The 288,358-nt window shown below is 39.5% G+C and overlaps 6 protein-coding genes and 1 long non-coding RNA gene across 10 annotated transcripts; 4 read left to right on the top strand and 3 right to left on the bottom strand.

Moving 5' to 3' along the window:
• The first annotated feature begins 4,964 nt into the window (after positions 1-4,964).
• LOC130186725 (uncharacterized) lies at positions 4,965-7,617 on the top strand. Its single transcript, XR_008830339.1, has 2 exons — positions 4,965-5,424; positions 6,704-7,617. It is a non-coding gene; the product is annotated as an uncharacterized LOC130186725 (long non-coding RNA).
• A 15,057-nt stretch (positions 7,618-22,674) lies between these two features.
• On the top strand, positions 22,675-39,487 carry lrrc38b (leucine rich repeat containing 38b). Its single transcript, XM_056403985.1, has 2 exons — positions 22,675-24,736; positions 35,781-39,487. The coding sequence occupies exons 1-2, from the start codon at positions 24,109-24,111 to the stop codon at positions 36,026-36,028; spliced, it is 876 nt and encodes a 291-aa protein (XP_056259960.1). The 5' UTR covers positions 22,675-24,108; the 3' UTR covers positions 36,029-39,487.
• Positions 39,488-83,426: 43,939 nt separating this feature from the next.
• dhrs3b (dehydrogenase/reductase (SDR family) member 3b) lies at positions 83,427-91,657 on the bottom strand. The gene is made up of 6 exons (XM_056405064.1): positions 91,081-91,657; positions 86,381-86,524; positions 85,936-86,055; positions 85,230-85,468; positions 84,033-84,158; positions 83,427-83,916 (listed from the first exon to the last, which is right to left on the bottom strand). Exons 1-6 carry the CDS (start codon positions 91,273-91,275, stop codon positions 83,832-83,834), a joined length of 909 nt encoding a protein of 302 aa, XP_056261039.1. The 5' UTR covers positions 91,276-91,657; the 3' UTR covers positions 83,427-83,831.
• Positions 91,658-91,809: 152 nt separating this feature from the next.
• Positions 91,810-96,412, top strand: aadacl4 (arylacetamide deacetylase-like 4). 2 transcript variants are annotated; one of them, XM_056405052.1, is made up of 5 exons: positions 91,810-91,943; positions 93,899-94,023; positions 94,406-94,631; positions 95,372-95,435; positions 95,559-96,412. In XM_056405052.1, the coding sequence occupies exons 2-5, from the start codon at positions 93,940-93,942 to the stop codon at positions 96,340-96,342; spliced, it is 1,158 nt and encodes a 385-aa protein (XP_056261027.1). In that variant the 5' UTR covers positions 91,810-91,943; positions 93,899-93,939; the 3' UTR covers positions 96,343-96,412. The 2 variants fall into 2 exon arrangements, with proteins under 2 accessions (XP_056261027.1, XP_056261019.1); XM_056405044.1 differs by lacking the exon at positions 91,810-91,943 and having other exon boundaries at positions 93,817-94,023.
• Positions 96,413-96,479: 67 nt separating this feature from the next.
• Positions 96,480-99,010, top strand: cfap107 (cilia and flagella associated protein 107). Its single transcript, XM_056405070.1, has 4 exons — positions 96,480-96,964; positions 97,508-97,618; positions 97,979-98,153; positions 98,435-99,010. Exons 1-4 carry the CDS (start codon positions 96,854-96,856, stop codon positions 98,710-98,712), a joined length of 675 nt encoding a protein of 224 aa, XP_056261045.1. The 5' UTR covers positions 96,480-96,853; the 3' UTR covers positions 98,713-99,010.
• Positions 99,011-99,768: 758 nt separating this feature from the next.
• Positions 99,769-105,312, bottom strand: klhdc7a (kelch domain containing 7A). Its single transcript, XM_056394601.1, has one exon. The coding sequence runs from the start codon at positions 102,793-102,795 to the stop codon at positions 100,507-100,509; it is 2,289 nt and encodes a 762-aa protein (XP_056250576.1). The 5' UTR covers positions 102,796-105,312; the 3' UTR covers positions 99,769-100,506.
• A 452-nt stretch (positions 105,313-105,764) lies between these two features.
• igsf21a (immunoglobin superfamily, member 21a) lies at positions 105,765-270,231 on the bottom strand. Of its 3 annotated transcripts, none has more exons than XM_056394614.1 (11): positions 270,049-270,231; positions 269,770-269,963; positions 214,707-214,819; positions 176,093-176,214; positions 167,773-167,891; positions 135,223-135,338; positions 123,068-123,548; positions 117,510-117,610; positions 114,336-114,528; positions 110,858-110,896; positions 105,765-106,762 (listed from the first exon to the last, which is right to left on the bottom strand). In XM_056394614.1, the coding sequence occupies exons 2-11, from the start codon at positions 269,906-269,908 to the stop codon at positions 106,686-106,688; spliced, it is 1,500 nt and encodes a 499-aa protein (XP_056250589.1). In that variant the 5' UTR covers positions 269,909-269,963; positions 270,049-270,231; the 3' UTR covers positions 105,765-106,685. The 3 variants fall into 3 exon arrangements, with proteins under 3 accessions (XP_056250589.1, XP_056250606.1, XP_056250596.1); XM_056394631.1 differs by lacking the exons at positions 269,770-269,963; positions 270,049-270,231 and adding exons at positions 224,334-224,457; positions 224,869-224,952; XM_056394621.1 differs by having other exon boundaries at positions 117,525-117,610; positions 269,770-270,231.
• Positions 270,232-288,358: the final 18,127 nt, after the last annotated feature.

The raw sequence follows: 288,358 nt of genomic DNA, 5'->3' as shown, positions 1-288,358 counted from the left end.
AGCATTTAAAAAGTTGGAAATCATCAAATCTTTTTCTTTTTTTTTCTTCAGTGGATACTTGCCACGCTGATGGAAAACAAAGATACATCTGTCCCTCAGCCCTCTTGAAACAGCCCTTTAACACTCTTTTGTGTTCTTTGCTGAAAGCGTGAGAAACACTAGGTTGTTCTTGCGGCTGTCTGTGTGGCTTGTTTTCATCTGAGATCTAGATAGCCCTTGTTGAGGCCAGACTTCTTCCAGTGATAAACAGTAGGCAGAACAAATACATATGATAGAAATGTTTGTTGCTATGCTAACTGTTGGCTAAGAGCGGTACATACTTCAGGCCACGAACAGGTGAAAACACCTGCTTTCTGATAATTGCTGACTTGGTAAATTCTCTCTCTACTCTGCAATTTTGAAATCATGATTTTGCCTGTGTTCCATGAATAAAAGTTTAGAAAAATATTTTTGTCTAATGGGAGTAATCCCACCTCTGATCTTTACTGATATCCCTCTGACATGTCAGAGTCATCGCAAACTCACGCTGTTCAGCCAAACATGGTTCAAACCCACAGAACCTCAGATTTCCAAAGAAACCAAGAATGTGAGATTGAATTTGGAGAAATGTGTCAAAAATTATGCCAAAAATATCCAAAATATTTCCATCTGATGGAAAGGTGCAGCCATAAAAAACATGGAGTCCTGGGTTTGAATATGTTACTCCGAGTAAACCATCACATAACTGCTTAGAAGAGTCACAACATAGAAAACAGAGTTTATATGCTGATACAAAATATATGAAGAACACTTTAAATGGGATCACTTTTATAACCTTAAAGCTACTTGGGGTTGCAATAGTAGGGACGACTACATGATGAGGGGTTAAACCGTCCCAGAAGAATATTCTGCTGCACAGTTGACACACATCACCACAGGGAGGCAGTGTTTGACAGCCGGTCAGGCTGCGTCACGCTCCACAGGACAAATTCCCCTCCAAGGTCTCTGCCTGTCTAGACAACTGGCAATTTTTCTCTATTTTGTGAGAGCGAGCAAAGAGAGTGCAAACATTTCTACCTGAATGGTTTAAACAGACAACTTTACAGCTTATCCGCTGCTGTCTTCTGTGAGCTGATGAAATTTGTCAACAAACAAAATGAAACTGAAATTGGGCTTCAAGGGGAAACAAGAGACATATGGGACATCATTCAAAGTGGGCTGATAGTTGTCAGCAGCGGCGAGGTAATATCTTCTCTGCTCTCTCTTTTCGGTCAGGCAGAAACACTCAAGGAGTGTTTTAAGATGCAGCGAGGTGTTTCCCCCCCCTTCTCAACAGATTACTGGGTCCGTCTGTAATCCAGGAAAGGTCGTAGCTCACCTTTAATCTCCTCCCATGTGACGCTACATGAGCAGTTATCACTACAGTTCCTCAAATGATTGATTGGAGGACATTATTAACATGGCAGTCACACTGTCCCATCTGTTCGTGATTGACTGCAGATGAGTGGAATCATGTGATGATGTCAGGGATGTTATTTACTGACTGTCTGGAAGGCCTTGGCTCGAAGGTGTGAGCTGAATGAGTTGTGCACATTTTTCAGCGTCTCGGTTACAGCGGTGAGCTCACAGTGCAAGAGCAAGACTTGAAATAATGACTGATACTTTTCACATTAATGTGAAAAATTGCAAGTGGCATGATATGGAAAAGTATTCAGCATACTAAATAAGGAGAGCTCTCTAAAATGTCTGACTGCAGTGTTTTGACACTCCTGGTCTTTGTCAGGCAGACATCCATACGAACACAAATCAGTACTGTTTAGTTACAACACAGGATGCCAGACTTTCACAGACCCTTTTTGAAAAACGTACTTGTGATACAGCCATGAAGATAAACAGATGACAGTGAGGAGCTCTGATGACGAATCATATGTGATATTTTCTGTTAACTGGTGTTTTTTTCTCCATCCAAATCTAAGACTTCCCAGTGAAAACCAATTTGGTGATTTGCTGTGTCAAAAACACATCTGGACCTCTAGGTTAACCGGAGATCTGGTTGATTAAGTTTTTTGTAAGTATCTCAGTGACATAGAACAAATGCTTCACCAGCATTTAAACAAGCAGCCGCCTGCTGGTGTTGCCTGATAATCAGACTAAATTTATTTTTACCACCTGAATAATCAGAGATCATTGGTTTACAATTTAGAGGAATGAAACCACGTTATATTGGTGGGCCAGTTCTTGGAAACTTGTTAAGATTGCTCAAATCTACATTGCTTTATTATCAATACTAGTGGAGATGCCAAGGTTTCCAAAAATTCAAAATGTCTTCTAGAGAAATGCATGGAACGATTTTTAAGCCTTAAAGCTACTTAAGCGGAAACAAGAATGGGAAATCTCTATCTAAGGGTTAAATTAGTATCTAAGGGTATATTGATTGAGCCGTGTAACAGTTACACAGTGTACTTGTGAAGCATCCTCATCTTAATGTACCTGCATATATGAAAACCAGGAATATTGACTTTTTAGATGCAGTTTTCTGAGATGTGCTGGTGTACCTGCCTGTCACTCCACGTACATTAAAACAAACAATTCCAATATTCATCCAAGGTGTTTCCACCCAGGACTGCTTCTTTCATGGAGTTGGAATAAAAGCAAGTGGAGTCCATCCATCACACTCAGAATGACAACTGAGTCGAGGGGGCGAGGAGTGGGGAGGAGGATGATAGATTGAACTGCTTTGACTAATATGGGCAGAGGGAGATGTTGCACGGTAGCTGTCCTCTCTACCCCAGCTATCCTGCTGCCTCCACATCACCGCTTCAATCCATCTCACACTCAGATGTCTCAATGCCCCCAACTCGCTCTCATACACAGTCAACACACATAGCGCACATGCACTGCAGAGTCTGGTTAGGCTGTGACACGCTGACATTTCCCAGGCAGGAAAGTGTTGTGAATGATAAGGGATGGAGGCATGAGCGATTGCAAAACTCCTTGGAGACATCTGAGTTTTTTCTTCATTGGAGATCAAATGACTTTTCGAGGAAGAAGCAGCAGGGGTGAGACATTTCGTGTCCTGTCGTATGCAGCGTCTTAGCCTGTGCAGTTCACTGACCGGCCTCCTAATGAGGTTCGTTCCCTTCCTGTCCTGTCTCCTCTGTTTCCCGTCCCGTCCTTGCACTGTGTGTCTTGACGTTTTCTGTCATGTTGCATGTTTATGCATTCGTAATCAGAACATGTTTTGTGTATGCTCATCCTTGTTTAACACATTTAAGCGGGAAAATGCAGCTTTGCAAACTTATTTTTGTTTTCAAATGTGCCTCAACTTCAGTTTGGATATAAACAGCAGCCAGACTCTTATGCTAACGTAAGAAAAGGGGCACATATCACTCCTGTTTTAGCATCTTTGTACTGGTTCCATTTAAAATTCTTTATATAATTCTCCTGTTTGTGTTCAAAGGCCTGCATGACATCGCCCGACCTATATTACAGCACTTCTATCCCCATACACCACAGCTAGGCCCCTCAGATCCACAGATCAAGTACGATCTCATCCTGAACTTTAAGATGACAGTCTTCTCAGTAGCTGCACCAAAACTCTGGAATAATCTCCCATAAGAACATCAGAATCTGTGGACTCTGTCTTAAGTCCTACTTTACTCCCTTGCCTACCGCGGCAATGACCCTCGACACGCATTATATATTAAGTATAAATTTTTTCTCTTATCAATAAAATCTTACCTTGACCTTAAGCATTTAAGGTTGCACCAGTTAAAGTTTCTCTCCCTGGATATAGATTTAAATACTCAAACTCAGAGTGTCTGCCGATACAAAGAACCAATACGACATCCCTAAACTTAAAATCGCTTAACCTCTCTGTGCGGAACTGACCATTTATTTTGTGTCTGGTAATGTGAAGCTGTGCCTATCCATCACCTCTCAAGTGTAAATACAAGCGTTCATACATCCTCTCTAAGCTTGTACAAATTTAGATGACATTGATTAGAGTGTTTGTAAAAAATGTGTCGTTACACTTCATCAACCTCATAATGACAGAAACACCCTCACATTCAATTTGTTCAACACTGGATGTAATTATATGCTTCTCAATCTTTTCACCATCCCACTTCATGTGTGGCTTAATCTTTCCCTCACAAATCAAACCAGCCGCCCTGCTGTATCGTGTTTTGTTGTTTGTTTTAATAGACATACTGAGGACTTCCTAGAAGGCAGCACTGATACTAAGTTGTGAGATAAAGTAACACATTAACAGAAGTTCACCACAGCAAATGAACAAGTGAGCAAAACAGCAAACTACAGCCTGTCCAAACTTTGCAATAATAGCCCACATTTTGATACATTTTATTCACAGAATTATTAAAAAATAATCTATCAGTGATCGCAGACATGCATAGACATGAATCTCACATTAACTTACTTTCTGGATAGGCGGCTTTTGTTGCAGTTGTCCAATAGCCTGCGTCAGCCACAGTGCAGGCCCGGGCCTGTATTGACAGTAATGCTGCGAAGTTACAGTAAAATTTACTGTATATAGCCTATTTTTCATTTTTATTTTTTTTCAGGAGACTCAGTACATTTTGAAGTCCAACACCCAAAGTGAAGACTGAAGAGCGCTAAAAGAGAAGCTGCCATTGTGTTTGTTTTCAGCAGCAACCCTGGACATGTCTGGCATGTCAACTCTCAAACTAGTCTTATTTACAGTGCAAGTTCCCTCTTGACAAATTTCAAAAGAATATTACAAAATCAGTTTTGCGGTTATATTATGAAAAAAGTAAAGGTTCTGTAAACGAGATTTTTGTCAATAATAAGGCAACAAAGCACTTTCTATGTAAAGATATAGTGAAGTGATGGCATCCTTAGCAGAGAAGGCAGTCACACCCCCTCTGTATGTATTGTAATCATAGACTGTATATAAATGTAATCTGAGTTTCTCTGTTCTTTGTTTTGATATCTGGTCAGGCAGCGCATACATGTTAGTGCATGTAGGTGTGCATGTTAGGGCACAGTCCCTCCTTGTTAAATGTTGGTCCTTCATATAAATTCACAGGAACCGCCCACATACGATGGCATCGTGCAGTACCGAGAATTCAGGTGAAAGCCAGAATTTCCTCATCTGAAGAAAGGGGTTTGTTTAAAAAAGGCCTTCAACAGAGAAAGAGATAAGACCAAAGTGGCACTGGCCGTGGGGAATTCCGGTTCCATTTCCGGTCGACCAGTGAACTGTCAAAACAAACTTTTACTTTTTAAAGTGTTTATCTGCTCTGTCAGTGTCTTCACTGGCTCCTTCTGTGTAATACGCGTGACCGGTCCCGGCGGATAACTCCAAGCCTGGATTCCTTTCGCAGTCAAACCATGGAGCCAAGACTGGTCTGGCTTTACCGAGACAGCTAAACTGACTGCTAAAGGGCTCCAGCTTCTCCACGTGTAAGTAACTTGCTGGCTACACCATATATGTCTCTATGTCTGTTTTTTATTAATGACCAGCTACAGAATTGCATGATAAGTTTATGTAACTTGCTCTCATGTTATGAAAGTGTTTGGCAAATTTTGCTATTGCTAGCTGGCCAGCTGCTAGCATTGTTGTGGCGCATGTTGTGGCAAGGCTAGCAGTGGGCGAATGGTTGTTGCTGTTACTGTTTGTGTTGGCTCTGGTGTACACAGGGTAACTTTATTGAGGTGTGGTCTTGTTGTGTGTTTAATGGCCGCTTTCACTGTGCTAATAAAACAGCTAACTGAGACCGTGGGTTGGGGTGGGGGGTTGTTTTGGTCTGAGATGCTGGTGGTCTAGTGCTACATCTAGTGGCATTGATGATCCTTTACAGAAAATTTACATAGAAATGTATTCCTGTTTTGTCTTTTCAAAATGATTAAAAATAGTGGTTAGTGTCTGACAGCCCATTGTTAATAAGGTGGGAATGTGTGTGCGTGCGTGTTCGTGCGCGCGTCTGTGTGTGTGTGCGCGCAGTGTGTGCTCAGAGCATGTGCTGACAGGACATCTTTACACTTGCTGACTAGATATGAACAGAAGAGAGATGGGCTTTGGTGACAGTCAGAAATATTTTTGCTCCTCTCATCACATGTGAAGCCATGACTTTCATGGTGATCTTGGAAAAAGGAAAACAGATGAGGCCCCCACCTACTTGTCCTCAGTGATGTGGGGGTGCTGAGACCTGATGTCTGACGTAGAAGGGAAGGACTGAGGAGTGAATAGAGGAGGGGGGAATACTAAATGAAAGAAAAAAAGAATCCGTGACGCAGAAGTCACACCTCACGCTCACAGGACTTATCTCCTTGGCAACTATCTCCGCCTGCCTCAACTTGCACCAATTGAAATTGTCTGTGGCTCTGTGTTTCCATCTCTTTCATTAGCTGTCTCAAAGTTAATGTGCCTTTGAGTGAAATTATGCATTCCGTCTCAGTGTCCCTACGTATAGCACCCTGTATAATTTCATCTTCCTTTGGACAGACTTGAAACACAAGCACATATTTCATGAAGTTGCCAACACACAAACAGTGTTAACCTTGGATTTCAACACCCCTCTTGGACACAACTGAATGTATTTGGTAACATCAGACTGAGTGTACACTGCCAGACACCATGTGATTGCGAAGTGTGAGATGGAGAATGTTAGCATGTTTCCGTTGGTCAAGAGGAGGAGGCAGAAATTTACACTCGTGTTATTTTTGTCCTTCCACCCTGCAGTGCCACCCTGCATGCCCTCTGCCTGCCATCACGCTGCCCAGTGGCACTGAACTAATGATGTCATCATTTTGAGCCATCTCTCAGCTGGACCTCTTGACCTCTGAGCCTTTGCTGGACACACATTAGTGATGATGTGTGGTGTGCAGCTGTGGACATGAAACAACAGTCTCAAGCCAAGATGACTGAAAAAGCCTAAGTGCTGCAAAAAACACCGTCATAGAAATCTTCATGACGGATGTTTGAACTGTTTGAAAAGACAGCAGTTGTTGTGCTCATTTGTGTGACAAAACCTGAAACACTGAGGGACTCGCCTGCCCTGAGCTCAAGGAAAATGGCCTCACATTTGCAGCTGAAGAGAGAAATCAAAACATAGCTGATGATTTATGGCTGGGCTAAAACCTAAATAACACCCTGGCTAGCAGCTGGATCGAGCAGATATGACAAGGAAGAGCTGACCTCTTGCTGATGTAATGGCTTTGATTTGTCTTTTGGCCTGTCATAACACAAAAGCATGATGGGTTTCCTGTGACGTGGGTGGTGACTGGTCCACACTGACAACTTGTCGGCTGTCTTCAGATGCTCAGAACTCCCTCCATAATAATGAAATATGCCGGGACCTTTCTTGTTTTAATCTGGGAGAACCATTATTTTGCTTCTGCTGCTGAAGTCTGGGGGGCAGCTGTCAGAGAGAAGAGAGAAAGGCCTGTCAATCAACCCATCCCTCTGGCCGCTGACAAGGTCATTAGGCGTCATGTGACTTCCGTGTCCCCGCATCAGCAGATTACAATTCATTTGGCATGTGTCCTCTTAAAAAAAGCTACATGTGATACCTTAGGTGTCATGATTCTCTCTAAAAAAATGTCCATACTGTGGTGTATGTGTAGTGTGCAAATAAGAACATTCACAGACTTTCACAGCGTGATCTCTTACTTGAATATATGAATCACAGCTCTCAATGAAAATCCCTGGTTGTATTTCAGCCCGTCAATCAAAACTGATCTATTTTTGCATGTGCCTGACCCTGGGAGACTTCTGCCGTCACTGAGTGCTCCAAATGTGTGACATCTTCACAATGGGCTCTCTGCAGTGTTTTGTGGCCAATCCACAGAGGATTTAAGACCCACTTTCCCAGCAGATCCTCAGTTGGAGAAAAACTGATGAACCTTGTGCTGAACCATCCTCTATGCACTGACGTGAAAGGTTACTGCATTATCAGAATAGTGATATACTGTTCTTTCAAGTAATTGAACAGGTGGATTATTTTCAAAATGAATGTCAGACCCCTGGTCAGATTTAACTCTCTTGGCTATTTCCACACTGTAACACACACAAGGCAGTATTTCCATGTAGGTTAAATTCACATATACTTAAAACACCATCTGATTATTTATTTAATTTTTACAAAAAAAAGTATCTGCTGGAAAAACACAAGAAACAACAAATCCACATACTTAATGAAAAAATAGGTTGTTTATCAGTGCGTCCCAAGTGAATGTTTTGCTGTGCTGAATGCTGCTCTAATAAAACAGTCTGGCAATTTGGGACACTAATGAAAACACCAAGGCCAACAATGAACTGTTCCTACAAACAAGTATTGTTATTGTTGTAAAACTGTCAGAGCCTAATACAGCTATTCCTCTGAGCCATAGGACTCCATTGTTGTCCAAAAACTATTAAGAATCAGTGAGTCAGTTACAATTAACAGAGACACTGTCATTTATTTTGAGTCAATTCCACATAAATGTTTCTGCTGCTGTAAATACTCACTAGAGCACCAAATCTCTATAAAGCCACAGCTGAAAATGGCCCCCAACAGATGCTGTGTTTACTCCAGTTTGCCCAGCTGTTTAAAGACATAGTCTGTTTTTTTAAAAAGCAAAGCTAAATAGCTGTGACCTGTTACAGCCTCAGGCAGACTGGATAAGTCAGAAGTTATTGAGATATGGAATATTTCACCTCTAGTCTTTCATGGGACAGTTAGAAAAAGTAGAATAACAACAGCCTAATCTGCCTTTGTTTTTCCTGTGAGGAAAGTCACAAGTTTCATGTGCATGTAAATGCCAAAGGGCCTTTTACCTTCAAAAGATAGTGGTAGATTATTAATGAGGTGCAATTTACCCAAGACAAATCATTTTTTCAATAATAAATTGTGTTTTCAATTAAATAATGACAACCAACCAATAACAACCACAACAATAATAAAAACCATTCATACGACCTAAAACAAATAATTATACTCTTTAGCTGAGCTTTGGAGAATATTTTTTAATTAAAATAGAAATATTGTATAATTTTGTGCAGGAAGAAAAATAAGGAATATTCATGACTGGTATGGAAGCTGCTGTTTATTTATTCTTTTTCCTTTATATAAATGTCACATTTTTAACTGTATCTGTTAGAAAACATGGTGGGTCAGCCACTTAAAGTAAAATGCCCATGTATTATTTAGCTTTAGCTTAGCAGTGTCAAAACATTATCTTCACGCCACAGAGTGATACTGTGACAGGCAACTTTGGTCAGCTTGATTTAATTTGACTGCTGTCATAATGACTGGATGTACAACAACCTTAGTATGGATGGACGCGTGACAGTGACATGTGCTGGTACAGTGCTTAAGTAGCCAAACTGCTGACAATGGCTGACATTTCACTGAATTAAAATACTTAATTCAAAACTTAAATGCATTTCTTCTGAAGAAATTAAATAAATGAGAATAATATCTATATTATGATATATATTGCTGTAACAGCAGTGCAGTGGTCTTCTTGTTTCTAGCCAGAGAGTTACATGAGAAACAGATGTTCTCTTAATCTTAGCCTCATGGGTCCATCTGTGCCTCCTGTAGTATTGTCTGCCGTCATGAGCAGCACTTATATTTTCTTTTTTTTGTCTCTAACATGATCACAGTAGCCAGACCGAGAGCAAAGGCAGAGACTTCACTTGGAAAGCCAGTCACATTGCCCTTTCCACTAGCACTGCTCCACAGAGCCTGAGGGCTGCTGGGTGTAAGAGGCTGCCCTTGGTTTCTGTTCCTCTGCAAATCTATTATGCGTTTGTGCCTGTGGTGTGTGTATCTCTGTGAGAGAGTGTGTGCAGAGACAGAGACAATGACTGACTGATGATTTTGTGACACTGTAGCATGGTCACTCATCTTTGTGTCCCAAAATTAAAGGGATTGCACCAGAGATAAATACGATTAGATGAGTCTGGGGAAAGTGTGTGTGGGTGGAGAGTTACCGAACACGGATTTTGATTGATGTAATTTTCAATGTGATGAAGATTCATGACTCTCATCAGTTTGAAATGCACAATATATTAATGTGATCAAAAACTCCAGATTTGCAATTAGAGATATTACAAATATGTTTATATTGTTTTTCACATAATGTATAGTAAGTAGTATAGCCCGCATACATTAATATCCCTTAATAAGGTAAATTAATAAGGAATATTAATGCTATCGATATTAATCATAGCCTATACAGAAACAACCCTCCTGTCTTACCCTGTATGAGGGCTATTCTACTTACTATAACAATTCCCATAATTACAGACCAACACTCTTGATTCTGCCAAAAGAAAACTAAAACAATGTTTTGCACTATATAAAAATTCTCTGCTTTGATTAATTATTTGTTTAACATGGTTTTCCCACATAAAAAGTGAAAAGAAAAAGGGGAAACTGGGACTGGATGCACATCGATGCTTACTTCCTCATTGAAAATTCTGGATCAGGCCTTGTGCCCCGCCCACCACTGCTGCTCACATTAGGTTGACAGGTGAAAGAGCAGAGTGTATCAAGATTGTAAACATTAGAGGAAACATTGGAGAGACTCAGCCACAGACTCAGACGAGGAGTCTGTTGTGCATCAAAATCGTCAACTTGCAGATGTATGAGAACGGTTAGCGTAATTATTTGTTTATGTTGTTTGTTAGCTTGTAACTGGCAGTGGCTGAGACAGTATTAGTGGTTGTGCTAATGCAAACTCTTGCTCTCTGTACTGACAAGGTTTTGGGTTTATTTTGCCCCAACCCAACCCATCCCATCCCTGCAAGTTGATGGGATTGGTCTCTGAGGTTATATGGCTTATGGCTAAAACCCTGGCTGTCTGAAACCATTTTGATGAGATTGTCATTGGCTCACTGCAGTTATAATGTTGACTGTTTATTTTGCTCATGATATGTTTGTATTGTATAATAAACACCATATGGACATGTTATGGTTAAAAACTTGATTTTCATCAGAAGAAAAGTTGCTGAAATGCTCTGCACAGGGGAGAGAAACTGCAGAGTCTGGGGATAATTCTTCATGTGTTTGTCACCATGTCAATACATGTAGTCATTTGATGTATTGTTGATAGAAAAATATGGATTAGTGCAGCTTAAAGGATTTAAAGCCACTATATGTAGGATTTATATTTGAACTTTGGTCCCCGCACGCTCAATATCAAAAAGGACAATGTGGCAGATAATGCACATTACTATAGTACACCTGGGATTTGTGGTAGGATCCCAGACATGGATCAGAAGTGTATATGAAGTGTGTTTTAGTATTTATGTTGAGAGCCTTTATTACCATATGTGAGTATATTCACAATAAGTATCCAAATTAAATCGTAGCTGCAACACATTCCACAGAAATGAACCTGTTAGGTGTTGACAGTGACATGACAAGAACTGTTTGGGTCTGAGCTGCTGACACCACTTAGATGGCAGCTAAATCTGGTGGCGAGAGAGTTACACAAATTCAGGCATCTGAGGGCATAGTTAAACTCTAATCGCCACATAAACACTTCCCTCAATAGCGCAGAGAGAGAGAGCAGTAGAGCTTCTCGGTTGCACGAGGGTAATACAAACCCTCCGCGAGATCAACCGACCATCTCATTTGCCCTGGCAGTTGGCACGGCTAGGGAGGTGTGTGTTGGCGGTTGACAAGTCAGGGGAGAGTCCTGGGTTGACAGGGCACACTCCTCGTCGAGTGGTGAACAACGTGAGTGGAAAAATGTGAGTGAAGTTGTTACAGATTTGTGTATATGTGTTCTCCATTCTATGGCGCTATAGCTATATTTAGGATTCCATCTCTTTTTCTCAGGCTTAATCCTCTTTATTTTTACATTTAGGCCTTTTCACTCTCTCTGTGTCTTTCTGCCTTGTTTCCCCCTTTTCTCACCTGCTTTTTCTCATGCTGGGAGATGACACAGTTAGGGTGCCATGGTTAATCAGAGCTCATCCTTAGGGCTGAAGGACGTAGCTACTATGTTTCTCTTCACACTATCTTGATTTCTGCAGCACTAGCTTCATCTTTAAAAAGCCAGCTGGCCAATAATGAGAGACCGATACCTTTAGATAGATTGATGGAGAGTAATAAGGCATCCTCATTGCTGCCAGGGTTGGGTTCACTTAACTTTCCACATATTCCATAACGAAAGCACCCTGCAATTTATAATGTATACCCAGGCTTGCAGTGTCCCTAATCACTACATGTCACTGATAACTGACAGTTGATTGCGTTTTTGTTGGTCCTCCCATGTATGCACGTCATTCCCCTGTGCTGTTGCTTGAGGGTATTTACAAACGTCAATCCAGCGCACAGAGCAGTGATTCAGTTTGTGAGACTTCAGTCATGCCTCTGTTCCCTCTGACGCACAGAAACGACCGACAGCTGACAGGGAGACAGAGGCCGAGGCAACAATGACCAGTGACAGCTCAAATCTCACAGTGCCGTTTCATAACACCCCCGTGAACAGGCCCATAGTCACACACAAAAACAGCTGGCTCTCAAGGTGTGGGCTGAGGACCAACAGAAGTCATAGAAGGAGCTGATATTCTTGCTGAATTACCAAAAAAAAAAAATACTTCAGGGCAGATGTGGGGAACTAAAAGGTATCCTCACTGTAAAACTGCATCTTTTTTTTTAGCATAACTGACAATTGCTGGTTGTTAGTTGTTTTACCAAAAACAAGTGAATCCTGATAACTTGGACTCTTAACCTGATTCACTACAAAGAGACAGTTCTGCTAACTTGTTGTCTTTAGCTGGGGAATGCAGTAAAACAATTTTCACTCCGTGTTGTTTACTTTATCCTTCAAAATCTAATTATACGTTTAAAAATAAACCTCTAAAAATAAACTTGTTTAATTATTTAGTGTAATTAGATATGTTTGTCAGTTTCAAGTTTCAGTTGGGTTAATTATCACTTTTTAGAGCTCATAGTCATGAGCATGACCAAATGTCAGATGGATTGTTTACTTAGCTCATCAATTTAAGTTGTTTGGAAACATTGTTAGCTTATTCACATAGACTGTCCTCGTCAGCACGAACTGCATTGAGGTTAATATTTCCCAGAAATCCTTCTTTTTCCTGATATGAAAAAAATTACATGATGGAGGCCATTATCTTTCTCTTTATAGTCAGATTGTCTTTATGTTCAAAATTAAAAAAAATATAAACCATAATGAAGATGGTGATAATGAACAAGGTATGCACTTCAGACACTCCCTGCACCCTTCATGTATAAAGCACTTAAATCATGTCAATCAAACTGAGGCATATTGTGACTGGATAGCATACAGATCTGAATTACTTTAACTTAATGTAAATTAACAAAAGTAAAAATTCAAAGTCGTGATAATGTAATGAGTTAACAGAAGAAAAAAAAAAGTGGGGTGAACTGAAAGCCTAATCCTTCTAAAGAAATGAAGTCGAAATTTTTAGTTTTCTAATCTTTTCCCTTTTTACAGCACTGTGGAGTTTTTTTTTTTGTTTTTTTTTTGTATTTGGCTGTATTAAATATAAATAATTAAATACATATACTAGGTTTTGACCTAGTCTTGATAATGTCTTTAAAAAGCCCAGAAGCTTACAGCTGGCAGTCTCTTGAAATCTTCTGGACCCATCACACAGTGGATGTTGATGTTTCGTGCTTTGGACTTTGAGACAAACACTGAATGACATCAGACATGATGTCAGGCGAAGGGTACTTTGTTTTTGTACCTGTGGCCTCTCAACTGCAGCTGTTTGTGACTGACAAACTGCTCCAAGTTTTTCTTTTAGGTCCAACATTTGTTTTGTTATATTTTTGGCCATTTCAGCTGTTATTGATAGTGACAGTGTAGAGAGAGAGGAAAGGCAGGAAAGGCAGGGCTTTACTGAAAGTGCTTAAGTCTGTGGGACAGTAAGGTGTCTGCTGCTCCACCATATTTCTACAGATAATTGTGGGTAAGAAAATCACGTGACTCTGATAGATTTCACTCATATAGGGGCCCACTACGAACTCGAACCTAATGGCTGTCTTGAAAGCGAATGAGATCGTGTCACTCTGAAGTCTCAAATACTACAGAGACCATTAGAAAGCAAGAATGTCAGATGGTCATTTACAGTAATCACCCCATGATGCTTCAACTTCAAGTGGAAAGTGACAAGATGAACCAGATGGTAAGCACTTCTGTATATATTCTCATTAAATGTATGCAATTAGACGCCTTCTTAATGCTGACTTATACACAAATGTCCCTTTTTATCCTCCTAGTCACAGCATTAAAACCCTTTTGACAAGGGTGTTTCACCTTCACTGACAATTTCAATAAAATTTCCACAGTAAACAATTAGGTTTCACTTGAATTCAGTGCATCAAATCAAAATTTTTCAAAAAAAAAGAAAGAATAAAGATATAAAATGGATGTAAAAATGTAAAAAGATATTAATACATTATTGTTACATATACTTACCAAATGAAAAGAAAAGTAATGTTGGGTGTATCTTTTTGTCAAATTGAGAGGAATTAAGGGCTTAAGTGCCTTTGAAGTGAGAGTAATTACACAAACACTGTTTCCAAAGTCACACCAGTGGTAATCTGTGTTTGTCCTCGCCTTCGAGCACTTTCTTTTTCAGACTGTAATCCTTCATCTAAACGCTGAGTTCATTTTTTATTAGAATCATCAGAAACTTTTCTCATGGCTTCCCAGGTTTTTCTGCCATAGGCTCCACCATACCCCTGTTAGCTGTAGCCTGCTTCATCTCTGTAGCTACAGTTGCTCTCCTCTTCAGCTCTGGCAAACCAACCATTGCTGGTTGACATAAAACATGGTGCGCCAGCTCGGGAACGTCGCAACAGATACCAGATTTAAAACACTGGTATTTTGCGAAATACAGAGAGATTTAGCTGGCACCGATTGTGTGAACATTGATACGTAAAGGTCTCACACTCCAGCTTTTACATTACCAAAGGTATGGAAAATGTACCCATGATGTACTTAGACCCCCCCCCCCCTTGTGGCCAGAAGGTCATTTAACTTTGAAAAGCTGATATTAAAGACTGTATGTCAGCAGTGTTTTGCACAGGTATTGTGTAATCTAAGTGGACATAATGCTTTTTTTGTTGTTGGGCAGAGCAGAAAGGAACTCGGTACGGACCAATGTGGGCTTTGACTACACACAGAGAAAAACTCTCCAAAACTCTGACTCATCTCACTCACCTCCAGCTGGTAAAAGGCAAAAGGAGGAACCCTACCCGCAGCTGCGAGGAGGCCTGCTTGTCATGCAATAGCGATAGCACCAGTGTTGCTTTTGGCAGATATTGCAATTGTAAACAGAGCTAAAACACAGTTATGTGGGACGTGGTGACATGGTGACACATGTCATCTGAGGACATGAAATATTAGGTGCTACTTTGTCCTCAGGTGTTCTACCCTTTCCTTTAACCTTTGGAAAGTTGTGTCATGAGAGGGTTGCCAGAGTTCAGCTCCTACCCTACAGTGGAAAACACTGTGTTAAGTTACAGTAATGCTCTTTGGTGCCACTGCGATGATGCCAGTGGTCGTCCTGAGCCATCCCTTCCACTGTGCCCTTGGCTGATACAGAACACCGCTGTCCCTCATCGCACTTCCTGTGCTGGGGTAGGGCAGGCTGCCCAGAATCCCAAATGTCAGCGGAGGGCTTAAGAAATGACAGCTGCTGCTGCATCTTGAATGTCCACCACCACATTCTAAGAAGTGTTGAAAGGGACAAAGTGACATTTGCAGCAGCGTCCTCTTCACATCCTCTTGTCTCCGCTCTCTGTGTTTCCACCATGCCACTCCTTGTTTCCTGTCCTGCTGTGACCATGAATCTACATAGGTTACTAGTCTGCTTACCAGGCCAAACATCATGCTGTGTTTGACATTCATCATTTATTGATGGGCTGTTCTTTAATTGCAGCAGGAGAATGCTTTGCTTCTCTGCTCTCACACTGGTTGATCCATGGGGAAGGCCCTCCTACTGAGGGCCCACATTTACTCGGCACACTGGGAGCACCACTGTTGATTTATAATGGTTGTGACACACAAAAAATAACCTGCAGGGTTGTTTTTCCCTTCTTTTCATGTTGTTAGCATTTCCCTCTCTGTTTACACTTCTTCTACTCTTGCTTTGAGCAGAGACCATAGGTGGGGAGGGGTCAGAAATGAAGTAATTAGCCAGTGAGAGGAAGAAGAGTCAAAGAGGACTTTGACTGGCATTTGAGACTCATAGAGGGCCTCTTGACGTAGATATACAGATGTCTGCAAGTTATCAACTATGGAGATGTGTAATGGGAAGGGATAAAATTGCTTAATTCTTTAAGATAACCACAGTCTGTGGTGGTTAAATCCTGTGAAGATTAGTTTTCCTGTAAACCTAAACTAATCCCCCTGGCTGCAGGGTAAAATACTGCACATCATCTTTTTCTTTCATTTACAACCACACACTATCCCCTTTCTCATCTAATCTGTATCTGATGTGGGATTAATTTGTCTTCATATGCAGCTGCACTCGGACAGTTGGTTGATTTTTAGCTACAAGAGGGCAGATGGCCACAACCGCTTAAAAAAACCAAACAAATATACTGAAGTGGTATTGAATGGCATTTTCAGTTTACAGTGATAGATGTCATGTTGCATGTGAAATGGCATGCTTGTATGTAAAGCATACTCATGTGTACAATGTTATCTGATCTCTAGCTCAGTGGGATATTATACACTAATCCATGTAAATTTTATCGTGATGCCATCTCATTTGTAAAGCTGCATGATAATGCTTTACTGTATGCAACAGGTTTCTAACTGCTTTTCTACAGCTGTAGCCAAGTGACAGTGGTGGCGACAGGTTAGAGATGCAGAAGGTCACCAGTCTGAATGCTGGACCAACACAACAAAGGGAAATAATACTTGCTCCTCCTTCATTACCGCCCTTGAGCAAGGCCCTTAACCTCAACTGCTCCAGGGGGAACTGCTCAGTGGCCAACAGATCAGACTGCGGTTGTACAAGGCAGCTCTCAGACTGCAGAGAACATGTGTAATAATGCGAGTGTGGCTCTCAGTGAAACTCCCCTGAATGAGTAGATTTAAAAAAATAAGAGTCAATTCTCCAGAAACTGTCTGAATGTTAAGTATAGTCATGGAATTGATATATGAGCAATGGTTATACTGAAACTAGACATCATAACATTTGCTTGTTTAGATTATTTCTGATGTATTTTTTCACTCATTGAAGGCAAAGAAGATAATTCTGCTTTTGACATTTCATGTTTTGGATTTTATCATATTTCTGATTTTAAGTTTCACATTGTTTTAGTCTTACTACAGTGTAAACCATGATTTGCTAGTCATTAATCATGCGGCAAAGTCTTGCTCCTTGTATTTTAACCCATGTGATAACCCGAGGACACGTCAGTAAGATAAACCTGAACTGATGCTGTGTCTCCTCTGACAAGGTCACCCCCCCAGTCCACCCCATGTTACATGCACACTGCTTTTAACACCTCAGTTACGTGTCATTGCTGCAATGACATGGAAATCAATTTGTGCGAGCAGCTGTTGAGAAAGCAATACTCCATCCATTCCTCTTGTGGACACTCAATTTAACATTGTTTTCCTCGGGTATTCAAGGTTAGCAGAGAACAAAGTGAAGGAAAACAAGGAATCTTCAGTCCTCTCACCTCTGGAGCCGCACATTATTTATAAAACATATATATGTCACAGTTAAGATAAATGGATGACATTGCTGTCAAAGTAGTTTTTCTTTGTCCTGAAGCTCTGTAGCTATGTAGCAGAGAAAAATCTTTACTTCACTTTATCTGTGGACAAAGTCATTCAGGTCAGGTTTAGATTAGATGGTCCTTGTTTCAACCACATATTGGCCCTCATTTATCAAACGAACGTACGGCAGAAAACCGTGCGTACGACCATTTCCACGCAAGCTTCGGCATTTATCAATTTGGACGTGAGCGGACGCTACGATCAGATCTCACGTCAGGTCTGAGCTCGTGTACGCAAATCTGGATTTGCGGTGCAGCAGCAAAATCTGGCTGAGTCTGAAAATAATTATTAAACAAACCTCAGCTGTCATCAGCATAAACAGTCACATATTTAGAACAGATCAAAACGGATTCTTAAAACGAATAAAACAAGGTAAAAAATTTTAATTTTAAAAAAGCCCACGTTTTTTACTGATACCACTTTTTTGTACAATAAAACAATATGATAGACTAAATAGCCTAACATGACATCTAATTATTGCACGTTAAAATCTGAAATAATAATAAATACAAGCAGAAATGTGTGTTTGCAAATTAACTCATGGCAAAATTGTGTAATTGTTTTTTGGTTTTTCCGATGGGTATGACACAACTGGAACAACAATTAAAAGCATCTAGTGAGATAATCATTGTTGCACTGTGGTTGGTCAGATGTTTACTCACTCCCTTATTTAAACAGATGCTTTGACAGTTATCAAATCATAACGATGGCAGATTTACTCGTTTTGGAGGAACAATATGCGCGTGTCAGACGTGAGAGCGTTTTCAGAGACCGCAGGGATCTCCAGATTGCTGGGTTTCCAAATTTGGTTGGAGCAATTGATTGCACTCGTGCGTCTGAAGGCACCATCCATGAATGATTACGCATTCATCAATCGCAAAAACTACCACTCTATAAATGTACAGGTGATTTGTGATGCCAAGCTATCACTTTTAAACGTGGTGGCCAGGTGGCCAGGACACACACACGATTCTTTTATTTTTCAAAACAGCTGTGTTGGCGCGCGGCTGCAGGAGGGGGCACTGCAGAGCCAAACTCATCTCCGTTACCCTCTTCCACACAGCGGTTTTATGAGCTCCTTTGATCCCGCTCTTCAGACTGCCAAAAAGCACATCCTTATTTTGCGCCACCTCGGATGTCAGGATGTCGATCTCCATCTCTGAAAAGTTTCGTTTTTTGCCAGTAAATCTTCTCTCCAAGTTTGACCTTAGTGGGCGAGGCCTCCGAACCAGGAATATTTAAGGGCGTAACATGTTAATGATGATCGAATTCAGCCGCCGCATTTATCAAGACCCGATCATTCGTACGCTGGGATTGGTCAGATACGAATGTTTCATGAATCACACGTGGATCCTATCGTACGACCAATTCTGCGCTCAGATCTGCGCCTGTTTTCACGCAAGATTGATAAATGAGGGCCATTGTGTGCAACATATGTGACTCACATGTTCTTCAATGCCTTTATGGTCCTGTGAATGCATGCATTTCACTTTTATCTTCCCTGTAGATATTTCAGAAAAGTCATACAAACATTTTAAAGCTTTTAACCAAATCAAACAGCTACCACTTGAAAAAAAATGTCTCATGTAGTCAGACAAATATAGACTACTGAACAAAACAGAAACAGCATGAGGACAAGAGTAAACGACTATTAAATAGGGAATGCCAGCCTACAATATGATTGAATTGCTTTTACTATTGTAGATGATATTTTTTATTCATCTATCAATTTATCTATCATGGACAATGCACCTTAATTGACATGATTATGATTTAAATGTGCCAGATTTAGCCAAGTGAATAATTTTATTATCTTCAGTCCCTTCAGTCCATCTCTTGAAAAATTACATCACCAATTGTAGTAGATCCCATGGAGCTCAGTGTGTGGATCGTGAGAGGGTCTCTTAGGAGGCCAAGAGTGTTCAAACCTCTTTGGTTTTCCCTGATGATTTTTTATATGAGTGACCCTCATTATTGCATGAGGCCAGATCCTCAGCAGGAGTGTACTCCTGTGTAGGAGTGCCCCTCCTGTCTTTTACTTTTGTTCCTGTTGGCTGCAAGCAATGTCAGAGCCTTTTCACTGTGCTGATAGAAACACTAAAGCCTTGTCCTTGTTGTAGTTATACAACCCGGTCTCACGTCAGTTAATGTACAGGTACACCAAATATAATCTATTGATTTCGTGTCATGGACATAAATTGAGCACAACTTTAAGTTTGTGAAATAGCGAATAAATTTAATGTTGCAATTCCTGTACATTTACAGGGATTTTCAATATCAAATTTTAGTGACTACAGCATTATTAAACTTTTTTATGGTTATGTTTAGACACTCAAAGCATTTGGTTATGGTTTGGGAAAGGTTGGGATCTGTATGACTTCTGACAGTATTTATGTATATTTAAACAAAACTACAATCTCTGACCTTATTTAATAAGGCTAAAATTGTAAGCAAAAAAAAAAAAAGCAACACAACAATTTAATGTAACCTGGGCTATTTGTAAGTTTTGATCGTGCTATAGCCAACGTTAGCATTAACAGCCGATTATTTACTAGTCTAGAAGAAACTATGCGAGTTCAACATCAAACTTTATTCCTTCACTCATTAAGAGCTGTCACGAATGACGGAAAGCAACACCAATGTTAACTCTTTTTTCTGTCACCTCTTGTCTTCTACTTAAGTTAGCATACTAACCAGCTAGCCCTGGCTACTGTAGCCTCCAATCTGCAGAATCTGGCTGAATCTCTTGTCAAGCAACAATCACCACCGCCCACTCCCGCCAAGAAAACGCATTCAAATAGCCCCTTTAAGTGATTGTGAATGCAACTCTAACATGCCTGGATGACTAGCCAGCAGACAGAAAGGAATACTATACAAACACATTTTCAGGGCTTTTTACACAGACAAATTGTTGTCAAGAGTCTTTTGGGATCACATTTGGAGATTAGACAGCTGCATGACCACCCTCAGCAACAGAGTGGCCATTATATCTGTGGCAGTGCTCTAGTTGCATTTCAATGTGAGCCATCTCCATTTTAAGTATCTCTAAGTCCATTTCATCTGAGCTGCTTAGCAATTAATCAGCTGACAGAAACAGGGCAGAGGAAATGTGGTATCTTGTTTAACATGTACCTTTTTTTAATCCAAGAACATGTTTCCTCTCTTACATCCTTGCAGCTGCGAGGTAAAAATACAACAGTGAAGAACAGGACCGAGAGAAATAAATCTCACAGTATACATAGTACATGCCCGCCCTCATGTACCTCATTTCATTCAGGAATCAATTAATGTGAAAGCAATTATCTGCATTGTTATGCAGTTTAAATGTGTTTTGATTGACCTCAGCATTTGTGGGAGAAAAGATCAGTTTAGACTCAATGCTGTCTTAATTGCAATAAGATGCAGAATGGACATTTCAACCTACAAAAATACCACCCAGTAACAGACTCAGGAGGCAGAACAGATGTGATAAACAGTCTTCACTTGTTTTTTTATTTTGCAAATACTAGTATCATTTCATAGATTTTTACTGCATCAGTATATAAATAAAAGGATTTTAAAATATAGCAAATATGAACCCCCCTATTAGAACTTATAAGGACTACAGAACATAAACATTTAATAAATTCTTAATAACATAATGTAGCTGTAACCAGCTATAAGGACATGTGTTTGGTGACATGTTTGTCACCAATTATAACTTCTTCTATGCAGACATTTTTAATATAATTACAACAATATTTTACTGTATTATCATTAATTTTCTGTTTCCACCCCAGCCTCCACTTGCTGTGGCCAACTGGGAGAGATATAGTTGTTGACAAATACATGAATAAACAATTCTGCTCTAAGCTACATTGTAGTTTGTCTTATACTATTTATTAAATGTTTGTATTATACTTCCCAAATGCAAAATGGTTGTTAAAGTTTAGGTAAGTTAAGGTAAAGTGTTACGAAATAGAAACCAATAAAAATAAATAAGTAAATAAAACACTGTATCTTGTATTAGATTTACTGTAAATACATTGACATCTTTGTCCACAAAAAGACAGAATGCATATCTAAAGCAGCAGCTGTGATGTGAGGACAGGCAGAAATTGAAGTGGGCTATAACGATTTTTGTGAATTATCCACTGTGTCATCCCGAAGGAGGCTCTCTCATTAAACTGTCCTTGAGACAGCAAATATTTAAGCCTTATTTGTAAACCAACAGCTGCACTTAACTGAATTATCACAGTATAATGTTAAGTTGAAATGTGTATCCTTGGAACCATTTGAAGCTGCCTCAGCTTTTAATGCTTTCCAGCTGATATATGCTGACTGTGATCAAAGTCTCCTGTTTTTTTGATGAAAGAGCTTCTTCTCTTCCCCGTGGCACAAAGTCAACATCACTGGTGATGCTGCAGACCCATCTGACTTCAGTGAATGCCTCAAGCGAGGAGTGGTATTATTAGATTACCTGTGATGAAGTGAGTTAGATGCTATTGCCAACTGGTTATCATAAGGTGCGTGTGTGTGTGTGTGTGTGTGTGTGTGTGTGTGCGCAATTTCATCCCCGTGAATACCTCTGTAAACTTATTAATGTATTAAATTTGCACTTCCAATGTATTATCTTCTTGGAAATACACAATTAACCATCCATGACAGTGCTTGTTCCTTTGAAATTTCATGCTACCCTCATCTCAGCAGGTCTCATTCACTCTCCTCCTGCAACAACCTTGGTCTAATTGCATTTAGCTTGGCCTAATTGCATTCAATACACATTGTGAATTAATCGTCTTCTCTCCATTATTGTTTGAGACTCATGGCGCCCCTGTTTTACGATCCAAAATATTGAGGTCATGAAAACACACAAATGAAAAGGCAAATGAATCAATGTAAAGCTCATTTTTCAAGTCGACAGGTGATCTGCTTTGGGACTTTTTATTCTACACCAAAGCGCAGTTTGCTAATGCTTGGCATTGTGGGAACAAAATAAGTGAGTAAAGGCTAATGCCGTATAATTTAAAAGGTCACAGCTTTCCATTTGTATACACAATTAATGAAGATTCTCCAAAGGACAGGCTGTGTTTAACAAGATATTCTCCAAAATCATCAAACGACTGAGGCTTACTGTCAAAGCAACGGCTTGTTATTGTCAAAGGATTACAAAGCAGGAGAAAGGTTTAAATATGAATGTATGGAAGACAAGGGGAATGTAAAATGCCTTAATATAATTCACCTCAATCTTTGTGTATATTTTGCTTAAGGACATACAGTTGAATACACTTTAAAATAAAGCGTCATAACAGCATCGTAAATAAATATTTCAGATTTTTCCAGATACAACTGACTGTCATTTCTTCACACTATAGGAAGTGACATCACATGTTGACAGCGTGGTTCAGGCACGCCTCCCTGGAAATAAGGAGAGGGGAGAGGCATGAGATAAACCATGGTAGATGCAGAGGCAGACATTGGCTTGGCATGGCTGTGTGCAGCTCAGCACTGCGATCTACATCCATGAAGCTCCTTCCTGGACATTTGGATTCTCCCCCCACAGCCACTCAGGCTTGATACGGTGCTGGATAGGGTTTAACATTGGAGCTGTGCTGTGTTTTCACAGCATGTTGCAGGGCACTGGGAGATAGAGAAGGAATAATAGCGGGGGTGGGGGGGGGCAGCCTTACCACACACTTCAGCGATGTTCCGCGAGCTTCTCTCTCTCTCGTTTCAGACCGTCAGCCTTTTCTACACAGAGACCTGGGACTAATGGAGGGATGCAACGATGATACTCTTTGCTTGTCATGCTTGAATCACAGCTTCATATATCCTTTTGTGTCAGAGACCTTATTGCCTTTGTCTGTCACTGCTGCCAGATCAACTGTGGGGTAGCGTGGCGGACAGAGCCCCCTCCTCAACCCCCCTCTCCCTTGTCTGTGCCCCCGGCTTCTCATCACTCCCAGCTCGCTCGTGTCTATTTACCTCTCTTAAGCTACCCTCCCCTCTCTGTTAAGCTTCGTCTTTCTTGCTCTCCCGCTCTCTACTGCTTACTATCTCCCTCTCTTTGCTCTTTCAAAGCAGGCAGTCTGCTATTCTATCCGAGCAGCTTGCTTCATGTTCTCCTGGAAAACAGTTCTCGCCGCTGCTCTGCTGCCTCACAGTTCCTGAGCCGATTTTCATCTCCACAACTGCAGGATGTTCCTTCACGAGGATTGATCCCCATCCACCCCCTTTCACTTTCCCCTTCCCTTCCCTTGTCCTGATCTCCTACCCTCTGACCCTCACCCTCTTGCTCTCTACCCCCATCCACCTTCTCCTATTCACCCTGACCCCGAGCCTCTTTTCCACCTCATTCATTTCACCCCCTTGACCATGTTGCCATGTGTCTGCTGGCTCCAACCTATCCTCATCTTGCTGTCCTCTGTCTTATGGACCCGGGGGGAAAACTGCCCAGCAACCTGCCTGTGCCCAGATCCTCACACTGTGGACTGCAGCGGCCGTGGGCTGACCCGTCTACCCGATGAGATCCCCTTGGATGTGCGCAGGCTTTTGCTGGCTGACAACTGGATACCCCGCATCCCCTCAGACTTCCTGGTTCTGTACAGTGACTTGGTCTACCTGGACCTCCGGAACAACTCCCTTTCCCACATAGAGCCGGGGACACTCAGCACCTCATCCAGGCTGGTGTTCCTGGACCTGGGCAGCAACAATCTGACTGAAATCCCTAAGGGGACATTTGGGGAGTCCCGTAGCCTGATCAAACTACGACTGGGCAACAACCCATATCTGAGCATGGTGAGTGAGGATGCTTTCCTGGGCCTCACCTCTCTGAGAGAACTGGAACTGGAGCGTAATGCGCTGTCTTCCCTAAAAGTGGGGGCACTGAGTCAGTTGCCCTCCCTGCGGGTGGTGAGGCTAGAGGGCAACCCCTGGGTATGCAATTGCAACTTTGCCAACCTGTTCACATGGCTGATGGAGAACAGTCACAAGCTTCCAAATGGTAAGTAGCAAGCATCTATGAAGCATTTACTTTCCATATGGTTGACCCAAATAAAGCCTTTCTGAGCACAACATACAACAGTGCAATGGCAAATCCATTGCCATAACACTCCTCTGGTCTATTTATGTTTTCCCTGTAGGAGAGGGAACCCCCCCCACCCCCCTCCCTCTCACTTGTTCTAATTTTGTCTGTTTCATTCTCCACCCCCATAGCTTATAATGTGTGAGACAGCGTGTGTAATATGAGACAATAGCAGTTGTTTGCAAGTGAAAACTACAAGGATGTTTTGTTTACATATTTGATTAATTTCAAAACTCAGAATGAGGCACTAACTCAAAATGCAGCATTGTCCAATATAGGAAAAGAAATTAATCAACTCACATTAAGAATTTTAGCCAGCAGTTTTTCTGGTTCCACATTTCAGCATGCATATAAACCAAGCTTTGACCTGTTTCTTGCGTGGTAGTCAGATCGATCAATTTGCGGCTTATATTTATATAATACTTATTTATACAATACTTGCCATTTGGTGGACAGTGTAATTCAACAATATTCTGAAGGATTTTGTTTCCTACACCATTTCACATCTGTGTTTAATGCTCTGTCCATGTGAATTTTTAGGCCCATACTATAGACTCTGTCTACCACTGTGATTCAGCCTGGAGGGTTGAGTTAGATAACAAGGCTGAAGTTTTGGCGTGTTTGAGTGTGTGAGGCAATCTCAGTGTGTGCATACAGATTTGAGGAACAACACAAAGCACAGGGGGATCGTCATGTCCCTGTAGAATTATTATACTCTGGGTAAGATCTGGTTACTTGGACTTAAATGGCCCTGCAGCCAAAGCTACTGTCTCTTAATAAGGATTGCAATGTTTCCTGGATGAAACACAAAGCATTACAATTGCTCAAATCTCTGCTGATATCATTCAGTTTACAGCAGATATTATCCAAAACAACTGTCAAAAGCCATTTATTCCTGGACAAATCATCATAATTATGTTTTGTTCCGAGGGAACCATAAATGTTTTACTGAAGGTCAGTCATATGTTTATTAATGTCCTTACAAAAGGACACAGACAGCAGTTATCTCATAAGTGCAAGCCAGCACGTGGGAGCTGGGGAGTCAAAAATAAACAGACCTGACAGTTCAGCCACACATGACTAGTAACTCGTGCTGTTATCATATTTAGATCAGAGTGTGGATTTGACGTATTACATGATTCTGGCTTAATCTGAGAATTTAATATGAATGTGGCTCACAGTGTTGTGTCATGTGCCCGAGGATGAACAAGGTATATTTTACAGGCATTATTCCATTTATAATACAGTACATAATGTTCAGGTACAGGGTGTTGTGTATAAAGGTGCACAGATAAGGACTGGAAACATCCATTTCTGTCACTGTTCCAAGGTTGTTTCGGGTGTGAATCAAAGCAGTGCCCCAAATGTTCTCACTCAAGATATGAGGTTTTTGAGATGTGAGATAGGATTATAAGCAAACTACATGAAACTGATTAGACGTCAAAGCCTTTTCATATGAATATCCTGATGTATCGTATTGTAATTATCTTATAGATTTCATGACAAATTTACTATTTTTCTATAAAATTAAAGTGGAAATCTCCTAATTGTGATTTGGCTTGGAAAAAACTTTAAATCAGTTGCCCTAAAATAACTGGCTGACTGTTGCAAACTGCTGACTCCTCACAAAAAAACAAACCCCCAATATACAGTACATTTAGGCCACGGTGTACTGTGCTCTTCATACTGTTTTTGCTTTCCCTCTGGTCCTTGCTGCGTTTGCCCCAAAAAAACAGAGAAGTTGGGGCTTGTGAAGAGGCGAAGTTGATAAACTGTAGAGAATACCTAATTCCCCCTGGTACGAGGCTGCAAATGCATTAATCATGGGTTCTAAGTTGTTGTCAACTGCGAGGCATAATGAATTGCATCAGCAGTGCTGGCCAGGCAGACATCAACAACAAAGAAGACGCCAAAGGCTCGGCCAAGCTCCTGGCATGGCTGCCAACTGGCCCCGGAGTATACACACTCTCAGACTGAGCTAGTAATGCATATCTCACCTCATATGCAGCTCTTACATCCCCATCAGTGGGTGTTTGCTTATGACCCCAGAGAAGAATCCACTGGCTTGGACAGCGAACACACATACACACATGTGTGCTCATTTGTATGGAATATATCCAGTGGTCTACATTGGGTCTTTTGTATTATTTTATCTTTTCTTTGTCCAATAAAAGGTGTCTGAGATGTACTTTTTTTGTAATGCTAATAATACTGGAAGATTGGATGTCAAATAACATTTTAGCAAAAGGAATAACAATTATTTTAAATCCCTGGCTCTCTTCTTAGGCAATGCAAATGAGTTCTCTAACAGGTCAGTGAGGACAAAAAGTAGTTTCACTGAACTAATAATGTCCTCCAAAACGAGTCTTTGTCTTTCTCTGTGTATAATTTAGTTTTTGTTTTTCTTGCTGCAACACTTAAAATGAAATGTGACACACACGGCTAGAAGTGGTTGCATTTGTTGAGCTTTAAAGGAAAATTGTACTCACCAATGACAGAATGCTTTACTAATCAGTAACCTTATCAAAATCTAAGTGGTGCTTGGCTCACACAGCTGGAGCTGCCAGTTTAGACATTTGACCATTGTTTGCTGTTTCATGAACTTGAACTACATGAACTACAGTTGTGTCACACCGACTCTCTGTGGATATCAAATCTACTGTTGAGCAAACACAAACTAGCAGGGAGGCGTGTAGCGAGCTGGATTTACAAACACGGCCGGTCCACGCATGCAGGCATCACACTGCCAGACCTAATTAATGTAATGACTGAGCTCTCGATCACGAAAAAATGCAATGACCTATTCTCCGCAATGCCATATTAAAGTGGTTACGCAATAACAGATGGACACTCATTAGTGAATGAGGTTGACTTGATAAGCTTTTCAATATATATCATCTCTTACAGCCATCATCAGTGTGGGTGTTTCAACTTAATATCTCATTCATTATAGAGAAAACCAATTACAGTGACAGGAATTACTCTTTAAACTGTACATGAGCGTGCGCTTTCAATCTGTGTGGGTGTTGCATCCTCGTGTGTTTCATCATAAATCAGATGTTAAAGAGCAAACAAAAAAATAATACTGTGTGACCTCCACACTACATGATGTTTCTAATACTTACTCTATAAGCGTGTAATACCTACTTTATGTGTTCAAACACATTATGACAAAATTCAGTATACTCAAAGATGCACAAAGGAAATGGAGGAGCTGCACACAGGTGAAAAGAAAATATGGTGAGAGGCTCCAGAGACATCAGAAAATAAAAGTAAAGTATCAAATCTTGAACAAATGTTTTCCTGTGTTCACACCACTCACCTGTTGTCACATATTGTGTACAAATATTCTCCCGTTAGCACAAAATGGTGAATTCATTTTAATCTAGCCTATAAGTACAAGAACAGCACATATTAGAGATTGGCTTTAGTTTCAAACCATCGTCAGGATGCCATAGCCCTATAAAGTGGTGTCTTACTGATTGAGCTTAAACACACATCAATATTCAGCAAACTAAAATATGCCACCAGCAGAATGATTGAACAGAAATTTAATATGATTTAAAAACTGACAATAGATCATGACATAAATGCACTTCTATTAATAAGGAGTCATCCTGAGATCTCTATGGTTCCCTCTGTGGTGGCCTGCATAATGTAGCAGCTGCGGAGCCCATGCCGTAAACCCAATTCCCATTCCATTTTTCACATCTTGATTTCCCCTGTGATTTTTTTCGAGTTCACAAAGCAGCATACTTTTCTGTTTGCATAACTTTGATTACTGCAGGTCAGCATGATGAGTGGGTGGAAGATGCAGCAAATTCTGGACTTTTTTTTTTTTTTGGATAGAAAAACAGATCCTTTTCCTCTTGGCTGTGTTTTGTTTCCTATGTGCACCACAAGATATAATTCTTTCATAACTAAATCTGACTCTCAGATTGACAGAACATGCAGTCAAGTGTTAATTTTGCTGCAAAGTGTTTGAACAAACACACGTGTAACTGTTTCCATCCTCCTGCATTTGTTTTTTTGGTGCCATTTCTCTGTTTTTTAAGCCACCAATTAGGTTCATGAATGTTTTAATGGAGGGATGAGTGTAAACATGATCCACTGCTGTCTCCAGTGCTCTTGGGTTAAGGATGAACAAAGGCCATGTATAATTCAGAGTGACACAGTTCTACGGCACATTGGCCAGGGTAATTGGAGCTAGAGCTGCCTACAGGGCAGGGCAGGCCAACTTCTATGAGAGACTGAGGCTGCGGCTCGTTGTGGCATTGCTATCAACACTAGTCGTGACCTGAAGAGTTTCACTACAAAGTAGCAGTTCATGTGACAGGGTCAGAGTCTGAATTTTCCTTCACAGCCTATCAAGTTGCTCCCCAGAGACTTGTTAGTACACTGCGCACAATCGGCTCTGAAAATATGATGCCGTTGACCGGTGCTACATAGCACACACACATGATGCCCCACATGACATTACTTGCTATATTTTACTGCTCATGGGTATGTGATGAGAAAATATCTATCTCATTAACACAGGCTGACAGCTTCTTTTATCTTGGCCTAATTTGATGTTTATTTAAAGTTGGGATGTGAGTGAGACAGTGCTGGTAAGGGAGAGCAGAGTGTGAAAAGGTGGACAGAATTACACAGTGTGACAGCATCAGCTGCTGCATGTACAGAAGCAGAAAGGGATAATCTTCCAGAGTCAGAAATAAAAGGTGAAAAGCCAAAAGCTTTATTTCACTGGCAGTGTGCAGCACTGTGCATGATGGATACTTCCCTTTGTGCCTGTGTGTGGTCGAGTGTGAAGCAGAAACTGCTAAGACCTGCGTATTTAGCTGTCTCATCATAATGAAATATGACAGTAGACAAACTGTGAAAAAGGCATCTGATAACGTTCACCTTTCTTTTGTATTTAAGCAAAATTCTGTGTGTGCTTTTGTCCTTTTGTACTGAGACATTTTGAATATGCCCACGGTGGAGTGATGTCACTGAGTCTCCATGCAAAAGGAATCCCCTCCTGAATGATTCACCCTCGCCCCACTGTCACATGAATGCTTGTCATTTAGTGCAGTCATTTCACACATTCTCCACTCTGCTCCTTTCCCAACTCCTACTCTTGAGCTCTTCTTATATGAATCGCTCACCATTTTTCCGTACACTCTGTTTCTGTGATTGCAACTGAATAATTCTTCAATCTCTGTAATTATGTCTGTCTGCTTCTTTTTACATCTACTGAGTATTGGATTTGAGTGGCACATTCATCTCATTTAATAAAGTAGGGAAGGGACAGTTTTGTGAGTCATTACCACAAATGGATTATTTGGAGGTGGAGTGTATTGACGCCGGTCATTTGGGAGCAAGTGAGGACTTGAGCATGAATGCCAACTCCTGCAGGAGTCTGCAGATGTGAGATTTTGGTGATTTTTATCCTTTGCTATTGGTGCAGAGATCAATCTGGACAGACAGCGTGGTGTCGAGGGAGGTAGGAGAAACAAGCCTCCGATATCAGTCTGTCGCAGCTAGGTAGATCAATCACGGCTCAGACAGCAGATAGCCAATCCCCTTGGCTGGCTGTAATCCTAAATGTAATCCATCAACTGTCCGCGCCAGGAATGTTACATAGCTGTGTGGGCCGACATACCTGATGGTGTAAGGGCATAATTTGTGTTACATTATTGCACAGTAGCCTGCTCCAGCCACACTCTTTGGGATCATAGTGGTGTTTGGGGTCATTTATCAACTGTATCATCTTACCCATTTACAAAGCTGATACTGACCCACTGTTGGCTTTTATTAAAAACGGCTCCTCAATTAATCATGACATCCATTGAGATAAAAAAAGAAAACCTTTAATACTTTTTTCTTACTAATTTCTTCTGATGTGTTCGTCCGGTGACTGTTTAAGGTTTCCTCTGCCACAGTAAGCGTGGGGAGGCCATGATTGATTAAAATTCACAGTTCACAAGGTGGAGAGATACCCTTTTCATACAGAAAACCTCCTAGACATATGAAAGCATATGTTCAACATGCATTTGACCCATTCCAATAATCCATGTGTATCAAATCCCAGTCTGCAACTGTGTTTCCATACAGCTCAATTGAGTTATATCATAAGATAGTTCCCAAATTACGTTACAGGTACAAGCATCAAACAAAGTTTCTCTCCCACACTCCTTTATCCTGTAAACGACGGTCAACTGTCTCTGTCCTTCTTAATCTGGCTCTTTCTTTGCATAGTACCTCTTTTCAAAATCATAATGCATCAGTGCTTTAATATAAGTTTAATGATAAGCTCTCATGCTTATAGGCTGTTTGTTTAAATAGGCAGCAGGCAGGTATTGAATCAAAGAGGTGGCTGTCAAAAGTCCAAGACGGCTGGCACCAAGGTAGGAAGGAAGGAAACGTGGGCAACGTGAGCATTTAAGCAAGTAAACAGCATTTGCATGTTCACTAGCTCTGTTCTGATCATGATAAATGTGATAAAGCTGCAACTCCTGCGGGCGCCATGTGTTCACCAGGATAATTTCAGTCTCAGCTGTTATTAATCAAGCATCTAGGACAGGCAAGACCAGACAGAGCAGTCTCAAAGGCAAAGGCTAAGTCTCTGAGGTGATGGGTTACTTTGCCACGCAATAAGTGCACTGTGAATGTGACTATGCTGCATTTATCTCAGGCACAAACACACAGGACAGGCTCTTCAATATATTGGATATATTTTCAGATGTAGGCTATTAAAAGTCTTTGTCTTTAGTCAGGTGTGCGGCAGTGATACTAAACGTCAGTGCATTCTGTCTGTGTCTGCCACTTTGTCAATACTCTCTTTGCACCATTTATTTCCTGTCTCCACTGCACATGTGTTATCATTTAACAGTCAGTCACTTATCAGAGGGGCTCGAGCACATCACTGGCACTACCTGGTATGGCTGCCATTAGTTACTAATTTCACAAGAGGGTATTATTATGCATGATTATATAATCCAAGGTCAAACCACTGCCATTCACAACATGCTGTGAGAGACGTTGGAAATGTTACAGTGAAAAAAACAAAACAAAACAAAACAAACAGAGAAGAAAAAAAAAACCCTCTCCTCTCTAAAAGCCCTGCTGAGTCGAACTGTAATTTGGAAAAAGAACTGATGCTTCTAAAGTGTGAGCCATATGGCTAGTTACACAACACAATTCTTAGAATATCAGATTTTTTTTTAAAACATAGAACAAAAACCCAACAAAACATTTTCAGCTCTTAATTGCTACAGAGACAGAAGTGCACAACACATTCAGGGATGGTTAATCAACTGTACCGTGTTCCTCAGACACTTTGAGTGAGCAGTTTCCTCACATGCAGTATAGGCTATGACTTTGTTTTGATCTCTGATTCCCCTAACATAAGGTAGACATGCCTTGGAATAATCCTGCCAGGAATCACTATGCTCTTCTCTGGCTCGACCACGATTGTTGGTATTGGCTCCTCGTCAGTTTGGATCCTCTTTCTTGATACTGGGTTTGCTTCTGACTCACTTGATCTGATACGGATCCAAGTTTACTTGAGATTTCTGGAGGAGCTTGTCCAGTAAGCACTTGGATGGTTGGTTGTGGTAATGGTCTGCATGTATGTCGTGCTAGTAAAGTACCCTTGAGAAAAAGTTGTACCCACTGAGCTTTAAATTATACTTCAAAAACAAAATGACTAAAGCAGGACATAACATTTCCATGTAGGGACGATAAAGTTTAAAGGATAATGGTAACATTTTTCTTATTGTCAACAAATCCTGTGAAAACATCAACACCAACGCGGAATTGTTCCTACAGTTAGATGTATAGCCAAAGTCTGATGTAGCTTAATCCTTCATGTCATTGACATCCACTGGTATCTAGCACTTACATGACTGACTGATGACAATGTTGTTGCCTGACGAAAAACATTTTTATTTTGACTCGATCCCAGATGTGTTATCCTATAGTGCCACAAATGGTCTCCATAGAGCGACAAATGTATATGAATCCGCAGTGGAAAATAGACCCCAACAATTGCACCATTCACTGTTTGCTAAAAAATTGCCCTGATATTTTAGGGAGTTATTTTTCTTTTAATTAACTATTTTTATATTTGAGAATTAGATGTTAACTTAAAAAAATAATGAATATAGATTTTCGGTTCCCAAGGCTGACTGACGCTGTTAGTCAAACAAATGAACTTGTTATATTTGTTGTAAGTCTTTAAGGAGTTAAATCTAAATAGGAGGGAGAGGCCATCTATCACCATCATATTACTGCTACTTCCCCCGCTACTGTGTCATTATCGAGAGCTATACCACAAGACAGGGAGGTGCTACATGCAAAAAATAGATAAATGGTAGTAAATAAAAAAACATCAGAACAATTTCATCTCCAGTGAAAATATTTTTTCACTATGTTTACATTAGTTTATTGTAAAAGATTTTGGTTACACAGACCTCCATCAGAGGTGTGAGTCTACTGTACAGGCAGAATCTTTTCAAAAAATCCAACTATGTAACTATTGTATGTGTTAAAAAGACAACATAAAAAAAACCTACAATAGCACATTAATATGAGATTAAATCTTAACTATAGTGTCTAAATGCTTTCTTTCCATCCTGTAATTTTGGCATTTTGATGTGTGTGTAATATCTTGTGTCCTCCACTAATTGAACGTTAAAGGAAATGTGAGAATCAGGATCTTGTAATGAGAGATTAGTGTCACTAAGTTTTATCAAGCTCTTGAAGAGTTCAGTTACAAACCTAATTAATACTGTAAAGAGTCAATCAAAGGAGCATGGAAACCAATTCCATGCCATCACTAATTTCCATTGTTTCTTTTTTCCATTGTCACTTAACACTTTTCAAGCTGTTTCAGGATATTCTCTTTACAGTTATTTGTACATATATAACAAAGTTTTACATTATTTCCTTATTATTTCAGTTATAAGTTGAGTTTTGAAGTTTAATTTATATTCACATTGCTCTAAGAACTGGGATATTTAATGAAATACCCACAGAAATGATAGATAGATAGTCTGAAATAGGGTAGTTTGATGAATGAACATAATTGTAGCCAGCCATAAGAGAAGCTATTCAGTTGTATTAGAGAAAAGCATGCTGCAAATTATGCTGACTGTTGAGCTAAGTCCCAGAATTGATGTACTGCCAAGTATCTGCATTTGCATGTGCAGTATCTGTGGAGAGTAGCCACCCACATTGGAAGGATTTCTTCCCACCTATAATCTAAAATCCACATCAATATGTCTACTTTTTCTTAAAGCATCGCAGATGTGAAGGTAACTTAGTGTATAGATTATCATCTAAAGTGTTTTCAGTGTCAGGAGTGTGACAGTCAGGAGATATGTGAACGTTCACTTGGTTGGAACACCAACGCCAGTGTATAATTTGCACTTTTATCAAGTTAAAGTTTAAAACAAGTAAAACAGGTTGAATGACTGAGTCTGTGAAAGTGAACAACACCATCTGCTCTAGTTTCAGTAACAGTGGCCAGTCTTTAACATATACATGATAAAAAAATGACCCTGATGACCCAGTGTCGATCTCAAAGAAGAATTGTACCCCTGAAATCCAATAAGCCACCGTCAATGTCCTTTTCCATTGAAGTGACGTCTGAACAATAAACAGTGTGAATGTGACTGAGACACACACACACAGCCACACACACACACACACGCACACACAGAGCAGCACTCACTGATTCATCATGCTTTCATCCTGAGATGAGTTTGGTCAAGGTGCCCCTGTCTCAGACGGTGTCCTCTACTGATGCATCAGTAAATGTCTGGGATGGAACTGGGAGTCATATTTAATGAGGAAGTGTATTATTTGCCTTTTGTAGCTGGCAGCTAAAATGACAATGATTTAAACTGATGTTTATTTCATTCTCCAGTCTTGTTATCAGAGGCACAGACATACACTGCTACACTGCACTACAAATTACATTACCTTAAGACAAAAATAAAGCCTCTCTAACGAAACACATGAATAATGGGAAATGTACTGCGGATATTAAGTTAGCAGTAGACTGTACATTTAGATTATCACTCTGCTTTACAGTTTCTTAGTATTTCGACTTTATTCCCACAGTGAAGCTACAGTCTGTGGGTGGGTGTACAGTATACACAGTGCAACTTCATCTTATAAGTGATGACTTATGATCAACCTTACACTTATTAAATCAGCTCCCACTGCACCGACCTATTGAATACAGATCTTTTACAACACAACACTGTTGGAATTAAACGGCTGCGTACAAACAAGACACCTCAAAGCGTGTACTCGATTCTCTGATCATTTCAGACCCCTGAGCAAGTTTGAGCTGGCTCTAAAGGCCGGGTTGTTCTAGAAAAGAAGTGGTTCATACAGTGTGTTGTTCATAGAGTGAAAAGCCAGCTGTCATGGGGGGGGGGGCACGATATTGTTGAGTGGGGGATAACTGTGCCCATTTTCGGACAGGCTCTCCAGGAAGACGTTCATAGTGTTGCACTTGAATGAGAGAGAAGTTTATACGAAGTATACTTTTTCACCTATGCACGGCTGCCCAGTCACAACAGGAAGTGGGTGTGGATGTCAGATCGTTGCTTTCAGATGGTCAGACACAGCCCCAGCTAATCTGACGTTGTGGTCAAAAGGTGGAGCTTTCCAACAAACAGTTCTGATGAAGAACACTGCCCCCTTAATGGAAGAATATGCATCATGTTCAATCTTGAACCTTTTGGGAATCAGTGAAATAGTAAACGAGGTCTTGTGTTTATATGGTGTTTACACTGCTCTGTATTAAGACACAGCTGTACTGTGGGCTTGTGCTTGTACATGATGTCATTTCTGAATGGCTGCCAGGTGAATTAATTTGTCTAAAAGTCCATAAATGTTACATAATTCACTGCAACATTGGGTTAGTAAATCTGTGTAATCTTGTTTTCGTGTTTCGGTGCAGGAGTGGAAGGCATGGAGTGCTCCCTCCCCATGGACGGCAGACGTGTATCCCTGACCCAGCTCTCAAAGGACAGCTTCCGTGAGTGCCAGGCCACTCTGACTCTAACGGACCTGCTCATCATCATTTTCTCTGGCATCTCAGTGTCTGTGGTGGCCATCATGACAAGCTTCTTCCTGGCTTCAACTGTTCATTGCTTCCAGCGCTGGAGTAAAGGCACCAAAGGGGATGAGGAGGAGAGTGAAGAGTGATCAGAACTTTACTTTTTATGGGCCCGCATTGAATGGGTGCTTCAAACACATGAAGGGACACCGCAGACTGTGCGTGCTACATGTGACAAGTTTCATGCTGCTCATGGTGAATATGCAGGACTGTTTAACGGTAGGATGTTGCCCTGGTGCGGTTGCAGATGTTGTCTTTGCACATGGACAATATGGTAACAAAGGACGTTCCCGAGGACTGAGCCAAAGTCCCAATACAAATTAGTGAGTGTCCATTTCCACTCGCAAAATGATATAGAGTTCATATTTTTGGGTGCGAGAGCGTGTGGTCATGTTTTATGGCTACTGGTTCTTGACTCAGTGTTATAAACCTACACAAATCCAGTATGCTATTATGAACGAGAAATAGATTTAAAGAAAAGAAGTGATGCTGCAGTGCTCGCACTGCTGTCGCATTAGTCTTAGACAAGCCAATAATTTAAATAACGTCCAATCACACGGATGTCCAACTGTGGAGTCTGAATCCTGCAAAGTGACATCAAAGTTAGCACGGACTTTTAGATGATTTTCATTGGGGTTTTATCTGTGTAGGACAGACTACTTGATCTCGATCCCATAAAAAAAAAAGAAAAAAAAAAGGATGTCATACCGACCAGTGACCTCAGTATTTAACTGCCTATACTATGATATGCTGGCATATCCTGCCATTTACAATGTCTCTTTTGGACAGCCTCATTTACCAAGACACAAAAGTGGTTCACAAGCACCAGAGAAGGCAAATACTGTTGTTCCTCCGGCATTTAAAACGAGACAGTGACAAAGGTGTCCGTCAAATAGAAAAGATTTTGGTCAGTGATGAGACGTTTGATTGGTGATGTAACTTAGGCAGGTCGAGTTGGGTCTACACGTTCTTTCAGCAGTATATTCATTATATAATCACAAACATATGTACAAAAAGAAAACAATGTACAGTCAGACAAATATATAAATCAAGAGGATATACTGTATGTTCCTTAGATTGATAACTGTGAACAGTGTAGAAAGAAATTCAATTAGTCATTAAATAGTTGCAATATAATCTTCAAAATTATGGCAAATACGGTATTAAAATAGAATCTATGTAGAACCTGTGTCAAACAATGCACTTTAAATGGTGAACATAATTTTGGCAAGCCCCTAATTACACCATGTAGACTGGTTTTGTTATCATCTGCCAAAGATTAGGTTATGGTGAGGGAGAGATTTCATATAAGGACTTTAGTGTGGATGAAGTTTTACTTAGTGAGGTAGTGGTAGCTCCTAAATAGAAGGCGGCACTATAGCCAAATCACACTCTGTATACGCATATTGTACTCAGTCAAGCAGTTATGGTCTCCAAAGCTTTACATTTTCTTCTGGTCTGTCTATGGCTGAACCAGCTGTCTTACTTGGCTTCATACAGGGCAGTCTTTAACCTCTATTTTAGCAGGAAGGTCATTTCAGAACGGGTAGAAACTGTACAAGGGTGGCGAGCAAGAGGTTAGTTTCTTGAGGAATAAATAGATGTCTATTGTTGTGTTTTAAGATTTACCAGAATATATACATCATGGAGCTCAGCTTATTGTCCTTTTACTAAAGATCTTCCAGCATCTTGTAGTAAAGCTGCTGATCTGATATACCCTGGAGAAGTCTCATATCAAAACTCTCACTGTATCAACGTCTGCATTCACGAGAACGGCAGTACAGTACCTCTAAATAAAGCAGTGCCCTAAATTTTATGGGTTTCTGTTTGTTATTTGCATCCTGTACATTTAAATCCTCCATGACTAGGATTTGGAATGCACAAAGCCGGACTCTTTATATTTCCTTTTTCCCCAAAGCTAAGGTATGTTGCGTCGCTTCTCACATTTTTGTAAGGCATGAATAATTCAACGAAATTGAGACGTGAAGCAGAAAGAATGTCAAGCCTCTAAACGCAAAAACAAGCAGAGGACAGAAAAAGAGCCATGAACAAATAGAGCCATCGTTTCTGCGTGCTTGACAAAAGATAAAAAGGAATTCAAAATGTCCCGTTAGAACATGTCAGAACTCTGAATGTGCTGTGTTTTGAAGCACATTTTGCAGAAATGACAATAAATAAATGTGGCCTTATTTATTTTGCATTATTTTTCACTAGTATAAGTCAGTCATCAATAAAAGCACAAAGATTTCACATGAAACTAATCCTAGGACACTTTAAAGGATGCGTTACATTCATATGTTGGTACCAGCCTGTATTGTCACGGTATGTTTTCATTAATGTGTTTTGTCACATGTTGTGCTGAAAGTGCCACATCTGGATTTGTACTGTATAGATGTTGTGTATTTGCCAGAATTCAAATCATATGGGACACTTAGAAGACATACGCCCACTGGAAATTCATATTCATTTACTGTATAACAGCAAACTGACCTTTCTCTAAACCCCTCCCCTGAACAGCAATTGCCCAATCATAGCTTAGTAACTGTAACTAGGCACAAGCTTTGAATTTCTACGATTCCATTCTAACATCAGACAGGCCTAAAGGGGAATGCCACTGAATTTCATATCTGAACTCTGTCATTCCTGCTTCTTATGACACTTTGGTCAATAATTGTGAAGTACACCTAATACTTTATCGCTCATTGCCAGAGTAAAGCTGCCCACGGGTGAGAGAATGAGAGTAGGGACATTTAGGAGCTCAACTCCCAGTGAAAAGTATGAAACCATTTTGATTTTGCATGAGCGAGTGTCCAGTTATTGGCGTGAGAAGAGCGGGTTCATGTTCAGAAAACTAAATTTGACTGCCTAACGGCGCAAGAATAGCTAACGTGGATTAATTCGACTGAGTGGTTTTCGGATGAGAAACTGTTTTTCTTTCTTAACCGCTATCTGGAGGTGCAGACCTGAATCAAGGAATCAGAGGGAGAGTTTTGATACATATCATTATCATTTCCAACTACTGTGTAGTTACTGTATATTAACAAATTATTATGTTAGCTTAGCTGTTAGCTTGACGCATATGTTAGCATGACATTTTCCTTTCTCTTACTCATTTGATTAAGTAACAAATATCAGTACATTAGAGCATGCACTGTTGAGTTACCTACGGTACAAAGTTCAGATTCATGTCTATTTTTCTATTAAACCTTTCAGAATGAAACATTTATTTACTCTGTTGGTCCCCAAAGTAATTTAGTAATTACTTTTGTTGTTTTGGTTTTTTTTTTTTGGCATCGCGCAACCTCGAAAGCAGAAACACCGGTGGCTGCTTTCCTACTGTTTGTTTTGACATTGCTTCAAATACCAAAATCCATGTTATGTTTTGTCAGATAAATGTCAGAATGGCTCAATTCTAAATGAGGTGACAGAGGAGAGTGTGATGTTGCTGCAGCTAAATGCATTTCCAAATGTCAAACAGACACTGTCAAACAGACCATATGTGTAGCTGTAAATTGATGTTTGGTAAAATAAAATAAAATAAAATCCTTTTTTCTGTCCTTTGGTCTGTATTTGTTAAGAATGTGTATATTAATGTGGAAATACAGATAAAGAAGCAGGGTAATCATTTGTTATGAAAGCAATATACAGTATGTCAACATACATACAGTATACCTGTGGTACAGACTCAACCTGCACAGGCCAAGTTATAATACAGTATTCGAGGTTGACAGTCAGTGATATTTCCCTTTATTCAAATGCTGTCTTGCATGCAGAAAATGTGACAACAGTAGCAGAGTCATTCTTAGCAAATCGATATCTATCTCAAAAGTGTTAATAATGACTCGATGATGTGAATCTCTTCCCCTCATTTCCCGGAGATGACAGATTTTTGTCTTGTCACAGCAGCAAATGATAGAGGCTCATCTGTAAACACGGCACAGTGTGTTATTTCACACAGCACTGTTATCACACTGCAGGTATGCAAATGGATGCACTATTTTTGGAAAGGGTGTTGGAGAAATTAGAGATTTAGAAGGAAAAAAAAAAAAATCAAATACCATCCGCTTGCATAACAAGTATCCAGCCTGCTGGTGGACAATTTCTTTCATTCAGAGCCGTAAGCATTTGGACAATCTGTGTGCAACATGATGAAAGGATAACCAAGTCAGACGAAAACAAATTGACATGCAATGCAATCCCATCCTAGCAAGGCATTTGTCCTGCTTGTCTCCAATGTCCTTTTTTTTTTTTTTTTTTGCAGTATCAAGTTCTGTACCTTGTATGAGTTACTTCTTTTTGTAGATGTGTGTTTCTTTTTCTATCCCTCATGCTGATTAATTTCTCCACATTTTTCTCAGCATGTGCCTTTGTTAGGTTCTATTCTGAGAATACAAGAGGTGGTCGAACATGATAGCTTGCTGTTCTGAAGAAAAAGAAGTCAAAGAAGCATAGGATGAAAACAACTCTCCCCCTCGGGGAATGTAACGTTGGCTAGAGAGAAAGCAGAGTCACGGCACACACCAGAGAGCAATGATTACAGAATCATTTATGGAGATATTTGCGATATCAAAAACAGGCATTGCCACATTGGATGGAGAAAGACTTGCACATACTACATTTGTGCACCACTGAAAAGAGGCCTGTGAGGGTGGTGGTCGTGATGAGGATTCTCCTGCAACCATTTACCTCATTTGGTTGTCATGGCTACACAGCCGGAGGCCCGAGCTCTTGGACGCCGAGGCGGGAGCAGAGAGAGGGAGGGATGCTGGAAAGCATGGCCCTCAGTGTGGCTGCCTCTTCTCTCTTTCCATGCATCAACTAACTGGACCTGGCATTTAAAAAAAAAAAAAAAAAAAAAAGTCCTTAGCACTGTGAACCAATCTGTGACTTTCACATCCCTCCTCCCTTTTTGATTTGTCTGCAAAAGACATTGTGATAGGTTAGATAAGGATATCCTTCATGACATCCACATCATTAATGGAGTCTGTAATGCCATTACACAGAGGAGGGTCATTTGCTTCTGCTGAGCTTGTGTGACTGAAAAACAATATTGCCACAGGTGTGATTGATTGTAGCAGCATCTTAGATGTAGCCAAATATGCTGAGAGTAAGTAAATATTTTAAAGGCTCTATATTGGGTTAGGGTTAGGGTCGAAGCAGTCACCGCCCTCAGCTATGTCCCAAGCCCAGCCCATCTGGACCCACCATCCAACCTTGCAGGATTTGGTTTCTCTGAGTGTCTACCTGAAATCTGTTCTTTTTTTTATTTGATCACTCTGAAAACAGTCGGCCAATCAGAAGAGAGGCTCAGAGCCTCCTTTCTTCCGATTGGCTCACTGACCTGTTGTTACCAGAGCTCCAGAGAGAAGCCTGAGAGAGGAGATGTAAAACTACATTGAGATGATTTTTGGTGCTTAGAACCACAAATATATCTTCTTATGGATATCAAAACTTCAAATAAAAAACAGGAAAAGTGTAAAATATGGGACCTTTAACCAACTCTAACAAACTGTAAATAATGATCACATGAAGATTTTTGTACCAGAAGTCCAAAGAACAAACAAACACAAAAAGGTTTACCTGCATAAAGTGACTACAGCACAAGATTTAAGATTTCTCAAAAAAAAAAAAAAAAAAAATCCATTTACTATACATCAGTTTAGATATTATAGTGCATTCTGTCAGACACTGAGCCGAGACCATCAGGTAAAAAATAATTAGATGAATAAAAGAGTTTAACTGTGTTTTGGAAAGGAAGCATTTATTTATTTATTTGTTTACCAATTGTCTCTGATTACTGTCTGTTCCTGACCTACAAAGACAGGAAGTGAGCAGGACTGAGAGGAAAGTAAGCCAACCCTCAGAGAGGAAGCTCTGAATGAATAATGGCCTGGTGGTTTACAGAGGGATTAGGGTTTGGGGAGGAGTGGGCAGCAGGGGGTCAGGTTGCAAAGTTCAAAAAGGAGCCACACCTGATGCTTCTCTGTGTCTGTGTCACTGACAGGCAGAATGATTCACAGTAGTGCTGATTTTGTGGAGGTGTTGATGAGATGGCTGGGGTTAAATCCAAGGTTGGGGTGTCTTCATTCATAGAGTGAGAAATTCTATTCTCACGGCACCCTCTTCCACCCGGTTCTGGCAAACGGCTTCTTCCTCTTTCTTGTGAGGTGAATTTCTGCTATGTTTGTTGTCAGAAAACACTGACCTGTGATGATTCATTTGGGGGCTTTCACTGTATTAGCAATTGCTGGTTGTCTGATATGAAAGGGATTTAATTTTGCAATAATTCATGGACTCACAAGAGGCAGATTAAAAAGAAAGAATGGTCAAAATCAAAGCAGCAGAGGCTGAAATATCCTTTAATCCCCTGATGATGTCATCTGGGTTATTTTTTTCAAACTTTAGAAAGCTCCCTCCAGAGCAACAGATGATATTATACAACAGGCTGAGTAGTAGTGCTCTTGATGAGTGAACTGAACTTTATTTGTAAAATTGGAAAAGTCTGCCCTTTAACATCCAGCTCCATTAAATTAATGAGTAGAGCATGAAAATTTCTGATTTTGGCATCAGACATTCAGTGGATGTTGCTATTGTTTTTAGCCACTACAGATGTTCTTTGTTATCTGACTTCAAATGCTGCAGTTCTCACCAGCCCAGATGTACAGAATAAATGTAAATAGCCATAAATGTGACCAAACATCTCCAGACAGGCTCTTTATGGATGCACTCCCACTGTTGTTTCATCTTTATCTGTGTGCCTGAGATCATGCCAGGAAACTCCACAGCGGAATGAAGATGCACATTCGCCACCGCCTGGTCACATTTTTTTGGCAGCGGCGTTGAAATATCATTCAAAGCGGGGAGGGCAGAGAGGTGAATCGGGGACACCGCAGCCGTGGGCAGCCATGAGCATCAATGCATGCTTCTGGCAAACTGCTCATCCACTGCATCAGAACACAAGCTGGCAGGCTGGCGGAGTCAATTACCCTCAAATAGTATTTTTCATGTACAGGAAAAACCATATCGCCTACGTCTGAAGATGGACTTTGAAGCAAGCGTAGTTAAATGAGTGATGAAAGTCACAAAATCTGCCTCGGTCATCAGAAAGTTCTTTCATGCACCATCGTTCAGATCACGCTTGAGTTAATGTATGTCACAAGTCCCTATCTGATTGGTTATTTGCAGTGATTTATGTTGTATTACTGGGGGAGAAAAAGGCATTAGTATCCAGTTACTGTCCTTATAGTCAGCAGAGATAGATATAGGACATCAAGATCGATGTGACACTGATGTCAGCTGAGCTGTGTAAAACATGATCAAATGCTGTAGTTTACAGTTCAGCCCTTCCCCTGCACACACATAACATTAGATAAACTATATCATAAAGTCTTACTGCTTCAAGATTATTCATTTATTTTTCAAGTGAAAGGGAAATTGTTCTATATGCAATGATGAGACTCATTACCAGTTTTTTATTTTCTTAATTTTTGTGATTTAATGGATTTTATCCAAACATAGGAATATAAACAAATGTAAAACAAGGGGTAGAGGATAATATATACATATACAACTTAAAACAGGAGAGTAAAGTAAGGATATAGAAGAGAGGCTGTGTTGTAGTTAAGACCAGGGAGCACATGGAGGGATATGTGTGCATGTGTGTGTGCATGATAGGGAGTTAAGCTTTGAGCTTGTCTTTACAGGACGTTAATGTAGAGAAGAAATCTTTCCCATTTTGAATAATACCACTCTATCCCGCCCAGCAGAGAGACGGATAGTCGTTCATACGCAGCCATTTTACCGCTATTCGTCAATCTTGAGAAACTAATCCAGCAATGTTTAAATTCCAACTAAAATCTTATAATAACTCTGTAAGAAGTACTGTTTTTCTACATAAGTGAACAGAAGAGAAAAAAAAAAGCGTTTTCTATAATCACCCAGTGGGGATTCATATACCCTGTGACGGATGTGTGTTGAACTGGTGAAATTAATCCAGCACAACAAACACATTAAAGATGAAGTGGCAGGAGGGGATGGATCTGAGCATCACTCATACTGACTCACTCGAGGCCTAATGAGGTCAATATACACCACGTTCATCAAATCCTCAGCAAAACGCTGCGTTTGCATGGAGCGCCACCAGTGATAGCACGTACAGTTATGACTTGTGGTTAAATGATGGCATCGGGAATGAGTGGAGGAAGCAGTGAAATTCAGTAATTGTTTGGCAACATCTGGAAGCATCTTCGCCTACTCATTTGTCATGTTTGTGTTACAGTAATTACCCTGCAAGGAAGCATCATGTACTATTAAAATATAAAGCCACACTCTTATCAACCTTAACCCTAAAATGGTGTGCCTTAACCTTTAGATTCATCCTCTTTACTTGAATTCTGGTGTCAACTGAGGAAACTTTTTAACCATAAACAACCAAGAGCACTTAATACTGAAGTTTTTATAAAAAGAAAAAAGGGGTAATATTAATCTAGTCTTATTTGACTCAGCCCACAAACTTTAAACTTTATCTGCTCTTTCAATTCCTTTGCCAGCAACTGGTAAAACATGCACTGAATACAGTTCAGAGTAGGACAGCTAGAGAGAGAAGAAGAAGAAGAAAAAAAGGTATTAAGAAACTATATATAAGTCAAGGAGAGAACGCCTTATTTTGGTGATATTTTGTGAATAAATATAGGCTTCCATGGCCTACTTCGAGTTTGAAGATGGATCGGGTTGAGGTAGCAACAAAGTGCTGGAAAGTAAATGGAACAAAAGAAGATTGGAGACAGGTCGCATTTGTTCTACTCAGTGGAACATCCTCACTGTTTACACTTCCCTTTCACAACATCATCACTGTCAAGGTAAAGTCTCAGCTGTGGCAGTACTCAAACATACACGTCCACAGCGTTTTCCATACCTCGATGACAGGGCTGTCCACCACGTTAAATCACTCACCGCCAGATGAATTGTTGCTGATGGATAAAATAATAACGCCTCATCCTCACCCATCAAAGTTTCCTGCTGGCCCGCGAGCTCATTCACAATCCTGCCAAAGGACGGGGCAAAAACAGACAACCTTGTTTGCTCTCCTTTACTACGTCCTTGTGTCTGGAACAATTAATACAGGCAAAAGGAAAGGACACGTGGGTGGTGGACAGACGAGGTGATAAACCCAAGGACACCATTAGCATCTCAAAATGTTTCTGCAGTATGCGTTTAAGCCATGGTTATTAAATTCGAGGTGATTATCCAGACAAATGGCTTAATCAATAACTGGCTCAACAGCATCCCGCTATATATTCTTGACAGTGTCAAATCAGTTGGCAGTTTATACATCAAACAAATAAATCACTCGAGTGTAACAGTCCCAGTAAGTCCCAGCTGGGTTGACTTGTTGTACATCCATCCAGCAGGGTGAATTAAAGGGATGTTGAATTGAGACGTACATTGTGCATAATTATACACTTACTTACTTTAATAATTAATTATAATCAACTCACAAGAGTCTCTCTTGTCAATTGATTAATTGACAAGAGAGGCTTTTCCTCACAACACTGAAATAACGACCGGCAAATCAGAGTTAATTTAATCACTAATGGGTGAAAAAAAATTATAGTGGCATATATAAGATTCCATAGAAAAAAACAACCATTAAAAAAAAAAAGATTATTGCCTTCTTAAAATAGTTCTGTTTATGTAACTTTCATCAGTCTGACCCTTAATTTTATACATAACACAGAGACTTAAGATCATTTCAATTTACTGAAGTGTTTCGCATATAAAAAGTAGCACAACACTTGACTTTAGATTAGTTTAACCTCCACCACACCCCTGATTACGACACTGATATATTAAGACTATAAAGCTTTATGGGCTGTTAAATCCTTGCTGCACTCTGTTCCAGTGATAGAGACAGTATTCAGAGGGGATAAAAGGGAGGAATAGGAGGAGGGGCAGGCAGGGGTCCAGATGTGGAGGTCTGACCATCTCAGAGAGAGGGCTGGAGTAGAGCAGATGGCACTCTCTGCTATCACAGGCATGGTTGAGATTAGTTGATGTGAGAGGGGGCACAGGACTGATGGGGGGGGGGGGCATTGAGGGAAGTCCACATCTGTTTGGATTATCCAAGCAGGGAAGAAGCTGTGAGGACCGCGGGGGAGGGAGACCATGCATCTCTCACAGCAGAGGGCCGACAAGAATAACAAAACATCTGATCATTTACACACACAAATGAACTGCAGCTTGAATTTAATAAAAGATTAAAGAGAATTTCACTTTTTTTTTTTATCTTGAATTACAACCACTGTTGTGTTCAAAGCCTTCGGATACAGGCCTTGTTAAGAGATTCTGGAGTCAGAAGACAGGAAACAAAGCCAAAGATAGCCGAACCTTTATGACTCATGCTGACTCATTTTGCCCAAAATAAAGAAAAGATTCTGTGTCAAATGTTAACTTCCAGGTTTATACCCTTTTCCCTTCAACACTTTTATTTACGGAATGATTTCAGCTTGGGGGCGATTGTTCAGCTAATTGTGACCACTTAATATGAGACAGTGCATGCTTGCTCAGCGATCACTGCCAGTTATCCTAAAGCAGGGACGACGTGATGTCCTGTAGGAGCAGACAGGTTGTCACTACGCACAAAGGCTACTGCTTGTGACTGGTAATGAGTATGGAATTGACATTGTTCACAGTTTCTGCTGTTGCAGCCATAAAATATTTCAAGCACCTCTATGTCAAAGAATTTGAAAGCCATGGGGGTGGTTTATTATTTTTCAAAAACAAGTGTAAATAATTATATTGTACATTTAAATATTGTGGATGTGGAAACCTGACATAAAGTGTATCTTTATGCTAAACACTTGTTTCCAGCTCTCTAAGAACTGTCATTCTCTTCAACAATCTGTCTTGACTTGTTTCTCCAACATTTCATTATCCCCTATTCTGACGATGATGTAGTGCATACTTATTCCATCATTTATTCATGTGTTGTGTGGTGTGCATGCATAAGTGCACAGCATAGCCCCGGCCCTCGGCCTTGCTTTCCTTTAATCCCAACTCATCTCTGCTAATTAGAAAATAAATCTGAATATCTGTAGTGAGCACACAGGCTTAATTTGAATACAATGACAGTCAGTCACTAACAAAGTGTCATTCAGACACTGGCTATTCTGCTGTGCAGCTAATATGTGACTTAAATAAGAAGGCAATAGTCAGCTAAGAGGATATGCTAATTATTTCATCTTGCAGAGAAACTGATATGCATGCTGTGACAGAGAATCCTTGCCCGTGTGATGCTACATAATCGCTTACTTCACTTCACTTGACTGATGAAATGTGTACACCTGACCTTGGCAAAGAAAACAAATCAAACAATGGGCCTGAGTGACATAGTGCTACAGTAAATGTTGTGTCTGGGAGCCTGGGCAAGAGATTTCTTTGGGAGCAATGACTTCTGTGGAGCTCGATCAAGAGGGAAGACTCTTTGTCAGAAGTTGTTAAATCTAAAGCCTGTGTGCTGAACTGTGTGCAGCGCCGAGGCCAGCCTCTGACTCATCTGAAATGGTTGTCAAAACAAATCATAATTATGATCTGACAATATATAAAACTACATTCGCCATGAGCAGAGCAAAGGCCGTTTGTTCAATTGTGGTTTTGTTTTTAATAGATTGTGCAAACTGTTAAAAGTAATGACAGTCACTGTTGATTTGTTGTTTTCTACATATCTACACATGACACCACAAACTGGAAATAGTTCAAAAGATGGTGACCAAAACTCTGCTGAAAGGTGAGTCATCATAGACAAGATGATGGGACATCCTCCACTCAGACAGTGGAGTGATACAGCCTCTGATTGGAAAATTACCTTGCTGAAAGGTTACAGGTTGGATTGTTTATTGCATGTCCAGTAACAGAAAACAATTTTAGAAAGGTTAAGCTCAAGGCCAAACATAAGCGAACTAAGCAGCTATATGTTTTTAACACCGGGACTGCCAGCACCATCAAATATAATTAGGCTACGTTGCTTGGTTCATTATATGACTATACTATGACGTTTTTTTATGCTTTTATTATTCATTATATTACTTTTTTTAATGCCTTATTATATTATTATTACTTTTTATGTCTTGCTATACTATGACTTTTTATGACTTTTTATGCCTTACTACTACGATGTTTTTTTGAATTTTTATGCCATACTATACTATTAAATTTTTTAACTTTTAATGCCTTACTATAGTATGATGTTTTTACGGCTTTTTATAACATAATTTACTATGAAGTTTTTTCGGCTTTTTATGCCTTACTCTACTATGATGTTCTTTTGAATTTTTATGCCATACTATACTATTACATTTTTTAACTTTTAATGCCTTACTGTACTCTGATATTTATACGGCTTTTTATGCCTTAATATACTATGATGTTTTTTGAATTTTTATACCATACTATACTATGAAATTTTTTTGGCTTTTTATGCCTTACTAAACTATGATGTTTTTATGACTTTTTATGCCTTACTATACTATAATGTATTTATTACTTTTTATGTCTTATTATACTATGACGTTTTTATGCCTTTTTATGCCTTACTATATTATGACTTTTTATGACGTTATATGCCTTACAATACTATGACATTTGGGCCCTCCTGTACGATTAGTTTTTTATGAATTTTTATGCCTTACTATACTATGACTTTTTATGACATTTAATGCCTTACTATAATTTGATGTTTTTTGGACTTTTTATACCTGACTATATTATGACGTTTTCATGACTTTTTGTGCCTTACTATACTATGAAGTTTTTTCGGCTTTTTATGCCTTACTATACTGTGATGTTTTTACTGCTTTTCATTCCTTACTATATTACGACATTTTATCGACTTTTGATGCCTTACTATACTATGATGTTTTTACTGCTTTTAATTCCTTACTATGCTATGACATTTTTTCGACTTTTCATGCCTTACTGTACTATGATGTTTTCTTGAATTTTTATGCCATACTATACTGTGACGTTTTTTTGGCATTTTTATGCCTTCCAATACAATATCATTTGATGCCTTACTACACTATGACGTTTTTATGACCTTTTATGCGTTAATATACTATGATGTTTTTTTGACATTTTATGCCATACTATACTATGACGTTTTTTGACATTTATATACCATACTATCGAGTTTTTTGGCATTTTTATGCCTCCCAATACAATATCATTTGATGCCTTACCATACTATGACGTTTTTATGACCTTTTATTCCTTAATATACTATTATGTTTTTTTGACATTTTTATGCCATGTTATACTATGACGTTTTTTGTCATTTTTATGCCTCATTGTACTATGTTGTTTTATTACTTACCATACTATGACGTTTTTATGACCTTTTATGCCTTAATATACTATGATGTTTTTTTGACATTTTATGCCATACTATACTATGACATTTTTTGACATTTATATACCATACTATCGAGTTTTTTGGCATTTTTATGCCTCCCAATACAATATCATTTGATGCCTTACCATACTATGACGTTTTTATGACCTTTTATTCCTTAATATACTATTATGTTTTTTTGACATTTTTATGCCATGTTATACTATGACGTTTTTTGTCATTTTTATGCCTCATTGTACTATGTTGTTTTATTACTCACCATACTATGAGGTTTCTATGACCATTTATGCCTTAATATACTATGATGTTTTTTTGACATTTTATGCCATACTATACTATGTGGTCTTTTGACATTTTATGCCATACTATACTATGATGTTTTTTGTCATTTTTATGCCTTCCAAGACAATTTCATTTGATGCCTTACAATACTATGATGTTTTTATGACCTTTTATGCCTTAATATACTATTATGTTTTTTTGACATTTTATACCATACTATACTATGGCGTTTTTTGGCATTTTTATGCCTCATTGTACTATGTTGTTTTATTACTTACCATACTATGAAGTTTCTATGACCATTTATGCCTTAATATACTATGATGTTTTTTTGACATTTTATGCCATACTATACTATGACGTTTTTTGACATTTTTATGCCATACTATACAATGACGTTTTTTGTCATTTTTATGCCTCCCGATACAATTTCATTTGATGCCTTACCATACTATGATGTTTTTTTGACATTTTATGCCTTAATATACTATTATGTTTTTTTGACATTTTTTGACATTTTATGCCTTACTATACTATGACATTTTTATGCCATACTATACAATGACGTTTTTTGTCATTTTTATGCCTCCCAATACAATTTCATTTGATGCCTTACCATACTATGATGTTTTAATGACCTTTTATGCCTTAATATACTATTATGTTTTTTTGACATTTTATGCCATACTATACTATGACGTTTTTTGACATTTTTATGCCATACTATACAATGACGTTTTTTGTCATTTTTATGCCTTAATGTACTATTATGTTTTTTTGACATTTTTATGCCTCATTGTACTATGTTGTTTTATTACTCACCATACTATGAGGTTTCTATGACCATTTATGCCTTAATATACTATGATGTTTTTTTGACATTTTATGCCATACTATACTATGTGGTCTTTTGACATTTTTATGCCATACTATACTATGATGTTTTTTGTCATTTTTATGCCTTCCAAGACAATTTCATTTGATGCCTTACAATACTATGATGTTTTTATGACCTTTTATGCCTTAATATACTATTATGTTTTTTTGACATTTTATACCATACTATACTATGGCGTTTTTTGGCATTTTTATGCCTCATTGTACTATGTTGTTTTATTACTTACCATACTATGAAGTTTCTATGACCATTTATGCCTTAATATACTATGATGTTTTTTTGACATTTTATGCCATACTATACTATGACGTTTTTTGACATTTTTATGCCATACTATACAATGACGTTTTTTGTCATTTTTATGCCTCCCGATACAATTTCATTTGATGCCTTACCATACTATGATGTTTTTTTGACATTTTATGCCTTAATATACTATTATGTTTTTTTGACATTTTTTGACATTTTATGCCTTACTATACTATGACATTTTTATGCCATACTATACAATGACGTTTTTTGTCATTTTTATGCCTCCCAATACAATTTCATTTGATGCCTTACCATACTATGATGTTTTAATGACCTTTTATGCCTTAATATACTATTATGTTTTTTTGACATTTTATGCCATACTATACTATGACGTTTTTTGACATTTTTATGCCATACTATACAATGACGTTTTTTGTCATTTTTATGCCTCATTGTACTATGTTGTTTTATTACTCACCATACTATGAGGTTTCTATGACCATTTATGCCTTAATATACTATGATGTTTTTTTGACATTTTATGCCATACTATACTATGTGGTCTTTTGACATTTTTATGCCATACTATACTATGATGTTTTTTGTCATTTTTATGCCTTCCAAGACAATTTCATTTGATGCCTTACAATACTATGATGTTTTTATGACCTTTTATGCCTTAATATACTATTATGTTTTTTTGACATTTTATACCATACTATACTATGGCGTTTTTTGGCATTTTTATGCCTCATTGTACTATGTTGTTTTATTACTTACCATACTATGAAGTTTCTATGACCATTTATGCCTTAATATACTATGATGTTTTTTTGACATTTTATGCCATACTATACTATGACGTTTTTTGACATTTTTATGCCATACTATACAATGACGTTTTTTGTCATTTTTATGCCTCCCGATACAATTTCATTTGATGCCTTACCATACTATGATGTTTTTTTGACATTTTATGCCTTAATATACTATTATGTTTTTTTGACATTTTTTGACATTTTATGCCTTACTATACTATGACATTTTTATGCCATACTATACAATGACGTTTTTTGTCATTTTTATGCCTCCCAATACAATTTCATTTGATGCCTTACCATACTATGATGTTTTAATGACCTTTTATGCCTTAATATACTATTATGTTTTTTTGACATTTTATGCCATACTATACTATGACGTTTTTTGACATTTTTATGCCATACTATACAATGACGTTTTTTGTCATTTTTATGCCTCATTGTACTATGTTGTTTTATTACTCACCATACTATGAGGTTTCTATGACCATTTATGCCTTAATATACTATGATGTTTTTTTGACATTTTATGCCATACTATACTATGACGTCTTTTGACATTTTTATGACATACTATACTATGATATTTTTTGTCATTTTTATGCCTCCCGATACAATTTCATTTGATGCCTTACCATACTATGATGTTTTAATGACCTTTTATGCCTTAATATACTATTATGTTTTTTTGACATTTTATGCCATACTATACTATGACGTTTTTTGTCATTTTTATGCCTCATTGTACTATGTTGTTTTATTACTTACCATACTATGAGGTTTCTATGACAATTTATGCCTTAATAAACTATGATGTTTTTTTTACATTTTATGCCATACTATACTATGACGTTTTTTGTCATTTTTATGCCTCTTTGTACTATGTTGTTTTATTACTTACCATACTATGACGTTTTCATGACCTTTTATTCCTTAATATACTATGATGTTTTTTTGACATTATATGTTATAGTATACTATGACTTTTTTTTGCATTATTATGCATTACTATAATATGTCTCTTTATACCTTAATATATTATGATGTTTTTGGAAATTTATTGCCTGAGTATACTATCAGGTTTATTTGTTTTAAGTTGGAAGGGTAGTACAGTGGTTAACAGCATCAGCTTTCTTCCAAAGGTTGTGAGTTCAACTCCAGGTTAGGACTTTTCTGTGCAGAGGTTGCATAATCGCCAGCCCTGCTTGGGTACGCTCCACTAAGTCCAGTTGTACTATGTTATAGTATTAAATAAGAATTTTAGGGTTTACAATACTGCCACAATTTTTTATGTTTTTTGACATTTTATGCCTTACTATACTATGACGTTTATTGTCATTTTTATGCCTCCCAATACAATTTCATTTGATGCCTTACCATACTATGATGTTTTAATGACCAGTATACTGTCAGATTTACTTGTTTGAAGTTGGAAGGGTAGAATAGTGGTTAACAACATCAGCTTTCATTCCAATGGTTGTGAGTTCAAATCCAGGTTAGGACTTTTCTATGCAGAGGTTGCATAATAGCCACAATTTTTTATGTTTTTTGACATTTTATGCCTTACTATACTATGACGTTTATTGTCATTTTTATGCCTCCCAATACAATTTCATTTGATGCCTTACCATACTATGATGTTTTAATGACCTTTTATGCCTTAATATACTATTATGTTTTTTTGACATTTTATGCCATACTATACTATGACATTTTTTGACATTTTATGCATTACCATACTATGACGTTTATTGTCATTTTTATGCCTTCCAAGACAATTTCATTTGATGCCTTACAATACTATGATGTTTTTATGACCTTTTATGGTCATAAATGTTTTTTTTGACATTTTATGCCATAGTATACTATGACGTTTTTTTGGCATTTTTATGCCTCATTGTACTATGTTGTTTTATTACTTACCATACTATGAGGTTTCTATGACCATTTATGCCTTAATATACTATGATGTTTTTTTGACATTTTATGCCATACTATACTATGACGTTTTTTGACATTTTTATGCCATACTATACTATGACTTTTTTTTTGCATTATTATGCATTACTATAATATGTCTCTTTATACCTTAATATATTATGATGTTTTTGGAAATTTATTGCCTGAGTATACTATCAGGTTTACTTGTTTTAAGTTGGAAGGGTAGTACAGTGGTTAACAGCATCAGCTTTTTTCCAAAGGTTGTGAGTTCAACTCCAGGTTAGGACTTTTCTGTGCAGAGGTTGCATAATCGCCAGCCCTGCTTGGGTACGCTCCACTAAGTCCAGTTGTACTATGTTATAGTATTAAATAAGAATTTTAGGGTTTACAATACTGCCACAATTTTTTATGTTTTTTGACATTTTATGCCTTACTATACTATGACGTTTATTGTCATTTTTATGCCTCCCAATACAATTTCATTTGATGCCTTACCATACTATGATGTTTTAATGACCAGTATACTGTCAGATTTACTTGTTTGAAGTTGGAAGGGTAGAATAGTGGTTAACAACATCAGCTTTCATTCCAATGGTTGTGAGTTCAAATCCAGGTTAGGACTTTTCTATGCAGAGGTTGCATAATAGCCACAATTTTTTATGTTTTTTGACATTTTATGCCTTACTATACTATGACGTTTATTGTCATTTTTATGCCTCCCAATACAATTTCATTTGATGCCTTACCATACTATGATGTTTTAATGACCTTTTATGCCTTAATATACTATTATGTTTTTTTGACATTTTATGCCATACTATACTATGACATTTTTTGACATTTTATGCATTACCATACTATGACGTTTATTGTCATTTTTATGCCTTCCAAGACAATTTCATTTGATGCCTTACAATACTATGATGTTTTTATGACCTTTTATGGTCATAAATGTTTTTTTTGACATTTTATGCCATAGTATACTATGACGTTTTTTGGCATTTTTATGCCTCATTGTACTATGTTGTTTTATTACTTACCATACTATGAGGTTTCTATGACCATTTATGCCTTAATATACGATGACGTTTTTTTTAAATTTTATGCCATACTATACTATGACGTCTTTTGACATTTTTATGCCATACTATACTATGACTTTTTTTTTGCATTATTATGCATTACTATAATATGTCCCTTTATACCTTAAAATATTATGATGTCCTTCGAGATTTATTGCCTGAGTATACTGTCAGATTTACTTGTTTGAAGTTGGAAGGGTAGAATAGTGGTTAACAACATCAGCTTTCATTCCAATGGTTGTGAGTTCAAATCCAGGTTAGGACTTTTCTATGCAGAGGTTGCATAATAGCCAGCCCTGCTTGGGTACGCTCCACTAAGTCCAATTGAACTATGATATAGTATTAAATGAGAATTTTAGGGTTTACAATACTACCACAATTTTTTATGTTTTATGACATTTTATGCCTTACTATACTATGACGTTTATTGTCATTTTTATACCTCCCAATACAATTTCATTTGATGCCATACTATACAATGACGTTTTTTTTCATTTTTATGCCTCCCGATACAATTTCATTTGATGCCTTACCATACTATGATGTTTTAATGACCTTTTATGCCTTAATATACTATTATGTTTTTTTTGACATTTTATGCCATACTATACTATGACGTTTTTTGTCATTTTTATGCCTTCAAAGACAATTTAATTTGATGCCTTACAATACTATGATGTTTTTTAAGACCTTTTATTCCTTAATATACTATTATGTTTTTTTGACATTTTTATGCCATATTAAACTATGACGTTTTTTGTCATTTTTATGCCTCATTGTACTATGTTGTTTTATTACTCACCATACTATGAGGTTTCTATGACCATTTATGCCTTAATATACTATAATGTTTTTTTGACATTTTATGCCATACTATGACGTTTTTTGTCATTTTTATGCCATACTATAAAAATGACGTTTTTTGTCATTTTTATGCCTCCCGATACAATTTCATTTGATGCCTTACCATACTATGATGTTTTTATGACCTTTTATGCCTTAATATACTATTATGTTTTTTTGACAGTTTATGCCATACTATACCATGACGTTTTTTGACATTTTTATGCCATACTATACAATGACGTTTTTTGTCATTTTTATGCCTCCCGATACAATTTCATTTGATGCCTTACCATACTATGATGTTTTAATGACCTTTTATGCCTTAATATACTATTATGTTTTTTTGACATTTTATGCCATACTATACTACGACATTTTTTGACATTTTATGCCTTACTATACCAAGACGTTTTTTGTCATTTTTATGCCTTCCAAGACAATTTCATTTGATGCCTTACAATACTATGATGTTTTAATGACCTTTTATGCCTTAATATACTATTATGTTTTTTTGACATTTTATGCCATACTATACTATGGCGTTTTTTGGCATTTTTATGCCTCATTGTACTATGTTGTTTTATTACTTACCATGCTATGATGTTTTAATGATCTTTTATGCCTTAATGTATTATTATTTTTTTTCACATTTTATGCCATACTATACTATGACGTTTTTTGACATTTTTATGCCATACCATACAATGACGTTTTTTGTCATTTTTATGCCTCCCGATACAATTTCATTTGATGCCTTACCATACTATGATGTTTTAATGACCTTTTATGCCTTAATATACTATTATGTTATTTTGACATTTTTTGACATTTTATGCCTTACTATACTATGACATTTTTATGCCATACTATACAATGACGTTTTTTGTCATTTTTATGCCTCCCGATACAATTTCATTTGATGCCTTGCCATACTATGATGTTTTAATGACCTTTTATGCCTTAATGTACTATGACGTTTTTTGACATTTTATGCCATACTATACTATGACATTTTTTTACATTTTTATGCCATACTATACAATGACGTTTTTTGCCATTTTTATGCCTCCCGATACAATTTCATTTGATGCCTTACCATACTATGATGTTTTAATGATCTTTTATGCCTTAATATACTATTATGTTTTTTTGACATTTTATGCCATACTATACTATGGCGTTTTTTGGCATTTTTATGCCATCGTACTATGTTGTTTTATTACTCACCATACTATGAGGTTTCTATGACCATTTATGCCTTAATATACTATGATGTTTTTTTGACATTTTATGCCATACTATACTATGTTATTTGACATTTTTATGCCATACTATACAATGACGTTTTTTGTCATTTTTATGCCTCCCGATACAATTTCATTTGATGCCTTACCATACTATGATGTTTTAATGACCTTTTATGCCTTAATGTACTATTATGTTTTTTTGACATTTTATGCCATACTATACTATGACGTTTTTTGACATTTTATGCCTTACTATACTATGACGTTTTTTGTCATTTTTATGCCTTCCAAGACAATTTAATTTGATGCCTTACAATACTATGATGTTTTAATGACCTTTTATGCCTTAATATACTATTATGTTTTTTTGACATTTTATACCATACTATACTATGGCGTTTTTTGGCATTTTTATGCCTCATTGTACTATGTTGTTTTATTACTTACCATACTATGAGGTTTCTATGACCATTTATGCCTTAATATATTATGATGTTTTTTTGACATTTTATGCCATACTATACTATGACGTTTTTTGACATTTTTATGCCATACTATACAATGACGTTTTTTGTCATTTTTATGCCTCCCGATACAATTTCATTTGATGCCTTGCCATACTATGATGTTTTAATGACCTTTTATGCCTTAATATACTATTATGTTTTTTTGACATTTTATGCCATACTATACTATGACGTTTTTTGACATTTTTATGCCATACTATACAATGACGTTTTTTGTCATTTTTATGCCTCCCGATACAATTTTATTTGATGCCTTACCATACTATGATGTTTTAATGACCTTTTATGCCTTAATATACTATTATGTTTTTTTGACATTTTATGCCATACTATACTATGACATTTTTTGACATTTTATGCCTTACTATACTATGACGTTTTTTGTCATTTTTATGCCTTCCAAGACAATTTCATTTGATGCCTTACAATACCATGACGTTTTTATGACCTTTTATGCCTTAATATACTATTATGTTTTTTTGACATTTTATGCCATACTATACTATGGCGTTTTTTGGCATTTTTATGCCATCGTACTATGTTGTTTTATTACTCACCATACTATGAGGTTTCTATGACCATTTATGCCTTAATATACTATGATGTTTTTTTGACATTTTATGCCATACTATACTATGACGTTATTTGACATTTTTATGCCATACTATACAATGACGTTTTTTGTCATTTTTATGCCTCCCGATACAATTTCATTTGATGCCTTACCATACTATGATGTTTTAATGACCTTTTATGCCTTAATATACTATTATGTTTTTTTGACATTTTATGCCATACTATACTATGGCGTTTTTTGGCATTTTTATGCCATCGTACTATGTTGTTTTATTACTTACCATACTATGAGGTTTCTATGACCATTTATGCCTTAATATACTATGATGTTTTTTTGACATTTTATGCCATACTATACAATGACGTTTTTTGTCATTTTTATGCCTCCCGAATCAATTTCATTTGATGCCTTACCATACTATAATGTTTTAATGACCTGTTATGCCTTAATATACTATGATGTTTTTTTGACATTTTATGCCATACTATACAATGACGTTTTTTGTCATTTTTATGCCTCCCGATACAATTTCATTTGATGCCTTACCATACTATAATGTTTTAATGACCTGTTATGCCTTAATATACTATAATGTTTTTTTGACATTTTATGCCATACTATACTATGACGTTTTTTGACATTTTTATGCCATACCATACAACAACGTTTTTTGTCATTTTTATGCCTCCCGATACAATTTCATTTGATGCCTTACTATACTATGATGTTTTAATGACCTTTTATTCCTTGATATACTATTATGTTTTTTTGACATTTTATGCCATACTATACTACGACATTTTTTGTCATTTTATGCCTTACTATACTATGACGTTTTTTGTCATTTTTATGCCTTCCAAGACAATTTCATTTGATGCCTTACAATACTATGATGTTTTAATGACCTTTTATGCCTTAATATACTATTATGTTTTTTTTGACATTTTATGCCATACTATACTATGGCGTTTTTTGGCATTTTTATGCCTCATTGTACTATGTTGTTTTATTACTTACCATACTATGAGGTTTCTATGACCATTTATGCCTTAATATACTATGATGTTTTTTTGACATTTTATGCCATACTATACTATGATGTTTTTTTGACATTTTATGCCATACTATACAATGACGTTTTTTGTCATTTTTATGCCTCCCGATACAATTTCATTTGATGCCTTGCCATACTATGATGTTTTAATGACCTTTTATGCCTTAATGTACTATTATGTTTTTTTGACATTTTATGCCATACTATACTATGACGTTTTTTGACATTTTTATGCCATACCATACAATGACGTTTTTTGTCATTTTTATGCCTCCCGATACAATTTCATTTGATGCCTTACCATACTATGATGTTTTAATGACCTTTTATGCCTTAATATACTATTATGTTTTTTTGACATTTTTTGACATTTTATGCCTTACTATACTATGACATTTTTATGCCATACTATACAATGACGTTTTTTGTCATTTTTATGCCTCCCGATACAATTTCATTTGATGCCTTACCATACTATGATGTTTTAATTACCTTTTATGCCTTAATGTACTATTATGTTTTTTTGACATTTTATGCCATACTATACTATGACGTTTTTTGACATTTTTATGCCATACCATACAACAACGTTTTTTGTCATTTTTATGCCTCCCGATACAATTTCATTTGATGCCTTGCCATACTATGATGTTTTAATGACCTTTTATGCCTTAATGTACTATTATGTTTTTTTGACATTTTATGCCATACTATACTATGACGTTTTTTGACATTTTTATGCCATACTATACAATGACGTTTTTTGTCATTTTTATGCCTCCCGATACAATTTCATTTGATGCCTTACCATACTATGATGTTTTAATGACCTTTTATGCCTTAATATACTATTATGTTTTTTTGACATTTTTATGCCATACTATACTATGGCGTTTTTTGGCATTTTTATGCCATCGTACTATGTTGTTTTATTACTCACCATACTATGAGGTTTCTATGACCATTTATGCCTTAATATACTATGATGTTTTTTTGACATTTTTATGCCATACTATACTATGATGTTTTTTTGACATTTTTATGCCATACTATACAATGACGTTTTTTGTCATTTTTATGCCTCCCGATACAATTTCATTTGATGCCTTACCATACTATGATGTTTTTATGACCTTTTATGCCTTAATATACTATTATGTTTTTTTGACAGTTTATGCCATACTATACTACGACATTTTTTGACATTTTTATGCCTTACTATACTATGACGTTTATTGTCATTTTTATGCCTTCCAAGACAATTTCATTTGATGCCTTACAATACTATGATGTTTTTATGACCTTTTATGCCTTAATATACTATTATGTTTTTTTGACATTTTTTGACATTTTTATGCCATAGTATACTATGACGTTTTTTGGCATTTTTATGCCTCATTGTACTATGTTGTTTTATTACTTACCATACTATGAGGTTTCTATGACCATTTATGCCTTAATATACTATGACGTTTTTTTTAAATTTTATGCCATACTATACTAGGACGTTTTTTGGCATTTTTATGCCTCACTGTACTATGTTGTTTAATTCCTTACCATACTATGAGGTTTTTATGACCTTTTATGCCTTAATATACTATGATGTTTTTTTGATATTTTATGCCATACTATACTATGACGTTTTTTGTCATTTTTATGCCTCCCGATACAATTTCATTTGATGCCTTACCATACTATGATATTCTAATGACCTTTTTATGTTTCACTGTACTATGTTGTTTTATTCCTTATCATTCCATGAGGTTTTTATGACCCTTTATGCCTTAATATACTATGATTTTTTTTTTACATTTTATGCCATACTGTACTATGATGTTTTTTGTCATTTCTATGCCTCCCAATACAATTTCATTTGATGCCTTACCATACTATAGAATTTTTTTGCATTTTTATGCCTTCCAATACAATATCATTTGATGCCGTACCATACTATAACGTTTTTATGACCTTTTATGCCTTAATATACTATGACGTTTTTTTTACATCTTTATACCATACTATAGCACTTGTTTGCCTTATGATACTATAAGAGTTGATGCTTTTCCATAATATCACAGTTTTATGACTTATTATGCCTTAATACAATATGATGTATTTTTGACGTTTAATGCCTCCCAATACAATTTCATTTGATGCCTTACTGCCTTACTGCCATACTATGACGTTTTTATGACCTTTTTATGTCTCACTGTACTATGTTGTTTTATTCCTTACCATACTATGAGGTTTTTATGACTTTTTATGCTTTATTATACTATGACATTTTTTAAATATTTTTATGCAATATTGTACTATGATGGTTTTTTTTTTACCTTTTTAGGCATTACATTACTGTGTCGTTTTATCCATTTTTACCTTATGATACTATGTGAGTTAATGCCTTACCACAATATTACATTTATATAACATTTAATGCCTTACTATAATATTATGTTTTTTTTGACATTTTATGCCATACTATACTATGGCGTTTTTTGGCATTTTTATGCCTCATTGTACTATGTTGTTTTATTACTTACCATACTATGAGGTTTCTATGACCATTTATGCCTTAATATACTATGATGTTTTTTTGACATTTTATGCCATACTATACTATGATGTTTTTTTGACATTTTATGCCATACTATACAATGACGTTTTTTGTCATTTTTATGCCTCCCGATACAATTTCATTTGATGCCTTGCCATACTATGATGTTTTAATGACCTTTTATGCCTTAATGTACTATTATGTTTTTTTGACATTTTATGCCATACTATACTATGACGTTTTTTGACATTTTTTGACATTTTTATGCCATACTATACAATGACGTTTTTTGTCATTTTTATGCCTCCCGATACAATTTCATTTGATGCCTTACCATACTATGATATTCTAATGACCTTTTTATGTTTCACTGTACTATGTTGTTTTATTCCTTATCATTCCATGAGGTTTTTATGACCCTTTATGCCTTAATATACTATGATTTTTTTTTTACATTTTATGCCATACTGTACTATGATGTTTTTTGTCATTTCTATGCCTCCCAATACAATTTCATTTGATGCCTTACCATACTATAGAATTTTTTTGCATTTTTTTTGCCTTAAAATACTATGTGAGTTGATGCCGTACCATACTATAACGTTTTTATGACCTTTTATGCCTTAATATACTATGACGTTTTTTTTTACATCTTTATAGCATACTATAGCACTTGTTTGCCTTATGATACTATAAGAGTTGATGCTTTTCCATAATATCACAGTTTTATGACTTATTATGCTTTAATACAATATGATGTATTTTTGACGTTTAATGCCTCCCAATACAATTTCATTTGATGCCTTACTGCCTTACTGCCATACTATGACGTTTTTATGACCTTTTTATGTCTCACTGTACTATGTTGTTTTATTCCTTACCATACTATGAGGTTTTTATGACTTTTTATGCTTTATTATACTATGACATTTTTTAAATATTTTTATGCAATATTGTACTATGATGGTTTTTTTTTTACCTTTTTAGGCATTACATTACTGTGTCGTTTTATCCATTTTTACCTTATGATACTATGTGAGTTAATGCCTTACCACAATATTACATTTATATAACATTTAATGCCTTACTATAATATTATGTTTTTTTTGACATTTTATGCCATACTATACTATGGCGTTTTTTGGCATTTTTATGCCTCATTGTACTATGTTGTTTTATTACTTACCATACTATGAGGTTTCTATGACCATTTATGCCTTAATATACTATGATGTTTTTTTGACATTTTATGCCATACTATACTATGATGTTTTTTTGACATTTTATGCCATACTATACAATGACGTTTTTTGTCATTTTTATGCCTCCCGATACAATTTCATTTGATGCCTTACCATACTATAATGTTTTAATGACCTGTTATGCCTTAATATACTATAATGTTTTTTTTGACATTTTATGCCATACTAACTATGACGTTTTTTGTCATTTTTATGCCATACTATAAAAATTACGTTTTTTGTCATTTTTATGCCTCCCGATACAATTTCATTTGATGCCTTACCATACTATGATGTTTTTATGACCTTTTATGCCTTAATATACTATTATGTTTTTTTGACAGTTTATGCCATACTATACAATGACGTTTTTTGTCATTTTTATGCCTCCGATACAATTTCATTTGATGCCTTACCATACTATGATGTTTTTATGACCTTTTATGCCTTAATATACTATTATGTTTTTTTGACAGTTTATGCCATACTATACAATGACGTTTTTTGTCATTTTTATGCCTCCCGATACAATTTCATTTGATGCCTTACCATACTATGATGTTTTAATGACCTTTTATGCCTTAATATACTATTATGTTTTTTTGACATTTTTTGACATTTTATGCCTTACTATACTATGACATTTTTATGCCATACTATACAATGACGTTTTTTGTCATTTTTATGCCTCCCGATACAATTTCATTTGATGCCTTGCCATACTATGATGTTTTAATGACCTTTTATGCCTTAATGTACTATTATGTTTTTTTTGACATTTTATGCCATACTATACTATGACGTTTTTTGACATTTTATGCCATACTATACAATGACGTTTTTTTCATTTTATGCCTCCCGATACAATTTCATTTGATGCCTTACCATACTATGATGTTTTAATGACCTTTTATGCCTTAATATACTATTATGTTTTTTTGACATTTTATGCCATACTATACTATGGCGTTTTTTGGCATTTTTATGCCATCGTACTATGTTGTTTTATTACTCACCATACTATGAGGTTTCTATGACCATTTATGCCTTAATATACTATGATGTTTTTTTGACATTTTATGCCATACTATACTATGATGTTTTTTTGACATTTTATGCCATACTATACAATGACGTTTTTTGTCATTTTTATCCCTCCCGATACAATTTCATTTGATGCCTTACCATACTATGATGTTTTTATGACCTTTTATGCCTTAATATACTATTATGTTTTTTTGACATTTTATGCCATACTATACTACGACATTTTTTGACATTTTATGCCTTACTATACTATGACGTTTATTGTCATTTTTATGCCTTCCAAGACAATTTCATTTGATGCCTTACAATACTATGATGTTTTTATGACCTTTTATGCCTTAATATACTATTATGTTTTTTTGACATTTTATGCCATAGTATACTATGACGTTTTTTGGCATTTTTATGCCTCATTGTACTATGTTGTTTTATTACTTACCATACTATGAGGTTTCTATGACCATTTATGCCTTAATATACTATGACGTTTTTTTGACATTTTATGCCATACTATACTATGATGTTTTTTTGACATTTTATGCCATACTATACAATGACGTTTTTTGTCATTTTTATGCCTCCCGATACAATTTCATTTGATGCCTTACCATACTATGATGTTTTAATGACCTTTTATGCCTTAATATACTATTATGTTTTTTTGACATTTTATGCCTTACTATACTATGACGTTTATTGTCATTTTTATGCCTCCCGATACAATTTCATTTGATGCCTTACCATACTATGATGTTTTAATGACCTTTTATGCCTTAATATACTATGATGTTTTTTTGACATTTTATGCCATACTATACTACGACATTTTTTGCCTTACTTTTGTCATTTTTATGCCTTCCAAGACAATTTCATTTGATGCCTTACAATACTATGACGTTTTTATGACCTTTTATGCCTTAATATACTATTATGTTTTTTTGACATTTTATGCCATACTATACTATGGCGTTTTTTGGCATTTTTATGCCACATTGTACTTATGATACTATAAGAGTTGATGCTTTTCCATAATATCACAGTTTTATGACTTATTATGCCTTAATACAATATGATGTATTTTTGACGTTTAATGCCTCCCAATACAATTTCATTTGATGCCTTACTGCCTTACTGCCATACTATGACGTTTTTATGACCTTTTTATGTCTCACTGTACTATGTTGTTTTATTCCTTACCATACTATGAGGTTTTTATGACTTTTTATGCTTTATTATACTATGACATTTTTTAAATATTTTTATGCAATATTGTACTATGATGGTTTTTTTTTTACCTTTTTAGGCATTACATTACTGTGTCGTTTTATCCATTTTTACCTTATGATACTATGTGAGTTAATGCCTTACCACAATATTACATTTATATAACATTTAATGCCTTACTATAATATGATGTTTTTTTTTATCAATTTTATGCCTTACTATACTATGACGTATTTATTCTACTGTACTATGATGATTTTTCTACCTCACTACACTATGACGTCTTATGCCTTAATATACTATAACGTTTTTATGCTTTACTATACTAGGATTTTATATAGCTCACTATACTATCACCTTTTTAATGCCTTACTATACTACAACATTTTGATTCCTTACTATACCATGACTTTTTATGCTTTAATATACTATGACTTTTTTATTCTTTACTATACTATGACCTCGTATGCCTTAGCATACTATGACATTTTTATGACTTACTTTAATATGCTGTTTTTAGGCCTCATAAATTTTTCATGAGGTGGTACGATGGTGCACTGCTTAGAACATTTACCACACAATTATAAGGTTCTGATTTCAAGTCATGAGCCTGGGTTCCTTTCTGCTTAGTGCTTCATAAAGGCTTCGGCTAGCTCTGGTTAAGCTCACTCATCACTGCAAACCTCAAACTGGACATGTTAGATCAACAAGCTATGGAAAAACTTTGATAGATCTGTGACAGGCTGCAAAAGCATGTTCATAACAGTGAAATGAATAGAAGCCTGAATTAATCATCACCTGTAACAGCATTGTTACACATTTATTTGCCATAATTGCACTGTGTGTTTCATTAGAGAAAGTCCTCATGACCAAGTTTTAAAACGTAATGACTATTCTGTCGTCTCCTTTGTGATCGTGTCATGAATATGTCATTGGTAAATTAAAGTTTCATGGTCAATGTTTTACACAAATAGGTAAACAAGTTGGGCTTGTTTTACATAACACAGCCTGCAAATATGATATTACAGTACACAATAAATTAAATAATGGATCACATATTCACTCATTTAACATTACATACATAATGTGTAATCAGGCTGCTAAACACTCTATTTTTGTTATTCAGGATCGTAACTTTGCCTATAGAACACATTTGAAACGCCTTGTACTTGGTTATAAATAAGAAAATATTCATTAACTCAATAAAACACAAAGTTCAGGTAGAATTCAGACGCCATTACATTTAGTACATTATATCAAAAAGGAGTGAAAAGACATAACTTATATCACTATACCCTCAGACTTGACCTTTGTTTTAGGGACTTTTATTCTGAAATATACATAATTTGAAAATTAAGCTCATTTCAATGTAAATAATACAGTCATGAGGAGATTATATATTTCCTCTGTAATTATTACCCTGCATTTGAACAACTAATGATATTAGCCACCACTTCCACACTGATATCACCTAATGTTTTGGGTGGTCATTTGTTTAATAATCAAAGAGGATACATGTTCTTAATTAACGATGTTCCACCAAGATTAATGGAGTGAGTCAGTCAAGGATTGCCATCTAGTGACAGCCCAGGGTCACTGCGTCTGGTCACTGCAATATAAGGGCCATGTTCTTGTTCTTTTACATCTGTAATGGCGATAAGGTATTATGAAGTGATCCACTTGTTATTCAAAACAAAAGACCAAATTGGGAATCAGCCTTGTTTTTTGAGAAATGTCTTCACCAGTATAGTCTTAATTCTTTTCTATGTATGTTACAGTATTCATATTCTCCCATTCTAAGGTCTGTGTTGTTATTGTTGTTGTTGTTGTTGTTGTTGTAATCTAAGAGATGGAATAAAACCTTTTTTGAGATTGTGTTTATTACATTTAGTGTCTTGCTTTTATTGAAAGGGCTTATTCAGCAGAAAATCTAATCAAACAGCATACATCCACAAAATTAAACACATCAAAAGCTTTAAAAGCAAAGGCAGCAAAACAAAACAAAGTTTTTTTTCATTGTGATATATTATCTCTTTAAAATACATTTTTTGTTGGACCCCTGCTCTGCTTAGCTAAGGAAATGTTATTTTAGTGTTTATGTAAGTAAGAGGTTACTGTAGTTCAAGTGGATTAAGAGAGAGGGGAGTGTTGTGTGAGACACTGGGAACTTGTGTTAGAGAAGATATTGTAGTTGTTTGACAGTTGTTGCAAGTCTTACCAGTCACCAACAGAGGTCTTAAAGCTCAGATTACTTAAAGCCCAGCGAAAGAAAGTTAAGGCATGTGTATTTGAATAGCACCTTTCACCAACAAGGCAATTCAGAGTTTTTTTGGGTTTTTTTACATGACGTGAAAGGATCAAAACAATATTTGTGTTAATTCACAATGAGGCACTAAATTACTGTAACCCACCAAAAGTCTGAATATAAAATGTATTTCATCTCTTTTATTCTTCTAATGATTGATGTTTAATATTCCAAGACCTGTGTTTTTGTTAATCTTAGATAATTTTACTTTAAAACTAATCCTTTTAACCTAAATCATCTCAAATATACACTTGGGTCTGAGCATTTTTTTTTCTCCATTCTGTTTTTCCCATCAGAACATCAAACAAAAAAAAAGGCATGGAATCAGTTGTCAAAGAAGACAGTAATCCTCCTTTTCTTTCTTCAATGTGCCCTTTCACTTTGTTCATATCCATCTGAGATTAAAGTATTATCCTTTTCCATCAACTGACTTTAGATCTGTGATCTACCCATCCTCATGTCCTGACATGAGCTAAAGTTGTACTAGTTACATAAATAAAAAGAATAATGACACTCATTTTACTTTGTACTTGTTTATTTTAATTTATATTTGCAAAGCTGATGCAATTATTTGATGTTTTCATTATCAATTACCAGTTTTAACAGATTGCCATGTGCACAATTCTATTCAACTGTACATTCCTGAAATACCATTTGAATAATCAAAATTACTGTCTTTTTAAATCTGTTTTTACAGTTAAACAGGTTGCATTTTCTTTTTGCACATTAAGATTATAAAATTAGTTATTGTCCACTATATATATCAGTATATATATATATATATATATATATATATATATATATGATAAACATAAAACAAAACAAAACAAAACAAAGAATCATTAACCTAAACCTTAACCTTTTTAATGGGCGTCCCCAGTGTAAAAGAAACTAAATTACATCCTCATATGAGGAGTTCTGTAAATATTCATTATTATGAACAAACCAGTCCTTAAAATAAGAAGCCAGAGGGATAAAACTGAGCTCTTCCATAAAGAATAAATTGGAAAGAAGATTGGAAAGAAGTATCTGTGAGAGAGTGCAACTACAGTAAAAGGTTTTTAAGACAGCCTATAAGGACACATTTTCCTGTTCACTGGTGCGAGGAATTGTAGAATAAAATTCATTTTGATATAAAAGCTCAAATATGCTGTGAGTCCATAAAAACCGTCTCCCAGCTATTGTTAATGGAGCGGTGCTATATTTTACATCTCTGTGACAGCTCAATCACAGGCCCATGTTTTTTACTTCTTTGGTTCCTATCTTTGAGTAAAAGTCGCCTCTTCACAAATGGACTGCGTTTGACACCAAGTGGTGATGTATGATGAATCTTCAAACTGAATCATGTTTTCCTTTCATAACTCCATCAGTAGCTGCGGCGAGTCAAGTGAAGTTAATGTGAATATTCCCAGAGCGCTTCACAAAATAATACTAAAATGATTAATGAATTAATCAAAATCACCAACATTCGATCATCATAGAGAACAGCTCTCCTGAAAAAAAAAAAAACATCAGTGTCTCCAACAAAAGTGTAACAATACAAATGTGCCACATGGGGGTGCAAAGGCATAATTTTCTGCCAAGAAGTAGCACGGTGTGTAATTGCCATGTTGTCCTCCTTGAGCAACGTGGTGCTGCTGTCATTTATATGCTTTTGTTTACTTCTCTGATCCTGACTTTTAAACACAGACTGATTTGCATTAAAATTAAACTTACAAAAGAACAGAATTCAAGATATGAACATACTTTCAGGTTCACACCCACGCTTTCCCGCATTTTCCAGTGGGAAAAAGAAAAGCCTCTGCCAACAAATTGGCTTTCCTTGTTAAAATTCCTTACCATAGCATTTAATAGAAATCCAATTTTTGGGGGGACATTTTAATAGCAATAAATCCATCGAGCCCCCTCACTGGTATAATAAATGGTGGACAACTAAGGTGAGGATATTGAGTGTTATGGACTTTATTATGCAAAATTCATGGGGGAAAGCTTGCCAGTGCCTCTGGAGCCCTGTCTGTCTTAAAGCCTTTAAAGTACCAGTGCTGATGTCTGGTTCTCTGCCAGCCGCTCTGCTCTGAGCTCACAGAGGCTCAGGCTGAGTGGAAAAGTCCACTGCTTTTAGTGCCTGAGCAGCAGTTAAGAGTTCAGGGTTGGAAGCAAAGGACTTCAGTTTTTGTGTACAATAACTACATTGGAATTCATCTTGGTGACATTGATTCAGACTTAGTGAGTCATCAGTGTTTCGTGGACCTCCTAAAAATGGCAAAATAGAGTAGGAAACATGAAATATCATATCTCCTGGGTCTTGTAAACTTTACTGCTTGTAACAAAGGCAACACAAGCGGCTGCCTCGGTTGCAGAATGTCAGGGGGAAAGAGTGGAATATACCACTAATATCATTTTATTAATCATGGGTATAGTGACAGCATTATCAACAAAAACAACCTGTTTAATTACAATAATAAACATACTGCACCCCCTGAACTGTCAATCAGTTGAAAACATGATGGAATAAACACTGCTGCTCCTCACAGTTTGTCATCTCCCCTGCACTGCACTTGTACTGTGTACACTGCACGCTGAAAGTGGGGGTTGCTGGTTACCATTTGATGTGCAATTGTGCACAAGTCTGGAACATAACACTGACTGATGGCAAATGCTAGATTGTATCAGCCGGAGGACACTTCAATTATTATTAGCTCTAACTATTTCATAATGAAATGTCCCAGCCTTCTGGAGCATAAGGACGACAAAGAAGAGAAGGTATGTTATCTTATATTAACATTAAAATTCAAGTTTGTTAGACAGTTCATTGGTAGTAGCTACCTAAGTAACAATAAAGCTAATGCTAGATAAATATGCTATGATAGCAGCTAGAATCAGATGCAAATTGAAGGATAGGAATACAAATGGAAAGTTAGCAGTTGTGGAAGAAATATTCTTTATTTAAGTAAAAGTATCAATACAGCAATGTAAACATACTCCAATACAAGTAAAAGTACTGCATGAAAAATCCCACTTAAGTAAAAGTAGAGTATTAGCAGCAAAATGTAGTTAAAGTATTATAATCCTGGTTGGTCCCTAGGTATATTATTTTATATGACATCATTATATGATTAATACTGAAGCATGTGTGTAAGCAGCATGTTACTGTTGTGGCTGCTGGAGCTGGAGCTTCTTTGAACTGCCTTATATACAGTTTTAGTCACCAGATGAATCTGAGCGGTGGTGAGATGATTCACAAGAGAGGGAAGAAGAAAAAACAAATTTTTCTGTTTTGGGGGTTCTTCTCTAATCTTTGTTTTTTGGTGAGATATTGAATCATTTGAACATTTATCAAAATGAAACCATGTGGGTCCAATCTCACCTAAGGCACCAAAAGGGCTACAGCCGGCCCTGTAGGCTCATATCGCTAGTAGTAAAATAAAGCCAATGATGACATACATCTGATATGGCAAAAAGTCTTGTCTAGTAGAAAAGATAACATCCTATCTTTTGTGTATTTAGTAATCATTACTGCAGTCTCTGATGATGCAACATTGCTTATCTCTATCTTGTTCTTCTGTTACATCATTTTTAGAGATGTCATGTTGTCAAACTTACATACATACACATATGTACAAGGACCAGTGGTGGAAGAAGTCCACATACTACCAATACTCCATTACCAGAAAAAGTCCTGTGTTACTTAAAGCTGCAATAATCAATGTTCTTATATTAACAATGGATAAAATAACATATTCACGTGTTGTCAAAAAGCTACACTTGTAGCATCCAACCAGCAAAGTATTATCACCAACTCAGCCGTTAGCCTCAGCTCTGCAGTTAGCCCTTTAGTATCTTTTAGCTCATTGTTTTGGTTTGGTTTGGTTTGCTTCTGGCCTGCATCATGATTCTAGCAACGGGAGGCAGTCGTTCTCAGACAAAAAGCTCCTACAAATGGCAGAGTAAAATGTAAAATACTCAAAATACTCAAAAATTACCTGAGTACCTAAGAGTAGTATGGTGCTTCAGAGTAGTTACTTTGTTACTTTTAATCAGTGACAGACTCTTTCTATCTTTCTTTCTTTCACAAGCACAAACACCTACATGAGAAGGGCATAATAAACGCCATGTCTCAACACTCCCAACACTTTAGGATAACAGGTGTAAAGAGGAGGAAGCATCTGAAGCTATAAACTTGAAAGGCCTTCCCTCATGGTGAGAGGAGTAAGAAGAGTTAACTAGGTGACTCTGTACGGGAGGGGGCTGTTAGGGGGTTGATGGTGTTGAAGGGGAAGGAAGGGAGGACGGGAGGCAGGAAGGGGTTGGGTGTGTGTGTGTGTGTGTGTGTGTGTGTGTGTGTGTTGGGGGGGCGCTGGGGGTGATACTCCTCTGGAAAATGTATTGGTCTAGTTGGAAAAACAGGTCCAAAAAAAAAGAGAAGAGCAGGAAAATTTAGGGGTGAGGGGAACCGGAGCTGTGGCCTGTGGATGAACCCATCGGGGACTTTGCTTGGTGGGGTCATTCCAAGTTCAGGTCTTTCCCTCGCTGACTCTGCGAGAGCGGAGGAGCTGTCCGTGGCTGAAGGGGCCTGCTCTTGACGGCCTCCAGCCCCTGCTGCGAGCCTCCCAGGGGCCCTGTAACACAAACCCATTTCCAGCAGGAGTTCTGTGGGGTGTGTGGGGAACGGGGGCATGCCCTGGGTAAACGGAGGTCATTCTGGGGGTGGGAGGGTGAAGATAGCCACCTTCACCAATAAATATTTTCCTGACAGTCAGATGAAGGTTTGTTTTTAAAGCTCTTATCCCTGTGTGTCTTTGTGAAGGCTCATGTTACTATTCTCACTGGACACAGAAACAGCTCTGCAATGTGAAAACTAAACTCTTGTGGTCACACAAGAGAAAATAGTCAAGTAGTATAAAAGAAATTGTGAGCAGTTTATTTTTCTAGTTCCATGAATGTTCCATAAAAAAACCCTTTATTGCTCATTCAGCTCTTCTCGACTTTAGAAATGACTCTTCATGAGTGAACTATAACCAACACAAAAACCAGGTGGATGTGCTAACTATGCAGATGGAGCAGAATTGTATAAAGGCTTTTCAGAAAGACAGATGAGAAACAATCTATCATTCAACACTCACAGACCAAACAGCAAGTCAGGGGTGGTCAACTAATCAGGCAGTTTGCACAGGCAGCACAGCATGGGTCCTTTGAGTGGATAAGTGGTCCCTCCCATAATGTCAAGAGTAAAGCCTGTACCAGGGGTTAGGGAGAGGTTGGCAGGGAGTTAATGAGATGACTGGTGGGGTGATCAGCAAGAGAGGTTTGAAGACCTATGACACGGCACAAGACCCACATTGATAGAGATGGAATACTTTGTAGATTTATGAAGTGTTTGTTTATTGGCTATCACATCAGGTGGCCACGAGGAGGGACGAGTCATGCCGCAGGCTGACAGAGACAGCCTGTTTTCACTCTGTACACTGGCATTTTATTTTGAAGCCCATTTTAACGACACATTACCAGTCCTCCTACAGTACGACTGCCACTTTAAACTACAAGCCTGGAACTGTAAGTCATAGGTCAGTGTGCGCACAATACTGAAATACACACTGAATCATCATATTTCCTGGGCTACATGACCAAAATCACTGAGGGCTATGTTGAAATTGTCCATGACTCACTGACTGAGGAAAAAACAGCATAATCTTATCCAGATTAGATCAAGTCAACATTAAGACTTCTGTTCTTTGCATGGAGAAGCAACAACTCCCACTGACTAATGAAGTATATATATTTTTTAATTAACATTTGCATTGCTAATATTTAATGCAAACATCCTCTGATTTACAGCACTGCATTGATGAATCTTCTTCTTTCATGCATAAAATGAATGAGCTTTGACTGCAAAAAAGGAGTTTTTTTCAGGCCTGTTGAAAATTTACACCTCAGTTAGCAGTGCTGATAAATAATGCACCATGCCTGCAAAATTTTTTGTAATAGAAATAGCTCAGGGAACTTTTGATACCAGCTCTGCTGTATCCTCATTCTTCCTACATTATGCCTGGCCATCTGCCCCACTCAGGAGTGGAAAAGTATCTGCTGCAACTGCGGAGTGTGATGTGATCCGCTGAATTTCATATGTAATAACTTTATACCGCTCTATCTATCTCAGTGGATATGCAGCCCATATAGGCTGCAATTCAATAAAATTTACTTTAGTCAAAGTGAGATCAGTAAAAGTGCATTAAGTATCTCAGTAGGTAAAACTTTAAGTATCTGAAGAAGAAGTGCAGGAGGATCATTGTCAGTGTTATGTTACTGGATCAGTATTATAGCATTTAAGCCATAGTTTGATGTTGCAGTTGGATGAGGCGGGGCTAATTGTAACAGCTTTATATACGTGTGGGTAGTTTAATCTATAACAATTCATCAGATTTTATGGTCTGTAAAATAAATGTGAAGTAAAAAGTACAATGTTTCTCATTGACATTTAGTGGAATGAAAGTATAAAGTAGCATACAATGAAAAACACTCTAGTAAAGTAAAATACTTAAGTAAATATATTTATATGCTTTCCATCACTAAATTCAATCAGAGTCAGAAGCAAAAATATGAAAAAATGTATAAGATTTTTGTTTTAGTAGTGTGTTATTTCCTTTAAACCCTCAAAATTGAGTCTGAATAAACTTTGTTGTCCTGAAAACTGCCACTTCGGTGTCAAGGAACATTTTGTTACCCACAAAAGGAACTCATTCCACAAGCCTGATAAGGATGTTAGAGTGTCTGGTATTGAAAGACATTTTGTCTACATTGGCAGGTCTGCAGGACCTGTCTCCCCAAGATGCCAGCAGACAGTTTCTGTCTTGTTGACAACAGTGTGATAGAAATAGAGAGAGAAGGGAAAGCAGGAGGGGTTGTGAAAAAACACAGCATGAAGGGAGAGATTGAGAGAAGTTGAGAGGAGAGGTAGGGTAGAGCAGAGAGGTGAAGGAGGGTGCAGGGGGAACCGAGAGGGGATGAGGGGAGAAGGGGAGGGAGAGAGGTGGGAGTGGGAGGAGGGGGTGGCTGTGCGTGAGTAGAGGACCTCCCCGTGAACTGTGCAGTCGCGAGCCGGGTCATTGGGGCGAGGTTGTCAGAGCGTGCCTGAAACAGTACACCCAGGGGTTCAGCCAGAGTTCACACACTCAGTGTGCAAGATCCATGTCCCTCAGTCAGAGCTCGCCAGCCATACGCCAGAATATACACAGCAACACAGAAAAACTCACGTGTATTATTACACACATGCATGCACCAAGACGAGATCAAAAGCAACAACAGACAAATGCAGATGCACTTATAAAACTTACAAGATGTTTAAAATAGAATCCATCTTTGTAGCCTGGACTTGATTGGGAATTCGCACAGATGAGTAAACAGTGCGAGTCTCAGACTTTCTCTACATGCGCGGTGACATATTGTTTTCATATCAGCGCAAGCAAAGTTCATCTAGAGGAGACATATGCAAAATAAACACGCAGAAGGAAAAGTGAAAAGACTCTCTCTGCACTCTCGGAGCAGAGAGATTTAGTGAACCACTGACCGACCAACTGATAGTGTCCATAGCCAGCAACAACACCAGCAACAGCACCAGTAACGTTATAACACAGTGAGAAAGATTTTCTTTAATTCCAGTCAGTGTGGTTTAAATAGGAGAGGCCACTAAGCCAGAATCCCCTCTGTGTGACTGAGCTCTTTGTGGGAAAGCTGTCTGCTTTACTTCCATTGAAGACTGGTTGGCCCATTGTCAAACCCAGAGCTTGACCTGGTGTTGAACCCAATTGTCAAACTTGCAGTGTAGTGTGGGACCTTGATGGGGGAGGAGAGGCACCAGAGTGTGGTTTAGCTGACTGAGGCAAGTGTTTGTCATCTCTTGGTCCCTGAAAGAATTCTGCATAATGATTTCATAGGCCTCAGCTAATGTAGTAAAAAGCTGTGAAAAGTGGAATTTCCCGTCAAAGCCTCTTTTGAAAAAAAAAATATAATTAATGTGGTGATTTAGGCCTAATTTATATTCTCACATGTCATCGAAGCCCCTCCAGTCATGTGGTGACCACCGATCTCTCTCCCAATTCTCACGCTGGGGATAACTCAGTCTTGTGTGACACATGAGGATTTGACAGACAGGCCCAGCTGTGGCAGTCAGGCGCCAGAGCACCACGCCCTCCGAGTCCAAGGCAGACAAGGCCCAAACCCAGAACAATTCAGTCTTTGTGGATCTACTGGAAACCATCAACTGCATCCAAATGACCGTAAGCTGTAGATACAAGCCAGATGTTGGAATTCCTCGGCTCAGTTCAATCTCAGTCCAGTCTGGCTCATCCAAGCCCAGCAGCAGAGCAGTGGCAGGAAAGGGGGTGGGTAGTTCTGATCGTTCTGTTATGTGAAACCCGGTGTAATCAAACAGAAGACGTCCATTCCAGCCTGTCCATTTGCCATATACGGTGGAACTGTCTAATTGAAAAATTGTGCAAAATTGTAGCTTCTTACTTGGGGCTTTGTGAGAATTGAAAACAGGTTGCTATGCAAGTTTTCATCATTTTGATGCACCAAACCCAGTCGTGTCTCATGAGGGCAGCTGTGTTGCACATTACTTTATGTATAATTCCTCCTTTCAACCAAATTACCCCCAGATGCCCTCATCTAGATTGGTTATACTTTATGGAATGAGTTAAGAGAGCACTAAACCTATTTAAACTGCTTTGCCACTCAAAGCCGCCTAAATAAATAGCTGCTTGCTTGTGTGAGCTAGATAACTTCAAATGCAAAAAACAGCGCTCTGAAGATCAGATACACTAGTCAAAGCCAAGCGTAGCACTTCTTTCCCGCAAAGTATTTCCATTCTCATTCCAAGAGCAGCCTATCGTGTAATCAGGATCTCCAGGAGGCCATGATAATATCTTGTAAGGTCTTCAGTGGTCCAAATCTGACATACTCACGGCGATCTGGTGGGAGACTCATTTGTCCTTTTGCAGGCTAATTACAGCAGGCTGTGCGACCACCCCCCGCATTCCCAGCCAACCTTTCACCTCTGAGGTGTTGAGCAGGCAATTACTCTTCTTGGCTTCTGTGTGAAGGGTACAAACACAAACTGGTTATTCCTCTCCCTCTCCCATCGCTCATTTCTCTCTCTCTCTGACTCGCTGCAGTATTCATAGCACTTGGACAACATACAAGTGCAATATAAACACACGCACCCGTCTTTAGGTTCAGTAGCGTGTCATGTGTAGGAGGATGGCCTCTGTGGTTTTGCCTCCCACATCCTCGACGTGCTCTTCTACCTGAACTTTGTGTGGATGTTTTTGTTAAAGATGTCTCAGTTTTAAAAGTGTCAATTTCTATTTGTTGCAACTTCTGTTTTTAGTCGGCAGTTTTAAGAGAAAAACACACCTAGGGAGAATTTACACAGTAATGTGATCGCACTGATTTGATTTTCATTCACTTGGAGATGTAGTTCCATTTTATTCCACTGACCTCTGTGTGATGTCTGCCTGAGATGCAGATATGAAACCGGTTTGCATGGAAAAAACATCAAAAAAGCACTGTAATGAAGGACCCATATGTCTGGGACTTAGTGCAGCTTCCACTTTAATAAGGTTGAGAATTAGGTGAGAATTGTACTCCTGCGATGTGAGGGTTTTCTTGAGTGTGATTTTTGCTCAGACGAATAACCGAGCCCCATGCTGAGTCAATCGTTTAGAAAAGTGCTTTTCAGTTCTCCTGCTCTGCTTGATAACCCACATCCTCTCCTCAAAACCCTCAGTAACAGCTCTCCAGAGGGATGCTTTCATCCTGACGCACACTGTGTGTTTGGTCTGTTTCCATTTAGCTAAGTTCAGGTGTAGTTCACAGAGGCCGCCAACTCTGGTCACATGACTTTGCATGCAGGCTTGTGGGTTTAGGAGCCTTTGTTTGTGTAATATAGCCCTGTGATAGATCGAGAGCTTCTGTGCCAACAACAAAACTCCAAAAGAGCGTCAGCTACTTTACATAAGCCAAGAAAACACGTTTGATATTTCATCTATTTTTACTCCTGTCAGTCTTATCAGTGTTTTTGCGGTGTGTGAGATGGACATCTCATGTCTCCCTTTGTTATGATGAGAGCGATGGTACGTTAAAAAAGGTTGCATAACCTTTTGATATCTGCTCTGCTCTTCAGATGAGGGCACTGGGAGGACAGTGCCCTCCATCTGACCCACATCTGATTCACCTTGAGCAAGGCAGGCTGCTGGCAACGGCCGCCGAGCCACAGAGTTCACTCGTGCTGCGACACTGTTGTGTAATCTACGAGGAAGCTGCTCTGTAATAAATAAATCTGGCTGAAACGGTCCATCTGGGAACAACATTTTTCAGCCGAGCTCTCCTGACGTGATGCCTGGTGGGCTTTATAAATATCCTGAGCCCATCCGCGCAATGTGAACTGTGTTTCACCCTCCCACACCCTTCCCCTTTGAGTGTTTGCCTTCTGCTCGCAGTGAAAAGCAGGCTTTACTTTGCTTTGTTTGTCCCTCAGCGCTTACCTCCCACTTTCTCCCTGTTAACTGTCAGTGCTCAAAAGCAGAACACTGGAAACCACATGTGAAACAGAACTCTCTTGGCTCCACAGAGTAGGTGAATGACCCAGGGGGATTTTTTTATGTCATATGGGAACTCAGGAAGATCAGAAATGAAATCGCGACTTCTCTCCTTTTGAAACCTGTGATGGGCCCTGTAACTTAAACTATTAATGCATGGCACTTTGCATTTCAAATTTGGAAATGGCCGTGGCAAAAGCAGTACATTATTTGTAAAAAAAACCCCAAAAAAACCCCAAAAAACAGACAAAAAAAAAACATGACTACAAGTGAGCCACTTGTGCATTGTGCTGCATTGCTCTGAACTGGTGTTCTTCCTCATCATATCTGCTGGCATGATATGATGTTCCAGAAACAAACCTTAATGAACAACGGGAGATAGCAGAGACAAAGTTTTCTGTGTAGCTCCAAAACCTTTTCCCCACAGAGATCACCGTATAGATATTCTGCTCTCCTCTGCACGCCGTGGAGAGAGGACTGTGCAGATATGGCTGGCAGCCAGTGATGAATAGAATGTATAGAGCGTTATGCCCCAACTACTAAAGTGTTTGACCTTGTGTTGTAGAACTGCACCTCCTTCCACCTAATGCATATGTATGAAGCATCTATCTGTAGAGGCTGCATTCCTTAAATAGCCAGCTGTGGCTGAAGTGATTGAATATTTCATGGTAGCATTAAACAAGCTAAAAATGCTAAAGGTTATTTACTTCAGAATCGTCTCTGCAATTGTTCTTTGTTCTAGTGCAGCTACCTGTATGAACGCGACACCAGTATTAAATAGATGCTGCCGACAGAGACACTCATATATTTGATGCTCAACATGTTTAACGTCTTACACAATTTACTCATCCATTCATGGACTGCAGCTAATTCCCCTACATTCATCTACTGAGTCCTGTTTGTTCATGTGAGTGTGTTTTTGTGGACTGACACCCTCTGAGCTTGCTGCTCCCTTTGACCTTTAACACCACAGTGTATAATAACTCTTACAGTTTGACAGGTCAACTGAGGCGTCACGGCTGGCTCCTTGCTGTGGGTTAGGCCTGAGCCTTTTTATCATACTACCTAGCCTGTGATGGATGAACCCAGCAACAAACTGGCGAGAGGGCTAACAGCATTGTTCAGAGAAAGTGGATAAGGCGTTGCAACAAATAGCATCTCGCCCATCTCCACTGCACTACCCTCTTGTTGCCCCTGGCTTCAGGCTCATTCAGCTATTTACTTTGGGCAGCATCTACCCATGGGGTTTATTACAGGTGATAGTCCACTGCTCAGTTTCTGATAGCACTTGTCTTGATTGTGTTAGTGCAGAGCAAGAAGATATGTATTGGTAGCTTGAGTGCAAATGTGACAAATTCTGCATTTTTTCTGGCTCCACAAAAAAAACCAATGGTATTTATAAAAGGATAGCAGTAGCAAACATTTTCTATACTTTACAGATATCAAATGAACACAAAGTGAAAATGGATATGAAGTGTTTTGGGGCACATTCATCAGTTAGCCAAACTGAGCTTCAAAGTCACAGTGAACCATCTGCCAGGAAACTGGGAGTCACAGGATCTGTAAGTGTATGTGATGTGAATAATGACAGAATCCTGCACTGGCTGAGGTTTTACATGCGTTCAGCATCACTGCACAACAAGCCAAATGGACTCCAGATCCGGGCGCCTATAATATATTTAATGGATCATTGGAGGCCGACTTTCCAAGCCCCTGTGTTGGGATTACAAATGCTTGGACTGCATATAGGAAAATTACACTCAGGCTTGTTGCTCTCTTTCAAAGTATAGAGGAGGGAAATTCTGTGGTGCTCGATAACAACAGAGGAATAAGGGGCGATAGTTAGTAAAAGACATTTAAGATAAACTTGAATAAACATATTTGTGGTCAGTATCAAAGGTGAAATCAAAGGTCTCTTCAAATGAGCCACACTGATAGAAAGAAAAAAAAAATGCTTGTTGACTTCTAGTAACACATTTTAAGACTATAATATGTGCAGCACAGACAACTGGGAATGTGGTCACAGCTGAGACAGCTACACTCTCCGATTTCTCCCCATGTGACCAAACCTTAAGTCCTCTGCTTCCACCTGCGCCTGGTCAGTCATCCTGGAACTGAGCGCCTTCAGCGCGGAGCAGGCTTTCCAAGCCCCCTTTGATTTATTCAGTATTTGGCTAACCTTGCTCTGAACCTGCCCCATGAGATTTCCAACCATTTTAGCCCTCCTCTTGGAGCATACGTGCACTACATGCCTCCTCGACCTAGTTCCATCCCAACATGCTTCTTCTCCCTCTGCTTTCGCAACAGCCCACTCAGAGAATGAGAAACAGGCCCTTGAAGGAGGCTCGGGTTAACTCTCTCAGCAGAGCTCGTACCCCTCCCCACCCAGTGCGGGTCACCTACTGATCACAATGTGCGGCCCTATCGTGAGTGCGCAGGAGGGCATTTATGGTTCGCTGGGATTCAAATGAATGTTTATGAGCCTTGTCTGGCAGCCAAAGGGCAGGCACTACCCGAGCTTTTACGGCCACTCTCATGGGTTCGCCTTTGGTTTGTGTGTGCTTGCTTTGAATGAGATGTAGGTTGTCTCTCTGTCTCTCTCTCTCTGTCTGGATCTGTCATCTCCATATTCCTTCATGTGTTTGTTACTAGAGGTTGAAGCAGTTCTCTCAAGGCAGCGAGGGTAAAATTCTGTGTCTTTGTATCACAAAATCCGAAGACCACATACAGTAGATTTGACTTGTCTTTGAAGTTGACAGTCACATTTTACTTATTGACTCTTCAGTGTGAGCTGGTTTCATAATCTTTTAGCATATCTGTATCTGCATCTATTGCTGCACATATTCTAGACCATATTGAGAGTACTGGGTTCATGATTAACCTCACAGCAAGGATGGAAACTTTGCACTGGGTTGCATTTTTTCCTGAATCTTGCTCTTTGCTCTGATCTAAATATACTGGTTACATTCTGAGGGAGGAACAATCAGAATATCTAAGAAGCCAGCAAGAGTGACATTTCTGTGGCCTGTTTTCTGTTGTGACAAGTCAACATTTTAACCAGACTATCTATTTCGTGTGAGAAAGCAGAGCACTTTTTTTGTCAAATAACATTAGCTGCCATTTTATGTGGTGTAAAAAAAGGGTGTTGAGACCTTTAGTACAGACAGATGATCATCTTACCATGTGATCACACAGGGAAGTAACAAGGTGGTGGCAGCTCAAAAAGATGCATTTGATATTGTTTCATTTGAAAAAGCCTTCTATTGTTTTTCAAGTCCAGCCACTGTTTGAGTTGATTTGTATCTGTATGTTTTCCTAATTCAAACATGGACAGTCTAGACGTCATAAAGAGGTTTAGTTTGTTAAAAAAAAACAAAAAAGCCTCCAACACAATCTCTGCACGAGGTTAAGAAAAGAGTAACCGAGTGTGGTATTTTCATTTTTACTACAGCCCTCTCTTTCACAGTGATAAACCTCATGGTGGTCAGATTTAAACATTAATGGCTTCAGATTCACTGTCTGCCATGGTTGATGTGAAAAGCAGCACAAAGCCTCCTCAACCCTATTAGCTATTTTATTGCAGCTCATGATCCCCTGTGTGTTCTTGTAGAGCCGTATAACCTGAACTTTTCATTTTTCCATTTAAGGTTTTTTCTCATCTTTATTTGTGGCCCTCATGTGGTGGACAGCTGACTAATCTCGAAATTGCAGGTGTCACACACATAACTGCAAGGTCAGCAGCTTCTTATTGAGACAGCTTTGGGTGGTACACATACTGATCATTCAGTCACTTAATGACTAATCTGTCTTGTTGTGTAACTCAGTTTCCATACTAGGCAAAAAAAAAAAAAAAAGAAAAAAGAGAGAAAATATTGCAAGTACTCCTTGACAAACAAAAACAAACACACCACACTATAGCAGGACGCCACAATTAAGTACCGACACCATAACCCTAAGGTAGGAAAGGCACTGACCTGTTCCAAGTTTAGCAACACTGATCAATACAATAACCTTTAAAAATTTGATCTGATTCTACAGGAATTCTGAGGAGCAAAGGCACATGCACTTTTTAGGGTGAGGCACTGACTACATGCATGGTGGTAAACAGCTGTAAAAATGCTCTTGGCTCAGAAGTGAGTTTCCCCCCCATTAACCATTATTAATCAGCAATATCAAGTAAACATGCACACAGTTATTTTTGTGTTTCTCAATTTAACAGTCTACACATCTAAATTGTTAGATCTATACTAAAATAACTTGAGAACAGTGGAAAGACACAGCTGCCTTTAGGTCTATGCCACGGACACAGTTAAGTGCGCAAGGTGCTGCTGTGTCCCCAAGCATATTTCACTCAGAGGGAGAAATCAATATTTTGGGAAATGCACTTACTTCAGCCTATTTTGCTGAGAGATCAATAGCATTGGCAGTATCTCTAAAGGTAAGGAAGACTTTTGTTATGTTTGGACAAAACCAGGCTAAGCCATTTCCCCCTGCTTTCAAGTCTTTATGCTAAGCTAAGCTAAGCTAATCGGCTGCTGGCAGTAGCATCATATTTACTGCAGAGACGTGAGGTTGGTATTAATATCCTCTTCCAACTCTCAGCGAGGAAGCTAATAAGCGCATTTTCCCCAAGCTATTCATACAGTGGTTCTGTTGTTGATTACAGGTACAGGCTTTCATTCAGCTAACATGAGATGACAGTGTTGAATTTGTCATGGGTACAGACCATTGTTTGATTTCACTTTATATTTTATTTTTTGCTTTGACAATCTTTGGTAAGTCATCTACTAAACTTGGCTCTTCCCGGTTTCATGACACGCTTTTTCTAAATAATATCCTCAATCAAAAGGTAATTGTGAGACTGGCGTTGATAAATCTCATCCACTCTGAGTTTCCACAGTTCTTTTCCTCTGTTTTGAGCTAAAGCCTTGGAACACGCTCATATTCATATGCAATAAGGCGAAAGAGGCTCCATATTGTCTCCTTTTTTTTTTCTTCTGGAATACGCCTCTGGGGTTTCGCTAATGCAAATCACATTTATGTGATCCACTACCTCAAATGTGTAGCAGTTGCAGACATTAGAAGAATAAGATTGTACGAGCCAAGCTGACAAAACCAAATTTGATATATTATCTTCATAACAGACAATAGAATAGCTTGCTTTTCTCATAGTTTACTCTTAAGTTTCATAATCAAGGTCTTGATGACTCCTGTCTTTCCAGGGCTCAGTAAATACAACAGTCTCTGCCTGTCCGTGTCCACTGGATGGGGGTTGGATCACTCTGGATGTGAGGAGGTCCTGACCAATTTATTTTGAGTTCATTATGTTTATGGAGAATTACACCATCCCCCTGCACCATTTTCTGACAGCAGAGAACAAACAAGAATACACATGCCCCCCCCCCCCCCAAGCATGTGTTCTATGTTTTGACAACATCGTCTGTCACAGTCACTGATCTCATGCTTGGAATAAATCAAAGGTGTTATCACACTGCCATGGGAGTCAAAACCCAGCCACAAAACAATGCGTACCTCCCAAGCGTTCACTTTTTCTATTTTCGTCATGCACAAAGAAACACAGTGTCTCTAAAACTCCATTTTATTACCTTGTTTTGATTCAAAGACACATTAAAAGGCGGATAAAAAAAAAAGAAGTGTAAAAACAGACTAAAAGTGTCACAAAAAAAACTCCCAGAATAACTACTGGTACAGACCTATGCATGGCTTCTGTTCAATGTGAGAATGGCATTCAGTCCTCCATACTATACAGATACGCACTCACACATACAAATGGGACCAGGGTGTATCCTGCAGCTTATCAATTAATTCTACCTGCAGAGGCAACTCTCCCCCTCGTGAATGTCCCCTAAGTATTTTTCTTCACACTATCATGGGGCCTCCTCCACTTGCAGATGTCTTAAGGTCCATATTCCCTTCATCATACCCCAGAGATGTTGAGGTCGCTCTCACATTCTGTGAAATCCAGGTTCATGTCCTCCCTTTGAACGTGTTCATGCAGGTATAACTCCCAGAAAACTTGTGGATTTCTTCAAGTGCAACTTGTGGCATGAAGCTAAAAAAAAGACCAAGGATGGAATGTTAAGTGTGAGGTATAATTTATGGTGCTGAAAACAAGACCAAAATAAACCCCCCCCCCCCCCCCCCAAAAAAAAAGAGTGAACTGTTTACCTTTTTAGAATGACAAGGGCGTGCATAGTCCATGGCAGGTAGAGGAAGGCCTTGTCAGCTCTGACTGCATCCACAGTTCTCTGGGCCACTACCTCAGGTTTGAGAGGAGGAAAGAGCTGGGGAAACCTACAGGAGAAAAGGTGATGGTCATTCCGATTAAATTAAGAATGCATTTTCACGTTGTATCCACTTCTCATCACAAACCCTTTTCATTTGAAATACCAAGTGCAAACAAAGCCTGCTTCAGCTAGCTATATGTGCTTTTTATGGCAGCAGAGTGAACGAATTACACAGCAGATAAACTGTTGATGGAAGCTGCCAAATTGCACATTTCCACAAGCTATTACACAACAATGTGAAAGGTTGAGTGTACTCATACACGTGTACAAGAGCCCATTGTGTCATAGATGCTAAACACCTCAGACAGTTCAGCAGTACTGGAAAGGTCCAAAACATCAAGTTTCAGTGTCATCAATGAAGGCCCAAGACAGCCACTAGGGGGCAGACAGACTGACGATAAATGAGTGAATAACTTGATGCTGTGTAGATGACGTGTGTTCCTTTTTTAGGTCTTTGATGAGCTACTATTTTGACTACTGTTTGATTAAGGGCAAGTTGAGCAAGAACATTCTTAGTCACAATAATATCATGGGAGAGAATCTGCAAAGAGCTGGAGGGTTGCGCAAAGTCATGAACTCACACTTTGGAGGTTCCCAGCTTTGTGACAGTCTTTTATTTTATTGTGATCTGCTAGGGTGTAGCTCATTGCAGAGGCAAAATCAGGGGACGCCAATCCCTCCAGTAGACGTCAAGCTATTTGTGATTATGTCTAGATGAAAAGTCAGAGGATCATCTAATTAATTTATCCTGTTGCAACCTTGAATATCTGCAACATATTTCACTGCAATCCATCCAATAGTCGTTAAGATATTTCACTCTGAAACACAGACGTCAACCATGTGGCTAGAGGAAAAGCCAGAGGATGCTCTAAGTCAGTAGGATTCATCCTGTAGGGACCATGAATCTGTAGATTACAGCAACCAACCCAACAGTCAGCGATATTTCAGTCTGAAGCAGTGGTGAACTGACTGACAATCGGACAAATATTAACATAGAGCCTAGAACCATGCTGCTAGCAAGGCTAAGAGAAAAAATAGATTGCACTCTTTAAATTCCCACTACGAGGTTCATTCTCACCTGACTCTCATGCCCTGGAACATCTCTGTATTAGTGTGGAAGGGAAGCACTGTGGTGCAGCCGACGCCAGGACAGTCCAGCAGGCCCAGTGTCAGGCTTTCCATGAAGGCCAGCGATGACGCCTTGGAGGTGCAGTAATCTATGGCCCCAGGGATGGGAGACTGGGACAGGATGGAGTTTATGCATACTACATGGCCGTGCTGCAGCTCCAGCATTCGGGGCAGGAAAGCTTTTGTTGTCTGAGATGAGGGAAGAAAATAAAAAAATGGAGAATGAAGAGGAGAGTAAAGACAAGGTGGAAGGAGGAGTGGTAAAAGAGGGTGGAATACATTCAATAGAGTAAAAAAAAAAGAAGAGCAGACAAGATAAACAGGCCCACACTGTAACCACAGATTAAATTTCCATTTCCATTTAGTTGATAATTGCATTTCTGCCTGCTTATAACATAGTCTTTTGATCTCCATTCAAAATAAAAAATGCCATGAATTTCAAAACCCCTCTGATGTTTCAGGGGCTGAGAGGCAATTTGGAAATACCCTACTTAACCTGCCATAATAGCAGTCTTGACTGACAAGTCTGGGGTTGCCTACTATATATACTGTCATGCTATAATCAAAATATGAAAATGGTGAGGATAATCTGCAAGGAGGAATTCCCCTACATCTGCATGTGAACTGGCTCTGCTCTACATTTCTGAAAGTCTTACCCAGAACTGTCCCATGGTGTTGATATGTTGAGATTTCAGAAGGGCGTCGTCATCGCTGTCCATCAGACTTTTGCCGTGGACTACAGCTGCGTTGTTCACTAATATCGTAACATCTCCCACCTGAGATTAAAAAAGAATAAACAATCAGGAGAGGAAAAAAAAGAACTCTGTCAGATGTCTTGTGCATTTTCTGTCTGCTTTCATGAGATGATACAGTTGCGCTGCACCAGAGCTGTCAGCAATATTCCCCGCTCTTAGTCAGATATTTCAGATGAAGTGTAATCTATACACCAGATGGGAGACAGAGCAGCTCAGAGCCAATATACATAGAGAGGAGACAGAGAGGCATCCCAGGGAGATATTTTATGATGTGTTTCACTGTGTGTAAAAGACATTTGTCTTTGTTCAAGTCGAAAATATCTTTATAGATATTAAGCTGGTGTACCTTTTCTCTAACCACCTTGGCTTGCTTGTAAACTTCCTCCCGATTGGCCACATCGCACAGGAAGTAATGGCACTCTGTTCCTGAGAGAGAGATCTCTTCAGCTGTTTCTTTGAGGCACTTTTCAGTCCGGCCCCACAAGATCACCTAGCACAAAAATAACATTTCCACAGGTTAGAAAGAAACAGAGAATGTTCTGAATTGAATCTGTAACGAGCTCAGAAGCAGAATGAGGTGAACTGTTGCTTATAAATGGAACAAAAAGAGTTGTTTTTTTTTGTTTTTTTACAGTCAGTCATCAACAAAACATTACGTGTGTTTTGTGTAATTTTTCTGGCAATGAGACCTGGAGATCTTTGCACAGCAATGCTCTTTTCATTCAGAGAACAGAGAGGCCATTTTCACTCTAACAAATAGTTTTCTAGCAAGATTAAAGGCTTGGGGGGTTGCTGTGTGAATGAATTGTCTCTTCATCCACCCGGAGACTAAATGAAGGCTGGTCATTTGAGCAGGGAACATGGGGTTGGACGGGAGGGGTGGAGGGGCGGGTGGGGAGGTGGGGCTAGTGATTGGGCAATTAGATCTGTCAGTCTCTGGGGTCAGGGAAAGGTAATGAAATCAGGGGGTGAGCCCTCCTCATCTCTCAAACACAAATTCTCAAAGAGATTACACGGCCTGTTGGGCAGATGAGCCCCGTCATTTCTGGTCAGGGAGTCTGAAAACAGTGCGTGTGTGAAGTGCTGAGGACGCCAGTGTGGGATTTGGCCGGTCGCCCGTGACCAAGGTTAATATTTGAGCAAAAAGTCCTCTGGAAAGTGATCTTGTGTATCTGAGAGACAGAGAGACTGCATGAGCGCATGCATACAACACACACACACACACACACACACACACACACACACACACACACACACACACACACACACACACACACACACACACACAAAAGAAGGCATGTCTGTCTGTTAGCCAGTGGATCATCAGAGTCATTCCCATTGTTTTAATACCAATGTTTATGTGTAACCATGAAGCCAGTCAATGGGCAGGATGGATTTACAGTGATATATTAGTCTTGACATGAAAGACATGTAAAAATGAGTGAACATAGAAAAGTACATATGATCATGTAGCATACTCTACTATGCTTTTCTACCTTTGGATGATATATAACCCCAGCCCTTACAATGGCTGACACTCTTCATAGCAGTACCAGCAAGCATGTAGGGCTTTAGCATGTTTCCCATTGAAGGGATCCATCGCAACAAATGATCACAAAATGTTCTCAGCATTTGTCTAGGGTCAAACATAACACGCTGGCAAATACAGTACGTTCATTTGCATAGCCACAATTCCTTAAAAAGTAACACATTACTGTGCTGCAATTGGTTCTAAGGCAGTTTTCGTGGCTCAATAAGTATCCAATGGCAATAGTGGCAGAAGCAAACCAAACACAGAAATATTGACAGTGTTAAGCTCGAGGGACATCAAAGATTACTGACTGGAATGTGTTCTTTATTTCTTTATCAGATCTGGAGCAATAAGTATTTGGCTTCCACTGTGAACGGTCCTTGTTTGAGTTGCTTGTGATTGTTTTTTTTTTTTCGTTTTTGTTTGCTTCATTTGCAAACCCATTTAAGTAATCAGTGAAGGCAGACAGGTCTTGATAAATAACTGAAAGCTTTTAATAGGATTTGAGCCTTACAAACAAAGCTGACAGCTCTCATTAAAAGTCAGCACTCAAACTGTGCTCTCCTGTTAAAATGTTATTCAATTCATTAGGTTTATCACCCGTCACAACACACAAGACCCTCAGAACAAACAAGCACTGGCCAAATTGCTATGTGGATAGAAACGGTAAGAAAACTGTTTTTAATTGACCTTGCACAAGCCCCCCCTCGCTATCAGTGATAAACCAGTGATTGTTCTAACTAGGCATGCCTAACAAGACTTAACGTCAACACATGTTGCAAGTAAAAGCCCTCTGATCAACAAATTAATGTTGCAAAGCTTGAAACAAGACCTTGAAAGGTAGAGAGAGAAAGAGAGAGAGAGCAGATGCCACTCAATACTGGCTGAGGTGTACATCTCCGTGTCCCCAGTAGCTCCAGCTGAATTACAGTGATACTCTATCTCTCAGGCCTGAATGTATGGGTGGGTACGAACCCTCCTTTTCACACCCATTGTAAGGGCCAGCGGAGAGGCAGCACACAGAGGGGGCAGCAGGAGTTCAGGAGGCAGTCGCCTGCCGCTGTCTAATTACTGCGGAGACAGCAAGGTCAGCTGCAGGGCAATACCCAGCTGGGAGCAGTGTGCTTCCCGCCTCCACCACAACACACACACAAACCTGTTGTCAGTGTCTGCGATTGGTTCACCTTCCTCGCAGTGTAATGTTAACAACCACATAGAAATCCTTGTTTTCTGGAGTTGCTGTTATGGTGCAGAAAAATACTTGGAAAAGGAGCTTTGAAGAAATATGCTGTTTTAAGTTGTCTATTTACTGGGGATTGTTGTGAAAGCCCTTCCGCACTGCTCTGAACTTGGATGCCGTGTTTGGAAATACTTTGATTCAGGTTTATTGTTTCGGAGCTTTGTTCTGCAACGGTTCCCCCCCTAACAGCACACAAGAAGACCTGGCTCCCCTCCTGAGTCCCCGGCTCTCCATCTCGCCAAATTCTTTTATCAATGCTGTAGTTAGTCTTCCTCACACCGTGAAAACACCAAAAGCCCAAGCAGAGGGAAAAGGAAATTCCGGCTGCCAATCACAAAGGGGCTCAAACTGGGGAGAGCATAAGTTCATAGAGGTTAGCCCTATTCATAATTACCGTCCTATTTCCTTTTAGCATCTCTTTAGGCAGGGAGTAATTGTCATACACATTACCACAGGTGTTGTTTTCAAAGCCTTCACACCTTGATAATACCCAACAATGGGGTGCTGAAAAGCATGGTGACATCCTTTGTTGTGCAGCTGCAAAGTAAAGCTTTTAAAACCCACTGGTTTCTTCTTGCTCATTCCCCCGAGGAGATGGCATTGAAAGACAGAGGGAGGCAGTTAGTGTTTCATTGAGCTTTCAGCAATGTTTTCAAGCTGCTAAAATTGCGCCTTAAGAGAGCATCCAAAAATGCGAAGCGCATGTCACACATGTACAGATAATTACAACCCGCAGCTTTCAGCTGGGTGACTCAGTGCTTTCTATCGGAGAAATTACTACCATTTTCTTCCATGTGTAATGATGACTCCCATCTGAGGTGATCAAAAATAGAGCTGCTCTGCATTAACATGTTGCTGCTAGAGGTACGCCGGCAGCTCACCAGGCACTCAGCTGTGTAACGTTTTACCCAATGGATGGGTGGACAAACTGTAGCTGAAGATGATGATAGGAACAGAGATTCGCCTGGCCTGCGGTGATGAGGAGCTTGTCTATGTAGCCACTGAAGCATTGCAGGCCCAAGTGACGGCTCCTTGTCAGGGTGGTTGGGTGGGGGTCTTCTCCCTATCCACTAGGAAAGACTAAATACATTACTTATAATATGGATTTGGAATTCAAAGATTTGCAAACATGAAGGATTGGTCTATGTCTGTGGTGTAATCAGATTACTTTTGAATCCCCCGTGTTATCAAAACATGAGTAACAGCATGTAAAATTCATCTTAAGGTCCAGCTGGAGGGGGAAAAAAATCATGACGCATCATAACTTCAGTGATGTTGGAAAAATTACTTGTCATGAAATTTCTGACCTATTTTGACCCATTACCTCATAAGAATGTGTCATCTGAGTACATCAACTTCATTTTCTGTAAGAGGTTTACAGCTGCCACCTTTGTGTTAGACCAATCCAAGATAAGGCAATCTGTTCCTCCTCAACTCTTTTTTGTTGGGTTCACTTTGTTTTTGCATACACTCCATAAAAGGCATCTCATGTCCTCATGCTATGCTTGAAAACAAAACCTAATCTGGCTTTTATTAAAAAGCATCAAGGAGCCTTTTGTTGCATTGTGATATGTTGGCAGATTTTTTACGACAAGACTGCTTTAAAAAAATGGCAAGAAACTATAATGGGGTAATAGCATGGCTGTTCTGTGAATGGCTTTGAAGCTGTTTCAGTGCAGCTTTGTGCACAGAGCAACTGCCCCCCCCCCCAAAAAAAAAGAATCCCCCACCACAACCCCCCACTCCCCTAGCTCACACATACAGGCACACAGAGTCAGTGCCTTCAGCCTAAATCTTTGTATCACACACACTTTGTAGACGTCAGTCATACCAGAATCACTGCAGACCCTGGCAAAATAAATGTCAGATCAGTGCTGCGCTCTATCACATTTATCAGCCATAAGAGCCACCCAGACCTGCCCTCTGGTTGACCCATGCTGTTGTGCAATACTTGACCCAAAATTGAGGGCTGTGCCTCCAGTCTCACTGGACCAACTAGGCAACTCCGAGGTCACGACCAGTGCCTCCACGGAACATGAAAACAACACTACACTTGGGGCAAGGTGTGCAGCACAGACCGGGTTACCTGCAGCTGGAGGAGCTGGGGGATCCAGGCTTCTCCACTACTGCTGCTGGCTTTGACACAAATTAAACCCATGGCAAAAAAAAACATGCCTTGCCAAAATGACTTCAACGATTTGTTAATGCACCTCTTTTGAAAGCGTGGTAGTGACAAAGTGAGTGCAACAAGTGGTCTGTAGTGAAATGAAATTACCTTTCTGGCTCCCTGCTTGGCAAATTCTTTGGCTAGATGACGTCCGATGCCGCGTCCCCCACCGGTGATCAATACCACCTCCTTGGTCAGGTCCTTCCTTCTGCTCGGCAACAGCGAAAACAAACTTGCTCTGACTATATAATAGAACATTTGGACCGGGAAAAGAAACATACGACACGCGCTCTTCAGCTCCATCTCGGAAAGTGCTCACAGGCTGCCGACAAGTACAATGTTTACGCTGCAAGTTTACGTGCACTGCAGATATATCCTCCCACAGTGAAAGCGGTTCACAAACACGGGACTTGTGAGCTCCTGCAAGTTTATCCGCGTGCAAACAATATCATCTGCAGCCTCACAAAGTGTTGTATGAGTAATCCACAGCCGCAAAAATATGAGAAAAAGCTGAAGTGTGTGACCTCAAGGAGCTCTGACATGTTAAGTCGACATGCATCAGGATCTCGAAGTGTGTGAGTGATCAGTCATTACGTCTGTCAACCACTGGTAGAGACGCAGAAACGTGAAACACAAGTCCAGGCGACGCTCCGCGGTGTGCGCTACTAAAAGCGCAGGGCTTTGGTGTTGTGTTCCTGCACTGTCCTGTCCTGCCTTATATATCACCGCCTCTGCCCTGGCTTCGCTGCTTCCACTAGTGAAAGGACCTGGATGAACCTAAAGGGGAGGTTTGGAAGGGCATTAATCCTGATTGACATGTTAAGTGGGGATGAATATTTTTGCTCCAGTGCCCGTCTTGCCCTGAGTGCTTGCGTACTTGCCTCTTCCCCACCCCCTTCATGTGTCTACAGCAGCGCTGGTTCTCAATCTGTGGTCCGCGGCCCCCCAGTGGTCGCCCCACTGTGTCCCAGGTGTGTGCCCCATTTCCTTTTTAATTTTTTTTTTGGGGGGGGGGTTAACTGCATAATTTCATTGACTTGAACTTAACCTCGTTACATAACATAACATAACATAACACATAACAACGATGTTGCAATCACAGGTTTCACTGACAGTTATAAGTCAGTGTGAAATCAATAACAAAAATATTCTTATGTAAGAGCTTCAGATGGGGGAGAGCCCTGCTCAACTAATCCTTAGACCCCCCCCACCCCACACACACACACACACACACACACACACACACACATACACACACACACACAATTAATTAAGTAAAGCAAATAAGCAAACAAAAAATCAGCAAAGCACTAAACAAACACACAAATGAGAAACAATTGTGACAATTGTAACCACAACAGACACCACAGTGAAGTGATTATTAGGCAATCTGGGCTCAAACCTCATAATGACAAGTACATCTGCTGATGTGTCCTTGAGCCAGTTACTCTCTTGTCTTGTTTCCCAGAGTCAATTCTCTGATGCTGAAAAGCCTGCAAACAAATCTGTGGCCTCGTAATGCGGAATAAAAGTCAAGCCTAGGTGCCCCACTGTGGCATATGCAAGCTCACAAGATGTTGCATCCAGTGTTACAAGCACAGAGTTTCTGTCACCCTGAAATGTTTTTTTTTTGCTGATTTGCTGATGTGTGTCCCTGCATTTGTAGTCGCCTCATATGTGCAAAGCGACATCAGTTGTTTGAACCCAATTTGTTGTGTTAACAGTATTTTTTGAAGCAGGCTGTATCTTTCTGTGCAATTTGGGAAATAGGTCAGCACAGTCTCAGAAGCTTGTCAGGGTGACAAACAGAAAACTGCATGAATGCCTCCTAAACAAATCCTGCGAATTCATGGGCCTCAGACAAGATTCCAGTCTGTGATTTTTGGCCCTGGCACTGTGATTTTTACTGGGTATCGCTGAATGCAGGACTTTTTCAGCAACTGGGAAGGGTTTAAAGAGCAGCCTCACAATGGTTGCTTTGTGCTGGGCTCAGCTACTTAGGGAAGGCAGAGAGGCTCTCGGGGGCTGCTAAAAACTCCAAGACAGCATGACTCCAGATGCTGCCTTTATTTTGGAAATTTCTGAGATTTACAAAATGTGAACCCAAAGTCTGGCAGTTTATTGCAAAGTATTTCCAGCTGAAGTGAAATTAAATATAAGTTAGTGGATCTGTAAAAACAAGACAAAAGTCTAAAGACATACATTGCAGTGAGTTGCAAATACGTTCAGGTTGCATGCAGAATGCAAAAATGTAAATAGAGTATATTCCAGGAGGCGCTGTTTATTTATACTCATGCTATCACTGCCATCTACAGATCAGCATTGAAAGTTCAGATAAGGCTGTTCTCAGTCAGCCTTCCCTGGCAGCATCTCTCAATATCTTCTTTCCTCAGACACCAGACAATGAGAATGCCACTGTGCAGAATGCAGCTGTACGCAAGCACAGCTTTCCTCAATGCCAGGGGCAAGAAATGAAGCAGGAAAAAAAAAAAAAAAAGCACAACATCCTTCAGATATTTGTAAAAAAAAAAAAAAAAAAAATGCTTGGCTTTGAAAGGCAACTTAATGGGTACTATGGAAACGTACGAGTAATTGTACTGCTCCATTAACATAAAAATATTTTGTGCAATTTTCTGCAGTGAAACAACTTGGTTTCTTTGGGAAACATGTAATTACTTTGACTACACAACCATAAAATATGTTGAGGAATATAATTATTTTCTAGGGCAACAGGCAGCCAAACATGTCATTAAGTGAAACCAAGGTCAGAATACATTGCATGCGGATGTGGGAGGGGTGGAAAGAGGCTGAAAGCAGGTAGATAAAACATTTACTCTTAATGACTTACCTTCAGCGGAGCAGACCAGCAACACCATGGACATCGGCTGGGCAATTTTAATAATTGGCTTTGCTGCTCTTGTTGCAGCCTTCCTCCTTCTGGTAATTGGACTTGTGTACTCTGAGCTGATGAATTCAGACATTCCTCGTGGGGTTGCAAATAGTGGGAAACTGCACATGGTTCATGGCTTGTTTGTTGGCATGGCAATTGTGGTGAGTAACTACTTTATCTATGGATTTGTTAGTGCTTATTATTTTATGTTTCCTGAATGTTTTTTTTTTTTTAACTTAAATAATTATTTTATTTCTTAGTGTAAAGGAAAATGCCTCTGCTAGTGAAAGATTAAAAAAAAACTATACTCTTCTAGTGCTTTGTCAAAGATGGCTGTCCTTTCTTTGTCCTCCAGCAACTGATAAAGCTCCGATCAGAGAAACTTTAGATAAGAAATCAAGTCTAACAAAGATGCAAGAAAGGCAAGGTCGTGTGTTCCCTTACTTTGATGTTGTCATAGTAAACATGGTTTCTCTGAGAGAATAACTTTCACTTTAACATTGTCTACCACTTGAGGTAAGTCTGTGATTCCTCTCCTTCCAGGGCCGGATCCTGCATCGTCTGGGCATTTGTCACCAAGTCAGCTTTATCCGATGGTTCGTGGCCTGTTTTCTGACTTGCTTAAATCCAGTTCCTGCGGCTCTGCGAGTGAAGGACCTGACGTTTTCTGAAGTGCCAGTGCGAGTCTATGAACCCACCACTGTTTGTGACGGCTTGAGAAGAGCTCTGGTGTATTTCCATGGAGGAGGATGGGTGCTGGGCAGTATAGGTACACAATGTTCACATCATTTAAATTAAAATAAAAGCATAATATCCAATTACATTTTAATGTCCTGCATTCAAAGCTTCAATTAGTAATTATTTGAACATGTAGACCTGTTTTCCTGGGGAAAATAGAAAGTTAATCCTCTGTGGGTAAATTTTGGTGGTGGACAGGTGGTCCAGCCTTTTGCATCACAGATTGGGCCTTAAAATTACTGGTGTATTAACATTTTTTCTTTCAAAAAGAGAAATGGGTTAAGTGTGTGGCAAGTAACACACACACTTGTGGTTTATTTTTTTCCTATTACTACACTATATTTTGATATCATGCTGTATTGTGTCCAGGTGGTGTTCAAGTGTGGCTAATTTATATACTGTTGAGCAGTTTGAGCTTTAACAACTCATAACATCATTTTGAATATTTTTGAATGTTAAGTATCCATCTGAAAAGTAACCAGTAACTACAAGCCACCCAAGCAACAAGTAAAAATACAATGTTTTACTTTGGAAATGAACTACCAAATTCTACTTAAATGTACTTTCCATCTCTGAATATAAGTTAATGTTTATTGAATCTGTGAATTTCTTATATAATATGCTGTCTGAATACCAAAAAGGAGATCAGTGTAGGTAGAAAGAGAAATACAAATTGTCATGTTCTGTCTGTGATAATTCTGTTGTGGTTACCTCAACAAGACCATAACATTGTTAACTGTGATATCCTGATGTCCTGCTAATACTGAGCAGATTCTGTTGATGAAGTCTGTCGGCACATCGCCATGGAGTCTGACACCACTGTTGTTTCTGTTGGGTACGCAAACTTTTCCACAATACACAGAAATATCCAAGACCTAGTGTATTTTGTCTACCACATCGCCAGAATTCAACATATTGTGCCCCCCCCCCCCCGCGTCTTCCATCTCACCCCTCTTAGGTACCGATTAGCCCCTGAGCACAGGTACCCTGTCCAGCTGGACGATTGTGAGACAGCGACGTGTCACTTCCTGTCTGTTGCTGAGGCAGAGTTCAGCGTGGACTCTCGCAGAGTGGCAGTCGGAGGGGACAGCACTGGGGCTAACCTGGCAGCAGCACTGTGCCAAAGGCTGGCGAGGAGAGAGGACGGACATCTGCCATTCCCCTGCGCTCAGGTCCTCATCTACCCAGCCCTGCAGATGGCAGATTTCAACCTGCCCTCATACCAGCAAAATCATGCTGTGCCCATATTGTTTCGTGGCCGGATGGCGTTCTATTTCCTGCAGTACCTCAATGGGGACATGTCCGTGTGCCAAGACGTGCTGGAAGGCAACCATGTCCCCACTGAGCTCAGGCCACGCTACGAGACGTGGCTCTCCCCGTCCAACTTGCCTCCCGAGTGCCTCGCACGGGGCTTCTCTGAGCACCCAGCCCCAGAATATGATGGGGAGGTGTACCACACAATCAAAGCTGGTTTGGAACCCGAGGTCTCACCTTTACTGGCAGATGATTCGGTCATTCAGAAAACCCCGCCCGCCTTCATTCTCACCTGTGAGTATGATGTCCTGAGGGACGATGGGATACTTTACAAGAAACGGTTGCTGGACCTGAAAAAAGATGTCACTTGGCAACATGTGACAGATGGTTTTCACGGCATGATGAACTTTTTTAACCAAGGCTGGCTCACATTTCCCTCTGCACTACAGGCTGTGGATAGCGTTGTTAACTATGTGAAAACACTGTGAAGACAATAAATAGCATCATGATTGTACTTCTATCGTGTCTTACATTTTAATAAACAAAACTTGCCCTCCAGCGGCAGAGTGTTCTTCTTCATTAAAAGTGTACTGTTCACACAAGACAAAAAAACCCTCAAAAATCAATAAACAAAACCTGTTTTTTTTTTCCGAAAATGAAAAGTAGCCCTAAGACAAAGTCTGGAAACAATTTCTGGCACTATTTTAACAATATAGAGTATACTGCTAAGAGGTAAATGTCATGCCCTAGCCTTAAGGGATGTATTTCTTTTGAGCACAGATGTAAGACATCTCCCGTTTGCTTCCAGGATCCTCTGCTTGCCTTTCCTTTCAGTGTTTGCTGTATCCATGGAAACAGAGCTCTTCTATTTCCCATCCACTGCCTAAGCCATCGTGGGGCCAGGTGAATGCACCTACACGCTACGTGTTTGACGAGGTAACTGTGTTCTAACAGGGCTTCAGATTTCCCTGGTTAGGTGTGTTTGACACCAGGTGAAGTATGAACCAAACGGGGCTGCTGCAGGATAAATGGGCTCAAACCGGATGGAGGATAGAGAAGAAATATGGAAACAAAGTGCTTTTAGGCAACTGGGCAGAGGACAGACTTCAGGTAGGCATTTTGTGTGCTTATTGTCCATTTTACTTTTTATCCACTGTACAACAATATCACAAGACAGTGGGTCGTGAATAGGGGACAGACTGTTTTATGGCGACAGTATCAAAATAAGATGTTCTCATTTAAGCGTACAACTTCAATTGAAAGTTAGAACACAGAGTATCAGTGCCTTTTCATGCTGCAGATCAGAAACATAATGCCACACCAATGGCAGCCTGCCAAAGGTTTTGTAACACCTCAGTTGGTAGTCAAATCTATAGCAAAGTGATTAGGCAGCCTCCGTTCAGCTACATCAGCACAGCCTCCTGGTGGGAGAGGCTGAAGCTGGAGACTAATTGCATTGACGTAAGGTTCCGCCATGGGCTGCTGGTTCAGGATCAGGAGGAGAAATGACTTAAGAAATACTGTACAACAGTGCGGATCGATAGCGAAGTGTGAGCCTTGCTGATCCTTGCGCTGGGCTCATTGCTCAGGTCCCTGTATATTCCCCCCCTCCTCACTCCTCTTTGCAATGTCTGTTTACTCTGTCCGACACAGTTCACTCGGGAGCCAAAGACAGCCAACAGCACCAATCGTGTAGACTACCGGCCCCACTGGGATTTCGAGCCAGACGTCTCTGAGAGAGGATCTGCCCTGCTGAGAGCTGAGGTCAGCCTTTAACTGCTCATTCATGGCATTAACACCAATTGAATGCCTGTCACAACCCTGCAAGTCAGGGCTTTCTTCTCTAGATTGTGGCCACTTCTGCATAATGTTGAGGGCCAAGATAAAGGCCTGTGATAAAACTCTTTATGAAAGCAAGTTTCTGGTCAGACTCAGCAGTCATGTAAATGTGTAAAATCATCAGTCCTAGAGGGCACTTAAAGGCTAGTTAGAGCAATTTGCTGCTGTCACATGATGAGCCTCTTGAAGATTATTGTAAAAGAATGGGTCATGCCCTCTATATTTTAATCCTGTGAAGGCCAATGCATACAGGCTATGTTGAAACTAGTGCATATTGTCTTCCAGGGGCTTTCATCCAAGCAGCTATTTGCCCATTATGGCCTACCATCCTCTCATTACTTGGTCACGCAGTATGAAGAGAGCTACGGGCGTAAGCACACCAGTGCCTTGCCCACACTGCGACCCTGGCATCCAGACAGCTTGACATGGCAGCCTGAGAAGTCCGACCGGCCAATTTCTAGTAAGACCACAGTTTAAAGTGCCATGCCACCACCGCCTGAAGGTACAAATTATACACGGGAAATAATATATTAAACCATCCAGGAGCCACTGCTGAGTGCAGAGCAAACATACTTCAGCACATTTCATTTTGTATGGACAAAACACATCAGCAGTTGTGCTTATGAACAATTTAATCTGGGTGGCCTCAGATGCCTTTTATTGTTCCAAATCAGTCACCAGTGTAATTAATGGCTGCAGTAACATGGCAGTTAACTTTCTCTCCTCTGTGTTCCTTTCCAGCCTTTCCAACTAACTCAGTTGGCCTGCTGCAGACCACAAAGCGCCGTTTGGAAAAGCAGCAGTCACACCTCTCATCACCAACTGTATACAGGTCAGCATACCAGAGGCACCCACTTAGTGCCTTCTGCCAGAGCCGCTTTGCCAGGGCTTCACACATGCTCTCTAGCCACCTCCATGCAGCCAATCACAACAACAAGGACCTGGATCTGAGATGGCGCTCGCTGCTGCAAGTCCCAGATCATTCTTTCAGTCTATTTTCGCCATCACAACAGGCTTAGAGACGACAACGTGGCTCACATGCTGCTTGTTAATTTAGAAACTCCGTTAAAAGTGGCGCTGCTTTGTGCTTCCTCTTTTTTTATTAGTCGGTTGCAGGAAGAAATTTAACAGAGCAGACCATTTGGGAAATTAAAAGGAAATAAAAAAATTAAGCATGGTTCTCATTATGTTGCTGTGAGGAGTACTTTGGTTTACTGTGTGTTGTGTCGTGAGTATGTTTATATACATGAATATGCGTGTGTCTGTGTGCAAGACTAAGGAGAAAGGAGGGGGTTATGAATTATGTCCACCCTTCCAGAGAATAATTACATGCAAATTCTCTCTCTCTCTCTCTGCACACTTAATATCTGCAACTCAGAATGGCTTGTCAGTATTACCCTCGATACTCTGGGGAGAAAAAGAAAAGAAAAGAAAGAGTGAAAGAAAAAGAATAAAACAAGCGTTGATGCCAGAGCTGACCTGTGTTTTGAGGCAAACTGGAAGCCATGAGTCATCCAAGGCAGTGTCTGAGGGGACATGTCTAACTCCCATTCCATTAGGTGTTTAATTAGGAAGAATCAAAGATGCTTATGTTTGATGGTCAACCATCTGCATATGCCTCAATTTTTTCCTGCCTGCCTGCTGCCTTCCAGTGCAGCTGAAGCCCGCTGTTAGTTAGCTACATAGTGACTGTACTGTGCTGATGCTCGTGTGTCACATGACGCCTCAGTGCTGTGAAAAGTCTAAAGCTCAACATGTCTTACCCAGAGCACTGCTGCGTTTGCCTTCCGAGCCACATGATGGTGCTATAGCAGCACGTCACTCTCCTGACTCTGCTGTCAGTGAGTCTTTGAAGTCCTGAACTTTAACTGACAGTACAGTGAGAGACTCGGTTATAAATGAGCAAACAATGAGAGATTTAATATTTGTATCTCTCTCTTATGCATATTTCCACTGTTAATGTAATTTCTCAACACTTCAAAAATAAGAATATACACTTGGCTTAATCTCATTATTCACTAATTGTGGATTAATAAGCAATGAATGACAAATGCATACATTTCTTTGTTGTTTATTTATGTGGTGCGATGAACAAAGAATCTGCTCAGTGAAGATTAAAACAAACACACTTCTTCCGGGCCAGCAAAAGGAGAGCGACTACAAGTGTTGGGAGATTTTCAAAAGTTGTGATGAATGCTTGTGGAAGCTCACATATTTATATTGCATGACATACCCATTTACATCCTGTCATGTTTAAAGAGCAACTGTAGATAATTGCGTCGTATTCAGGCCACTGTGTAAGTTATATTTGTGCCCTACACAGTGGCGCACAGTGATAGATTATCACTGTATTGCCCAAATGTAATGTGTTAGAGTTGAATGCACTCATTTACTGTGAGACGTAGTTATGAATTATCACCACAGCTAAAGAGGTTAAGCATCTGGAATGATATAAAACTAACTTAATGGCAGGAAAGAGTGGCAAATCAAAGAAGCAAACAATTTACATGGCAGCACATCCTGCGTAAATCTAAGCAAACAGTAGTTTGACTACCATTAAGCGTCTAATACTTTACATGTACTGCCAGGGTCCGACATAAGAAACACACATTTCTTTGTGCAAATACCCAGTTCAAGAAAATGAATTATTTTAAGAAACAGAAGCTTTGTGAAAGGGTGACACCGTGGTTACAATTTTTCAATAACATTTGGGGCAAAACCCACTCAGTCAACAGGAAACGTGATGTAAAGCATGATTCAGGGTACACTCCATCACCACCTAATCTTATCATCAATGGAAAACTGAATCCTCGTTACACACTGGTCTGCCGAGGCTTCTTATCAGGGAGTGAAAGGACAAAGGGGAAAAGTATGCCCTTCGCCTCAGAGAGGACACTCAAATCCTCATCTGTGAAAGCGGGGGAGATCTCATCAGCCTCGAACCTCATGGTGAACTGGCGGCTGACACAATAAATTGTGTTGTCCATCGTGACACACTGGAAGGCAGGGCAGTGCAGGAGCCGTTTTGTGCTGCACTCGTACCACAGCCGGGCCACCGTATGGTAGCGGTATACGCTGACACCCAGCAGTGGGTTAACATCAAATCGATACAGAAATCTCCCCACAGCCATCATATCTGCCGTTCTGTCTTTGCTGCTTACTAACAGACTTGGCCTCCAGGTGTCGGTTTTGGGGCTGTAGCGCAGCAGCATATATCTAAGAGTTCCCCCGGAAACAAAAATCTCTCCATTGCACACCGTGACGTGATGTGCCACAGCAAATGTATCATCAGGCAGTGGAGCCACAAATGTCCATCTGTCCAGTCGTGGGTCGTAGCGCTCCACTGAGGAGAGGCACTCCCCTCCGATGGCGTAGATGTAGCCCTCCAGTGCTGCCAGTTTGCAGCAGGGTCTGGCTTCATTCATAGGACTGATCTCCTTCCAAATTGATGTCAGAGGATTGTAGCAAAACACTCGCTTTGAGGGTGTCATTTCTCTGTCTGTGCCTTGGCAGCCCACTGCCACAAATAAGTAGTTATCCATTGTGCACATGGCACAGGCTTTAGAGATGACCTCCTGAGGGATAAGGCAGAGTGTATGCCAGGAGTCTTTGTAGTCATCATAATAGTACACTGCACTGGATGTCTTCTTCTGCTCTGTCTCTGCTGTCCGCACTCCTGTGTTCCTCGCCCAGTCTTGAGGGTCCATGTCTGCCACCATGATGAACCTTCTCCCCCCTATTCTCTGCTTCTGGATTTGTTCCCGCTCGCCAGCCATTAGCCGCCCATAAAGGTTGGGGTCCCTGAGCACCTGGAGGTAGTTGTCTGACATGACCCCAAGGGCTGCTTGCTGCACAGACGTCTGGCCATATTTTTTGGCCAGGTACAGCGTCTCCAAACAGTTACCCAGATCGATCTTACTCTTCAAGCTTTCGATATCTGTGCCGTCAAGAGTTGTTGCCGGAAGGTGTAAAAATAGAGCTCCTGCTACAGTCTCTAGATCAGCCCCCTCCCTCAAATTAGGGCCTTCTGTAGAGGGACTGATCATGGGGCGAACAGACATGGACTCATTGCTGGTTGAGGCCAGAGAGTGAATCATTGGAGTTGAGGCTGTTGAAGTTACAAAAGGGATGGAAAGCTCAGACTGCTCTGCTGCAGACAGATAGCTCTCCTTGCGTAGGAGTGCGGGCTTTGCAGGGGGCCTCAGCTTGAGGCTTCCAAGCGAGGAGGGATCCTCAGCAGTACTTTGTGGTAAAACCAGATCGCGCATAATGATGGGGCTCAGAGAGGAAGGAGATTCTGTTAGCCTGCTGCCATGGTTTCCAAACTCCACTGGCTGTGGCTCAGAGTTCCTCTCATACTGACCCGGCGCAGTGTTTGAGTCTGTAATAGAGTGAGACGAAGACTCAACATAGTAATCATATATCTTTCCGCGCACAATCTGGTCTCCTGTTCCTTCCAGCACCACGTTAGCGTCCTCCACTTTGATCTCTGCCTTGGAGAGGAAGCTGGAGTAGGCTCCCTGGCGCTCCAAGTCCTGCCTCAACTCCCTGCCCACACCCACACTGCCCTCCAGCTTCTGCAAAAAGCAAGGGGAGCGGCGTCCCGTTGTACAGGCCATTCCACTCTCTGCTGGATCAGGAAGGTTCAAAGCAGATCCAAATGAAATATTACTGGTGGCAACCACTGGCTGCGTCTGATGAGTGAGTATCTCTCCTTCCATGCTGATATCTTGGTCACTATATGATAAACTAAATGCATCCTTTTCAGCTCGGTGTGGATGGGTTTCTGCCGGTGGTTCCTTGGTGCAGTCAGATGTCGGGTCATCAGTGGCTGAGTCTGTGCGCAAGGGTCTGGATTGCTCGCCCCCGTCATCGGTGTCATGTTGTGGTGAGCGCTGACATGGTAGCGTCGACTTGCAGTTTTGGCAGGTTGCATTTTGCGGCTCTTTGCTGTCTTTGACACAGGGCTGAATTTCCTGTGCGTCCCTGGAGCTGTAGAACCTGTAGGCCCAAGACACCAGCAGCACTGCAGCCGCAGAAATACTCAATTTCAACAGCAGCTGCATGTCGAACTGGACTCCCAAAAGATCTGCGATGGGCATAGCTGTAGCAGCGATGGTGGCGTCGATTGGTTGACTGATCCTATTGAATGTTATTGTCTGTGACGACCCAGCTTTTCATGGTAAAAGAGCTGCTGTGATCTGATGACTGCTCCTCTTTACCCGAAGGATCAAGTGTAAAATGATACCTCTAGAGGTACTATTTGCATCCCTAGCCCTGTAGAGGCGGGGCACTGGTCATGCACCACCTGTGGCAAATTCAATACCCATACACAGAATATGTAAATACTCATTAGATCAATATTTGGTTATGCAATTTTCTGACACACCCGTGCTTTTTCCCATCACTATCAAAATGTCATCTAAGAACTCTGGAACTAACTCTTTTGCTGTGATGGGCATTGTGTTTTTACGTGAACAGGAGTGGTTCGGGTCATACTTTATAATGCCAATTTGTGAAAATGTCCATAAAAACATTATGATAGAACATGCTCCTTAACTTGCTCAAACACACGGCTCGAGCTGCAGGAGGAAACATGGTTTGAATAAGGGGTGGGGAGAGATCATAGATGACATTTATCAAATACTTAATAAACAGGATACATCTGTTTGCACAGCCATGCCACAGATCAAAGGTCCATTTTTCTGTGCCAGTGCAGATGCTTAAATTACCCTCACTAAAAAGAAGCTGAAGATTGCTCTCAGACAACAAAATGGCACTTGGCATTGTAAACACATATTACTGCAAATAATACAAAAGCACCTGATGAGTGCCAGATGGAAAGAGTGTCATAAGAAAAAAAAAACCTGTCATTCATTTTCATACACTATACCAGGATGCAAACATACATCTCTGTCACATGGGAGACGTGTCATTTGGTTGCCACTGTCAGGCTGTCATTTGTGTTGCTGATAACACACTGTGTGGTCAACAACAGACCAGTGTTTATTTTAACAGCACTCTGCGGAGCTGTTTGAAAGTGCATCACGTGGAGAGGCACACAGAGAGGGTGTGTCAGGTGTCCTAGCTGACATGGGCACTGTTTGGTCATCTGATAGCTGAGCCCGTAGACCACATAAAAGAAACCGGATTCTGCGAGCGTGGTTGACTCCTGAATAATTCACAGATGGGACACAGAGGCAGCTTCTTATCCTCACCGTTAGCGCCAAGCTCAGGTGAACTATTCAGAACACTGCTGAGAAGAAAAAAAAAGCATGATTGACAGCCATGTGCATTGTTGTGGAGAGGCACTTTCACCTCTTGTTGCTTGTGCCATCCATGATAGGCATGCAACATGTGACTGAACAAGAAAAGATGGCACAACAGGTATTTTTTCTTTTTTTCCGATAAGTCCTGTGGAGATGGCTGAGCAAACGTGGTCAGTTCAACACAAAACAAATAAAGCTTAATAGTTTGTGACCATCACATTTCAGTCATCAATTCTGTTATCAAAAATAATAATAACAAAAATAATAACCGATAAAGCTGCAGTGGCTTAAACTTCATCCAGCCTCCAGTGACTTATAAGGAGCAGAACAACAGAACGATTTCTTCATGTGTGAATGAAAGGTGCATACAAAAGCTTGCTCTTGTGTTCACGTTCATGTCCCTATAATTTAGGACAATCACTACTGAGGGAAACAAGTGACTGTTTCACATTCAGGAGTTTGAACTAATGCTGAATTTTAAGTTACATTAAGTGTTCATACATACTATTAAGTCAATGGCATTTATAATACACACACACACACAGACACACACACAGACACACAGCTATGATACACTTCTTCTAATGTTACGATGATTAAGTCATATAAAGACAATTTTATACATTCTCTAATGCTTTCAGAAATGCAGATGGGCCCGCTCTTCCTCCCCTGAATGCGAAGTGAGTGATAAAAGCAAAAAAAAAAAAAAGCATAAAAGTGCCTCTTGAATCCAAATTAAAATGCTAGCTGAGTTAATGCTATACAGTGGGTGGACAAGGATTTGCGCCCTTTTGCTTCCCTTCACTGGTAAAAAAAAAAAAAAAGAAGAAAAAAATTAATTCACAGCACATAGGACTGTCTGTTAATAATGTTTGTGCTATGCAGCTCTCATCGCTGGAATATGGATTGTACTTTGGCAAGGTGAGCCGATATCCCAAACGAGTAGGTCTATCCTTTCTATTCACCTAAGCTTTCAAAAATCTCTGCTCTTACCTCCCACCTGGTTTAAACCTTAATCCCTTAATACATGTTGCGTCCTTAGAATAGCTTAAATTGCAATTCTTGTGAAGTCCAAAAAACGCAGGATTACTTTGCATTAAGCAACTCTTCACCGTGTATGTGTGAGACAGAGTACAAACTGCAAAGGGTTAACGGCAATGTCAGAATCTCCTTCAGAAGTCACGATGGGGTCAATACAATCAGAAATATCTGAAGCAGAGTAATTATTGGAACTTGGCTGTAGTCGAGGACGAATGAAAACAAGTCTGTCTTCTTGGCATTGGCAGGCCTGTCTTTCAAAGTTCCCTGATACGGTGAGATTCTCATCAAATTAACAGTCCCTGCAACAATCTAGACGCACAGGTGTGTGCAGTATCAGATACTGTATATGACCTGCACCGAGCATTAACGGATGAGACAGATGGAAGATGCAGATCTACGGCTGAACACGTCAAACACATGTGTTTTAAGTAAAGTCAAGGCTTGTGAGTTTCATCATCTCTCCATTTTAATACAGGTGAAATGAAACAAATGCAACAACCCTGTTTACACACGCTGCCTCAGGTGAGCACCTCCCTGTAAATGGCGGCTAAAATGATCCTACAAGTACTGTAAATGCGTGGGGTAAGAGTTACGTATCGTACACAATGTAGGTCACTTAAAATAGTATGTCACAAGTAAATAACTGGATTACAGGCCAGTGACAATGAGTTGCACTGCTGTCAATTGCAACACACCAAAAGGAGAAATAATCTTCAAACGTCACATGCACCACAACCCCAAAACAGCAGACATATGTTAGATCTTTTTTTTTTTTTCTTTTTTTTTTTTTTTAATTCTGGCCTTGGAGACCTGCCATATAGATATAAAAAGCCCAAATGAGAAACAGAAAGTCTGTTAATGATTCCGTCCTTTCAGCCACAAATTATCTCAGAACAGTGTTGAATGAAAGTACAAACAAAGGTGGATGAGCATAAACTCCAGCTATCTCAGCAACCGTTCCTCACCATATCCCATATAACCTCTTTAATTATTTTCAATATTTACACTGATGTACACAAAATACACTCAAAAAGGAGATTTTTTTTTTTCTAGTTTTCTCTCTGCGTTTAAATCCTCTTGTACATTCCGAGCCATCAGGGAAAAAAAAGGGAAAACCTGTATATTAATAAAAAAAGAATGTTCTCTTGGAGCATCTGTGTTTATTCCCCCGTGGTTTTATCAGCATGTTCCTATTCAGGTGCATCCCAGGACACGTAACAGACGGGTGCGGTTGATATGGTGGCGCAGCCTAAGCCAGTTCCACTTTTCACATTTCAGTCAACACCAATGACATTTTGACTCCAAATAAAATCCAAATGCTTTTTTCTTTTCTGTTTCAAATCAACTGATTTTATTGATCAACAGGCAGACGTGGGACAAGAAACAAAAAAAAGGTGTAACTGGGCGGGGCTATATAGGAGGTGGTAACTGTCATGTTCATCACGTTGTTCTTTTTGATATCATTATCTTGGTTATTATTTTGTTACAAAAACAGTGGAGCGCCATCCCGTGATGGCGCTGTTTCCTGATCGACTGACGCATGGAGGGTCTTGTTGATGACTGGAGAAGGCTTGCAGGATTGTGGAAAGTGTGTGTTTGTGTGTGTTTCTGTGTGCATGTGTGGATTATGTGGATGTTGCGTAAGAAGGGCAAGTGTGCGAGAGTGTCTTGGATGAGCGGTTTCACGTCAGTTCCACTGTCACTGTGAGGACAAATGCCATCCACGTCAGTCCGAGCACGTCCGTGCGGGAGGCTCCATCTACAAACACACAAAGAAACCGTCGGTCAGATGGACACGTTCCCTCAGTCTTCTATTTATCGTATCAGCAGCATCATTTCTAAATCAGTGTTGTGATGCATGAATCCCATTTTTCATAAACTCGTAATGCAATGAATGCGATTTAGTGAAATAACCTGATATCATAATTTCATTGGTTGCTGTAACGTATCCCACAATGCCTCTGTTTACTCCTGAATGAGCATTATGATATTTTGCTCAAACTAGTGCTCGTCATGGCCGAATAATAATATTGTATTGTTACATAATTTTGGTATTTGTCAACAACAAAGAAATAAAATAATAAAAAAACGTACAACATAAATATAGTCAGACCTCTTACTAATGATCTACACTATAGTATCTTTCAATGTGACAGACTTTAACTGTACTTGTAACATACAAGTGACTTATAATAGTGAGTGTATTTAACCTCAATGTATCAATGTATCTATTCAAACTGTGTGGTAAGTTGTTCCAGTGTTGTTTCTTGAACCACAAGTGTGGTGATTTGATGGCAGTCCTGCTCTGAGAGGATAATGGTCGCGACACAACCGTTCTTTTTATACAGTACATTAATTTAATTAATGGGAAATATGCTCTGTGGGGTTCTTTGAAGTGCACAATGATGATATACAGCGAAGTGCTACCACTACACCAGCAACTCCAGCCAAGCCCCTACATGCATTTTGGTGCAGTTTAGTTCATTGTTTCCACATATTTGAAGAATCTTCAGATATAAAAATGGAGCGATGAGGAGTGAAACCCTGCTTCTTTCTCTTTTTTAATGTTTTGAACTTGTTGTGCTGAGGCCCACAGCAGGGATACTAGATTATAGAGGAGAGATCAGCAGAGACACCAGCTTTCTGCTGCTATTGTTTCCTGTTACTCTCTCTTGGATATGTTACAGAGAGGACTGTGGAAGTGGAGCTGCCGTGGGAGGAAAGCTGTGACTGACTGTGGGTGTGGCTTTGCTGACATAACCAACAGTTAGTCTAGATTGTGCCAACACTGTGGCTATACCAACAATCACAATCACAATTTGAGCCTGACCGCATTGGGGTGTGGCTGGACTCATTAGATTCAAAATTTGATCTGGCAGTGGTTAGAGCTGTCAGGTGATGCAGTCCAATGAGTCTGGATGATACAACGTTTCCTGCACGCTGAGAAAAGTTGGTTCTGTTATTATGAGTTGGATCATGAATAAAATATTCATGTTTGCCAGGGCTGTTTAAATTAAACTATCAGGGTTTCACGCAACTCCCATAAATGTAAGTCTCCACAGAACAATATAATCTGACATTTTATATAACATATTACATATTCCAATTCTGTTCGTGAAAGTCATACAACCTTAGATAACAAGTGGATCTTCTCAATAAGTACTTCATTTCATTCTGTAATGGGCTCATCCAACCATAAGATCATCGTCTGAGGTCCCCTTCCAGTCTGCAATCATAGATGCAAGTCGCCCAGCCATCTGTTTGCCTGTTTTTGGCTCAGACCTCAATGCATTTCTGCCAACCTGATTTTTTTTTTTTTTTTTTTTTTAGACTACTGGGACTGATTTCTGAGGCAACATGCTCTTTTTAATAAAGGATGACTCTGCCTCAGGTGTGTTGGACCTAAAATGCCAGATGAAAACACAAGGCTTTCTTTTTGTATGTGTCTACATGACTACAGAGACGCTTTAAGACAAGTTTGCTGTCTTTATTAAATTTACATTTTTTTTTTTTTTTTTTTGCTGTGGCCAGTAACAGCTGTTGTACTCCTACCAACCTGGTTCCCGTCTCTGATCTGACCTCTGTTCTGAAAGACGATTTAAATGAGAATTCTGCATAGCACTGTGCAAAATGACAGCTCGACCATGTCTGCCAAAATATTAAAAAAAAAAAAAAAAAAAAAATGTTGAAAATGCAGTTTACTTGATTATTTGCTCTTTTGGTTTTGTCATTTTTGACTCAATGAATGCATTACATCCGTCGGGACGTTTTTTTAGTTGTAATGAATTTTGCTTTGTGATTGCACAACCGTGTCTCAGCCAAGATGATGCGCTTCCCACAATGAGATGACAAACCCCAAACTTTTGACACTACCACCAGCTCAGGCCGACAGGTAGAGTATAATGTGGCAGAAAACTTGTCACATATTTGTCCTCAATTTCACTCATCTGAAATTCAGTTCATTGCCATACAGTGCAGCTTGACAAGTTGTCTGTGAGATTGGAAATCTGACAAAGATGAATGAAGATAACTCCTCACTGGGAAGCGTAGTTTTCTGACTGACTGACGGGGGTGGTCTTTCCCATTCGCACCGAACGAGAAGTCGGGTACTAACCCATTAAGCGAAGGGGCACGTGTGTGTGTGTGGTGACCTGTTGGGGCCGTGTTGTACACCAATTTGACTTGCATGCAAGGCATGTCAGCGCATCCATGCTGACCTGATTCTGTCCTTGCTGTGACACACCTGCTCCTGCACTTACCATAGCATTTGCATATTCAGTTTTGCATCCCTAAGATACGACTAGCTGGGGTGAGAATGGTAGAGGAAGAGAGGGAAGAGGAGAGAAAAATCCAAGAGCGATAAGGATGAGAGACCAATACATTGAGAGGGGGAGAGAGAGGACGAGGGACAAAAAAATTTGGGGTGGGGGGGGACACACCAATGTCAGACTACAAGACTGTTTAAATCTCCTCTGACTAGGCCAGTTCAGCTTAAAGACAGCTCGGCTCGCCATCTGCTTGGAAAGCTGTTCTCACTGTACGCTGGGACAAACATGGGCGTCACACATAGGCACTAGGGATTATACACCATGCAATTATACCATTCCAATACATTTTCCAGTTCATCAACAACAACCCACTGCAAAAAAACTATTAGAATACAGGTGTTTTATTGCCTCACGGTACAGAAGTTACAATCTACATTTAGTGCACATCACTAACATGGAGGAGTCTTTCACTAATAACTATTAACCGCACATTTTTGTGGATTGATCTCGACATGCTGCTACATTATAGCACTTCATAGAGCCAGCAGGCTTGCTTATATGAACTAATCTACATGAGCTATTAATGTGTCTCCTCTTATGGTTAATAGCATCCTATAGATCCTATTTCCATAGGATCCCACTCTGATTTCAGACTATGTGAGTCTTGGACCAGTTCATACACCAGAAGCCCATTTAACAAGATTCCAGACACTGGCTGTTTACCCAGAATTGAATCTTTTTTTGCAGAATAATCTACACTGATCATAAAGCTTGAGTGCCTGAAAGTCTGCATCAAAATCAGAGATTGTGAGCCAGGCTGAAGAGGAAAACAGGAAATATAAATGTGATGGAAGGGGGACAGACAGAATAAATGAGAGCGAGGGAAATAAGGTGGTGGCAAAAAAAGGGAAAGAGCTACCAGAAATGGATGAAACGGGGAGAGAGGTTGGCACTGGGAGACGGAAAGTAAGTATGAAAAGTCAGAGAGGAGGGAAAGAGAAAATAGACAGAAAGATTGAAGTACAAAGAGAGAGGGAGTGGCAGAAAAAAGGGAGAGATGGAAAGGTTGTTGTCACAGCCCTGCGGCTTCTCCTGACAATTCCTCATCTTTACATATGATAATCTCAGAAGCCGCAAATGAGCCACCACTGCACATATAAAACACCAATAATCTCGCACTCAACCAGAAGTGACAGGCTCCGTTAGTCACCGGGAGAGGCTTGTTGCTCGCTGCTACTGAACATCGGCAAAGATGAATCCTGACTGAATCACTCTCTCACGCAGTCTATCTGGGGCAACGCATTCAGGACAGAATGAGAAACATCCACCTGTCAATACGTTGAATGTTAAAACCGCAGGCCCTCCCCCCCTCCCAAAAAAAAAGAGTTTGCCTCTCTGATCAGTGCCAGGTTTCTGCACAAATTCTCTAACTGAACAGACTGCAGTGTCACATTTTGTTCTCATATTACATACAGCGTCTCTGGAAATGTGATGATCGAGTGATACAGCAGGAATCATGAGATGCATTGTAATGAACACACGCACACACACACAAATTTGTATATTTCTGTGGCAGAAATACTTACTGTTCTGATTCTGTGTGTTTTTCATCATGCTTGGATTTTCTGTTGGAAAAAAGAGTGAGACGATCAATCAGTGTACTTGTTACTGAGAGAGTGAACGACTCACTGAAGGAAGGAATTAATGAGAAGATAAAGAGCCTGAAAAGGAGAAAGAAAGACAGAGAGAAAGAGAAAAATTGTAATCTCTGACAGAGGTTATGGCTTTCTAATGAAGCTGAACTCCAAAGTTCCTGAAGCACACGCTAAATGGCACATCCCCAGTGAGAAAGAGTGGGCCTGCTAATGGAAGTGGGAACACAGAGCGCTGCACCAGAACAGCCGGGACACTTTTTAGCAACAGTGAGACCGGGCAGCTACAGCAGCAGTGGCCAGACAAATGTGAGGAAAGGTGTTTGGAGAGAAAACTGACTACACCTTTAATAAGTTGTGGCGATGTCTACGCTGCACAATACACTCTAACAATGTATTTCCACAGTTCTCAGGAGGCATAAAGTAATTGCAATAGAAGAAGCAGGCGAGCTTGCAGGAGAATTAGCAGAACCCCTGAATTCCACTTTGTGAGCTATTTTTGGATGGTAGACTTGACATATGAAAAGGTGGAAGCTACATATGCAGCACAGTGTGAAACTTGCCGGTCCCTCTGGTCTCACTGCAACCATTACCATAGCAGCTCCTCGGAGAACACAGAGAAATTAGTGTGTGCACTTTGCATATGCACACTTGTGTCTGCCTGCCCTTGGAAATTTGCATAAGCATACATATCTTTTGTTGTTTCTGCATGTGTGTGCAGTTTGGGTGTCTGCCTGTGTGTGTCACTGCCCGGCTCCTCAGTGCTGACTCACTTCGCAGTAATCTCAGAGGGTATTATCACTGAGGGTGGCTAAAGATGTACATCATCAAGACGTGAGCGCTGCTCGTCGACAGTGTGTCTCTATACCAAGCTGTCATTATACTCTATTATTCCTGATGATGTATATTGAAGACTTTGCCAAGTGAGCAGAGCCCCCAAATACTTCTATCTCCTCGCCCTCGGCAGAGAGAGAAGTGTCTCATCTCAAGGCCACAGGGGACGGTGCCAAGGTCACTTAATCACCATTTACTTCCCCTAAGCGTGAGTGGAAGCAATCTACAAGGAGACAAGCAGACAGATGGGCCATAGTAGGCACGTAGCCGATGACACCTGAGGGTGCATCAGGGTGTTAAATAGACATTAGTGCTCTTCCTACCAAAACGCCTCCCAAGGTAACGCCTCCCTAAAGTGGCACTTTCCCCTTAAAGTGGCTTCTTATTAGACCCGCCCAGTACTTTGTACATTTGTGACATACTTTATTAAATCCTGTTCACAGAAGTGTTTCAGGCAGGAGGATTTAAAAAAAAAAAAAAGAAAAGAAAAGAAAAGATGGATACAATATCCTTTGTTTCAGAGTCGATGAAGTATGAAAATGGTGTCGACCTGATTTACGTTAATAGGGCGCTCCAGGGCTGAAGTGCATACGTGTGCACACCACACATATTTCTGCATTTATATAAAAAAAAAAAAAAATTCTCTCTTGCGTGACTTGACTTCTGTAGGGTGTAAGTGTCAAGTGTCTCTTTAGACAAGGAATGTGTACCACTGCTGGCTTTGTCTATCTATAGTAATGTCCTCTGGGCTTTCAGACATAGTTCTCTGTCAGGTGAATGTTCCGTTATTACTCTATTCAAACATGACAGAGCCATTATGGATAGAGCTGCAACGCTTGTACAATATTTTAGATCTGGTATGCAGGAAGGATTGGTAGCACTGCTGAGGGACAATGGTGGAAAATTATAACATCAAGGAAGAAGTGTTCTGTTCTCTCACAGTCTGCATCAATTATGGATTTTAAAACTTATTTTGTACTCAATCAAAGACCACTGCGAGTGCAGAGAGAGGCTCACCCCCCCCCCCCGCTTATTACTAGTGGATCCTCTAATTCAGGGCTTCCCAACCTGGTGGCCCGCGAAGGTATTGCAAGTGGGCCGACAAATCATTTGCGAAACAGTCCACCTTTGGTGAAAAGACGTAATTAAAAAAAATATAAATAAAAATAAATAATCTGTATATGTATAATAAAAATGAAAGGACCTTTAAAAACATAAAAAATGAAGAACTCCTTTCATTGTTTTTTTTTTCTTTACTCATATTAAGGTCTATCACTGTGATAAGCCAATGACAAGAACTTATACTTGTGTGCTATCTCAGTCTGATTGTGTGGCTAAACAATTATATCCATGGCAAAAACTGGAGCATTAAAATAGACAGCTGGTTAGCAACAAGATTAAAAGGAAAGAGAGTCAAGAAACAGATGGTGAATCGACAAAACAACAAAAAAGAAAAATTGAGCCTCCCTTGCTTTCAGATCAATCCTGAATGTTCGATCGTTAGCATTAAAGTAAAAAAAAGCTCTAAGAAGGCATTATTTGGCCTCCGTATTATTATGGATGTGGGCAGCTGACATTTTCAAACAGATTTTCAAGCTGAAAAAGGTTGGGAACCACTAATCTTATGTTCTTCAATCTCATAATTCATTAGATAGAGACAAGACACATATTTATACAAATAATTTCTGCATATTTAACAGTGTGTGTGCTGTAGCCTCTCGGTCAATGCAAAATCATTTACATCAGACTGAAGTCGTGTTGGAAGTGATTGCCACTGTGACTTTTATGGAGAAGCGGCCAACACCAATTTAACTGTAGCACTACTCATTTAATTAAAACACCCTTCACCGATAGAGATCTCTGAAGAAGCCCAGAACAGCAGATCCCAGTTCTTCCACGAGTGTCCAGGGTAAACAGATCCAGAGGAGCAGCACACACAGACATAACAGAGCCTGTAAGCAATCCAGCTCCCACATCAACACCAGTAAATGAACACCTTCCAGGTTCCAGTGAACATGTTACTTTGGTTTGGCCATTGAACAAAGTGCTTTTCTAACACTGTCAACAACAAAGGTCCTTTGATTCCATCATGGGCCTTTGATGCCTCCGCTGGCGGTTGGTGTTTAAGTGAGAGAGCACAAGACGTGCCATTGATGGAATAGTCACTGAATCCCTTGCGAGAGAATAGTTATCCTCACTAAGTGCAGCCTTAAAAGGAATGTGTTGTTGAGCCAATTAGAGATACAATCTCTTATTAATCACACACTTAGCTGCATTAATGATTCATACCTAAAAGCGGTCACATAAATCTCTTAAGTATTTTCCAGAGATACTGTAGATACATGAAATGAATTTTGTAGAATTATATAATTTTCTGTGACATTTAACTGTGTAATTGTATAAGTGTTTCAGATAATTCTTGCGGAGCCAAGTTGAACAGTCAAAAAAAAAAAAATGTTTCATATTCATCATCTTCTAAATAATTAATCAAACTTGAATCCAATTTCAGTTTAACTGCAAGTGTAGTGGCCACTCCAGAACGGGGCGATGAGCATGTCGGGGAGCTGAGCGTACATACCGAAGACTATGAGGCGAGTGTGCGTATCCGTGGAACCCAGAGGATTCTGGGCCGTGCAGCGATACATGGAGCCGTTGAGCTCGGCGGGCACTCTCTCCAGAATCAGCTCCTTCCCCTCTCGCTCGGTGCTGCCATCTAGCAGGCGGCCCCCCACCCGCGTCCAGGTGAAAAGAGGCTCTGGGAACACCTCATTCTATCAACACCCAGCGCCGAGATGGGATGGAGAGGAAAAAGAAAAAGAAAGGAGGGGGGGGGGAGGAGAAAGAGGGAAAGTGGGGGTGAGAAAGAGAGTGGTGCAGAGACAGTCTGTGAGTCTCAGCCAAGAGATTAAGAGCAAAGGATACATGAATAATACAAGCTCCAATTTTTTCCCCTAATGCAACAGCAAGTTAACAACATGCATTAATAATCAACACTTCACTTTACAACAGTTTCCCCCCCCCCTCACATTTTTGAGCCCTCCAGAGAGCAATCCCCTCATTTCCAATTTAAAAATATAACCATCCATGAAGCAGCATTTCATTCATACCAGTGGGTTGACATGTTCATAGATAATACGAGGACACAATAAGAGGACGAATCCCTTGTACGATTCCCCCTCTGAGCTACAAGGTTTTGCTTCTTCCTCCATGCACCGCAATCCTTCCTTGAAACACACACTGCACCACATACACATATGCAGTCTACAGGCACACACACACAGTTTATCTCCTCCGCCATCCATTTGATATACTTCTGGAATAAAATCCCCTGGAATACAATTCAGCAGAGCAAGGCTTTCAGTGCAAAAAAAGGGGTTTGCAGCACTCTAGCCTCATGTCAAAGGAGAGAGCATGTGTCATTGGGACATCAGAGGTACTTGACACGACAAGATAGAGGGATTTATCTATTCGCAAAGAAATGAGTAATTTGAGATCGGAGGTCTGACCTCATCTTTTGTGACAAACACAGTAAAGAATACACTTGGAGTAAAATCAAGGTCCTCCATGTGCTGTAACTATTGTAAAAGTTTACTTCTCATTTTGGTTCAGTTTGGTTCACTCAACTTGGTTGCAGAGGTGAGTGAGCTCAGAGATAGCTTGTTTATTTGAGTGAGGTGAATCAAATCAGAGCCAAAAAATTCACCTGGTGTAACTTCAGCCAAAATACTGTTCATAACAGTTTATAGTCCATGAAGGAAGAGCTGAATAAAAATCAGTCCACACCTCGGTTTACCCTTGCTTCATGGTTTTTCAAACACAGGGGACTGCTCACTGTCAACATCCCTCCCCACTGACTCAAAACTGCACATTTTGTTCAAATGATATCATTATCATATGCAAACAAACCAAACACTTCAGAGTTCAGATAACACATGCTTGGCATGAGAGTGCCCTTAACAGCTTGAAGTGACCCACTGAAATAGTTTGATAAAGTGAAAGTCATTAATGTTCTAGCTTGTAACTGTGATGAAGCTGCTGTGAATTGTGCTGTGAAATCTTTTTTACATAAATGTTACCGTTACTGAATGAGTTCTCCAGCCTCTGTGTTTAAATCATGACAGAGGTTAAATTAGTTAGTAGATTGGGACGGGCTCATGGGAAAAGGTCACATTAAGATTAAAAAACAAAAAAACAAACAAACACTAAAAGGGTTTAAGTGAGACCTTCCTGTCACACAGCCCCAAGAGCCTTTGAAGTCCAAATTAAAGAGATCTGTGCACTGTGCCGCTGAAACCATCATTGCCCAATTTAATCTCATACATAAGGCAACTAAAAAAGGGAATACAAAATACAATCCAAACTGTAGGATGATTGTCCTTAATAAATTCCTCAGACAATAAACCAGGAGGGGAAACTGGCATCTTATTGTATCAGAAAGGCGGGAGGCAAAATTATCAGTCTTGACACACAATCTTATCTACTTGTGAAACCCTAAAGCCCAGGCCCAGTGAAGGATAAGGGAAATTTACTTTCTGATCAATCTCCACTGATGCCTGTGCTCCCGAAGGCTCCGTCTGGCTGTGTGCCACACTCAAGCCTGTTTATAAAAACCAGTCTTTACACTGTTCAAAGAAAACCTTAAAAAAAAAAAAAAAAAGCAACTCAAGGTCATTGGAGCAGACATGGACACATGGCAGTATCTGTGCAGTTTGGTGCACAGATACTGCACACATTCATTTTACATGGAAATATTTCGAATATAAAATCAAATAACAAATCTGACTCATGACAGAGATTCCTGAAGCAGTGACCAAGAAAAACACAGGTGATTCCTGCTATGGGCCATTAGCATGTCGCTATATCAGGATTAGTCCTATCCTCTCCACCTGACTGGCTCCAGCTGCCTGGCTTCAATGTGTCATCCCTGTCAAACAGATCAGGACTGTCCACAGGCAGTTCACTCTGGGGATACGGCTGTTTTTTGTCAGGGGATGACAGTGACACAAAGACAATATTTTTTGCTGTTACTTTCAGCTCCTTCTTTGGGATTATGGAGCAAAAAGTCTGAAAGCAGCAAAAATGACACTGAATAGCAAAGTTGCCAGCCTGTTGACTAAAGCCCGGTTTATACTTCTGTAGGATCGACACATAAATCTACGCTGTAGGCTACGCAAGTTGCCTTCGCCGTTGTGTCTGTGTTTTGCAACCGCCAAAAACACTAGTTGGCGGCGGGGTTCCTATGCCAATGTGTGTGTACTTCAAACAATGGCTACTGAAACTGAGTGGATCAAATGTTGAACAATAGCTACTTTTACTGAAATGACTGCAACGCAGAAAAGAGAGAAGACATCGGACGAGATGGTGCGTTGATTGAGGCGAAGGGTACGAAGCTACAGCGTTGATTCAATGAAGAAATATAAACTAGGCTTCAGAATGATGGACATGGACATCAGATAGATTTGATAGACTTCAGATCAGACCATTTGTAAATAAATTGACTTTGATTATTTGTTTTAGTTTAAAATTTCATTGCCTGAGGCTTGACTGAGTAGCCTGAAAAGTGCAATGTTTAGTATTTTATAGCCCATAGAAACCAAAATGTTACAGTTTGACAAAATTAGCTGTATGCCCATATAAAACGTTCCATGCCCAACAGAGCGGTCACCAAACACACAGGTTTAAGTACACATTTGCACCAGTCTAAACTGGAGCAAACGTGGCTTTTCGTTTTCTTCAAACCCCATGCACTTACCCCAGGCGATCCTACCTGGAATCCTTGCACAGTGATGCGCACCGTGTCCCCTACCTTTGCCCTACTGGGGGACATCAAGAGTTTAGGACCCTTAGGAGCAGCTGAAAAGAGAAAAAAAAAAAGACAAAGAGAGAAAGGTCATTGTACTGAGCATGGAGAACAAATCCTGCCGGACACCTGTTTTGTCACAGAGGGAGAGAGACAAATACAATTTCCTGTCAATTAAGGTCACGGGGCAAGAGGCGAGGGACCTGCAGGTTCTTTCATCCAAAGCACTGTGCTGGATTTATTCCCCCTTGGAGAGAAAAGGAACTAAATTGGGTAGATACTCATTACTAGAGGAGAATGGGAGTGCATCGGGTGGAGTGTGGAGGCAGTGAGATAAGGGGCACTCAGAGAGCTAATTCCCTTGTCTTGGTGTGGACAGCAGCCCCCAGATGGCTTTCATTTGGACCCTCTAAAACAATGGGGTGCAAGCAGGAGAGGGAGCAGGCAGCAGATTGTAATATTCTGAGATCGTGAGGGGCTGGTGATTGTCCTGTGTATGTAGTGTCAAGATAAAATGAGTGATTTGCATAATGTTATAAAAAAAGGTAAGTCATCTCATTGTGGCTAAACAGCACAGTGTACTGCATCAGGCCCATATAAGCCGGTTCTGCACGATTTGAGATGATTAACAATTCCTCTAAAAGATAACTGCTTCACATGCTGCGCACTTCCATATGTTAGACAAATGGGCTGAGCAGCGCATGCAATGAGACTCAAGCTAAGGGCGACCTATCAATAACGCCTGTACAAGTCCAACCCCAGGAGTTCTTTAGTTCATTTATAAATAATTTACACTGGTTGCTTGTTTTCATTGATGAGTTAAACTAAAGGATAAATAAATAAACAGACAAATGACCTCAGTTTTTTAGCTATTAATCTGGCGACAAACTGTCCACTGTGGCTAATGGAGCACGGCCTTTTCTTAGGCAGCCATTGACTACAAGCCTGCATAAGACTAATGGATTAAGACTTACACAGTCACATCTGTAAATAGGATTGAGCATGTGGCATTGCCCATGTGCTGTAAATCACATCTTGGGATCTTTATATAAAACAGATTTGAATTGCATGAAATGGTTGGAGAGAATTGGAGAGACACAAAGGGAGGGAAGAGCATATATTCAAATTTAAAAAGACTTTCACCACCACTAGCCAGGCTTCTCATTCGGTATAAACGGATTAATTTGTCCAGAAAATCAGTGCATAGAAGTAGAAACTGGCGCAAAGTCCAAGAAAAAAATCTTGGAGTAACTTTTCTTTTTTGAGATTAAAGGAAAACATCCATGTATTTATACTGGCAACCCAACCACAGACATGATGTGAGCAGTTTGACATGGCTAAATGTTCCATCTCATGCGAAGATGGATGGCATTTCACAGGCTAGTTTTGGCATCGCAGCGTGAAGCATCTTTCCACCACCCACACACTAACGGAAGAGTATTTTTAAATACTGGTGTCATGGCGTCACATAGAGCTTGCGAGGCATATGGCTGGGGAAGATGATGGCTGATTTCTGGGATTTGCTCCAACAGTGACAGTTGGTGTCCTACGTCACCACCTTTGATTAGGGCAGCATGCAGTGTGATGGACATAACACAGCCTCTCTCTGAGGAGGAGGAGGGCCTCGCAGGGGAAATGAGCCACGGTCCCATGAGACTGTCACCTAGGACCCAACTTCTTCAGTTTGCAAGAGCGAGCTGTTATCACTTCAGGATGGGTCAGAGAATACAACATGCCCTCGAGAAAAACAACTGCGCACGCTGCATCAGGTGTGCTTTCATACCAAGCCAAGACATCAACAGGTCTGCCCAGCTCCACAACAGACTTTAAGCAGTTGAAGGGAACCTGTCACATTAGCTGGGTGACTTGTTCTGTTGAAGCGGAGAAGCCGGACAGGCATGCGACTGAATTTAAAAGGCCTGACTGATTCCTGGATCGCTCAGTAGTGGAGAATCTGGCACTAACACGCTGGACTAGGTGAACCAAAGCAGCGAAATGCGACAGGTTGAAGAATGTGGAGCTGAACTGCAGGTGAACACAGATGCAAACAACATGCTAGGTACACACAACAAATCCATATTTGCACGAGCAAACAGACAAAGACACACAGGCATTTACATACAAATAACCATACACGTATATGCGTGCACACAAAATCCGCCCCAAAATACACACACATGCATACTCAGAGATCACAGCCGCCCTCCTGAAACTGAGCATCTGCTCTTTGATTATCGCAGTCTGGCAAAGCAATGTCTGGGAGATGTGAGGAAGCCTGGATCTCTTCTCAACGCTGTACAGTGTATGAAATGTGAATCGCACCACTTGTCCGATAGTGTTGAATAATAAACACCTTGGCTCATCTGAATCCAGAGCAAAGAACTTCTTTTAATTATTAAGATGCGCTATGTTCATGAATTCAGTCCAGGAGTGCAGAATAGACCGGCCTCATGATCTCATAGAGGTGTAGCACTTTCTCTACACTCCCAAGGTCTGGCGCCGGCTTCAGGTTCATTTGTATGGGGAGCACGAAGCCATCCATGAATATTCACAAAGTGTAATACAACATTGGTCGATTGTCAGACTGTCGCTGTGTCTCATGTGGCAATATTAAATCTCTGAAAGATTTATTACTTATGGGTACTGCAAAGACCTCCTTTTCATTTCCTGACCAAACACACCTGAGAGAAGCAGGAGAGCGTGTGTTTATGTATACAGTAAGACAGAGCCTGGGTGCAATTATGGATTTATGTCTGCATAACATAAATGTGCTAATTAGAATCAACAAATGCACATTTTCTGTTTTTCTTTTAGATGTCTGGAGATGCTCCTTCCATCTCTTTAAAAGAACAAAGCTGGTGATAAATTAATGACTTCAAAACACAGAGAGGAAGGCTTGTCAAAATATTAGCACCTTTGACATTTAACAAGAGTTTCACAAGACCCATTCCCTGCAGGGTGTGTCATCTGTTTATCATCAACATGTGAAAGACGCAAAGAGCTGTTAGAGTCCTCAGTGCAACATTTTGTCTGCAGGAGACAGCTCGTGCCATTATAGCTTCAACTGATGCTGATGTCTGCGTCTTGTATGTGATGCACTTCATTTCCATCCACTTGGGATATGACGGTGACAGTTATTACATACTAAAGTACAATTTTCCGGTATGACATATTCCGATTTGACAAAAAAAATAAATAAAAAAGGGACAAAATCAATTGCAACAATTGTTTTTTTAAATAAGGGCTTAAGACACAGGATCTTCTCCTCTGCTTGGATATGATTTAAAGCAAATGGCTGGCGAAAGCTTATATTTCTCTTAACGTTAACTAATCGAATGAAAAGATTAAACCTAACAATAAATTGATTCTACAAACAAGCAGTGTGAAATAAGTCACAGTAACTCTTTGCAATAGACCTCCATTGTTTTTCCACTATTAAAAACACATCAAAGAGCCACACAATAGTACCGTGTTATTATTTTGAACATTGTCACTGTAATTTATTTTAAGTCACTCCCACATACTGTGGGTTCTTCTGCTAGCATAAATAGTCAAGAGTGCACCACATGTGTATAAATACACAGCTGAAAATCCACTATTTATCTTGTTTATGTTGTTGAGTAATGTTTGCTTAAAACCACTGTGAGCAGGTGCTTAAAAAAACTAGCCTATAAAATTGAAACTATATATTTGTGCACTATTTTTTGAAGCTTTACATCTTCAGTAGTAAACATCAGGCTGGGGGCTGCGCAGAAAGGGTGGGGCTTTGGTGTTTTCCTACAAAATGATGCCAGCCTTGTCCTTTGAGCTATATCCTGCACAAGATTTCGATCTGGAAAAACACTCTCTTCATGTAAGTGTGAACTGAAAACCGATTGATAAAAAAGGTACAACAGAAAGGAGTGTCCCTTCCACACTAATTGAGACCCTGTAGATTCACCCTATTTACCCAGATATGTATATAGATTTTGGCAGGAAGTCTTTCTTGGCAAACAAAAAGTGAAGAACTGAAATTAACCCAAAAACCAAAAGTTGTTTTCTTTTTTCTTCTCTTTCTCAAGCAACAATCTGTGAGTGCACCATCAAAAGAAAGCTGGAGTAATCGATAGTTCAACCTGGTGCCACAGGATTTTTTGCCTCTGTCTATCCAATTATTTAACTTCAAATCCTAGTCATTTCATTTCCAAAACTTCCAAGTTGCTACTTGCTTCCAAGTTGCTACTTGGAAGTTTTACTGTGCAGTAGTGACTTACATCAATAAAATGTACCGATTGTCTTTCGGATTATGCATGTCATATCATCACTTATCTTAAAACGGACCACAGCTGAGGCATTGTTTGCGTGAGATTTCTAATACCTACTTGCCAATTATTTTTTTAATCCCATTAAAGACTTTCCACTTCTAGACAATAAAGACAGTTTTTATACGTTGGCTTGGCGTGACTGCAGCCGCTCACCAGCATAGCAAGAGGGACACTTTTAATTAATTGAAAGGTGGCAATGGGAGATAAAATAGTGACGGTGAGACACTATGCAGCAAGCAAACATGTACCTGCCACAGCCTCCTCACTCACAATCTCTTCCTGCCTTCAACCATCGCTTGCATCTCATGGAAGATAATGCCTCTGTTTATCGTGTCAGGATTGCGTGGCTTGTCTCCAGGAGGACCATGCCAACTTATTGCCTTTGAAGTGTTAATTGGATGCGCTGGAAGCCATCTTTGTTTTTAGATTAAAAAAAAAACAAAAAAACTCTGAGAGTGTATGTGTCTCTTTTGGATCACACACTATTAAAACTTAATGCTAACTTTTCCCTTTAAGTACGACTCCTATTTTCTGAATTCGGTATCTGCATCACTACTTCTTCTGCTTTGATACAAGTTTGCTGATGAACAAAAAAAGAAACAAACACTGCCATAGTGTTTCTCTCCTTGAAATTAAGTGATGAAATTTAGAGGCTATATTTCTCTTTAAAAGACTAAAGTGCGAGACTGAGGAGCTTAAGGCAGGTGCTAATTGAAGTTCGAAGAAGGGCAGCATCTCTGAGATCGTCTTTCCAATGACATAACATTGGTCAGCATGTCTAAATTCTCATTTGACTTCTCTAATTCAGGTTGACTTTTTCAATAACAGTACTGAGTTAACTCAATCTAGCAACAGACAGCTCGATGAATTGCCCTGTCAGTCACTTCGTAGTTTTGCATTCGCCACTAAACTCGCAATCTGCTCAGCTGTAACACAATTAAGCGGCATCAAATGAAAATCAGTGTTGTTCTGAGTACATTTGCAAGGGAGACATAAGGGGGCCCAGTCGGTTTCCAAGTGCGGCAAGGGGATACAAGGAGACAGCAGGAGATTAAAAGGGAGAAGAAATGAGACAAGGGTGTTTGAGCGTCTAGGTGGAGTGTTTTGGGTGCGTTGGTAGGAGGAATAGAGGACAGATGAGAGAAAGGGTGGTAGAGGAATGAGAATAAATTGCAAAAGCAATGAGTTAGTGCGGAACCTACTCACCCAGAGTGACCTCTGTCTGCATGGGCATGGACAGCGCTGGATGCTTGACTTCGCAGCTGAACAAGGCGTCATTATCCAGCTGAGGGTTGAGGGTCCAGGTGAGTCGGGCCTGCACCACCACAGAGCCGTCGCTCTGGGGGAGATGAGTGTGGCTGAAGTAGTAGAGAGGGTCCGTGCTGTGCACCCAGCGGGGGAACTCCCGGCTCACCACTGTCTCTGGGATGACCTCTGTCGCAGGGCTGGGCTCGTAGGCCTGCTGGCCCTGAGTGTGGACACGCTGGGGGCTCTCTGTGTATAGACGGGCTGACCGCCCCTCCGGGTCCAGAAGCGAGAGGGACCGCTGAAGCTTAGTGTCATCGAGGTCCCTGCTGATGAGCGGCCTAGCTCCCCTCACTCCCGCTGAGCCGCCTCCCTGCTCGCCGGCGGAGGGTTGAGTATAGGAGATCACCTCTATCAGCTCCCCATCGCGCTTGAAGTAGACCTTCGAAAGAACAAGCAGTATTGAAATAGAGAACAGATCGAGAGGAGAGCTAAAAGAAGGAACAAGAGATGGATAGATATATTTTACTAAACATAATTTTTGCTGATTGCTTGCAGAAAAACAAAAACAAACAACGCACATCTTTTAAGTGAACTACTTAGTGGCCATTAGGGGGCAGCACAGGAAGCTGCAGACACAACACCGACATATTAAGTCCAACATTGCCTCTCTTTTTTTTTTAGCTCTGTCTCCAACTCATGAGGACCATATCTGGTTCTTTAGCTGCTAAATGCTTCACTATGCTCACCAGCCAGTTACTGACTTTGTCTATCAGCCAACATGGTGACATGAACAGGTAGCGCACAATGTGTTCAACAGAGCTTTTTCACTCAAAATAGAAGCATATTTTGCAAATTGGCTTGATGAGAGTGGTGAGAGTGAACCAACCATTTGCAAACGGAAAAACCAAAACACTGAGCTGAAAAAACCTGACATGCTCCGCAGAGCTGAGAGGAAGTGCAGCATGAGTAAAAATATTACAACACCTTCTGTGTTGTAATATTTTTTTTTTCATTGTGAATATAAAGGTATTGATGGGTGCAGCTTTAAGAGCTGATTTTTAAACTGGCTCATCTGCTGTGTCAGTCCCATAGTAACAGGTGCTGCCACTTAAAGGGTTTTTCCTGAATATTGCAGGAATTTCCTCACCATTTCATGAGTCTATCAACACCTCCGGCTGCCTGATCTCCTGACAGGGAATTCATGCTCCCATTTCAGCACATAACCTCCAGATATTAGCATTGAAATAAGGTTGTGTAGTCGCTGCCTGTGGTGTTGATATTTTGGAGCAGATACGCCTTCTTGTTTTTGTTTCTGAAGAAAACAACATTGAATCCACATCTTCTTCTGCGACCTTTGGTCATTTGAATTCAATTTGCCAAAAAATCAAAGAGTCATTATTGTAAACTCTGCGTTTCACTGTATTGTGCGAGGCTTTTGTCTGGAGATGGTTGGGGCTTGCTTTGATATGGTGCCACCTCCAGGGCTGATGCTTCCAGTGGGTAAACAGCAATAATGAGTATAAACAAGTGAGGATAAGGCCATGCTCTTGAGGAATAGCTCCAAATTATATTTTTACATTCACAATAGGGACTGATTCTATAATCCCTGGACCACAATGCAGCTTTACAATACGCGACCCTTTTGTATGAAAAATTATTCACTTTTAGTGTGACAATATGTCTTGTTTCCTCAACACTTCAACTAACAATGCTGTCAAGTTCAATTCAAATGAACAGACACATAACAAACTTAAATATTAAGCTCTAATGAACGCTGCACATTTATTTATGAGTGGAGAGATTTACTTTTAAACGGGCATTTTTCTTTGTTTCGTTCAATTGAACCTTTATTTCAGCGACTTTATTTGATAGATGGAGGCTGCCTGTGTGGGCCCCTTTGTTGCTGAGGTTATGTTTGCCAGGACAGATGCAACATCATTATACTACAAGCTGTGTTGTGCTGCTGGGTTGTATCACAGTATTTATAGCCAACTCTAAAAAACTTTCTAATGCTTGCCATCAGAGCTGGCTGGTACACATCCACATGGGGCTGGGTACCCTTGCTCAAAGGCAGAGCTGATTGTTGTCAGTATGGATTAGAAAAAAAAACGTTAATGACAGTTCCTCCTAACCAACCTTGTGCTCCTACCTGTGGGCCTTGAATTGCTCTGTGGCCCCATCTACCTGCAGTGCTCTTTCAGCACAGATCAAGGGCTTCTCTTTAAAACTTTCTAAATTTGTTTGTTCATTTTTCAGTAGAGGTTGAAACACATCAACAGCCATTATTTATTTCAATAGAGTTTCATTAAATTTAATTAGATGTTTCATTAGAGGGAAACCAGACTTGAGCACTTGAAGTAAATGTTTAATTTATTTAATTTAATTTTTTTTTTTTACATTCAGTTATTATCAAGTCTGATAATAAATGGCCCTTGTTGGAAAAATTCTGAACTCTCACACTGGTGCAATCTACTGTTAAAAGATGACTAATGACTACTCCTACATGTACAACCTTAGTTTTTAATTAGTGTACTGCACACACACATACAAGATATTGTTATAAGATCTATAATAAAAAACTTCTCCAAAGGGTAAGAGAAGCCAAGGTTCACTACACACAGAGGTGCAAAGATAAATGGTTACAGTCCAATCAGGTTATTCTGTATGTTCGTTTCAAATTAGATAAGGTTCGGGTAAACTACTCTACTACGTACTCTTACACATTTTGTGCTTTTACGGAAACAAAGACAAACAGCTCTTCATATTTGTGATTTATTTCTGCATCCACAGGATCCAGCTACTTGTCATCCTTTGGAATTAACAGTCCTCTAAATGTATGAATCAATGCTATTATAGCCCACCATAGCAAGTAAGGCTAATTTACAAATGAAGTTTCACTGATTAACACATTTCACTCCGTCGAATTTCAGCAAGAGAGAGCGTTCAATATCCATCAACCGTTATCTGCATGTACTCAAGTACGGCAAGACTTTAAAATCCAATAATGCAATGGAAAGTAGGAACATCAACCTCAGATCCACAATGACCCCATTGCGTCCGCTGCTAATTTCTACAGCTACTCGACAACTTGCAAAGAGAAGGAGCTTTTTCACTGTGTATTAAAACACCTCATTAATTATCACAGCAGGTGGAGGGAGAGCAGCGTGGATTAGAACGATCCATGCACCTGTTCTGCGGCTTTTGTTGGACAAAATGATGCAGGTACACAATAACACCTGTGTTGGCTATGTGTGGGTATAATAGGGAATTAATTCTGTGAGCCGAGATAACTGATTTGTTTCTATAAACATTAACAGACAAGTTCATTTATAGGCATAAAGGAAATGCTGATTAAACATCCACATGACTTAACATAATGCATGAAGCCCTATGTTGTGAGTGCTCTAGAGGAGTCAGAAATAACACCCCAATTGAGGTGTAACCTCCAGCAAAATATCAAGCATCAGTTTACCTATTCATAGCGATCCCACCGTGACTAAATATCTTTCTTTGCCACCTGTCTGCTTGATGTATAAAAAAAGGAATCAATGAATGTTTCATCAAAGACATGAATGAATGGGATGACAGATAAGTTGCTGCGGGGCGAGAGAGTGAAGTGTTATTTCTGTGTCATTATCCTGCAGTTCTGCTCCTTTTTCATTTCCCCTTTCATTACTAGGAACCGATCCCATATAGTTAATGGCTATGGAAATACTGCAGACACAGACATAAACAGACATGTATAGATATTAGACTATTGCAGGAGTCGTGTGAACTGAGTCATGTGTTGCACTCAGTGCCGATTATGACTCTTCCTCTTTCTTTCAGGGTTAAACATATATCATCGTAATGTTTAAGTGTTTTGTGACTAATGCTCCAGCTATGTAGACAGCAATTACTTTAAGACTACAAGTGAATCATATTGAGCTGAATAACATTCAGCACAATGTGTTAGCTTTAATAGAGCTCTCACAATCATTATTGTTATAAATTGAATAAATGTGAAAAATTAGCACTTTTACTTTCCTTTTGAATATATCAAAAATATTCAATTATTCAATTATTGTCTGACAAATCGTGTCTTTGGACTGAGTGAAATGCTGTTCTGCAAGGCCACGATCTGACGACTTTCCAAAGTGTTGAAATGTGCTTTGAATTTTTATTTTTTTTTTTATGTGGCATTTCTGAATTTACTGGACACACAAATAAGAAGGAAGAGAGAGGTGGCGTGCTGCGCGTGACAACAAAATGAGCCGCCAGGACCCCGTATCTTTGTAAATATTAATACGAACCAATCTGCAATTCATCTTAAAATCTAAGCACAACTAAGGAGACAGCTCTCATTACTTTAAACTGGGTCTGTATTCCTTTAAGCTACCTACAAATTTGCTAAAATCTCATTTCCCACTTTTCCTTGTTTGACAGGCAGAGATAACAGGAAACATCACTTCTTTTATTCTGTCCAAATGGGGAAGCAAACACTGAATCAATTTTTTTTTTCGACAAGTGATTATAAAGCTGCCAAAATAACACTGAGGGTGTCTCTCACTATGATACATGTCTCTAATAAATGGTTGCATTTCACAAAATGACATGGGCACTTTTGTTGGGTACTGCTTTAGATGAGTTGCCTTTCACTCGATTATCAGGCATCCACTGTGTATTCATAAAAGAGATGGTTTTTTTTTTTATGTCGTACAATAAAACAAAAATGGTTATTGGACAGTGCTATTTCTTGTCCTTTAAGTTGGTTTGAAATTCTTTGTTTGAATCTTGAAATTTCCAAACGTGTCCTCTCAGGAACAGCACATTTGTAGTTTAGCAAGCACACAGAGGAAGGTGCAAAATGGCTATATTGTCTTTAATCAACTAATTGGCTTGTTAGGTATTACGTTGTGCTGCTGTCGGACTCGGAAAGTCGTGCTTGCTCTCATGTAAAAGGGGATTTCTGAGTGTTTTTGGCATTGCTGTTGTATTGTTCTCTTACAGACTGTGTTACTGCACGGAATAAAGTGATTATCAATCACGCCTCTGTTATAAATCCCCAAATACTTCATAGTCCAATATGTGCAGACAATGAAACCAGACACAAACCACTTACTTCATTCTGAAATGAATTAGCACAGAAAAAAAGGAGAGATGTAATTCTAAGCAGTAGCCCATACACAATGCCATGGCAGTGGTGAAATTAAGCTGGGATGGCATGAGAAGGGTTTTTGCATTTTCCCTGTGAATAGACAGGGATGAAAGCACCTGCACTCTGCACACTGCCAAGCCTCCCCCACCTCACCAACATCTTAAATCCGAAACCTTTTTCCTGAAAATGTAACAATCATGCATTGGTCCATATACACCTTTGTGCTGCTGCAATTAATCATGGCGGTGTCAAAAGGACAAGGCGGTAATTTTCATGGTGACAGAATGAATCAGTGAAAGAGAAGAACCAAGAGAAAAGGGGAGAGAAAGAGGAGAGAGGCAGAGAGAAGGATCCTGACCATGACTTAATCAGCTTTCCTTCTTATTATTAACTGTCATTATCTTTCCTCTTTTCAATCAGTGCTTGCTTGTACTCTGAGGATGTTCTAATGAGTTGCACTGGGGAGCTATTATTGATACGTCACCAGCTTGCTTCAGTGGCATCAGATACTGACAGATCTTGAAACATAATACCAGACATTTTTAACACATGCAGTCCATTATATACAGCTCTGTCAAAGCAGCACTGGGGGAATTTGGCATGTTGGGTATTTCCAAAAACTATAAACTTCAAGACACAGAATTTATGTAATGATGTAATGGAAGTAAACTTCACACAGCAGGATCATGTGTAAATATGGTGAATCTAATGTATATTACAGTAAATTATAGAACAAGATACAAAATATACCGCTACACTACTCTGCTAGGCCAATTTAGCATTACATTTTATGACGCAAGGATGACAGGATAAAAAATGAGACACATTATTTCAGTGACATGTGCAGAGGATAGATAATTTGAGGCATGTTTAAGAATGCAGGGCCATGGAAAATGCATGTTTCTCAAAATCATAAATCACAACACATCAAATCAGAGTGCACCATTTGTGATTATACCATCTCTAAAATGTTTTGGTATTTAATTTGTTTTGACCCAGCCATTTGACCCAAAATGGACGCTGTGGCAGCAGCTGCTATAGGAACATTTTTCACATAATTTGAAAAACTATTATTTAACAATAGTTATTTTAGTTGCTATTTGTCACTAGCTAGCTAGCTATGTAGCTAGCTTTATATACAGGGAGAAACTGTAGGCAATGAGGACAACAGCAGATCTATTTGAACATCTGAGCAAATAATAGATGTGTGCGGTGAGTCAGAGGCCTGGAACCAGGCTACTGCTTTAATTAAATGCTAAAACAAATTTCAAATGCTGTCACCTGTTAAGTGTCTTCCTTTGTTAGGAAAGGAAAAAGAGAAAAACCCAAACCATTTAACATCACTGGCTGTGCATCCTGCATGTAAATTTTTTATTCAATCCTGTTGTGACATTTGAAGAACCAATAAAAAAAGAACATAATGAGCCTGAAGAAGGAACAGTAGAGGAATTCTAAAACTGATTTTAATATTAGTGTAAGTAGACATGCAACAGCAGGAATGTTGTATGAACTTTAAGGTTTTCAAACGTCCACACTAAGCCAGAATTAAGTGTCAGACATTACACTGGATGCTGGAAGGATGCAAAAAGGATGTTGCATAGCAACGTCATCTTTTCTTTGTGGAGAGCCAAAGCAAATTTATCTAAACAAACACAAAGCTTATGTCCCTGTTTAGGATGAAAGAAATGTTGCATTTAATGTTGTATAAAAGCACTCATTGCTCCACAGTGAGACAAGTTTAAGGCTGTTGTGATCTCTGACACTATGGTTTCAACACAGCAGAGCCAAAATATGACTGTGGCAGCATGTTTATGTGCTTAAAGTGTAGCGTAAGAGGTAAGACTCATTTGTTCTGTCCATAAAGCTCAGGTAGAGAATGAGAGTGAAGTAGCTATAAGAGTTTTACATGCTGATGCAGAGTTTTCTCTCTCTCTCTCTCTCACTTTTCTCTCCACTCTTGCTCCCATTTTTTGATGTTAGCTCATTATTTTCATTTTTTTTTAATTTTTTTGTTTGTTTGTGTTTTTTTTATCTGTTAATTTAACATCACTTATTTTTAAATATTAAAATACAAGACAATTTATGTGAAAATGTGATGATAAAAATAACATTTACAGCACAAACATTGTTTAGCCTCAGCGGCTGTTTTGTTTTAATTACTTGCAGGGATTCAGGCTGATCTGCAGAATAATCAGAAGCTCTTTGTCTTTCCTACCTATTTCTCTCCTCTCTAACAGCAGCCATGGTCTAATCACGGCTTGCCATGAGAGGGCCGGGCATGGCACAGGAAATAGAACTGTGATAAATAAAATAAGAATAAATCGAATGTGAGTGTAATTACATTAACATGACCTAATTTGTAAAGAGTCTATTAGTATAATATCAATATGTCAAATGACAATGTGAAAAAAAGGTGTCTGTGTTAAAGAGGTAGTTTGTAGTGACTTACATTCATTAGGTGATCAGAGACATGACCCCAAATGAATGATAGTGTTGCTCAATAATAGCTGGTTGTGTAAATAAGCAACTGTTTGCTAACAAGTATTAACTTAAAGTTATAATATGTAACTTTTCCACATTAACATGTCTAAAAATGACTAGACCTATGTTATTGTTGACCTGTTTTTGAGTTGTGCACTTCCATCATCCCAAATGTTTTCAGCAATTCTCAAACCTAAAGAAATACGTGATTTTAATCATTGCAATGGTCCATTTCATTTGGACGTCATGTCCCCTATGTGCATCTGCGGTGTTGTGGTTGCCTGCCTGTGTAATACAATTTTTACACCTTGGTAGTTTTCAACTATATATGATAACCACATGAAGGATTTTAGTGATCGGACGTCTGGATCTTAAGTTATCAGAGAAAAAAGCCAAGCAAATGTTAGACGGCTCAGCCGCCAGCTGCTGGAGACATCCTGTGTCAGCTGAACTGCATTAGTGAATCACAAATTTTTAAAGTGAAACTGCTTTATTCAGTTTTTCTATCAGTTTAAATCCCCTGGTCTGTTTGTCTTGGAGAGGAGGAGACCTCTGTGGATAATTCGGCTCCCAGTAAAAACCTACTGAACGACTGATACTGAAGGCATCCAAACTGGGGGAAGCTTACAGTTATGGTGGTGAACTCCCATGATCTCAAGCTATTTCATGACGTCACTCAACGCCGTCTTTTGTTATTGTTTTGATTGAGAGACCTCTAATGGCAGAAGTTATGTGTGCTTAAAAGGTGATTCACAACATCAACATAGTTTCCGCTGCTCCCTGGCAAACAAAAAGTATTTCCCCACGTTTCCTGTCCGTCCTCACTATCCCTGTCAAATAAAGGCATAAAAATGCCCTGAAAAAATGATTTATTTGACCTTTCAGTAAACCAATGTCAGTTTCAACATTCACTCTGTATCTCTTGTAAACCTCATTTTGATAAAGAATGGCTGAAGATATGAAACACAATCACATGCTGCAGGACCGAAAATAATGTAGATATAGAATTTCTTTGACCTTAAATCCATGAACACATTTTACATGCAGGACAATCTTTATATTCTGTCTGTTGAGGGATCAATTCATTTCATTTCAGAATCTGAGGTACCAGAATGAAAGATAATTTAGTGAGAGAAATACCAAACAATGGTCATATCTAGCAGCTTTTAAACACTGCCTCAGTAAATCAGCCCAATTTCTTTGTAAGTTGTGAGTCACTATTGAGAGCAGGCTTGCAATGATATGACATTGAAAATAGAGCTGACAACAGCTCATTTTGCAACAAGCCCCCGGGCAGCACCGACGAAAACTAAATGAGTTTCATCAAAAAGGAAAGGGAGCCGTTTGAAGTTGCAGTCACATAACTGGGCCAAAGCAGCAACATTCAAGCAAATACTTACAAACCTAATAATGAGGTTTTGTTATGCAGCATGACCATGGACAACAGCATAAATAGAACAAATGGTCACAGTTTAAATGTAATATTTGTGCTCATTCTCAAAACTGAATGGGGATCAAGTCAACTGTACTAATATGCCGACCATATAATAATTAAGAATATCATCACAACAGTGAATTGTTAACTTGTAACCGTCCTTTTTGCCGCTGGTTATTACTTGACAGTAACTAGAAGTGTTGCTTTCATTATTTCACAATAAATATACTTGGTACGCCAAAATTCAACAGATCATTTGACCACATTTAACGTCTAAACACAGTTTGCTACAGAGATAACCCGCTGTGATATAAGAGTAACAACTTAGACGACCGAGCACAGAGAATATACCAAACACAAATATGAAAGTAAGCTACTTCTCCGAGGACTGAACTTTTTTCCATGTCATTTACAAATGAATATTTCCCGCTACTGACTGTGGACCACGGTATAAGATCTCAAAGGAGATTAAAGTGTTGAAAGTTTGCAGGACTGGGGAGCCTGGTGAGACTATACTTCTAAAAATCTATCCATGAAACCTGTCAGAGTTTGTTTACTGGGTTTTGATTTAGTCCAACAGTATACAGCAAATTTGACAGGCCGTGATCAACTCCCCGCAGATGCAATGCAGCTTTCCAAGTTGGAAGCGATTTCTTTTTCACTTTCTGTGGGTCGGGCAGACTTGACTTCAGATCTCGCGTCATTTCGGTGTAAACACAGTGTCTGTTTGCCTATAGGATGTAGCATGAGGCTGAAATTAGTCATCTTCCATGCACAACGTGCAAGGTGTGGAAGTAAATTTTCCTCCAATAGTTTTTCTCGCTCACACAATGAATCATGAATATAATTTTAGCAAATCATTTCCATCCTGGTACAGCACCGGGAACATAACAGGCCCTTCACACACATGTGTTATATTGCTTATATTGGCTGATTAAACCTCTTCTCAGGACTGTGTGGGTTTGAGCAAACTGTGTTTGACTAACACCTGACTCTCCTGTTAGTTTTCTTTCTGCCAGGGTAGAACAACCCCAAAAAAAACAAAAAAAAAAACAAAACAAAAAAAAAACAATATATGAAGTTTTCTGACTTTGGCTAACTTTCAGCAGAATGGAGCTCCACCCAAACTCAAACAGAATAACTGAGAACACCTGTGTGGGTGTGCAGGATTTTTTAAAAGTGTAACAGTGTTGTCTCTGTTTCTCTGGTAAAATACAATTGGTTCCAAAAACCACTTTAGTAATATAATAAGCCAATCTGAAGATAGGAGATATGTCTTGTTATATTTAGGAAGATATTGGGTTCAGTGTTTCCTCTAAGATTACTGTCCAGAAACTCCAGTAAATGTATTTTGTTTCAAAACGGCTTTGTCTGGAGGCTGGATCTCAATGGTGAAAAGAAAAATCTACTGTGATAAAAGTTCAGAATATCTGTACTCTCCTGTCTGATACACAGACAACCCGCATAGTTCATTATTTTTAATTAATTCCATGCTTTTTCTCCATTACTGCCACTTTCACTGATCCTGCAGCTGTCATGTCTTTCTATTGCTTTGTCTTACAATACAGCATGCTACCTTTCTTACACTAAAAATGTTAAAATGTTAAATGTGCAACACTTGCAATGCCTTGTCAACTTGCTATTTCCTCATTCCACCATTTCCATCACCTACACCGTGTTCAGTACGTCACTAAATCTGCTTTACTTTGCTTTCCTTCTCTCTGCTTGAATGACACTTGATCGTTTGTCTATTTTCTTAGATTTCTGTTAACAATACTATTCTATTTAACAATGAAAGGACAGCTTTGTGGTTTAGTGAATGAAATAAATTGCTTCTTTAGATTGCATTGATGTGTAGTACCACTCTTAAGTGATAAAACTGCTGAATTAAAATTACCTTAAACTGTCTTTGCAGAGAAATGTTTCTATGCATTCTATAGCAATGTCTAAACCTTTCAGTATGTTTTATACTGATGCATTTTTTTCCTGAATCTGCAACTATAAATTTTTCTTATTATGTCAAGTCAGTGATTTAGATCATTTCCTTGCTGAGTCAATGACAAATCTAATTATCAGAAATGTGACTTGGCCAGTGACACAGAGAACGTCCGGGGCTTACTGACCAGCTGAAACCTCTCAGATCTCCCTTCCTCCATTAAGCCTCGAAAAAAGGATCCAGCAGTGCTGAGCTTTAATGGCTTAAGGCTCCCTGTGAAATCACAACAGGGGGGGGAACCTCACTCCTCACACCATCAACCAGGAAGCACCTGAGAGGCGGAAATCATATTCACCTTGTATTCACCTCTCACTGGGCTCATAATTGCAGGAGATAGGCGTGCTCAGGGTCTGGAGTCTATTACCATACACCCATGGACAATGATTAATGACCCGGTGGGAACAAACAGCGAGCGGCTGCTCTCAAACAGCGTCCATAAGCTCATATGCCACCAAACAAAGGAGCATATGCTTCAGATATTTGCCTTTACTTCAAAAAGTTGAGAAAAAATAGGGCATGTACACGTATGTGTGCTAGATTGCATGTGCACACTGGTGTGTTCCTGCATGTGCATGTGTGTGAGAGTGTACAGTCAGACTTCTGTGTGCGATCATTACCGTCATGTCACTATGATTAGATTAATCACCCTGAATGTGACCATCAATAACACTAATGTGTCTGTTTCCTAAATCTGATCTACCTTTTTAATGACTACATTGCATGACTAAATTAGTGCTGGTAATCAATCACAGGTCAATCTGTAATGAAGGCAACAGGAGTATTGGTGACAGCTACTTTAAATGACTGCAAGAATACACTAACTGAGTGGAACTTGGAGTGGATATCTATGGGTCGAGGATTATGCTGTTGTCAGAGTGTTTTTACTGGAATATCCAAAAACATTTATGACTCCTACTGGCCTGTGTGCCGATATCTAAAAAAAAACCAAAAAACACGTGCTGTGCACATTCTTTTCCTCTGTAAACAACAGGGATCTTTCTGCTGTAAAGTCAGATCCCTCATGGACAAGCAGCATGGCGTACGTATCTGCAACAGCAACTCACCGATGGGGCCGGTTTCCCTCCCTTTGCGGTGCAGACGAGAGTGAAATTCTGGGCTTGGTATCGACTGAATGGGGCTGGAGTATTCTCTGCCACCACCGATATGTTGTTTGGAGGTGCTGTTGAGGACAGGACAAAAGCTCTGTGAAACAACATCCCCACACACATTTGATAGACACAAAATGCAACCTCAGATATTCTGAAGCCGCTGGAAAACATCCGCTTCCCCTTGCTCGGTGCATTCCAGGAGTTATTTTGTGATGAAGTGTCTTCTTCGGGTTGTACGTATAGATGGAGCATTGGCAACAGTGACAGCAGAGCAAAGAACAAGAAAGTGAGAGCAGAGGAAGAGCAATGCTGTTGTGCGCAGATGTTTAAAATAAAACCGACTAAAACAAATCCTCAGACCTGCTTTATCTTATCCACCTTATCTATTTTCAAAAGAAAGCAAGAACCCGCTGAGAGAATCTCCACTTAAAATGGTAACTGAATGGTTGGGACAGTATGTTCAAACTCCCCAGGGCGCATGTGAGTCGGATGAGGCTGATAAGGTAGAAAATCTCATACATATCTTATCACTAACCCCTCTGTCTGAATCTCTCTAGGGATCCCACCAAGTATGTCATGGTAGCGTAAAGGGAAAACATGTGAGCGAGACTTCACAGCATTATAGAGCAGCACTGGGAGGAGAAGGAGGAGGTGATGAATGGAAATCTCCCAACATCCCCCGGTAAATCAGCTGTTCAACATGCAGTGGCTGTAGTCCCGTGTACAGCGGCTTAAATACGAACGCGAACACTTCATAGACCTGATTCGGGGGATATCAAATATCAACAAGCAAGTTTTAACCGATGACACTGCAGCAGATGATGGCCAGCTGCACGAGGACTAGATGAATTTTGATGAGGCACTTTTTCAAAACACTGGCTGAGGTGGTTTTAAAATGCAGATGAGATTTTCATGTATTCCGCATATCTACATGCCTTCTCTCTGTGAGGCTTTTTTCTTGCACCGTCGTGCATAGGCACTGAATAGTTGTATGGCATATTAGCTCCCTCCAGATTTGGCAGTGCAATGTTTTAAGAATACTTCAGTTGAGCTCCAATCAGAGTGAGGAGCGTTTGTGAAATCTGTCAATGACTGCGTGAGGTGAGAGAAGGAAAGTTACTTCTGAATCTTCTGAATGCAAGAGCCGCGCTTTAAGAGAGATACGGCAATAAGAAAGGTCCATGCGTCACTTTTATGTCTAAATCCATCAAGCGGTTTTAAACCGACATGTCACAGCAATTAATTGATTAAAAGCAGGTGGGGGTTGGTGGGGGTTTCAGCTGCTGGCCTGGGCGCCTCCGTGTTTCCGCACCTCTTAATTGCTTATTGATGGGATTCATATGGTTGTAAATTAACCTTAGAACATTCCATTATCTTACTGACAAGCCTGTCTCAACCTGGCATATGATAAGCTGTCAGAGGTGCCTGTTCCTGACCAATCACGCTCCAGTGCTCGACACAGAAGCCGTGTCAAGTGCCGAAATGCCTCTGGTGACGTTGCTCTAATATGCAGAGACGATAAAAAAAAAAACAATCTAACTTTATAGATGATATTGATTGGTCTATTCCATAAAACGGCATTATACACCACTTTGTAAAAGCTTGCTGAAGTCCAGTACATATATTAACAGCACCACTGTCAGTTTTTAAAGTTCTTCAAGTGCTGCTGTTCAATGCAGTTAAAAATTATGATTCGTTTTCACAATATTAGCGGCTGTGAACGCAAAGAGGGAGCGAGACTTTTGCAGCAATCTGCAGTTTTTAAACACACTGAGCCAAACACACACATTTAATTTACACAAAGCTAAGCTCACAGAATCCAATCTCATTAGATTAAAAATAATTACTGTCAAATCGCAAAGTTTACACTTGACTGATAAGTATTGATAATCCCCAGACAAGTACTTCTTCAAAGCGGTAGTAACAAGATGCTTTGTTTAGTTAGAATGAAATCACTAACACAACCTTGTAAATGCAGATAAAGAATTCCTCACAGTCAAGTTAGTTCTGGGGAGCTGCATATTGATCCTGATGCTCTATTGTTTTCTACCCTGTGGGTGGGGGTTGGTCGGGGGCCCCCCCTAATGGGAGTCAAAGGAAAAGACGGGAGTAAGCCTTGGTGAGGTATTTGACATGATTAAAACCAGGACCTACAGTGAGGAGCAACACGACAGCCCCAGTGTAGGATTAAGATGTTTTCTGTGATGATGGCGATGGAGTCTAAGCCTTTCATACCTCATTTAATTGCAGCTCTCTCTTCGCCCACTTGTTAAGGTTGAGCTAAATTTTTTCCCTTGTTTTTTTTTTTTTTGGTGTGCTGCAGTTGGTTGTTTTTAAGCTGTCTGCTGGGTATGTTAAATGGGGGCGTCTGCCTCTCGGTGCAAACGCTTACTGAGGCCTGCATACCAGTCATTTGAAAACAGCACATAAATAATTAAATTTCTCACTTGACAAGGTTACTGTCTTGTACGTTGATGCTGATATAGTGCTCATACCGAACAGGGACGGAGAAAGTTATGAATTGAAATGTGAAAAAGTCACCACAGTCAAGTTTACTGAAACAATATGTAGAAGTCTTGGGGAAATTGAAAAAAAAAAAAAAAAGCAAAGAAACTTTTAGAAAAAAGTAAGAAATGTCAATATCTTTGACATTCTTCTGGTGGTTTTCTTAAAGAGTCAAAAGATTCGAGTACAGATATAAAAATTCAAAATCCTCTCCGCAGCATCTCTCCGTTTCCTTTACATAATGAAAACTGCACAGCTACATGGTGTAAAGGCAAATGTCTTTTCGGCTGCATCCCTGGCATTCTGATTGACACACACATTTTTTTTTCATTAGAATTGATTTAAATCTTTTGGCCAATGTATGTTTTTGCTTTGGGTCTTGAGAGATCAAAACAAAGATTTTATATATCCCACTATGTGCTTTAAGGGATATATCTTCCTCTTTATGCTGAGCAATTTCTCAAACCTTGTGGGCTCATGTTCTCTTTCAAAGGTTATTGGAATAAAGATTTATCAAGCTATAACTTCCTGAAACCTTTCAGCTTTTCACCTGACAATAACACGGTTTGGTCTTAAGAAAGAAATCCTGAGATACCTTTGCCAAACACGTACTGTATGAACTGCTGGCTATACTCCATAATATTATTAAAAGCAGGACACTGCAAATATGTAAAAATGTGAGCTCAGTGGTCCCATGAGGCACTAGTTCTTTTTCCAATGTTCAGAGCGCACTTGTACACCGCTGCATTAAAAGCATTTACTTGGTCCCTGGTAGCACTACTGTGCCAGTTACATCAATAATGATCTCTCTCTCTCTCTCTCTCTCTCTCGCTCTCTCCATCTCTCGTTTACCACCTCCTTCTTCTATATCCTCAAGCACCATTACCTTGCTATCTTTCCAAAGAAGAAAAAGAAAAGAAAGAAAAAAAAAAAAAAAAAAAACCTGCAAATGGGATTGGAGAATGTGCAGAACAGGAGCACGTTTAATGCTCCCAAGAGACTGCTTTCCTGGGTCTCATAATTAAGGGATTTAGAGCTCTGGAGACAGCTGGACTCACAAGAAACACTCCCAACATCCCCTTGTACTAAGCAACCTGGCCTCGAGTCCACATCTCTGGGGGTTTATTTATAGTGGAGGAAGGTGGTGTCTGTGTGTGTGTGTGTGGGGAGGAAGGCAAAGAGAAGGCACCAAGGTCATACTCGGCTTACTTGCACTGACAGTAATTCAGTGGTAAGTATTTGATGAAGCTGTATTTGTTTTTTTTTTTGTTTTTTTTTTTTTTTGAACCCAAGGGTCCCAAAGTAATCAGTATGAATTTAGAACGGTTTCACCAAGATAAATGGTGATTGTGTGTGCTATTAACACAACCACTGGTGGATTAGGTGGATCACTTTCTTGACAAATGGTTTTGGATCGTGTACATAACAAGAAGTGAACTTATGACATTTGCATTATTGCACATCTAAATTGCCTGTAGGTAAGCATTGGTTTGTGTTAGCCCAATGATAGACTGGAGACCTATATGCATGCTGGGGTATAGGCTCCAGTCCCCCGTGTTCCTCACCAGGATAAGTGGGTACAGAAAAAGGTTGAACACCAAAATAAAGTTTCATTGTACTGCAGTAATCTTAAAAATGACATTATAGATTTAGTTTCAAATGACCTGATTCCTCTACAGGTGAAAGCTGGCATACCTAAGCAGCAGCTAATCTTTGTCCCAAAATTAAACTAGAAGTCAATTCAAATAGCAATCACAAAAGGAACATTAGTGCAGTCATTTAGCCAAAGTTTTCAATTTCAGACAGCTTACGACTGCCTGCTATTGCTGCTTTTATTTTTTTCTTTGTTTACTGCATATTAGCTTTTATGCACGACTTGTGCTTGAGTCACCAACTGTCCTGTGTGGATGCGTGCCATTTAGTCACAAAAGAACATTGGTTCTGAACGCTCCACTGCAGACGTTAGCTTCTAATAAAGCTTTCAAACACTAAATTTCATAAACATCTGTAAGGAGGGCCGTTTATTTGGATTTATTTTCATTTCCTATTCAAAATGCACCGCTGGATTTGACTTCTCTGAAGCAGGTACAGTGAATACAGCAAGAACCACAGCCTCTTATACCCTCATGCATTCTGGGTACAAGGTCGTATATTTCAAACTGCATTGAAAGAGGGCCTCGAGGTGACACAGTGTCATCAATATGCAACACAATTTCATGTCTGAATGTGAAGAGGTTCTTTAGAGTTGAAATTGGAAATTATAGTGCATGCCGAAAGGGACACAAGTGGACTCCAAAGAACATGTAAGAAGTATTTCCTCCCGCTTAGCGCCACTGAAAAATATCACAGAGAGAACACAAGTGGAGGGAGAGAAGAGGCTAGAAAACACCATGCGTTAAGGTGATGTAGCACATTTCACAAGACTCTGTATACTGCCTCTTGTAGTATGATATTTGTATTAACCCTTAGAGACACTTTTCTCTTTGAGTCCCCCTTCACAGAGGGGTCAGAGGTCAGGGCCCGCTACAACTCTGCATCCTTACAGCTGCCAAAGGATACACTTGCTCAGAGACACTTGTGCAGAGCATAAGCTAACGCTAGGCCACACATTTGCTTCAGTCTGTTTACTCCAGCTGAAGAGCATCTTCACGGCACCACCCAGCCACTTCACCTTGTGCCATATGAGATGTGTTGTCCTTTTCCTTTTGTGTTTCCATAACTCATTCAGTTGTCTATACGGCTCGCCACCAATGCCACCAAGACTAATTCATGTACGTTTAGTGTACCATTCAATTACATGTTCAAGGTGAAAACAAACCTCTTTCAGAGTGACATTGGAAACTTCAGACTAAGGCTGCGTATAGCTCAGCTGCGCCTATTTGTGATTGGTCCCAAACACAAAGGCGTAAGTAAGAGGTTAAACGTGAGGAGTGTACACATAAATACCCGTGGCACACCGCTGCAGGTTAAGCAACCGGAAATTCAAAATGTTAATTGACTCTTTCACCTAATATCCATCTCAGTGGAGTCTGGGATAGAAGTTGATGGGTTCATTCCTGAGCCATTCCTGTGATCTCAACTTTACTTGTAGGCTTGAGGACATGATTCTGGCATCAAAAAAGAAAAAAAAAAAATGTACACTGCCAGCTCTTGGCAATGCACCCAACACATGCCCCACTGCTACTTCATTTCTGCTCAAAGGCTCAAAGATTGTTCCTCACAGAGAGGTATATGTAAATTCATGTTTGTATATATTCACATACATATGCATGGGAAGCAGTTTGTGTATGTAGTTACTTCTTGTGAGTGGGAGTGACATACATGCATTCCAGAGTGAGTTAAGCTGAGTGAAACATAAAACACTGCCAAAGAGCTTATATCCCTTATTTTGAGAAGTCACACAGTTGGATGGGCTATGATTGTGGCAGTGGGGTAGATAGAAGGCAGCTGGAAAAAAACAATCAAAGTTAAGTCCTCTCAAGAGGGAAGAAAAAAAAAAAAAAAAAACGACATGTTGAAACGAGCACTGGAAAAAAGTCCCCCATACCTAAGTCGGCTCCTTTTGAAAGCCCATATTCCCCAACACGAGCGGCAGCGCGAGATAAAAGACACCGAAATGCTTTTTAATCACTTTTCTATTGTGCTTTTAGCATTTGCATTTACACCCCACCCTGTTAATTTGCATGGATTATTACTGTGCTGTCAGCTCATATCGCATCCTCCTGCCCCAGCCAACCAGCAAGCGGTAGCTGGTAGGTAAGAGAGAGACAGAGAGAGAGAGAGAGAAAGAGAGGGACTCGGGTGGCTGTCAGGAAGAGGAAGGGGATGACACACAGAGACAAAAGCTTGTGTCACATTGAACAAGTTCCCCAGTTCTGATGTGCATTAATCATACCAATGTTGCTGAAAATGCAGCGAGCACATATGCTACATGCCTGTGTGCTTGGACGTGTGTGTGTGTGTGTGTGTGTGTGTTTGTGTGTTGTTCGGAGAGTGAGACACACGTTGGAGCGTTCTTGTCTGTGTAAACAGACGGCTTCACTGATGTTTCTCTGAGCGATGACAGCTGTCTAGCAAGTGGCCTACTATCAAGTGGACATAATATTGCAGTCTACCTGTGAAAGATATGGACCACCCACGAAGATCTAATATACACACCGCTGTTCAGAACATCTCACATGTTCATATACCATTCACCGAAAAGTAGGGGGAAAATTACACAGAAAGATCTTCCACTAAAGACACCGATTTGGGAACTTAGACACAATTGTTTTTTTTTTTTTCTGCTGCTCTGTTCCCATATGATAGGAAATATGATATGTGACGGCTGTATATGGCTTTCCCCAGTCTCTCTCCAGGATGCCGCACTCTGAGGGTAAACCAGGCTTGGACTTACAGCTTTGTGTTTATAATGAGGACAAGGGGGACAGAAGAGGGGATTTTGCCAGCACAGTTTGAAGGCTCAGTTGAGACAGGACAAAAGGGAAAGCTCTGTTTTTTTTTTTTTGTGTCTCCCAAATAGCAGACAGTGGCAGATGGGACTTACCCTGTACCCAGCCCAGCATCAATTATGCTGTGACTGGCACCCTCATCCCTAAAGTCCATTTTTTGCTTAAGGGCAGGGGTTTAGGGTTGGCAATCTGTTACAATTTGGCCCCTTTACCTCTAGCCCTCTCCAGCCTCACCCATCCCCCTTTTGGCAGCTTGGTAATTCAGAAGGCATTGACACGGATGCACCTTTAAGGTCCCCAGTGCCACGGGCGTCACAGACAAACTTCTTGATCAGTGTGGCTGTGAGGCCTAGTCGTGATGTTTTTTTGTTTTCTTTTTTTTTTTGTCTTTTTATGACACTTAATTTACAGACCAAAGGGGTAAAATGAGGCTGTAGAGTTACATGAGGCCAAAGAGAGTCACTTGAAGTGGTGAAGTATCCATCATTCAATTCTCAGTTCTGGCCCCAGACCATATGAACAATCCCCAAAGAAGTCTTAGAGAAAATCTACATCAAATACCTGCGGCCAGACGGCCACAAGCTCCACAGATGTCGATATAGTATACACAGGATTCAGGGACAGGGAGGGGAATTCATATTTCAAGCTGACATGCAAGGGTTGTTGATGGGGCAGTTATGACCAAGACAAATGGGTGACCATGCACCAAGGGTTTCTCTTTTTTAAGATGGGCAAAAAGTACAACAGAATATATTTCCTTACACGCTGAACCCGTTCTGGACACTGTGGTTTATTCTTTTAAGCAAACTGCACAATACTTTTTAGTAAAATAAAAAAACTGATTCAGCTTTTAATTAGTGAAATAGATGAATAATATCTGTTTTGCTCATTATGGTGTGAAATATGGTATACTGATGCAATATTATGATATCCTTAACACTTTGACAGCATTTTAAAGCCATCTGTGCATTTACCCCCCCCCCCCTGCATTTTCTCACAGACTTGATGAAAATACATTTGATCCAGTGCGTCATCTGCATTTTTAGCAAACGCGCTCCTAAACCTCTTGCCGTTCCGATAATCAGTGACAGATACCGAAACTGCCGTCACTCCGGCACACAGCACAAAAGCAATCATTTCCCCATCTATGAAACACATCTGAGAGCCATCATTAATTGAAGTGATACTATTTTAGACTATCTTATGCCTTTCTCTTCTTATTTTCTATCATAGATTTTCTTTTTTTCAAAATCTTTTTCGGTCTGAAATAAAGTGAACTGAATGACTAAGAGCTATAAATAACTGAAGAAAACAACTGATTTCAATTTAAATACCTTATACATAATAATATAGTCCCATCCAGCTCATAGTTCTCATTAAAGGTGGGTAATCACGTTAATAGATATTCTGATCACACATAGTGGCGTTAATTCATGTAATTACTGTGTTGTATTTTACTGAAATGCAGCCAGTAACACTATGGAGGTGTTACATGTGTGATAGCTGTATTTTCAAGGTGACTTTTTGCCAAATAGAAAATGCATACTCCGTGAAGATTTCACCTGTTTTTAATCTTGTGAGGAGACTCGTCAGCGAGTTTCTAAATTGACGATTGAACGTGTAAAAAATCTCAGTGGGCATCTTGAGTGAATGATTTGGGCTTGAATGGCAGGTGATCAGCAATGGAACTCTGGTTTGTCTCGCATGTTCACAAATTGAGTATTTTGAAGTTCACACAGCTCTTCCCTGTAGCAGGCTGCCGTCTTTGAGACAAGTGTTTGTGTTTTGTCAGAGCAGGAGACAATTCACCTCCATTAATGATGTGTTTGTATAATTAAATGCCGCTACACAACTGTTAAAATAGAACTCAGAAAGTAATTTGGCAGTCGCTTCTGCATTTGTATGTTCCTATTCTGTCTCAAATCACACACAGAGGCTGCCAAATGTTTTATTTAAAACATAAAAGAGAAGCGTGGTGGCCATGTTAAACTGCCCTTGTAAGGGATTTTGGGTAGGGTGAAAATCAGAACGCAGATTTCTTGGTTATGCCAAACAGCATTCTATTGTGACTTCCTCGCTTTTGTCCTGCGTTTTATTTTTCCCCTGGTTTAGCAGCCAAGACGTAACAAACTTAACAAACTCAAACATGCTCCATCTGGGCTTGAGCACTCGTTCCCTACTGTTTTTGGCAAAAAACGATGCCAAAAAAAATGCACTATTCACTGAAAAAGTGCCCAGGAGCCATACTGTATGAATCACCCACCAACTCATGTCACATCATTACAGAGATACTCCATGCAATCACACCTATAAAGAGAAAGCATTTTGTACTTTTCATGTTTTCTATCACTTAAAAGTTTAAGGCTCTGCCAAATTTTGACCCGACTGTGCTTTAATGAGCACTTCTGAAACAGTCTACCAGTGATTCTTCAAAAGTTTATGGCATTTTTGCCTTTATTGAATAGTTGGCAGCAGAAGTAACATGAATAATGGGGATGAGGAGATGACATGTGACAAAGTCGTTCAGTCACTCGTGGTGATGGGCAAACCTTGTTGCAGGTTCTTACGTGCAAAACTGGAGAAAAAAAAAAATTCAAATCATTTGGCTCCTCAAATACACTTGGATTGTGCCATTTAAACCACGACAAATCAACCCAGTCTACATGCCAAATTTTCACTTTTAAGATACTGCTTTTCAGAGCTGTTCACGCCAATCACCACTGTTCGTCTGAATCTTTCTTGATCTGCCATTATTGCGCTATTTTTTTTTCATATTCACCTGTGCTGACCACAAGAAAAGACAGCCTCATATAAAAGGCCTTAAACCCGGGTCAGTACTCGGTGAACAATGAGTTCTGCGGCTGAAAGAAATTTGATGAAGAAAGAGAAAAAAATGCAAAGCGGCTACCAAGAACACAGTGTTCTCCCGTGTCAGTCAGTTCCTGAGGGAAATGGACAGAAGCGGATGTCTGAAGTGTCTAACTTCACGTATTAGAGAGATAAAATGGTTCATCATGTGTGAATAATATCCCTTGTGTTGCGTTTGATTGATGGGTTCTTTCTGGTGAGTAATCCACTCTGAAAAGAATGGGAACTTATAGCTGATGGCATGTCTCAACAATGTTCATTACAGTGTGCAGGACATTAAAGCTTTTAATGGGGCTGGACTTTTCTTTCACAATTGTCAGTGAGCACTATGTAACATAAAAATGTATAGAGCACTGCAGTAATCATGTGGTAGCTTTATACTGGAATAATAACCTGCTACTACTCTGTTGTGTTAAACTGCACTTAAGAACATGTACTGTAAAGGCTGAATTATGGGAGACTTTTCCCATTAAGAATGTACTAATGTTAATGTAATATATGTCCCCATATCAAGAGGGATGTTGCCATACATATCAACTATAAGGAGACATATTATTATACATAATATGAACATATATTGTCAGGTGGGATGGATATACACCTATGTAGTATATGTCTACAATGTAAGCATATATACATAAACATACACATCTGTATGGGCTAGATATGTTACAATAACTAATAGATTACATTTATAATGTTTACATTTTATTTTGTACATTTTTTATTTTAAATGTACATATATTTCATACAAGGAAATTCAATATGTGTACATATATAACATTTGCGTATGGGTACATATGTTGCCCTATCCAGTGCAGAATGTTCCTTGATAACTGGTGTTTAAAGTGCAAAATTATTCTTTATTAGTATCAGACTTTGCAAAGCTTTGTAAACATTTCTTAACAGCAGAGCATGGAGTGTCTTCATTCAAACACGATGCATTTTGCGTTTTATAATATTCTACCATAGAAGATGTAAATACAAATGATTAGTCAATTAAAAAACATTGTGGATCCCAAATTAATGTCTTGGAGGTTTTGTACTGTAAGACTTAAAGACTTTTCTGTCAAGGTTAGAAACAGCGTTGGTTATTTCACATGAGAGATTTCTGCATGTGCTGTTTTATCTATGCTCTTTTCAGTGGTTTTGAAGTCAGCAGGGCTCTGTTGCAAAAAGATGAAGTCACATATTTCCTCGCACTAATAAATATTTAGCAACACTTGAACCAAAAAGCGACGACAGATGTGAGGTTGTTTGCGCGTGTTGCCAGACCACTGTCGATCAAATCTGATCAAAAACACCCATGCAGTTCCAAGCAAGAGTTTGAGTGTTAAACTCTTAATGAATAACACCTAAGGATGTTTTTTTTCCTGAAAATTAACTTTAATTGTCTCTGGCATAGTCATGAATAAGTGATGTTACAGAGAAATGGATGAATAGTTCACAGGGGCTTTAACAGCTCCAAATAATCAGACGTGACTCATGATTGCTAGATCATTTCATTATGTTCAAGAACTCAAGTTTAGACAATTCTCCAGTTTTATTCCAATCTATTCTTCCTCTCATTTAGTTTTCTCTGCTGCTTAATGTGGTTTCTTGTGTGGTGGTATTTATCGCTTGACAAGAGCTTCGGCCATCGCTGTCTTTATAATACAAGAGGTTATAATACGCTCTCTGAGCAATGCTGAGTCTTCAGGGCAGATTGGAGGCTGCAGTGAGTCGCTATCGGTAAGTGGCGAAATGGGCGGTGGCTAGCTTGTTAGCATGCTAACTTCAGCAGCAGTAAAGACAAGAGTTAACATTAGCATCGCTTTCCACCGCTGGAGACAGCTCGTGGAGAGTAAAGGAATGAAGTTTGATGCTGACCTCACAACGTTTCTTTTGGACTGGCAAGCAAACAGCTGTTAATGCTATCGTTAGGAATGTAGCAATAGCAAAATTTACAAATAAACAATTTTAGCTTGTTTTCAGGAAATGTAGTTTTGGAGGGATGAAGCCCCAAACCCTGCTGTTTGGATTGCTGATGTTCTGTTCTGATCATGGAAAGAGGGATACCCTGTGCTTGGTGCACCTGCATTTTTTCTAAACTTCATCACTGTGGTGCATCTCTCAATATTTACTGTGAGCAGTAAATATTATGAATGATATTCACATTCCTCCAGACTAAAAGATAAAATCCACAAACCAAAATTGATTTAATTTCTCAAAGGACTAAACCTAGCCTGTTGATCCAAGCACTCTTCTCTGCTTTGTCTTGTAATAAAACCGTTTTGTTTATCTTATCTTTTTGTTTGTTTGTTGGGCTTCAGAGGCGATTACATACATTACACTACGATGATTCAAATTGGAAGCTCAAGATAAATACACCTTATTTACAATGTATTAAGCTGTAGAAAGATTTGATGAGAATGACTTTGTCCAATGAGATATGAATAATTGGTTTGAATAACTGGTGGAAATCTCGTCTTTCCTTCGAAGAAGAAAGAAAAACTGTTTGCAATCTTTTCACACGTCAGAAACATTTCAAACATGATCCCTAGTTCCAGTCATCAAAACTGTAATTTTAGCTTTGCTCTTTAAAAAGACCTCATATTAAAAAAAAGAAATCAAAAAGTGGATGAATGAAAGACACACTGAACATCTCTCAGCATTTCTACATGTGACACAAATGGAAATCCACCATTAGGATGGAAATGACATTTGATTACTTCATGGTGACATATTACATCTCCCCATCCTCAATTATCATGAATGCAATGGTGCCGATTTTGGCCGTAGAAAATATCAGATTTATGTAGGGACTGAAAACATCTTTCATTTTCAAAATAAATTGAACTCTCATGGTGCACCGGCTCTTTTCAAACTAGAAATGATGCCTAACTTCCTGGTGATGGTTGCCTCTCTCTGTGCCATAAAGAAACACTATTTTCACCTTCCAACTTCTAAACTTTTGACCATTAACTCAATCTACTGTGAAACTTTTTAAAAAGTTACCAAATAGCCAGTGCTTTATATGTACACCATAGCACACACTCTATCTTTGGTGTTTTTCACCATACTGATGAACTGTTCCCTACCAATTTCTCATTTTTCTATTTTGACAATTGAATCTTTGAACATGGCAGTTCAGAGAAATTGTCAAAACATCCTCTGGCAGCTAATTCTGTCATAATACTGCAGCCAAAAATCCCATTTTCTACTTGAGTTATTTCATACTCAGCAGATTGGCAAACATTCTCAATTAAATCTGAAGCTTTTGCTTCAGGACATGGTGGGTTTTGTTTCAAGGATGCCATTAATTGCTAAACTAGTTAGAAATTTAATTGACATTCCAAGGGTGATGGCAGTCATTGAATTGTCCAGCATTGTAACACTGAAAGATCCGGCTGAGAAATGTGTGAAGCATTTATGAAAGTGACAATGACAAACTAAAAGCCTCATTGAGAGCTGATGCGTGCCCTGTTTTGTTCATCCATAGCAATAGTGCAATTCTATGTAATATTCCATTCAGCCATATATTATGTAGTAGAATAGAAGTAAAATGAGGACAAAAAAATGGGATGAACTATAAAGTCATGGTCTGCTGTTTGATTTATGTGTTGTGGCCCTTGTTAAAGGCAGGTTAAGCAACTGTGCCATGCTGCGCTACACCTGCCGCTTCAGATTCTTTGTATAATGATCATTTTCCCAATATTCCCAGGCAGGGCCAGACCTCTCTGCAATGTTCCTCTCAATATGAAAAGGCGCAGACACAGAAAAAGACTAGGACTAACCTCATGGTGGGTGCACACTGCATTCAAGGGTCATGAATTTGCAGTTTTATGCCTTCACAACTAACTGCACATGTAGAATGCCACTTCATCACAGCACCCTGCCGCGTGAGGTTTTGATTACAGTTTTCCTTGAGTACCTCACTAGTTCGCCATACAGAACACAGCAATTAAGATGACCAGATTGCTCTGATTCACCCTGCAGTCTGGGCTTTACAACTGTGTTTGTAATTGTGGGTGTGTGATTGTACTTCTGCGTTTGCATGTACTTCTGCGTTTGCATGAGTACATACAGTACATACGCAAGATGCAAGTATGAGTCAGTATGCTCCTATGTGTAGGCGCATGTGACTGACTGTGTGTATGCATAATTATCTCATTTTCAGGCTCAGTTCTCGCCTCCATTTTCCTGCCCCCAAAAAATCAGAGAAGATGTGCAAATGTGCAACAATGTCTGCAGGGCTTTTCCCAACATGAAGAAAAGAAAAATCATTACTAAATAAAGACTAGGTGACTATAAAGATAATATATTTGCTTCACTTTTAGCCAGGAAAAAAACATGCCTATATACTCTTATATCACAGAATGGCTGTCCATCCTGGTGTGGCATCATAAGATGTGTAGATCAGTCAGAGGAGGACATGAGCCCCCAAAACATCCAGTTCTCATCCAAATAATTTTGAACTCTCCTATTTCATGTTTGTCTCAAAATAATTACATAATGTAAATAATTAAGTAATGTAATCAGGAGGGGCTTCTAGTTGGAAAGTCATATTAAAAAACCAGACAAAAACACCCTGCTCATAAAGCATCATTTTCATTATCATTTTTTGTACACACGAATAATTAATAGAACAGTGTGTGTTCCATCTCTCCAGTTGGCATCAGTGTGAGTGCAACATGAATAACCAAATTCACTGTCATGACCTTGTTATGAAGAGAAATGTGCAGAACGTAATTTTCATTAGTATGCTTTAAATATGAAAGTGTCCCACAATCAGCCCAATGAACTGTAGATTACACTCAACAAATATCCCTTTCTCCCTCTTACTGTCATTATTTATAATTGCCCTTAATTTAGCATTTTTATTGTAATTTCAGTTTTGGATAAGGACAAAATAGTTTTAAATTAACAAGTATTCACATGACAATTAAAAGTTAAAACTATAAAATAAACTAAGCTTTTATCAAATGTAATCTTTGTGAGTACTATTTTGAAAATGTGTTGAAAAGTTTCTTACTGAAACTGGACAAGGTCAGCATCACATATTGGAGATGCTCCAATAAATCAAGGCCAGCATCACAGATATAACATTGGGGAACACAATTTTGCTGTCTCAAAACAACAGTGTAAGAAAAAAGCAAGTAGCAGCACTTTCTAGTATGGCAGAATTACGAATGGTCTGTGGTCTACGATTCTTTAATCAAGCTCAGATGAGGGAACCTGCCCGCTACTGACAAAACAATCCATATTTCTGCTCGGAGGCTTTTAAATGAGCTATTTAGAAATTGTTGGATTTAATAAATTGCGGGGATTTTTGTTCAGACCAATGCGAAGCTTAAGGAGTCAGCGTTGACATGTGCTAATCAATGCAAAAGAGGAGTCTGACATAGCACCACAATGGGCACTGTAATATCTCACTGGGAAAACTCAAGCACAATTTACAATTTACTTGACAGATGTGCATATGCAAACCACTCACATTTTATTATGTCTATGTCAAAAAAAAAAAAAAAAAGGGGTTTGTTAATACTGAGGTGATTTATTTGCATTTCAACTCAGTGCTGAGGAGGCACAACATTTCCCAAAGTCACTCAACCACATAAGTGATGCACAACCATCCATATCTCTTTTTTCTAAAAGGACAATACCGCGCCGTTATGATGACGGAAACTGGCAAATTAAGTACATTCAGAGTAGGGTTCATTTGCAATGATAAGAGATTGAAAGACTGACAGGCCCATCAAGACATTACCAGTGGCTGCTCCAGTGTAATATACAAGATCAACTGCTGCTATTGACTGCTGAGTAATTTGGGATTTCACATTAACATCCTAATATGGCATTGACAGAAACTTCTATATAAAATGCTGCAGTCAAAACAATGATGGCTTCATGGGCCGCTTGCTCCAAGAACAAATCTTGTGTTATAAAGAGACTGACGCTGATTCATTAGAGCCCAGAATGTTTGAGATTAGTGCTGTGCAAGCTCTGATTTCCTTCTGGCTTACAGTATTATCATGTTGATGTCACATGCATAACTGTAGTCTGCGCATTAATAATGTGGCTCTTGAAAGAGCCTGAAAGATTCAAGGGCAATGTATTACATAATTAGTTGTCAAAATGATGACAGTGGTTTCATGGTTCCTAGTGTGAACATTAAAATGAGGAATTAAACTGTGCATTCAAACAGAATCATATAAGGCAATAAACTGCTGCTGCGCTGTTTTCTTCATGGGTTTAAGCGTGACGCACACGTGGCCAAAACGCACTCTGCGATGTCACAGCCCATAAGCTGTTATAATAGGCCTACATCAGGTGATTTATTGACCTGGACATCATCTACCAAATAAGAAATAATGTGTTTTAAACACACACTATCAATGCATTAACACTAGAAATGAAAATAAAAAATGCAATGTGCTGCTCATGTGAATGCATGGGGAAATACAATAGTTTTCTACAGACCGCTGAAGCTCAACAGAAAAGAGAAGGAAATGGATTAGTGTAATTTGATGAGACAATTGAGATCCCGCTGTGGTTTCTATCAAAGTACAATAGCACCAAGTGTGTAGCTTGGTCTTGCTACCTTCTGCTGTGGTGAAAGAAGATACATACTGTATATACTCTTTGTGTCAGTATATACAGTCTCCAAGTTAAACAACCATTTAGGTCGCTTGTCCTTACCCTCGTATAAAACCCACAAGAAACCCCCAGCAGCGGATGTAATGGACCACTGTTGCCACGGTAACAATGACTAACACGTGGTTAAGTTTGTGAAAGTTTGGTTAGGTTTAGGTACAAAAACAACTTGGGTTAGGTTTCAGAAAAGATCGTGGTTTGGGTTCAAATAAACCCATCCATTTACCGTAACCTCTTCCTAAGATGAACTCTGTAGCTCTAAATACCACATCACCTAACTTCCTCCTTTGCTTCCTTCATAATTACTACAGCTGCTAGAGATCGCCTAACACTAAAATGTAACTATGGGTCGTTATAACCGGCCTTCACAGACGATCTATAGGCTTACTTTTTACAGGATAGTCTGATACACAAATGAATGTTGGGTACATTCAGATCATGTTATATTCCTTTAGCCTTTGCTTTCAAGGCCAGCGGGGATATGCGTTTGTCTATGTCATGACATCACACTTCTCTTCATTCACAGCAGCCACACAGACTTTGGCTATAAGGATTGTACCATAAAAATGTGATGTAAAAACACACTCTATAGCATTTTAAAATGGAGCCCACAATGAGCTGTATAAGAGCTGTTTTCTATACAGTATGATTCATGGATGACTTACAATTGAAGCTTACTCTTCACTGAAATAGGGATAAGAGGCCGTTTTTTACTGACCCCCACGCAATCGTTTTAGAGGGGGAAAAAAAGAATCATTTTAACTGAGTTAACAAATCTGGCTGTGTTTGTCTTCATATCAGTAGAGCAGAAACATGGGGGCAGAGACAACCTCTTGTGTCCTGACAGAAATAGCCCAGCTATAATTGTAAGTCAGGTTGTGAGCCTGTTTCTATTCCACAGTCATTCAGTCACAATAGGATAGAACAAGTGAGAATATGCTCTCGGGCAAAGTCACAGCCAGCAGCAAGAGCCAGCTGAAAGAGTCTTCATTATATGGAACAAGGAATCATTTATGGAGCACTGTTGCTCTGTTCAGGGGCAATCTGACAAACATATTGACTTTGGCACACATGAGGTTGCAGATATCTCTGCACCTACTTTCCATTATGGCATAATTTGATTTAGGTGGAGCCACAGCTCTGTTGCAAACTTTCACACTGGCACATCATAAAATGTTGGATATCGTGCATTTCAAAGGGATGTTTGCTTTCCATGCCCAGAAGAAAAATGATTGACAATACAAAATGTTAAGTATGATATACGTTAAGTTTTCAATTCACCACTGCTCACATAATGAGATTATGAAAGAATCCTCAAGCATGCATTATTCAAAAAATAGCCTCAGCTGATTTTGTGTCTTCTATGGTAGTCAAGCTACTGCAGTGAAAAATCTGCTGCCTGGTTTGTCTGTTTGGTTTGAAAGAAAGCTTTTCCAACATCCACCAACTCACATCAAGATTTTATATCAGTTTCCAACTCAAATCTGCCTTTGGCCCATGGCCACTAACAGATTGAATTATTCAAGATCAGAACAGAGATTGAGGCTACATCAAGATCTTAAATCTCTACTAATTCATTAGCCAAAAGCAGCACACATCCATCAATGTGTAAGTCCACGATGGCAACAATGTTCAGAATACCCAGCATATCAATTGCAAAATAATACAGCACCCGTTTATTAAGACATAGCTCCAAGCAAGCAAGCAAGCTCCAAGCATCCCCGCCAATTTACAGACTGCTTCATTTTCTAAAGCAGCCTGAATCCACCAGTAGAAGTGAAACTACAGGCCAGGAATAAGCTGGTAGCCCGGACAACATGTGTTCCTGAGTTATAAGTAATTCAGGTTGACAGAGAACTGTCCATCTGTCTGTGTGGTTACAGTGGAGCACCAGGCATTAGTCAGTATGATCATTCAATTCAGCTAAACTTTTCTTGTTGAAGAGCACAAGCTTTGAGAACAGTCAATCAGGTCAGTCTCTGTGTTTATTTGAATGAGCTGAAGTTCAGCTATGATAAGATAAATCTTGCTAACTTGCTGACTGGGAAACATACAATTCCACATCAATAGATGACTAACATGGAATTATTATATTTTGTGGACTTGTCAGCAAAGCATGACTTCAGTATTTGAATGCAGAGCGTTGGCTTGGACTATTTCACCAGCTGCAGAGTTACCTACTACCTTACATTTCGTATACAAGGGGAATGCCTGAAAGCGTCCATGAAGTTGCATTCAACTGATATTCAATTACTGTGGATCTCTGGACAAAAGCGTGTTCTGAAATGCCCACTCAGTCATCAGGTCAAAAATACTGGAATGCCTACCTGCCACTGCATCTCAATGTGTAGAAGCTGCTTTGGGGATTCATATTGACTGTTTAATTAAAGCTTTAAAGCTTGCTGAAGGTATCCGTTGAGACTGTTTCTCAAAAACTGTCAATTACCCTTCCTTACAAATACTGCATACTCTACTGCTAATCATTTTCCAAATCAAGGTTTCAGATTCATTTCCTTCAAGCAGCAGCTGAATTCAGTTCATTTTAGTGCACTCTGACAATAAGCTTATAGACACTTGAAATTGGCTTGCAGTGGGTAATACAAATATATGATACTGCCATGTGGTTATGCAGTACAGTTTTTAAAATCAATCTACGCTTTCAATTGCATTATCACACAAACATAATGCAGTGTTGACAAAAATAAAATGAACAGACATCCGTCAGCGTGATGGATTGCCTGTGTCAAACAATTTTAAAGGTCCTGCAAGTTTATTTTTACAGAGAGTAAAGAAAAGATCTGAAACCAGTAACTTGGAGCTTTGAAAACTCTTTAAAAAAAAACAATGGAATTAAGATTTGCTTTGGAAAATATGGAAGTTGCAGTAAAGCGGGTGAAATATGCAAAAAAACACTCCCCTGTAAGGCTGTTGAGTCAAGAAACTCATTAAATATTCCAGCAAAGGTCTGCCTTATTTGCATAGAGCTGATCAGAGTCAAGCCAAGGATCGGTTTCTTTGTACGTGCTTCTATCAATAGTACCCTAAACTGTCTGATGCCCCTGACAAAGTACATCATTTTTTCTACCTGTAAACAACTATCCATGTGTCTGGAGTGCACTAACAAACAGTCCATCTTGTTATTTATGTATGGAGTCTCGTTGGCTCATCAGCTTGTGGACCCTCACGCCAGACATACAGGCTATACAGCATAACACAGCAAATGGGCCATCACTAACAGTATCAACGTCATAGTTGACATTTCACAATCACAATAAATAAAGGCTGATATGAGTGGGGGTTATCATCTACACATTGAGCCCCATTTTATGCTGACAGTATCCGAAGTGTGAATAGTTGCTGATCCTGATATAGCCCCTTTATAACACTGTTTAATACAAATCTGCCAATAATGAATTTATAACCCAAAATTTCCCCAGACTGATTTATGAAAAAAAAGGTGAGGTCCAAGAAAGCAAAGAGAGTAACACAATTAACTCAGCATATTTCATCACTGGGTCTTAGCACTGATTTGGATTTAATGTTGAAGGTGCAGACATTCAGGAACCCTGTTTTATTATTTAAGGAAAAGTACAAAGGTCAGGGTCTTTCTTTCTGCATAAGATACAGTAAAACATATGGATTTTCTACTTATAAGTGGGCTTGACTATTTCTCAAGTTTCCCCAAAATGTCTATAAATCAATTACAGCTCATCCAGACTGCTGCGGCCAAGGTTTTAAGTGTAACAAAGGAAAGAGCTCACATTACTCCTGTTCTAAGTCTATGTACTTGCTTCCAATTAGTCTTAGGATAGATTTTTAAGATCCTTTATACTTTTGTCTATTAATCCATGCATGGATTACTCCTGACTGTATAACTCATGTGCGGCCAAGACAGAGAGGTAGAGTCCTCAGATACAGTGTCTCCGCTATGTACAATGAAGCTACATTACATTTGGAGCAAAATCAATAAAACATCAACCCAGCACACAGTGGACAAAGTATTTAAGTATTATAATAATATTCTAGAATCATAATACTTTAAAAAAAAACCTACAGATCAAATAAGCACTGTATCAGGAGGTCCCTGTTCATTTCCTTCCCTCGTTTTCTTAAGTGCAGTAATTTCCTTCTTTTGTGTGATAATTAAAGAGCAGGTCTCACTCAGTGGTTGAATATCTAATTTTGGAGCAAAATTTTCGCTCCCACATAGGTCCAACACCTGCCTACTACAGCCAATGCCAGTGCCACATGTCGTGCCACCAAGGGCCTGAAATTAACATTGGCCAACTCGCCAAATATGGGCTGAAAATTGGCAGGAGCTGTGTCATTTCTACCGGCCACTTTGGCAGGTGAGCTTTTTTGATCTCGATTCTGTATGAACACACACCAAGCTTCTCCAATACTGAGGCTTTGACTGCTGTGTCCTCTGGCTCACTTTCTTATATTACAGAATATACATTTTTTAATTGACTATTGATTTGCTTCCATTACATTCCTCCCTGGTGTGCTATGGCCGTGAGGTCTTGTGAGGTTAAGACAGCATTCAACTAGTAACTGTCCTGTAAAAAAAAAAATGAGCCTGAGGTTGTCTGATATGACCCATAGTTATATTTTATTGTTAGACAACCTTTAGTGGCTGTAGTAGTTTTGACGGGAGCAAAAGAGGAAGTTGGGTAACATAGTAATAAGAGAAACATGTTTGGAGGAGGCTGGGGTGGATGGATGGAATTTTGACATGGGAGACAACCTTAACTGCATGTTGTTAACGTCACCATGACAATAAAAGTTGTGTAAACTTAAGGAAGTACTGATTCTAACCCAAACCACAACATTTTCCTAAGAAAGAAGAAATGTTTGTGCCTAAATCTTACCAAACGGTGACCATTCCATAAGCTTAGTTGCGTGTTTATTATTCTAACCATGACAACGAAGGTCCAGTACGCTGCCACTGTTACACTTTGAGTGTTTATTATTGTAACCAATGACGATAAAGGTTTGGTATGCCTGTAGGGGTGGTATATCAGGAGACGCTCCTTTGGGTCACATTAGAGGGAAGGGAGAAACAGCTGATATAGTTGGAAGAAGTTCAGTACTCTACAGCGTGGGAGCAGCCATCTTGTATCTAAGGCACACACTGCATCAGTTTTGTACAGAGGTCACTAATAGGGAAACTACAGTCCGTATCCGGACCCAGACATATAACCTATATATACACTAATGAGAATTATTAAATTTCGATGGAGCATTATTTTAACCGGTGCACTTTTTCTAGCCTTTACGGTACTGGCCATGTGATGCTACTCAGCCAATCACTTCGATTCGAGTCAGTGAGAAATAAGTGGGGAAATTGGGATAGAAAAGGGAAAGAATGTTCAGTTGTTAAGATGTGTTGAGATTGTTAACTAGAAAAATGGATGACACTGTTGGTTAACTGGTAACTTGGTTAAAACATAAAGAAAAACAATAGAAAGTCAAGCTACACTTTTTACTTCATTTTGTATAATTAAGCACTCTCTTTTAAATTTTCTCTGTTATGCCGTTACTACAGCTGTTATTTTTCTTGAAATTGCTACATTTTAATAGGAAGTTTCCTCTCTAGCAAAGCTGCTATACGTATCTATAGCTCATCACATTATTTAACAAACTCAAATTCATTTGCACACAGTCTGTGCATGTTGTATGGTAGCTCTGGTGCCAAGGTGAAAATAGCACAATAAAACACTATGGTATGAACATATTTTTTCAGTCTGTCTTGGGGTTTGGTGATGAAATGTCTATCAGTGGAATGTGTTATCCATTCGTATATATGAAATCCTCTCGTGAGTGGTTTTCACCTCAAGAAGCCAAAACCTTTGTAAAAGAGATCCCAATGGTACAATTACTGCTACTAAAATAATATGAAGTAGAAGAAGAAGGAGAGAAATAAAGTGGCGATAACGAGAGTGTGCCAATTAGTGGTTAATTCCTAAAATAAAGAATCATCAAGCTGGCATTTGGCTCTTCTAAAGCTGTCACCTTTCATAAGCTTTCACTTTCATTTCTATTTTTATCAGCCAGAGTTCTGCTTTCTGCCCTTTGAAATACCTGAATATGTAAGTCCCTCAACCTCAATTAAATTATTTTTAGAATGCTTTTGTAAATTAGTAATTAAGCCAACAACAGCATTCTTTCAACAATGAAACACACTCTATTTTGGACAAACTTGCCCATGCACCTATGCAGGTTATAAGTTCTGATGTGATGCATTCATTAACAGGTCACGTTTCTAATTATTATTGAGAGTGAGCATCTCAAAGCTTCTTTGTTGCATTCTTCCAAAGATGTCATTAGAAATTCGCTGACCCCGGCAACACTGTTTCACATCAGATATTTACACAATCAATGTAGGCTACCCTGCCTATCCTGAATTTGATGGATTTTGACAGGACAGAATAAGAGAGTCCCAATATAATATGAATTTCCTATTTCAATTTTCCCTTCAGCTTCCCCTCCTCTTGTTTCCTATTCAAGTTTAGAAAAATGGGCACATTGAGAAGAAATCCATTTGATCCATGCCCACGGGTGGCTTTCAGGGGCTTCTAAACCTGTATTTCTTCTTTCCCCATGAATTTATCGCCTGTCTCACACTCCTTTGTGCAGCAGCAAAGATGAGTGTCAAATCTCAAAGAACTAAGACCACAGTGTAAGGTGCTTAACACCACTTTTTTTTGCAAATATCACTCCGTTTCCATCATTCAGGATCAACTAAACTAAATGACATTCACCGACCTCATCTGTGTGGCAGATGCTTACACCTATCATGAAAATGTAAAAATAAAAACAAATTCTATCTTTATATTTACCGCAAAGGTGTTCACATAATAGATACAATTGATTGTAAGTACCAAGTAGTAGTATAAGTAGAGGCATTTTAAAGTCACACCTTAATTCAAAGGAAGTGCAATTCCGATGAGAAACAGATGCAGTCTGACTTCTACACAAAAACTAACAAATAGCACATAAGACAATGTGTAAAAAACAGTCACAGCAGTAGTCACACTACACTCATCAAACCAGGTACTGTCTTTGAAGGCTTTCAGCCACATTGTGCATTGAATTTATTTTCCAAATACCATAAATGTGGCCTCTGTGAAAACAAAATGTCATCATTATCTTTTCTTGTCAATATGTAAGAAAAGAAAATCTTTATTTTTTTGTAGTTGGGGACCTTGATATCATGAAAGATGCCTTCGGGTGAGCTATGCATCAAACCATTGTTAAGGGAGTCAACATAATGAAGATTTTGACAGAGATCATGCAGGGGGTAACATAAATGTTATGAGAGGAAAGCAAATAAGCTATAAATAACAGACAGGTGATCTCACATCTATGTATTTCCCTGTAGTTACGAAAAATGTTATCATCACATTGGGACAGGCTAAAAATAAATCAAATCATATATTTACTCCACAGGGCTGGAGCTACATTACAGACTAGGGAGCCGTTCAGCTCTTCACATCCTGTCTGGATCTTTTTAGTTGACCATTTTCAAGCTACAGATGCCCTTGGGTTAATCTCTTGAGAAATTAATTAAAGTTAAAATACGATGCATAGCTAACACATCTTAAGTGAATGAATTGATTCCTTTACAGAGGAAACGATAACATTGTCTCATAAGTTTTGTCAAACTTGCTGAAAAAAAAAAAAAAAAAAAGAAAAACCTGTGAAGCCAGAAACTATTTTTAGGCGGATCACTTGGTAGGAAAGGAGACTTATCAAGCAAGGTGATATTGCGGTAAAAGGCAGAGAGACAAAGAGGTTTTCTCATCCTTTGGTACAATCAGCGGCGTGTCTCTGGGGAGGCAAAGCTGTTTCTCCTCTGTCGCCTCCTCAGTCATCCACGCTCAAAAGGAGGGACCTTGGTGGAGTGCAGAGCGCAGCAAGTGATGAAGACATCCTTAGTGAGGGGGAGTGAAGGGAATGAGGGAGATTGCGCCACAAGGAATGAAACCTACACTTCACAGCATATACAGACATCCACACCGAGACATCAGGGAAGGCACTGTGTTCAGTATCAGACATGCACGTCTCAGGATGAAGGAAAGAACGCTACCCATGGAAACAACAAAGGGCTGCATCATGAAAGACATCACAAGGTTATTCTAAAGTGATGGTTTAAAGACTCTTGGAACTATTTGAAGATGTATACTTCTGTGTTTTAGTGTGGTGCTTTGAAAAAAAAAAAATGCTGATTTGCTGAAAGTTTCTTCTTATCAAAAACAGGCTCCATGCAACTGACAACTCTACAACTTTGAGCTTATGTATATAACAACCTTGACTCTATCATTATTTGATGTGACTCATTGACTTCAGCTGATATTCTTATTCTCCATCAGGCATAACGGTACGTATAGAAGAAGAAACAGACAGATCAATGCTTGGTGCCCTCCACTGTTGCTGGTCCGCCATGACTGGGATTATGTATCGGGGGAGGAGCATTCCTAAATGATTAATGCATGACAGGCAGGAGATGCCGTGTCTTACGGGGTTTAATAAACATCCCTCGATGTCATGCAGAGCAAAATGGTATTTGCTCATTGCAGCAACCTAGTACACTCAGCAAAGCCCTAATTTGTGCTCTTTAACAATTGTGCCATATGGTGGTGGAAGCAGCAGGGTCTACTTAGGACATGTCTACATTGAAAATGAGGAGCCAAACTTTTAATGTGCCGGCAGGGTCTCCTGCCATTAAGTGGGTGTTGTCAGGAGAGGGAAAATGGATATATTGCACGTGTTCTGCTTTGGCAGGACCAAAGCAGAACACCAGGGATTCTTGATGGCTGCTACTTTGCTAATCTTTACTTGTATGTGGCACCAGGCGTGATGGCGAATGGCAAATGCAAGTTAATCAGTGTACAAAAATAACCTTCATACAGTGAATCCATACAGGTCTTTGGTGGTAAACAATATCTCGGCCAAAATGCTGCCTCCTGGAGTCTTTTAGCGGACAAAATATGAGCACAAGATATGATGTAACAATCAGATGCTTGTTTTTTTTTTGTTTGTTGTGTGAAATCTCTGGGTATGAAAACCGGCTTACTCACGGGGCTACAGCCTTGGCACGTATCGACTGCCCTGCTGATGTGTGTCTGGTGAATGTCAACTGAATGAGGCACTGAATGAGCTAGAGGGTAAAAATGGCTTGTCGTTAATGCAGCCTCAAATGAGATACAATGTGGATGCAAATATGATTTCAAGTTTATGCCGCAATCCATTTGAGGCTAATTGGTAGCAAGATGGCAGCAATAGATTTCAGTTTGTCCGATGAAGGTTTAAAATTCCGCTGCTAAATTAATGAAAGATCCCACACTTCAGTGGGTTTTGGAAAAAAAAAAAAGTAACATCAATTAAAAGGAAAACATTTTTTTGACAAAACTCTGGCAGCTTGGAAGTAAGACAATAAATAAATAAATAATAATAAAAAAAATCACACAGAAATTCTTTAGCATAGACTAAGTGATGCACAGACCAACAGTTCAATGTTGAGTAGAAAAATCCTTGAGGAAGCCCATGGGTTGTTTATTTTTGCCTCAATTATCACCCCAGGGCTTAGCTCAAAGACAGACATTTAATAATTCATCTGTTCTTTGAATTAATTTCATTCTTTCCCCCCACCCCAATCCCCCCTCCCCCAATGGGCTCCAAGCCAACATGTGCTGCATAAGCTGCTCCTAATCAGGAAAACTGAATGGTGGTAGTTGGGGGAATTGGGAAGGGGTCACACAATTTCAACTTGAGACAACTTGTTCATTTACATTCAGAATTAGGAGGTTCTGTCCTGTTAATTATGAACAAGATACAGTCCTGGTCAAAATGATTGGCACCCTTGAATATCAAGTACATAATTCTAAATATTTTCATGCAAATGAACCAATTCTGTTAAACCAGAATATTTGAATAAAATGTTCAAGGTTACTAAACAAAAGAAGAAAAAAAAAAAAAAACTTCCATAATAGTGAAATAATACAAAAAAATGTACAATGGACAAAATTATTGGCACCCTTGTTATGAATTTAAACTAGTTCCTCAAAAAAAAGTTAATATCGCCTGTGCTTAATTTTCAGTGTTCACATGACCCGAATTAACCAATGAATGATGGTTTTACCGCATAAAAAGACAATGGCAAAGACAAGAGAGCTGTCCGCGAGCATCGGAAATGCTATTATCAAAGAACATAACAACTCCCAGGGCTCCAGTGCAATCACAAAAAATATTTTCAAATCCCTGTTTCAACAGCTCATAATGTTACCAAGAAGTTTCACAGTAATAAAACTGTGAAGATGCTTCCAGGACGTGGTGCTAAGAAGAAACTCAATGCAAGAAGTCTGCAGAAGTTGGTATGGATTACGGAAAATACACCACAATAGCCATCTAAAGAGCTTGGACTTCCAAGGGTGAAGGCCGGGGAGGACAACACTATTGAAAGAACACAGGCACAAAAAGGCAAGGGCTAATTTCAATGTGTGAAATGTGTTACCCAGTTTCAGAAAACTAGGTTTGAGGCGAAGGTCTTGGGACAACAATCCAAAGCACACATCCAGCCACAAAAAAGAATGGTTGATAGACTGTTTTAAACTGGCCTAAATCCCACTGAAAACCTTTGGAGAGAGCTGAAATCTTCCATAGCAATAAAGGACTCCTGCAAACTCAAAGAGCTTGAACTCATAGCAATGGAAGAGAAACTACGAGGAGACAGGTGCAAGAAGCTTCTAGACGACTACAAGAAGCGATTAGAGGAAGTCATTGTTTCCAAAGGTTCAGCAATGAAATTTTAGGCAAATCTAGCGTCTTTCACTTTTTCACTATTAGGCAAGTTTTTCTTTTTTCTTTTGCTCAGTAACCTTGGACATTTTATTACAATATTCTGGTTATACAAAACTGGTTCATTTGCATTTGTTCTGAATGATGTACTTAAAATTCAGGGGTGCCAATAATTTTGACCACAACTTTATTCCATGTGGACAAGAGTTGATTCACATTCTTGTCACAAAATGAAAAGGGGGAATGTCTTTGCCTTCTGCATGAAACACTCCTGCACAAAATCAATTGAACAGGTTACAATGCTGATAGCACACTGTAGGGCATTAAGTATGATGAGCATGAAGGTGACACAGAGGATAAATGAGAGAGTAATGGAGAAATCATATCAAGGACTCTTGAACAAATCCCCCATGGTGACCCGATGCATGCTAAAAGACGACATGGCAAACACTTCAGAATACAACTGATGAGTCTGACGAAATTGGCATCCTGTCTGAGAGCTGAGAACTGGGCCACTGTGTTTGAATCACTCTGTGTCGATTCTGGCCAAGATGTTGCCCTCACTTCCTGCACAAGTACAGGACGTAGAGGGAACAGCCGCTCCCAAGCAAACTATCAAACCCTGCCACCCAAACAAGCTTCTCCACACACAAGCACTCAAACCTGCATGCACGCAGTTGCACACAGTCTCTAAACTCCTACCACTAGTACACTGAACTGCTGTGTCTGCAGGCGTTGCTGTCTTTGGGCTTGGCATGTACGCCATTAATCCCACCCATTTATAAACGAGCGCCTAAATATACACAGCGCTTAATTAAAGTTGGGCATCCATTATTGAAGCGAATCCCAGTTTTATGGGATGAGAAGGTAATTAGTCCCTCTACACCTTAGCGCTCATCTCTGTTTCTAGGGGTTATAAATACCAGCCCTGCTGCCTCATGAAGGGTATCCTTTAAATTATATTCTCATGCTTTACGAAAGGTTAGAAGAAAGGATTTCTGGAATTACGTGACGTGACGTTTAAACACAAGACCATTAAGATGTTCTTCATCTAGTGGAGGAGTCGTAACCCAACGGTCATCTGATACATACAACAACGCAATATCCTTAGTCGTCTTGGACATTGTGCACAGATCAACCAAGAGCTGGCATCCCAAGGTCAGGCTCTGCTCTGAAGAGACAAATAACCTTTACTTGTAATCTTTGGAATGTCGCATAGGAATCACTTTGGGTAATAACAAATAATGACCCTATCTCTACCATTGGGAAAAGAGGTATTGATTTCTTTTACCCACCAAAGCCTGAAATTATGACCTTAGCTTTACAGGGATGGATATGTCACTGTTTGCAGAATGAAATATCTACCTTATGTGATCGGTGATGGGTCAGAAGTCTACCCCCTGATGTGTTGAAATCTCAATATACCGAATGTATTATACTGTAATAACAAAACATTCTTTGTGCTTTAAAATGACAGCCAGCTGAAAACATCTGAAAATCTTTCAAGTCAGCTACTTCACACACAACAAATTAAATGCTCAACAAAACACGTCCTAGTGAGATATAAAAAGCTAAATATGAAGCGCCCCGTAATGTTGATTGACATTTTAAATGCAGATATTAATTGTTTTCAAAATTTTGACAATGCTTTTTTTTTTCTTTTGAAAACCATGTGAATACTTCAAATTTGTTTAGATAATTAGATGTCTGTGCTGTTCTGTGTGACTAACTGAAGAATTGCATGCAACCTAGTTTCACAGTTGAAGCCGTTGGACCTTTTTGCAACTAACAACCTCTGCAGTGCTCCACACATCAATGTTGCTCTCAGCAGACTGACTGTGTTGTTTTTATTTTTTTACATGTAATGTTGCATGTAAAAATAAAAATTGTACAAACTTTACCATGAAGTTGCATGTGTAGTGTCTCTGCATAACACTGCCCTAAGGGTATTGAATATGAAAACCCTGCGCTTTGCAATTTTTTATACATATTTCTGAGTTCATCTAAAGTGAAAGAGTGAAATATTCCAGTCTTAAATTTCTTATGTCCTGGCAGACCCACAGTCAACAGCAGTAGGCAATGATTGCAACGAATATGTCTTTAAGTCTTTCTGATTTAAGTGCTGCTCAGAGGTCTTTATGATTCCATATGTATTTTTTTTTCGAAACATTAGAATCGCATTAAAGTTTCCGGTCTTTGCATCAAAGAGCTGAATGTTTTGTCCTTTGATGTTCTTCAGCCGAGTCCTGTTCAATGGAACCATAACATTAGAGGAAGGAGGTCACAAGGCCAAACTCTATTACATTGTCAATTTTCTGCCCAGTGCGTATTTACATCTTGTTGGATGTATTCTTTGCAGCCTGAGACTGAGAGTGATTTGACAGTAAATTCAATAGCCTAATAAGGATTCTGTCCATCGGTTTATTTCAGCATTTTCTCACACTGAACTTCTCATCCACAACCTTTCGGTTCAGATGCTGATTTTGAACTTTGACAGAAGAGCGCCTCATCATAAAATTATGATACAGTAATGCCTCAATAATTACATTTACAGGCACAGAGCACCATAACTGCTCATTCAGGTTAAGGGGTAAGATTTAGCTAACACAGTACATAATAAATTGCCCTAGTTATGAGTTCGTCTTGTTACTGCATCGTTATTCGTGTTCCTCATTATCCAGATAAAAGCTTGTCGGTGCAGTTGTCCAGGGGATACGATATATAGTGTACATATAAATAAAAAAAACCAAACAAAACATATTGCTTCCAATTACTGTGATATTACTAGAAATTAGCAATGAACAATGATTAATTGAATTAGTTACTGGATATAGCTTGAGCTAAAGTCATCATAGTACGACTATGACAGTCATTATTACTATGACAGAGGGATTGTTCATGACTTCAGGTTTAATAAAGTCAACATATGCGTATGCAGTGCAGAAAGAAAAGCAAAGAGTTTTTAAACTTTCAAGACAGTGAAGGACAGTAGCGGAGGTACCAAGAGTTCAGGGTTTAGCCTTTTAAAAGTGGATGATTGAATTTCTTGGCAGGGGATTCATTAAAATGATAATTCTTATTTATGAAGCCCTTTAAAAAATTAAAATACTCTCCGTGTACTGCTTCCTATTAATTAACTTTTTTTCCTCTCATTTTCTTTCTTTCTCCTCTCTACTTTTTTCTTTACTTCCCACTGAACTTGACACACTAATAGGTTATGAATAATTCTGTTTCAGTTTAGACGGCAATTAGCCACAATGCCAGAGGCCATTCTTCTCCCTCTCTTGTGGAGTGGTGATTTAAGACCCAGCTGAGTTAGGGTGCTCCAACTATCCCACGACTACATCATTCACCTCTTCCCACCCAGCGCTGAAACAAGAAACAGTTAACTGGGTAATGCCCTCCCATTGATAAAGTCTTTCACTGACGTCAGCGTGGGAGAGCGCTCAAACAGAGGCATGAGATTGGTCATCAAAAAGAACAGAACTGAGGGTCAAGGGCTTAGCTGAAAAGAAAGAAATGTTGAAAGTAGAAAGAAATACGAAAACCAAAGGCAGTTCTCAGAGGCACAAAATATGATAATGGAGTAATATTGTCACGTGGTGTCTCTCTCTTGTGTTCCAGTGAAAAATGTCACCATTGCTAATTAGCCACAGGACCACACAGAGAGCGGTGCGTCTCTGTTGCTGGAACTTAGATGGACTTAAATGCAATAATTACAGCACAGACTGAGCTATAGGCTACAGGCACACAACTTCCTTTAGTGACTGAATGAAATAATGGAACATAGCAATAGCAGCTGCAAAGGAGGCAATAAGGTTTCAAGCAGGGGTGTTGCGATGTACCGGTACTCAAGATATATAAACGATGAAATATTCTCATTGTGTTACTAATACACATGTGATAATATCGTGATGGCAAATGTTAGGCATTGTGGATCATTTGTGTACTTGTTCTTTTTGTAAGAGTTTGTGCAGTTATGGTCACAGACTCTCTCTTCACTTCCTTCCCAGATAGACACAGACACAAGAACAAATCCTGAAGAAGTAGAGGGGCATTGAGGTGGAGCATTAACTCCGTCAGCACTGAACACTTCTCAACACTTGCTGCTACAGCAAAAAGACATCATTTCTATCAACTTGAATTTTCAGTCGGATCAATTTCTTGACCCCCAGAATTGGAATCAGGTGTATTTCTGTATGGTTCATACTTGAAGGAAGAAATATCCTTCTAATGGCACACATTCTAGATCCAGATCACTCCTGAAATTTAATCAATTGTTCCATAGCCCAAGGCCTATCTGTCTACAAAATTTCAAGCAGATGTGTTCATTAACTCCTGATGTCAGTCATGGCAGCAGGAGGAAAAAAAAAAAAAATATATATATATGTTGTTGCCTGAAGTGCCATTGTTTTCCTCTGTGAGTCAACATCTATCCGAGCCACACGTCATTTTTCAAACGTTTTTGCCCAAAACCTCGACATGCGGTGGAACAAGCTGACAGGTGTTCTCAAATATCTTCCAGGTTGGTGTGAATCTGAGACAACTGATCATTGGTATTAACTAAATATCAGTTTTTATCCCAACACAACACTGTGTGTTACAGTCTTTCCTACTTCAATACCGCAATTGGGAGAGATGACAGAACCGAGCATAGATGATTAAAGTGTGCAGTTATTTTTATTTTTTTTTTTTGCACACAAGCTAATATCGCAGGTTTAGCACCGAGATAAAATAGACCCTCTCATAATCAAAATGATTGTGGCGGAGATCTGACGTAACCACATTCATTAAACAAGGCTCTAAATCTCCACCTGCTCACTACAGATATGATGATCAGCTAAATACTAAAGTTGCTAAACACTGTAGCTTCAACACAATAATATTACAGTTGCATACATCACATTATTTCATATTTTTTCCTTCTTACATGCTGTAAAAACAGCATATTCAACAAACAGTACCAGGTTTAAAACATCTCCCCTCAGGCACCTCACATAAAACTTGAAACCTCACACTTTTTGTTGTGATCATGAGGGCTTTGCCTCCTGCCTGCAGGCCTGCACCACATCCTGTTTTTCAATCTTTGTCATACTGTCCAACCTGCTGATTTTGAACAGTCCCTCTCCATGTAACCCCAGCATCCGGTTTTAACCACAAATGCATTGAATACTGTGAGGAAGGCATCGCTGAAAAATGTTTCCTTGGATTGAAAATATAGATGAAATGCAGTGATGGTACTCACACATAACAGTAAGAAAAACATTCCCTGAAGCCAGGACAACCTTCTCCCTCGTCGCCCGGTCGTAGATGCCCACGTGGCATTCGTAAGGCCCATTGTCTGAGATCCGTACCTCTGGGAGCCTGTAAAATAAAAGAGGTTACTCTATGAGTCCATATAATCTTCACATTTCAGACATGTTGACGGAGTTATTCACAAAGAAAACAGTCGATTAGGAAGTGAATAGGCAAGCAAATAAATTAATTAAAGTGAACATGAGATATTTCAATAGTCAAGGCTTTATCGTCACAGCTGTTCACCTGTAGCAACATTATTGTGTTGTCAGTGCACTTTATGAATTGGTGTTCACTCTTATCTGCTCGCTCGCATTAGACCAAAATAAATTGTTAATATGACGTGTCATGACTGTTGTATTTTTGAGGATGCAGTTACAATTTATAATCACAGTTTTGCTAACTTCATTTTAAAAACTGTACTTCATGTAGTAATATAGTACATTTCAGAATATACATCAAAACCTTTACTTAGGCTGCCTGTGTATAATTGCTAAAAGTGTAGCTAAGTGCTTTGACTTGATGCTGCACTACTCTGGTGAATTGTTGAATTTTCATAAGCTCCTTGAAAACAATGAATTCATGATGTATTAATTATGAAGTCTTGTGAAATGTATGAAAAAGTCATTATTATCAATGATTTAGCAATTATATCTTAATTTGTGTATCATTGTTAAAGAGGATAATTATTATATAACGAGTTGCAGTTTTGTACATGTCAAACTTCCCAAGGTCCATTAAGACGACCAAAGAGTCATCTGTAACAGAGATCAATGAGGACACTGGTAATTTAATTTTTAACAAAGCAGCGACTTTAATTACCAATTCTAAATAATTACATGTTACATTAAACAGTTGTTTATCTTTAGATAACCTACGGTCTGTATGTTTTATAAATTTTTAAGATGTCTACAGATTTAGGTACAATATGTTTTACTCTTTTCACAGAACTCAAACAATGTCTGGTTTCATTACTTACTTAGGTGTTTTTAATTTAACTCAACTTGAGTATACACTGGTGCTTCTGAATACATGGGGGATGTAATTTTAGAAAAGATACCTAAATACACTTTTTTTTCCCCCTCTTCTTTAAACTTTTGCTTACAGTTCGGAAAAGAAACAACAGCCAACAATTATTCAGTCTGTGATAGCAGATGGCCATTTTTGAAAGAGCAAGGGAGCGCAATCTGTATTCTGCACTTGGCTAATATGTCAACAGTGATAATCAAAGTGAGACACTACTAGTCACATTTAGCCCCTGTGATTTATTCCCACAAAACAGGAACAATTGTCCTTGCCGCTCGGGTGTTTCAGACGGGGACCTCTGTTGGAACAGCAGCAGGGCGCTCACAGCACCCAGGCTTTAATGAGTTCAGCTGTCTGTGTGTGTGTGTGTGTGTGTGTGTGTGTGTGTGTGTGTGTGTGTGTATGTGTGTGTGGGTTGAGGAGATCACTCTTTTGGAGAGCACTCAAATCTGTGCAGCAACTGTAGATATATATATATATATATACTGTATATTCTTTCCTCAACAACTATCTTTGAGCTACCCCTAAGCAAGGCACTTTAACCTCCACTAAAAAGCTGAGAGTAGAACACTGGGAGTAAATTTAGCTTATTCCTATTCCTAGCACTGCCTATGAGAAGTCGAAATCCACAAAAGTTCTGATGTACTTTTGGTTTGGTTTGTCGTATCTTTGAACATTGCTTGGGCTGGGAAGGTAATACAATACACATGTGTGTAAAGCAGATTTTCTTAGCTGTCTGCAATTATTTAAAATAAAATAATGACTGAGTTGCTGCCATGACTCACCAGGACAGTTGGGATTCTGAACTTAAATGACCACATTTGACCGAGCCTGTGGTGCATCAACTTGAAGAAAGAAAGTGAACTTTTGCTGAATGAACCAATTATAAACAAATGTTTGACAAAGCTAAGTATATATGAAAAAGAGTGAACACCTCGAGATATAAAGTGAGCTTGTCTCCACAAGCGCTTCCTCGAGGGATAAGCATAAAACAAGTAAAGTCTTCTCTTTTTTTCCCCCACCAGAGTAAAATGATGAGAACAGCACAGTGAATCTCTCTGTGGTAGTGGCGGCGGGGAGGTAAATTGGCTTTGTCTTGGCTGGCTACATTATAGTAAACGCTGATGTAGCCCATTGCTTTGTTTTTACAAACAAAGCCGTAGTCCTGTTACCCACAATCCTGACTGCTGCATTCGTGGATTTGCACTAAGACGAGTGCAAGAGAAAAGAAGCCGGAGATAAGATAATTCAAGGCATGGAAGTACTGCCAGAAGAAGAAGGGTGAGGAGGCCACAAAGAAACCCCCAACCACAGCATTTCTGAGTGGCTGTCTGCTTCTGAAACCTCCACCAGTTTGACAGCAAGACACGTCCATCAGAATTAGGAGGAGGAAAAGAGGAAAGGTTGTACTCTTAACATTGAGGCTTCTGTTAAATATTAAGACTGGTGGAATTAAATTTTCAGCACCGCCTCTAATCTTTGATGTCGAGGTGCTGGTCCATTGAGAATCTGATCACACAAAGGGAACATGTGACTCAGAGAGTACTCAAACTCTTCTTTTCTTTTTTTTTCACTGCTGTCTCTCATTTGCTAGTATTGAGTCAGCTAATGTTTGAAATCTTAATTACAATAACATCACCATTTTAATAGAATAACAGAGAAAAACAGCTACATTTTATAAGTGGATAAGATTTTTTTTTCTCAACTTTTGGCTCTGAATACTCGTATAAATCTGAACTCACATCAACTGTGCTATCTAGCTGTAAGCAGCTCTGTAATGTAACTTCACCTTAATAAATAGCAGTTTTGAGAGCACTTAAACTGCTTAACAAACATTTATGAGTGTTTTGAGTCCTGCCTGTTGTAACTAAAGTATAGCAAAACTGGATTTATCGCTGGAGTGTGAGTGCATGATTGTGAAGAGTCCCTCTGTTCACAGTTCACATTTTACCAGACAAAACCCTCTGTATCTCCCCCAAAAACCTCTTCCTGTTAATTAGGCTTCGCCTCATGCCTTCCTCTTTTATCTTTTATTTCAAGTTTAATTGTTTGCTTTTCTGCCATATATGAATTCTTTTGTCCTTTACTCTGTTTTTTTTTTAATTATGGACCTCATTAATCAGTGAGTTATACAAAGCTGACTGGCAGTGACACAAGCCAAAGTAGATGACAAAAATAAGCAAATAAAATAACATAAACAAATAACTCAATTTTTTTTCCCCCAGCCTTGCAGACTAAATTAATATCAGCACAACTTAAACATGGTAAATAAGCAACCAACTGAATAGGTAAGTGAATAAACAGACAGTTTTCAGCAAAGCACATTAAACACACTACAAAATCGCCCCTGTACACCAAAAAAAAAAAAAAAAAAAAAACAGCACATACACGTTGGAGATCAATAGCAATGGGCCCCCATGGAGGAGCAGCAAAAACAGCACACCGCAAAGAGAGATCGATTGTCCCCCAGGAGTTGCATCTGAAAGCTCTTTCCTGTTATGTAGGCCTTCCTCCAGAACTCCTCCTGCCTACAAATGCAAGCAAATTCAACCGGCGAGATGGAGAGTGAAAAAGAGCAGTCTTGACAGAGCAGTGTCTGATAGCTCACCCAGTCAATCTCTGCATCAAATTAACTAGCACATTGTCAGATACTTTTTCTGGCCTGAAGCATTATGGGTGAATGGGTCAGGATTGGCCACTGTAAGCCAGTATATACTCAATGGGAGGCCGAAACAAATTGCCTAGAGGGCAGGATGCAAAGAGAGGTGCGTAATCACCCATGTTTCCTTAAGGAATAAGCATGAAAGAAAATGATGAGGATAATACCGTGATTCCCTGAGTGCCAAGTGAGGTGTGATTGGTTTTGTGCTGGCTGGTTACATTATAGTAAGTGCTGATGTGTAGCTCATCTTTCTGTTTTTATCCACAAAGCTGTGGTTCTGTTGTCTGTATCCTAAGTACTGCATTCATGGATTCAAATCCACACAAATGCACAGAAGAACAAAGAAAACACACAAGAAAGACGTTTTGTTGATTAAAGTATCTCTAAAGCCTGATTCAATTTGCATTAAATAGGTTATGTATTGCTTGTTATTCATTACCAATTTAAGAAGAAAAGAAGTTACTTATCACTCTGTAAGAATATTTACTAAAATACATCCTAAAACACTTTTCCTTTGCACTACAAAAATAAACTTAGTGCCACAGTCCTCCAATCCTTAAAAAAAATTATTTTCACTGGAAACAACTTACAACCATATTTTGTCATCTTTTGCTAAATACAATCACATTACCATGACAACACTTCCACGCACGGACGAAAATGATCTCTTTTTCATTGTTTTTCATTCACCTTTGGTGCAAGAGAGGGAAGAATTCACAAATGCAACTGTAATCAAAATAACATTGAAAAGGACATTCTTAACACGACCTCCCACAGGAAATATTTATCAGTTGCTGAAACTCCTTACTGAATTGGGTTAGCTCCTGACGTAACCAGCACAACAAACAAGGCTCACCCTTAGTGTGAAGGGTAAAATAAAAGGCTGGTCTACAAGCATTTCTCCTATGAAATATTAAGACTGAATAGATTATTTTTTGATCACCTTCTACCAGTCAGACTCAGTCAGCAATACAGACTCTCTATTTGTTTTCTATATATGTTGTTTGTCTATGCCCTCTAGAATGACACATAGTGATTTCTGATCCAACACCACTATTGGCAGGTTTGCATCATTTGTCAGTGCCTTCCAAAACCATTGCAAAGCACTTTTTGAAAAATAAATCAGATTTATATCATGACAAGTTGATAACTCCATGGCTAAGGTTTGCTTAGGTTTAGGCACAAGAAGGAGATGGTTAGGTTTAGGAAAAATGTATTGGGACAAGAAGTTCTTTGTTAAAGGGCTATTTTTAAGTTTTTCTCACTGTCAAGTTGTTTCTTGCCGGGACCGGGCAGATTGGAGGCTACAGTGAGTTGCTATGGGAAAGTGATGAGATGGGCCCGGCTAGCTGGTTAGCATGCTAACTTCAGTAGAGGAAAAAAACTTGATAGGGACAAGAGTTAACATTGGTGTTTCTTTCCAAAGCTGAAGACAGCTCTTGGTGAGTAAAGGAATGAAGTTTGATGCTGAACTCGCAGTGTGTGAGTATGAAGTTTGGGTTTAAATACCTAGGTTTAAGGGAGCTTTGTTGTCATGGCAACAGTAATAAATTTGGTTATGATTAGGGAACAATTGTGGTCACACTAAAAAAACAATGTTGATTGTCGCTTGCAAATAGGAAACGAACAGTGGCCTTGTTGGTGCCGTACCACCCGACCGTCACTGCATTGTCTCAGCTAATGCAGGAATCAGGAGCTTGCTAGCATGTGAGACAGCCATAGCAGCATGTTCTAGCCAATAAAACTAGTTTGATGCCTCAGAGGAGTAGTAGATCAAAAATATGTTCACATATTGATTGACAGCTGTGAGCTCCCACCCATGACCTTGGACTTTTCTGACTGGTTAGATGGACGAGGCTCGCTCAGAAACTTTAGAAGGGAATATCTCTGCATTGCAAGGCTGTTCAATAATTCTGGGTCACAGAGGCCGTTGACAGCGCCTCTCCACATTAAGATATGTCATTTCAACAACAAAATATTTAAAAAGATCTACTTAGAATTACTAACTCACAGTGTTATGTCTCCGCCAACCAGTCCAGTTATGGCTAAAAACATGTTTTGTGAGTTAACAGTCACCTTGACCTTTGACCACCGAAATGTAATCAGTGAATGCTTAGGTTGTTCATCACTGCCTTACTGACAAATATTATTCAAAAGGTTTTCTGTCATCTTTCACCTCTTGTTTATGGACACGGTTAAAAAGAAAATGTTGACAGGAGATGTAATATGAACTTCAGTCTCCTGTGTCAGCATCAGAAATATTTTATGCTCTGGCATCCACCACAACCTTCTCCAATCAGAAGTTTTGCTGCATTATAACAGCATCCCACTAGTTTCACGTTGATTCTTTGTGTGGCTATATGACTCGCATGACAAGACGTTGCTTGTCAGTAAATGTAACCTTAGGTGATTTTAAATTTGAGGCAAAGCCTGATTCTCTGTATGCATATGAGAGAGTAAGGGAGAGAAACTTAACATAAAGACATAACAAAAAGTTTAAAACCATGTTAGAACGTGTAAAACTAAACCTATGTTTGACCTTGGTGTGCTACTTTCATCTTTTGTGAGTTTAAGGATCTTTTGAAGGAAAGAAAAGCAGACTCCAGCTCTTACAATTTGATCTTGAATACTGGCAGTTCTTAAAACTTCAAGTGTCATCAGCGACATGCACGATCTGTCATTTGTCTTACAAGAAGGCTAATCTATGCACTGGCACTTGAATATAGAGAAAGTAACAGCTGCTTCCATTCTTTGAAAGATTATGACTAATAGCTGTCAAAGCCAGACAGGACTAGGCAGTTTTAGACGAAGTCAATATCAATGTCACATCTGAAACTGTCTGATAATTGAAAGACGAAATGTACAGAGCAAAATCACCTCTATTATTGTTACTCTATTATAGCACAAAAATCACATATTGCGGTGAGAAAAAAGGATTCCACAAAAGGAAAAAAGGGGAAAAGCTAAAAATATAGTTTTCTAAAAAATGCTCTGAGTTTATAAAAGATACAAAATATTGAGGCATTCATTTTGGTCGTACAAGTGGATTTGTGAGACTGCTACGGCTTTGTGCAGAAGATTTAGCATTCTCAGGTGGAAATGGGAGATTATAGCGAGTAAAAATTCAGCTTTTTGCATTTCTTAGTAGTGTTGAGCTTCTCTGTTACACCATGAAAGTAGGACTGTAACCAGTCAGAGGGATTTCTTTTTTTTTTTTTCTCTTGACTGGAAGAGAAAGGTGTGACGGTGGCAGGACTCCACGTTTCTCTCTGGTTAACTAACACAGGCTAAGCGTTCTGATACAGATCCAGATACAGGTCAGTGCAGGTGGCATGCTGGCTCATTTGAACCCCGCCCCTCCCTTTTTCCTCCCTTTGGTGTGTTGTATAAGGCTTCCTCTCACTTCTACTCCACCATATATGAGTGTGTGTGTGTGTGTGTGTGTGTGTGGCAGGCACACGGTGGGGGTGGCGGGTGCGGGGCGATGTATGTTTTCTGTTTGTGTGTGCATTCATGTTTCCATGTCTGTGAGCATGTAAGTGTGTACACCATTCCATTGTGATGATGCCTCCTCTCCCAAAGGGGTAGTAGGATTGTCCAGATAAATCATCCTCAGCTGGGCAGCCACATCACACATGAGAAAAAGAGAGGGGAAGACGAGGGGAAAAAATACAAAGTGGTAGGAATGTACATGAACTGAATCAAAGAAAAGCAGCAGGACAAAGATGAGATGAAAGGGAATGATAAACGCATGTACATTACAAAAGGACGCAAAGTGCGAAGCATTCCAGTTTTAAATGAAGTCGAAGATGTGATGTATGGCCATGCACTTCCTGTGTGCTGCTGAACATTTAGAGAGGGATATCTGCAGTAGGAGGAGCACCAGAGCAGAGGGCGCAAGAAATGAGGAGAAGGGGCAGACAGCTGCCAGCCATATTGTTGGGGCCTGGGGTAAAAAAGAGACAGCCCCCAGGATGCTTTAAACGCGTAATCAAGCCAACAGGAGCCAGATGACCCCCCCCCCCACTACAAGTCCTTGTTCTTTCTCACAGTAAAACCTGCTAATGCATACACAGTGGGGTTGTGTACGCATTGAATCACAGAGGCTTGAGACATGGGTGAGGCAAGCCTCTGCGTGTTCACCTCTATGATAATGTGCCTGATCTGGGCGGTGCTACCTGGAAAATATGCACCACTGCAGCTGGAATAAGGACCAGCCTGGCCAGATGTTAGCTAAATCTTTAACACTGAACTCTTTATCCTGAGCAGAGTTGCTGATTAGAGTCCGCCACTGCCTCCTGTCCTCATGTAATAACGCACTGACCCCTTCGCCCGGTCGCTCCAGTCTGGCCCGGTCTGACCAACAACAGATGGCTGGGAATGGAGAATAGGAGTTCATCTCGGTGCATTTACTATCAAAACATCAAGAAGTAGTTTGATTATGCAGTGAGTTCACAGTTTTGCGATTCCCCTGCGCTGCAAAACGAATGGAGCAAAACCAGAGCCGGTAATACATACAAGAAGAAGTTAAACAAGGAAGTAGTCTCGTCTGAAATGAAAGTTAATTGATTTTGAGGCTCACCGGACAGTTGATTGGTACACAAGGTCTTCACGTCTGCGGTAATCCTCCATGTGAGAGTAATTGGTATTAAACATAGCATCATAGGTGAAGATTTTCTGCTTGATGGTACCTCCATCTGTGACCTGTGAAGCAAAAAGAGAAGAGCCTTAATAAGATGATTCTTCTAATGATGGATGGGACAGGGCCTATCTTTCTGCCCCTAGAGCTTCTCCCTATGCATAAACTGTTGTCTCACAGCCCTGAGTGGAGATAGTACTCCTGCCTGCAATTACCTCATTGATTCATTTGCAGCCATGATAAGCTCATTCCTTATAATGCCTAAAAGCAAGGGATTGAAAACCTGCTGACATGATAACATCAGCGAGACAGTCTCTCAGACAGCTGCCGGTATGCGTTCGTGCACATGGTTAAGTCTTAATGAAGACTGACACAGGAAGGTGTTCTGTATGTGTCAAGCAGTCTGCTTTCTGCAGAGGTAATGGCTTGTGACGAGATACTGCAGAGGTAGGGGGATAGGATATTCAAAACACTGGTCTCATCTATTTTTTTTATTTTTTTTATTCTGGGCATGGTAGATGATGGAGTGGTTCTTTCCTTCCTAATATTCACAGGAGTGTTAAAGTCACTTAGCATTTGAGTGACTGTGATTTCTCGTCTCCTCAGAAGCCACAGACAGCCATAAAGGAAAAAAGGGTGACAGGATTTTAATGGAGCCACTAATGCTGCTTTGAAGAAGGAAATTGCTGGTGGGCCAGGGATCCTTCTTCCGTTTGCCAGTAAAGATTCTATCTTTCTGATCCAATCCAATCCCCTCAGTAAGGTAAACAACGTCAAAGCATTTCATGATTAGTCTGCATAAAAGACGTATAATGTATACACTGCCTCATGAAGAGACAAAGCTCAATTGTGTTTATGCGAGTATATGATATTGTTGCCTGTGAATGTGGGGTAACTCATATAACCTCTTGCTTCAAGAGAAAACACACTGCTCCAGGCTTAGTTTGCTAAGTGGTACAGCACAGGGAGTTGGCAATGCTCAAACAACCAAAAGCAGGAATGTGAATGTGTCACCTTCAAGTGATAAGACAGAGAGGTTTTACAGATCTAAAATATTTAAGGTCAAGATGCTTGCTTGCATGATTTGTCTTTTTTTTCCCAGCATTCCTCGACTTGAGCATATGATTTTATGATTTTTTTTTTTTTTTTTTTTTAAACATTTGGCTAAGAAAAGTTTTGGCACCCTTGTCAAGGGCTTGGGAGTATTGTGACCATCTGCTCACTTTTAATATCAGTTCAGGGGTGTAGACATGGAGCAACGATGTGGCTTCGTTTTGAGCTACGGAACAGGGAGAGGCAACAGAAAAAGGTCAGCCTCTAAAAGCAAAGCTGTGTTTGAAAATTGTGCTTTCCAACCACCCAGACTTGTGCCGCTATTGCAGTTATAGTAATGGACCTTTTAAAAACCTCACCATAGGGAGTCAAGAGGCATTTCTGCCCGACATGGCTGTACAACGCCGTGTGTGAAAACACTTCTTAAAAAGAATACCACCCTTAACTTTCTTTGATGTATGATACCACATTGGAAGCTGAGATGCAGCACATTTTTACTGGATTCATAATGAGACCTCACTGAGACATAAAGTGATATATGTTACAGATTAGTAAAGTATGAGGCAAGAATTTATGAAGACAAATGATGCAACGAAACTGTCAATGACATCGGAATGGTTCATTTCCAGTTACTTGTCTCTATCTTTGTCAATTTTACACATGAATAGTGCTCGGGCAAACACTTGTGAGACAATATATTTCTTCATTTCTGTTTGCAAACTTCAAAAACTTATCTGCTTATGTCCCTGTCAGTCTCAGAATAATTAGCTACCATTAATTGTAAACAACTAGAGTCAGACAACAAGAAAATATATATAATTTTTTATGAATGCTTATCATTTCCCTGCTTGCTTGTTTTGAGCAAACCGCAATATTTCACTACAACAGCCACTTCAACTTATCTTGGTTTTAGGTTTATGCATCATGAAGATGTATGCAGCTGTTAAAATTTTAACTTTCAGATTTTTGCATTAGCATATCAGCGTTTTCGGGAGCTGTATTAATCATTAAACACAACACAAAGAGCCACATCCCACTAGGATACTCAGGAAAACACAGAAAAATCATTGCAAAAGCTGGGACATGGGAAGTTGCACGTACTGTACATGTGCGTGTACATGTGTTGACAAGTACACATTAGACAAAATCAACAGCAGCCCTTCAAGTGACCTAAAGCAGCCAGTGAAGTGTTCAACCCTCAGGCAAAAGTGGCTGTGAACAACTGACTGTGTGACTTTACATATGGCGCTGAAACATTTAATCAATTCTGGGTTGGCAAATTGATATTTTAGCTTGTTAGCAGCTGACAGTGATTCATCTTATTAGCATATCTCAACAATATGCTCATACATTTAAAAGAAAGAAAGAAAGAAAGAAAGAAAGAAAGAAAGAAAGAAAGAAAGAAAGAAAGACAGAAAGAAAGAACCGGTTCTTCTGTTAGAGCTACAGTCCATCACTGAGTTGGCACTAACATGATGCATGATGGCCATGTTGGTTAGATGACACAAATCTTCCACTGGACCGACCTGCTGTATGTTTGTGAGCTTCACATAACTAAATCCAATGACCTTTCCATTATGACAGCTTTTATACCATTAAAGCAGACACCCTGGATGCTCAGCTTCTTTAAAAAGCAAAATCAACCAAAACTAACCGAACTGCATAGCACTATGACATTTTCCAGGATATATCCTTTAATCAATAGTAAGTGAAACCTTCTCCAATGCATCCCATCAAGAGCAACAAAAAACACCATTACCACAATCCAGGGGAGAAAGACATCAGTGTCTAATTGCCATGTGGTCTCCTGGAAATGCAGTGGAAAAACACCACAGCAATGAAGACAAATTGAACAAAGATGGAAGTGCATGTGGATTATCTCTTCAAAAGGGATTTTATATTTATACTTTTATATATAGTATATATTTTTTTATCAGTATTTCAAAGTCATTATTTTCCATCTAACCAAGTGATAATGAAAGAAAATTCACATTGCTATTATGGCATGAGGGAGAAACAAGAGACATGAGTGTGCTTATTTACACATATGAGCAAGTACAGGCTTATAAATCCCTGCAGGAAAGCTCACCTCCTTTCTATCCAAACACATGGCAGTTGACTTTAGAGTTACAAGGCTTCATAAGCCGATGTGAGAATTCTCTGTTGGCCCTGAAGTACTGAGGTGAGTTGGAGACATTTTCTAGCCATCTCCTCTTTCACAGTTCATCTAATCCAACAAGCATTACAATTGCTTCCATCCTCCCTCTGAAAAACCTGGTGGATAATGCAGGTGTCAGATTTCTGGTTGTCTGGAAGCCACGAGGACCAGAGAGAAGATTTCTGGCTAAGACGGGTCATCTCTGTGGCACCCTCTCTTTATCTATCCCTCCTTAATGATTTCACCTCTTAATTAAGACTGACCTGTAAACCCTTGTGTAATAAATCTGAGAGACTCTCCCTATCCCCACAAGGGGAACTGTTTGTGGTATAAATGACTGACTATGGAAGGAATAGAGCAGTGAGAAGGGAGAGAGTGCGAGGGGAAAAAGAGAACCAAACTGTGCCAAAATGGCTGTACAAGAGGGAGGGCAAGAGGGAGATGACTACTCTTTGATTGCAGAAAAGCACCATTGGGGAGGCAAAGCTTTGCTACAACGGCTTTGTTGAATCCAGGCCATGCAATGCATGTGAAGCACAAAGGAGGCAAACCTATCCAACCCTCGGCCATCTGGAGATATGAAAAGACAGGCATGGGTGGTAGAGAGTCAGATACCCCTCCCTTGTCTGCATTGTGGCAGATAGTGCATATTGGTTGAGGGAATAGCCAGCAGGCAAAAGAAGCGTCCACGACAGGTAGCTGACAATGGGCTGAGTTTGAGGGTGCTCAAAACAGGGTGCTGCGCCTCTCCGGAGATGTGATAATGCTAAGCTCTCTCCAGACAGAGGGTGCCCTGTATCGTTCTTGGCCAGTCAGATGTGCTGGTTCTCTAATGATGTTCAGGGTCAGATTAGGACTGGGTCTCAGGGGTTAACCAAAGCTCTCCTCCCGCTGCCTGTCTGGGGTGGGCCTATTTATAGGCTGCAGCTGCATCAGCAGCCACTGGAGGAAATTCAGCTAACACACTGCAGGCCAACTGTGAGAGATTCAACCTGAATCCTGCTTCATAATTTCAGGCAGATGTCAGAAAATCACTACAGCAATCCTTTTTGTCACATTTTCCAGGCTAGTTAAGACGAGAGATGAATTATCAAATGCATGTCTTTTCTGAATATATATTAATCTCCACATACAAAGATACGGAGGACCTCCTGGAGTTTAATGTTATGCAAAGATAGGGTTGAGCAATAACACTACGCTCTTCACATGGTGTCTTATAAGTAGATGATAAAGGTTTTCAAGAAATTCACGGTTTATTCACTTTTCTTTGTGATCCAGATCTATAAATCTGACACTTCCATGAGATGGACAGCAGCATGGCTCTCAAATAATGTCTTAATGAGATTAATTCCCATTCAGTCGCTCATTGAAAGACTTAGACAAGCAGCAACAAAAGAGATGATCAGAGCATTGTCATGAACCGGCTCGGCACTTTCCTTCATATCCATGCTAATTCGCCTAATATTATTATTTAACAAAGTGTCTTTTTGAAACAGGGCAGAATCATTGTCTTACTTGTAAAATTGCTGTAATTGATGTATACAAGAACAAAATTTATAGAAATCAAGACCTTACTGTATATTTCACTGAACAGAAAGTGCTTTAAATTCAAGACATTTACTTCTAATGTCTATTTCTGTACCCATAAAATAGTGTTATAACACAGATTTTACTATAATAATTCTCTTTATGATTTGCAATATCCTTTCTTCTGTTTTCTTCTACAGTTAATTGTAAGGTCTTGTCAGGATCATACTGAAAATCAAACGGTGCATCTCAAGTGGCTTATCCTGTAAACAGTAGCATGTGTTCAGTATCTTGATTAATATACATAGATGGTAATAAAACATAAAGCACACAAAACAAAAAAATATTTGGAATATTAATAGGAAGATGACAGACCGGTATTACAGCACAGAGCCCCTGTTAAATTCAAAGGCACAACAAGCTATCTCTGTGCCGTTGAGCTACTGTGACAAACAGGTAGACAACAGCACTGCACACTGAGAGGTGTGCTGAGTGTGAGGTAAGGGAGTGCTAAGGTACAATAATAACACACCAGGCCCCAGTGAGGTAAGAGATGGAATTCCCTGTCATTGCTTTTATGGAGCACAAAGCATGATATACTAGTGACAATACAGACCAAAGTGTTGCAAAAGTGTTGTACCTAAAACAATGCAATAAACCAAACAAAATACGATGCGGCGGGATAAAAGCGCGTCGTGTATTAACTTTATTAGTCTGCAGCACTTAGAGCTGCCAAGTGTAACTAGGGGGAATGCTGAGGTGTTGATATGGTACCTGGGCCTGCTGACTGAGGAGGTCCATAAGTGATGGCTCTGTCCGTCCATGTGCTGTGTAATGTTGATCTTTATTCAGGGACCAGATCCTGTGTGCAGCATTGGTGGCCCTGTCTCTTAACCTGTGCATTTACAAGCTCTGCGTGCTGTGCTCCCATACCGACTGCTGAGTGAAAGAGGACTTGGTTAGAGGGACTTCATGCTTCAAATGACAGAAGCATCTCCTCCCCTCTGTCTGTCACTGCTATCAGTGAGGAACCTCAGCTAATAAAGGCTTGTAGCTAATTGATGATGCAAACATCTACAGTCATTTTGGTGCTCTGATTGGCTCATCATTAGCGATGCCTAGCGATACCTTTACAGTAAAATTGGTTCAAAGCTTGTGACAGGAATTCAACAAATATTTTTGGTGTGATTTTGGGACTTTTATTAGTGTGATACCACATGGCAATGCTGTGATCATCTCTTTAGTTAGTTTCTGTAAAATCTAATGAAAATCTGTGACTGCTATTGGTCCCTGACATATAGCTACTTTATACTCAGTATTTGTCTGTAAAGTATTAAAATGGATATATTAACATAACAACTTTAGATTCAGTGGCAATGCTTACAAATCAGGAGCTTTTGTGCGTTACAAGTTTTCAATCAGTACCATTGTCTATATGCACATACAGGCTAAAGAAGGGCAGCATCATTACAGTAGAATCTTTTTTTCTCTGGCCTGTTATTGGTGTCACATGCTCCCACTCTGCTGTCAGGCATTTTCATTCCAATATTACAGAGTACAAACAGGTTGTGATTGGCTGCTGCTGGAGCTGCCAGATTACATACGAGGATTAGAGCTGGGCTTCATGAAAACGGTGCCACCGACAGGAACAGACCAGCTGCATTCAGCTGCACCCTGGAGGTAGCAGGGTGAGGGTCAGGCGCAGCCAGGGTATAAATTCAGGCAGTTAAGCGTTATGCAAGCGTGTTATCTAAAGCTATCTGAGACAAGGCCATCCAGAGATGGTTATTATGGCTGTCATTCTGAGGGAGACAGGCTGTCTGTGGGCTGACAGTGAGGAGGTGATGAGATCAAAGCAGGTCAGACTTGTTGGAGACTGCTGAACTATAGTATATAGCTATAAAGTTATTATATATATATAGTAGGGCAGCATTGCCCTACCATACCATACTTTTGTGTGGTAAGAATGAAAATATTAAATTAAGAAAAGCATGTAAAGGGCTCTTTCTTTCTGAATGACACATAAAATTTAGATGCATGAGTGGTTTGGAAAATCAGGGCAAAGGATCAGTCATCTACGTCAACAATTACCACTGAGCCGCCCTTAAGCAAAGCACTTCTGACTAAATAGCTCAGTGAAGCTGATTACCTAACAATAGAAAACTGAGGTTGATCGGGGCAGGTCTCTGTGAATGTTCACCATTTTAGCAGTACAATGCTTGGGCGCTGCCGGGAAATTTTGGGCACCATGAAAAGATATCACATTCACTCCACCAGCACAGGCCACACCAACCCTGAAAATATAACACTGTGCAGACATGAGTGCATACAGTGGAATTCACTATATGATACTGATAGACTGATACCTTCTATAATAATAATTCAATCATTTTATTTTTTCCACAATTATGAAAAAAGAAATCCCCACAGACCCCCCATCTATTATGCCAACTGACATGCCATTCAGCGCAATGCCGCTCATCTCCTTCTTCACTTGGGAGTGGGGCTGGTTCATATGGGGATGGAGAGACAGAGCTGCTGTGCCTGCATCTGTTGGGCCTGGCACCAGTCAGTGGTAGGGACAACTGATTTAATATGAATAGCTGGCTTAAAGTTTGCCTGCATTGATTAAATGTCAGCTAAGAGAAAAGAGAAATGTAAACACTCAGAGTTTTATGTGAAGATTATAAGTAGGCTATTTTAGTATGGACTAAGCTAACAGGTTAATATCCACCACTCAAAGACTACACTCACTTTTCTTCGTGAAAAATTGAGTGACACACTCTCGTCTTTCTTTCCTTTCTTTTTTTCTTTGGCAGCCAAATTTTTCGGTTTTCGGGGACAGGACCGAGGTCAGGGGTATGGGCTGGAGGAGTAATAAAGAGGCTCTCTGGATGTTTACTTTTTGCCAAAATCATGAAAAGAAAGAAGAGTTTTATTAGTACATTGTAAATTAAATATTCTATTAATGGTGATAGGATGATAATTTTTACCTGATGTTCTAATAAGGCCCCTGTCAGTCACAGGCACCCCATATGGTTGCTAATGTGCTAATGATGGCGCAGCTGACAAACACTGTTCATGCACAGGAAATGCCCCCTTCAAAGGACTCTATGATAACGACCATAGCTGTGTGCAGAGTAAAAGTTATTTACTATTTCTCTTTATTTATTATCTTTATTACAGCAGGAAATTCTCAAACACAAACGAAAGCATGAGTGTACTGAGTAGAAAAATATGAATCAGAGGAATGACTGCAGAAAAGCAGGTATTAAAACTGAAACTGAATAAAGCATCCCATCATTGAAAGCTTTAAAAGGCAGAAATACAATAGAGGATTGCGTAACATCAGTAATTAGAGGCATATTATGTAATACAGTGACTTCAACTACATATCAAAGAGTTCCATCAAGGACAGGCAGGTAATGAGATTCAGCACAGAGGGAAGAACATCATTGTGGGCACTTGTTCTTAATCTGTTTGATCAATGTGCATTAAGTGAGTCCACGTTCACACCTGCCTTTGACAGTGTCTTTATTCAGACAGCTAGCCGGCTGTCAGAACCTGAGCAAGTACTGTAGGACACAGAGGGAGAAATGGAGAGAAATCTGAAGTTGCATAGATGACAAAAAATACAATTGACTATAAAACATGATTTGCATTAGCTCCAGCCACTGAAAGAATCTAAATCTGATGATGAATTATGAAAAACACAAAACATACTCAATATATTCATTAAACTGTTTTGGAACTGACTCAATATGACTGACTGACTGACTGACTGACTGACTGATTGAAGTTATGCCATTGGTCGGCCACTGTGTGTTATAGTTTTCCCATTGCTAGTTCTTTCCAAATCATCTGGCAACATTTTTCTATTGCATTATCGGGGGGGGGGGGGGGGGGGGGGTTAACAGGCGGTGTGGACAAATTAGCGCCTATGTCGCTAGATTTAAAGTCCTCAGGCAAATTTCTTTTTTTTTTTTTTTTTAAAGCACCTAGCGATAAATCTAGTAACTTTCTGTAAAAACCTTAGCTACTTCCCATAGAAGACAGTCACCAGTATTGCTCCAAGAGCGTGAGGTAGGGCACTGCCTTCTGCAGGAACACCTTTTCTATGCTGACCGCACAGCAGCTGACAGACGTGACAGAGCCACTACCTTTCTCTCTCTGTGATCATTTTACAGGTAAATATAGCCAAAATCAAAGCACAGCCATTGTCCTTAACTTATGTGTATGGTGAGTTTGTCCGAAAAATCGGGATTTTTAGCAGCAGCAGAGCAGCAGCTTGGAAATGGCCCGGGAGTGGCTGTTGGTTAATATGTCGTCTTCATGGGGCATGTTTGAGTCCCCGTTTCATTCCTGTTCTGTAGCGACTGTTTAGCAACATTTCGAGCAGCTTTAGCCACTTTCCATTGAAAGCTGTTGTTTAAAGCGGTTCTAAAACTGCTTCCAACTATGTCTTCACTTTTGTACATTGAGCATACACAGTCCTGCCTTGTACTTGGTTTCAATCTAGTGTTGTTAAAGGAATTGAGACATCACTTTCTTCAGCTGTTAAAACACACTCTATGTTTTGGTCATAATCATGAGTGTAAGACGTGTAGTATGTTTTCCTGGATTTTGCATGCATTGCTTTGCCTCTGTGTCGGCCCATTTGTGTTCCAAACCAGATGATAATCAGTGTCACCTTATTTACTTTTTGACAAATAAATGCACTGGGATTTGTCTTGGATTTAGTCGCTGCCGAGACATGACCACATTTCAACAGGCACAATACATTCCTAAAGTATACCAATGAGGTCTTCAAAATTCAGTCCAAGTCTGTGGCATCTAATTTCATTACATGTGCCTCTATGACTATAAAAAGTATTCTGCTCCACATATATTCTGTTCCATTCGTTACACTTCCCAGCGTTCCCTCCACTCTCAGAGCTGCTGTTTCCACTGGCTGAATCACTGTTTTGCCTATCTGACCTCCCGGCTACCGAGGCCTTACTTCACCCAGAGCCACTTTGTCCCTGTTACTGTATGCACACGTTGCTTCATATGTAAATCACAAAACAATTACAAATAAGGATGACTGCACTCAACATCGACAATGTAGGCCTATTGTGTCACAGTCTATACAACTTATGAGCGTGAAAGGCAAGCTGCGTGGCAGTGTGTAATTAAGTGGCCGCATATGTGAGTTATGGATGTTAACTTTGGGGGTTTAGAGAAGTGGAATGAGCAACACTGTCCTCTGTCTTAACATCTTACACTGATATGAACACATAATTGCTGAGTGGAAGTAGTCAGTGGTCATCAGTAACTCTAGCAGTAGTGTGTGGCTAATACATGGGGATTGTGTGTGCGCTTGTGTGTGTGTGTGTGTGTGTGTGTAACTCCCCCAGGCAATATGTGCACATCTCAATGTGTTATCGGACAACAAGCCGGTTATAAGAATGCTGCTGTGCTACTGTGAGTGATCTGTTAAAACATGCCAGCACAAGTGTGACTGGTTGCCATCTTGTTAAAGGAAAGCCTAGGGAAATAGATTGAAATATTCAATTATATATATCCTTTATTATATAAATAATGATGAAGTTTTGTCCACCAAACCTATGTCCAACAACATTTGTTCCCATTTCATTCTATATATCACAGATGGGTTTTGGCTCAGAGGGGCACACAAGTTTGAAAACAGATGGTCTTAAAAGACATTAGGGCCACAGTGGACATAACAAGTCTGCATATGTTTGCAGCTTCACAGTTCTTTTCCTCCCTGTCTTTTTTTTTTTTTTTTTAATTCCTTATCCTCCAGTTTATTGGAGCCACCATCTGCATCTGCTGCTTGATGGATATATGGGGAGTGTTATTCAATGCATAAATCATAAAGCAGGTCGTGAGCAAACAACAGAATGCTGAATTTGGCAGAATGCTAAAATAGACAAAAGGTTTTTGTTTTCTTCATAAATTTTATGAGCGAGTTTATTATGATAAAGCATTTTCTGTCTTCATGCTGTGAGAAAATTTATCACTGGAGCTGCCCTCTGACAGAAATTGGTTGAAAGCAGAAATTCACATTGGGATTACTGTGCAGGACAAATTTAAAAGGTTCAAGCAACATCTCACCAAGTGATTGATTTCATCTACAAACACAGTGGGTTCCACACAGTTAATGTCAACATTGCTCCCTGTGCATAAAAGCATTTTTAGAAATTTTGTTGAATGTTATTTTATATATGTGATAAAACGGGTTATGAGGGATTAATGTATATTTTTGAACTGATCCTTTAAAAGCTCCGTGCAAATCCACAGACTATGTATTTAAGTTGGTTCGAAACATTTATCTGTCTGTACAGTACAGCATAGGGCTCATTTCATGCTTAAATACAAATTTCTAATCCTTAATGTGGCATGGGCCCTTTTTCCAATTTTAATAAGACATGCTTGAGTTAAACTAAGGAAGCAGACAGTGGCTCATATTATTTATTCCTAATGCTTGTTTCCAGGGTGATTTTGTCTCCTCATTCAACTACGCTAAGTAATGAGGAACAAAAAATTCTAATTCAATTTCAGATGCTTTTATTTTTCTCATTTACTCCACACAACTAATCTCATGTTCCACGGCTTTATCGTTTTTTGTCTTGACGTGTCTACAGTGCAGACAGGATTTGATGGTAGCATGATACCTTTATTGTTCCCAGACACTAAATTCATATCCTAACTTAAACATAATACTTCAGGGCCATGATGACACAACATTAATTAAGCACCAGAACACTGCTAATATCGACGCATTATGAGTACAAAACCTCTTTGCAAACATCTGTTGTACCGCCTCCAGTGACTCAGGTTGATTTATGATATTTCAAACAACAAATCTTTAATTAAAGTAAAACCGTTCTCTCTGTGATACTTTCACAACCTTTAATCTTTCCAGCTTATGTCCACTCTAGTAGAGGGGAAAAGCGCCAAAACACTTTTCCCCCCCAAGTGTCTTTACTTGGAGATAAGAGCCTTCCACTTCACAAATGGTGACCTGATGCTTCTTAAATCAGGTGCTAATTAGCAACACTGGCTGTGAGTTGAAGGCAGTCTGAGCACAGAAAAAAATCCCTCAGATAATTATTTTTTTAGCCAAATCCAAATAAGGAAAATTTAAATTTTTTCCTTCTTTTCATCTCTTACATTTAATCAAAATGCACTTGCTCACCTCACATTAGTGGGAGAACAGTTATGTTGAGATGAAATCCCATGTGTTTTATGTGTTACAGCTGCACCTAAGTGCTAAGTGCCATTAGGGTATGGTAAACATATCCTGCTATGCAAGACAACAACACGCTGATTGGAAGAAAATAAATCCAATCGCAACATTACCTCAACTTAAATAAAAGGTCAAACGGGAGAGTAGTGCAGGAAATGAAATGTAATGTGTCTGTTAGCAGGAAGATCATGCACTCGCAGCAGAAGCCAATTAAGTGCTATAAATGAATCTGTGCTATATGTCAACATGTAGCCCACCCCCCCCCACCCCCCAGTACACACACACACACACACACACACACACACACACACACTCATACACACAAACACACATGAGCCTGAGATAAATCTCTCTCAAGCCATTAAATTAGACGTAGTGCTCATATCAAAATATTATTAGCAGTAATAACTATAATATAAAATTATTCCCCTGTGGGAATGTTGACACCAGCTCTGTTGACATAAAAGGGTCTCCAATGTGATAACAGTTTGCTTTCCGAAGCATCACATTGGTTCCACATTTCCCTGGTGTGGTGTCAAACACCAAAGAGGTAGTGGTCTGATTGTAAGTTGCTCTATGATAGATATCTAACCCTCTGAGAAAAAAAACTCATCTGGCTTCTTGCTAGTATGTGCAGTTTGCTAGTATGATAGTCAAAGGTTCAGTGCCTTCCGCAAGAGCACTTTGTGACTCGTGATGTCTTAAAACTGTCAAACAATTATCTTCTTGTGATTCATTATCGCCTGTTTTACTTGAAAACATGTCAGAGTCTTGAAAAGGTAAAATTACTGTATGTATGAAAATATTACAATACATGAGAGGGCAAAAGCTGTTGATGGTTGTGGAAATCTTGCAAACATGTCATGGTTAGGGCAGGGCGATACGACTTCAAATCAATATCACGATTATTTCAAACTTTTACCTTGATTATGTTTAATAAACAACTGCTTTGCCGCTTTGAGCCGTGCACTTTTCATATTAAACAAATTGGTGGCGTTACCATCGATCGCTATCCGTGTTGTATTCACCGCTGTCTGGTAGTTGTGACTGATACGACCCAATCAGGTGGCGATGCAGCTGTCTCCGTCATTGTTTCCAAAAGTCTCTGTTTCTGCCCGTCCAGACTACAGCGCAACCCCAGAGTTTTCAAAGTGACACAGGTCCAGCAGCATTTAGAATAGTAGTAGTGGAGTAGTGGACGCCCGGTGTAAACATAGCAAAAGTGATTCATTTTAAGACTAAAATTAATTAGTGTGGACATAGCCTGAAGCTCAGTTTTTGTGCTTAAGTCATCCATATCACCATCTGTGCTTTGAATGATTGCGGACTAACTGGGTGGAGGCACATGACCGAACGTCAGCCAGTGTTTTTTTTTTTTTAAGGAGATAGTTCATGAAGGCACATATTGGGGACAGTATCAACTAATCGTTAAGCCCTAATCATGGTATATGAAATGTTCATCATATAGTCTTGCCCTCTATTCCACCATACTACACCAAAAAGTGCAATTTTAACATGCAGCTGAAGATCAGCCTCATTTTTCAAATTGCTTGCTGCAGTTGCTCCCAAAAAGAAAAAAAGGCCAGTTAGTTCATGTCTAGCCTGTGTTTCATGGCAACATTAATGAAACACTCAACAAAGCCTGACAGGACTGAAATGGGTCCGCGTCATTGCTGGCTTCCAATTGGATCAGGTGGCCAAACACACCTCCTGTCTTGATCAGCTGGCTCGTGATGCGGAATACTCAGTGGACGATAAGAGCTTGGGAAATTATGCCCCTGGGTGGCAGAAGTGTATGTCACTGCCTTGCATCATTCTCTGTGCTGAGATGGACGTGGAATCCAGAACCAGCGTGCCCCTCAGTGTGACGCGTCTGGATGGAACGACTAATCAGACAAGACTTGGGAGACTAGCTGCCCATTTGATCTCTGTCCTTTTCCTCCCAGGCACATTCTCCTCACAATGAGCCATCAGCTGGCCTAATGACAAGCACCAAATACATCTCAGCTCAGCAGCGGTGTACAAAGCACTTTGTAAGGTAGAGTATCCCTCACAAGCTCACTCCCTTCATGCTTTTGTGCTCGTTGCCCACTCCTGTGTCCACTGAAATCTGCAGTCCGAGGAGGTGCATTCATTAGCGCAGTTCATTTGAAAGGGAACCGGTCTTTAGAGCCACCAAAGACAATGGTTTCCAATTAGAGTAAAAAAGCTTGGGAAAAACAATGTGAACATGTCAAGGCATAAATGTTTACTTGCTTGTAGCAATGAAAAAAGAAACCACAGCTTTGCCACACAAAGGGGAAAAGAGTGCTAGTGCCAATGAGACCTTGTTACCATCTGGGGACTAAAGCAATATAAAGCATGTTTAAAGGAGGTTTTGGTCATCTGGTGAGGGCTGAGGGATTTCAAGGCTGTGTGATGAAGCAGCACAAGCTAATGAAGCAGCACACAATAATAACACGACAAAGAGGGAGCCGGGTGCAGCAGCTTCTTTCTCTCTCTCTCCCCCCTCCACAAATCTGCTCTCATTAGTTTGTTTCCTTGTGTTGTGCACATCGCTTCAAGTCTGCTGCAAGCAAGAGCTGTCAAATGCATGTGTGAAAAAAAAAGGCCATAGTTTCCTTGCTGAGAGGCCTTGGGAAAATATTCTAGAGTATGGTGAAATTACAGACTGCTGCTGCAAAAAACCTATACAAGACACCAGGGGAAAACAAAAGTAATAAGTATTTTTCCTCTTATCACACGGGGGTTAGGAGCTGAGGTCCTACAAATGCAACTGACGTGTTTTCTTTTTGTGGAGGTCAGTGCTAACTGTGTGGATGGAGGTACTTGGAGTCATTTATGCAGAGCAAAGGATTTTACATGATGAAATGGTTTACAGAGCATCCCGGCAATTTGTTTACAATAATCTAATGCAAGCCACTTGAAATTAATGTGGCTAAAAGTACTCTTAGTTCCTTTCCATGGTGGAAAATAAAAAAATTAAAAAAAAATAAAAAGTTACCAAAGGTCATTGCTCATCTGATGCCTACGACCTTGTTGTGCAGTTTATGTGTGCATGTATTCAACTGAGATTTGGTGATTGTGAAGGCTATAGAATATGATTCACATCATTTTCATACTCAAAAACATTTAGTGAGCCCTCATGTCCTGTGAATGGGGGGCATTGTCATCCTGTTTCTCCACTCATTTTTTCAGCCAGTACAGTTGTTTAAAAAAACAGGCAGAAAGAGAAGGGAAGATTTTCAACGGCGTGCCTTTTTCTAGTATTAAAGATTTCTGACCTTTGTCGACAGAGAGAGACATTTTTAGGTGTGTTGCTAGGCTATCTATGAAAGCAAGGAAAATAATATACTCTGGCTTTCTGTATCTTTTGCCAGCCACAGAAGTATTTAGGTTTGATGAGAAAATCTGAAACAAAGACAGAGCCGCGGGATATCAGCGTGTGAAAGGGCCCACACAGTCACCTACTTTTCACTGAATGGGGAAGCTCATTTCACATAGCACGGTATTCTACATATGCGCGTTATCATCTGCAGGGGTGAATCTGGCATGTCGACACATTCATAATGTACACAAATGTTTCAAGGCAAGTGAGGAGACTTGCAGGGGGTTGAGTCTGCGTGTCAGCCACACTGATGGATCCAATCATATATTTTTATCTTTTAAAAACTGTCACGGTGGAGATGTTTGCAAAGGACTGCCAGCATCAGAGCACTCTATCAATGCATCACAGCTGCTTTACAATTCAGTTTCTCTCTCTGTCACTGTTCTCAACCCGGTTTATCAGGGAGTTCGTTTGAGCTGTACATTCAGTGCATGTTTCTGATACTGGGAGAAAATGGCTTGCCTCAGAGATATCCTAACAGCTTTCAAAAGATGCATAAAGAAACCCTGTGACAGATTTATCTAATGCCATAAATTCTAACTGGTTTTTATGTATCCCTGCCTTTTATGTGCCCATTTGAACGATGTAATTGAACCAGTAAACAACAAGACATTTTAAATACCTGATCCGCACTGGCAAGGCACTCCACTGCATGTGAATCAAGTTGCCACCAGGTTATTTTAAATCAAAATGATGCATTTATTTGGTTGAATTGAGTGAAGGTGTGATATACACTTTATGTGATCAAGGGGTTATGCACATATTTCTCCTCACAAACCATACTGTGGATGAAAGACCGCCAATTAACTGTGTAAAAGCCAAACTACACATAAAAAAATTATTTTATTATTTATAATTGTACACTTTTCCTACTCACTACACAAAAGACACCGCAGCACATTTGTTTGTAACTGTGGTAAAAGTATTCGGTCTGGTCTTTATATTTGCTGTGTATGTTGTCTTGTAGCACCGAAAGTAATTTGGAGCCAGGTTCACAGAGTCGACCATCTATGGAAGTCTATCTGTGAGTGATTTACCGCTCGAGTGTACATGTCAAGACAGCTACGTCAGGGTTGCGTCAAACAAGATTAGAACATGTAGCTTTTAATTGAGAATACTCCCGCAATGGCATCCTCACAGATGCCTCGCAAGCTTCTTTCATAAACCTAGCATACGCTTCATGGTGTCTCCAGTGATTATCTCAGTGAGGTAAAAAAAAAAAAAAAAAAAAAACATTGAAAGTAAAACAGGCAGCTGATCAGACATGCCATGCTTATCAGTGGATCTTGTTTTATATCAAAATGCTTAGAAATTGGGCTCTCAAAAATCTACCAAATAACATGACAGGATACAGACATAAAAGTATTGTATGAATTTTTTAAGAATAGCAAACACAGCATTCACAGATCGCTCACTCTGAGACTGTGGTCAGTAAAACTGTATTACTGCCAGGCAGTTTTTTGGCTATGATTTCTATACTCTTTGCACTTCTGGCGGTGCTCACTCTGCTGTGACTTGGTCAACAAGGGTGAGCTTCAGTAAGCTTTTTTGTTAACAAATTAGGGCTATGCTGAAACAAAATGCAAATAATCTAAACATGTTTGGCAGATGGTGCTTTTTTTTAATATCTTTCTTTTTTTTTGGGGGGGGGGGGGTGGACTAAAAGGGGGAGAAAGGAGGATTTAATTTTGCGTGATGCTGCCTGGCTCAGAATGCCTCAGTCATTAGCTTGGTGAGGAAAACGGTTTACCCAGACCATATAAAATCCCAGCTGAGATGCAGGCCTCCAAAAGCAGTCCAGTATCACAGCTTTCTCAATAATTATGAGGAAGACCCTAGATGAAAGGGAGCTCTTGGACTTTTAGCATATTTCAAAGGCAGTACCTCTGAAATTTAAAAGAAAATAAGCCTTTGCTTGGCTGCTATTAAGGATAAACTGTGACAATGGCCCAATGCTCAAAACAAAGATAAAATGGAACACAGGAGCTTTTTGTGGTTGCACCGAGAGCTAATTATCTCAGTCACAATTAATGAAAGCACTTGTTGTGATAACCAATCTTATTTCTTTAATGCATACTTTTCTGTAGCTGTTGTCACCTTGTGTGCTTAACATTCAAGTGTTCTGCAAAGAGCAATGTTGGAGGGGGGGAAGACAGTCAAAAGGGGTTACTTCTTCGGTGTGCATCACCCACACTCTGACAAGTTCATTAACATTATAAAATGCATCAGTTGGCAATGTCCTAAAGCTCCTTACTCCTTTAGAAGAAACTAAAGCTCGGAGGATGTAGTGGCATTTAACGGAACTGTATTTTACAGATGATTGGTGCAGTGAATTAGCAAACTTGAAAAAACAAATGTGTACTATTCTTCAATGCCAAGGAGACTCAAGGGCTATGTTGCACTATGTGTGGTGCTGCGTGAAATACAAACTCGATTCTGCTCTAACAGCTGGTTTCAACACTTCATAGTTTGTAATTTGGGCTTAACAGATCTTTGACAAGGGTAATAACCTGTAAAATCAAGCTACAAAATGAAAATTTAAGTACAAATACATGATGAGAAATGCACCATGTGACACTTGCATCTAAAGCAAGTTGTTGTTTTTTTTTTGCAAAAGTGCTGGTCCTATAAATAAAAAAAAGCCAAAAGAAGAAAAAAGAAGAGAAAAGAAAAGAAAAACGTCACACAGTTTTGTGATGTAAAATTAAGACTTTGAAAGAAGCTTTTATCATAACTAGAACACCTTAAAGTAGTTTCACTCTATGGGATGTGAACCTTACTTAATACGAACAGCAGGATTTGTCGTGATTATTCATTGCACAGTTTCAGAGTCTTTCCTTTCAGGTAGATGAACTGGCTGAAACAACACATCTATACTTTTAAATAGCTGTAAAATGCTTTATAGTCACATCCATAGTTCTTCATCTGCAAACATGTAAAACACACAAGGACCATGAAATATCCTTCAGACTGCAGTGTGCTGCCTGATGATTTGCCATGCTTTGATCTCTTTTGTTTTTTTTCCTGATACAGGTTGGTGCGGTGTTATTCAGTATCAAGTTTTCCTTTGTTTCTTTTGTATCAACACCTCATTAGACTGTCTAACCAAATCTGCTTGAGCCCACTGTAAATTTTGCTCGGGGATATAAAATAGCCGAAAAATGGGATCATATTTATCCATCTATCTACCTATCATTCATCTATCAATCTACACATCAACTAGTACATATTCTAAAGTCCCATGTTGTATAAGGTGAGATTTCCATGTCTATATTAACACTGAGAGTATCAAAGCGCTCAGTCCACAGGGAAATGTACACAGCCTGTATTCAGAAACTGAGCCTTAAAACAAGCCGTCAGGACTTCCATAAATATGTGATGTCACAACAAAGCAGTCACCGCTCGCAGCCATGCCCAAAGCCTTGCCCACCTGTCCAAGCTTGCAGGATTTGGCTTCTCTGTGGGTTGAAATCTGCTGTATTTGTATTCAATCACTCAGAAAACTGTCAGCCAATCAGAAAAGAGGCTCAGAGCCTCACCAACCTGTTGTTACTATAGCTCCAGAGAGAGGCCTGAGAGACGAGATGTAAAACTACATTGAGATGGTTTTTGGTTCTTAAAACTACAAATATATCTTCTTATGGATGTCAAATCTTCAAACAAAACACCAGAGATATGTAAATGTTAATTTGAAATATGAGACATTTATACAGTATAAAGAATCCACTGCTTTACCAGTGTTACAGTCCAGAGCAACATAAACCTTTGGAGGGAGAATATGTGAGTAGCTTTGTCAATACATCAGTTTGTTTAATGGGACCACTGACATAACACTTTGCCTCTGTCTGATCGATCAGGACCCACCGCACATGTGCTGCATCAGCAGGGGAGACAGCGACCATGAAAACCTAAATTACACAGACATCTCTGTTGGTTTTGATTCTAAATGATTGGATCACATCAGGATAAACGAGGAATCAAACAAAGTGTTTAATTTGTAAATGAGAGGGTATTGGACCACAAAGTGTGTATAAACCAGAGGGGGGGATCCAGCCAGGTTGAAAGTTACTGGAGTGTGCCTCAGCTGATAAAACACAAAAATGCTGCAGACATACTGCATTACGAGTAGGTATAATATAAAGACTTCACTAAGCTGAAACTCAAGTTCAAGTTACGACTTCAAAGCAGAGACTTAACATACCGTATATACAAATGACTGAATACAAGTCTTTTTTTTTTTTTTCTGTGTGCACTTAAGGTACATTGTGGTGTAAAAACTGTTAAATTAAAGGGTTTATTGAGGATGTTCAACAGCCTCCAGAACATCCAATACTGAAAGTCATGTTCCATTTGGTTCGTTTCATGCAGATAAAACCAACTGAGTTATAGAAATATGTATTGAACTGGACATCAATCATTGCACAAGTCAGCTCTCGCAGATCATACATAAGCAGCTACTTACTCAGGAGAGACTGAATGGTCAATATAACAAAACTTCCATGCCTGCAACTACATGAGTCCTTGTATGGGAAAAAAAGCAGTGTTCTGCTTAATAAGTTTTGCATAATATAGATGAAACTCGGGAAATTGTGCTGATGTTGACATAAGAGACCGGTTAGCTGATTGGAAAAAAGAGACAGAACATTGTGTAACACCATGATAGCGAGACGTCACACATGAGATTTTCTCTGATTAAAGATCAAAATCTTAGGGGATGCAAAGTGGGCGGGTGCATGCTTTGTAGCTTTGTATCATCATGACGTAAAGAGACATTCACCCTATTCAAGGACAATACACAGGATCATTGCTTCCTACTAAGTCATTCAAGCTTCACAGCCCACATTGGGGAACTTCATTCAGAGTCCTGTTTCTGGCCACCTGATAAATGGAAGTCCAAAATCCACTCTCTTTTAACTCCATTTTTGGTCTCTACCAACTCTGAGGGAAAATATCTGGCTCTTTATCTGCTAAATGATCCACGATGCTAGTTGCTAACTTTAGTCTCTCTGCTGTCTGGTGCCAAGAAGGTAGTGTACAGTGGGTTTTCTGAAAACAGCTGCCTGCTACAGCTGAAAACGAGGCTAAGAGAGCAGTGAGAATGCACTACAATAGTAAAGTAGCAGCCCAGACAGCTAAACAATGAGCTAAAACTTACTGTAAAGCTCCATCCAGCTGAGGGGAGCTGCAGATATGGATGATATGTCTCTGTAGGTTCACATCACATTGTCATTTCATGCATTGTTATAAGAATATGATTTTAGCTGTGTTAAGTTGCAGTGTTTTGAGCTGACACACGAGCTGTGCTCTCCTAGGATTTTGTAAAAAAAAGATTTATAAAAGTAACTGATGAATGTAATGTTCTCATAAATCAATTTCATCTGCATGTTCCTACATTTGCATTAAGATTGAGTGTAAACAAAACATTCACAGATATTATTAGCACTCTCTTTGTCTCTTCTCTGTTGCATTGGAAAAGTGTGTGGATTTTATGCTAATGCCATGCCTGTCTACAAGGATGTAAGCTTTGATCAAGATACATTAGGTGGCAGGTAGAGCTTAAGGGTGATGGGCACTTGAGAGGTTTTGTGTGGAAGCTGGATGCAGGTTACATACACATCGGGCACATGTGCTACAATTGTGTTCTTATACTTCCTTTGTTTACCTGGATGCCAACAGGCACAATAATAACTTAGGTCAAATATTCAGTAAAAAGTAGTAAATGGAATAAGACACTGGATTTCTGATTATATTTGGGTGTGAGGATAAGGAGTAAACTTGGTAAAAACATAATGTGCATGTGGCAACATTATAATGGTTCATTATGATACACCATGTGGAAGACTGCCTAAAGGGAATAGAGTGATCAGAGCTAAAGTGAGGAGAGAAAATTCAAATGAACAATATCACAAACAGGCACACAGCTAAAGATGTTGTGGAAGTAAAGTTTTTCACATTCCGGCAATTTAACACACAGCAGCTCACATTTCTGATTGCTCTTATTTTGTAGTAATAAATATTCCTATTGAATATATCGGAAAAATGAACAATGTAGTATGATTTAATCAAAATGGTGAAACATCAATAGTGGTTTAAGTTGTGTATATTTCAGAATATATAGATGAAGAGCTGAAAAAAAAAAAAAACAGCCCACAGCGGCAGATAAACAATTGTTCAATATCTTTGCTGGGAACCTTCTTTTTACAGTTTTCTATTTATTCAGAAAAATTACAGGCTAATGTGTAAAGAAAACACATTTCCTGACAATCTCATTTAATCAACAGAGGCAGGAAAATAAAAAGAAGAGATACTAGAAATATGTTTTCCTTTCTTAAACAAGACCAGCCATCTTTAAAAACTTTTCATTACTCCATCATGATGACATGATTAACACCACCAACTCAACAGCTACACAGAGGTTGAAAAAGCCAGTGTCAACTGCCTGGGTCTCATGGCATTTAAAAAAGAACTTGATTGCATAGATGCAATCTTGACTTTGAACACCCTCGCAGGCTCTCTGCTGATAACTAGCATGAGGAGTGGCTGTCATGGCTGGTAGTATGACTCACGACAGGCGCGAGAATGATGTCCTGGATGAATACCCTTTAGCCCCACTGGGAGTGTGCTGTCCCGCTCTTCTGATGTCTTTGAGTGTCTTGGACCTAGAGGTCAGCGTCTCATTTTACACCGACAAAAATCTATTTCAAAACCTTTCTCTCTCCACTTGCATTAAACCCACAGGGGAAGAGAGTCTTTCCCCTAATTGTTTTTCCTTGCAGAGCTGGCCTGGTTATGAGTGAACCTAGTCCATATTATGTCTCTGATTGGTGAGCAGATTATTCAAACTGATCATTTACGCATGTACAGTTTGGTATAATTCAAAGTGTCTTTTTTTTTTCCATTGTGGAAGTAGTGTGCCTGTACATCTGCACCAGACAGTGAAAATGAACAGTGCATTAATGAAACTATTCCAGTTTTACAGGCACATTAGAGTTTATACTTTACAGCCTTCACCTACCTCAATTTAAAGTACAAATATGGCTGATATTTGGCACAGCATATTTGTGCCAGAGAAGTGCAGAGAATTGTGTGGGAACAAATGTGTCTCTAAACAAACTTTTTAAAAGCAACCTTTTCATCCAACTAAATGGCTGTATTGTTGCTTCATACACTACAATCTAAACACAGACTGTGGACTGTGTTTGCTAACCCCAGGCTTAGGTAGGAAAAATCTTTTGTTTCCAGTAGGATTTTTTCAAATAAATAGAGGTGTAGGGGAGATTGCATGACATGAAATGACTTAAAGGTCCCATATTTTATACTTTTTTAATATATTTATGGTTTTCAGAACCAAAAACCATCTCAATCAAGTTTTACATATCCTCTCAGGCCTCTCTCTGGAGCTCTAGTAACAACAGGTCAGTGAGGCTCTGAGCCTCTCTTCTGATTGGCTGACAGTTTTCTGAGTGATTGAATAAACATAAAGCAGATTTCAACACTCAGAGAAGCCAAATCCTACAAGCTTGGACGGTGGGTCCAGGTGGGCTGGGCTTGGGGCATGGCTAAGAGCGTTGACTGCTTTGTTCTGACATCATAAAGTTACAGAAGTCCTGACGGATCGTTTTAAGGCACAGTTTCTGAATGAAGGTTGTGTACAATTCTCTGTGGACTAAGCGCTTTGAAACTTTGACAGTATTAATATAGAACCAAGACCTGCTTTATAATCAAAAAAGACATGGGAATCTAATTTTATACAATATGGGACCTTTAAACCTCATAACCAAAAAAGAAAGATGACATCAGTTTCTTAAAGCTACTGAATTGACGTCACAACGATGGCTGCTTTGTGCCAATGTTGTTTGATAAACAAGATGGAGATTCATCAAAATAAGGTGGCAATGTTAATGTTAACAGTGTTGAACATAATTAACAAATATAGTGGTCTCTTTTACAATATAAAAGCTTTTATGTCATTAAATAGGTTCTTTAACTCCTCTAGATTTCCCACAGAACAAAGAAACATGTTCAAGGCCATGTTGAAAGAATCATCTTCATGGCCCAGGGTGCAAATGCTCATACTAAAAAGCTTCTTCTAGCAAACCGTTACACTGCAGCAGCAGTATCTTTTTATAGCATTTCCAGTAGTCCTCTGAAAAAGGAAGCCGCACCAATAGTGAATGATGTTTGTGGCAATGATGGTGTGATAATACACATTTCTAAGTATAGAGCTGAGGTGTATTCTGTGTTTTCCCTGTAAAAGACATTAAAAGACAATACTGGAGTCAGGCCCTCTTGTTCCGTACACTATGTTCCTTCAGAATTAAATTTTAAATTACATGATTAGAATTTAGTGGTAATTTGCACCACAGAATATGGTAAATGCAAAAAAAATTTAAAACAAATGCTACCACTCCATGAGATGATCTTGGAAAACTGCCGAGGTTTTGCGTCCTCAAATGTTCCCAAATTCTCAACCGTGTCTCCTGTATCATGTATAATATCCAGTGAAACAGAATCTTCATGGGCACTTAGCCGTAAGGATGAAAGGCTTCGTTTCACACATCTAATCTCAAAGGAATTACTTATACATATTTAAGGATATATGTACATTTGTCTATTCATATTAACTTCTAATCCTAAGTATGTACTAGAAAACTGTTTCCCTAATTAATCTTATGATAGTCTGATGACCTGTCCAGTGTGCTTCTCCCACAGCCTCCGGCCACCTCAAGAAACCTAAAAAGGAATGAGATGCTGAAGAAAAATGATGGATGGATGAGTGAATAGAAGCAGTAACCACAGCTTTAAAGCAAAGGTCATGTTTCAAAGGAAGAAGTGAATAAAACTCACTGTTGCAACTTCAAAGTGTTAAACTCACTGGTATGCCCACATTTAAAGTGAAAATCAAGGTTGTCTGTTACAAGTCACCTTCAACTCAGCAATGAAGAAACTAAAGCAGATATTGGTAACTTTTTGTAAGCAGAGAATACTCTATGAATGTTAATCCAACTGATAATGAATGTTTTTTTTACTATCTGCGACTGCTGGCAGTGGTGCATTCAATTGCAACCTGTATTCTCATACTTCTACAGTTTGTTAATGTGGGAAATATAAAATCCCACAGTACAAAGAATTAACACAAATTAATTTTACCAATAGAAGTGTGGTTGTGATTTTTTTTTCTTAATCAACACGTTGTACCCCACCAACCCTGTTCATAGAATTCGCAACAGCAAATGCTGTGTGTTTTGTAAGCAATGTAGAGTTGTCTGGGTTGTGTTTTTCTATCAGCATAATGTGGACATGTTGGTAGTTAACAGAATCTGGCAAGTTGGAAACTGTTGAGACTGAACATATGTGTGAAATGTTCACTGACTATGGATTTAGTTTGTCTTCTGCCAAAATATCCAACCTCACTGTATAATACCTGCTTGTAGCAACTAAAGCAAGATGGACATTTTTTTGGTAATGTCTCTGCATTTGTAGCACTTGGTTCGGGTTAGAGAAGGATCACGGTCTGCGTTTAATACATAAAGATCCTGTGGTGACTTGAAGTACAAGACAGCAACATGTTTACATTATTAACATTCAACTGAAACCACCATCTTTCACTGACCTCAACATCAACTCTTTTACCACAGATGGGACTTATTTATTACTATATAGTGCTATGTATATAAATGTCATTGCTAGGAGACAGGTTTGAACCCGATATGTGGCATTTGCGAATTTCACTTTACTGTACGCTGCTGCGATCTAACAAGTTCACACTAGAAAATGATTCATTTCTGCCCAATGTAAAAACTGTGGGAGGGTAAAAACCAAGCCAACAATTTGATGATCAGACTGGAAAATCTCGAACATTGTAAAACCCTTCCATGTACTCACTTTCAGTCAAGAGCTGCACGGGATTCATATGTATTTCTAATAAATTGCTGCAGGGATGACGTATGTTTGTAGGTCAACCCAAACGTTAGCATCACCCTAGTTCCCTCGAAAAAAAGCCAATGGGATTTTTACATTGACTTTTGGATTACTGCAGAAAATAAGCTCTGTGTATAACAAAAGTTTATGATATTAACATTTTTTTGTTTAGCAAGGTAGTCTTCACAAATTAACACAACCTTTATGATGTTTGTAGTCTGAATACAATCACCAGAAGTGCTAGCTAAGAGCTAATGTTAGGCTGTAAACAAACTACACCAACGTCGCATGACCTCCGACGCCACAACCACTAACCTTACAACGTATAGTTTGATTTAGCTCTTAGCTCTTCTAGAAAAGCCTTTCCTCTTACAAAGTTAGTAATAGTTTGCAGAGGCGCGAGTATTTACACAGCGAGACTGTCAAAGTTGACTGGTGAGTAGTGTTTGGTGTAATGACATTTAACATCCTCGACAACCTATGTAGTCTCATTTGGCCACTTGTCAGCAACCGGCCTTAAATGGAATAAAATCTTAAAGACAGCCATTTAACCAAAAACCCATTCAAAAACACCACTGACTTCAGGACAATGGAAGCAGAAGGGCTAAAGTGCTGACTAATTTCTGTATTTTAGGACTCATTCCTGCGGCACGCTTCAATGGACTTCTCAACAGCATTTTAATAGTTTTATTTACACACAATAAATTGGAAACACTGCAATTTGGTTTGGGGTTGGGGTCTTATCTATGATTTCCATCCCATTTTTCAAATCCACAGCCTAATGCTGTGAAATGGCCATCCAAGGAAGCGAACAATACCTGGATTATCGTACTATTGTGTAACCCATATTGCTGCAAGCTTGCAAAGTAGCGGTACACAATGTTAACAATTTATTATGGATGACCAATGAGAATCAGGTTTTTTCAGACAGGGTGATTTTGGAGAGGGGCAGTTTGGCCCCAGGCTACCTTTCAGTGAGGTCAAAGCCTTGTTTGACAGGATCAACAACAAAAAAATTAAATCTAGAGACCGATCTGATTATCTGTGGGAACACAATAAAGAAAATAAGCCTACTGCAGTTCACATCATGGTTAAGATATTCTGCTATGGTAATAAATAGTAAAAGCAGCATAGAAATACTTTTCCTCATAGTTATTTATATTAATATATCATTTAATTTATCTTAGTCAAAGATGTTACAATAACAAGATGTCACTCACAATTACTTGCTGGAGAAGACTATTCCAAGTCCGACTCCTACTCCCACTCTGACTCCAAATATATACCCCTAAAGTATTGACCTCAATCAGCACTTATTAACTCCTGGTCTTCATTAAGCGCTGATAACTGGTGTCCTGATTAGCCCCATGATAGAGTGATGATATATCCAGGGTGTTTCTGTACTGTTTATTCAGCGCATGCTGGATTAGCCATCTAATGACCCTGAATAAAACAAAAAAGAAGATACAGAAAGGCATGGATGGATGGATGAATGGATGGATGGTAACTGCTTAGTGATAATGTCTAAATTTGTAAATAGCAATCAATATAACAACTTCCCTTTATTGGCAAAGTGGCAAAGTATAGACCAATTAAGCAAGCTTCTACCACTGGATAATTTGGATAGAGTCATCCATTAGATGTATTTGTTGCTATTCCGTTTCAGTTTTTGTGACACAGATAAGAAACTGCTCATATTCACAAATATTGCTGTAATGCCCTGTTTCTATATATTCTAAAGTGTTGTTCAATGGTTTCTGCTCCCACACAGATGTTGCATCATAAGGCTCTATTTGAGTGTGATCACACTGAAGGAACAGGCGAACACATATTACATACATCTAGTTGTATATGTGGAAAATTTAAAATGGTTGTCACATGTCATTACGTTAAGGCACAAGATATGTGATCAGAGTCACACCAACCAACTACAGCAGTGGGCCGGGAAAAGTTGAAATATAATTACCTCTTTCCTAAAGACCTTTGCAACTTATGTCACAGTTAACAATTGAAGTTTCTCAACTTTAGGGTCACTTTCATGCAGTGTCACTAAATGAGTGAGGAGTGATAAACTATTTGTTTGACAGGTTTTAATATAAAACTAAATGTGGCCATGTTCATGGAAATAACGAAACATGCAACCTAGCATGATTGTGTGAGTCACTGATGTGTTTTTGAGCAACAGACCTCTATGGCACAGAGGAATCAGGAACATCAGGCTCTGGCAACAAAGATTCAGTTCATTGTTGGTTTTGGTTTTACCATGGGATTTGTAGATAATAAGAAACATATATTATATGAAATATAAAAATAAATATAAAATATTTGGGTTTCTGCCTTTTGCAACTTTGCAAAACAAACTAAATAAATTTATGAATAGATTTGCAAAGCAAAGGGTCAAGGTTGCACGTTATGTCATTTGTTTGTATGTGGGTGGTTTTCCTCATTTGGAAGTGCGTCTCATCACGGTCTATCCAAATAAACAAGCAAGGAAGTAAACAAGTAAATAAATATATAAAGAACTAAATACGTAATTGTTTTGATTCTTTCGTGCCCGCTGGAGGACCTCACAGTGTGTTGTGTTGAGGCAGAGTAGAGGCCACTGCTAAGACTCTTCTGGCATGGAAATGACTTCCTGCTCTAATGCAAATGTCACCGAGAGGCTCTGATCCACTCCTAATCACTGAGTAATCACTTTCTTGTTTGATCCTTCTGTGATAGTGAGAATGGATTTCAAAAATCTGGGATGATTTTGATAGGGAGATCATCAATTTTCAGGACAGGATGAAGTTTTGAAGAGCTATGGTAAGCCTTAAAAAAAAGAGTGAAGCACGAGCGATGACTTTCCAATCAAAATTTAAATCTTCCACATCCAGATGGCCATTGTTAATGAGATTTATATCATCAACTCTCATCTTTCATTTTACAAAGATGCTTAATTATTTTAAAGAACCTGTGATAGCAGGTATAAGCACTGCTAAGCACTGCTATCACACCTAATACTGCTGTCTAACCACTTTGTGGTTGAAAACAATAAAGAGATTGAAAAATAAATGTGCCGTGCAACACCTATGTGATGCATATATGATATACCGATGCTCACATTTACTGTAAAGATGAAAAAGTGTTATGCAACTCGTCGAATATATTTAATCCTGCTGTCATGGAGAGAAAATTAGTCAGTCGGGTAAAAGCAAATGATCTCGTGGAGAGTTTTTCCATATAATCATTTGTTGAATTACCTAATTAATTAGATACAGAGTATGCTTTTGATAGATACCTGGGGATCTCTGGGAGATACTTACAATTAGGAGCCATTATTCATTCTTAGCAGCACAGAAACAAAATTTCCCATTGTCATCACAGTCACTGCCATTAGCAGCCCAAGCTCTCAGACAGGCACAACAATGATCAGTCCCTTTGTTGCCATTAGCATTTGTGGATAAAAAGGGACTCATCTAGTAGTTTGCTGACATGAAGTGTGTAATTATCATTCCATGTTTAACAGGCTGCGTATTTGCCCCAGTGACATCCTCAAAGGGGAAGGTTGCAGTGCAGTGATCCATATCACCTTATCTCTCATTCCCCTTGGGGCACCATATTCGGCATGGAGCGGCAGGCTAATAAAGATGACAGAGGTTTGTGCCACTGTTTAAAGGGGCAGACCACATTTTTTTTAACCCACATTAGAGGGAGTGCAAACATCTTTGAAGTGAAATGTAATGAAAGTAATTTCTAATTTTCTTTCAGACCGGACAGTTAGGTGTCCTCTTCAGAGAAAGTCGGTCACAGACAGGGTCTGTTTTACATATAGAAAGCAGGGAGCATCAGCTTTATCATATCTAGTATAAATGGAAAGCTCGAAATTCTACTGTTCTTCTATTAATGTAACATGCAAGTGCTTACTTGTAAAATCTCCTCTCCATAAAATTACATTTGATCAAGGACACAAAACTGGAGAAGATAATGACCTCAACAAGAAAATAATGGTCCCAGAGTTCATCCCGGAAGATGTAAGTGTACAGACACTAATTTAGTATTTTTTCCCAATTTATAAGACAATTTCAAGTGTTCTGGGATTACTGTTTTCAAGGGGCACAAAAATGTGAGGTTATTACTTCTGATAGACTTATGATCAGAGCTTGATACCAAGTACAACAGCAAAGAGGGAGAGGAACGCTCAATCTGTCTTTTTAATGATGCTGCAGTCAAACAAGCAGTCGACAGAGGACAGCAACAAACTCTACTGCCAAGTAGGGCACACTAACTGAATAACACAGTGAGCACAGGCCCTAACAGCAGACAAAAGGAAAACTAAATAGTTATCACAGTAAATGTTCTCTATCTTAGAATAAAAAAATGTGATGTTGACAGTTGAAGCAGACAGACTTGAAAATAGAGCATATTATTATCTTTCACTGTGTCCAGACAAGGCAGCCTGAAGGTTGACTTCATAAAGTATCAGGAAAATGGGCAGTGTGTAGCTTTATTTAACAAGCAGGTTAAATCTCAGAGGTGCTGAATTATCCTGTGGGGAGATTCAGCGGATGACGGAGGTGATGTGAACACACCATGGGAGCCAGAGCTGGAGCCGCACCACGGTCAGAGGATGGGGAGCCCTTTGGCACAGACCTTATAGCTGCACCATGGCCAGCGGTGCTGATAGTGATCTGTCTATGGTACTACTCTTATTTGATAAGACAATGTGGTAATGCATGTAAGGATTTCTATGGCATAACTGAGGAAAAAGATAAATAAATGAGTGCAAAAAAAAAAAAAAACAACTTAATGACTAAGTGTTGTGGAAAATGACTCCAGAGATCCTCTAATAATCACAATATTTTGCATGTCCATTCTAAATTGCAGGGCACATGACAATGTACTGGTGCAATGTAACAGTTTGTACAGATAAGTCGTGTGTCCATACGGTGGTTTACAAAAGCGCTGGCAGGGTGCTGGAGACTGCCTCATCAAAAAAGCACTGCATATGAGTTTTGTTTCTATGACAACAACATCTTGACACCATATCACCACCGCCATTGTAGCATCGCACCTTTGCTTTTTATTACTATTTGTTTGACAGTTTTTTGTTCAACACGAGCACCAACCGAGGGATGCTTGCACTTATACTTTGTGTAGATGAGCTAGTCACCACTCAATCTGACGGCAGTAGAGCAAGAGGGATGTGGGTTCATGACACGATCCGTCAGAGACAACAATGCGGTGAATTTCATAGTCTCATCCAAGAGCTGCTGCAGGTTCCAGGCCTATTTCAGGCATAAAAATTTGTTGCATTAGTTTTTGTCTGACATATACAGCTCAGGATAGACAGCCACAGCCAGAACAAGCTTCCCCTCTGTTTTCTTGGTTACCTGGGTAACCAGTCCCACCCCATCTGATTGGTTTCCTGAAAAGTAACTACAGTGACGACACCAGTGCCTTTCTGAGAAGTTCAGAGATTTTCAACTAGAAGTGCTCGGAGCGGCCCTTACTAAAGTGACCTACATCCAATATATACATATACACACACACACACACATATACATACACACACATATATATATATATACATACACACACATATATATATATATATATATACACACACATTCACATATATATATATTATTATAATTAAAAAAACAGTGTATGCGCTTCTAGCTTTTAAAAAGATAGATAGATAGATAGATAGATAGATAGATAGATAGATAGATAGATAGATAGATAGATAGATAGATAGATAGATAGATAGACAGACAGACAGACACATTATTCATATACGACTATACACTACAATACACTTAAAAAATAATTTTTTGAAAGATGTTTTTTGAACCTAGTTACACTCGTGGATTAAACAGCAGGAAGTTAGACACCCAAAAACCCCACAGGAGTGTGCTGTGCGAACACACTCAGTGAGCTCTCTTCTGTATTCACAGATTCCAGTTGCCCAGGCAACCCTGTCTTGAAGATTTTAAACTCGGATTTAACATATGACGCCTCCTGTGTCTCTCCACAGTCAAGAAAGAGGATTACTGGCTGGAAAAACACTCCACTTTTTCAGCTGAGTATCCGGTAACATATCTTTGCCATTGCATTTGGAGGTAACATATGGCCAGGAAACGACAAAAGTAAATCCAGTGACACACTGCCCTCAGGTAATACACTCCTATATTTCTTGGCAGACTGTGACAAGAGAAAAGTCATTTGCATAGCTGTTATATTGTGCTTTGACACTGTCAACAGCTTTAATGGGATTTGTCAAAATGTGGGCCACAAGTAAATCAGAAAAACACTACCAGAGGCATTGTAAGAGTTTAGGGTATTAGAATGAGATGAGATGCAGAGTTTGTGTGGGCACTTTTATCCCAGAATAAGTTTCTTGCTATAAGTTGACTGTACTGTTGTAGTCAGGTCAACGGTTTATGTGCAGAGCTATTGTCATATTTCCAAATATAAACATCATGCTCTCCTCAAAGCAACTCAGGCAGCTGGCCTGTGTCCAAACACAGCTGGCAAACACTTAAGTACACGTGTACAGTGCTGCTGTGCTGTTAAGATAATGGCAATATGTCGAGAGGGAAGAAGTGTGCATGCTGGATATGAGAACTCCCACAAAGTCACTAAGGACTGCTGTCTGAACATTGGGTGTTCATTGGTACATAACTTTGGAAAACAAGATTTAATCACTGTACTTACTATACAACAAATCAGATACATAGAAGTTCATTTGTCACTCTGTAAACGAGGAAGATAAATAAGTGAATACAGTAGAATTGAATAAATGTCCAATTTTTCAGAACTTTTGAAGAGAAGGAGAATTAGATTCAATGTCACACCCAAGGCAGCCACTTCATGTAACCATAGCAACAAATCTCCTTCCTTAAAAAAAAAAAAATGTTATTTGTCAAAGGATTGCAAAATGACTTACTGACTTAAGGACTTACTGACTGTTCCAAAAATGACTTGTATTGGCTTTTTCTGATCTGCTGCATTATGGATAACATATGGTTGCATTTGGTCGGCTAATAGTTATGGTTGGGAAAGGGTTGATGTTTAGTCCTGATATCCTCCCTTTTGCTTCACTTAACATCCCATTAGTTCCTAGTTTGGTACGGAACATAAACGTCATGGTCAGATCAGATTGTTAAAACCATAATTCAATTCTTCTGGGAAGGACAGTGTAAGCCATCGTCTCATATCAAGACTGCGAGCAGCTTCACTGAGCCAAATGTGGGTTAAATGTCCTTCTCATTTTATGATTACCAGTATAGATTAACTGAAGAAACCTTTAGGTTCTTGCAGCTCCTTATGCATTATGGAATTCATACTTGTTAATGACTATTTAGCTCTACAACAACGAAAAATTGATCCCGTATTAAAGTGGTTGACGCCGTATTAAATGCTGAAAGTCTGACTGGTGCCTGGGAAGTCACTGTGTGGGGAGGGGGGAAAAAATGATTTAATATAAAATGTGAAATGATGCAATATAAATAAAACAATTGACCCAATAACAGTTAAACCTTTACATTTTAAATGAGTTTTCCTTAAAAAAAAATGGTGTAACCCTGTTTGGCTATCATTCATTACTTCAGACAAAAATTTGGTTTCAGGATGATTCCTTTAGTTATAGCGGAAACATACGTTAAAAAAGTGTTGGCTATCAGTTGTATCCTCATTATTTATGTATATGAACACTGTAACCTAATGCTGTGCAACCTGTGTAGCATAGGTTGTACAGCTAACTCTGACTTGTGATGTTGTGAACAGAATCTGTAGTGGCAGATGGCTTCATTAAAACTTGACAGGCTTTCAGTGGTATTCAGCTGATGATTAAGATGTATGCCTGTCTTTGGTTATTGTCCTTTGTAGACATTACAAACTATTGATTTGTTACTGCTCCACCACAAATACCAACACCACCCACATGGGAGGAGAGGAGATCCAACTCCACATATCTGACATAAAAGCCTTAAATGACAAGATAATCATTATTTCTTATTCCACCAAGAGTGTATTAACAAATATATATTCAGCTACTGTGTAACTCATGAATCACAATGATGATTTTCAGGGAGCGGTTAGTGAGCTATTCAGAGGAAGGCAGGGAGCTGTGTTACAGTATTTCTCATGCTAATTATACTTGAAACCGCTTTGTTTGTCATTTGTGTGGGCCTTTAAAACATTTACAATCAATCTGCTGATTACCAACTGACAATAAAAAAAAAACGTGCTTAAAATGCACCTATAGTCTTTCTGTGATTTGTTGCCTTAAATTATTGTCACTTAAAACCGAATGTATCCACATACTAGCTGTGATTCTACTCTGCAATAAAACAAACAAAGACAAAATACACAAGTATATCACTGAAGTGAACTGTGTGGACAGTAGAGAATGTATGAGTAATTTAGAGAGCAGCTCAAAGCCCTCTTGACTGGAACATTTGTATGGCATCCAGCAGTTCTCTACCAGCTACACTCTCCTAAACCAAAGATAGACAGATTATTATTATTATTTTTATTTTTATTTTTTTTTTATAAACGGAGGATGTCTGCAGATGTGAATTGAAAATCCCCAAATAAAAAGCATTATTGTATTGCCTAAATTACTTTCATTACAAAAAGAAAAAAACAAGACAGAATATGACTAAAGTTCATGAATTTCCCCTAGGGGATAAATAAAGTATCTATCTATCTATCTATCTATCTATCTATCTATCTATCTATCTATCTATCTATCTATCAGTTCGGAATGTCAAGGTTGTGTTCCAGTATTTTCAAGCTCACTGTCATTTGTTAGCAGGCAAAAAACACAAACAAAATGCCTCTGGAACATAATTAATATCTTTCTCTTTAGTGGTTGATATTGCATGTTATCTTGTAAAGCTAGGATATGCTCAGACTGCACATGGAGTGGGGAGTGCGGTATTCAATTCAGCAGAGAGCAGGATTATAAATACAGGTGAATTGGGAGTCATAATAATGAAATGGACCGAGGTGGACACAGCTGAATGATGGGAAGAGTATCAGGGAAGCAGCTCAGCTAGCACACAGGCCTGTGGTAAATTAGGGAAGTGTCTTAGCGAAGGCACTTGTGTTGGTGAGAGAGCTAGGATCCCAGAAGAGTTATGTCAGAGGAGGATGGAGGAATTCTGAAATGGGCAGTGAGGGAGGGGACGGGGAGTGGTGGTAGGTGGGTGGGTGGGTGGGTGGGGGAGAGAACAGGAGAGCAGAGATGGTTGATCCAGTGATTAAAATTAAGTGTAGTGCAGAGCGTCGCTCATCAGACGAGCTAACAGATACGGCTTGCTCCACCACCGACAGAATGGCGTACCTGGGCGCCCACTGGGAGAAGTCCCGTATGTATATATTCATTAGAATGACGCGAATTAAAAACGAGCATAGCGTGAGACGAGCTTGTGTGTGTGTGTGTGTGTGTGTGTGTGTGTGTGTGTGTGTGTGTGTGTGTGTGTGTGTTGTGTGTGTGTGTGTGTGTGTGTGTGTGTGTGTGCGCGTGTGTGTTTGAGGAGCACCCCCGTACACAGCCATGCTGACATTCTTCTCCCAAACAGGCAGCACATTAGCACCGCCCTATCAAATGATCCATCACTACTATTTGGTGTGCTATTAAGGCACAGAAGACAGCTTGATGGTATTTCATATCCATAGGGCTTAATCCATTGCCTGCCAGTATTCAGCACTCACTGAAAAACATTCATGTGGCCTGTCATGCAACATCATACACGATTGTGAGGCTTTCATTTATTTGCTCTTGAAGCATTAGCTGCAGGGCTATACAGCTACAGCATGCATTACTGAGGACTGCTCTCACTCTCTTGCATTCCTTCCCCGTCTGTGTTTGTCTGCTAATCTACTGTCATCTTGAGTAAACTAAAGTGAGAGGTATTATGAAGGATTCATGCATTAGAAAAACATCCACTTCAGCCACAACGCATCCAGGAGGGAGACTATGTAAATTGTTTCATTATGATTAATGAATGACTCATTATGGTGGCCAGAATGACCCGCATCATCACATAAACTAAATTTCCCAGTTGCTGTCTGGGATACCATTAAACCTGAAGAAACTGTTTGACGTCTGGAGACAGAAAAAAAAAAAAAACCTAAACATACTTAACATTGTTTTATCACCTTGATACGTCATATATTTTTCCTAATGGATGATACTTGCTTGTAAACACGAGAATCACACTCCCCAAATCCCAAATCAGTCCATTTAACTTTCTCCTGTAGAAACTTTACGAAAGTTTGCTCATTAGAAGTTGAACCAGGAGTTAGACCTCTCTGTGTGGTCTAGCTGACCCAAGACATACGTAACAACACCGGGTAGGTTAACATACTGTCTGTGATTGACTTCTGGCAAAGAAACAATATACATACTGTATTTGTTCATGCATAGCTTACAAAAAAAGAAAAAAAAGAAATACTTCCTTATTTAGTATAATTATGCTTTTCTGTGATTTCCATGTTTTGTCCTAAATATGCAAGCTCATGCAAGGACACAGGATACTACGTGAATACTTTTCTCCAAATTTGAGGTAAGGTCAGAAGAAATGAAAAATATTTGAAGAAAAACAAATGATTGATTTCGTAATTACTACTATCTTACGCACACAACAGTGGGGTCTGTGAGATCTAATAAAGCCAATGTCAACAAAACACAAGAGTTCATTTTATCACAAAGTGATTAGTGATCTTAAGAAAAAGGATGCAGCTAATATAAGCTGGATAACAATGGACAGCAGGTTCGCTCTACTGCTTTTCTTTTTTAGTATTAGGTTAGTTCAATGATTTGCGATGGTACAGTTTGAAACATTTATTTCAAATTACATGGAAAGGTCAAGTACAAATGTTAATGAGGAGAGCGAGCGTGGCTTTAAAAGCAGAAATGTCATGACCCCCCACCCCCCACACCCCCATTCTGTGGTGATAATATTTGTACAGTCACTGAAAAATACCTTATTCATAATTTTGGGGGTGGATAAAAGCAAATATATCATTTTATAATATAATAGAAACCATGGGGGAACTCATATCAAATCCATTACTTTTATCTCCAGTTTTGAATATAATGCAGTGGAGAATTTGAGTTAGTTGGCTTGAAAGGTTCTCTAAAATAATCAGTTTTATCTTTAATACATCCTAAGACGTGCTAATTCTGCGGTATGGGTGTGTTATGCATTAAAAAAAAAAAATCCTCAAACAGAATACGCCAGGAACTAACACCACAAATGAGCACTCGCTGAAATATTCAGTCCTTTCAGCTCTCTGTCTGATTGGCCAAGTTTCGATTAGATACGAGGATTCCCCAGGTGAGTATCAACCCCAGTTTCATTTGAACAGGAGGTAAAATGAGAAGTCAACAGTATTTAGTCAAATAAAAGGCAGAGATTAAAGAAACTTTGGCAGCCAAGTGTCAGTAATTGATTTATAATTTATCAACGGTTGTGCTGAGCAGCGGCCACCGGAGAGATCGGGCCGATTTCTTATACAACCTCTTTGCTTTTCTCGTGAGAACACTTAATGCGGGCAACTCTGTTCTCAGGGCGGTTATTTAAACTACAGCTATCAATAGACACCACAAAAACCTGACAGAATATAAGCAAAACAACGCTCTCCAATCCCTGCCTGATTAAATGAAATTGTCACAGCAATGAAAATGATCTGTGACGCTAAGGTGAATGTGTAAAGTGCCATAAATCTCTTTTTGTCCCACCTGGAAAGGTCAGCATTTGCTAAAATGAGTCCAGAGACACAGTTTTATTTCACAATAATAAAAGTGAGAAAGCAGAAGCTGCTCTAAAGACAGAGTTCCTGTCTGAGCGATAAACCGCTGCTCTGCTCATTAATGAACAGTGTTCCAGCGCAGGGTGGAGGGTGAAACCAAGGTGAATATCACCATAGTGTGGTGTAGAGCTGAACATTCACGATTATCAAATAGTGTTTAAGTAATCATCTAGTAGGACGCAGAAGTTCCCAGTAAGGATGGCATATTTTCAGGCTTAGTTAGGGTAGATGATGAGGAGCTCAAGCATGAAAACATTGTACAAAGGCCAATTTAAATGTTCTGCTCAACAGGACTGGGAAAGATCCTTTCTTTGGAGCTCAGTTTTTGTGGACAAAGTCAATGAATACAGCACATACGAGTGAATTGTAGTACTGACTGTGTCTCTTTGGCTGTATTTTTGAAATTTGCCCCGTGTTTACACAGGTTGAAGAGTACTCCTCATGATGAGTTCAGTTGGTGCAGTGCTCGTTAAAGCCTCATCTACTGTGGAGGAACTCAGAACTGCACGTTCTAACTTACTGTCATCAACAAAGCCACTCCTGCAGTAACATTTGTCCTACCGCTGTTCACTTGTTTGTCTTGGAAACCGGAATCAGTCATAAGATTAAAGCCTGTCAAATGCATCACATCAACAACACAGCAGAGAACAAGAATGTATTTTATGGAGGACCCATGGGCTCGGTTGATACCATTTCAGGCTCTACTCTTTGTGCCTGTACCACATTATACGAATGTAATCACCACTCAGAGACTTCTCTAACAATTTGGTGAAGAGTCAGCTGCTTTTACAAAGCAAATCTGAATAGCTCTTAAGAATTATTGGAGAGTTTTTGGCAAAAACAAATGGTCAGGCAAGGATGTGATAGCGGCAGCTGCTACTGCTTTCCAATTCAAGTGCTTATCAGAGACTCTCTTGAAGTGAAACAAATTTCTCCTCTGTGAACTGTAATATTCTGCAGATTTGTTTTACCGATCTTTACTTTCACACAGAACTTTAAAACATTTATGGACCATATAAACTCCATCTTACAAATACATTACAAAGATTTTTTTTTTTTGTTTGTGTTTTTTTTCTCCTTCAACAGCAATTTAATTATTGGCAGCACTTAGGCAGTGTAGTACACCAACTGGGATTTTAATAACTGATAACTGTTGAGTCGCCAGCTGTGAACTATTAAGAAATGATGGTGATGACCAGCAGATTGAGAAATCTAATTCCCAAGCGGCAGCCACCGACGCCTCCCCTACAGCTGGCCCAAATAATAGTTGGTTTCCTAACCATTGCAGTTTGACAGTGCACGGCTATTCTACTAACACAGCTATAAACCTGCGATATGACTATTGGCATTGACCTCCTTCAGACGCTGAATGACTGGAAGTGAAAGAAATGGATGGTGTTGAGAGCATTGGAGGCATAATGGCATTGAAAGTGCAGACAGGTTTACTCACCCTGTACCAAACGATCTCTCGCAGCCTTCCGTCAGTTTTGAAGTTACACTTGAGAGTAACAGTCTCTCCCACAACAACAGGAGGCAGTGGCTCTATGGTAACTGTCAAATATCCTGAAAGATAAAAAAAAAAAGAAAGGTTGAAGTGTTTTATTAATAAAAACACTTTGCCTGGATATGCATGTTTTTGTGTTGCCCCCCCCTTTCTTGCTGAAATAACTGCTGGACAACAGGAATAAAACAATCATGAATTTAGAGTATATGAATCCTTTTAAAAAGCTGATGATTGACTGAGTCTGTATTCTCTTTTGGAACAATGCCATGATTCATCCTTATGCAATTACACGACTAGTGCTCTCCCACATGGGGGTTAAGTATCTTGGTAAATAGCACTTCATAAGCAGTTACTTAAGGAGGGAAGAACATTCATTTTTCATTGACCTCACACAATTCATCCATCTGGTTTGGCGAGTCAAACAAACAAACTTCAGTTACAGTGCAACCGTCTCTCTAATCTCAACCTGAGACTACTGTAAGTCGTGTGACACGAACTGTGTAGCTGTTATAAGAGTTTTCTCTGTTTTCTCCACTTCAAATTTCATCTTCCTCAAAACAGAAAGTCTGACATCTGCATGATTGCATATCATAATAATTGCTTCTCACATTAAATGATTTCCATGGAATTCATCCTGTGTGTTCTGCGATAAAAAAGTCTTTAAGCTTTTCATCAGTTATTTTTGTGAGAGTGTTTGGCCTTGAACAAACAGGCTCAGTCAATAAACCTCTAAGAGAAGCAAAGGTCTTTAAATGGCGTCGCAACTCCAACAATTGTTGCAAATAATTTCTCATTCATAGGCAGCAAATACAAAGACCATAATGAGACACATCAGAATCAACAAAATAGAAGTCTTGGGTTTATGATGACAGTGAATTTTAAAAGCGAAACGTTGCTATCGCTTTTGACAAGGGCGACTCGTTGATAATCTGTGTATAATATGTTTTTCTTACACAAATCAGAGAATCTATTTGTGTCGTGCAGTACACAGTCCGGACCTTCCTTGTTGTTAAGTAACTGAAAATACGTATAGTTTTCATTAAGATTCAGCGAAGGCTTTTGCAATGAGAGGCATAAACAGACAACAGCAACAAATCCCACACACATACACTTGTCAAAAAAAGCAACAAAAACAAAAGTAAAAAAGTAAAAAAAGTAAAAAAAAACAAAAAAAAACAAACAAGGAATAAGAGACTAGTGTCAAATGCAAAGGCAAAATATTCAGTGATGAGGGTGGATACTGATTTGAATTTTGGCTTCCCCCAGAAGGATTCTTGACCTTGCTTTATTGTGCCTGATCATCAGCCCTTTGCATAACCATCTACAAATACTTCACACAGACATGGAGGTGTAGTCCCACTATTCCACACACATGCACACACACACACACACACACACACACACACACACACACACACACACACACACACACACACACACGCACACACACACACACACACACGTAAACAAGGTGATAATTGTACAGCATATCAGCATAGGCTTGTGATTCTATCTGCCAAATCACAATCGGTGGATACAAAGGTAATTGCCTGGTGCTAATGAGAGGACCTGAGAGAGAATGAACACATCCAAAACCTGGAGGAGGGCAAGTGAATGGAAAAACTGTATGGAGGACACAGTCAAGTGAAGATTACACATAAACAAAGAAATCTGAGGGAGCTCAGCGCAGTGTCGAAAATGTGCTATTATATCAATTCCAAATACATCTTAACATATAAGTAAAAAAAAAAGGACATCTCTCAGTATCTGGCTAAAGCAGAGCGAGCCAGCAATGGTGCGTGGGCTGACTTCCACAACAAACAACTCTCTGCCCAATATAATAGCAGTTTCAACACATTCAGCATTTAATGAGAGAACTGTATCTTGTAAAACAGATGGATATCACAGTAAAGATATAAAACGGAGTAAAAAGGGGACCTCATGACCTATAATTATGTTGATAAAAGAACGTAAAGCAAAAAGAGGGCAGCAGTGTCTCACAGAACTCCACAGGTGTCTACTGCAAAGAGAGAGAGAGCTGCACAACCTTTGTTTGCAATGCTGTGCTGTAGGGATCAAATAGCAGATAAATGTGAAATATCGAAAAACACTTGATACAGAAAGGAAAGGTGAGTTTAAAGATTAGAACAGTCAAGTATAAGAATATCTTAGAAGAACAAAACATTCGGAGAAAATGCACTCGCAGCGTGCATCCTCACTGTTATGTAATATGTCTCTCTAACTCTACAACCCTAAGTTAGATGCACTTACACCCAAAGCGCCTCATCAACTCGACTGCTGAGCTTGTTTATGTTTATTTCACAAAAAGTTTTCCTTTCAAAACGTAATTTAACTGCATGCTCTGTTTTTTTCCATATACAAGGCATACAGTGTGGGCTGCACACAGGGCTGTGTAAGCGTGGCTTAAAGACCAGCTCCGATGAAAATCAAGTTTTTAATCTTAATATATAGTGTTTTTTATACGATACAAGACATATCATGAGCGAAATAAGCAGTCAATGCCATGACTGCAGATTTCCACCTTGGAGCTGCAGTGAACGAATGACAGTTTCATAAGACGGCATCAGACAGCCTGTGTTTCAGACATCGTGTAACCTAAGGAACCAATCCCATTAACTTGCGTGGATTGGGGAGGGGCAAAAATAAACCCGAAACCTTGGCTAACAAACAACGTAAACGAATAAAAGATGCTAACCTAGCACAAACAGCGGTGGTTGGCGGGGCACAAGACCTGATCCAGAATTTGTCAATGACAAAGTAAGAGCTTCCAGCACCAGTTTTCACTTCTTTTTTTTATTATTTTATGTGGGAAACCCACATTAAAAAAAAAAAAAAAAAAATCACATCAGAGTGTTTTTACATAGTGTAAAACATTTCTGGAGAGGAACTTGAACTAGAACGTGGGTAGAAACGGGGAAAGAATTTGTAGGAACATCAATATCATTCGGTTTGACAGGCACCAGTGACAACATAACCTAGAGTGTTTTATTTCTCTTTATGTGGTTCACAGTGCCTCTTAAAAAAAAAAAAAAGAATCTGATGTCCTTGTCCAGGAAGTGCTGAAATGCAGTGACTGAATATATGGCATCTTCCATCACATTTCTCTCTGAGGAGACAACACTTTTGTTTACCATTTTCAGCCAACAATCTGAAAAATAGTTGCTAGTGGTGTATTTCACTTGAATTTTGCAGCACAAAAACACAGTATCATCAACTAAACACGGCCGTCCCATCAATAATAACAACAAATGCTGTTAAATGATATTTTGGCCACATCACTCAGCCCGCAGATACTGAACTGGTTACAGACCACAGAGCAGCCTGACATCTGCTGAAAAAGAACAGGCCGCCTCGACCATCTCCACTAAAGCTGCTTCGCAACGCATAGCCTACTGAGTTCTGTGTTAAACCACATCCATTCTACAGCTGCAACATAGGTAATCAGAATGAAATATTTCAGCAGGTTTTGCATCAAAAGGTAAATAACATGACATTTCCTCGCTGAGTTACACCGAGAACACTGTAAAGAGACTGACCGTCCTTTGCAAAGACCTTCTATGTAAGAATCTGTACATCTAGGATGTTTGTTGCCGTCCCACAAAAAGTATGATGGATCTAAAATGCTGCATCAGGAAACGAGTTCTTAAATGACCTGGGTTTACATAAGATTTAGGACAGTGTCAAAGAGAATAAGACTTTCCTGAAGGTGTACACAGTAAATGGAACATATAGGAAACGAAAAACTGCACATGGTGAACTTTTCATTTTCAAAAAATGACAACACATAACAGCTGTGAATTTCTGTGGCACAGCACAATCACAAGCAGAAAATAGGTGACTAATCACCAGCAAAGTGCTGTGCAACTGAGAGAAAAAAGACATTGCACTGCAAAAATTCAGTGTTACTTGCCTTTAAAACAGATTGTCTTGGGTGTCTGCACTGGTAGACACAGATCAGCATGTCTCTCGTGTCAGTGCACCTAGATATGCTTATTAAAGAATCTTAATTTAATCAGCAGGCTGAAGAGATCTTCCCTCTAGAGTCAAATTGAATGGATAAACCTTTCCGGAGACTGCATGTCATTAACACAGAGCTGATGCTCTTAGAGAAAATCCTAACCACTTACTACGAACCCACAAGAGGAGCAGCCTGGCCTTGTAAATGTCTCTCTGTGAGTTTTCTAGAGAGGTGGGGGAAATGCATATTACGAGAAAAAAAAAAAAAAGTCAACTGGCTGTGGAATACTCACTCTCCAGTAAAATGTTCCTCACAAATTCTAGATGTTCACTCCTTTTCTACAGAATATACATATCCTGAAAAATAATGAGAATAATATGGCCAGCAATTAGGGCACATTATTGAGATAATGCAAAGAAAACTGTAATAGAATCTGGGTGGTCTCATCGTGTGGTCGCAGGGATTAATTGTGCATAACTCAGTGACTATGTGGCACAGAGGAAAATGTAGCATAGCCAATGACAGAAAAATGCTCCAGAGCATGTGGGGAGGGATGAGGAATTTTTAAAAGAGCAAATTACATGGGTTATACACTTGTGCCATGGAAGTTCACATTTCAAATAATCCCTACGAGAAACTGGAGCAGTCGCAGGCTGCACATACCAAGAAAGGGGGGCATAATTCCCACGCAATTCAATATCCATCGAATGCCATCCAAATGACTTCATAAATTAGACACATTTTATTTGCCAATTCCCTGTTGAAAGCGTTCCAATGAAGCAATATCTCTTGTTATGCTTGACGCTCTTGTTAAAACACAGGCTAATATGGGCCATATTCATACAGCAAGAACACCAGTGTTAATTCAACTCCGGGCATAAAAATCAACACTGTGCAAGTGTTAATGTAAGTCTCCATCCATTTGCGATAATTCAACACTTGTGATCGTTTAGACGACTGCCCTGGAAAACCACACCAGGACTTGTCAACTCAAAATACTGAAAAAAAAAAAAAAAAAAAAAAAATAGAGCAACATTTAATCTCGTGCACAGCCTCTCGCAAGCAGTCTGGTGGCTCATCATTCTCTTCAACCAACAGAGATGCTCCCTTAATTAAATAGAAAACATAAAGCACAATACTTCTGCTGCTTATGACAACTTATCATGTCGTAATCCCAACATATTTAAATTTTGATCACACAACCGAAGACGACAATATCGCTGCTTCATGCTGCAAGCTCTACTAAGTCCTGCAGTGAAATGAAAACAAACAAAACCATCAAACAGCAGCTCCAAGTCAAACAGGCACCTTTAATCTACTGCGTTGTACAGATTGGAGGGAAAGCTGGAGGCTTCACTTTACAGGTTTTATTTTACTTCGGTACAAAAATGTTTACGCAAAATATCCCAATACTCAGGGGGAGAGGGTGATTCTGCTTTGAATCGATGAAGAACAATCCATAAATTACATAGCAGTGTTTTTAGTTTAATGGTACGTAAGATAGCAAAACAATTTGTCGAAATCACAAGAACATGTGCTTGTGTGTGTTTTGTTTCAATAGATGACATTTTGAGCCTTTTAAAGAAATAACACTTGGATGGATAAGCTCAACAAGTTACGTGTGGCTCTGAGAAGACCTTCAGTTTAGCTGAGCTTAACTCACCAGAGACTTACACTCCATTTTCATGCTAGCGCTGCACAATATCGACCCTTCCTGTGTTATAAGCCCTGCATCTGAAGGAAGCCCCAGGTATATTTACTTAGTGCTCACAGCCACCTGCCCATAAGCTTCTTCTGTATGATTCAGACATTCTGCTAGGCTGACCTTCCCCTGAAATCTAACGCTCACAAACACAGCTGTGCCTCTCACATTGAGGGCAAAACCCACAGAGCTTACTGAGGGGAGAAATTTAAAAAATGTGGGTAAAGATTTAAAACATGCTTGATCAAAGGAAAAGTCAAGCATCCTCAGAGAAAGCAGCTGCTTTAAAGGGACATAATTTATTATCATGAAATGTAAGGGTAAGCGTACAGTTCTGCAGAAAATCCTTCAAATAAATCTACTTGTCTTGAAACCAAAATTCATTTGGCCATGAAGCAGAATACTTGGACATCATTATAAGAGCACATAAGCAAGTGCGGAGTGGCCAGAGAGTGCATGGCATTTAATTGGCTCATATTAGCTGGTTGTAGAGGCAGACAAGGCCTCCAGCTTGTCTTAATCCATCAGAGGCGCTGTTGGAACAACATCTAATGAGGGGTGCAAACTATGCTTTCTCCCATTAATAACAGCAATTTGCCAAGATGCAATGAGAAAACAAAACACAGCCAATGATGGACCGGCCCAAAATGTGCCCGTTATTGTGCTCTGTGATTTATGGCTATGGCCTACCTTTGCTTAGATGTCAGTGCAACTAAATGCATGAGAAAAATGGATGGCGGAGTTTCTCAGCTCTCCTCCTCATCTGTGCCTCTAAGCAGTGTAAACAAACAGACCTGATTTGTAGTGTCTAAAACACATTTAAGTATTATCACTTCCAGAAGTATATGTGGAAAAATGTGGTACTTTTTGTTTCAGAAAGTGATTGCAAAGACATCGGATAAATGTAGTGCCTCCTGCTGAATCTTTTCTTCACTATAATGATGCTCTCCTGTCTTTTAACAAAGACATGGATAGCATGGCTCCAATGCACCAAACTGCATCAATTTTTTTCTTCATGTCTTTTGGCAAAACATCACTGTATACAACATCTGTACTTAAACACATATAATACGACTAATATAAAGGCTTGTCCACAAGTGTATGAAAGTCCAGCAGCGTGGACATGTGGTGATCAATAAATTCAGCTAATAACTGCATTTCTGGAGCCAGGTGGCTGATTTGAAAAAAAACATGGCTGACATATTAATGCTTTACATTTTTTTGGCAGCACTAACCTCTCCATTTGTAACCTTTGCATTTAGTCAATGTTCTGTACGCTCCCTCTGAAAAATGTTAAAGAGCCTAAGGCAAACAGGGGTATAGATTATGTAAATGGTCATGCTATATATATCTTTTTCACATTATTCTCCCAAAAAAAATAAAAAATTACTAAGTGAGGAATTTAGTGGCTATTAAATCTCCTGCAGAGCCAGACAGGTATCATAGAAGTACCTTTACTGCCTCATCATTTTATTTCTTAGAAGATGAATAAAGGTGAGTAAAGATAATGGGACTTTTTATATGAAGCGAGAAAGTCATATCTGAAATTCTTAATTTTCAGTAACAGGTTTGGTTAAATGGTTAAAAATTTTTGCAGCATTAATACCGGCAGGTTTCTGAGCGGGGGGTTGCCTCGTGACAGGTGGGTGCAAAAACTAAACTTCAATGGAAGATCAATAATATCCTCATTGGCTTTAACTACAACTGTGTTCTTTGGCTGATGACATTCATTATCTATAAATATGGGGATATAATTAAAGTAAAACTCATCTATTTTCCAACATCGGTCTTATCTTCTGTTATTTTAGCCTACATTCATTTCAGTTTTGCTTCATTTCTGAGATGTGGCCATGATATGTCGCAGCGTGGCAGTCAGAGGTTTACAAGCGGAGCGCTCAGTGATTTGTATGACAGCTTGCGTTTCAATTATTGGTCTCTTTTGTAAAGCTGTATTTACCCGCGTTGCTGCATCCTCAAATCTCACAAATGTCACGGCCGTAACCAGAAATGATGACCCAAACTACTAAATCGAGGTTGAAAACAAAACTGGCATTATTATTTCTGCCAAGATGGAACATGCACAAATTCAGGTCTATACTCATATATTCAACAATGTGCAAAGAAATTAACAAATCATCAAAAAATATTTCATGAAATTAAAATTTTATCTGATCTAGTCGTATAAAATGTTTACTAGATATTCTGTGTTTCTTCTTACTTATTTAATTGGTATACCTGCATATTTGTGGTTCTCAAAAAATTCAGCTACTAATTGGATTAAAGGTGTCAAGAAAAATAAAGCGTTGCATCACCTTCAACAAACTAACCGTGCTGACAGTCACCGGGGATGAATGAGCACTGTGGTGAGGACTGTTCAGCAAAGTCAACACATCCCAGGTAGTGATTTGTAACTGTACATGCGATCTGAGCTCAGGAAGCGTTACGTGGAAGGAGAATGTGGACGACTGCTTGTTGATTTATCTGGCTGAGAGCACAATCTGCGCCTGTGGAGAAGGTCTTCTTTTGTAAACAGAGAGCTGGGAGCTGATGCGTTTTTCAATCAGAGTGATTTACTGTTTAATGACATGCTTCAGCTTCAAGAGTGTCAGCACCCGTCCGTTGTAATCCACCTCCCTCCCACGAGCCAGTAGTGCTATAGTGGATAGCAATCACAAGGAACCCTATCAGCGGGTCCTCATTCTGAAGGGCCTTAGGCATGTGGAATTATCATGTCATTGGTGAGAAGAGTTGGAGCCAGAGATGAAATGCAGCCAGCCTTCCCACATGGAGTTAGTCAGATGCAGTGGTGGGTATGTCATTGCCTCAGTTAGCTAGCCAACAAGAAAGCAATGAATCTCTTATCCTTCCATATTCCACACTCTCTTTTCTACCTCTGCATCTGTGTACCTCAGCCACTGAGTACAACTGCTAAACAAGAACAGGTGCTTTTCCTTATTCTATGTGAAAGTTTTCTTTTATACTCGCTGAGTGAGTTCCATGACCCTCATAACCATGAATCCTGTTAAGAACCTGTCATACACTTTCAGAAGATAAATACATATCGACAAGAAAACAAGCCATTTTTTTTTCCCTCCTAGTCCATGAAAAAAATAAACACACATTTTTGAGATACAAGGATTTGGTATAACAGCAGGCACATAAGGCTTGCATGATAAAGACAGAGGATGACCACTGCCGTAGCATGCAATTGACCCCCCGGGGGAGTCAGAGCACCAGACCTTCCATGGCCACATCATCAGGAAAAATGACACACATAGCCATGTCTGGAGCAGATTATCCGATAGGGAACTTGTATGTCCAGGGATAAATGTGCCATTTGCTTGTGTGTTTCCTCCTTGGCTGTACGCAGGGTTTTAGAAATACCGATGTGCAACAACTGAGCTTCCTAGGGGGCAATGCATCAGGGGGAAAGAATATAGATTTCCCTGAAATACATATGTGCATTTTAAGACGTTAGCAGGGCAAAAGCTGGTTAACAATAGCTTTAAAACCAGGTCAGTGGGCAGTAGCATAAATCATAGGTCGAGCAGTTGCGCATGACAATCAAGTTAAATGTTGTAATGACTGATCCACACAACAATCTGGAACATTTTGGATGTGAATTATGGAAATGTGTCTCAACACATAAACATAGGGCAAAATTAGTTTTATATACAAATATATACACACAATAATACTATATTATGGTTCTGTAATTATGCAAGGTTTGTGATGTTAAAATGAGCCTATAGCTTTCCCTGTAATTACAAAACAACATATACATCTGTGGTAATAAGGCTTAAATTTTTTGAATGTGATCAGGTCAGTTTTTGTTTGAGTTTATAGCATAGGGACATAATGCTCATCCTATCATAGGCACAGTGGGCAGTACCTGCTCTTCCTCTCTCATCTGCATCACCTCCTCTCTTTCTTTTTCCCTTTGTCTTCTCATCTTGTCCCGTTTCTCTTCCCTTCCCAAAGCTGAGCTGTGATTGATGCAGTCTTTTCATTTTAGTCTGTGTCAGTGAACAAAGTAAACACAGGGTCAAGTGATAATTATATGCAAATGTTACCGGCCTCCACTGGATTAATCTTGGAATTAAAATTAAAATATATCGGTGTGCCTCATTTTAACGTATTTCAAGGCTTTACACAAACTGAATTGAAAGAAAACCAGATTTTAAATTTAGCTGAAAGTTTATCAGTCTGGCATTGGATGGAATGAATTAACGTAAACTAGCCAGCCACCTTGTTAGCTAGTTGGCTTACTTAATTAATTTAGTTAATTCACGCAAGCTAAACTCAAGAGAAACATGGTAGCCTACTATTTAACGTAGCGCGAGCGCACAGGAGCTTTTGGTCGCATGATGTCTGCGGTTGAAAGACATTGAACGACAAACAGTTTGTTAGTGAAATCCTCTAGTTACCTCTGTCACGCTTCGTTGGATTCAGCGGCCTGTCCGGTTTGTTGACAGTCAAAAAACACTACCGCGTGGAGTAAAGAGTTTGTAGTGACGACAAGATCATTCAATGCCACCCACCCACCACTACGTCAGCAATGACGCTAGTGGTTGGATCTCTGGCTCGGATGAGGAAGTCGATGATCTCGGCGTTGTACAATATCTTTGCATCACCAAAGTAGAGTAATTTGAGGGAATTTCTTTTTCTATTTTTATTATATACACATAGGAAAAAACACAGTGACCGCAGTGGTGGATGTTCATCACACAGTGCTGCAGGGCAAACCTGTCTCCAAGAAATTCTGTTTATAGGCTACAACTAAACTGCAACAGCAAATCAATTTTGTAGAAAACGTAATTGCTACCAGATTCTGTTATCTATTAATGTAATGAGGAAATGATGTTAATTTATGTTGGCAAGTCGCAAATATCTTGATACTGAGCGTATCAGAGAAATATTCACTGACAATTTGTCTTCCAACATATTCAATCTTGCAGTAGCCTAACTATGCCTGTCTAGGAAATATTTGGATTTTTAAGCTTTAATGAAATTGTATCACTTTTTTATTTGACTGTTTTCTTGTATGTTCTTGGAAGGGCTGCAATTTCACTGGAGTTTAAACAAACGTGACAAATTATTTTATGAACTGTTCCCTGGATCATAGAAAGAAAGATTCAGACACAAAGTAACAGGTAGGTGGTATGAGAAAATGGCTTGTAATGTTCCATCCAGTATATATGGGAGAAGTAAATCAGCTGCAGACAAGAACTGAAGCGGCAAGTGGCCAAAGTGTCTGCTCTGCTTACAAGTGTTTATTTTGCCTGAAAAATGAAGCGGACACCTGCAGTAGAAACTGAAAATGTGCTCCCCTGCCTCAACTCTCCATAAAAGTAATTTCTAAAATAGCATTTTATGATTCTATTCACTGTTCTTTATTCCAATTTCCATAAAAGCCTGTGGTACAATGAGTGTGGGTGTTTTACATGAAGTAAACACATTTAGAGCTGAACAGGAGTCACAGTCCAATTTTTAGAGACATGCACATACACATACACACACAGACACACACATTAGAACACACAATAATAGATGGCTAGATACAGAGATGGATAAATAAGAGGTCATTTAAATATTTGTTCAATATGTAAAAAGTCAGTAAAAAAAACAAAACAAAACAAAAAAGAATGAATAAACTATGAAAAGAACAATACTATGTGGCCATGTGTACTGGTTTTCAAAAATTAATATCCTTATCTATATGAGAGACACGAAATGAAGGAAAAGAAAATGGGGTGATGTTTGTGTTCATTTAAAATCATAAAAGAGTAATATTGAATGCATCAGTGCCTGTATAAACAATCTACAAAATGATCAGAGAGTTTTCTTAAAAACTACTAAGCAGTTTGTTTGCATTTTTCCATTACTTAGTAATAAATACGACAAACAAATCTAGTGCTCAGACGAATGAAATGTCACAGAGCATTGGAAATAGCTATTCCAATCTGTTTTTAATAAGGTAAACAGGACCTGGGTGCCATATTAATAAAGGTCTCAGAGAAGACGCTGTTACCAAGGAAGCAAGTTGTCCTGGTAACCAGGAGACAGACTCACTAGGTTATCAATCACCAGTCGTGCATTCAATCTGTAGACCCCTGCATCACCACAGGTCATGAGCAATGGCGGGAAACGAGGGACGAGACGGGGGCACTGTGGAGAAATGGCAATTCTGAATGTCAAATGGGTAGACTTGAGGAACGCATCCAGCATGGAGGGAACATAAACTGCAGAGTCAGTTTATCATAGTGGAATTGTTTCCGTTACAAGACGGCCAATTCATGTTGTTTCGGCAACTATTGACAAAATCGTTGCCTCACTCAAACCCTCCACAAACACAATCTCAAAGAGGCAGCAATTATTTTTTTAGTTTTTTTTTTTTTTTACTCACATCGTTTTAGTGTGAAGGCCGAAAAGAGGAGATCCAGTTAACCGTGATGTTCCAAAAGAGAAAAATAGGAAGAAAGTATAATTACTGCCTCGTGCCTTAAGGAAGTTTCAGGAAGTACGGTCACAATCTCCTCTTCCTGAGTTACAGAGCTGAACAATAGCCAGAGGTGTTTTTAAGAACATTATGAAGTGATTGAAGTTGACCTTTGACAGTCTGGATACAAAATGTCATCACTTCATCGTTTTATCCTATTAGACATTTGCATTAAATTGTGTCAAATATGAATTAATGAATTAAAAGATATGTTTCTGGGGAGGTCACAGTGACCTTGACCTTTGACCACCAAAATCTAATCAGTTCATCTTTGAGTCCAAGTGACAATTCCTACCAAATTTGGAGAAATTTCTTCATGGCGTTACGGAGATATTGTGTTCACGTGAATGTGATGGACGGACAATCTGAAAACAAAAAGCCTCCGGCCCTGGTTGTTGCCGCCGTGGAAAGCATAAAAATATTGGCAAAGTGACCTCAATTACAGTTTTTCTCAGTCGCTTTGGTTCGTTTCTCAGATCAGAATTGAAATTCTCAAAACTACTTGTTCAATCTTCACATCATTGTGTCACTTGTGCACATCAAGAAAGCAGTTTCTCATTTCTTTGAACAAGTTGCAAATGCTTTGGTTCATCATGCAAATGAATATGTACAATTCTCTGCTGTTTCCTACATTATCAGTTGCTTATGTCATGTTGATCAAAATGTATTATAATGGGTCTCTGTGAATAGTCTCACCCCCCACAACATTTAGGCATTAGTTCATCCCATAAGTCTTTACATGCAAAATGGTTGAACAAGTTGTCATAATATGTCAAACATATCTCTATACATTTCCATTTGACTTATTTGTCCTGAATTGGTAAATTGCTCCCAGGTGAATCTTGACTCTCTCTAACGAAGGGAAATTTGTGAAGCATTTGATCAACAAATGATCAACCAGTTTTCTGAAATAGCTCAAAGGTGCATCTCATGAACCAACTGGCAAGTATATATATATATATATAATATATATATATATATATATATATATAGCCGGAGCACAACACAATGTTACAATGTTTGACAATGGAAGGACAAGGAATTGGACGGGGTCAACAGCCAGAGAGAAGAAGAAGAGGAAGAGGAGTGAGGCTGCGTGTCGGAGGAGTTGGGAGGCAAAACAGAGGAAGAGGCAGACGAGGCCTTTCTGTATCGCAATGACATGGTCTGTCAACAAATTACAGTACAAACAGTAAAAGCGTAAATGTGAATCTTGTCCAATCTCTTGCAATCAATACACTAAGGTGTAACTTACAATTTACAATAAGTGTCATCAAAACTTTAGCCATAGTTTACATCAGAACATCCCTCCAGAGTAAACTGTTATATTGACAACACGACTAAGCAATTTGACTGTCTTATCCGTACACAATAACACAAGGACTTTTCATCTGATGGCAGTGACATGTTCATTGACACAGATATTTACTTTTGAGAGATGAACTAAGGATTTTGAGCAAGAGACTGGCTTTTGCAGGTAATCCATGGTGTTTTGCTATTTGTACGAATTGTTTTGAGAAATTCACTTACTGTTTTGCAAATTTCGAGGATGATTCGAGAAATGTACCAAAGCGATTGAGAAAAACTGTAAGATATCGATGATGGAGTGTATGGACTTTTCCTGATAAACAAAACTTGCAGGGTTGTGCTGGTGGCAAAGCTGGTGTCTGGTATTGTGTTATACAGTATATTACAGTATATTAACTCTAGTGGCTTCAATAGGCGTCTCCCCACTGTTTGTATCCTTGTGTAAGCATATTTTTCCTTCCCTTGAAATCAGACAATGGTATGTGTGGCAAAACAAAAGAGATTCTGTCATCTACCCATCTTCATTTGAGGGCCGGGGAGGTAGGTAGGTAGAAAGGTAGGTAGGTAGATAGATAGATCGATAGATAGATAGATAGATAGATAGATAGATAGATAGATAGATAGATAGATAGATAGATAGATAGATAGATAGAAAAAAGAAGGATCAGTTTGAAAGTGTTGTAAATGACAGAAGAAAAATCTAATTCTTTAAGTTCTTCTCAAAAGACAAGTCATCTTACTTTCCCAGATACTTGTAATGTACAAGGTGTGACCACGACAAAAAACTACAGTGAGAAGATCTAAGAGCGGTACAGTTGAAGGGCTACAGAAATCCTTCAACTGTATGTATCACTGAAAGTTCAAAGAGGGGCACATAAGTATATAATAGTGTTGGGAGATTCACAGCAAAGAACTATGTTCATGGGATGTAGACAGTGATCAAACTGATCAGTGAAGGAAAACTTCTGGCTCGTATAGCTTCTTCCTGTTTTTCTCCGATGTATCGAGCTCAATTTCAAGTTACATACTGTAGGTTTTTCATCCACTGTAGTCAAATTACAAGTAGAGAATTACCTAGATACACTGTATCAGCAAAGCTTTCTGGCTAGACTGCTGTCCTCTCCCCTGTGATTTGACTACTCTGTGTGTCTGCCTGAAAGCTAACCGGACTCTAAGACCATCCACCTGTTAGCCCAGTGCCTCAGCACCAATCCAGCCCAGTGCAGGGGGCGTAATCCATGGTTGGATATTACATCAAAAGGCCTCAAAGGCGAGTGGGGGTTTGTTCATCACTCAAGAGCCAAGCAAACTGGTAAGGGGGATAAAAATGAAACTCGCATGCCGATTTATCAGCACTGCGGTGAGGATTAAAGGACTGCCAGCCCCCCGCCTGCATCGCCAACCTACTGCCTGCATGCTTTGTTTCAGCAGCTTTTAAACCCCCTCTGTCTCTCAAGATGTGCTTCATCACTTCAATAGAAGCATGCCTTCGTCTGACCAACACTGCTTAAAAAAATGTGCTGCAAAGAAGACGGTGCAGTCCTCTACTCACTGATACTATTCACCTCTACGAGGGTACACAGGCATGCAGGTGAGGTAAGCATCCTTTTTTTCCTCCTTTTACAATTCAACCTTTACCGTCAAACAAAGGACAAAGGGGACACACCCAAACCCAATTACAAGCTTTGTTTTGTGTAGAGAGGCGGCCACACGGCTGATAAAAGAGGAAAAAACAAACCAACAACAACAAAAAAACAACACAAATTTCCACCACCCACTTTCATTTTCTGTTCTTCTCTTGATACGGCCGTGCTGGCACTAACCATGCTCCTGTACAATGTGGAATTGCATCACTTTTTTTTTTTTTTTTTGTACTAAAATCCACATAAAGTAACTACTCAGCTCAGCACCAGAATTATTCATCGCAGGGTGGGGTAGGGTGGTGAGCAGACCTGTATTAAAAACTGCCAGAAGAGGCGACAGCTGTCCCAGCCCACGTTCTTATGTGATCTCTGCTTAGGGAGCAGGCTGGTATTCCAAAACCCCATCTGAAAACAAATTAAAGAGGATTAGAGGCTGCCACTGCAGCTCCTCTCCTCTCTGTTCTGGGGAATAGAGTGTCCTGCTGGCCAAAATGGTGACCTTCACACTGACTTCCCGTCCTGTGTACACATGCACCGCAGCAAACATTTAGGTCATAGTATGGATTCAGCAAAAATGTCATCACAAGTACATTGGAAGTTGAAGGGTCAAAAAGATTACATAAGCAGCTGAACAAACAGGTGAATGTGTTAGACCTTCAATAACTATATCTTCATATACAGTGCAGTCCATGAGAATCTGGACACTGACACACGACTTTGACGTTGTTTGGCTGGTTTTAGAAGCGCTCTACCTCCAGAGCGGGCTTCAGACCAAAAAAAACATTTGCTCATCTGGATTTAGGTCAGGTGTCTGACCGGCCCAGACAAAAACATTCTAATGTCTGGGCATTACAAAACTCCTTGGTTGCCCTGTCTGAGTGGTTAAGATCTGAATTATAATTAAAAGCTATGAATCCTGCACTGATGACCTCATACAATCTTAAAGGGTAAACTCTGAGATTTTTTATTTTCCCATATTTTTGGTGAATGATTGAAAGGAATAGAAATCTTTGGTCCAATACTGAATGAGGATTGTATACACGGCAACTGCTAAACAGCTGCCACAATGTACTAAATGGTCCATCCCAGGTATGTCCACTAAAAGTGCTTTTTTTTTTTTTTTTTTGCCACTGACAGGTTCAGATTGTTATTGTGTCTGACAACATTGTGGAAATGATTTCTAGAAACAGATCGTTTTTGTTTAAGAGTAGGATCCTTTTTGTTTAACCTGAAACACCTGTTATATAGTTATTTTCAAATCTACCAGACTCCATTGACCAGAATAGTAATTTTACCTTGAAGAACAGAGCAGCTGTTGGTCTACTGCTGCCTCAATTAGTTTGTTTGTATTACCGTGTTGTGCTTTCACTGAAATAAAGGATCTGAATACTTATTCCATCACTGAAAGTGTTGGAATAATTGTATATATAGTTATCTCATATTTGATAATAGAACATTTCTGCCTTGCTGTTCAGATCATATATGTGGTTAGTCTGTACCTTGCCCTTAACATGAACACGCTCTGATTTATTGAAGTTAGTATGTGTCTTATCTTTAACGTGTCTTTAACATGTTTTACTGCCCTAACCATGTATGTAGTTGTTTTTGTAATGAGTTGTTTAACAGGATGCAGGTGGTGGAGAGGACCACAGGCTGGCGCGAGCGCTGCACAGAACAGACTGGGATCAGTCTGTTCTACTTCTATATCATGAAATAAACATTTGTACCATGTATCACAATCACCCCCATATCATATTCACACATCATATTCATTCATTATGTTCATTGATTATATTCACTCATTGTATTATGTTATCCTTTGTATTACCTTTGACACCCTTTATGTTACACTTGGTATGACCTTCAGGCCTTTAAGATAAACGATGTCTTGCTGCTGGAAGAATGTTTGGAATGCCTTGTGTGATAATAAAAAGAGAGGAGACGATGGAGTTTGCTCAGAGCGGGTTTGGAGATTGTAACTGAGCAAATCTCTGTCCGTTCTCCTCGCGAGTAAGAAATAACGCCCTTGTCTTTCTCTTCTGTGTTTCAGTATTAAATGTCTTAGGTGGTGTAAACCTGACAGAAAGTCACACATTTGTGGTTTTGAGTGAAAATTCTCAGCAGCTACTGGATGGTTTGCCACATTTATGTCTCAAACATGACGAACTGTAAAAAATTACAATAAGCGTGTTACCATGCTAAACTAAGATGGTGAACATAGGAAGTATTTCCCTGCTAAACATCAGCATGTTAGCACAGTCATTACGGGTGTGCCTCACAGAGCTGTTAGCGTGGCTGCAGAGTCTTCGTTTTGCATAGGTAAGTCTTATAGTATTGTATAATATCAGGTATAAATAAATCAGTACTTTACAGAATAAAAGCCTGGAGAGACACAGTAACCACATACAGTAACCACAGACAGCAAAGGCATGAAAGGAGCCGTGACTGAACAGGGCTTCATAAGGCTGATGAATGACTTCAGAACTGTTCCACTGTACCCATCCTGTACAGGATCACTTTACTTTCTGTTTGAAGCTATGTTTTTCGGGGGAAGGTCAATGTCAGTCCCTCTTCAAGGCTGCCCGCTGTCATCTTTGACTGAACCAAGGGCATAGTCACTAATTAGACAGACACAGGTTTGATCATCTTTCAACATTGTTCCCCCGTGGCCACAGTTACACCTAGCATTAATCAGTCTTCATTAACTCTGGTGTCACACGTATAATTCTGCTGTCATTTTACCCGCCTATATGTCCCCTCCCACTGCTAGCTAGTGGCAGGTAGGACAGTCAAAGGAGCCACGTTGTCTATCCTGCGGCTATATCCCTTTAGTCATTTTCACATCTCGCTGGAAACGTGGAGTCATCGAGTCAGCGGGGGAAGCACTGGCAGTGAGATGAATGTCAGGATCTACAGATCAGATTAGACGTATTTCCGATTTTTATAGCACTGGATAAAATGATAAAAGTTACAGAAGATCAGTGTGATTACATCCATTCAATATAATGACAAGGCAGGGCTGTTTTAGGAATGGCCCAGCAGCATACATCTCCCACATAATTAATACACTGCTGTTGCCCTGACAGCAAGCATTTTGAAGTTCTCGTGCCCGGAGGCGTGGCCAAATAAACTGGAATGACTCAACTATCCCTAAGAACTCCTAAGATCCTTAAGAGGAAGAGCAGTAGCTTGCAGACAGGAAGAAAATAGAACACAATTACGTTTACATTTTCTCTGGAAGTGCACAAGACTGAATGGGAGATTTTAGTGATTTACCAAAATTATACATATTCATCTATTTTCACTACCTCCTTTATGCCTCTCAATTATTCCTCTAACTGTGCACTCCTGCATTCTATAATGGGTTACATTTTCTCATCTCCTTCGTTCGGCTGATTTTTATATGGTGGAGTGAAAGAAACATGGCAGTGTGAGGAAAAGAAAGCGAGAAACAGAGTGAGAGGGAGCACAACCCATCACTCGTCTTGAGTGAGGGGAAGTAGGAAGCATTGGTATTCACAGCAGTCCCTCCATTTTGGATCTCGTTCGGTACTTGGCTGTAGCCAACTGCAGCTCTGACACATGCACATCTCCCCCTCACACTGTTAGTAAAAGAGCTACTGTGTTAATTGGGCTAAACTGTGTTAGGGAAAGGGAGGGGAAATTAATGCACGGCTGTAAACAGGCATGGATGAATCACATCTGTCAGGTTTATGAGATCAAAGAAAACGTACAGTGCATGTGTCTCTAGCATTTTATTTCCTGTGCACATCTGCTGAACCAGGAAATATGCTCTCTTTAGTGAAAAGCAACTAAATGAAAATCACTATATTCACTATATCGCAAATCACACTTCGGCTAGTAGCACTATAGTGTTTTGTCTCCTTCAATGCATTGTCTTGCTGGTTAAAATCCATAAGATCCTGTGTTTTAATTACATAGACTACGTTTCAAAACTAAGAAAGAAAGCCATGATCTGGGGAACCTTAACTAAGCAAAAGGGTTGCATTGTATAAGTTGGGGTGGTGGTGGCTCAGGCAGCAGAGCGGGTTGTCCTTCTGGCTCCTCCACACTGGGTGTTTAAGTGTCATTGGGCAAGATACTAAACCCCAAATTGCCCCTGATGGTTATTCCATGTGGTTATAGGTGTGTTGTTGGAATTTATATGAAAATGGGTGAATGAAGTATGTATTGTGATGCGCTTTGAGTAGTCTCTAAGACTAGAAAAGCTCTACCATTTAAGTTATAATCCTTACCTCTCTTTGCTCAAATGGTAATTGTGAGTAATCCTCAGCATTTGTATCATGTCTGGAATTGCACCAAAAAGTTAAAATGATCACAAAATGTAAACTTAACATACTTAACAGCAATAAAACCCATTCTTCAGGTGGGTTAAATCAAACAGTGAAAACTATTAATGAACAAGATGCACTATTTGTCATACATACATATATATACAGTATATATATATATATATATATATATATATATATAAACATTTAGCTATTGCATAACAGGTAACTGATTCACAGAAAAGCCAAGGTAAAGTGCTCTGTCAACCACTATAGAAGACAGATCAATATGTCCTATGAAAGCCATCCTGACATCTTTACTTTCCCTGTGGCCACGCATCCATCAGACACAGCTGTAATATTACAGTATCATTATCTGTGTGTTCTGCTGTCTCACACTGAGTGCACACATGCACACACACACACACACACACACACACACACACACACACAGGCTCCGACTTATATTGGCACAAATCAAATTAATGTTTTCTTAACTCTCACAACAGAGGTGGTGTCAATCCTCACTAGTAACCACTCACTGACATGTTCATCAGCATTCGCCAAAGAACCTGATACAGTCAATAGTATTTTAATTAAATTGATTAATTAATTAATTAATTAATTAATTAATGGGACTATTCTCTCAATTGCAAAATTGCTGTTTAGTGACTGCTTTACCTCTCCAAGGACATCTCTCTCTCTCTCTCTCTTTCTCTCTCTCTCTCTCACTGAAGATACAGATCCACTGCTAAACAGGTTGAGCCTTGCAATGCACAACATGTCTAGTACAGTGATGTTGTACAAGAAACAAGTTATCCTTCGGGACCTGAGCAGAAATGATGAGCAAACTGTTGCCTTCAAACTGTGAGGTGTGAAATGTTTTCTGTTCTGGCCTTCATGAGCTGAATTTTTCTGCCATGTAGCAAATTGTGTTATACGCTGTTAAACTGTATCATATACATATTTAAAAACGAGGCTGATCTATATGCAATAGCTAAATTTATATATATAGTCAATACATTCACAATGACTGAATCAAATTAGTTTTGTTGTAATTTTAAGGTACAACATACAAAAAAAGGCATGGTGGCTGCAAGACTCAGCCAACGCAATTTGGCTCCAATAATTGTGTGATGGTGTGATAAAAATGAAAATCATCACAGTCTGGACAGCTCAAACTGCAACTGTCCCATAGTTGGGTGAATATAGCTATAAAATGGTCAATAGAAAATAGCTTAAAAGTTTTCTTTACAACAACTTCAAAAGACAATATTATTTCTGACAGCTCCTTTCACGCCTCCGAGAAGGCAATAATTGTGTGTAGCGAGTGCGATGAGGGAATTTCAGCTGCAGAAGACAGGTACATGTGTCACACAGATAGCGGCTGCTAAACGCTTGGATACTTTTTGTGGTTACTCTCCCACTATTTTATTTGACTTGTGTTTGTGCACACAATTATTTATCTTTTTTTTTCCTTGTGTGTCAAAAATAATTGAATTTGTTTCAAACAATATACATCTGCCAGGGGGAGGAAAAAAAAAAAAAAAACAAGTCCCTCTAAATAACCACAACATGCACACAAGAAATTGTGCAACCATACTAATTGCTAGGAGGGTCAAGATGGCAGCTTCCTGCTCGGTATTGCTATGTTTTTAGAGGCATGTATGCCCATCATTCACTGCTGTGACAGACAGGCGCTATCTCCCTGCACAACAGATGGTGCAACAGTCTCAACATATTCAATTCTTGATTCATATCACTTCATTTATGACACACTACTATAAAAGTAACTGGGCAGAAGCAGACAGTATGTATATTTTTTCCCCCATGTTTTCATGGAAACCAACTGCATATTACTTGATAGACATGGTGCACCTTTAACTATTCAATGGCTTATGTATTGCTTACTTTTATATCGCAGGAAACACAATTGCATGGACTGTATGATACCATGAGTCACTGCTGTATATTTATTGTAAATGTATTTTCAGTGTAAATCTTATGCAGCAACAGTAAGTGTGATTGTTATAATCACAAGCCGGGAGGGGTGGCGGGAGGGATGGGTGTTCAGGAGGCAGTGACTGTTGGAGTGAAGGCATAAAGCTAAATGATGGAAATCCCTGCTGTCACCCGGGGTCCCTGCAGCATTTTCACTCAGGATGCTCATCTGTCTCGGCTTCCCACTTTAGCAAAGCGGTCTAAATAAGGAACACGAGAGGCATCCTTGGCAGAACCCTGAACCTGTCCACAAGGTCGGCTATCCCACCGGGGGCCCTGGGTTACCGTCATGGGGGACTGGCGCAATCAGGTGTGAACATTTTCACTAAGGGAGCCTGCAGTTCTGTAGCAGTCCAGCAGCAGAGGCCGTGGGAGTTTACTGAGCACTTGAAAAGCTGCAAGAGCAGGGCTAGTCAAAAATCTTGACGAGGGAACAGACGTATTACAACAGATTCAAAACACAACTCTATGAATCCAACACTGACCTTTCCTGTGAAAAGAACCCACACACACCATTTCAGTAAAAAGATCTGACAATATCAAATTTTAAGCAATTCAATCCACAAAAGCAGCAAAAGGCTAGATTTTTATGTAAATCACCAACCAGCCCAGACCACAATCTCCAATAGAGCACCGTCCAATTCCTCTTTAGTCGCGGAAGATACACCATATTTTCACAAATGAGCCAAGGCAGTGTACATGTTTCTGCCTGAAGAGAGGGGAAAATTTCACCTTAGAGTGAAATATGAGTTGCCTTCTTAACATCTGAGTGAGCCTGCCATACAGAGAAAGATGGACTTGATCATTTTGTAAAAAGTACAACACTCCTGCCAAGTCGGTATACATCATTTTAGTGTGTGTAATTTACGGGCATCACATGAAATCCTTCTGGGGGTATTGACATTTTCAAACAGTTACCTCACGCTGCCATTTTGAGGGTTGCAAATGGCAGGTTTAAGTGACTGTACCGCCCGGTCATGTTGAGGCTGATATGTTGGTTTGTAAAAACATCAATCAAGTTTGAGTTTCACTCAAATAAAAATGCATACGATGTTCAAATGTATTATCATATGTTTGAAATGAGAAAAACATTGCGCCTTCAAATCCCATTTTCAACCTTGACACAAGCACAGACCACTGCACAAATACAGTGATGCTCTATGAGAAGCATGAAGCTGTGTGAGCCTGGTGACAATTGCCGGGGTGCTGTCATGCACCGCCTTTGTTCTCAACCTGTTTCTTTCCCAAGTTGTTCCATTTGTCTGCAATGTCACAGTTCACATACAGCTGTCTGAATAAAAAATTATGTCGCATTTTTCAACTCTCTTCTTTTTTCAGTTATTCATTAGATTTTTCATCTAATTATAATTCAATGATGGCCCCACTCTCCCACTGACAGGTGATATCCTGTGTCCCAAATATCAATTTTAATGTTGTTCGCTAGCTACAAACACATCACAGTGACTCTGGGGTTTTAATAGATTATTTTGTGAGCTGTCAAGTCCAGGGCCTATAATAATGTGACAATGGCTCATTGACTTTTAATAGGATGCAATTTGAGCTGAAAATCAGTGTTTAGAGCAGCAAAGTGGAGGAAGACAGCAGAGTGATGCCCCCGATTCCCTTCACTTGTGATGTTTCCTTGGGTTTTAAACATGGCAGTAGGCGGGGAGAAAGGGAAACAGTCAATGGGGCCGTAAATCTCAAGAAGATACCAAGGGGGGCCGACACAAAGAGGGAGAAAACCTTGATTTTTGTAATGCAGGAGAGAGGCGTCAAAGTCATTCAATGACAAGAAGACAGATGCAATAAATATTAGCTTTAAGCAGCATGTGATGTTGGATGATGACACATAGCTGTCCGATATGGCTGTCACTCAGTCACAGATTGAGTTTGTAAATGCTATACATGGATATATGACCTAAGGATGAACTGAGGGTTTTTTTTTTCTGTTTGGATGAAGAAGGAAATGACAAAGGGATTGTTGGTGTCGGCTAGAGAGGTGGAGGGAGCGGGAGAAGGGTAGGGTGAAAACTGGACCATTTTGACATTGCCTTTTCTGACATTCATAATGCTTAAAGGACACAGTGAGCACCCAGCGTCCTCCTCCCTGTCGTTTTATGACAAGCTCAGACACTCCACAATCTGGTGGCGCCCAGGTACCATCACTCCAGTCATTATCTCGCAAAACCCATTCCGTTTGACCTCTGCAGTTGATGCGCATTATTCACGACAGGAAGAGCTCCAACATGCACTTCAGCTCTGGTGAAGGAGACACGGGAGCAAAAGAGAGTGTGAGTGAGTGAATGACAGAAGGAAGGAGGGAGTTGGAGGGAGAGAGGGAAGCCAAGACTGAGCCGGAGACAAGGAGACAATAAGTCTGAAGAGACAAAGCAAATTAACAGTTGGACAACTCAGGGGAGACACAGATCACATGCGGTGAGTGGTGCACCTCCATTAAATACCATGGTCACCTTCAAACAAAAATAAAATGACCGCTGCATGTCTCCACCCCATGGCCAACACCCCTCCTGCTTCCTCATTAGAGCATAAGTATAGCTCTAATGAGCAGGAAAAAGCCTCTGTTGTGGGCAAGATGAATGGATGCAAGAGGCTACTTCACATCCTTCCGCCTGACGCTGGGCGGTGTCTCTATCTCTGTGCTCCATAGGAGGGAGCCTTCTGGTGAGTCCTTCAGGACCAAAGGGCCCTAAGAGGCCCTAATTACATCATTCAGCTAATTATCCACAAAGCTGTTGTCATGGACAGCTATTTAGTTTGGGTGAAAGCCTCAATGGAGAGAAAGGATCAACTTCAAGGAAAGGTATCCAGAAAAAGGATGAGAGCCTTTGAGTAGATTTTTCGGCACACACTACACAAACAGGTTAGATCTACTACTAGATGAAACGGGCGATCTTATCTCTTTGTGCCATACAGACTTTTGTTTCGGAGATATTTTAGCGAAGCTTTGTAGTGCGATGCAGCGGGCAATATTGTTCATCCAGTGCACTGTGAGCGGCATATCATATTGAGAGGTCTAAAAGACCTCTGGCAGCTTGTGATATTTAGACCTGTCACTCTGCAATACCATATCTGATATCTGGGATAGGTTTTTCTCTTGGGCTGGCATAATAAAAGGGCCCATAGCCACCACTGGGTGCATTACGGTTTTTACATAATTCAGTTAAGTGTCAAACTTTGAAGAAGGATGAAGACAGCACAGCCTTGCTTATGAATTTCTTTTAACAGTGCTTCCAAGTGGTACAACATTTCATCTGGTACTGCGGTGCCATCTCTTCTTCATGTCCATGCCTCCATCTGCTCTGTGAAACCACTTTTTTTTTTTTTTCTGTGCAGGGATAGAACAGGGGCAGAGCCCATATTTCAAAGCACAGAGAACAAGACAAGGGAAACACTCTGGACAGTTCACCAGCATAATGCAGGGTGAACAAGAACATTCCTAGCTACAGTATGGGCATTCCAGTGTCTGTACTCAGCCTAACCTGCCTGTGTTGGGACTGTGCGGGCAAAGTCAAACATGCAGGTGGAAAAGACTCATGTTAACACATGCAAACCCTGCACAAAAAGGAGATTTAATTAAGACTAAGACTGAGACTGAGATCCACCCAGCCTTAACACCACTGTACACGCTGCCCCAAAACTGGACATGTTACCCTTTAAAAGTTGTGAGGCACAGCAGAAAAGAAATCTGAAGACAGCACAAACAACACAGCTTGTGTCTGTGCAAAAAAACCCCAAAAAAGACTGTTTCTGTACAGCTCTGGTGTTCTTGAAAATCAAAAACTAAACCAAAAAAAGGGAAAATTCCAAATGTACATTGTGGATCAAGAGACACAGATTGTTATCTTACAGAATTACAGAGTGTCTATCTATCTATCTATAGATATCATTTGTATCTATCTTGTCTATCTGTAGCGAGTGTTTGAAAGCGACATGACAACGATTATTTTAAGACAAGATTATTATACAACTTTACAGCTTGCGTAACAGTTGGATTGGATGGGATTCTGCCAGGAAAAATGATCTAGTGCTGAATGTAATTGTCTCGCATGAGCTGTGAATCTGTGTTGTGGGGAACAGTTTTTGCTTTTGAATGCGCCGTCTTTAAGAGTGCATTCTTTTACACCAAAGGCTATGAAAATAAAAAATAAAAAAGGCCTGTGAAGTGAGAATTTAAACATTATAGGGAGTAAGTTATGAGGCTCCTGGAAAAGGTGGTAGTATAGATTCATCAAGGCCGGCTGTGAAACTAGAGGAAGAGAGAGGTTGCTTGAACTCAGTGATGGATTAAGCTGTCTGATGATTCTCATGACTCATATAGAATAATCATCATTTTAGAGCAGGAGTGTATAGTCTATTATAATTATATGATGAAAAATTACTAATAGGCTACAGTGGGCCAATTCAGCAGAAGATTATTGGATTCATCTATAAACATCTTAAATTGTGGCTATATAGTGTATTATCCTTCAGGGAAAATATGTTACACACACACAAAAAAAAAACAACAACACCTTAGGAAATAATGAAAAATGGAAGATGGTATTCTATCCTCAATTACCGATATGCTGTTCTTGCAAACTCTTAACATATCTTAACAAAATATGCTCAGCAAGTGTTCAAAATGTCAGAATGTGTTCACCAAACCATCATTTCTCTGAGTACTTTCCTTTCAAACATCTACTCCGGCATTGGCTAAAATTGCTACAATTTTGCATTTTGCTCAGTACATTTAAAATGCCATTAGGCCTGCCCTGGTGTGCACAAGGTTTACATTGAAATGGACAATTGAATGGAATGAGGGGATAACAGATCATTGAAGCTCAGCTCACTAACAGCCACTATCCAAAATAGCATCTGCGGATGCCATGTTTGCAGAGCAGTCAGTCGGAAACAATGATGCAATACATTACTGGCCGCTCAGAATTCATTGAAAAAACAATGGTTTTATTCAAATCATCATATAATAACCTGTGTCAGACAGCGGAGAACATGTAGCGAGGATTGAGAGAACTCTGTACTACTGCTGGCAGAGCCTAATGGACACTAAGTGCATGCAAAGAATTACTTCTTCCTATAATTGGGACTCAAGTTGCATTTCAAGGTGTGAAAGTAAATGTGATGAGAAACAGCAGGAGAGCTATGATAAAACAACATACCCTAAATGCTGTCAATTTGGCGCTGGAATTGATTCATTGAATCGTTTGACATGCCTGCTCACTTGCCAAAAAAGCGGCTTTTTCACCATGTCTCCAAGGACATCACTCATAACTAAAGCTAATAGGCTGGAACACTTTGGGAGTTAGCGATACAAGAGCACACATAAATATCTGCCAATCTATCCGATTGTATCCTCTTACCAGCTCTGTATCCTACAAACGCTGACAAAGTCACCGACAAGCCTCAGTCAAGATGTGATAATTCCTTAGGGTCGACGTGGCACTCGTAAAGCCTGCCAGCCCCACCCTGTCACAGTCCAAAATGGGTGACAGTCACAGTGAAGACAGGGTGCCAACACGAGCGCAAATTCTGCCCACATGTGCACTTAAAACGTATGTCAGCCATGACAGCCACTCCACTTATATGGTCTAATGAGGTGCGTGTGACACGTGCTGCTGAGGAATGCGTGGCCTTTTCTAGCATTCTCGGGAGCTTGATATTTGTTTTGTCACTGATTTGTAGAAAAGGTGTGCACGTAGGACTCTCAGTGATGTTTCAGTTTTTGTGGAAATTTGATGAAAGCATTTGAACGTTTGTATTATTGTTCATGGACAATGCTTTATATAGGTTTGCTGTCCCACTCCTATTTTGCCCGTAAGATTCACCTAGAAAAGAAAAATCTCAAAAACTATATGGATAGAGCAAGGACCAATTTACTATCACAAAATCAGTAACGAGGCTGATAATTTGGACAAAAAAAAAAACCCAATACAAAACAGGGTTGTTTATTTTAAAAGGTAACTGAGGAAGAGATGACTCTCAGCCACACGTTTGTTCAATTTCTATATCTTCCTATTCAGAACCTACTTGGAAAATGGATATAAAAGACAACAGGAAAATACCATGAATACATGATTTGCTGACTTGGGGTGTATTGCTAGAGAACATGTACCCTGAGAATGAGATATCTTCAAATCTCTTCCAAGACTTGCAATTTTCAAGGGTGTTTCAGGAAACACAGTTTTTGATTCATCCATTTACAAAAGCCATGTGGCTGGTGACAGTGGATAACCTTGTTGAAGGTTCTTCCACCCAGCCTGCTTGGTTTTATATAGGTTTTAACTTGGTTATCAGGAATCAACCAATTTAGTTCCTCCAGCTGCACAGAGGAGTGGCTGCTAAGGTCATATTCCAACTCAGCGGCCTGAGCAGGTGTGCTGCGGATCTAAAAATGAGGAAGTATCCTTGAGCAAGATGCTTAACCCCTAAACTGATGCACAACAGGCCCTGCGGCCATATTGTGAAATGGGAATTTTATCCCTGGGCTACCACACACACACATAGAAACACACAAAAAAACATGCATGTGGAAACTTAAACTAATCCGTCAAGTGTTGCTGTTATCAAAACGTATAATAATACAAAACTGACTATCATATTTTTAATTTCTTTTGCAGCTTTAAATGTTCCAGAACAGCACTGAAACCAAGTTGTCCAAACATTAACCTCGAGACTGGACAGAGGGTTTTTTTCCCCTTTATGTAATAGCTTGAAATTTGGCCACTTCTGACCTAGAACCTGCTCTGATTGATTTGACTAGAGTTCAAACTAGTCCTCCTGTGACTGCTGTAACTTAAGATGCTTTGCAGCTCCAGTCACCAACATTGATGTAAAAACTTTCTTTCCGTCATATGTCGATGTTCTACAGGAGTACTGTCGTGCAATTGATCACAAAGAAATAAGCATTTGTATTCTCTCAGCTGTTGTAAACTCTAATATCTAATTATAAAGTTTAATACCATAAACTATAAAATATTAAACTATAAAACATATTTTACAGATTAATTCTAACAATAGATGATTTCATGAAGTCTTGCTAAACAGTCTTGATGTACTGTATATATAGTATACCGTACATACAGTATATACACTATGAAACAGGGGTACATTGAAATGTTGCCTAAATATTAGAAATTTAGATTACGAATAAGTCTGTGATTTTATTATGAGTTATTTTTGGGACTGAAAAAGGAAGCCTGCATGTTTTGCTTGTCTGTGCCATGAACCGTGGACTACGACCACGCACTGTATCTGGGAGTCATTACATTGCATTTCTTTGAGTCTGAGTTGGATGACTTTGACGCGAAATCTAATTAGTGCAACTCTTTTCAATTTAACTCAATGTTATTTCAACTAACACATACTCTGGTATGTGAAAGTGTGCATACGCCATTCGATTTTTTTCACATTTTATGTTGCAGCCTAATGCTAAAATAAAAAAAGGAATAATTTTTTCCCTCATCAACGTAAACTCACTACCCTAAATGACGTGAAAACAGAATTAAAATAGTTTTTTTTAAATGTATTAAAAAGGAAAAACCTCCCATTTCTCTTGATCATCTCTGAGATGTTTCTACCCCTTGATTCCACCTGTGGTAAATTCAGCTGATTGGATGTGACTTGGGAAGGGACACACCTGTCTATATAAGGTGTCACAGCTGTCAATGCATATCAGAGCAAAAACCAAGCCATGAGGAGGAAGGAACTGCCCGCAGAGCTCAGAGGCAAGATTCTGTTGAGGCACAGATCAGGAGAAAAAAAAACTCTGCTGCACTGAATGTTCCCAAGAGCACAGTGACCTCCGTAACTCTTAAATGGAAGAAGTTTGGAACAACCAGGACTCTTCTTAGAGCTGGCCGCCCAGCTTCGACTGAGTAATTGGAGGAGAAGGGCCTTGGTAAGAGAGCTGACCAAGAACCTGATGGTCACTCTAGCTGAGCTCCAGAGACCCTTGTGTGGAGATGGGAGAGACTTCCAGGAGGACAACCAATTTCATATATCATGTTTTCCCCCAAACACGATGCTCAGAATTGAAGCCAAACAGTTCAATCTTGCTTTCAACAGACCAGAAAATCCTTTAGAGTCCTTTAGATGCTTTTTTCTTTTTTGTTTTTTTGCAAAATTTCACTGAGGAGAGACTTACATTTGACGGTTCCCGAATGCACTGTGCATATTACAGTCATAAGAAAGAATGCAATTTGTGGCATGTTCATCCAGCGCAATAGCTCACACACAGCAGCACATTGAATGATTTTCTCTGAAAAGTAAGTAATGCCTCACTTCCAGTATTGTTCTGTCTGTGTAACTGGCGTAAAGTGAGTCCTTCACCTTTCCATTCTCAACACCTCATTGGAAAAGTATTTTACCGTGTTGAAGTGCAGCTCATTAATATATCTGTATCGGGATAAGCATCATTTGCTGATCCAAGTACAAGTGCTTGAGAGATGGATGGCCACCGGTTCCATTAGTTCTATTATACTACCAGTGCATCTCTAGTGCTGCCCTTAGTCATGAAAGCATGTGATGACTTTCAACATGGCTACTGAATGACATAGAATTATCCCCATGTAGTAATCTGTGTAGCCTCTCTGAGGATAAGTTTGTTGGGTTTCTTCATAAGACACTCACACACTTCATTACACAATCAATGGCGGTATTTTGTTGAGGAGCACAGTTCTAAGAGTTGCAGCAGAGTTGCACGCATACAACACACCAATATTTAATAAGAGGCTAAAATGAAACTTGCTTATGGATATATAAATATTTGCTAGCTCTCTTTGGCACATAGCTCTGAAGCACACACCTCTGCATATTTGCTTTACAAGCGTTCACACCTGAAAACCTACAGTCAAACACATACAAATACAGTACATACACACAGTTGGGAACACACCTCACCCTTGTTGCCTGCATAACAAATTATGTTTATGCCTTCAGCACTGGGTTGATAACACTTAAGTAAATATAGATTGTTCATGGGTAGTACATAACAGGGTCTCATGCCTCCACTGAGACACAAGGGCAGGAACCTGAAATAATGTCTTCTTGTGTGTGCCAGAGTTAAAAAAAAAAACAACAACAAAACAAAAACAAAAACAAACATCAATGTTTATTTGAAAATGAAAAAGTTTATCTTGGAGATTAACTTTTGGGGAATGAATGATGAATTCCAGCGAGTTATTGGCTTCTGCTGTCAAGGTTGCCCTGCTTGTCTCAGACAATTTTCATTCAACTGGCAACAGCCACCAAAAGAGTTCATATAAAATATCTGCTCCCCTTATTATTCTAATGATCACTGTCAATCTTGATGGATTAGTGTATGCATTATCGACCTGAAAATATGACAGAGAGACAGACTCAGCATGCATCACTGAAGGAACAGTTTGGTTTTATGGGCAAACCCATTAGGCGCGTTAATCAGGATAAAATGTCTATCTCATCTATTTTCAGTGGCTGACCGCAATAATGAGTCATTAAACATTGTGTTTCAGAGAAATCTATCTCCATCTTGGCCCAAAGATATTCTGAGATTATTCACATTATCTCTTATTCTCCACCAAAGTATTGCATCAGATAAAATTTTTAAAGACATCTGCAGAAGAAGATGGACAAAGATTAAATAAATCAACTCAAATGTATTAAAAGGTTAATCAGGAGGTAAGTATTCATGCTCAGCCCCTAAGCTTATTGAATCATCCTCTGCAGTGGACATATTTTTGCACGGTGCCAAGTCATCCTGCCTGATTAAGAGACTGTCTCCATCTTGTTTCACGTGAGCCTCAGTGATATTTGCAGTCATCTATTTCAACAGTGACTTGCAAGCTTAGACACATATCCTATTCAAAGTGATCTATGGGATACACTGTTGCCATGACCATTTTTAATACCCTTGTAAATCTGTGAAAATACTAATGAGAATACTCGTCTATGCATTTACTGTGGCATATATTCTGGGACTGTATATTTATTAAAACTTTGGACTGCATGTCATGCACAGTTGTAAATTTGATGATTTGCATGCCAGTGTACTGTATACCAATAATCCTGTTATCCATCTTCCAGCCAGTGGTCATACACAGGGAATACAAGAAATGTAAAGTAAAATAAGAAAAATCCAATCAGGCAAGAGCTGTCCTGTAAATATGTTATTAATTTGTTGAAAAACAGTCCTTTCCACATCTGCTGGAAAATTTAAAACTGATAACTTGATATGTTTTGCATGTCATCTAAACTATGTATAATTTTATGCGACAAAATATGAAAAACTAATAACAAAACTGAATGACAGCAACACACAAAACTATTTGTTACCTAGGGGTTGGAATGAATCAAAATGTATATAAACTGTGGGTGGCAATCTTCAAACAAGACCTTCAAAAAATGTAATCTGAATGATAAAGCTGCCTTCATCAAACAATGACAATAGAGAATAAGAAAACAGAACAATATCCACAAGGGGCAGAAAAATTGCCATCTCCTCATATGCAAAAGAAAGCAACAGTAACAACACATGTGACCACACAGAACCTGGGGAACTTATTGATCTTTTTAATGAAAGGATTTCCTATTGGTTTCGCTGCACCGGGGGGAGCTGAGCTCATCACATTTTCTTGTCCGTACATGCAATCGCTTAAGACCGCACAATGAAAGCTAATGACTCTCCAAAGATTCTCCGTAAGAGTGATGCTGTATGGCTCATTACAGCAGGTGGCTTCGAGCAAAAAGTAAAAAGGAACAGCAAAGCGCTGACGAGAAACAGCCAATCAGACCACTTACTGTGAAAATAGGAATAATGGAAATCAAACATACACGCTTAAATCCATGCCCATTTACTGTATATCAAAGTCATTTCTTAAAATGGAATCAGGCTAGGATAATGAGAGAGACGTGGCAAATGTGATATGTGATACAGCATGACAAATCATCACTTATGAATCTTATGCAAGCTTTTGTAGTGTCCCACTACTTTCATTTCATTGTAGGGCAAGATCTGCTGAATGATGTGTTTTGCAATTAAAAAAAAAAAGAAAAAAAGATAGTACTTGCTCAACAATGCACATAGTGTGAAGCATTGCAGTGAGCTAGTGTTTCCCTGCCTAGATGTCATGTTGCTCAGGCTCAGTGTACATTTGCAGCAATGCATGTCTACGATACCACACGTTTAGTGAAGAACACAAGCTAATGCTTCTAGAATGAATATGATTATTAAAAATATCAACATATCTTATTATTCAAATATGAATATTTTATTTTCCCTGTCAAAAAAAAGCTAACATTTATTTTACCTAAGGTAAGCAGCACTGTATCTGCAGGCCACATACACAAACGTGTGTGTGTGTGTGTGTGTGTGTGTGTGTGAGTGTGTGTGTGTGTGTGTGTTATTCTGTTACATGTTTGTGGTTGACAGGATGGCGGTGTTCACTGGTATCTTTTGAACATCGAAAGTGTGCCATGGCAGAAAAAAAGGTTGGGAAACACTGCCTGAGGCTGTGTACTTTCTGAAACTCTGAAAACTGTAATCCTCAACAAAATATGCTGTGGCCTGTTGAAAAGTAATTTCTGTGTGAGACTGTGTGGATAATATGAATACTCGATTTGCTTCAATTGCATGTGTAGCTATGTGTGGATACATATCTCTGCTTTGAAATTGAATTGCTTGATTTTGTGTGTGCGTCTCTGTGTGTGCGTGTATCAGGATGTTTATAAACTATATGGTTTATGTATACTTAAGTTTGTTCAATGTTTGTGTGCATGAATATGCATCAGTAAGATTGTGTGTGAGAGAGAGAGAGAGAGAGAGTGAGTGAGAGAGAGAGAGAGAGAGAGAGAGAGAGAGAGAGAGTGCATAAAAGGCAATAATCTACGAAACAAGGTTATTTGCATATGCTCTTGAATTAGGCTGCCAGACTCCTCCGCCTAGTGTTTAATCACGCATTTAATCAATTCACTGCATACAGCTGTGCAGAAAACCTGAGTTGACTCTCACCAATATTCTGATCTTACAACCTCTCAAAGCAAACAGACCTGCGACATGTTTCAACTTTCACTCGCACACACAAGTGTTTAAAAGAGCATAATTCATTTAATTAGCTCATAATGCATTTTTGTTAAGCTACTCACCACAATAATGTTTCAACCCACATCCAGTTTATGAAAGCCCTTAAAAGTATATAATAAGAGAACAAACACATAACACCATAATAACAAGGAAAACATAATAAACCCGTATGAGTTATTTCCACTGTGGCCCTCGGGTGAACTACATTAAGAACTTCCCTCACCGCATTGCACAGAGAAATTCATGATACTTTTATGCACAGCCTTGTTAACTGACCCGCTGTGGAGAGTTAGACGTGGAGAGCAGCCTGACTGTGTGGCCCAGTTAAAATATCTGAACTCACAGAAATCACAGACGCCCTACAGCTGAACTTTGCTGTCTCTACAGTCAAGTGACAGTGAAGATGTCACGCACTGATGCCTGGGAAAAGTTCTCCTGTGAATCTCTATTGATTACCTATTGCTGACTCTTAGCTGCAAAGCACTTGGCAAGAGGTTGATTTTGTCTGGGTGCTGTTCAAAGCAGAAATACATCTGGTGATGGAGAAGCATTTTAGGGGAGGGGAGGGGAGAGGAGGAGGGAGCGGGGGTGCAAACCTAAGATGGCATTTTCCAGTGAGGACAGGCTACAAAGCCGAGCAGGAGAGCTTTGGCTGGAGACCAGAGTGTTTCCTGTACTCAAAGCACATCATTCCAAGTAACACTTGTTCTAGTCCCTTATGCAATTTCCTAAAGAATATCCAACAGTGGGAATGTGGACTGATTTCAAAGGAGTATAAATGCTACCCAATTTTCAGATGGCACAACTGGTATTGCAGTCGCTTTTCTTTGGTCCAATCATGGTGACGTGGATGGTTCAATGAGGAATTATCCTTTCTAAGGCAGTGAGGTACGGCCAAGGTCAGTGACTAACCAGTTTATAAAGCCACACAAAAACCCACTTAAATGACAAAAATCTCGATTCCAAAGAATTAACATCACATTTAAGTCAATAGTGCTGTGAAAATTTCAGGTTAAACAAAATTTAATACGTACAGACAGTCTGCAGTTAATAAAACATCTGATAACTTCAGACATTTCTATAAGGAGAGACTGCTTTCTTTGTGTATTGTCCCCTTAGTGACTGAACTGCAAGGGCGTTTACTACTCACTCAGGTCAGTCTGAGGCCTACCCTTCTGAATATAAAACAGTCTGCAGCTTCGTCACCTGCCCTTTTCTCTGCCAGTGACTTCATACATCACAGTGTTGTCTGGGCAGAGCCCTTGGAACATGGAATTTATATGAGATTACGGTTTTACAGGCTCTGACTGTATTGTCAACACCCGGCAGCGCTGAGGAGACTAATTCCTACATTCAGATGGAATCGACAAGAGAGGAACAACATGTTCAGTACAGTAACAGCTTTTTTTTCTTTTTCAGAACTGATTCTATCCTATAAGATAAATCACCAGTTTGGTAAAAGCAAATGATGATACTCATGCCACATTTTCAGATGTGGTATATTGTAAATATTTAGCAATAATCATAATAATAATAGAAAGAAAATCAACAATTACATTCTACCCTTTTTAATATAGCCCTATCATGATTCCTTCAATGCCGCCTTTCAGTATGGAAGCCTTACAGTGAATCAACTACTTTGTAGCTTGCATCATGCTGAGCGAACTGTGTGAGTAGCTTTAGAAGAGGCTAAGATGAAAGAGCAGTGGGTTTTGGACTAATTATTTCTGCTTACTTGATAAGGATAACTCGCCATGACCACAGGGCTAGCCCAAAGTCTGGCTGTGTGACAACCGCAATCACTAGTGTAAGATGCGGGGTGCACATCCAGAGCAGAATCTAGAACAGGTGACGGATCAGGAGACACTCAGAATTTAACTATGTTTATTTGTCATTAATCCAGAGGAGATTGCTTGGGTTTGGGCATATGTTGTTTTATGAGTAGCCTGTATACTATCACACATTCGCTTTTAGATGGTGGCTGCTTTGCTCTGAGGAGCCTCAACAATTGCTCTTAAAAGTTTACCTCACCCATCAAGATCCAGCTCTCTCGACCGCTTACTTGTTTTGCTATGTCTTTAGTTTGATTTTCCAACATTCACTGAAGTCTGTTATCGCAAAAATCACAGTGGAGCTCAGTGGCATTTTGTTGATGGCGCTCACAAGTACCAAAAATTATGTGCCACTTGTACCAAAAATTATATTGGAATTATATTTGCAAATTCTAGCATCATATCATCATGCATAAATCATGACACTGAAAGTGTAATTCACAACCCTTGTTGTTATGAACACTTTCGTGGAGGAACATTGCCAAAATACACCCTGCAAAGGTCTGTCTCTGCTCAGAGGAAAGTGCTCAAGCACTCACTGATGAAGTGTGTGCACCAGTAAAGCCACTGCTGTGGATATTGGAAAATGAAAGGCAGGATTATTGTACATAAAAGATGCTACTGTACTGTCTTCATGGTGTTTCTGCCCAGAGTCAAAAATTAGCATCTAATTTACCAAAGCAGCATCTAATCAAGCAAAAAGCCTTCCTTCTGGGCAAACTGAGGCACAGCTCAAACCTACCATAGTGGTGGGATCTCCTCATGCTTTCACACACGCACTGCATGTGAACTTATCTTCACATAACCTGGAGGAGCTGTGTGTGAGTTCATGTAAGAAGGTGGCTTACCAAAGGTGAAGTCATCAACAAGATCAGAAAATCAGTTTAGCAAGACTGAAAGGGAAATATACATCAGTGATGTAAGAAGCTACTCAAACTTTCTACAAGGCTGTAATTCCACTCTGAGGAAACTTATCTGGGCATGTGCTGAGCATAAAATGAATGCAGGGGAAGTTATTGCGTTCTCTTCTAAGGAAATGGAATGACACAAATGCACAAAGGATAAAGGTTTCATATAGGAACGGCTCTGAAGACACTCTCTCCAAAGCCTTTGGAGCTGGCAGATACCACTGTTACAGCTGATGTCATTCAAGAATCCCAAGATAATAATACACACGTGAAGTATAGCAGTCTTTTTAAAAAGTGGAACCACCATATTGTTGTGTCATTGCACAGTAGTCTTAGGGGGTAGAAAATTTTTATTTAAAAAAAAAAAAAATTTAACTACTTCCCTGAAATAGCCACTGAGATAAAGTTCTGGAAGAAAGAAAAGAAAAATAAAACCCCTTAAACCGCAGCTTTCATGATATACAGTTGTGCAAATGTGTACCTACTTTTGAAAACTGGAGGAACTCGCATACATAACTGATCCCAGCAAATTACCAGCGCTGGTAGATCCAGCAGAATATATAATCAACCACATTTATTAAGTCTCATCCCACCATTTGTGCAATCCCTCCTTTAATGCATGTGCAAAAAGGAAGGAGGCGCACTTCACTAATTACATGAAAGGGCAAGGAGCGCCTCAGATGACAAGCACACTGTTCTTCCAGTTGATGTGGTTGTTTGATAAATTACATGCTTATTTCTATGTGTACCAAAGGCTTAGTGAATGTGGCCTTCTCTTCAGAAGGGATAACATCTCCTGCTTTCTTCTTCCGTCAATGAACACATCAATGTGCGCAGTAGTTTTGATGTTGTGCCTCATTTCTCTGTTCACACATCTCACAAAAAAAACACGTTGGTGTATATAAATTACTTATCATTCATTCAGCACTTGAATAAGTCAAGAGAAGTCTCTTCTTTTGGTCACCATGACAGTGTGCAGGCACAGTGACCTCTCACAGACCAAGAATTGCAATGCTTTGTCATTTTATGTCTGAAAAATGACAATTGTGTACAAAAAATAAAAAAATAACACATTTTACGCAGTGAAACTAAGCTACAGCCGACAGGAAGTTCTGGACATTGGCACAGTGAGTATGACGGACTATCCAGCGTGAAATGAAAAACTGCTGCATCTTTGTTTTCATTGAAACATGGCAACATTCTGGACATGGCCATTAAGCTGTTGTCTGGTGAGCCCGGTTAGACTCGCGGCGGTGGATATACGTGGTTACTTGCTGGGAGCTGGTGGTCGTGATTGTCGCTGGACAAGAGCTTTCACCATTATTGCATTTACGAGACAAGAGGTTGTAATACACACTCTGAGAAGCGCTGTGTCTTCAGGGCAGATGAGAGGCTACAGTGAGTCGCTATTGGAAGGTGACAAGATGGACCAGGGCTAGCTGGTTAGCGTGCTAACTTCAGTAGAACAAAAGACGTGATGGAGACAAGAATCAACATTGGCCTTGCTTTCCACCACTGGAAACAGCTCTTGGTGAGTAAAGGAGTGAACTTTGATGCTGAACTCGCAACGTTTCTTACAGACTGGTGAGTAAACAGCTGTTATTGCTAATGTTAGCTATGTACCAACAGCAAAACTTCCAAGTAGCTCCTTTAAGATTGTGTAGTGTTTGTATGCGTCTTCTATGTTGACGACGTTTCATTTCCCTGAATGTTTGTCAATCACATTAATGGTTATATATTATGAATATTAATGAACAGTCCTGGGTTACCCTGGGCAACTGTTGTTGAACAACCTTGTCTCTATCTCTCTGTCTCTAACCTCACTCTTAGCTGTCATGAACACCACAGTTTTTCTTGAACACTAACAGCTAATACAAATTAGCTGCGCATCAATGTCATTTGTAAGACAATCAAATGAAACACTTGAATGATCAACTGTATACTTTATTGATCAACCCCAGAGAAAATCAGTCCATAGCTGTGGATCAGGGACCCGTCCTTCGAAGGCTGAACTGAAAGGAGACGGTTTGGTGTACGAAAGATTTCCTATTTATCCTCGCTCGCCGTTTTATTTGCAGAGTCTGCTATATTCACTTTTAGAAAAGTGATTCATTACTGGCATGCAATGAATCTTGGGATAGGTTGGGCCACAAAGGATCCACCCATTGGATCCTTTGTTGCTTGGGAAACGAAGAACGCATTTCTCGGCCTCATTTGAAGGAGCCCTTGGAGTGGAACAGCCTTGTTGTGCCAATGTGATGCAAGGTCTTCAAATGCAGCGTTTGAAGGATGCAGCCCCTGAATTGAAACACAGCTCGTGTGTATATTTTGTGTAATGTGTGTGGCATTTATCATGATGATCAACAAGGTCTCCAAACATAATGACAAAATATATCATTTGTTATTGCCTTGTGACCCTCTAATGTCCTCATCAGCAGGACAACATTTTTGTCTGCGCTTTCCTGAAAAGTCAAAACAAAATTAATTCATACGACACTGTTATGGTTAGTGTGGTGAGATTTAGGCAGAAAAACGAGCTGCTTTAAGTTCTACAAAGATCATGGTTCAAGTTCCAACAACTGCCGAGTTATTTTAGTGAACCTTCGCCATCATGGGTAAAATAAAACAAACGACAGACAGACAGACAGACAGACAGACAGACAGACAGATTCATTATGATCCTGTGAAAAATATCTCTTACATATCAACCAAGAGTTTAACAGAATCTAACATCAGGATGCAAGTACTTTTCCTAGCACAACAAATATTGCATGATGACTATTTTTTTTAAATGCAAACTGCATGTTTCTATACCAGTCTTATAAAACCTTCAGTGTCTTTTAAATATTCCAATATAAACAAAAATTAATGAATGAATTTTTGGGGTTTTTTTTTAGAGATGTGACATTTTGCAGTGTGTAATTGGTCCGATGCTTCTCCATTCAGTTTAGCTCCTCTGCGACTGGGCAGATCTCATTCCCCAAACCCGTTGTTAAGAGGCATTAAAAAAAAAAATGTGAAAAACAATTATGCCTAAGCTTCTTTTCCATAATAATCCAGCCCTAATATTTGTGGTAATTGCTGTCATTATTATGTGTTGTTCACATGTAATGAATGTGCAATAGCTGCTTCAGCACAGTCAGCACAAAGAGTGACAGAGCAGAAACTGTAGTGAAACTGTGTTTCCAGATCGCAGTGATTACTGACCATTAATGATGTGCACACTTTCGGACAGAACATCTGGCAGACTTTAACATTTAACATGTCACATTATTACTAGAAAATTCTGCAACGCACTCAATACACTCTATGTTCCATTTGTTGAATGTACATTAGATTAGCTCTCCAGCTATTTACTTTTACTATTTCCATATGATGAATAAATGAATTTAATGAGTTTTAATTTAAAAAAAAAAAAAAAGTAAATATGCAGACACTGTAAATGTGCAAGTGCTGAAGCGTACCAGCGGGAGAAAATAGAATTATTCACACACAATTTCACAATATTTGTTTTGAAAAAAAAACAACAAAACAATGATTCCTCACAAAGCCTGTGGCAGTGGTTTCCGAGGACAATACAACCACTTTTTAACCTTGATGCAAAAGTGGCAACTGAGAGGGGACTCATCACATATGAAGGAACTCACAATGCTCTCTTTGTTTCATTGAAACATGGAACAGTGGGGATAAGGGCCACCGCGTTCACATCTCTCCTCATAATTACACCCACTTATTTCTTACATCTCATCACTTTATATCCTTGACAACCTCTGAGTTTTTAATCTACTGTAGGATTTAACCTTCTTTACTGGCCTGTGAATGCACGCTTTGGGTCACATGTTGTAATCCTGCCCATCCTCTGCTTATCATTCCTTCTCTGCTCTATACTTACACTGCCATACTATCTGCTATAATGTTCTTCGCTCATCTCGTTACAGACGTCATTTTTAACTCTAGCTGACATCATATCACACATGGTTAACATTTTTGCAGTAACTAGAAGCAAGAAGAAATCAGTCTAGTTTTAGGAAAAGGATACATTATGTGGTTAAAATTAAATAAACAAAAATAAGCCTTTATCTAGACGTATGTAGAGACATTGACAGAGACTTCAAGGAAACCATTTTGACAGATCCTGAATGAACAATATGGAGCTATTGCCCATAACAAAGAATTTTTTCCTCTTTAACAGATTTACCATCACATCCTTTGGAGAATTTGCACTTAGATTGGTGATAATTGCAATTTAACAGTAGATGAAACTAACAAAAGTATAATAACTAATGTATAACTAATGAACTAATTAATATTGCATTAATGGAACTACTTTGGTGAAATGAAAGTATCTCTTATCCTACAATATCTTTGATTTTCCCTTATTATAGAAACCATTAGCTGCCGTGAATACACTGCCATTTCCTTTCTTTCTGCATAAGCAGACACATTGATAAGAATATTTCTGGCCAACTATCCAGCTATTAGTGCAGACTGAAATACTAGAAAAAGTTTAAATGAATTAATAGATAAAGAAAAAGTATTTCATTTTTCCTTCTGAGAAGCCAGCCTGTACAGTAATTACATCAGACGATGACAAAGGGATGTGGCAGGTAGAGTACTTTTGCCATTTGTTATTGTGGGCCACAGTATTTTGAGTCATTAGTTGTAAAAGGCTGCATCTGGCTTCATTCATCAGGACGTAAATGCAATAGTGCAAGACAGGACTTAAGAGAGAATACTGACACAGCCAGTGTCCATTGGACAGACTTTTAAAGCACACGCTACATAGGTTTGCAATCAGCGCCGAAATATTGATCTCAACTAGATACAAGGTGCTTAATGTATCTGTATTGATCCATCTACATACCTATTTAGAAGCTATCTGTACTATATAAAGGGATGGAAATGTTTGCATTATTAAAACAACAAACATACAATAATAGAGCTGAGTGCATCTGTGGAGGGGAGGAAGGAAGCCAAGGGATATTAAGTTCTATTAGGTCCTTATCATTAACATCAGACAAGAAAAAGTTGAGATGACAACAATAGTATTAAGAATTGAAATGAATTTCTGCCACTTGGCATTGTAATATGTTGCGATTTCTGTTTACTTTTTAATGCTGGAGTCTGAAGAATATAAATAATATGGTCCATTCAAGCAGAGAAGTAGAGTCTCCTGTTCTTTCAGCTGTATTTTTACAGCATGTGTGTTGTAGAGCGTAATAGCCGGTACAGTAGAAGGTGTTTTCCTTTCTTGCTTCACCATCTTTAACTCTGCATGATTGAGTGAGATATGCCTGCGCATTTGATACATTACTGCAATTAGTGAGTCTTCCATGACTGTGTTTACAGGAGCTTTTGTCAGAAAGCCCCGGTTTGTCTTTAAGACTAAGATTTAAAAATGGAGGCAGGCTATGGATTTAACCTGAGCAGGTGTTGTTTAAAATCTCCAGTGGGCGTATCATTGTCATCTCGAGTTATTTTAACTTTCTGTCTCACAAGCACATGATCATAAAGAAAGGAATAATGTGTTGTTTCAGCCAGATCTTTTTCTGGCTCAGTATGGTGTAATCCTTTTCGTCAGCTGATGTCTTTCCTCATGGGTGGAGCCTAAAAAATGGGATTAATATTAACCAGTGTGTAGCCTCAGATGGAATGGTAAAAAGTAGGAATTATGAATATTCCAGTCCTACAACTGGCGAGATTCATTTTACTCTTTATTCTGAGATTATTATCCTGAGCACTGATAGCAGCCAGTCTGGTCCCACCAGGAGAGGGGCTGAATGGAGGATAGAAAGGATGAGACATACATCGCCACACTCCGACTCTGGAGGGTGACAGATGTCTACTTCGCAATACCCTTTAATTCTAAATTCTAATTCTAGAAAAAAAAAAATCTCCCAATCCCATAGAATATATGATGCCAGAAGGAGATGATTTACATATAAACTGCTTTGACATTTATTTTAACATGCTATCTGTGATGATGATGTTACTGGAGGAATCTAAAGCTGACCTTTGTTCCTTCCCTCGAACCATATGACAGAGAGAGTGTGAGCGTGACATGATAATCTCCCAACGATTTGTGCTCAGCTGTCCAACATATACAGCACTGTCCTCTGTTTTTAAATAATGAAATAATAATTTTTAAAAAACAAGCAACACAGGGTTACTTTCAATTACATAACATCTGTTTTGTTGTTGTGGCATCAGATGTCCAACATCTGATATCAAGGACATTTCACTGAATTCAATGAAGTCAAAGTGCACAGAAATTTTCTCATTTTTAGTTCTGCTACTGTGCAAAATTGAGGCCGGGCATTCATATTCATTGGGTTTGCATATAAAAAAAAAAAGGGGGATTAGATAAAATGGCAAACAAAACTGATAATACACTCTATTGAATCTGCAATCTGACTGCATCCCATAACTGGCGTTTTCTATCCCCGAGTATTACTATGACATGATGGAGGTCTCACTATCCTGCAGAATGTAGCCTAATGTTCAGTCAGCTGTGGCGAGGACTAATGTGAGCTTTCTCTTACATTCAGCTCCCGTTGGAGGAGGCCGCCACAGGAGGAAACGGAGCAGCTGAGTGGGTGCGTAAATCAAACTGCAGAAATGACAGGAAAGCAATTTAGTTCAACTTTGCCATTGCTTTTGCCAAACAGGTGTGGAACCAATATTTAATACATATGGGAAAAAACCCCCAAAAAAACACATTATGCAGGCTTGACGAGGCGATTACGTGAATGCGTACTCATTAATGTGAAGGTAGCCTTACCCTTACTAGACTAAAACTGGTGTTGTTGAAGCAATTGTAATTTCGTCAGAACCAATACCATCCATTATGGATTTACCTTTTTGTTAATATCGAGTCGACAATTTAGAGTCGATCTGCCAAATGACTCTAAATTGTCTGTAGGTGTGAATGTGAGTGTGAATGCTTGTGAGTCTCTATACGTGAGCCCTGTGATGGACGGGCGACCTGTCCAGGGTGTACCCCGCCTCTCGCCCAGTGTCAGCTGGGACCCTCAATGGATGAATAGATGGATCTGCCACTACCAATTTGAATCCAATATTTAGTTATAGTTTTAGTTTTTCTCCTAATGTGTAATACAGCTGCACGGCTATACAGTATGCCTGCACAATATTGTAGTTTCCTTCGGTGTTTTGTGTGATTGCCATAGAAACTTAAGTGTCAGTCAGAGACAGGGAAGTTTGGACGACCTTTTTTTTTTTTTCTTCCCTAGCATTTATAAAAAATTCCATTACTGAGGTTCAAAAATGATCCTGAGCCATTGGTGGCACATTTCACCTGCACAGTAATACAAAAGTGGATGGAAATCAATTGATTTTAACTGACTGTTTATCTTGCTCGCTGTCATGCACTGTAAGTGTGTATCAGTCAAGGGAAAATTATGCTTTTTTTTTTTAACCATTTGTTTTGTGCTGTGCAGTTCAGTCATGCTTGAAACAGACTGGGCTTTAAGGGCCTACATCTGCTAAATATAGCTTGATCTGTACCAGTCTAGATGCTGTCAGTTTGGGACTTGCCCTCCATCCTCATACAACAACAAGATTTAGAAGAACACACTACAGCACCTCAGCAAGCCCCAGTCAAGAATCAACATCAGGAAGACTATCGTTTTTTGTCATCAACTGCCTTGACTGAGTCAAGAGTTTAGTTTTAGTTCATGACCAAAGCTCGGAAAGAGAGATTCCCAGTCTGCCAATCTACTTATTACACACTTAAAGTGCACAGCTCTCCAGGCTGTTTTCCTCCTACTCCCATTCCCTATTACCATTGCTTCCCCATGCTGCTCTCTAAGTCTGATTAAGTACAATCCAGTGGGGGTGTTTCAGCACAAACTTGATCCATGGCCGAGGGCTGACTTTACTCTGCCGCGTCAGAGCCAAAGATTTGGCACAAGCTATTCCCACTTCATATTCATCACTTTCATTACAGTCTGGATACGGAGAATTGCAACCTAGTGAGAGCTCTAATAAAACATGGGATAAATGAGTTTCTCATACTGTTGGGCTTAGCCACCCATTGTCTGGGGATACAAGATTACATGATGCACAACAATTTTCTTCACAGGAAAAAAAAACTAAAAAAAACCCCCAAAAAACAAAACAAAACAAAAACACCAGGACTTTTCATGAAGGATGTCTCCAGAGTGATATTCTCTGAAATCAAAATCCTTTTTTCTCCTGGCTACAAAGAGAAGATCTGACCTTAACACCAAGCAGCACCAAATATTTTCATAAACTGATGAAATAACATAGAGCCTGCAAATGCTACCAAAATAAGAGCCGCTCAATATTAAGTTCATCCATTAGTCTGTGCAGAAGGTAACAAAGTCACTGATAGTATGTTTTATGATGTTAGTAAAACACAGCTTAAACTATGCTAAGTGCTTGTAAAAAGATTCTTATCAACAGCAGCAGTAAAGCAGATTTTTACAGATACTGTGACTTTGTTCAGACAGCGGCGTCAGTTTAAATACAACTTGGACCAACTTGGATTTTTTTTCTTAAGAACATGTGTTTGAAATGTAACATCTAACGGCTACAACTGAATGTGACATACCCTCCAACCATGTTATCTAGGGAATGGAAAAAGCAAGGCGGCCATTGCTATTCTTTGTATAACTAGGTTGTACAAATAAACTTACAAAACAGCATGTACTGGCATCTGTAGGTATCTAATATCAATTTTTTTTTTCCATAGAACTGGGCATTTGTCAGAAAAACAATTGGAAGATTTAATACTCAAAAATTAATAAATCAAACTCCCTAGACGTGATAAATGAAGGGAGACAGAACTGCTAAGATGCCGAGGCGATCTTCTCAAGCCGCACTTCCTCTCAGGCTCTGATGACATGCTGCACATGACATTAAGTGACAGGGACAGTCACCATATCACCAGTCAACCTCACTTTGCCACATGATATGTTTAAGAAAAGTTGTCATCTGCTCATATGCTTCAGCATTGTCTTGCCTTTGTTCTACTGAACGACATAATGAGCTACAATGTTAATGCTTCAATGGTAATTTTGGTGTTACGGTTTACGAGACTACAGACTTCTGCAGGGGGTAAAACTTAAAAGTGGTGCAGCAGGTTGTTTTAATATTTTTGCACTGCAATGCCACATGCACAGTAAAAAAATGTTTTAAACAGAGCAACAAACTGTAAGACTTGTGCTAGCTGATGACTAATCCAAAGAGCACAAGAGTGTGCTGCCTTGCTTGCCCTCGCATTAGAGCAAAGACATGACCGGAAGGGTTTACAAATAGCTGAAAGAAAATTATTTTTATCAAACATGTATCAGAATTTAATTTTTAGTTACTGTCTAATAACCACAAGGAAAAAAGAATGGCAGATAACCTTGTACAATAAGTGCTGAGACATAGACAACTACTTTATTTCAAGGTTAAGTACCGAGTGTTTGTTAATGTAAACAGCTCTGGAAATGTATGCTTGCATGCTTCAAGCCCTTGCAGTCAGGGGAAGAGAGAATTACACTGTGACCCCACATTACATACAGTACTTTCCTACTACAGGTTAATTCCTCCGAGCATAACAGCACCGCAAACAGCCAACAGTTAGGAGTCATTTCAGCTGCTACCTGACACATATTGTATTCGACTTTCCTGAAAAAAGCTGTGCTGTAACTGAGAGCTACCAGGTAAAAAGGCTTAGGCCACAATCACTTTCAGAGTTAAAATTAACACTGACAGTTTTATTGGGAGAGAATAAATTAGATCATCTTTGCTTCATACAACAATGCAGACTGAAAGAGCGAGGAGCAAAATGTTAAGTGTAATCACCACAGAAGATAAAGCAACCTCGCAATGTTAAGCTTCGTCTTGCCAAACAGTGAAGTAAGACAATCAAATCTAAAGAAGGCTATGATCCATATGCAACAGTAGTTTCTATCACTGTGTAATTCACGTCACGTGTTCAGGAGATTAATTCTCTGAACTTGCATGACAAGTTCTGTGGCGGATCAAAGGTTTGTTGGTAAACGTTATCATAAATGACAGACGTTAAAGGATGAACACAGAGACTCGTCCTATCGCAGAACGACTGTCTGCGAAACTTCACTGAAACCCTCTCCTGTGACTGCAGAGAGATGTCTTCATGATTTTTTTTTTTGTTTTTTTCTTTCGTGATGCAGAAAATGTAGGGATGCTGTCCCGAGGGGAAGAAAGTCTCTCTGTGGCTCATATGTAGGAAGTCAGTGTGCATAAAAGGAAATAATCTGTTGTCATAAGATGCATAGCCCACACAATCCTCCCTTACTCCCATCTGCACAGCTTCCGCCCATCCAGAGTGACGTCAATGTGCAGATTAGAGTTTTTTTTTTTTTTTCCTCTTTTCCCATCTCTTCCCTTTTTTCACGCCTAATCTGGATTTTTCATGAAACCTCTGCGATGCTGCATTCACTGCCTGGAAGATGGCTTTGAACAGCTCTTGACATAAGAAACGGAAGAATCAAACTGAAAAGGCAGTGATTTGGGATATTTACAGTTGCTACATACTGAGAGTAGATGGAAGTGTAAAAGGGGTTTTAAATTAAGAGTAAAAGAATGGGATTTCTGGCCTTTCAGATTAAAGCATTGTTGTTTATATTTAAGAATGGGCATTCTCAAAAGGGAATATAGAAAAGATAGAGGGCTTACACATATTAAAGGTCACATATTGTAGAAAGTGAGATTTCCAGCTCTCTTTTGATTATAAAGCAGATCTAGGTGCTATATCAATACTGTGAAAGTGTCAAAGTCCTCACCCCAGAGACAAAATGCACACAACCCGGGAACGGTTCCTTAAAAACGAGCCATCAGGACTTTTGTAACTTTGTGATGTCACAAAGAAACATTCACCGCCCTCAGCCATGCCCAGGCTCAGAGCCTCTCTTCTGATTGGCTCACCGACATGTTGTTACAAGGCTAGAGCTCCAGAGAGAAGCCTGAGAGAGATGTAAAGCTACACTGAGAGGGGTCTTTGGTACTTAAAACCACAACTATATCTTCTTATGGAGATCAAAACTTAGAGTAAAACACCAGAAAGGTGTAAAATATGGGACCTTTAATGTAATTACTGGGGTTGATCTGTTACAACAATTTAATCTCTGTATATAATGAGGAGGTGCAGTAATACTCACTAAAGATCCATGTCCCCGGTTAGTTTTCCTGAACGTACAGTACCGCTTTACCCCTTTCCAGGAGGCAGACAATGTACATTATCTTTAATCTTATCTCAGGTTTGGTATATTTCACTGTAAATGCAAGTCATACTGACCCATCCATTTTCCTTTATAACATAACTTTGATACACTGTACATAGTGTATGCTAACACAGAAAAACGCAAGGGCAGCCAGTGTCTTATCTTTTCAAACTGAGGTCAAAATGATGTTGAATAATTCTGTTCCTACAAAAATGCTCATCGCTTGCAAAAAGAAAGCAACCTGCAAAATGTTGGTATATGAAAAAATCCTCATCTTCGTACAGCAGTGTTACTCCTGGAAGCTTAAGCCCCCTGTGATGAACCATGAATGCAGAGATAAGTGTCATGTGTAATGTACAAGGCACTTCTCAAAGTCTCTAATAAGAAGGCTAATGTTAGGACACAGTGGCAGAGCAATTGTTATTACTCAGCAGCCATGTTTGAACACGATAAGCAAAATCGCATAATCCACATTAGCATGTAGGAAACAGTGGGGGGAGAATACGGTAAAACTGCTGATAAAGCCTGTCAAGAAATCCCTGCTTCTGCTGGCTCCTAATTTCACAAGAATAAGGTTCTAAAATTACAATGACATAAAACAACATTCACAGATAACAGCTCTGGTAAGGAAACATATGACAGTATTTGACAACAACGTATTGCTCACTTTAGATCACAGACAGGAATGGTATACTTTCTCCGAGTAGGCCGTCTTGGGAGACCTTTCCGAGCAAAGCTCATCTATACTCTTTTCTCTATCTCTGCAAACCACCAGCTGCTGAGGGAATCAGAGATGCTTCAAACTCCCACGCAAGCCAAAGACATCAGCAAGCCAGCCCACATCTGCCTATGAAGGACGTAAGGGGTAGAAAGGAAAGTTACTGTGCTGTTTGAACTGCCTTGTCCCAAGCCTTTAGTTGTCTCTACTAATCACAGGCTTTATCATTTGATCATCTGGAGCATTGCTGCTTGAGAACGCAAGGGAGAACTGTCCTTTATATATATATATATATATATACACAAGTGCTTCCTCTTACTAGGAGGTGAGAAGCTGTGGTGGTAGTAGAAGGACAGATTTGACATGATGGTTACAGATTCTGTTACACTGTGGGAGACATACAGTGCAAATGTATCCAAAAATTGTTAATTTATCCAATGATTTGAGGTGAGTACCTTACACCGTTGACCATTAGCCTGTGTGTGGTAGTAGATATAAATGTGTGTGTGTGTGTGTGTGTGTGTGTGTGTGTGGGTCAGTGGAGTGTGTTTGGACCTCAGTTGGAAAAAAACCTTTGTTTCATTTCCAAGAGTGTAGTTGTGATCCTATATATTAATCTCTCCCTCACCGTCCTCCTCCTGATCTCAGGTGAGGGATGTTGTGGCTAGAGGCCAACACTTGCTTTGTACTCCCTAAGCCACACCCACCTTTGAGCAATCCAATCAAATCTAGATTTACCTAAATCCCTCTTGTAATTATATCCCTTCCCTATATTCCGTTTCGCTCAGAAATATGTCACATTATGGATGCCAGAAAGATGCTCTTGACTTAAAGCAGTTAAAGCTCCTCTACTTACTAATCAGATAATAAACTTCAAATGTTCGCTGGTGTTCTGCAGGGAGCGCATTACGCCACAAAGACCATTTCAGGTCATTTTGAGTTCTCAGTAAAAGCTATTTCAATTTTAGCACAGTGGTCTACATGTACAAAGCTGGCTGAAGCTCTTCAACAAAAGGTGCAATTTCTGGGTCACCAACCTGTTTCAAGTTTTAATATGGCTCTTTCATCATATTAAATGGGATTTCAAGTTACAAAAGATCCAGACTAAAAGGCGAGCACAACAAAAGTTATCCTTTAATTGAAGGTGATCACTGAAACAGAAAAAAAATTGGCAGTCGTGAACATTGGAATACACAGTGGCTACTGTGCTGGGTAAGTCCTGGATTCTGGCTATTAGATGCAGTCCAGCCATCTCTGCATAGTATTGCTCCTCTCAGCGAGTGTAAGAGGTCAACCAGAGATGCAAAGCAGTTTTGTGTTGCATGTCAGTGGGTCTGAGCGAGCTCCACGCTGTTGCAAATACCTCATTGTGTTGAATAGTGGTCCCACTGTCGCATCAGAGATATCAGCAGAATACATAATAGAGTTTTAAGACAAATGGGACCCTATCAGCTGCAGAGGATATTGTGATTTTAAATGGTGAATCTATCTCAACAGTACTGCATCGTGTATTGACCCTGGGTTATTCTAGGTGAATCAAAAACATTCTGAGCAATAAATCAGTAAATAAACCAAACAGCTGGACCGCACTTTTATAGTCATTCCACTCTATGCGTTCTCGGGCTAACAGGAGCATATACCGTAAGGTTAATAAATTTCTTTAAACAGTCACAATGACTGACCAAACAAAACGCAGCAAGACAAAACAATGAAGACAGCTCTTAATCTGCGCATAATCATTTTATATAACAGCTGAAAGCTGCAGTGCTGATGCAAAGCCGGGTGATTGTTAGATAGTGGCATAACCACAACCCATTTTCCAGCCACTATCTCCTCTCACTTCCTGTGAGTGAAGACCAGCCATCAGTAGCAGACAGTCACAGTGTACCGGAAACCATCAGATCTAACATCAGGTCCAATGCCTGTGAAATCTGTCAATACTGCTATGATCCACAATCTACAAGGCAACCTACAACACCATGGTGGGAGGCAAGACATTTTCTTAGATGCTTTATTCAGCAGGTGGAACAGAGGGGCTTAAAATAAACTTGCGCTCAAGGAAAACATGACATGAAATACTTATTTATTTATTTATTTTTTTTTTTTAAACCTGTGGTATATTCAAACATAAAGCCTACAGTAAGTCTCTCGCAGGCATGCCATGTCATGTTTAGTTGAGTGCCACGCTATAATTTTACAGCCAACCACCTGTAGCTGTATGTTTCTATATTTCCTCATTTTCTGCATTTTCAACAGCAACAACTCTTAATAGCCACAACAGTGTGTTGTACGGCATTGCATAAACCTGTTTCCCATAATGCTCAGTATCCATTTGACCTTTGACACAGTGACCATGAGTCCATGAACGTTGATTATTTCACTCCTTATCCCTGTAATATTCCTACCAGATTCTACTGCTGGCAAATCACTAGAGCCCGCCTGTCCCATTTCCTGATCTACATAAAAAAGAAATGAGAAAAAAAATCAGAGCACCTTGTTCTTTACTGCGTTGCTCTTTGAACCTGTATGCAGCTGTTCAGACCTGAACCTAAAGCAGTTCCCACTTGCCATTTGCATTTATTTACACTATGACATGCAAGGACTGAATGTGTAACTTTTTTTTTTTTAATTCACTGCAACACTAGTTGTGAAAACATTAAAATGAAATATATAAATATGAGTATCTGAGACGCATAATTAATTGCACTGGACAGCAAATTATCACTTGTAAGAGTAAACAAGACGAAATATTATTCATGTAGCTTTCAAGAAAAACATCTCCAGTAATAATTATGCAGAAGGACATATCTAATGCTACTGTGGAAGACACTTCATCCAGAGCTTGCTCAAAAAAAAAAAAAAAAAATGAAAGGAAAATGTGATACAGTATTAGAGATACTTTGATTTCTATTAGGTAAGACTGATCTCTTAAAATGGTCCAGGCCAGAGTATTGAAAATAGCAAGCCAGCTGCTCTTGCCAGAGAGAAAAGCTTCAAAAAGGTGCAATTTAATATAATTTCAATTCAGCTTCTGAACACTCCTATCTATAGTTCTTAATCGCTTAAAGAAATCTGTGTGAAGCTCTGTGGAGCAAGTCTGTTCTTCCCTAAATGGCATTGTAATACAGATGGCAATACCACTGTGCCAATTATTATTAGAACGTTTTTTTTGATGAATTCAAGATCAAGTAACCAACGGTCAAAACATGCAAACAGAAAGAAAGAGAGGCCACATTTTCTAACTGAAACCCAGAAGGATAACACTATTCATCCAATTAAATTGTAGGGTGCTGGCCCGGTTGAATTCATTCCTCCCCGACAAGAAGTCATAAATCAACAGTGAACTATAAACTATCTCTTGAACAGCAGCAAGTGGTTGTGAGTGAGCAGTTGTGATCATTTAGCAGGGATGAATCCGGACCAACAGATCATCTGCTTCACACAGTTTTTGGTTTAGTGTCAAGACATCAGGTCGCTGCAGCTGTCAGCTGAAATTAGTTATTATCTAAATTGTAAAATGTACACTGTTCTGTTTATGGTGTTACACCAACTGACAACCAACAACAACTACAGCCTCTACATCAAATTCAAAGTACGTCCACCCTTGCTTTGACCTGGCTGGTGTGGTAAATAAATAAATAAATGAATAAATGAATGAGGAGTTGAGCTGTGGATTTTGCAGTTATGTGATATAGTGCCTTAACTATTGGGCTGCTGGGGCATCTTGTCTGGTCAATAAAGTACAAGGCTGCAGCTAGTAGACTGGTAACTTAGCTTCTCACAACGACTCAAAGGCAACAAAAACCAGCACCTCTTCATCTCAATGATTTACATCTTGTATTTTTTTTCTTTAATCTGTACAAAATCCAAAATCACAAAATGTTGAGTGGTGGTTTTATGTGCCAGACTATTTCTTGGCTAAAAACAGATTAACCTAATTTGCTTAAGTCTTGTTTTGTCACTGTGAAGTTGCCAGACAACCAGTTAAGACTCCAGGAGGTCACTGCTCCCAGCCTAGAAACGCTCTGACACGTAACCCTCTGCAAAACATTTTTACTCTGTAAATTTTGTAAGAATTAAGCAAACAAGATGTTAAATGGTGAGCGTTAGAGGTGCTGTTAGGTGGATTTATTTCTACCTTCTTAAGTTTTAAAGAATTTCAGGTAATTCTTGCCAAATCAGGATCAAATGCTGTTCAACTCTGTTGGATCGGATTTGATAATGTTTGACCTACAGGGTAAGCACTCCAGTGAGATCAATCCTCATAATGGTGTGTCTGCACTGATGCTGCAAAAAGTCAATCAGATGTAACAAGTGCACTGAAGGTTAAAGACACAGCTACATGTTGTGAACATGGACATGTAGCTGTGCCAGTGGCTCAGGGAAGAAACTATTATAATTCCTCAGTACACAGAAAACAACATGTGTATGTACAATATACTTTTTTTTTCCTCTTTTACATTGCATGTCTGGGGAAACACACGTAGTCACTCCACTCCACTGTGTATGCACACAAACAGCAGAAAGAGCATGCATGAAACATGTATAAAAAAAGCAACTCCTGTAGAAACACTAAGCTCACATCTGCTGAATATGTATCCTGCTCTTTAAACACTGGGTGCTGTGACATGCTTAATAGCCAAATATAAATCCTGAACCACTGTATTTCACAAGCTGAGGCTAGCTTGTAAGCACAGATGTATTAAGCAGAGGGCTGTGTTTTAAAAAAAAAAAAAAAAAGGGGAGCACATCTGGCAGACAACGATGGAGCACGGGCTGCAAGTTAACCGAGAGGACAAAAAGTTTCAATCTAAAATGAGATACTGTATGCATCATTTCTCAAAAAAAAAAAAAAAAATGCTGACAAGAGGGACACTTTGGGGAAAATAAGAATGCATGATATATTTTTCTGTCTTTGGGAAAATCTATCTACAACGGTGGACACATTGAAATAGAAAACCCTGTTTAAAGACACACATATACACAGGGAAATTGTATACTGTCATGAATAGAGTATGATATCCAGAAGACAGCAGACATCAGTTTATATAAAGAGAAATGCTTGGGGGATAAAAAAATAAAATAAAAAAACAGACAATAAAGGTGACATTCTGAGGTCTATCCACAGCATGAATCTATTTTGGTTTAGTGACAACAAAAGCCAACAACAAGCGCCCTGCCAACTGATTTGTTCAATTCTACCTTTCACTATTTGTTTACGTGGTGATCGATGTTAACCACTGCACACGTCTCACAGTCACTCAGCTGCAATATCTCATGAAAGCAGAGGAATCTAAGCTTTTTGTGAACAGTTCAAATGAGCGTGACTGCATTACCGAGGCACTCCCGAATACTTTACATAGTGCAAGGCCGCTGTGTGGCTCAGCATCCCAGAGGCATTTAGTAACTTAACTTTATGTTAAGCCCAGCTGACATAATGATTTTCCTATGTGGGTCAAGCGAAGGTCAAACACACTTCAAAACAACAAAATCTTCAGCGAGCAGAGAAGGGTTAACAGGTTAGTTTGTAAGGCATGTTACTCAGATGTTGTAGCCAGGAGTGAACTCTCATCTTAAGTCCTTCAAACACCAAAGTGTTGCCATGTGCAGAGAGTAGCTATGAGACTATGACTCCAGCTGAATGAGAAGCAGCCCTACACACGGACTCTTTTTTTTTGTTGCAATTCTCAGAAAATGGAATTAAGTGCTTGCTATGCAGTGTTGTAAGGCAAAGCTCTTTATGATGTATGACACCATGTAGAGAACAGAATGCCCCTGCAGAATGCCACAGGGACCATATGTGAGGATGAGAGTTAACAGTGAGGGAACGTGCTTAAACGACTGCCACCAGGTCTTTATCTGTGGCAAATATTTGAATAATTGAGGCTTTCCCCTAAATTGCAGCACAAAAATCCCCCCCTCCAGTCCCAACAGCGCTGCCTCCCACAAGAAAAAAAGAGCCACAGAAGACAGCCAAATCATTCTTTACACAAGACATACAGCGGTTCACATCCAGAAATTGCCTTCATGAAAAAAAAAAAAGATCAAATGTTGTTGGTGTTTTCACAGCTGTAACAGCTCAACACGTCAGCGGAGGATGGAGAAAAAGAAAAACACACGCGACACTGATGCCACCGCTGTGCTGAGCAGACTGTGCTGAAGGCAGGAATCTGCGCGCACACACACACACACACACACACACACACACACACACACACACACACACAGGCACACACACACAAAATGAAAAGACGCACTGTGATGATTTTCACGGCAACAACTTTAATATCTGTTGAGCTCGGGCGCTATCTCATGTGCAAAAAAAAAAATAAATAAATAAATAAAGCCACGATGACCAGACCGCCGAGGAGTGCGCTTCGGCATGGTGTAGTTGTGTGCTGCTCAGAAGTGTAGGTGCTGTCATGCATGCTGGTCGTGTTAGTCGATGCAGATGAATTAAGACTTAATACACAGCTAGGCCTCGTGCTACCCCTCCACCCCCCACCCCCTTATTGCATTTCCTTTTGAAGCACATTGACACCACGCATTGTGCAGCCTGAACTGAATCCCAACAGCTATTCATTGATTTCTCTCTTCCACGACTTGGTTGGCATAGAGGGAAAGTTGGCATGAGGCGAGCATGGCACCGATCGCCTCCATCCGGCTGTCCTGTTTAATGGCTACTTAGTATTTCACTGTCACACATGAATCACTCAACTCATTGACAGTTAGGCTATTGTTAGACCCCACGCACGGAGCGGAGGGGCTGCGAGTGTGTTCCCACTGCGTGAAAATATGACAGGGTCAGACTTACCGACGGCTAAATCCAGTAGATCTGCGCACAGGAGCAAGCACAATGAGAAGACGGTCATCTTTCCCTTATTTTGCAATAAATCCCAAACTCCATCTGCGTTTACATGCTCTCCGGGTTTCGGCTGTGTAATCCCCACCATTCCAGAGGTATGCGATTGAAAGGTGCCCCCAAACTATTCATGATGCAGCTCAAGTCTAAGTGGAGAAATCGGAGAAGTTGACAATGAATACAGCATTCAGAGCGGCGAAAATCGAGCATCAGATCAAAGAAATGACTCACTGCCTGCGATAACAGAACACAAGGCGAATCTTATTTTGGTGGGGGGGGGTTTTCTCTCTCTCTTCCCTCCTTCCAGTTTAAACAATAGGGAGCTGCGCTGAGCCGCGGAGCAGAGACCGGCTCTGGAAAAAACGGAGAGGTTTGGATGAAAATGTGTTCCTCAGTCACCGCTCGCTCGCTCTCTCTCTCTCTCTCTCTCTCTCCCTCTCTCTCTTTCCCTCTCCCGCTCTCTCTCCCTCTCTCTCTCTCTCTCTCTCCCGCCCTCCAGACAGACGCACAGTCATTCCTGAGCAGTCGCTCTTTTATTTCACACAATTTTCCTTAATCCTACCCTGGATTCAGACCCCTCTAATTCTGTCCATTAAGCCGATTTATTTCTGTTGGATTTTTTTCCTTGTAAAACACGTTTTTTTTTTTTAGATCCTTATGCTCCCTATGCTATAGGCTCTAACCTACATTACATCTATATGAATAAAGCGGCTGGAAGACCGTGTTCAGTTTATTAATCAATCAAATTCATCATCAGTACTGATTGGATGTTTTGCTTTTCTGATCTCATTCATTGCAGCCGAAGGAAACAGCTGTATTCTGCAAATTAAAAAGTCCGCTCTACTATCTTTCATTAAATAAAGACTCTTGTGTCATTGACACACAATATATTGTGCACTATTAGTCCAAAAAATCTAAGTGGAGAAGCTAAAAACATAACATATATTTTGTTGGAACAACATTAAGACCATAAACACTAGACTATAAATATTTAGACTTAATGATTACCTGTTTAATGGGCCTAATCGGGCAGGTTAAAGTCACTCTTCTGACTCAAATTGGCTGTGAGCATTTGTCTCATTAAAGAACATCTATCATGCAGGCAGGCCAATGTGCATTCAGGTGTCAGAGTGGATTTCACCTGAGCCCAAGTGGGCATCCTCAACTACACCTGTATGTTGGCTGTAGCTCTACTTTTCATGATCCTGTAACGTCACTCAAATCAAAAAGACTGTTTCTTAATGTCACTTACAAAATTATACCTCACATGTTTTCTTGAAGGTAATGATAATGATCTGTAAAAATTCTACTCAGTATATCCCTGCTGCACCAAAATCAGTTAGCATTTGGTCAATAGATAAAGAATGGAATAACAGGGAGTTAACATTTTGTATTTTCTGGTTGGCTCAAAAATCACAAGAAGTGTTTCTGAGAGTGATGGGGCCACAAGTATCGTCAAGACTTCCCCCCAAACTTTGACAGGTGCCTCAGGCTATGTCATTCTAATCAGCATCACTTTAGCAAGGTTAGTCCTGGTTTGCTACTCTCTTTTGCTCTGAAATGATGTTTGCAGCACTAAAAGTCTTTTGTGAGACGGTCCTCGGGGTTCTCTTTCAAAGCCCAGGAAATAAGTTATTCAGGGAGACAGCCACCAGCATGCCAAATCCATTCTGCAAAAAATATGAATTCACTTGAATGAAGCCGTTGGTTTCCCCATTTTCTGCAAAGCCAACTCAATAGATCAAGGCCATAAACTTGTATTGATCTGAGCAGCAGTGACCCAGTACCTTTACGTAATACAGGAACCCCAGGAAAGCTGTTTTCTTGCAGGTAGTGACTTGGAGGTCCATGGACTCGGCACATTATCGGACCTTTGCCAAGCAGAGCAGCAACGCCACCAAACTGAGCAGTGAGCTGGACAACCGCGTGAAAAAAATATATCCATTCAAACTGTTCAGAACATGTAGATGCAAAGTCAGAGACTCTCCCGCAACCCACACTGCTGACAGGGTGGATGCTTCCTTGGTTAAGGTCTGCAGTACTAATGCACTATCACACATCTCTAGAGGGCAGTGTCAACAACAATTTATTGGGGTAACGGAGCTGAACGTGTTGCTGTCCATATGGCATTTTACCCACTAACAAAGAGGGGTTTTCAGCCTTGTGAGTCTACATACTGTTTCCATGTGCTTACCTCTCTCTTTGTAGCATAGACATAGATCAGTGAGCCTTAAAGTGTTTTTTGGGCTTTTTATTTAGGATCTGAGGAATTGCAAGGAAGAGGAAACCTGACACACAGATAGAACTGACTCCATCTAAGAGGATTACTCTGTCTCCTTTCATTCTTCTTGTCTTTCCAGTTATCATTAAGTACTTGTTCCTTTGAATTACTTTGTTGTGATGCCACTAACACTCTCTCCCAGCCATTAACTATTTTGTGAGCATATGCAGTGTGGCCAACTGCCACTGGGCTATCAGAGATCCGCTTTGCTCAGTCACTTACTCATGGCTGCTGGGTGGACACAGCTCTTTTCTAATTGTGTACAAGAGTGCACATTAGTTTGCTTGGAAGGACCTTGTCCAGTTGCGTGTTTTTTATATAAATAGAGTTCAAATGAAGTTCAGCGAGCCAGCTGAAACATTCAGCCAGCGAATGCAGAGGTGAGCACACACAATACGTTTAAACTTGAATGCATGGAATCAATACTTTTAAAGACAAAGGAATAGGTTAAACCATGTGATTTCACGTCCTTGTGCTTGCTCCTGGAACATTATGAGACATTGATCTGTAACCTTGGTCCCTTTACAGAAAAATATGTGGTATGGAAATGTAGTTTCATTTGTACTGGAAACGTACTGCAAATGCAATCTAAACTGTTGTGGTTGTGTTTTTATGTGCAATTCTTTTGAGTCTTATATTTCAGTTGAATTCATGTCTCCTCTATGGAAATCTAAAAATCTTGTATTTTAACTCGGCAACAAATTTTGAATAATTCCACGACGACCACACTACACATTTTATGATTTAGTTCAGCTGTAGGTCTGACCCGATTTACTTTGCTTCATATTGCAGCTTTCTCAGTAACACTTCAATTCAATATCTTGTACAGTTACATGTAGCCAACTTCTTTTTTTGCCTCCTGTCTATTGATTATTAGTTTTGTATTCGTTAAAGTTAGCCAACCTCTAATCTAATTGAAAAGAGAACAGAAAATAGAGTTGCTGCGACACTGTCATTTGATTGACTGAATAACAATTGATTATAAACCACATGAATATATGTCATTAGTCTGCATGCTGTGCTTTAAGGGGAATAGACTGCAAAAAACAAATGCCAATTCCAAGTTAGACTATTTTCACTAAGAAAAAGAAAAAAAGAAATGGTTTGCGACAGCCTTACATGTGCCATAGTCGAAGAAATGTAAGCTGCTCTATGCTTTCCCTCTACCACCTGATCCCTCTTGTTGGAGAGAGTCAAGGCAGGAGCATCTGTCAGTAATCGTGGTACCCACTGATTGCACAACAACATAGTGGTATGCAGAACTGACCCAGCTGATGTCACTGATAGCATGAAGGGCCAGATGCCCAGCATGGGGAAGCCACCCTTGGTTTGGTCCATACCAGGGAAATATTGCAAACTGTCCAGCAGAAAGCACGGGTTCAGACCAGTCCAGACCCTTTGTATCTAAGAATATTCAAGTCTTCTTTTTGACCAAGGATGGTAATTCAAGAAGAACACTTGAAGCCTTTTTGCACCTCATTGCGTTTTTTGCTCCACTCAATGCTGAGGAAAGTGAGGACGAATTTTCAAAATTGTCTGACTTATGAAAACGCTTCACCTTGGCCCTATAATTGGATACATTTTTTGGGCTATTTCTAAGTCAGTCATTCTTCCAGTCTGGGTTGCTGCACTGTGGATTTTTAGAGAGTATTTTGACGTGCTGGCTTTTGCCTAGTCAGAAATGGCACAAAACCCCCCCCAAAAAACAATAAAAAACCAAAAAAAAAACAAATGGAATTTACAGTCAGATTGTCTAAAAAAAAAAACAACAAAAAATAGCATGTTTCAAATAGCAAATCCTGTAAGTTTAGCTAAGATTGTATCCTTCATTGTTGGTGATGGGAATCCTGTCAGCGCCCTGGCAGAGCCTTCATCCTTGCCTGTGGAAGCCTATAGGCTATATATAAATATAAAGTGTTATTGTAAATTTCTCAGCTAGTCTATCATACTCTGTTTGTGTTGTCTGAGTTCAATTAAAAAAATGTCTTATGGACCATCAGAAAAGCTAGATTCATATTTGACAATTTAATTAAATGAAATTTATTCACATGGTACGTATAGCTAAAGAAAACATGATTAGCCCTATAGATATCTGCAAACACATAACTGATGAACAATAACTGGAATTCCTTCCTCCTGTCTCCTCAGGGAACTCTGCCTATGGTGAATTAGGCATGCAATGAAACAAAAACAACAAAATGTTTAACAGCATTAGTGATGCTGGCTTAAGAACAGACCAAATATCAACCTGATTCTACAAACCCTAAATGTTTCCCCAAGGACAGATGTCATTTACAACATATGTAGCTCTAAGCTTGTTGTGTGGAACAACACACAAGGCTTAAATGGATCTGTCACTGGTCCCATCTACCAAGATGACATGAATCAATTGGCTAAAGCGAATTGTGTTGTACACAAACCAGTGATGTGACCTTTGTGTTTGTTTCTCAGTGAAGCACCTGCGAACAGCAGTAGTGCAATCACCTGGGAATTTATGAGGGATCTGTTACTAAAGACAACTACCTAGCTACTGAGGATTAAGACAAACTGCCAAGTGGGTGTTTGTGAGAGGCCTGGCTGGACAATTTGTACAGGGTGTGAAACTGCAAACAGAAAGGATCTTGACCACCATTGGCTGAATGGACACTGAGGTCCACATTGTCTAATGTTGCAATGTGTTGTGGTTTTTAAGTTAGGTACCAGCTGAGAGAACAAATCTGTTTGTCTTAGTCAAAAAGAAATCAGTTGTGGCATTAAGAGAACACTGAAATTAGCACAGGGCTGACCCCAAATCAGTCCTCATTGCATGTAATGTGGTTCTCTAATCTCTAATGTGAGTTGATATTCAAGGATGGCAAAGAATTGCCTTGCTTTCCTGAACCTCTGGAGACGATGCCTACCTCTTCCAGCAGAATTAGCAGTCATTCTGAATGGCTACACTTTTTGTGCTAACTCTTTATATCAGCTGCCAAAGAATCTCAAACGCACTGCAGTGATTTGAAACAATTTATGATATGAAGTGTCAGTGAATTTGGAGGCTCTTCAACGTTCAAGTTCTTGTTAATACAAATCCATGATTCTTGCATATAACTCCCACATGTTTGTCAGACGAGGTGATTTAATTAATAGTGATGGCAATGCATTCTGTTTTGGTCACTTTGGGCAATGTAATGCTTAGCATGCATTTTAACATAGGTGAATTGGTCAGTCTTGAATGCAAGCTTTCTCTCACTGACTTCATCCAGCTCTCTGAATTGGCCAAACCGCCACTGATAAGGGCCAACCAGAGATAATGGTGCTGGACACACCATTAAAACTCCAGCCCTGAGTCAGCCACACACAGCCCAATGATGTCCAATGGCTGAGGTTCATTCTAGTGCAATGGACTTGTGCGTCTGTGATGCATTCTCTCATAGGGCATGTCAGTCTTATAGCGTGGGAGGGATCCCTTAGAATAGCACCATGGCTATAGATGAACATCAGATATCACAGCTTAACACTGCTTGTCTCTTAAAATATTCTCTATGTATTACTCATATTTTTACTCAGGGTGAATTACTATCCAAATGTGTAGCAATGGAATGGCCTCTTATCCAAAAACTTGATCTGAATACAAACACGTCAGCTATTAACCATGTCGCAATTTTGACCAATTTTATTGCTGAGGTACAGCAGGATAGACTTTAATTATCTCCATTACTCAATCGAAATGGTTTTGAAGATTTAACATTTCCATTAGTGAAATGTGAGCACGGTAAAGCACTGAGGGAGAAAGATTATCAATATAGCTTTCCTAACCATTACCAAAAATTGAAGTAACTATTTGTCAGAGATTAAATATTGAGAAGAAAGGTTTATCTTACATGGCCTTCCATTGCATCCCCAAAACACAAGAGTGAGATTAAGAGATTTTATCTCTCCAACTGATAGCTGCAAATGTAAGCTGGAACAGATGTACAGTTACTGTACAATTGCTGTACAGTTGTCATCCTACAAAATCAGAAGCAAGATGCAGGTTTAACATGTTTGATTGCATATCTGTTTCAGTGTCCTGATACACACTGAAACACTGTCTTAATAAGGTAAACTTACTGCATTTTGAAATCCACCAGGTGATCATATCAAAATAAATATGTCCTTAATTGTTTAATGACCACTCTCACTGTTAATGAGCACATTATCAATAATTTAAAATAGAAAATGTTGTATTATGAATCTACGACAACAGGCGCTTTCAAAGAAAATACCAAACATGGCTAATAGGCCAGACTCAAGGCAGAGATTTTTTACATTCCAGTTTTTCGATGCCATTTTTTCCCCCTCACACTTCTCAGACCCGCAGCTTTGAGGCTCTTACATGTTGCAAATGCTCATTTTCAAAGAGATTACAACACATATCTGTCAGAAGCAGAATTGCATGGATATTATGCATGGGGGACGACACAGAAGTCTGCCAGTGGGGAACACATTGCAGTGTGCCTGAACCATCACCAGAGATTAGGGGTGACTTCTTAAAATGGGACACAACCAGGCTCGCGGGGTTGACCAGGTTGAAACCAGCTGTAGACGTGCTTTAGCTGCACAATTTCGCTTTATTTGCAGCACACGTAGATAGGGAGATATAAAACATACATGTCAGCCACAAGTATTTCCTGAAGCAATTAGCCTCATATGACTCACTGACAAGTGTGATCCCCTGTAATGGCTTTGCAGAATACTTGTGGCCTCGGAGTAATGCCAGACACAAGAGGGAGAAGGGTCACTTACAATAACTTCATTGCAGACATTTTCAAATACAGTAAAAACATACCTTGTGGTACAGTATCGTTTAATCCTATGTATAAACTATGAACTAAATATCACATGACCTGTAATTGGAAATGGTGAATGTCATAAAAAAAACCCTCAGATTCTTGCTCAGTCTTTCACAAGGAATCGATATTTATGCTATTTATACTCGTTTACAGAGTGTAGAAAACTACTCCAGTAAAAGTACAAAATTTTGTACCAAAGGTTTTCTTTTTAAAGGCAGCTCTTTGAAAATTCCCTATGAGAGAAAAGAGGTTGAAAGCCAAGTGGAAAGTGTACCTGAGTGGACAGTTACAGCATGGACCACTGTCATTTTTATTTTGCAACAATACTGCTCATGAGGGGCATCCGAACCAAAAAATAAAACTTTTGCCAAGTCTGTTGTAAAACAATAGTCGGTGCTCATATGAACAACAGCAGGATGTAACTATACTTCCTGTTTCTACCAGCCTTTACAATATTCCTCCTTAATGCACTTCCAGTGTAAGTGATGAGAGCTCTGCAGTCTGATGGATCCCATCCCATAAACCACAAAATAAAAGGGAAATGTAGGAAACCAGTTGAGTTTTTGATTCCCGAGTCGCATACAGCGAGATTGGCAGCGATATATCATGGAGAGTGCTGGTGGAAAGGAAAAACAAGAGTGCGGGAACATTTCAACCTGTAAATAAAATGGTGTTTGTCTGCAGTGGATGTTTCTAGGCAATCTTTGATTTTACAAAGCACTTAATCCTGATCAGGTTTATCAAATCAAATGATCAGATTTATCGTTTATTTTTATTGCAACGTTCAGTGTCTGCTGTGCACACGTGTGTTGGCTTATAATAATAACACCTCATCAATGTTGATGCACCTGGGTGCCAGACATGAACAATCAGCAATGCCGAAGCCTGGGTGCAGTAGTCAAGATCATCCTGGAAGTCAACCTTTCGGTAAATGTCATTCTCATAATGTTTTTCCTAATCTATTATTAATATGATTGTTTAATCTACCCATGTAAATATCCATAATAGCACAACCGCTAAGTCATTAATGCAATACATTACAGTATCCAGTCCTGAATGAAGCCTTGCTGGAGATGATTGTCGAGGATGTGCAGCTATTGTCAATAGTAGAATGAAGGATTCAGGTGCTTTGTTGATCTAATGGATCCTACACACAGCTTCCCTAGTAGGATGAGCTTAAAAGACAATGATGGAGAAAAAAATATAAGGCCATCAGAGAGAAGGCAGTGGCTGAGATGAAGCATGCCTCACCAGTCTGCTTAATAACTGATATGTGAATCATCATGGAAAAGATGAATTTGTCCACTGAGGTTTTTGGGGTGAAGAAGTTCCCTAAAACTCACACAGCAGATCACTTAACCGTGTCTAAGGATATCCTGATGGCAAAGTGGAGAGTCTGGTGACTGATTGCGCAGCAAATATGATAGCACGTGCAAACATACTAAACTTGTAGCACATCACCTGCTTTGTCCAAGTCCCTAACCAAGTGTTGAAAAGGTCACTTGGGCAAACAGCAGAGCTTGATGACATCACCTTTTGGGCACAAAAAATAGTGTGGCATTTCAAATCAAGCTGCACAGCCAGGGTGAAACTCACAGAAATCCAGAACCAAATGGGAGAGTCACCACATAAGCTCAGATGAGAAGTCAGCACTTGCTGGAGCAGCATGTTTGCAATGTTGCAAAGGTTCTATGACCAGAGGGAGACGCTGGGAGCAGCTACTGCTACTTTAAATGTTGACTTCATTCTCTTATCTGCTGAGGAATGTGAAGTAACTTACCAGTGTCCTCAAGTGCAACGGCCTTTCCACCGAGCCACTCTAGAATTAACTGAGGAAAAAAGGGTACCTGGGGTCAAAGGTCATCGCTCTTGTCAAGATGCTAAAACATCATGCAGCCAGATATTTGTTTAGTGATCATGAATGCAATTGGAAACAAATTGGCCAATAATGTGAAAAGAAATCTTGACTAAAAAATTCTCTGATAGGGAAAATAACTAGCCTGTCATTGTCCACACTACCGAGGTTCAAGGAACTGGGGCTCTGTAGTGCGAGTATTTCATAGGCTGCAGCTGAAAGACTGACTCAAGAATGTGCAAAACATTGAATCATCTCCATCACCACAGTTAGTAGCACCAACAATGCCGGTGAGCTCAGGAAAGTTGCAGGAAGGTGATATCTATGGCCTGCTTGACTGTCACCTATAATATCAACAACAACTGCCAAATGCAATGATAACATCTGGCATTTATTATCTGTTATTGAAAGAAAATATATCTAATTAAAGTGCCTCTAACAAATACTGTGTTTGTCTAGGTATCTGAAAGATCCACATTTGGCAAGGCCAGAGGACCCACTAAAGTACTGCATGACTCACATAGGTCTGTATATCCCAAATTATTTCAGATGGCTATGCAATATCTTTGCACAGCGGCATCCTCAGTGCCATGGGAAATAAACTTTTCCAAGGTTGGGGAGGAATCAACCGTATGAAGACACCACCTGAAGTCCAAATTCTGTTTTGTAAATGGAAACCTTCATTGAAAACATTAATACACAACCAGGAAATGGCCTATGTTCAGAAGCACATTACACAGATCCTCTCACATTTTTGATAGTACTGCGCACTGGCATATTGTCGCTTTCTATTACAGCAAAATTAAAGTGTATGTTTATGTGATATTTCCAGCTGAGAATGAAACAGACACTTTCATGACATTTACATCCATGTGACGTCCAACCTACCCACTCAACAAACAGGTCGCCCTTTGCTCCTCGACTTTTGTAAAACATACAAAGTGAATAAACAAGTTATGTATTGGCCAGATCACTAGATGGGATCTAGGTGATCTAGACTAGGTGACACAATCGGGAAGAAACATCAGAAGGTACCTGAATCGAAATATTTGTATCATTAACTTTGTTTCTCACCTGCTTCTTGGTCCTCAGGCAAAAGGATCTGCTGAGGCTTTCAGGTCTATTTATACTTTCAGGTTCCAACATGTTTTAGGAGCTTGGGGGAGTATCTGCTGTGATAAATTCTTTTCCTGAGGCTAATGGTTACATAGATTTTTGGTTCTGTAAGTGCTAATTGATTTGTGAGCAGGATTACATAAATTGTAAATATTTATTTGCTTTATTAGGACAAAGTGTGTCTTTATATGTGTGTGCATTACACAGTGAACCCCCCACTGGTGGATTAGACCACTCTCACTAGTTAGTAGAATGGGTGGCTGAGTGAACACATGGTGTCACAATAAATGCCCACACAAGGGCTAAACTAATCTTTGCCTGAGCCTCCTCACTTAGCCTCGAGAATAGGTCAAAACACGGATTACTATATAAATGTTTAGAGTAGCTGCTTGTTTGGGAAAATCTCTCTGAGATACATTTGCAAGACCTAATGCCATCAAGCCATTTAGTAGGCAGGTTAAACAGATTGTTCAGAAACACTTGAAACCATAACTCTCACCTTTGTATGCTCACATACCGTACTCACACACTGCCCTGGAAAGATCCTGATCGTTTTGGAGCAAGTTTTTTTCAAATTTATTAGCCTATTTTTTTTTTTGCCTGCGATCTCTAACATACTGTAGCACTGACAGCACAGTCCTTGGTGTGTCTGTGATAATAAAAAAAAAAAACATTGGGGAATGCTTTCCAGGTATTTCTGCTTTATTTCCCCTGTGGCAGCGAAACATGTAGCTAACACGAGCCATCACCAAGTGTGAGTTTAACTGGGTTTACTTGGAGCTGAGTAACTGTGGCAAACATAAAGATAGAAACTCACAAACCTCACAACATTGGGGCAATGAATGTCCCATAATGAAACACTCCTAATATAAGAGATTTTTGATATAACACAAGAGGTGGTAGTGGCTTTAATGGAACACCTGCTTTTGTAAATATGTCAAAAGTCTGGTCCATCTGGGTGCCCTGGTGGCTCACCCAGTAGAGCATGTACCACTTACCATTTGCTGCATGTCATCCCCTCTCTCTCTCTACGAATAAAAATCAGAGAGGTTAGGGCGCATACCACACACTGGGACTCAGCAGTTGTCATGTCATCATCTGCTCTCTATCCCCATGTTTCCTGTCTGTCTTCGCTGTCCTATCTAAAAGAATAACTAGGAAGAGAATCTACATCACTATTTGATTACAATACATGCACTGAAGCACCTCAGTTATTGTTTGAATATAATTATTGCTGTAAAATGTATAAAATACTCCTCAGCTGATGCATTATGGTATTTGCTGTATTACATATATACTGTATTATTAGATGCATGACTTTCTTCATGTCTCTGGTTGAGTACCTTAGCTAATTACATTTGCAGCTACCAAAACCAACACAGTCCTACCTGAGTGCTTCGGCGAGCTCAACTTGTAGAGTTTTTGAAAAAAAAGTCATTATATATTTAGACCAGGACTTAAAACAACATAGTCATAGTATTAAAAATATTAATAACTAACAAATTTACCAGGTAGGTCAAAACCTAATTATCTTAAGAAAATTCTTCACAACCTAATGTTTTTTAATCTACTCCTGTTTTGTCACAGCTGCGAGCAGTTGCATGCTTCCTTCTGTTCAGCAACAGACAGTTGGCGGGCACACTTTGATGAAGAATAATTCCAACTGTTCCCAGTGAGGTCTGTGGATTATCATGAGTAACTGTGTCATGAGTTAAATTGCCTTTATATCAACACTTGCGCTAGGAAACATACTGTAATGACTCTGGCACATTTTGTCCACACTCTGTTGGTCAGAGAGAAGACAACCATCCATTAATTAAGTAAGAAACTGATGAAGATTAAAGCATTTGGTTTAAAGCGAAACCCTGACAGTTGTGTCGCTCTTCAAAGCAGTAGAAATAAGAAAGGCGTTTGAATACAATCACAGTGTGCTATGAATGCACTTTGGTTTAGGACCCTTCAAGTTGAACCTTTCCAACTGACATGTGAACACAGCATAATAGCTATGACTAGAAAATGATAATTGTCTAGTCCTGGTGCTGGATGTCCTGAACAGTCCGTCTCATCTTGTAACACCACTTTATTCCTCAAGAGGTGATAGTGAGTCACTGTTGCGCCATAAACTTATCATATAACTTACTAATAGAACTCGAGGTACAGGTAAAACTGATGATCTCTCTCCAGGGCTCCTCACCCTGTGATAGTGAGTCATGTGACGACCTTAGTGTTTTCAACCGATGCCCATCCATCCACTGTACCACAGCACATGATGTAAGTTGCAAGAATAAAAGAAAGCACAAATGAATTCTTACATATAGTAACAGCATTGTGTCCAATGGAAACTATTTACAACATTTTTACCAGGGAAACAGTCAATGTCCAGTCTTTGCACTGCGCTCATTTTAACTTTCTATCTTGGTGTTGTAGAGTTTTTAAGACCTTTTTAAGAGTGTGGTGAATGCAATTTAAGAATATAATTGAAAAGAAAAAAGAGCTGTGCACCAAAATAACGATTCAGTTACCGTCTTTGTCATCTTTGAATCGGCTGTAGCCACTGTTCACGACCTCCTCAGTAGCAAACAGACACGGTCCGAGAGCAGCTGGTGAACATAGTGGAGCATTAAGAAGCTAAACGGACAGATTTCCCTCAGGAGCTGGTGGAGACCAAACACAGAGCTAAAAGAGAGGGAACACTGGACTGAGATCATCATGAGACATCAGGTGACACAAACACCACTCCAAATGCAACAAATAAAATATAATAATAATAAATAGTGTCAATTAAAAGTTATAAATGAAGATAGAAAAAGTTGTCCTCCTGTCTTCTCTTCACCTCTTTCCTCCACAGTTTTTCCGCCAACAATCACAGTGTGACACACCTGCAATGTGAGTGAGGTCAGTGTCAATCTTTATGGGTTGGCCACACTTACTGCAGATGTATGATGTTGGTATGTCAGTTTTTCCTCCAGGCAGCGGCCCCCGCTCTGCCACAGCAGCTTGGGGCCGCCTCCCTCTTCCTGTAGGCTCTGGTCCTGGGTACAGGTAGTCCAGGCAGAGGAGGTGGATGGACAGAAGAGGGGAGTGGCGCTGGATAACTCCAAACTAGTTATGTGTAGTGGCTTGTTACAGCAAGTAGCATCGCTGTAGTGTAGCTTCATCTTCATCTTCTGTGTTATAACTCGAAGCTCATCAACCAGTGTTAAAGGCGCCACCTATTGGACTGGGGTGTGTGTATCATGCTACAGATTGGTAAATAGAACATAGACTGTATATACAAATAAATAATTCATGAACAAGAAAATTCCTCTGCTTGGTGCGTGTACTTCACTCCTCACGTTTCACTCTGCACAAAGGACGTTACTTCCAGTTTCATTCATGCTGTTGAGACTCATTCTGACACTGACCTCAGTCACTGCAGGTGTCCCTCAAAAAGCCTTTTGAAGCTGTCACACCTGGCCAAAATAACCTCACAGATTGTTTCAAACCCAGATTTGTCCCAACAACCATAGCAAGACATGTATGCACACATGTACATGTCCGAACAGAAGTTGATCTGCAATAAATCTATACCACTATATCCCCATATAGACTAGAATAGCTTGTAAGAACCTTTATGATATACCTTACCTGTTACCTTTTTGAGACTTATTTTGAAAGCAATATGTGAGGCTACATGGGAAAGTGGTCTCAGACTTTTGGCCACCACTGTATATAAACTAACCCATACAGAGAGGTGTTCCTAATTTTTTGTCCATCCCATTTATAGGAATTAGACTTGACAAACTATTAGGAACACTTCTCAGTACACTTAAACATTACCACAATTACAGCCTCTACACTGACCATTAAAATAAACCAACACTTTTCAAACAGATTCAGCAAATGCTGAACATTATAATTCTCATGAAGGAGGATTTACTGAAAGGCCTGTTCCATTATACTGCATTAGTTTCATCCAGGTTCACCTAATACATATAAATGAATTCAAATTAAAAATCAAGGAGACTTACAAATGCTAAAGCAAATCAGCCCTTTATTTAAAGTTTACTCAATATACAGCAACGCTTAGTAAAATGCATTCCTTTGAACAGAATGGCAATGGGGTTAATGGGGCAGAAATAAGTTACTGCAGATTGCCTTAAAAGGTCCACTGTGTAACTCAGGGGTGTCCAAACTTTTTGCAAAGAGGGCCAGATTTGGTAAGGTGAAAATGTGAGGGGGCCGACCATTCAGCCTGACATTCTTTGAACCGGACTAATCACGGCCTCAACAGTCCTTTCAACTTCGTCGTCCTCCATTTCCAGTTTAACTCGGTTCAGAAATGCTTCACTGTCTTCACTGGCCAACGCACCCAACCAACCCAGTTACGTAGGCAATGACGTCACACCAAAATGGCCGCTCGCTGGTTAGCTAGCAATTAGAAATTACGAAAATAAATTAGTCATATTTGTGGTTTTCACGATTTTTAATATCAGATTTTGGTCAAGGTGGGTTTTCTAATAAATTTCCTGACTACCAGTGCCAAAAACATGCATGTTTCATTTCCGCTTTAACATTAAATACAAATGAACTATTTTATGAAATTTTTATTGCAAATGGCATACTTGATTTTTTTTTTTTTCATTTTCAAGTTTTTGCCAAAATCACTCTGCCTTTCATATTTGAAGACCACATAAAATGAAGAAAACGTATGTCTGGAAAAAAAACTTTTGGGAAGATGAAACATATCTAGGTTCATTTGAAACATTACATATTATTCACTATTAAATGCTCACTGTAAACTTCTAAATTCAAAACCGGTCCGTGCATATTCAAAACTGTGGTTTTGATCATCACAACAAAATCAATTCACTGAGATTTTAGAATTTATTCACCTCAGAGGACTAAACACATATCTTGCCTGCACTAATGTGAAGGGTGATACTGAGATCTCGACTGCAGTATGTAGGCCTAGTCCAGGTCTGGCTCAAAAACAGTGGTTTTGATGCGCAAGACGTCACGCAGGTGAGAGTCACTTAGTCTCGTCCTCACGCGGCTCTTGTTAATGTTCATAACCGAGAATGTCTTCTCGCACAAGTATGTCGAGCCAAACAAGCTCAGCATTTTCTTAGCAAATGTTCGAATCTCTTGGAACCTGCCTTCATCCAGCTGGCGGTAGAAGTTGACAAGAGGGAGCTGTTGGTGCCGACTGCTTCGTAATTCAGTGAAAAAATACTCCAATTTCCACTTGTCCTGGAAGCGGCGGCCCTCGCTGTCAACTTTTCTTTTTTTAGTTACAGGCGCCATGTCAGATATGGGCTGAAATGGCTGAAAGGATCACACAAGGGTCACGGCGGCGAGAGTGCGGCCACAGGTCTACTGCCATCTTCTGGTGAAATTTTGTACGCGTGTATTTTATACTGTGGTCAACAGTGCTGGCGGGCCGCATATTATTGATTTTATGACAGAGGCTGCGGGCCGGAGAAAATTTGAACACGGGTCGCAATTGGCCCCCGGGCCGGACTTTGGACATGCCTGGTGTAGTGGCAATCATCCCAGACCCAGACATCAACAAAATCTGATCAACTGAACCTTGGGCCTACAGCCATCTGCCACCAAGTTTCATCCAAATCTACTGATTAACTTTTGGGATAGCTTGCTAACGGATAAGTGAAAATATAACCAAATTTGTTGATGGAGGTAAATACATGTAGCACAGTATTTTAGCCATATCGCACAGGCTGACAGCCTTCTATTCCAAGTGTCATCTGAATCATTTTGCCGACAACAAGACAGCCACAGCATGTGGGTCACTACACATCTTAAAAGAAAATATAATTTTTGTGTGTGTCAAGTTGCTGATGGAGGAATAAAGAGAGAATTTTTAATTCAAAAGCAATACGGTAACCACTTTCACTTGCTTATGCCTGAAAGCATGTAATTATGCTCTCAACCCCATCTCTCCCTCTCTCTCTCTCTCACACACACACACACACACACACACACACACACACACATACACACGCACACACATACACATACATATACGTACAGACAACAGTTACAATGGAAGAAGAAATTAAGTTCCCTTCAAATCTCATCTCAGGTAAAATTTATTCATACACCCATTATCACGTTTGTGTATCACTAATTTGTGTCCCCAAGTGAAAGAGGTGCTGCATTTCTGTATGGCACTAAGTCATAGGGAAGAGGATGTTCAACACACAAGATTTTGCCATCGGAGACCGGCTGTCTATGGTTAGATTTAGGCAACAAAAGAACGATTAGTTAAGGTCACACTCTGATTGTAATTTGAGTTAAATGTTAATAAAGCAGGCTTTAGTAGATTTGTCTGAAGTCGCATTTACTTTTAAACATAACCATGAACCGTGCATTTGCTATGAGTAGACATTGTATTTGAAGGTCAGATATTATTTGATAGGCTATGTTCAGTATCAACATTTCATAATTTGCCAGAATTAACCAAGTTTCCTCATTATGTTGCCGCAATCCAGGCACCATTGTGTCACCTCCGAAAACGTATTTGTTGTTACAGATTAGTATGGAAACTTCATTTTTACAGGGTTGACACAGGGCTGTGTACAGTCAAGGGCCTTTGTACCACATTCTTACAGTGTGTATCCATTCCTTTACCCTTAAAACACTGGTATGTATTGAGTATGAACATTTTGTATGTTTATTTGTTTGTTTTTGTTATTGTTGTTGTTGATGATGACTTTATTGTTGATTTTGTTGTCGCTGGCTAGTTTCAACCACAGTAAGTAAATTATGGACACAATATAGAATCATTGCTTTACCATTTTGAAATTCATACGCTATTTAGATTAGTGCTCCGGCACATTAAAATTCGTCATTTAAATTCGACATATTCTCTTCAAAACAACATAAGTAAATGTCATGTCAGGAAAGTCTTTTATTTTGTTTTTCCCGATTTGAAGTGAAACACCACAGCACATCCCTTTATGTGCTTAATGGATAACTTGGCTTTTATGCATTGGTACAAAGGCAATTTGAATAAGGCATACTGCTGTCCCCTCTCTGCATTTAGAAGCCATTCAAGTTCATGCTTGAAATACACGCTTATAGTTTTTCTGCAGTAAACTTATTTTCTCCTCAATAAACTCCCACTCTGAGGATTAGAAGTTACACAAACAGTCCTCATCCAATAACTCTAGATGGAGGAAGATCCCCCACCCACTGACTCATTACTTGGTAATGCCTTTAGTCAGCTTTGATTGCTTGCCTTCATCTCAGATCTTCATTGCAGATGGGCCCCTTCATCTTACCCTGCATGTAGAAATGGCATTTCTGACCACAGTTCAATTTCAATGTCTTTTATTATGCTAAATGTATCGAAGCAATGACACAACTTAACAGTCTTAAGGCCTTTGGCTTTGTATTGATTGTAAACAGCTGATCAGAGAATGTGTTTTCACTCTACTACAGCAAACTAAATACTGGAAGTACATGTCTTTTTAGTTTTGGAGCAATGACAAAATGAGATAATATTAAGCCATATTACATAAGCTTATTTTCATATTAAATGGACACATACTGTGCTCATTCTGTGGCAGAATGCATGATCAAAGCATAAATGCAACTCATATTACACACTTAACATGTAACCATAATAATGTAATCATAATTGTTTAATAGCATAAACAAGATGAATGGTATCTCAAATTGCACTGAATAGAAACAGGAAAGACCCTCACACATTTATAAAGAAAAGCAGCAGAATACACAGTGTGTCTCTAATAGAATTTTGCAAACACTGGATTTCGTAATTGTAATTGTTTTTAATAAATTGAGAACAATCACAACCAGCTAAAGCCAGAATTCGTCAGTCACCTTGGAATCCCAGTAATATTTATTGGGATTAGGGTTCAGATCTACATTTTAATACTAATATTTTCTGACAGTCTGGACAGCAAGAGTATAACGATGGCCCAGCAGGCAACAATCACCACCACCACTCCACACACCATTCCATTCTCTGTTTCCCTTTCTTTCTTTTTTATTGGACTTCATGACATCTTGTAACAGAATTGTTGATAAATGAATTGCAACACAATCATCTCTCTTAACATTCACCTCATTTTGGTTGTTTGCTATGTCTTAAGTTTGAAAATGTCCGATTCCATAGAGAAGGGTTAAGCATCAGTGATTTTCCATTCCTGGCAAAGATACTGCTTTGAATGAATTAAGGAATTACAATCTAAAATATTATCCTATAGCTTAAATTAATTAAATCGCTGCACAGTGATGATGCACATATAGTGAAACATGCTCATATTTACAGACATGAGAATGTAAATTGAGGATCTATTTTAAATTCCATGTTTACAAGCATCATGACCTGAAGGGAACCTCCACTATACCTGAAAACTCTATTTTCCGATCTTGGAAATGGTTACATTGACTTGCCCTCATGTAAAATTAATTCATATATTTCCTATGCAAATTTGCAACATT

Source organism: Seriola aureovittata, chromosome 2 (genome assembly GCF_021018895.1).
Source record: "Seriola aureovittata isolate HTS-2021-v1 ecotype China chromosome 2, ASM2101889v1, whole genome shotgun sequence".
Lineage (NCBI taxonomy): Eukaryota > Metazoa > Chordata > Actinopteri > Carangiformes > Carangidae > Seriola > Seriola aureovittata.
This window is presented reverse-complemented; position numbering and strand designations above follow the sequence as displayed.

Bases quoted from the DNA above. Each gene is read 5' to 3' on its own strand.
- lrrc38b (XM_056403985.1), top strand. From the start codon at position 24,109: ATGTTGCCATGTGTCTGCTGGCTCCAACCTATCCTCATCTTGCTGTCC. The intron at 24,737-35,780 runs GTAAGTAGCAAG...GTTTCGGTGCAG, and splicing joins CAGTCACAAGCTTCCAAATG to GAGTGGAAGGCATGGAGTGC.
- dhrs3b (XM_056405064.1), bottom strand. From the start codon at position 91,275: ATGGAGCTGAAGAGCGCGTGTCGTATGTTTCTTTTCCCGGTCCAAATG. The intron at 86,525-91,080 runs GTAATTTCATTT...TTTTTGTGCTAG, and splicing joins CCAAGCAGGGAGCCAGAAAG to GTGATCTTGTGGGGCCGGAC. The intron at 83,917-84,032 runs GTAAACAGTTCA...TCTTTTTTTTAG, and splicing joins GCCCTTGTCATTCTAAAAAG to CTTCATGCCACAAGTTGCAC.
- aadacl4 (XM_056405044.1), top strand. From the start codon at position 93,847: ATGGACATCGGCTGGGCAATTTTAATAATTGGCTTTGCTGCTCTTGTT. The intron at 94,632-95,371 runs GTACACAATGTT...AATACTGAGCAG, and splicing joins ATGGGTGCTGGGCAGTATAG to ATTCTGTTGATGAAGTCTGT. The intron at 95,436-95,558 runs GTACGCAAACTT...CACCCCTCTTAG, and splicing joins ACCACTGTTGTTTCTGTTGG to GTACCGATTAGCCCCTGAGC.
- cfap107 (XM_056405070.1), top strand. From the start codon at position 96,854: ATGAACCAAACGGGGCTGCTGCAGGATAAATGGGCTCAAACCGGATGG. The intron at 96,965-97,507 runs GTAGGCATTTTG...TGTCCGACACAG, and splicing joins GGGCAGAGGACAGACTTCAG to TTCACTCGGGAGCCAAAGAC. The intron at 97,619-97,978 runs GTCAGCCTTTAA...ATTGTCTTCCAG, and splicing joins CTGCCCTGCTGAGAGCTGAG to GGGCTTTCATCCAAGCAGCT.
- klhdc7a (XM_056394601.1), bottom strand. From the start codon at position 102,795: ATGCCCATCGCAGATCTTTTGGGAGTCCAGTTCGACATGCAGCTGCTG.
- igsf21a (XM_056394614.1), bottom strand. From the start codon at position 269,908: ATGGTGGGGATTACACAGCCGAAACCCGGAGAGCATGTAAACGCAGAT. The intron at 167,892-176,092 runs GTGAGCCTCAAA...TTTATTTTACAG, and splicing joins GTGTACCAATCAACTGTCCG to GCTCCCAGAGGTACGGATCT. The intron at 110,897-114,335 runs GTATGTACGCTC...TTTTTCCAACAG, and splicing joins CACTCGCCTCATAGTCTTCG to AAAATCCAAGCATGATGAAA.